The sequence below is a fragment of the Heterocephalus glaber genome, unplaced genomic scaffold, assembly GCF_053883595.1.
Source record: "Heterocephalus glaber isolate CG9 unplaced genomic scaffold, H.glaber_assembly_v1.0 deba00000122, whole genome shotgun sequence".
NCBI lineage: Eukaryota > Metazoa > Chordata > Mammalia > Rodentia > Bathyergidae > Heterocephalus > Heterocephalus glaber.
This window is the reverse complement of record NW_028258138.1, coordinates 4226585-4429474: the sequence shown is the minus strand read 5'-3', so window position 1 is coordinate 4429474 and position 202890 is coordinate 4226585. Positions and strand designations below refer to the sequence as shown.

Genomic DNA, 202890 nt, shown 5'->3' with positions numbered 1-202890 from the left:
GTGCAGTGGCAGTGGGTGAGGCACTGCTATCATGGCACAGCCCATTCCTTCCTGTTCCTAGCTGAGGCCTCTGGAGGGCTGGAGGCATCTGTCTGGCGGAGCAGGGGAAGGCTGTGCCCCTGTCCCTACTGGTAATGCCTGATCCTACCTGCACCACCTAGGAAAGACTTAGGAGCACTAAGCAGCCCAAGCACAGGGAGGGAGGCCAGCAGCTCTCATCGAGGACACAGCTGGATATGCCCTCCAATGTTTTTGCCAGACAAGAGCTTGGTCTCCAGTCCTGGAAGGCACAATTTCTACAGGGCTTCCTGGGGGAGAAAGAGGACCCCTGCCTTAGGTGACTCTGGCCTCCTGGGGCTGAAACAAGAGGAGGAAGGGCCTCCCTGGGGGTCTTCAGCTCTCTGCTAAGGGGGCCACCGAGGGACCGGACTCAGGGACTCTGCTGCACACAGAGGGTGATGGGGCCACCTGAGCACAGGACTCTGCCAGTGTCTGGCTTAGGTGTGGCCCTAAAGTGGGCAGAGTTCTTGAGAGCCCTGCTGCTCTGGGACACCTCTCAAAACTGAGCATGAGCAAAGCTCCGTGACCCCAGAGAAGGGACACGGCAGCCTCCTCCATATGTGGTGGCTCAAGGCAGACAAACCAAGCAAAGGCTATAAACGGTGTCACGGCCCACAGCTTTCTCATTCTGAAGTGTGTCCCTGGCATGAGCAGGAACAGTCACCCTGAGCCACACCCCGAGGACCCACCTTGCGACAGCCTCCTGGGTGTGGGCCTTTAGCACGGGCCCCAGTCTTCATCCTGGACGTCAGGATGCTGGCCCCAACTTGCCCACCGTGACCTCCTCTTCGGTGTGGGGAGGAGGTGCACAGCAGGCTCTGAGAAGCCCAGGACCTGTGGAGGAAGCTGTCATCGGATCAGAACCTGAGATTCCTCAGAACCCAACACAACATTCCCCATACCCCATACCTCCCCCGGAGTCTGGTTCCCAGAAATAAGTGGGGCTCTACCCACTCAGAGCAGCTTAGAAATGTGTCCTCAGCCTTCCTTCACCATCCCTATGGAAATACAGGCTCTTGGCCTCACCAGCCCGGGCTGCCAGAATCCCATGGTCAGCGTGCAGCACACCCACCCAGGACAGCGCCGGGGTGGGAGATGCCAGCTCCTCCATGGGTGAAACGAAGCCCACAGACCCTGGCCCCAGCCCAAGGGGGAAGGGATGCCCTGAGACTTTGGAAAGAGACATCAGATCTCCTCTGATCTCCTCTGAGGGGACCCCAGGGTGTGGGCTGGAAGGTGGGGCCGGCCGGGGCACCCCTTCCCTATAGTCTGTCCCTGCAGCTTGCAACCTAGAATTGAGCTGGTCCCTCTCATGTCCCAGCATCTGCCCCGCACGCTCTTCCCCCAGGACACTGGGCACCCGGCCACACTGTGATCTGCTTCCGCGTCCAGTGTGACAGGGGTCACTTGCTGAATGAGATGAGAATCCAGGACTATCCTGCTCCAAAATGTGTCAGAGCCTTGGAGCTGGGTTAGCACTCAGCTGCCGGGGGCTGGGAGACTCGTCAGGGCAGGAGGTAGGCTCCGTGGCCCCTCAGTGCCCAGGGAACCGGTATTCCCCAGTGTCTAGTGTGCCCCAGGCTCTGAGAGGGGCACCGAGCACCCACCTCCCTGCCATCCTCTGTTTCTGTCTGACGGGAGGAGGGCTGAGGCTCAGGTGGGTCAGGGTCCTGACAAAGCCTGGGGACCCGAAGCGACAGGCCATGCTGGAGCCGCGTCCTGGGGCTGCACAGCCCCTGTTCACGAACCATCAGAGCCACAAAGGGGCAGGGAGGGCCAGCTGGAGGATGAAGGAGCAGAGGGGCAGGACGAAGGCATCTGTGCTGTTCCCCAGGGCCCAGGGAGGAGAGAGGGACACGGAGCTTCAGTCACACACAGGACCCACCCTCAGCCCCAGCCCTGCAAGCAGCTGAGCCAACCTCATCTCAGGAAGGGGAATCCAAGGCTGGAAGGACAGCGGCGCTGCCCACGGGTGGGGATCAGGAGAGGCTGAGCCCGGAACCCAGGCCTGGGGCAGGAGACGCCTGCGCTCTTCCCACTGTGCCTCCCGGGCTCTGACTCCGCCCACACTCAGTGCAGACGGACCCCTCACGCTCCTGCCTGTGAGCGCGTACCCGTCAGGAGGCCGCTGCGGAACACGGTCCTTCAGTCCCCCTGACCCTGGTGGGGAGCAAACCCCTTCCTTCCTGGCACAGGGAGAGAACCGAGGGCGGGGCAGCACCCCTGGCCGTCTGCTTTCCCGTGACCATCCCCATCTCTACACCTTGCTGTGAGTCCACTGGGGGTGGGGACACCCCTGAGCCCGCCCCCCACTTCTGAAGATGCCCTCTCTGTGAGGAACTGCAGAGCCCAGGGCAGGACAGCTCATCCTAAATATCCGCTGGCCGCCTGGGGCCACTTGCTGGGCCCGGCCCCGAGTTCTCTGCAGTTGGGGGCTTTACTGGCTTCTTCCTTGGACATTCTGGGGCCCCTGGCCTGGTGTGGCCTTCAGCCTGTGCTTCTGGGAATGTCCTAAATTCTTCCCCATGTGGGAGGACAGCTTTGCTGGATACAGATTCCTAGCTGACAGGGCTGGTTTGGTTGTATTTTGTTTTCATTCCACACTGTAAATAACAAGATTCCTGACCTCCAGGGTTTTGATGAGAAATCTAATGATCTGCTCAGGACATAGGATGAACACTGTCCACCGATAGCCTCAGAGACACTGATAATACCCCTTTCCGTATTCTGTAAATGCTGTATTATCATGTCAGTGACGTCTTAGCAGCATTTGGAGACCAGTCAAAATTTAAAGAACAGTCTTTAAAAATAAATTTAAGAATATATTTCAAACCGAAATCAAATAGGACATGAAAGTATTCTATGAGATTTAATTTGTGAAAAACTAAATATTCTCTGTACACTATGAAAGCAAAAAATGTGCATCAATAACTGAGGGTTATGCCCCACCTGCAGGACTCTGGCTGGGCCCTGGGCTGCCCGAACACAGCTCTCCCCTGTCTCTGGGGCCAGGTGGGCAGTGGGACAGGTCTGCTGTGGTCCTGGAGCATCCCACTAAATGTAGGGACAAGTGACCCTGGTTCTTTGTGCTGAGGACACAGCAGCTTCTCAGGACAAAAGCAGCAGAAGGGCCCTGCTGCCACCTGGAGGACGGTTCCCTAAGGAATCCTGATGTCCCTAGGGTGGCAGAGGGGCCAGGCAGGGCCAGAGTGAGAGGGACCCACTGGGAACACCCAGCAGGGCCCCAGCCACATCTACCAGGTGTCCTGACCACCTGAGACACCAAGGAGCACAGGGCTGGATTCTTCTCACAGTGCCTCCCCTGGGAGCCACTCTGCATTTGACTCCTTTGGTTTCCCAGAATTGGATTCCAGGAGGTACCCAACTAAAACCCCATCAAACCCCCAGAAGCAATTTGAAAAATCCTTCGCCTGAGACCAGTGAGGTAACATCATCTTCGGACAACTTTTCAACCCAGCTTCCTACTGCTCAGTTATGGTGGATTGACTAATGGTCAGCTTGTAACGCCCAGCTGAACTGAGTCACCCAGATCTGGCATAGAGGATCCACCTGAGGACTGTCACCAACAGCCATAAAAAGAGAGCTGGAGGGGAAGATCGTGGGCTGTTGATTTTCTAGGAGAAGCTTGCTGCGGATGGTTTTCCTGATGGCAACTTGGCTGTTCTTGTTGGAGGAGGAACTCGGGGCCTTCCTGTCTCTGGGAATGGCTGCTGTTCTTGTCAGCGGAGCTCTGATCGTGACTGAGAGCATCACTTCCTGGCTCCAGTGTGGATCCCTCAGCCTGGGGGCACAAATCCTTCACCCTACTGGCGTAGGTTTCTGGCTTCCACCACTGGCCTTTGGGCCTTCCAGGTGCAGATCCTCAATACAGACAAACATGAGACATTGCCGTGGGCTCTAGGCCTCTGGCTGGACTTGTGGAGGACACTGCCTTGGGCTCTCAGCCTTCAGCTGGATTTGTGGGGGACACTGTGGGATCCAGGCCCTTGGCTGGACACTTTGGCCCTCTAGTGTGTGGATAATTTCTTGCACTCCTGGGTATTTGACTTTTTGGGTAATTATCATAAAATAATCCTATAAATTATGTGTCCTGTATTAAGTATATTCCCTGGCTAAAACCCTGACTTCAACATCAGTCTTGAGAAAAAAAATTATTTTTTCAATAAAAATGCAACTGCCTTCTAAAAAATTCCCACACATTCATGCATAAAGGAATGAACTAAAAATTCTCAGCCTGTAAGATCTGGAAAGAACATGAACAAGTTTAATACTTCTACACATAAGAAGCTAGCCAGGTGTGGAGGCATACACTTGCAGTCCTAGCACTTGGGGAGGCTGATTGCAAGTTCAGGTCCAGCCTGGGCAGCTTAGCAACTTAGCAATCACTGGGCCAAAATAAATAATACAAAACAGTTCAGGTTGTAGCTCAGTGAAAAGGTCTTTGGTTCAAATCTCAGTGAGAAAGGGCCAGAGAGCCCTGCAGGAACATCCCCCAAACTCAGCAGAGATATCAGGGAAGCGCCTCTGGGCATCCACCCACTCCTGGCACCGAGACAGGCCCAGAGCCAGTGGGAGAGGAGGCTGCCACAGGTGGCAGCAGGGAAATTTCCATGTGTATGGGGTGCTCTGTGGAGGGACAGAGCCCAGGGCCTGTGCATGCAAAACACATGCTCTACAATGCAGCTCCATCCCTGGCCCTTGGCATCTTCATTACTTTGTGCAAAGAGGTGATGGCTGATTCCAGGTCCTCAGCTTCTCCAGACACCAGCTTTGAAGGACAAAGTGTCTCTTTCTGCTTCCTGCCAAGGCAGCGACTGCCCCTGCACACTGGCTTCACACAGGCTTTCACACTGGTTTATCTAAGAGGAGCCACTCAGTGGCTCTGCCACAAACAACAACCTGCTCTACAGTGATTTTCTCCTTCAGTAGGCAAGGAATTAAAATATTACTTCCAAATAGCCACTTCTATAAGGTAACATGAAAAAAGCAAATACCACAGTCCTGCTAATCATTCACCTCCAACACAGAGCAACTGACCCCTGGTCATCGCCTCCCCAACACTTGCAATCAAGGCTTCTATGTTTGTGTTTTCTCCTGACCTGGACCAGCAGGTGCAGACTGAACTTCACAGAAGTGTGCAGGGATCTGGGCCAATACAAAAGGATCTCAGCAGGAAAGGAGCTTCTCCCAATTTTATAGGACTGCTGCTCCCAGGCACCATCCTGTGGCTGGGCCTGTAATTCTGCCAAGTCCCCAAAGCTGGCCTTTCTCAGTACAAAACCCACTCATTGAGATGTACTCTGAAGATCCCTGAGTTTGCATCCTTTGATTGAGCCTTCTCTTTGGGGAGAGAAATGCACAGAGGTTAAGCAGGTTACTTAGGTCACACTGCAAGGTGGGAATCAAGACTACAATTGCAGCCCAGGACCAAAAGACCACAATCACTGCTTCCCCAGAATCTGAATTATCTCAGAATTTAGTACATGTAGATCAGCAGCCAAACACAGTGGCCCTGGAGTCCAACCCAGTGCACAGCATTCATTTGTAAAGTCTTAGGAGAACATGACCACATCTATTCATTTCTGTACTGAGTATGGCAGCCTGAGAATCACAGAGAACAGAAGGACAATGCCAACTCAGCCTCAACAAATGGACATAACAGCTATCTACAGTGTTTCATCCAAAAAGAGAATATGCATATTTCTTAAAAGCATAGGGAACCTTCTTGAATACACATCATGTCTTAGGCCATAAAGGATGATGAAATCGCTACAAATGAGCTGAAATAATCCTCTGCACGTTAATGGATCATGGTGGAATAAACCCAGAAATTAATAGCAAAATAAACCAGAAATTATACAAAAGATGGTGATTAATGAATACAATCTTGAGCAATCAATGGGACACAGAAGATACCAGCTGAAAAACTTAAAAGCTCCTAGAATCAAATGATAATGTAAGCACAACACAACCAACTCATGAGACACAATGAAAACAACAGAAAGAAAATTTTGTAAGTGTGAAGGCTCACCCTGGAAGAATAAGAGCCAACCTAAATAACCTATACTTTTAGGTCCTAAAAACAAGAAACATCCAAATCCAACCCTAGTACAAAATAAAATTATGAAGATTAAAATGAAAATCAATAAAATTGAGACTAAATGAAAATTTTACCAGGAGTTCGTGGAAGAACTACTGTCAAAATTTTTTCAAATGTTTTGAAGTTGAAAAGAAAGGACACTGCCAAATTCATGAGCAAAGCTAGAATTTCCTGATACCCTAATCTGAACCCTAGCACTGATCATTAAATCTAATCCTAAATAAAACCTAAACCTAAACCTGATCCTACCTCTAAACCATAACCCTGACTGTAACCTTCAACCCAAACTCTGAAACTAACCCAAAACACTAACTCTAATAAAACCCCTCACCATAATATTAAATCTAAGCATATTTCAATCCAAATCCCTAGCCACTAACTCTAACCATAAGATTAACCCTGAACCCTTACCCTAAATCAAACCCTCACCATAACCTTCATGTTCACTGAACTCTAAACATAACACTCATACTCACCCTAAATCTTAGCCCTAAACATAACTACTAACATCAAACTCTAATCCTAATCCATAACATCTAACACGGACCCCAACTGCAACCCCAATACCAACCCAAATCCAACGCTAACCCCCACCCTACCCCTAAAGCCTAACCTAACGTCAACCCTAACCCTAATATCCAACCCTACCTTTAAGCCTTACTGCTAAGCCCTACAATATTTTCATCAAGGAGTCTCAGAGAGGCCCTCTTTCTGTTTTTCACTTCTGCTCTATCTTCTGGAGCTCAGAACAATGTCCTGTATGACCCCTGCAACTCTTGGGAATGGATCCAGGTAATGGCTCCTCACAGTCTCCAGAGGGCCGTGGCGGTGGGGGTGGGTGCTGTGGCTCCAGCGCCAGGCTCACCTCCCCAGCACTAGGGGCTCTGCCCCTCTGACTTTGGGGGCTGTGGTATCCAGGGCCTAGAACTTCACCTACTCTCTGCTGGCGAGGCTCTGCTCCTTGGCACTTGGGGGTGGTGCTACGGAGGCCCAAGAGGCTCAGCTCCTTGGCATGGGAGGGGTGGGGCAGGGGGAGGGGCGTGGGAGCAGGGCTGCTCCTCGGCCCTGGGGGCTGTGGTACGCAGGTCCAAGAGGCTCACCTCCTCTGCACTAGCAGCACTCTGCTCCTTGGAGTTCTGGTGCTGTGGTACCCAGGGCCTCGAGCCTCATCTAGTCTGTGCTGGTGGGGCTCTGCTCCTTGGCACTCGGTGTGGGGGGGTGCTATGGAGGTCCGAGAGGCTCAGCTCATTGGCATGGGGGGTAGATGGGGGGACTGGGGCTGCTCCTCCGCCCTCGGTGGGGGGGGGGGGCTCTGGTAGGGAGCCCTCAGTGGCTCACCTCCACAGTGCTTGGTTGGGGGTGGGGGCGTCTCTGCTCCTCAGTGGTAGGGCCAATGCTATGGTGGCCCCAGAGGCTCACCTCCTCAGCACTTGGGGCTGGGCTCCTCTCCTCGGTGCTCGGGGGAGGGGGGTGGGGGGTGGTACTAAGGCCCCAGAAGCTCACCGGCTCATCGCTCTGATCCCTACAATAAATCCTAAACCTTATCCTAACCTGAAAACCCTAACTCTACCTTACCCATGACTGTGAAGCTAAAGCCACACACCAACCCTAACCCCTAGCCTGGATCCTCAGTCTTACACTTATATTCACGCTGAACACAACACTCACCCTTACCCTATCACCAACTCTCACCTTAAACCTCAAACTGGACTGCAGTGTTTCCTGCTCTCTGTGCTAAGGACACCTGAGCTGTGCATGCACCCTCGGTCCTCTCATCTAAGCTTGGGAGAGGAATCCAGCACTTCCCACTGTTGTAACTGAGTGAGTTGAAAAGACAGTGATGTGCCACACTCTGAGTCAGGTTGCAGTCTGCTTATTTAAAGCTGACCACTCAGAGGGGCTAGTGGCTGGAAAGGACTCCTGGCCCTGAGAAGTCATTTGGTTTCTCCTTTTAAACCATGCTTTCAGTTAGGGAGGGCTCAAGGGAAGAGCAAGCAGAATTTTACAAAGCAGAACCCTGCCGGGTTAGTGGGGGGCAAGAGGAAGTTTCATACACTGGGTGAGCTACAAAAACCATCTTGCAGAGCTGAAGATTTAGCTCAGTGGTTCCGGCGCCTGCCTTGCAAGCACAAGGTCCAGAGTTCGATCCCTGAGGCCCTCCAAAAAACATCTTGCAGCTGCAGCAAGTTTTCTGACAAACAGGATGTGGGTTTTGAGTGCTTTGTCCAGCACAAGCACAAAATGGTGGTGAGGCTCAAGATGGAGTCAGGTTGGCTATCACACGCTCTCAGCACAGCCTCTTCTCCAGACAGGGTCTGTCCCTTAGCTCAGCATGGGGCCTCACATGTGCCTTCTGGTCCTGTCACTGACCCTTGAGAGGACTCTAGGTGGATACTTCTAAGCTGATGAGGACCTCCAATTCCAGCAAATGTGCCCAGGGTCTCCATGATGATGCTCCATCCTGGGGGCCTGCATGTCCACCCTGGGAAACCCCACTCCGATGTGTCCCTGGAGACCTAGTGCCTCAGTCCAGGAAAGCAAGGCCCTGCCTCTGCGTCTCCCGCTCTGTCCCACATGGGAGCTACCTGGGGCTCAACAGGAGAACCAGATCCCCTTGGGAGGCCCCCACTTTCCCTACTGCCATCCGGATAGAGAGGAAGGGGGAAACAGGCCTGGGGAGGGCTGGAGGCTGCCTCAGGATGGAACCCACCTCCAGCTACAGAAGCCTAGGGAGGGTCCCTGGCCCAGCTGTCAGACACTGAAGCAAGCCACCTTGAGGAGAGTGAGCACACAGGCTCGTACAAGGGCTAGCTAGAGCTGGAAGAGGAGCCACTTCCTGAAGATAAAGGCTCCTTGGTACCTTCTACTGACTGTGAGGTTCAAGTTTGTCTGACTTCACATCACCACAAGCCACAGTCATACACTCGACTTTCAGAGACATCACTTGGACCAAGTCTTCCTCCTGCCCAAGAAGTAGGCCTCCCAGGTCCTGACTGGCTGCCTTCCAGAGGGTGGAGGACTGAACTCTGACTAGGGATTGATTCCTTAGCACTGGCATGCAGTGAGCAACACAGCCCCACGAGGAAGCTGGAAACAAGATCCTTCTACTTCAGCATAAAAAAACAAAACCAGTTCACCTGAGTCATTGAACAGGGACATGATAAATAAAAGATCTAATGGCTGTCCCATAGAAAGGGGCCAGTATTTAAGTGTGCTCTCTTGTGGCCAGGTGGAAGAGATAGTGAGCAGAAGGCTTTATAACAGAATATCAGCTGAGTGCCCTCTTCACACTTCCTCAGTGTTGAGAGCTCCCACTGTGCTTCTGATTCTCAACACAACCCTAGGAAGTAGGAACTGGATTATTTGCCTTCATCTTCACATGGACACAAAAGCATAGAAGGATTCCTCGAGGCCCCACAGGGCTTCATCGTATCTGAGCCCAAGGAGTTACAGGGATGTTTGTTCCCATTGCTGCTAATCATGGGCTGGAGACAGCGACACGAGGAAAGTCCCCACCAAGGGTATAGGTGGTCATTTCCTGTCCAGTTTGGAGTCCTTCCTTTCATCTCAGTGTGGGCAATGGGGTTACAAGAAGCCCACATGTTCTTGGCCTATGTCTCTGGAGCAACTCCAAGATGTGGAGAAAAAGGCATTGTGATGAAATCTGAGCAAGTACCAATATATTGTGGACTTTAATATAAAATGTGCCAACTATTCTAAAGATAAGACAGGTTTGAAATGCAGTTTTTGAGATTGTGGTGACTGCTAAGCTAAAATCCTCATATCATTTGGAGCGCTTGGGACACAAGTTTAAACTTCACAAGACATGGACAGGAAGAGGAAGATGGAATCTGTACCTGCTAGGGTTTGGATGCTTGTGTCCCCTTCAGTGTTCATGCAGCAACACAGTGCTCCCAAGCCACAGTGCTGAGAGGTGGGCCATGAATGAGGTAAGCAGGCCGTGAAGGCTCCTTCCTCCTGGGTGGGCTCCTAATCTGGGTTTCTGCACAAGGCTGCAAAGACAAGTCCCTGAGCTGGTGACAGACATCAGAAGGGTGTATGCTGTGGTGGTCCCTTCTGGCCTGAGTTTCCGCAGAATGAGGGGGCCCTGCTGGCATTGTCATGTGTGCCTGTGATCCCCCTGACTACAGGCATGGCCCTCACTGCTCTCCTCCTTCCCAAGCACACGGGATCCCGAGGGCCCTGCAGAGACTGTGCCTTGCGGGACAGGGTGCTTCTGTGCTGGCCTCTGTGGGAGCAGCACTCGGGCCCTTCCTGAGATGCAGTTCCCCCAAGGCAACTGCTCCCCAGGCTGGAAGCCCCAATGGGTTACGGTGGTGCAAATCAGGAGCCCTTCATGCTGGCGTGGTTGGGCTTAGGTCTTGTTTACTGAACCTAACACGAGGCTCCCAACAGTAATCTGAGTAGTCAGTGTCTGGAAAGCATGATGTGATGTGTATTGGAAAATGCTGGGGACAAGCACGGCCCTGTGGGGAGATGAGAGGATTCCTCAGTGACACTGGCCGGACAGGCAGCCAGGGAGCCTGGGAGAGGCTGAGCCAAAGAGGAGTCAGGAAGAAGGACACATCAACGATACTACTTGGAAAGTAACACTGAGAGTGCCCTTCACGTCACCAGGAGCTCACTGGAATGTGTCATGCACATTTGTGGGTTCTCCAGCCTCGCTAGCTAGAGAATAGAGTGCCCTCTGCCTGATCCTGTGCCCTTCCCCAGCAGGAGTCACACAGGAGGTCCCCCAGGTTCTTCACTCTGGATGATACAGGGTGCTTCTCCCCTGCCAATGACAGGATGGGCTGGGGATCCCCACACTCTGGGTTTCCTTGGCCAAAAGGTGCTAGAGACAATTGGGCTGGATGTGCTGTGCCCAGCCCCGAGTTCTCTTCAGTTGGTGGCTTTACCGGCTTTTTTCCTTGGACTTTCTGAGACCCCTGGCCTTGCATGGACCTTCAGCATGTGCATCTGGGACTGTCCTAAATTCTTCCTTATCTGTGAGGGACAGCCTTGCTAGAAAGAGAATTCCTATTTAATGGGGATTTGTTTTTCTTTCAATGCTGTATAGTAACAACCAGTTTCCTTCTGGCCTCCAAGGTTTTGATGTGAAAGCTAATGATGAATTTCTCAAGAAATTGGGATGGAGAGTATCTTCTGATGAAAGGTATCGATGTCATAGACCTAATAGTATGCCTTTTTGTATTTTATGAAGGGATCAGTGAAGTCATAGCATCATCTTGGGGCCAGTCAGAATTTAAAGGAGGATGGTTTGTAAAAACTGTAGGGAATGGGGAAGGGGATGTTACCAGGAGCTCTGCCATGTGACCTGGCCTGTGAGCCACCACCGCACAGACAGAAACGAGACTTAGAGTGGAGAAGCTGGGTCTTGGGTCCTGGTCAGTGCTGCTGATGGCAGTAAAGCCAAAGGCCCCCAGCAGCATCCAGTGTTTATTGAATATAATGGTGGGAAGGCATCTAGTGAAACACTGCCGAACACCTAGCATGGTTGTGCCAGGCAAGGCTGTTAGGGAGGAAGCATTGCTTATCTTCCTAGGATAGAACAAACTGGTACTGGGACCTGGTGCAATTAGCAAGCAACCCATCAGGTCTGTGAGAAGCCGTAATTCAGGGGAGAGGATTTTAATTGGGGTCACACTGACCTCAGCTGCATGAAACTCAGCAGAGCCTTGCACTTCACAGACTGGGGCCTAGATTTCCCTGGCAGACATTGAGAGAGGAGCTATACTCAGTGCGCCAGCTGACACGCCCATCTGAGTCACATACAGCTTTGGTCTGACTCCTGATGTAAACAATGCAGCCGAATAAGGGAAGGCAAGAGCAGGTGCCACTCATAGCCCACCAGTGCTGGACAGCAATGTCTGCTACAAAACCCAAAAGATATTATAGACTTCAAACCAAAATCAAAACAGACATTAAAGTACTCTATAGGCTTTAATTTGTAAAAAAATTAAATATTCTCCATAACCCATGCAAGCAAAATAATTTTGCTTCAACTATATAAAGTCAAAATGTGCATCAATAACTGAGGGTTATTCCCTGGCTGCAGGCACATGCCTCTTCCCTGTCTCTGGGGCTGGGTGGACAACAGGGCAGGTCTGCTGTGGTCCTGGAGCATCCCACTAAAAGCAGGGACAAGTGACCCCATCTCTGTACTGAGGACACAGCAGCTTCTCAGGACAAAAGCAGCAGAAGGGCTCTGCTGCCACCTGGAGGATGGTTCCCTAAGGAATCCTGATGTCCCCAGGGTGGCAGAGGGGCCAGGCAGGGCCAGAGTGAGAGGGACCCACTGGGAATGCCCAGCAGGACCCCAGCCACATCTACCAGGTGTCCTGACCACCTGAGACACCAAGGAGCACAGGACTGGATTCTTCTCACAGTGTCTCTGGTGGGAACCACTCTGCGTTTGACTCCTTTGGTTTCCTGGCATGGGCTCCCAGGGGGGTAAAGCTACCAATGGGCTCTGGGGGCTCCCTTCCTGAGATTTGGGGTGCAGTGGCCTGGCAGGCACGGGGCACTCACCTCCCTTTGACTCAAGATGTCATAGCATCAGCCAGACTAAGGAAAGAGTAGATTTTTATCAGGGGGAAAGAACCATGGAAAAGGCTGTAGCTCAGGGGCGGAGCACCCGCCTAGCATGAGGAGGCCCCAGGTTCCATTCCTAGCACCTCCCACACATACACCCACTTAAAAACCCCACCAGATCCCCAAAAGCAACTTGAAAGTCCTTTCCCTGAAGTCACTCAGGTAACACCATCTTCAGACAACATTTCAACACAGCTTCCAACTGATTGGTCTTGAGAAAGAAGTGATTATTAAATAAAAATGCAACTGCCATGTCCAGAATCCCACACGACCTTGCATATAGAATGAGCTAAAAAGTCTCAGCCTGCAAGATTGTAGGAACATAAACAGATTTAATGCTTCTACATATAAGGAAAAGCTGACCAGGGGTGAAAAAATACACATGTAACCCTAGCTCTTGGGGAGGCTGAGAGGATTCCAAGTTCAAACCCGCCTGGGCAGATTAATAATTTAGAAACGTCTGTGTCAAAATAAATAATAAAAAATAAAAAACAGTTCAGAGTATAGCTCAGCGCAAAGACCCTTGGTTCAAATTGCAGATAGAAAGGGCCAGAATGCCCTGCAGGAGCAGCCCCAAAATGCAACAGAGCTGCCAGGGAAGCACTACTAGGCATCCGCATACTCCTGACACTGTGACAGACTCAGAGGCAAGGGATACGAGGGGAGAAAATCTCCATCTGCATGGGGTCCCAAGTACAGGGATGGAGCCCAGAACCTGGACATGCAAAGCACATGCTCTACTGTGGAGCTACTTCTACAGCCCTGGGGATCCTCATGACTCTGTGCAGAGAGGTGATGGGGCCGATGCATGGTCCTCAGCTTCTCCCAACACTAGCTTTTAAGGCTGGGGGATCTCTTTATGTTTCCTACTGAGGCAGCGACTGCTCCTCCACACTGGCTTCATACTCATTTACCTAAGGGAAGCCACTCAATGGCTCTACCACAAAGAACAGTTGCCTCTACACTGCCTTCCCTCCTTCATTTAGGAAAGGATCTCAACTATCATGTCCAAACAGCCACTTCTATCAGTTCACATCAGACAAAGCAAATACCACAGTCCCTCTCAGCAGACACTTGCAACACAGAGCAACTCACCCTGGTCATTGCAGCTCCCCATCACAACAGCAATTGAGGCTGATTTGTGTTTGCCTCCTGACCTGGATCAGCAGGTGCACACTGAACTTGACCCATCTGGGCCTGCACAGAAGGATCCAGGCAAAAGCAGGAGCGTCCTCTAATTTTGCAGCACTGCTGCTCCATGGCGCCATCTGTCGGCTGGGCCTGTAAGTGAGCCAAGTCCCCAAAGTTGGCCTCTGCCAGAGCAAAGGCTTCTCTTTTGTGGCGAGAGCTCCAAAGAGGTTAAGCAGGTTGCTCAGGTCACACTGCACAGTGGGAAGCAAGAACCAAATTTCAACCCAGAGTCCAAAGACCACAGTCACTGCCCCCGGACTCTAAATTATCTCAGGATTTAATATATGTGTTTCAGAGCCCAAACACAATGGTTCTTGAGTGAAATCTGGTACACATTCATCCATAAATTAATAGTAGAACATCGCCCACAACCATTCATTTCTATACTGAGTATGGCAGCCTGAGAATCACAGGGAACAAGAGGACAATGCCAACTCAGCCTGACACCATCACACAAATGGACCTAACAGCTATCCACAGAGTGTTTCATCCACAAAGAGAATACACATTTTGCTCAGAAGCACACAGAACTTTCTCTAATACACTCCATGTCTGAGGCTATGATGTATAGTTAAATCATACACATGAGCTGAAAGAATGCCCTGTGTATGTGGGTCATAGTAGAATAAGATCACAGGGCAACAGCAAAAGAAATCACAGAAATTATGCTAACACATGAAGATTAAACAATACCCTCTTGAATAATCAATTGGTCCCAGAAGATATCAGGGAAAAATTTAAAAGCTCCTGTGATGGAATGATAAAGAAAACACAATACACCAAGCCCATGGGACACCATGAAAGGAATTCAAGGTCAGAATTTATAGCTGTGAATGCTCACATTAGAATAATAGAGCAATGCCAAATAAATAACATTATTATGCACCTTGAGGTCTTGAAATCAAGAACCATCCTAATCTAAACTGGTAGATGAAAGAAATTACAAAGATCAAACTGCAAATCAATACAATTGAGACTAAGTTAGTAAAAACTAATGGCATGTAAGAACTAATGCCCCAAATCCTCCAAATATTCATAAAATTGAAAAAGGAAAGACACTGCTAAATTCATTATTATAGGTAGGATTTCCTGATACCTAATTTTAACCTTAACACTGACCTATAAATCTATCTCTAAACTAAAACCTAAACCTTGACCCTAACTCTAAACCATAACCCTAACACTGACTCATTAAACTAAACCTAATCTTAAACCTACCCCCTTGAACATAACCTAAACCCTAAGTCTAAAAGAAACCATACCATAACATTAAATCTAACTCTAACTCAAACCAAAACTCTAACAACTACCTCTAACCTTGAAACTCACCCTGAACCTAACCCCAACCCTTACCTAAACCCTAACTCACATCCTAATCCTCATCCTACCCCTAATCTTCACCATAAATCTCATGCTCACCCCAACACTTAAAGGTAACACTCGCACTCACCCTAAGGCTAAACCCTAAACATATCCACTAACCCTAACAACAAACTCTAATCCTAACCCCCAACATTTAACACCAACCCTGACTGCAGCACCAATAACAACCCAAGTCCAACAAGAACCCCAACCCCAATCATACCCCTAACCCCTACCCTGGCCCTAAAACTTAACCTAACATAAACTCTAACCCTAATACCCAAACCTACCTTAATCCTAACCACAAACCCCAACAGTAAAACCTAAACATTACCCTAACCTGAAACCCTAACACTATCCCTAAACTAGAACGCTGAACCTAAACTCTAGCAGCAACCCTAACCCTAACCTTAATCTGCACTGTAAGTCTTACTCTCACTCTAAACCCAACACTCAAACTTAGCCCATCACCAAACCTCACCTTAACCCTCAAACCAACCCTAATCCTCACCCTGAGCTTCACCTCCACACTAAAGCTGTCCCAACTCCTAGCCCCACATTCCCTCACATTCCAGTATACTTTGATTATCAATGTACTTAGTGATGAAAATCCTATACAACATGGCCACTAACCAAAACCCTAGCCCTAAAATTAGCATGAACAAATCCTAACAGACCTAGCCCTGACACGAACCCTTACAAGACACATAACCCTAACCTGAACCTTACCATAAAGTCTTTTTTTTGGGGGGGGGGTACTGGAAATCAATCTCAGGACCTTCCGATTGCAAGGCAGGTGGTGGCCCCATTGAGCTAAATCCCCAGCCTTAACATAAAGTCTTAACCTAAGCTGACCCCAGCTTCCTAAGCCAATGCACAAAATAACCACTCAAACCTACTTCGAGACCGTGCCCTGACGTTCACCCTAAGCCTCACAAGAGCCCTACACATAGCACTGCCCCGAAGCTGAACCCTTCTCCCCAACCCTCAACCAAACCTCACTCTAATCCTTGACCACAAGCCCTCAGAACTGGAACACTGAGCGGGAGGGCCTGGTTCTTAAACCAGGGGTCTCTGCCCACCAGGAGCTGGCTGAGCTGCGGATGTGTGCAAACAGTAGCATAGGGTGGGTTGGGCCATGTGCATCCAGTTTGGCACATGCTGGTTGGGAAGGAGCAGCCAGCAGTCTGGGATGACTGCAGATGCAGCTTAGAGAGGGCGAGCCAGGAAGGGACCCAGGAAGTGACCTCACTTCCTTGACAATGGACCAACAGACCAAACAGAACTTGGAGCCCCGGAAGCTGGCGCGGTCCAGTTACTCGTGCAGAGACTGACACATGAGGACTATGTGGTCGTGTTGTTTCCCAAATTGCCTAGGCTCAGGCCACAGGAGATGGTGGAGTGGGGGCCTTGCCCACACGTGGACACTCTGGGACAGCTGTCACCCCCGGGCGCCTCTGGGGAAGGAACGCAAAGATAACTAAGGTGGCACAGGACAGCCCAGAGCAGGTGAGAGTCAGCCTGCCCATCACGCTGATGGCCCTGGGTGGCCTCAGACCCCTGCCTGGGATGTGTGGGTGAGTGTGCGTGTGTGGGTGTGGGCGTGTGAAAATCAAGGGGACTTTTGCCCTGCTGTTTCACTTGGGCGGTGAGTGCTTCCGAGCTGCTCCGCTCTCCAAGCTTGAACTCTCCCTCCTTGGGCCCAAATCAGGATAAAAAGGAGTCTACTTTTGTTGGGAGCAATGCTACATAATTCTAGGGAAAAATCATTTGAGTAGGCCTAGCTCTCCTGCCTACAGGCCAGCTATGACATTCCAGACGTAGTTGCATTTTGGCCTCGGGTCATAACTGAGACCTCTGTGATCCCCAGATGCTGTAATGCTCCAGAACCAGACCACACCTTCAGGAGACACCCTGGGAGGAACCAAATCTTCATCTGCATAGTTCCTCATTGTTCTCAGATTTCCACTGCCCCCCAGTCTTGTTACACCTTGTTTATCCCAATGTAAAGTACTGAACTCTGCATTTTCACTTGTTACATCTGTTTCCCCACGTACTGAATAAAAAGTGCTGCAAGCTAGGGGGGCTTTTGTCTTTGCTGCCCAGAGCAGCACTGATCAGACCTGAAGCTCAGCTTCTTCTCAGTCTCATTTTTCTACCTTTCCTGTCATTCGCTGTGTGCTGCCGTGGCTCGCAGGAGACCAGAACTCACTGCAGAGGTTCTGGTAATGTCCCCTTCCCCTGTTCCCTATGTGGGACTGCATAACCTTTGTTCCTTTTCTCCAGCCCCATTGTGATTAAATGTGAGTTAATGGATAAAGGTGCTTGTTAGTTTTGGGACACTAGATAAAAATCTGTAACAGACCTAAAGTCCCAAAGTAAACTACTCAACTCCTTGTTTGCCCGGAACTGATGTTCCGGACACCACAATCTATAGAACAAGCTGCAAATGTCTGCTGACCATTGTGGGACCAAAATGACTCCATTTTGGAGCCGTCTCCTTTGTTCTCTCAAATTTGTGCTTAAACTAGAAATTCACCACTTGAAATTCCTGAGTTTATTACCCAACCACCTGTGTGCCCGGGGAAAGAGCGTTCCAGGCACACTATCTGTAGGATAAGCAGTTAATGAGCTGACTGTCCACACAAGATAGATGCGGCCATTAGTCAGTGGGTCTGCTAACGATCAGTATGTGACAACCGGCCGTTAATCTTTGCCCCTTTCTCCCTCACAAAAACCAATACGTAATCCCCTTCGACCCCCAAAGCCTAGCCAACCAAAACCCTACACTTCATATGTATTAAGTATTAACCAATCACCTGGCTACTAATAACCAAAGCTTGTTGTATTCTCAATAAAAACCCTGCTAGTTTGGGACTCAGGGCTCTCAATCTCGATCCGCTGTGTCGGTGACAATTGAGAGCCCCTGCTTAAGCTTAAATAAACGACCCTCGTGTGCTTACATTGGAAACGGCCTCCTGGTGGTCTTTGGGACTTCACAATCTGGACACAACACCATCAATACGTGACAGTCGACCACTAACCTTTGTCCCTTTTCTTTAATTCTATATGTTAACTTCCCCCTCAACCCCCTGTAAGAACAGCCTTGGACTCTGAGCCAGTTGCCTCTCTAAGCTATTTTGCTTTGGGAGTGCCGTCTGGCCAGACTAATAAAGGTCTGTTTTATTTTCCAACTTGTCCGGTGTGTTCCTTCCCGGGTGTTCTTCACTGCAGTCAGCTCCTCGGAGCATTTGGTAAGGCCCTCGGTCTTACACCTACACACTTTGAACATGGAGGAGACTGGCGCAGTCAGGATGCTTGATCCAGGCACAGTGAGGAAGCTGGTGAACCAGCTGGTGCCTGCGCAGAGCTGCGGGGACCCCTTCTTTGTGCCCGCGTTCCTGTTCACCTACAGGAGGTTCGCCAGCACACAGCAGGTACTGGACCTGCTGTTCCTAAGGTGCGCCCCACCTCCCAGCCCTGGGCTCTCACCAACTCCTGGGTGGCTCTTGAGAATGCCCTGCACCATTCCATGCCCCAATTTGTCCTGTGGGAACCGGGGTGCTCAGAGGAACCCCTCAGCTGGAGTAGTCAGGACCAAGTAGGTTGAGGGACTTGCCCCGGCCCAGGAAGGAGCTGTCTACCTGGGGCCTTGCTTTCCTAGCTTCCTACCTAGGGGAATCCAGCGCCGGGTCCCCTTGTGGGACTGCATAACCTTTGCCCCTTTTTCTCCAGCCCCATTGTGATTAAAATGTGAGTTAATAGATGGAGATGCTTGTTAGTCTAAGGACGCTAGATCCTCCAGCCCCATTGTGATTAAAATGTGAGTTAATGGATGGAGATGTTTGTTAGTCTAGAGATGCTAGATAGGGATCTGTAACCGACCTAGGGTCCCAGAGTAAACTACTCAACTCTTTGTTTATCCGGAACTGATATTCCAGGCACCACAATTGTTAGAACAAGCTGCAGATGTCTGCTAACCATCAATGTGTGACAGTCGACCACTAACCTTTGTCCCCTTTTCTTTGATATGTTAACTTCCCCCTCAACCCCCTATAAAAACAGCCTCGGATTCTGAGCCAGTTGCCTCTCTAAGCTATTTTGCTTCGGGAGTGCCGTCTGGCCAGACTAATAAAGGTCTGTTTCCCAACTTGTCCAGTGTGTTCGTTCCCGGGTGGTCTTCGCTGTAGTCAGCTCCTTGGAGCGTTTGGTAAGGCTCTTGGTCTTACATTCTGAAGGCACCGCTGGGATTCCTGGGTGTGCTTCACTATAGTCAGCTCCTCGGAGCCTTTGGTAAGGCCCTCGGTCTTACACCCTGAGGCAGACTGTGCACCCCGACATACTGAGAGATCCTGGCAGAGCTGGCGGGGCTCCGTCACTGCACACATGTGGACAAAGCACCTCCTGTGGGGGGCACCTTTCCTGACACTTCCCCGTCACTCAGGGAGCAGCACAGACGATCCTCTGGGCCTCCCCTGCTTCCCTCCCCACCCTGCAATCAGATGGTCCTCCTGGACCTCCTGGGAGCTGGGAACTCCGGGTGCTAACAGACCACACCCTCCTGGCCCCCCCAGGTACCTTCTTCCAGCCCAACTGTGAGGAGGACAAGCAAAACAAGAGGTGAGAGGGCTTGGTTCTGAGAGTGAGGGCTTCTCTCTCCAGAGTGGGGTACATCCGGGGAACTGGGCTTGGGGCGGGCTGGGGAAACCCAGGCCACACACTTTTCACTGCTTCCTGCTAGAGGGCTGGGGCCTGGGGCTGCGCCTACAGGAGGAAGACAGAGCTGGGGCTGGGGCCCTGGGCATGTGGGGAGCCTGGGCTGGCCAGGGCCCAGCAAGGTCCCTGGGAGGATCCATCCCCACACCGCACAGGCCCAGCCGGGCGTGCCCACTCCTGGATGGAGGCTGCAGAGGTGTGGGGCCAGACTGCTCAGCGTGGGCCCCACACCTCTGCCCTCTGTGCCCAGCTGCTAGCGGGAAGGGTGGGCTCTGCAGGGCAGCCCTCCCTCAGGGTCAATGACAGACTATGTCATGGAGAGGCCGGGCCTCTCACTCTATGTGCCCCTCCCACCTGCAGTGCCCTGTGCTCCCTCCTGGAGACCTGGTTGGTCAAATACCCAGGAGACTTCTGCCAGTGCCCAGACCTGGCCAGCCTGAAGCAGCTCATGGCCTATGCGCTCATCAACCTGCCTGACTCGGACCTTGTTCTGCAAGTGGACAGACTCCTGACCCAATTAGAACCCCTCTGAGGAGGAGCCCGAGGGTGAGCAGGCCTGGCTGGGTGCTTGGGGGCAGGGCAGCTAGGTCAGGCTGGGCCCCACCAGGCAGAGGCTCCAGAGGGTGCTGTTCGGCTAGGAGCAAAGGAAGAGGCTGGGACCGTGGATGGGGTGGACCTGAGACAGGATGGCATCCTGCTGTGGGCTCAGGGGCTGGGGCCTCTCTGGCAGGAAGGGGCCTCCTCTGCCTTGGGAAAGACACGGGGAAGGGTAGTTGTGGGTCTTTTCTCTTGCCCCTCTGGTGTCTAGACTAGCGTCCAACCTGCAATCCGCTGCAGCAGGTGTCAAGAGAGACTCAGGAGCAAAAGGAGGGAGGGAGCCTGCAGCAGCTTTTCTGACACCTCGAGATCTGGAGCCAGGAGCCAGGAGCCAGAACAGACAGCAGCAGCCAAGACTGACTCCTTGCACTTGGCAGCTCCTGGTCCAGCTGCAGTGCCTTCCCTCCCCTCACCTGGGAAAGTCATCTTTTGTTTTTTTTCTGATTTTCCTATCCATGTTTGGATAGGAAATTTTATTTTAATAAATTTAATAAAATTCTATTGTAAAATATTTAACTGTTCATCTATTTCAAAAATCCGTATCTAGGGGCACTCAATCCTCCGGCCATGCCGAGCACCCCACACCACTGTCCAGCTGCTGCCCTGAACCCCTAGCAGAGCCCCTGGGTCCTGTGGGGAGGACACTCGCAGGATCTGCTGGACGAGGGGACTGAGGAGCCCCCAGGGGGTTAGGGACAGGAAAGTGTTGAAAGGGCGCTGAATACAGGCAGGTGAGGGGCTGCCTGTGCTGGGCAGGGCCCCTGATGGCCCCGGATTGGGGCTGCGCTCTGGGGAACCCCTCCTGGAAAGCCACTCCCTTTTGATTATCAGGTTCCTGCCCCATGAGATGGGACAGCAGCGTCCTCCCTGGCTAAGATGAAGGCCATTCAGTGCTCTGGCCTGGAGAGCTCCAAGCAACCCGAGGAGCCTGGCACCCTCCCGCTACACAGTGTACAGATGCAGAGTGTGAGGGGTGGAAGAGTAAGTACTTGGGAGGGTTTTCATTCCACGGAAGAGCTGTAAAGCCTTGGCTTTTCCAAAATGGCTCTAAGCTTTTCCACAAGAGTAAACTGCAGTGTGGCCGGCAACATGGTGCCTATGGGAATTTCACACATGCGCCCGTGGCAGTGGCCTGGGAGCAAAAAGAGAATCTCAGAGACAGAGCCATGAAGCATGTCCAATCTGAAGGAAGGGTGGAACAGTGCCTTAGGGATCTGTCAGATGACTGCTTCCCTAACAGGGCAGAGGGGAGGCAGGAAACCTATGATTTAAAAAGTAAGTCAACAACAAATAGCTGACAATGTCCAAAATTGGGCAGAAAACCTAATTTCTAAATCCAAGAAAGTTAACAAACCCCAAATGAAAATATAAATAAGAACATCCCATAGACATATGATAGTTAAACTACTTAAATATAATCAAACAAGAAACTCTTAAAAACAGCCAGGAAAACATTACACACAGTGAAATATAATAGCTAGCATCGTGTCAAAAAGCGTGGCTGGATCATTCAAGTGTGGAGAGAAAATGAACACCGGTATGGGATTCTACATCCGTCTGACTGCCATGTCAACAACAATGGAGACGTGACAATGGCTTACCAGCTACACACAAGAGTGCCAAAGTGAAAAATAAGATTCCAAATGCCAGCTACTAGTTAGGATTTGAAACAAATGGTACTGGGATTACAAAATGGAGTAGACTTTGAAACAAGCTTAGCTATTTGTTGTAAAGTACACACACAATGCTCATGTGAGCCAAATATCCCAGACCTAGGTATTTACTGATGGAAACTGAAACTAATTATTAAACCAAAACCTCTTGGCAAAAGTCGATAGCAACTATGTTCCTATTTGCCCACAGCTAGAAACAAAGCCAAAGCCTCTGCACAGGTGAGTGAACAGACTGAGGTGCATCTCACCACCAAAATACTACTCACCAATAAATGAAGCACTGATTCACCCAGCACAGCACAAACAAGTCCTCAGTGCTTTCCCACAGTGGCGGAAGTCAGATCCCAAAGCCTGTGCATTAAATGGATCTTTGCACGTGACGGTGCAGACCAAGTGAAATTTAGGCTTTCACAACGACCAGCAGTTGTCACAGGGGGGGAAATGGAAGGACAAACTAGAAAGCAGGAGCATGAATGGATGTTTAGGGCAATGAAAGAGTTCTGTATGGAAACATGGAGGTGGATATGGAACTGTACAGTTGTCAAAGCACAATGAACTGTATACTGAAGAGCTCCTTTTACTCTATTCCAATATTTAAAAATCAACCATGATAACCAGGTGAGGTGGTGCATAGCTACCATCCGCGTTAGGGCAGAGCCTGAGCCAGAATGATCTCTGGTTGTTTGAAAGGCAGGCTGAGAAACATAGTGAGACCTTGTCTCATAAAAGGAAATAAATATTGTTATGGCTTGTGTCTAGATGTCCCTCAAAGCCTCATGCTTTCTCAGAGGAGGCTGAATCTGGACTGTGTGATGCTGGGGCTAAGGATGTGTGATTACTAACCCACTACACTGAGTGGCTGGTTTGGCACTGCCCTAATCCCGATAGTCTGTATAGGATAAAAGGGGCCGAAAGACGCTGTTAAGGTCCCTTGTTGCCTTTGCTCCCTGTGCGCACCATGTTGTTTCTCCTTTGTGATGCCTGGTTTGGCCATCCCTGCCTTGGAGCCAGCCGATTATGGACTGAAATGTCTACAAACTGTGAGCCAAATAAACTCATTTCCCCTTTAACTTTGGGTGTTGGGTATTGTGTTCCCAGGAATGGTAGAAAAGTAACTAAGACAAATATCAACAAGAATGTCAGGGAATAGAAATGGATCAGACAGTGGTTGCTAGAAATATGTTACATAACGGTACTGAAGGGGGTGCTGCTGCTGAAAGATCCAGACCTAAGGAAGTTAGGAAAACATCCTTTTGCCTGGACACTGTGACTCTGGAACTGGACACAAGCACCTGGCCAGTGTGTTTTTCACAAGGGTCTGTGTCACTACTCAGAAACTACTCCACAACTTAGTAAATCTACTACGGAAAACTAGAGTCCCATCACCCATTGTAGATTAAGGACGTTTCAAATAAACAGAGAATTCTGGAATAAACACTGCAGTGGTAGGTTGCTGCTGGGAACAGCAGCGTGAATCTGTGTCTATTTTAATATAGGTCCAAATGCCCAACAAGTAAAAAAATCTACAACATCTCTAGCCATCAAGAAAATGGAAACTAAAGCATTGAGATTCCACTTAACCCTGGAATGGTTTTCTTCAAGAATACAAAAATCGGGCCAGGGATCTAGCTCAGTGGTTCTGCCGCCTGCCTCATAAGCACAAGGTTCCAAGTTTAATCCCTGGTTAAAAATAAATAAATAAATAAATAAATACACACACACACACACATAATACTAGTGAGAATGCAGGAAAAGGAAACCTTTCTACTTGCTGGTGGGAATGTAAATTAGTACAGCCATTATGGAAACTGTACTACATTTCCTCAAAAAACTAAAAGTAGAAGGGGCTCGGGATGTAGCTCAGTGATTCCTCAGCCTGCCTCGCAAGTGAAAGGTCCCGAATTCGATCCCCAGTACCAAAAACCCCAAAAAACTAAAAGTAGAGTTAACATTTGATCCAGTGGTACTACTCCTTGGTATATAGCCCAGGGAATATCAGCACATTCTGTGGGGACCTGCATGCCATGTCCACTGTGGCACAGTCCACAGTGCAGAGGTAAGAACCAGCCGCAGTGCCCAGAGATGAATGAACAGGACGAATACCACATGGCACATGTACACAGTGGAGAAATATTCAGCCATAAAGAATACATGCTGTCATTTGTGTGAAAATGGATCTACAAATCATGTCGAGCAAAATAAGCCAGACTCAGAAACACAAATATCGCATGTTCTCCCTGATAGGTAGAATCTAAAAAAGATGATGAGAAAGTACAACAGAGATTATTAGTCAAGAGGAACGTGGTGAGTGATGGAGGGAAAAGTAAAATAAAATTAAATCCAATACTCAGCAAATAGGATGAACAGCAGATTACTCACACGAGAAAAAGTATCATTAAATGAGAAAATGGATTTGAAGCAAATATGGGAGCCAGAAAGACAAAGATGTGAAAAATGATGAAGCACAAAATGTAAAGATCTACAGTAATCTACGCAGAGTTCCGGAGAAGGTAACACAGGGGGTGCGGAAGGGCAAGCCAGGGACACAGAGCCAGTGGAGACCACAGGGAGAGGCTGTGGAGAGCAGTAAGCAGTCAGCCTTTGTTCTTTCGTTTGTGGTACTGGGGCTGGGACCAGGGCCTTGTGCTGCATGCACCCCAGTTGCTCTGTCCAAATTTTAAGACAAGCTCTTGTGAAATTACGAGGCTAGCCTGGCCTGGAACTCCTGATCCTCCTGCCTCAGCCTCCTGCAAAACTGGGATTCCAGGCCACGGTGCTCACTCTCCTAGCATTTCCAACATCTCACCCCATAGATGAGTGCGGGACAAGTGCTGAGTCCCTTGGGTGTGCAGATTACTGTTCTTCGGCCTAACCTGGCAGATTTCAGCTGCTGTCTTCTGAGTGTTTTTCCCTCCCTGCTCTACTGGGGCTTTCCTCTGCTTTGGAGATCTTGATGCTGTCCTGAGCTCAGAGGTTGTTTTGGGCCTTGCAGTCCTGAACTCCTGGGCTCGTGAGCCTCCTGCCTGTGCCTCCTGAGTAGCCGGGATACAGGTGCACCACTGAGTCTGGCTTCTGTTAAAAAATGCAATTTCTAAAAAAAAAAAAAAAAGCAATTTCTGTCAACTTAATCTTCAGTTTTGTGGATGGTTTCTCTGCCAGCTCAAGTCTACAATAACTCAAACAAAAATTCACCAGGTGTGGTGGTACAGGGCAGTGATCCCAGCACTTGGGAGGCTGAGGCAGGAGGATCACAAGTTTGACCCCAGCCTGGGCAACTTAGTGATCGGGCTAGACGTTGTCTCAAAATAAAAAAATGGCTGGGGATGAAGCTCAATGTAAAATCCCCAGTACCATTAAGACAAAACAAGCAGGAAAAAAAACCCCGAAAAGCAAAAGCCCCAAACAGCCAATATTAAATACAAATCCACGGGCAGAGATCTATTTTTTAATTGGCTTTGATGAGAACTGACACACCCTACAGACGCTAATACAATCTGAGTGCAGGGCATTGTCTGCCAACAGTCAGGTAATTCAGAGAAAACACATGAAAATTAAAAGGCAGACCCAGCTTCATATGCTCCCCAATGACTGCTTCCAGAGTTTCTTTATGTTTCTTCTTGTGCTTTCAGCTCAGGAAATTAGAGGATAATAAATTTGTCAAGTCTGATGATCAAATTGTACAAAACAGATGAACTGTACAAGCAGAGGGGAGGTGAGCATGTTACCAAACACCGCTGTCAGAGCACCAGCATGAAATTATTTCCTCTTCTTCTTTTTTTTTGGTACCAGGGATTGAACTTGGGTCCTTGTGCTTGCAAAGCAGGCAGTGAAACCACTGAGCTAAATCCCCGGCCCAATTTCCTCTTCTAAAACTCCAAGTCCTCTTGGCAATTTTACTTAGGAAAATTGCGTGCATCCAACAGAAAACTGGTATGCTCAATACATTTTCTGTATGTCATATATTCTTTGTGTGTTGTGTACTAAAGATTAAAAAAAACTGTTGCCAGAATTTAGGCATTAGAAGTAATATACTAATAAAACTTTTTAAAAGACACAGGAAATGTTGACTTTCGCCCAGAAGGAAGTTGGGTTTGGAGGACAATGAACCCAAGACACACTCTGTGCCAATCACCCGCCTCATGGGGCGACTTCAGCAGGAGCCAGGTCAGCGGAGTGCCGAGAGAGCAGCTGCGGCCACTGTCCTCGAACTGTGGTGCCGCTGCTACCCCATGTCTGGTCAGGACCCAGCTGCCACGTGGCCCATCTCTCAAGGTGGAGAAACTGTTGGAAAACTCAGAGTTTCACTGCATGTCATGTTCTTCCTTGTGACCGAATATGCCGAAGCTTCGCTGGGGCAGCCAGGAACAAAGGCCCCCTGCCTTCCCATGGAGGTCAGCCAGTCCACGAAGGCCCCTTTCTCCCCGAGCAGGTGACACCCACCCTTGGGTCTCGGGGACTGGAAATAGTCGCTGACCTGTCAGCAAAGCTGTGGGCTCCTCTGTTGGGGAGTAGTGTGGGGGCCCCCTGGGAGGGGACAAAGGGTGTAGGGCCACAGATCTCCTGAACAGAACGGGGCAGGGCGGCAGCACAGAGCTCTTGGCAGCCCAAACCACGCACCCTGTGACTTCCATCTAGAATTTCTAAATGCATAAGCCATGGAGGAAAAGCTGGGCATGGTGGTGCACATCTGTAACACCAGCACTAGGAGGCTGAGGCTGGAGGATCGCTGTGAGTTCAAGGCCAGCCTGAGCCACGGAGTGAATTCAAGGTCCGCCTGAATTACACAGCAAGTCCCCGACTCAAGAGAATGAACAACAAAAAAGAAACCCAGAAAGCCATGGAAGGGCCCAGCCTCAGCGGCTACACCTGTGTAGCCTCTTGGCTCTGAGCCTGTCCTTTGTCCACCTCCTGAGCTCAAGGTGGTCTCCTCGAATAAAAGCAACAAGCCAGTGACTTAGACTCTAAGAAATTCAAGTCGGACTTCGGCTTCTCCAAGCAAAGCATGAGCACCTTCCACCCTGATCATGCGAAGAGCTGTCTGAAAACCGAAGTACAAGGGTTGTGTTTGGGTAACAGGCAGCTCTGGCAGTGGGCAAATACATGTGCCCAGTTCCGGAAGGCAACCTCCTGCCTGGTGAGAGCTCGGGGTGCAGATGCACTGACCTATGGCTGGCACCATGTCACCGGGTCCGGGAGGTAGGGGCGAGCTGGGTGCCACATCACCCAGGCTTCTGCAGGGGCTCAGGGCAGGAGGCCCCAGGGGAGAGGGGGATGCCACCCTCCCAAGACACCTGGGGCTTGCTGCAGAGGTCAGACAGGGAGGGACAGGCAAGGGCCAGAGGAAAGGCCTCAGGACAGAGCTGCCCCTGCTGATGGGTGGAAAAGGTAAGGTGCTACTCGGGTTTCCAGTCCTTGCTGTCCAAGAGCTGCTCAGAAGCTCCCAGAGCTCAGGAGGAACAGACCGTGAGGCTGAAGCGTCCGAGCTGGTCTGGCGTGGCGTGGCGTGGCGTGGCGTGGCAGAGGCGTCCCCAGCTCACGCTCGGCCTCGGTTCCTGCACGGTGGCTCACGAGTGTTTGCAGCAAAGGGTACAACAGGGACGGGACAGGGTGGCCCGCTAGCCCCGTTCAGCACCTTCAGCACACAATCCACGGGTTAGGAAACAATAAAAAGGCCCGTGCTTTGACAGTTATAATTTATAGAACACTCTGTACAAAAGCAGTCTGTAAAAAGCGGCTCTGGGCACTCAGAAGAAGTCCATGGCCTTCGGCCTCCTCTTGGGAGTGGCGGGCAGCAGCGTCCTGGTCCCCAGTATGGTGCTGGCGGGCATCTTCAGCACCCCGTGGAGGGGCCTCTGCTCCGGGTTGAAGGCCACTCGGGAGGGGCCCGTGGGGCTGACCAGGATGCTCTTGTCTGTCTTCCTGAACTCTGTCTCGAGGGAGAGCAGGGCCCCATGAAGTGTGATGTCTGTCCCTTCACACCCTCAGGCCCCAGGGAGGAAGGCAGCAAGGCTGCTTCTAACTCGGGGAGACATGGAGGGCACCAGACAGCAGGGCCCTGGGGACGGGGGTCTGTGACGGGCTGTGCTAGCCAGGTGAGCTGCTCACCGACCTCCACGCACCTCTGCTCGCTGGACACGTGCGTGTGCTGCTCCTCACACACTCAGGCCCAGGGCAGGGCTCTAAACTCATCCGATGCTTTGAAAAACAAACCCATGGCACCGCTCTGAAGGCAGAAGAGGGGGACGTCCCTCCTCTCTGTGCCTCAGGAAACAGGTGGTCCTGAATTTTAGCAGAGGCAAATGTATTGGAGGCAGCAGGGCGTCTCCAATGGTCCCTGCGAGACACCCTGACACAGCATGGAGGTGTCTGGGCACCTGGCTCTGACAGTTTTTATCAGGTGACCTCTCAGGAGGTCCGGGACCCCACATCGGTCCGATAAAAGCCTGGCTCCAGAACCCGCTGGAAGGGGCAGGGCCTCAGCCATACGCACACACTCACCTGCAGTCATGTTCCTGTTCAGCCCAAAGGTGACTTTCTTGGAACTGGAGGGGGCTTTGTTCAGCTGCAGGAGAGAAGTTAAGAGTAGCAGCAGGAGTAACACATTGCAATTGAGGTACTTTGTCTCCCGGAGATTTCCCAAGAATCTGCCCAGGAGGGAGGGCCCGCAGGACCTGGGTTTACTGCCCTGAACTCACCCACAGATGTGAAGGGTCAGGGATAGATCCTATCGTCTAACACCGGGCCCCCACGCAAGTCTACCAGGACCCTGGCATCAGACTTCCCAGCCTGTGGCACACACCTGCCATCCCAGCACGCTGGGAGGCTGAGGCAGGAGGAAGGAAAGGTCGGGCCCAGCCTGGACAGCTTAATGACTTAGTCTCAAAGTAAAAAAGGGGCTGGGGAGGTGGCTTAAGACGAAGGAAAAATTACATTTGTTCCCATTCAGAAAATCCCTAGGAGCTAAGCCACTCTGCACTGCGAAGCACTGCCTCCCTCCGGTTGCTCCTGGAACGCCGCGCGGCTGTGTGAGTCTCTCACGTGTGTCACACTCTCCCGTGTGGACACCACCACGCTCACTCTGAGGAGCTGGCTCTGAAAGCTTGGGCCCACCCCGGAGGCGAAGGCGCGTGGCCACACCTCAGACCCACACCACCCCTCGGGGTGCACCCAGCCCAGGGAAGAGAGATGCCCCCAGGCTGCGTGTATCCCAGGTGGGGGGCCGTGGAGGGCACACCTGGAAGGCAGGACCTGGAGGGCGGGCGGCAGAGGTGCTCTTTGATTTCCTAAAGAACAGGGGCTTTGGTAGGAGGGGGGTGTTGAACTTCACGAAGTCGTTCTCCAGCCTCAGGGGTTTCTTCAATGGGGCTCGAGTTCTGCTGCTTTCCTGTGGGAGCAGGGCTCATGTCACACCAGGAAGTGATGCCAGGGCTGCGGGGCGGAGCCCCCGAGGCAGCCCCCACCGATCTGATCCCCTGTCCCAAGCTGTTGCTTCTGGCCCAGTTTGCCCAGAGCCCTGCCCCAAGCAGAATGCGGACTCCATGCACATCATGGCTCCCACTCCACGCCCAGCCCAGGAGACTCAGCAATCAAAATCCACTTTTATTATCTTCACCTTGAAACTTAGGCTCCCTACTTTCAGTAATTTTGCTTTCAAAGTCCATCTGTTAAATAATTCATCTTGTAAACTGTGATCAGCCAGGCGTGGTGGCACACACCTGTGATCCCAGCACTCAGGCGGCTGAGGCAGGAGGATCGCAGGGAGCTCAAGGCCACTCTAGGCTACACACTGAGTTTGAGACCAGCCTGAACTACATAGTGAGACCCAGTCTCAGAAAAGGCCTCGTAGGTCCCTTCCCAGAAGTGGAGTGCCCTCTGGGTGGGTTAACCGGCAAGCCCTCAAAGCAAAGGCCGGGCCCTGGCTGTGTGACATCAGGTGTCTGGGAAGCCCAGTGCAGGGTGCTATGCAGGTGGTTCGGGCAGTTCCGGACCCTCCTGGCTGGAGGTCCACTACCTCGCCTCTGCAGCTCAGGTGCTCTCCTGAGGTCCCCACCTCTGTCTGCACAGACCCTGGCAACACCAGTCCCACTGGGAGAGAAAAGCTCCTTTGGGGCGACCGCCTCACCGACCGCCTCACTCCGCTCTAAACCAGGCTGCCAAGGCTCTGAGCAACGAGACGCGCCACGAAGGGGACACCGCTGGCCAGGCGCTCCGGCTAGAGAGGCCTCGGAGGCCCAGCTCTGCACTCTGCTCTCCCTTGAAGAGGCTTTTCCTGCCACTTAACACACTCACCTGGCCACAGAGACAGCCCTGCGTCACGGCCACTGCTCAGCAGTGTGGAGACGCTGGTGCTGAGCAAGGGGCAGCAGGCTTTTTTTGCAAAAGGCCAGGGAGGAAGTGTTTCCAGCCTTGCGGGGCCTACCCTAGGACCTACCCATGCTGCCACGGACAGTGTGTACAGACAGCGGGGCTGTCCCACCGGAACTGCCGTGCTGACCTGGCATGGAAGCACAGGGGGTCTAGAGCCAGGGCAGGGGCAGGGGCGAGGTCACAAGCCTGGTTCCTGCACCCCACCTTTCAGCAGACACGCACGGGTGTGAGCATTCCGGGCGTCCTCCGTGCCACAGGGGCCTCGGGGCCAGTGAGTGACGGAGGCCGGCACCGGCCCAGGCCTAGCGGTGACCCCAGCTACACGCCGACCTGCCTGACCTCTTGAGTGCGTGGCCACCGACACGAGTACCTGCTGTGTACCGTGGCATATTCTACCCGCTGCACCGCTGCCAGTCCAGGTCTGACTGTCCCCAGCCTCCGCCTCCCCAGGACAGCAATGGCCCAAGGACACGCCGTCTGCCAGCCCCAGCTCACCTACCCAGGTCCTGCCCGTCTTACCACAGCCTGGAGCTGCTGGACCCTGGACATCAGGACCCCATTATTCTCCACCAAGTTTGACACCTCCTTCATCTTCTTCCTCTTCTTGGACACCGAGGTCTTCTGGCTGGACAGAGGATAGAGGTCAAGGTCCCCTGGCTCCACCTTCTTGTGCTGAGGCCTCCTGCACTGGGGCAGGGTGGCCTGGCCAACGTTTCCTTCCTTCTGTGCTTGAGGCCAAGCCAGCATGCCCAATCCACTGCCATTGACCGGGAGAGCCCCGAGTTTCCACTTTCTTTTAGGGACCTGGGCTCTGTCTGTCGGGGAAGCTCCAGCGGCAGGGGCTGGAGGATGCCTGCTGTCCTCTGGGAGCAACACTGTGGGTTCCCAGAGCTGCCCTTGCACCCTCAGGCTCCTTTTCTTCTGCCGCTTCCTCTTACTGCGCCCAGGGGTGGAGCGGGACCGCTCCAGGCTGCCCTCAGACAAGGTGCTGGGTGCGGGCTGCGCAGCCCCAGGCTCTTGGGTCCCAGTTCCGCTCTGGGTGAGGGAGGCGGCTGCATCACTGGGGCCGCAGGTCCCAGGCTGGCCGGGCTGGCCGGGCTGGCCGGGCTGGCCGGGCTGGCCGTGGTTCTTCTTCCTCTTTCTCCTTTTTCTCTTCTGAAGGCTGCTTTCACTGTCCTCATCCCCAGCAAGACTGGCTTTGTTCCCTGCAGAGACACACACACCAATAACAAGCTCCCACCTCTGCGGAAGGAGTCTTGGTCCAATTCTGAGACAGCCGCTAAACACCAGTTCGGGGATTCTTTTGGTGCTACTGCACAGGCTCAGAGTTGAGCTGGATTCCTGGCCGCTGGGTCTTGCGGTTTTTACTACCAGAAAGTTCTAACCTCCTCAGTGTGCCGGGTGCACCCACTGGCATCTGTTCCTCCCCGTGACTGTGACTAGAAACCTCCCTTATGCCACGTCAGTAAAAAGGGACTGAAGCAGCCAGGTTTCCAATCATTTTCCAGGCCAGAAGGTCAAAGCCGCAGATCCAGGGCAGTAATGAAACCTGTGCCTTGAGGCTGGGGTGAAGACCAGCACTAGGCTAGAGCATGCTGCTTAGCATTTGCAAGGCCTGGGGTTTGATCCCCAGCACTGGGAAAAAAACAACAGCAGAAAACAAAAGCCCAAGAAAAAACTCAAAACCAACAAGACAGCAAAACTGTTCCCAAGGGCAGCATATGCCAATCACAGTTCCATAGAAAACTCAGGAGACAAAACTGTACTTCTCAGCTCTTGAAAACAAGCCTTTTACTGCAGTGACACACGAGGCCCTGTGCTCAGAGCCCCTCAGCAGTGCGCCTTCTCCCCAGGCCCCGCCTGCAGCCCTCACCTTCCTCCATCCCCGGCCCAGCTGGCTCCAAGGGTTTCTTTCTTTTTCTCTTCAGTCTTCCTTGGCTGAGGCCATGGTCATTTTCATCAGCAGAAACGTCCTCAGAGAAACCAAGGACAGATGCCCCACCTGTGAGGGGCCAGCACCAAACGTCAGCCCTGCCAAGGCGAAGAGCTAGCTCTTACCGAGCCCTGGGGTGAGATTTCCAGCCACACCACCTCCCCGGCTAGACACTGGTGACAGAACTACACACAAAAACCCGGATTCCTCAACCCAGCGAGGCGTGGGTCACGAACCATGGCTGACCCTGTGCAGCTCAGCCCTGGCTCGTGGTCCTGTCCCCAACTCCAAGTGCCCAGCAAGGAGCAGAGGATGGATTGTCAACTTGCTCACCTATAACTGAGCCGAGCAGCTCACTTTGTAGTTTGTTTTTTAGACTGGGAGCTGAACCCAGGGCCTTCACACTGGGCTACATCCCCAGCTCTTTATTTTTATTTTGAGACAGGGTCTTGCCAAATTGTCCAAACTGGGCTCGGAATTATGATCCTCCCACCTTAGCCTCCCAGAGTGCTGGGATTACAGGTGTGTGACACCACACCCAGTTCATCTGATCCATTATGAAATCAAATCTGATTTCTCAAGAGTTCTTTTCATTGGTTTTTATGATCAGTGTTTTCCTGGGGACCAGCTGCTGTAAAGCCAGGCACACGACTGTAATCCTAGCACTCTGAAAGGCTGAGGCCCAGCCCAGGCAATTCAGCAAGACCCTAGTTCAAAAAGAAAACAAAAATGAAAAAGAAAAGGGCTGGGGATGTAGCTCATGGGGGAATTCCGGGTTTTACTTCTCAGTACCACACGCACACGTGTGCACAAAGCATCTTCCTCGACAAATAATGCACCCAGTTTAAAAAACAAGGAAAAGCCAAACAAAACCCTGCACTACCCCATGAAGAGAGCAGCCTGGCTGTGGCCCCTGCGTTTACAAAGTGCTCAGGATGGAGAGCAGGAAGCGGGCTGCGGCGGGGTGAGCTAGGGGTAGGACTCTCATCCTCAGGAGACCCTGTCAGTGAGTGACTGTCAGGCCCCTCTCCACATCGGGCAGAGCCGCTCTTGGTGGGGCCAGCATCTGAGTTACAATCTGACTCTCCTCACCTTCAGAGAGGTCTTGGAACCTGGAAAAGAGAACAGTACAAGAGTCCATGGAGAAACCTTCTTTCTGTCTTCTCCACAGGCCGCCCAACTGTCATCAGCTCACTTTCCTCCCCAGCAGGAAAGGCCCCAAAGAAGCCCCCAGGGGAAGGCGGGCCCCTGGTATGACACCAGGGAGGGCCCAGGAGGGGACTGCTCTATCACCACCCACAGGGCCATGGGCTCTGACAAGCCTCCTTGGCGCGAGAAGCATAACCATGAGCTCAATGCTCCTCCCTTGTTTCTGAAGGCAGCAAGAGCTGAGACCTCGCTCAGACAGGCCAGCGCACTCCACCTAACTCCAGTGCGTTCCGACAGGGTGAGGCCAGGCACTTGGGAGGCAGCTGGGTCCAGCCCGGACAGTGGCAGCCTCCGCCCGCTAGTGCCCTCCCCCAGGCCCTCAGCCACCCAGCTATGAGCCGGGGAGAGGAGCCAAGCTTACGGGCACAGGCCTGTTGTCCCAGCACTCAGGGAGGCTGAGGTAGGAGGATTACAAGTGTGAGCCCAGCCTGGGCAATTTAGCAATTTATCAAGACCCTGTCTCAGAATAAAAAGTAAATGAGGGGCCGGGGATTCAGCTCACTGGTGCCGCCTCCTGCCTCGCAAGTGCTAGGTCCTGAGTTCGATCCCCGGTACCGTAAAAAATAAATAAACAGATAAATGAGGGGTAGGGATGCAGCTCAGTGAGACGGCCCAGGGTTCGATCCCCAGGACACCCTCCAACACACACACACACATACACACGCACACACACACACGGGGCCTTCTTGACCTGAATGACACACGGCAGTGCCCATACAGAGAGGGTAAGACAACTGACATTTCCCACGAGTCACAGTAGTCAAGGGGCTTGAAGGAACCCCACGTCACCCACCATGCGTCACTGCAGTTGGAGACGCTGGCACTGACTACTGAACTAACCCTTCTGGCATAACTCTGCTCGCTGAGAGGCGAGTGCCAGGGCAGATGGCTGAAGCCCACCCATCTTAGCAGACTGGCCCCACGTCTCTCCATCTGTCCCTTGTGGGCAGTAGTAGGAATCTCTCTACGTCACATAAAACAGCTGAAAGAGATGAACACGGCAGCATTTGAACAGAACTAGAGGAGCAGGGGAAGCCATCTCATTAAACTTTCAGTTTATGCACATGTTACTCTGCTGTGAATAAAGAAATCAATGAATGCTGGTGGGAATGCAGACTAGTACAACCACTCTGGAAATCAGTGTGGAGACTCCTCCAAACACTGACACTAGAGATGCCCTATGACCCAGCTGGTTCCCCTCTAGGTATCATCTGGAGAATTAAAGGCATCATGTTACAATGGTCCATGCACACCCATGTTCATAGGAGCACAACTCACAATAGCTAAAGCTTGGATGTGGCCCATATGTCCATCAACAGATGAATGGATGAAGAAAGTGCGGTATTTACACACCATGGGGCACCACTCTGCCATAAAGAAGGACCAACTGAGTCATCTGCAGGAAAACGGCTGCCCCTTGCAGCCAGTAAGGCTACGTGAAATCAATCAGACACGGAAGCTTAAATGTTGCATGGTTTCTCTTATATGAGAAACCCAAAGTATAAATAAATTGAAGAGCAAGATAAAAAAACAGAAGAAACAGGAAAACAGACCCATTACAGACGGGAAGAGGACCAGGAGATGGAGGGAGGGGAGGAGAGAGGAGGAGAGGACAAAAGAATGATGAAGAGGAAGTCTGTACATTCACCACCTCCCCCGAGGAATGTGACCAGCATCAGCTGCAAACATGGACTAACAAAAATTAACAGTTTTTAGAGGCAATGAAGAAAAAAGAGAAAAAGGTAAGCAGAGAGCTGGGCCCACCCCAGGACATAATCAAAGGGACCCACGAAGCCAACCGCTTACTTCCTGATTAGCTTGCAGAGGCGCTTCCGGTTGAAGGGCGGGATGTTTTTCCCGCTGGTTACTTCTAGGAGTCGGTCGGCAAGGGCCTTGTAGTCAAACTGTGAAGAGAAGGGCAGCATAAGCTGGTGGCTGTGCAACACCTGCGGATGGGAGGCTCCCGTCCCCGAGTGACTGACAGGAGACTCTCCGCGTGGTGCTGATGCTGGCCACCTACGTGTGAACTCTGCTCTGAAAACCATGCTGTTATTCCGGGAGAGCCTTGAGGCCAGCGAATCCTTCCCTCCTTTCAATTAGGGCACAATACACGCAACAAAATTTGTCCAGATGTGTTCCTTTTTCAGTTTAATCTAGATTTCCAGTCTGTATTTGGTAACACAGGAAACGTTTTTACTTGGAAGCGCTGCAGTATAAAGTACGTAACAGATCTTAGCAACTCAAAATTGAAAGACCTGTATCTTTCAAAATTCTACTCCATTTAAAAAAACAGCTGTTTTTTCTTTTCTTTTTTGTTTTTTGCAGTACTAGGGCTCAAACCCAGGGCCTTTCCACTGAGCTACACCCCCGACCCTTTTTTTACTTTTTATTTTGAGACAGGGTCTCAGTGAGTTGCTAAAGTGGCCCAGGCTGGGCTGGAACTTGCAATCCTCCTGCCTCAGCCTCCCAGAGTCCTGGGATCACAGGGGTGCACCACCATGCCTGGTCTCCAATAGGCTCATTCTAAGAAAGGCGACATCAGTGACAAAAGGGATTACAGAGGACTTATACCTCAGGCTCTGCAGCTTAATCAGCTCTGACCCAATTCTCCAGCTGGGCTCCCCCCTCAACCCTGGATCTCTTTTCTACAAACAGCAACAATCGTCCCACCTGGAGAAGCTGCCCCATGTCCTCGAGGGTTCCACAGTCATGTCTTTCTCTGTCACCACTGATCCCAACTCTCCTGGAATGGCATTTGCCCAGCACTGTCAAAATACACCCAAAGACAAAATTCTTGACACAGAAAGTACACAGCAATGACCACTTCCACATCTAACTAGGTGGCTTTCGGTGACAAAATTTCTTCAAAGGGAAACCCTGCGCCTGCAGTTACATCCCGAAAGGCGCTCTGGCTGTTCAGGCCCCTGGAACAGGGTTCACCCAGGAGAAAGCACATGGTCGACTGTTGCTATCACAGCTATGCCACAGGCAGAACCATGGAAGCCCCGCTGCCTTGGGTGGTCCCTGCCACATGCTCTGTCTTCAGGGTGGGGTTCAGGGGCTCCAGCTGCCAGACCAGGACCTCGTGGAGGGCAGGCACCTGGGAGACGGCCACGAGAGCCAGTAAGTTCAGGGCACAGTGAAACCTGCTTGGTCGGCTAAGCAGCCCTTACCAGAAACACTGGAGACCAGAAGTGTTTTTGGATTTAGCAGCTCTTGGCATTTTAAAGACCTGCGGAATTTACAGTTGAGCATCCTTTACCCAAAAATGTGAAATGCTCCAAAATCCAGAACTTTATGAGTGTCATGTTGGCAATCAGAACGTTCCAAATTTGAATTAGTGATGCTTAACCTGTGGCAGTGCACGAACTTCTCACAAGGCTGCCCCAAGAAGCACCCAGACTTCTGCCATCTATACTTAACATTTTGGTCTATTCTGTCTTTTCTTTGAGGGATTTGCTGTTTTTTGCTTTTTTTGTTTTTTGTGGTACCAGGGATTAAACTCAGGACCCCGTGCTTGCCAGGCAGGCGGGGCACCACTGAGCTAAATCCCCGGGCCCAACATTTTGGTCTATTATTGCAGATTATTTAAAAATGTTTTCTGGGGCCAGGGATTGAGCTCAGTGGTTCCACCGCCTGCTTTGCACGAGAAAGGACCCGAGTTTGATCCCCGGTACCAAAAAAAAAAAAGTAAAAGGAAATAAGTAAAATTACTTAGGGCTGGGGACTTAGCTCAGTGGTTTTGCTGCCTGCTGCGCAAGCGCAAGGCCTAGAGCTCGATCCCCGGTACCAAAAAACCAAACAAACAAACAAACAAAATTCATTATGAAGAAAAATGTTTTTTGGCCCGGGGATTTAGCTTAGTGTTTCCGCCTCCTGCCTTGCAAGAATAAGATCCCGAGTTCGATCTCTGGTACCAAAAAAAACAGCCTAAAAATATTTTTTAATTTAACTTTTTTGAGACAGGGTCTTGCCATGTAGTCCAGGCTGGCCTCAAGCTAGCAATCCTCCTGCTTCAGCCTCCCCAAGTGCTAGGATTACAGGCATGCGCCACCACACCCTCCTGTTCTTCTGGATTTTTAAAGACACAGGTAAGCATCAGTCTCCTTCTACATACTGTTTTGTGTCTTGCTCTTAAAAAAAAAGTTACTGAATTTCCACTGGTCATTAGATTTGGGAAACTGCTTCTCAGTAGATAGAAAACACTTCAGAAGGTAGTGAATTCTGACCTGACCACTTCGCTTTGGGCACCGAGATGCCACAAGCTCCTGGGGACAGAAAGCAACAGTGGGAGCAACGTCAGCCCATGGCAGGTGCTTAATCACCCAAAGGGAAAGAACCTTAAGGAAGTCGGTAGGAAAGGAGTCAGGGAAGTGAGCTCTGGCTCCTAAGGACTGCACGGCAGTCTCCTGCACAGGAGGCTCTTCCGTTGCACACGCAGCAGGTGTGCACACAGCAACCCGACAACAGCAACAAGTGAAACCCTCCCGGAGTGCAGAGATCCCAGGAGAGACCCAACACGAGCGAGTCCACATGTTGGGTCTCGGGTCTCCCCAGGAGCCCTAAGAGGCACAGGTGCTCTACTGTACCCCGCTTCCGTTCTCAGGAGTCCTGGGCAGAGTCCCTCCACTCACCAACTCCAGCCTGTGTTCAGCGTTCGCTTGATGAGGATTTACAAAAGGAAACAGAAAACCGATGCAGAAAGGTGGAGAAGAGGCAGGTATGGTGGCACATGCCTGTACCACCAGCTACCTGGGAGGCTGAGGCAGGAGGACTGTACGTTGAAGACCGTCCTGGACAACTTAGTAAGATGGAGTCTCAAAATAAAACAATGAAGCAAAGACAAAAACAAACAAAAACCCCTCAAAGGAATCGTCTCACCTGCCTTCTTTCTCACTGCTTTTTTGCTCAGTGTCTCATTCCCCGGAGTTTCTTCTCTGGAGAGGTCACTGTCAACCCCATTCTGTTCCTCCACTGCCTCTTCAGGTACAAAGGAAGACTGATCTGCGATGACTTCAAAAACACCCCTAGCTATAGTCTGCACCAGTGTGTGGCTGGGGGTAGAAGCACAGCGGGGAGAACACGGTTACCACGGTGGGTGGGACCGGCCTGAAAGAGCATGGAGGGAGAAGCAGGGGCGCTGTGGCTGAGACCACAGTGGGGCTGAGGCGTGGCAGTCTTGGGGCTGGCGGGCACCTGGAGCCCGAATGACAGTGCATGAGGTCCGCTGTAGATGCTATGATCTCCAAGTGCTGTGCGGCAGGCTGGGAGGTGCGCAGCAGGTGGAGTCCTGGGAGTGGGAGGGCCGGGTGAAGGCTTTCTTCAGCTGTCTCATCAGCAGGAATCGAAGCATGCTGTCTCCACTCCGGAGAAGCATCCGGCTGCCCAGCACCACCTCTCACAGACCCGGGAAGTATCAACCAGCAGTGCAGACACTTACTCCTTAGTCTTGGCAGCAATCCTGCAGAACGGGTCAATAAACTGGAGGTTCTGATCTGCCAACAGCTGTAATCGCAGACATAAACAGGAAACAATGAGGAAAAGAAAGCCCCTCTCTTTCCTGAGCATTTCTCCTAGGGGGAACCAGACACACACACGTGTCTCAGCAGACCCCAGCCCACTTTGCCTGAATGCTGGGGCCTGCACCAGGCTCAGGGGGGCCACCTCCAGCCACCCAGCTAAAAAGGTGCCACTTAACATAGCTTGGTCTCATGCCTTTTCTCTCTGCTCCCAAAACACTCAATACATCCTGAGGACTCTCTACACTATTGAATTCGTTACTGGGCTCTGTAGGTTGCATTCAATTGTTCTTTTTTTCCTTCTTCTTTTCTTAGAGACAGACTCTCCCTATGCTGACCAGGGTGGCCCCAAACTCCTGGGCTCAAGCATTCCCCCTGTCTCAGCCTCCTGAGGCTACAGGTTGGTTTGCTGTGCCTGGCTCTGTTTTGTTTTCTAAGACTGTCACACACATCCTTAGTGTATAAACCTTTGTCCACATGTCCCAGTATCTGCTTAAGTCACACCCTGGGTGGGGAGTAGCTGAGGGGTTGAACCAATTTATACCACTGTGTCACGTCACCGTACTGAGTGGCAATGGGCAGTGACGACTTACTGACAATTCCCACAGCAGCTGAGGCCCCGTCCCACTGCGGGCAGAACATCCGCCAGCTTCTTACCTCCTGCCCTCCGACTCTGGACAGCTCGTCCAGGTAAATGTCAATGAAGTGGAACCTGATGTCATTGGGAGACTGACTCTCGGGACCCAGGAGCTCCTTCATCAGGACATCTAGGAACAGCTGGATGCGACTGGAGGGAGACACATGCAATCTTTTAATGACAGTGTGCCAACTCCTCTGCTCTCTGAGACAGAAGTGTATTTAGTGCTTATTCTGTGTGACCCAAGGCTAAGTTTTACAGGAAGAAACGATCACATACATCACTATAAAATGTCAGCTTGCACATGGGTGTAATCATTTTATGCCACTCTACTGGAAATTAAGTCCTCTCTGGGTAAGAACACATTTTGTAAAAGGTACAAAACATCCTACAATTTCTTTCCCCCATGGTGCAGGAATCAAAACCCAGGCCTCAGGGCAGGCTAAGCAAGTGTGTTCTACCAGCAAGCTGCACTTCCGCTTTACAAGTGTCCAAGCCCCCCACACTTACTAACCAAGCAGTTTCCTAACCTTTCTTGCCAGCCGTTCTGCTTCAGAACTTCCAAGGACTGCCGCAGGACCAGGCGGATCAGCTAAAGACAGACAAGTTTTGTTAGAAAAGGGAAAGGAAGAAGAGCATATGGCACTGCTAGGGATCAAAGCCAGTGTCTCACACGTACTAGGCAAGCACCCCGCCACTGAGCCACCCCCAGCCAGGACAGAGATGTTTATCAGCCTGGATCCCCTTAGGAGAACGAGATCCACAAGCACATTTAACTTCTAGATCAGAAAATGTTCACAGAGGGTCCCCAGACCCTCTAGTACTGAGTGAGGATTGAACCCAGTGCCTTCAAACTGAGCCAAATCCCCAGCCATTTGGAAAATTTTGAGACAGAGTTGCTAAGTTGCCCAGGCTGGGTTCAAACTTTCCATTCTCCTGCCTCAGCCTCCCCACCGCCCTGCCGTGCTGGGGATGGAACCCAGAGCCTCATGTGTGACAGGCAAGGGTGCCACCACCAAGGTGCCACCACCAAGCTGCCACCCTGGCCGCCACTGGCCTTACCATATAGTATTTGTCCAGGTGCAGCTGGTCTATCTCCTTCCATTCTCGATTCATGGTTTGCCAAAAGGTCCGAATGAACAGGTACTCTGCAGAAAACAAGAGGCTCTGAATGCGTGGTTTCCATGTAAGGTGACCACACAGCAAGAAGACAGCGGAGAGAAACAAAGTAGTCTTTACTCACTTGTTTCATGAATTCTCAGGCAGCTGGAAACTTTGGCCTATAACTGAACAATCAATCACTTTCCTTGTATTTACACAAGAACACAGTAACAGGAAGGCAGGTGATAGCTCCCCATCAGAATGCACCCCAGGGCATTTCTATTTATCCAATGCCAAACCAGGGTTCTATTAAAATCAAGATTCCCTGATTCACACCCAGATCCTTTCCAATGCACCCTTACCCAACAATCAACTTAAAACCATTAATTAAAAAAAAAAAGACCCATTAGTCTTGATGAACACGCGTACGACTCATGTGGAAACACAGTTTTTTTGCTGGCTGTTATGGGTCATGTAGGTGAGCCATAGTACCAACTATGGCACTTTTTCATTGGATTTCTTTATTTTGAACATACTTTTTCTGCACAATTCTTATTATATGCAAACCTATCTTATACATCCTATGTAGAATTTTGTTCATTCCAAGTCAGCTAAGTTAGATCCACTGAAGATTACCCAAGTCACTTGGTGGTTTTGCTCTGAGGAGTGCTAAGCAGAACTAACACCCCTGATGTTGTCTTCCTTTGTACATAATCAAAGCCCGTCTCAGAAATCCCTATTTTGCCCTTTGTCTTTTCTTCTTGGGAGGAAGGAATTACTTTACAGTTCACTACCAGTGATGTCCTCGATTGACAGACTGATTGATTGATCACCAGTGATGGGTCTAATCTTGGGGGAGATGTGCCAAGCATCAGGGATACTGCACGGGCTACACACGAACCTATGGCTCCAAGTGTGTTACAGTGACTCGATCTGGGAGACTGTGGGGACAGCTGATGCTAACAATCAACTGCCCAGTGATGCTCCACAGGACACCTCCTTCACGCTCTGAGAATCAGATCTAGCATATGATTAAAAACTACACTAGCTCATCTCATGACACGATGCAGGTTTAGCACCAGCTGGCACCCTGGGAAGCGGAAAATGAAGGAAAAAGAAACCACACTGACTCGATTTCCTAGGCAAGTTAGTAGACCAATGAACAAGGAGTTGTGAAAGCCATGAAAGCATCAGGACTTACGGGCTTCCGAGTTGTTAACAACGTGGATGAGTTGGGAAATAGTGTTTGCCAGCTCCTCCTGCAAAGGTGGGTTGGGGAGAAACCGGATTATGGTTGAACTGTGACACCACACCCTGGCCTGCATCCTCCTCCCTCCCCACTGGTGGGGAGGCCCGCGCTCCGGTTCTGGGTGCTCTGCCGCTGGGGCTGTGACTGTCTGGGTTTCACCAAACACGAAATTCCCAACTGCAAAGTGCTGCTGTGATTGCTTGATGTGATATGCCTCTGGGAAGTGCTTAAGTTGTGTGTCTGAAAACACACCTCGAGAGGCAGACTGAATGATCTACAGGAGAAACAAAGTAGCTGCAGAGCTGTCCCTAAACTCAAAGTCAGTCACAGTAGAGAAGTCCCCCAGCAGAGAAGAAAGAAGACACCGGGTTCTCACCCCAGACTCGCCTGTGGGATCAGAAAGTCCTCTGCCTGGTGTGGCCAGGGTGGGTGGGTTAGTGAGGACGTCCCGGGCTCCGCTCTGGACAAAAGTACCCTCTGACAGCACCCAGGCACAGTAGGCGCCATACAGGGAGCTCAGTGGCTGGGCCTACACCTCAGAGAATGTCAATAAATGCGCTCTGCTGTCAAGCCACCTAAGGACAAACCATCCTCACTGGCGCTGCTAACAGAACACCGAGCCTCATCCTCCTCACGTTTTAGATAAATCCCAGAGTGAATATGATGCTTCTGCTAGCTGGTTCTCTTCCCTCACTAAAGCTGCTGATTGTTACTTCTGACTGTAATCTGGAAATATTTTGACCGGCTAGCCTACTCAAAATATGTTCTGAAGAGGAAATAGCATGAACCGAAACAAACTGTTATTACACGGCACAGCAGAAGGGGCAAGGCAGCCCAGGAAAGGGACGGCTACCCAGGAGGGCTTCCGGCACGGAGGTCTGCACACACTTTCCTGCAGGGCTTACTCCTCCACCACTACCAAGGCAGACCTGCTTTCAGGTGTCACAACGAGACTTTTAAGAATGACCATTTTCTAAAATTGTTTTGTTGGCAAGGCTTAGGGGATAGGGGCCCAGGGTCACACACCCATTTTGGCAACCAGTGTAGCTTTCGCCAAGCTCTCCCGGTTAAACAGGCTTTTGCCATGAGGGCCTGGCTCATGCTCTGTAAGGTCCCTAAAGGACAGCAAGGTGGCTGCTGTGTCCCGCGTACCCAGCTAACTGGCAGGGTGGGCCTGGAGCTTGGTCTTGCAGGGCCTTAGCCCAGATCACACCTCTGTCTATAAACAGTTAGCTCAAGGCCTTAAAAACTTACATGGAATGTATGGGCTAATGACAGAAATAATAAATCTATTTTTTTTCCATTATATTTAAAAAGATATTAACCTAAAAGTGGATGTTGCATCCCTTTCTGTACAGACAAGAGAGAAAATGACCCCTTGAAGTGTTTATTTTCAGTCTGTTTAGGTATGCTCTGTCAGGGGCCAACGACTAAGTCTCTCTTCTTCATCCATGGCAGAGACCCAGGAACATGACCAGGAGCTGTGTTACCTGCAGTAGGGGTTCGTCCTGCACCCACAGGCAGTAGAAGAGTCCTTTCCAGATTTTTAGGAGTTCTTCTTGACTGAAACCTCCTACAGGGGAAGAGACAGCAAAAATAAATAAGTAAACAAATCTCTTCAGAGTCTACAGACTTCCTTTCTTTCAAGTTTAGAACTGTCACAAAAATGGTGCCAACTCTTCTAAATGTGAAGCACACGTTTTCTTTCCTTCAAAATAAATGCAGAGACTACTGCACACACAGCTTTGAGGGCACAGGGAGGGTGGCGTGGTGGTGTGTCCCCTGTGCTGAGTGTGATCACAACAAAGATTAACGCTCAGTGGAAGAGCACTTGCCTAGCGTGCATGAGGCCCTGGGTTCCATGCCCAGCACCACCAAAACCAAACTAAACTGAAGCAAAGACAACAGAACACCCCACGAGGGCTCATCTCCACAATCAGGTCCCACTGAGGCACACTTTGTTTCCAAGTGCTCCTCACACTGCACAACCTAAACGAAGAGGATGGGCAAACCCCAGGGGGTGCAGGACTCCATCAGACCGTCAGACCGAGCCCTCAGCCACGGGCAGACTTAGGGAGGGGAAGGCCCTAGGGGGCCGAGGCAACTTTGGAATGTTTGTAAAAGTGACCCTAACATGGTTATCCAACCCCATCTCCTTCCCTGTGACTGTCTGGGCGGTTTCAGCCGGTTTTAGGTGGCATTCCTGGGGTGGCCGTACTTTCCCTCCAGCCCCTCAGGGGCCCCCGTCTGCCTTTTTATCCAGGATGAAGCTACCAGGCTCCTCCAGCTTATAACTCCGGGGCTGCCCCAGGTGCCACAAAATAATGTGCCAGGTAGCGTCAGGAATCACAAATGGCGCCATAAGCTCAGGCTCTTGGTGTTTCTAAGCCCAGGGACCATGAAACTGGAAGTCAAACATCTTCCAGCTTCCATGTGTGTTACTAATGGCCTTTACTGATATATTACTAGAAAGTAGTAGAAAAACTTTTGTTTGAGTTTTGAGACAAGGTCTCAAATTGCTAAGCTGCCTGGGCTGGGCTCAGTCTTCCGTCCTCCTGCCTCAGCCTCAAGTGCTGGGATTATAGGTGTGCACCGCCATGCCTGGCAGGACAAATCTTTTGGGGGCAGCACACTGGAATAAACCAGATGAATGCAAACAAGTACACACTCGCAATCACTGTGACCTCAGAACTCAAAAGGTTGACTGAGTGACAAGCAGTGTCCTGGTGACAGGCAGGGAGTCACGTTTCGAGTGAGCTTACTCTATTTTGTACCCCGACTCCCAACTTGCTTTTCTCAGCAGCAGTCTTAGTGGCGATTTTGATTCTTCTGTGCTCATTTCCCACCTAAAACCAAGATAACAGAAACCACAGCAAAGTGAGCTAAAAGTGTATTTCCGGGCCGGGGATTTAGCTCAGTGGTTCTGGAGCCTGCTTCGCAAGTGCAAGGTCCCAAGTTCGATCCCCGTACCAAAAAAAAAAATAGAAGTGTATTTCCGTCCAGGGCTGTGCAGATGATATACCAACTGGTTTTCCTCCCTCTTGTTACAAAGGAGTCACATCTGGGGATTGTGACACTAGAATGTAAGCATGGCCCAGATGACACCAGAGCAGAGCCAACAGCAGTCAGGGTGGCTGCAGGAGGTGGCAGTGGCCTGCTCTTATTTCTTCTTTATCTCATTTTCAAAGACCATGTACATCCCCAGTGAACTGGTGGGTCTGCTCCAGACCGCGGGTGCTAAAACATTAGATAAAAAGGCACCGAGGGACTTGCAAAGGATGCGTCAGATCAGCAGCACCCAGACCCACTGCGCAATCCTAACGTCCACTGGTAATCCTTCAGTACATGCCAGAGGAAAAACAGAGACCAGCCTGTTTAAGTGCTCGAACAAAAAGAAAGTTAAAAATAAATAACCGAAACTGTATCAAATCTACCTACCTCCTAGCTTATGGGAAATCCAGAGCCAGGGGAACATCTTAAAACTAGACCTCAGGATGTAATTGGCAAAACCCTACAGGACAAATGAACCTTGTCTCCCAACAAATAAACTATGTAGGAAAAAAAGGTAAGCGCTGTTAGAACCTAAGTCAGCAGACATTTATTTACCAACCAAAGGCAACAGGTGGGTCTTGTCTGGATTTTGATTTGTCATAAAAATCACGTGAGTTGGTGGGAAAACTCAGCAGTTTGGTATTTCATGACATTAAAGGCGTAAGGATGGTACTGTGCTTATGTAAAGAGGAGCCTGTCCTTATCTTTCAGAGATGCACACTGAGGTATCTGGAACAGGGCTTGGGATGCCTGGGATTTGGTTCCCAAGAAGCCAGCCCAAAGGAGGAAGGGACAGATAAGACAATCTGGCCAGGGGCTGGAGATGCAGAAGAGTAGAAATGAGTTTGAAATTGTATTTCAGTTTGAAATACCCCTTAACAAAAACAAAACCAGAGATGAGATTACAGAATGGACTCCATGGACTACTTTTCTTTCTTCACTTTGTTTTTGTTTTTTTAAACAAAATGTGACGGGGAAGTCACAAACGCTGATGAACTTACAAGCAAAAAGAGGATTAAAGGAACTGAGGGCCTGGGCACTCTTGCTGCATGCTGAGCAGCTGCATTGCTGCCCCCTCCCCCAAGCTATCCACTTTCAGGACAAAGGGTTGTGGAAAGAGGCAGGGGTCTGGGTGGAGCTCACCCTGCTCAGAGGGGGAGGTGGCTGCAGCAATGGTCTTAAGCCAAATCAGCAGAATTCCCTCAGCCACTGGACCTTTCAGGAATGGAAAAAAGGTTGGGCATGGGAGCACACGCCTGCAATCCCAGCACTCAGGGAGCTGAGGCAGGAGGATTGATTGGGAGTTTGGGGCCAGCCTGGGCTCCATAGTGAGTTCAAGGCCAGTCTGAACTACATGGCGAGACCCTGTCTCAAAAAACCAAAAAACAAAAACTTAATTTGGCTTGGATGTTCTGTCAAGTGGCAACTTAAGAATCCTAACTAATGAAAACACATTTTCATTTAGAAATAAAAAACATCTCTTATAGACAGGTATAAAAATCACTTATTTTCACATTGGAATTTAGTGGGTAACAAGATATTAATTTCTGAAGCAATTCAAGGGAAGGAGAGAAATAGTATTTAATTTCTTTCAGAACTCTAAAAAGTGAAGTACCTATCTGAGGCACGATACTTCTGTTCCTGTTTCTTGTGTAATTTATCTTTTTTCCCAGGGATAAACTTACTAAACTTAATACAACTAAGTTTCTGACAACAATTTTGGTTTAGTTATTTTAAAATGAAAGAGTTGAACATGAAAGTGAGGACAGGAAGACACAGGAAATAGCAGTAAGTTTTGAAATGAGAACACAGTGGAGCTCTTCTCTCCTGAAAATGGGCACGGGAGCCATTTTAGATGGCGCGGCTTCGTGCTCTAACCCACCCTACACCCAAAACACCCACAAAGCCCACTTGAGATAACTCCACCAGTAAGAAACAACACTCAGGCCATCTGTCACCTCCACTAAAGCTACCACACCACCAACCAACCATAGATGCACTGCTGCTTTATAGGACACCAAAAAGGAAGCAACAACCCAAACAAAACTGTCACCAGTGTGATTTGAGATGCACTCGTTTTAGATATTAAATGTTTAAAGTACAGAGAGGGAGGGATTTTCCGGGTCACTGCTGTATTCCCAGTGCCAAGAACAGTGTACATCATAATGGCACACAGCTAGCATGTCATCGGTGTCTGCTGAATAGAGAATAAATGGCTAACTCAGGGCAAAGGCGCCTTCAGGACTAAAAGGCAGAGACTATTTCAGATGGCGTGGACTCAACTTGTTTTTAACAGTTCAGGTTGAGTTAGAGCGCACTGTTTTAAGTAGTGCAGATTTCCACTTTGTTACAGACCTATCTATTTGTTGCTGACAGATGAACACATTTCAGTAATAGCACAAAATCTCAGGTTTCCCGACAAGATGCAAACATATTTGAGCTTGTCAATGAGGGTCAAATGCCAGGTTGAGTTATTTCCAAACTTGTTTCTATTCTGATACAGCACAGCTGTGGCAGAGGCCGAACTTTCTTTTTCTGTCCGTAGGGTGATGGACCAGGGGAACGAGAGAACTGACTCTGGATGGGTGTTAGCGAGGCAGGAGCCACAGCACTGGTGTAAACGAACTGCTTTCAGGACCCTGCACCACCCTCCACTCTTGAGGTCCTGGGCCTGCTCACTGAAGGAGTTCCAGCAACAGGCTGTCTGGGTGTCAGGTCTAGAAGGAAGGCACCTGTCCTTTCTCCTGTCCACAACCACGCCTTCATAAGGGGCTGGATGGGATGCTTATGGGTGGGGAAGAACAACACACCGACACTTAATTAAGCAAGGCTGCCAAGTACTACAATAGAGACAGCAGTGTTGGACCCTGGAGGTGCAGCAGCGGGCTGCTAGGGGAGGCTGTCTGGAGGAAGGGATGCCAGACTGCATGTTGGGAGTGGGGAGTGGAGAGGGCGCTGGATTCTTGCAGAGTGAGGAGACAAAAAAGCAAGGAGGTAAGAAATGGTGCACGGTACAACAGGAACTACAAATGGCTCTGCTGATGAAGCATGCAGCAGTCATGACCAGGCTTAGGCAGGGGCAGCAGATGAAGATATCATGACCCACAAACTCTGAATTTCAAAGAAGGTCATACAAGCAATCAGATTTCTTTCAGGAAGATGACCCTGGGCTGGTTAGTGGAGGACAAATTCAGGGGGTCACAAATGGAGTTCAGGAGATCAATTAGGGAGCAAGCAGGGGCAGAAGTCTGGGTGAGATAAAGGCTTCTATGGTTAGGACAGAGTAATTTAGAAAGTCAAAGTGGTAGGTCCAAGGCGGTAGAGAAAGGGAGAGGAGGAGTTCGAAGTAATAGGGCAATCCCCTGTCCAGCTAGAGCCCGAGTGGGTGGGCAGCAGAGGAGCAGTGGGAGGAGGAGGAGGAGGAGAGAAAAGTTCTTTGGGGAAGCCCTTATGGGGGATTTTGAGCACCGAGTATGAGGTGCCTGTGGGACAACCAGGTGGAATGCCAGGCCGGCAGGGCACATCTCAGCCGAAAGTAGGAAAGGTCTGGGCTAGCAGCTTAGGTTTGGGAACCACTGGCACATATACACAGGAATCCTGAAGATAAGCACGCGGTAAACTGGCTCTCTCAGGGAGATCCTGGACAGAATTAAGTCTGGAATTTTGTTCCTCCCGCCTCTTCCCCCCCTCTGTCTCCCTCTCCTTAGAGGCGCGGTCTTGTGATCTCTCTTCAACATAAACTATGAATGTCACAATGAGGGAATATTTATTATTCTAAGCAGATTCCAAATGCACGATTTCCAGCAACTAAAACTTCAAGCAACTTGGTGCAACAAGAAAGCTCAACAGCACAGTGCAGTCCACATCTTCTGCATGCATACCAGGGTTTATAGAAACTCTTTTAGTCAGGTAAACAAGCATTGCACTGCAGTCAAAATCCAAATTACTAAGCCCCGATGGATCTGGCCACTGCCTCCATTTTGAATCTCATGTCAAACCAGCCTCTTCCCCAACTCAATAGTCTTCCCACGGTTCCTAGGGCAAGCTCAGCTCTTCCCTGCGTTTGCATCGCCGGCTTCCTCTCCGGTCTGTCCGGATTTCGGTTGGACATCACAGCGCAAGGCTCTCCGCACAGCCTCTGGAGAGGGGCTCCCTCACGCACTTTTCCATTCCCTGGTCTTCACTCCCTTCCCCGCACACACGCGCTCTACTCTACTTGCCACTTCCCTCTCGTTTCACCGCTGAAGTTCCTCGAGGGCAGGGATGCTGTTTGTCTTCTGCGCCCCAGCACCTAAAGGCGTCGCCGACATTTAAGAAAGGCGGGGATCAAGGACGAGAACCACAAAGTTGGGGCGAGGGCGAACCCAGCGTCCAGAGGCGCGGGCGCTAAAGCCCACAGACCTGGATCCGTCCCCCTTCGCCGATCACTGACGTCCAGCGCAGGCCTGAACCCCTGGCCGCTCTCCCGGGCTTGCGCCGCCCTAGGCGCAGCGCACAGGCGGCTGCACAGCCCCCGACGGCGCGGACTGCGAGCCCCCGGCCGGCGGCGCGGCCGCCATGTGGCGCGGCTGACCCGTGGGCGCCCACCTGTCTCCCTCTGCGTCTTCACGCTCAGGTACTGGCGCAGCTTCCTCACCGCCCGGTCGCGGACGCCTTTCTCGCTGGACGCCAGCCGCTGAGCGAACTGGATCTCGGCAGGCTGCATGACTGGAGCCACCGCGCCCGCCGGGGCACTTCTGACCGCGAGCCACCTCCGGCCGCTGGCCACCCGGGCCGTGCCTGCGCAGAAGCGGCAGTGGCGGCGAGGCGCGGGCTGATGGCGTCACCAAACGCCACCTCGGCGCTGCGGGCGGTGCTACCCGGCTGGGTTCGCGTAGTGTGTCCCAGAGTATCGGTTGCTGAAGTTCTCGGCCGTTGTTGGTGAGGTTAGCCAGGGTCCGGCCTTGGCCAGCAAGAGACAGACTTTAAGCGCACTTCCTAAAGCCGCGTCGGGCCGGTGGCTCACCTGTCGCCCCACCCACCGGGTTTCCCCGGAGCTCCTAGGTCCCCGGGTGGAGTTGAGACCGGACCTGGGCTGGGGATGCGGTGCCTCCAGGCCGGCGATCGTCTCCTCCCCGCGGTGCCCTGGGGCAGGTCGGACCGTATCACCGAAGGTCCTCGGGCCTGTGGAGCGCATACACAACACGGGAGTGGTAACAGTGCTGGGTCCTCGCGAAGCGAACAAATCTTAAAAGTTGTGCTGACTTTTCGGTCATCCAAAGCTCCAGGCTGTACCATGTTTTACAGATTTAGTGGGCATGCTGGGGAAGTTCCTGAACTTGGTGACTCCCCTAAACTTAGGGTGAACTAGGAGAATCCCACCTAGTTAACTGGGCCAAAATAACTGTACAGTCCTTAACATAAAAGCCCCTCGAGCCTAGCGAGGGACGTGGGCTGCTGGCTGTTGGCGATATTTCCCCCAAAGAGGGGGGCCCCCTTGCCAAATAGGAAAAGGTCCAATTCATCCTATTTTGCGTGACGTATACACCTGGATCTCATTTTTCATCTACTTTGCAGTTAACAAATTTAAAACCCTGGCTAAGCCAGAAGAGCAGAACTGGGACCCTGCTGACCACCACTGGATTTAAAGACTCAATGGTGCTTGCATTCCATGAGGTTTGAGCCTCGTGGCTCGCCATCCGGATTATCCAGCTGCAGCGTGAGCGCGTTCCCGCGCTTTCTTGCGTGTGGGGGGTCAGAGGGCGCCGCACAGGCGCACGGAGTCAAGGCCGCAGACATGGGCGAGGCGGGCAGCGCGACGGAAGCCTGCGGGGTTAGTAGGGAGGCCTGGCCTTATGCGCGTCCCACTTGTGGTTGTTTGCCCCCCTCAGGGTCTCTCCCAGTGTATAAGGAGCTATACCCAGGGCTGGTGTGGGCCAGGCCAGAGCAGGCGGGGAATGGGCTTGAAGCAGCCTTCACCTAAGTCTCTTCTGAAGATGGCGGGATGAAGCGACGGCGACGGACGGACGTGGAGTTTGAATCGTTGTGCCTTCCGAAGGCCCTGACTGCTTGCTGCAGGGCTTTGGTTCGGTGTGAGAAAATAGGGTACTGTAGACTTCTCAGTAGTGATGTCTGGTGCATGTGTGGGGCGAGAGTGTTTGGACTGTGGATCCAGTCCAGTGTTCTGCCCCGATAGCATTTCCTTCAAGAAAATCCCTCCCCGGATTGGGGTGGGTGTTAGATGGGGTGACCGGCATAAGAGGCGCCCTCCCTCTATTCCCAATCCTCCTGGTGTTGTGATGTCAAATTGCAAGCATTTTCTTTAACTTTTAGAAATAGGGGTCTTGTATGCACCCCAGTTTTTCTCTTTCTTGCTCCCTCATCCTCCCTTTCTGAGACGGAATCTGGCTTTGTTGCTCCACCAAGATGGCCTCAAATTTCTAGGCTCAAATGATTCTGCCCCCTTAGTCTCCAAGTAGCTGGGAAGACAGGTGTCTGACCCCACGCTGGCTTGATCCTCATTTTGAAGGCTGGGGCTTCAGCTCTCAAAGTGTTATACAATCCATATTCGTATCTGTATCAATCAGAAGCGGCATTAGGTAGAGACATGCTTTTGAAATAATTATGACTGTAAGAGGCATGAAAGAAGAAGAAGCAGATTGACTTGGGCTGCTGTTTAGTGAACTGAGGGGAAACATCATAAATTATTTTTGCTCTTTTCGCATATGGGAACTAAGGAAGAATTCGTTAGAGTCAGAAAGAAGGACTTGGACCGGCTGACAACTGAAGTGATGCAAATACGGGACTTCTTGCCCAGAATACTAAATGGGGAGGTCCTGGAAGGCTTCCAGAAACTAAAGATTTTAGAAAAAAGTGAGTCCTAATTTTATTTTTAGCATTTGCTGCTGCTGATAGTAATGTGTTCCAACAAATTTGACTTAGATATATAACTGTAAAGTAATTATAAATACATTTTAAAGTGTTGGTGTAGTTCTTGTAGTTCATTTGAGAGTCAGATAAAAGGTAAGAAAGGGTTAGAGATGCCTTCAGTGCATAACTTGCACGTGTGTATGTAGGTGTTGGGAAGGTTGCTAGCTCTCTGGACTTTTTAGTCTCCATTGCTCTCTTCCTTGGAAGAATCTTATACTATTGATATCTGAAAACTTCTACTCTGAAAATTAAGTTCATTCTTGTGAAAGTTAAAGATCTTCCCACATGGAAACCTCATGTGGAGCTAACTGCAGAGACAGCTGGTTTGTGTTCACTTGTGACGAGATGGGTGGGAGAGTCAGTTTCTATTACTGTTGTAAGTGCAAGGTTGCTAGATCTTGTGCATTCAGACTATCGAGATTTGAGCTGAGCCATTATGTCACATACCAGCCTATGAGCCTATTAAAGTTCTTGGAGATGCTTCAAGCTTGATTCAGCACTTGCCTGATTGAGCTGAGTTAGGACTGCCAGCTTTTGATGATAGGTTAATCTCCACATCATATTTCACTCAGCCATTACGCCATGGTATCTAGAAAAGGTGCATCCCACGGGGGCCCACGTTATGTTTCTAGCACTGGTCCAGACAGGAAGGTACCCTGACAAGAGTATGAGTTTCTGGTTTGTGCAGATGTGTCAGGCCAGCCCTATCCAGTTAGAGAAGAAGATGCTCATGGTTCCCATCCAGCCCTGCCCTATTCTCCTAGGAACCCTCACACCCATCCTCCCCTCTTCGCTGTGCTGTGCCTGGATGGTGGAGCCTGCAGACTGGCTGGCAGGGCGCACTGAGAAGGGCATGGCTGGACAGAGGGGCTCCACCCCTCCAACCAAGGTTCCCTCCTTGTTCTCCACAGTCCACCTCTCACTGAGTTCCAGTCATGCCCCTTCTACCCCTTTAGCTGTAAAGCTACTACCACTCCCCGAGCATCTCACCATTCCTTGTTGATGTCCTTATTCCTGTCTTTCCCTCTGGAAATAGACCTTTCGCTTATTAGGTCTCTGCTGGATATACTCCGGGTCTGATTTCTTAGCTTGCTTTGTTCTGATGTCATGCTCATCTAGCAACTTTCAAGAGTAATTAGTCATCCCTTGTGCATTCGTCTCCAGAAAAGGAAAATGCTACTAGGTGGGAGAATATGTGAGCCTGAGGGTTCGTTACATTTCACTGTAAAGTCATGAACTGGCATTCTGAAAAATATATTAGGGTCTCATGAGCCAGCATGAGCTGATACTTGGAGCTCAGTCCCGTGTCCAAATCACACTGAGGGCCACAAAGGAGGATCTATTCAAAGTCAGACTCTGGGAGATCTTTGCTTGTGGTCCCTCGCCTTCCCCAGGCTGTGTTGTCACCTCTTTCCCTAGGCTGTCTCTGGTGCTGCCTTCTCTTGGGGCAGGGCAGAATTTAGGTGATGCAGAAATAAAGCAGAGCTGTGTGTGAAGAGGCAGCGTAAGTCTGACTGTGGAGTGGATCCAGGTCTTGCTTGCTTGAAAACTACAAAATACAAATAGACATGAAATCCCTTACAGCTCTGTGGCAAATGGGAATTCAAGGCTGCCGCTTTGTGTCACAGTGACTGCAGGCAAAGAGTGTTTTCTTCTTATGTAAAATCCCAAATAGCAAAGTTTCTGAGATTCTGGGGTTTGCAGACTGAAGTTTCTCAGTGAATAAGAATTCAGCAGTCACTCAGAGGGTCACTGTGACGCCTCTTAGTTGCAGTGTCCTTGGGAGATGCATTTCCTGTTAGCTGTGCAGCTGGCTTTGTCTGTCTGCTATTTCAGCCTGACAAAAGGCAGGACAGATCATGACTTCCTCAGAAAGCAAGGTAAGTTTTGCTTTCTCACACCTGACTCATGCTAACCATCCCCCCTTCATCTCATGCTGGCCTGTCCCAGCCTCCCCAGCACTGCCTGCTGCCGTAGAGCCCTTGGAGTCACTTGTCTCTCCTCACTGCTCCCCTGGAAACCTGTCCACCGGTGAGGCCTGTGCATTTTGCCCTGGAGATGTGTGTCCCGATTCATCAGCTCGCCTCCATCTCCACTGCCGTATTGTGCCTAAATCCTGAGCTTCCATCAGGTGGCACCCCCAACCCTTGCCAGCCTGAGCAGTGTTTGACAGTCCAGACTGACTACACCATTCCTCTGCTCAAGGCTTCAGCAGCTGCTCCTTGCTCTTAGGATAGAGGCCAGCCAACTTTTGTGGACACCACCAAAGCCACTCCTGCCCCAGGACCTAAACAAGGCCATACTGTGGCTTCAAAGGCTGCATATCAGTGGACATAGCCTTGGCCCAGAGTCACTGCTCTGGTTGCCCAGACACAGGCTCTCCTCCTGTTAGGTGGTATACCTTCGGTGTTTCTTCTGAGAACATGGCTTTGTTCCCATTTTACTTTGTGAGTTGGTGGGAGGGCAAGACCCCTGTTTCTGTCAACCATTGTCTTCTCTCCCTGGCCACCTGTTTGACCCCAAGGGTGTACCCTTTCCTCTCTACATGCTTCTCTTTTCTGAGTTGCAGTTTCACAAGGCTCACATGCTACTAGAAACCCATTGTCTTAGTTACTTTTCTCATTGCTGAGACAAAATACCCAACACCCCAAGTTAAAGGAGGAAAGGGGTAGTTTGGCTTACAGTTTTTAGAGGTTTCAGTCTGTAGATGGTTGGTTCCAAGGCAGGGTGGCACAGCAGAGGAGAAACAGTTTGTGGCGGGCAGAAGACAGGAAGACAGCAAAGCAGTGAAGCGGTGAGAAAGCAGCAGCAGCCTGCCCCTCCCTTTTATCCCTTCCAGGCTGTCTTCCCTGAGTGGTGCCATGTGCACCCAGAGTGGGCCTTCCCATTATCCACACCCAGAGCTATGCCAAAGCAATCAGTGGACTAGTTTAGTAATCATACCCGCTTGGTCCCAGCATCACACACTGTAGATCCAGCCATCTCTGAAAAGCCCCACCTATGGTCACACGAGGCTTTGGGGGGAACATCTAACACAAGCCATGACACCTGTGTGGAGAGAAAGAAAGGACCACAGCAGCCTGGGGCACTGAAGGAGGATGTGTGCATCTGCTTCTGATGTCTGCTTTTCCTCTTGGTAGGCCTGATAATATTATTGTTAACATTTTTTTCCCACATAAAAACTAATGGAGGCTCTGAATGATAGTATTTCTCTCCTGTTCTTCTATAAGGATTTTTTTTCCTTTTGGTACCGGGGATCGAACTCGGGACCTTGTGCTTTCGAGGCAGGCAGCAGAACCACTGAGCTAAATCCTCAGCCCTCTTTTTTTTTTTTTTTTTTTTGAGGGAGTTGATCACATTAATCTCGACAGAAGTTGAGCTGCTTCATGGCTGGCTCTGGACTCAGTTCCAGCTGGCCTGTTCCGGTTCACAATGTATCTTGGGGCATTCATCCTTCCAAGGCAGTACAGAGACCTCCACTGTGGCAAATCTTGTCTGCCAGTTTTTCCCTCTTTCTTGCGTGCCATGAGCCTGATTCCAGCTCTGCCTGGCAACTGGGGCTCTTTTCATTCACTGCTTGCTTCCACTGCCTCTCTGCACCACTTACTGATTGCTGAGTGCCTTCCAGGGAGAAATGGTGCTGATGCCAGCTTGTTTTTCTGTTTCCATTTTCTCCAGAGTCAGGGTTCTCCTTATGTCTTGATAGCCCTGTGATTTATTTCCTCAGCTCAGTGGGATGTTGAATGCCCTGCTTAGTTTAGCTGTTTCTTTGCCTGTGTTGCTTTGGAATGTGCAGGGGCTTCAGGTAGGAGTGGGTGGAATGTGGGGCTCACCCACCTGGGATAATCTCCTGTCCTCCAGGACCTGGTCCTCAAGATCCACCTGTCTTACAGGTCTCAGGTACCTTTTCACAGTTTTGTTGTTTAAAGTTGACTTTTTAGGGTTATTCTTGGTGGAAGAATTGATCTGCTGTATCCATAGCATGACTGGAGATGGAAGTCCCACCGTGGGTATTGTCTTGGTTTTTAAATTGTTAGAAATATTCTGTAATGTAACAGACAAGAGGCTTTGGAGGAGCTCCAAATTAAAGGGGGCTAAAAATATATAACGACCAAGTGATCCTGTACTTGACCCCTGATCCTGTACTTGGATATTAAGGGCAATGTGGGACCATGGTTCAAAAATCTAGATCTTGGTGGTAGGTTAAAGTGCTATATCAGTATTAATTTTCCTGAAGTTGAAAACTGTATATTATGGATATCTAAGACATCTCTTTTGTTTGTTTGTTTGTTTGAGGCAGGGCTTCACTATGTAGTTCAGCCTGGCTTTGAACTCATTATGTAGTCCCGTCTGGCCTCAAACTCAGAACAGACCTCCTGCCTCAGCCTCCCAAGTGCTGGGATTGCATGTGTGTGCCAGACTATGCTGACCTCTCTGTTCTTGGGAAATATTCACTGAACTATTTAGGAGCAAAGGGCTATGGTACCTAATTTACCCTCAAATAGCTCAGCAGAGGTGGGGGACAGCTCTCTAAATGGCACACAAATGTGGCAAAATACTAGGCAATGCTAGAGGAAAAGAATACGAGTATTCTCTGTATTCATGCAGCATATTGTGATTTTGAAATTATTTCTGAATAAAAACGTTTAAAACATTGTAAAATGGAAATACCACTTAAACGTTTATTAGACTGTAATTGTTCTTAAGGCACTCTCTTGGCTTTTAGCAGTGGGATTTGGAAACCACTGCATGGTGTGATTTTTGAAGTGTTTATGGGGCTGAGCGTGGTGTTGCACACTTGTAATCCCAGCACTTGGGAGGCTGAGACAGAGGGATCATGAGTTCAAGACTGGCCTGGCTGACATAGTGGGACTCTGTCTAAAAAAAGTGTTTAAAGGGTATTTGAGATTATTTGACATTAATGAGGAGCGAGGGGCCCTTTGTTTCAGCTCCAGGAAGGATTGTTTCTGGTCCCTGGGAGTGTGAAGTAGAGAGAGGACCATGGAGAGTCGGTGAGAGGACTGAGCTCTGAGAAGAGGTTCTTAGCTCAAGCCAGAGTTCACTGCGGCCCGGATCCTGGCCGGGACCTGACCAGACACAGGAATGGAGCGCAGGAAAGAGATGACTTACAGCGGTGTGGGCAGGGCCCAGGGAGGAGGCAGGTAGAGAGGGAGGCGCCCGGGAGACAGCCAGCCGGAGTGGAGCACTGGCACCGCTAGGACCTGGAGGAGCAGGGGAGAGGCGTGCTGTGCAGGGGAGGTGCTGGGCAGCAGCACCACTCAGCAGCAGCGAAGAGGCGGCTGCGAGGAGGCCAGCATCCGGTCTGTCTTCCTGGGTGGGTCCTCCCGTTCCGCTGGGCCTCCCACTGCCACACCCGGCCGGAAGCCCAGTTGCAGTAGACGTCCACACCCACCTCTGGGGCCCAGAGTAGGGTGGAGAGTGCACATGCAGGGCCCGTGGAGGCTCCCCAGAATCCAGGGGGTGTAAAGGAGGAAGTAGAAAGGGGCCTGTGGAGAGAGGAGGTGAAAGGTCTCCGAGGTGGAGAGGCGGGCACGTGCAGAGTTTGAGTGTCACTCCTGCGCACGTGGCCATTCACACCATGGCAGTGGGTCTGTACGTGACTCTACTGTGGGAAGGACTTCAACGTTGGAGTTCAGTAAGATCAATTTTGGGGTTCTTTGTTGTTGTTGTGGCATTTATTTTCAAGTTGATCAGTCAATCAGGTGAGCGTTTATCAGAAGGCTGAGATTTGATCCTTTCCCTTGGCTCTTCCCAGGTAGGCTGGAAGCCTCATCGTTCACATACGCAAATGAGGGATGCCACCCAGTGCCACATTCATTGGCAGTGCCACTGTGGGGCAGATTCTTACTGGTCACACATTTCCCTCATTTTATAAAAGATGATGCCAGTGGCCTTTGTGTTAGAGCAATAAATGTGGTTTTGGATGCAGATTTTTGTCAGTGCAGAAAAGGAAAGCATGTTTCCATGCTCTGATTCTAACTTTGGTTTGTTTAAAAATTTTGACAGCTAATTAAAGTATTTGGTTTAGAATGGGCACTAGTGTTTCAAATACATTTAAACCTTTAACTGGGCCGGGGATTTAGCTCAATGGTTCTGGTGCCTGCCTTGAAAGCACAAGGTCCCGAGTTCAATCCCTAGTACAAAAAAAAAAAAAAAACAACAAAAACGAGTATTAAACCTTAAACTGAGGTATTTTTTAAAATGAATTCTGGAATATTGTAATTTTCAGTATATTTTGAAACCTGTGAAGAATGTCCCAAGGCACTCACTGGAGTTTACCAAGTGAGGAGGACTGATCACATACAAAATACTCCCATGAAAATGTAAGACAGCATTGGCACTGTTTGTGGGGACAGGATGCAGAGCCATCCTGGAGATGGGCCATGTGCTTTGGGAAACTGCCTGAGTGGGAAGGCCTCACAGCTGAAAGGGATTCACAAGTCCCACAGGAGGCAGGTGGTCCTGCAACCTGTTGAATTTCCCCCCAGAAGATATTGTCGTCTAATCCCCACTTTGGCAGAATGGGACCTTCTCAGAGGTAATGAAGTTAAAATGAGGCCATCCTGGTGGGCCTTACTCCAATACAACATAAAAGGGGAATTTGGGCCATAGATGTGTGTGAGGTCGGTGTGGCCTCGTGAAGGCATTAGGCAGAGACCAGAAAGGCACTGCCATAAATCAAGGGACACCTGGGCCTACCAGAAGGTGGAAGAGGAAAGGAAGGATCCTTTCAGATTTTGGAGGCATGTGGCCCTGCTGACCCCTTGATTTTTGGATTTGCAGCCTCCAGACCAGTGAGTTGAGACATTTTTGTTGTTCTAAGCCATCCAATCTGTGGTTGTTACCACAGCCCCAGGAAGCTAATATGCTACCCAGATCTCAGCTCGAGTGCAGAGGGAGCCTACCAGTAGCATGCTCTGAATTCTTTTTTTTTCCTGAATTCTTTTATGAACCTGTCACAGTGAGAAGAAGGTAAAAGTTAGTGGCTGTTAAAGAGCCTGTGTTTTGGTTTTGTGACTCTTAGCCATTCTGATCAAAAACACATTTTCATATTAAGACAGTGGATGATTTGTTATAAACGTGCAGGTAATAAAGGGTAGGAGAAACTGATCCCTTCTGTATAGTATGAATTTCTCTGATTAATGTTTTAGAAATCCTTCTTTTCATTTACGGCTCTCTGAGCTCCCCATGAATAAGTTGAGCATTAAAAGAGAACAGTCGTCTTCATCATATTGAAAACTCTTATCAAAAAAGAATTGTAGTTTGGAAAAGTACGTAGATCTTGAACTAACATGTGGCTTGGGTGGTTTCTGTACATCTCATCTGTCCGGGGCTCCCAGCCCTGCATTCCCTCCGCAGACTGATTCACCTTCACTTTGAGTGCTAAGCATTAGCAGTTGACGCACAGGCTAGGCCGGGTACAGTCCCTGTGGCATGATGTTCTGACCACATATGTCATTCACTGCCCTTGGGCTTTCTGCCCCTGGGCTTTAAAAAAACTGCAGAAGTAATACGTCCTCATTACAGAAGAACGAGACCTATAGAAAGCCAAGTACAGCCCTGTGTTTTTCTCTTTTCAAGAAGGAGGAGGAAATATAAAGAAGTGAAGTTCATTGCTGTGACAAATATCTAGGTAGTGCCGACTATGTTCCACGTACTTTTTGGTTTGTGGGGTTTTTCTGTTTTTTTGCAGTATGGGGGATCGAACTGAGGACCTTGCACTTGCGAGGCATGCTGCAACGCCACTGAGCTAAATCCCGGGCCCTCCACGTACTTTTTTAGCCACATGGGTTGCAGCATAAAACAAAACCAGGGAAGATCTCTGTCCTCAAGGCAGTAGGCAGCAAGCAGTGAGCCAGGGTGACATTAAGTGCAGTTGTGAGGACGCAGCAATGCTCGTTTATGGCCACAAGGTGGCAGCCTCACGCAGTGGAAAGGCAACTGTGACCTCTGAGGCGCTGTTGTGAGCGGGTGTGGCCTTCACCACTGACCTGGAGCTTTATAGGTTTGCCTGTTGATAAGTGCTTTGCGGGGACCCTATTGCTTTGCTATTTAACCCACAATAAGGTCCCGTACAACTACAAAGAGCAAGAGAGCATGGAATTACTGTAGTGCAGGGGTCTTTTGGGTGGTCAGAATTCCTACAGTACATGCTAAGGATTGTAGAGATACAATTTTCTTTCTTTACCGTGTTCAGGTAATACGTAGTTTAATAATAGAGGCAAACTTCAAGAGTTAGTTGCAAAGAAAATTTTAAACCACTGATGCCTATATCTGTGCCTGTAGCTATATCTGTCTATGTTTGTATTGGAGATTGAACCCAGGGCCTTTGAAGTGGGCTGCATTCTCAACCCTTTTTAAATGTTTTATTTTGAAAATGGGTCTCACTAAGTCACTAAGTTGCTCAGGCAGGTCTTGAATTTTCGATCCTTCTGCCTTGGCCCTCCAGTGTTGGGATTACGGACATGTGTCACCACGCTTGTGCAAACCATGGATGATTTTATCTCCCTTTTCATTTTGTTTCTTTGTGTCTGTGACTGTGTATGGCACATATTTCATATATGATTATAATATATGTGCGTATGTGTGAATTTAACACTGTTACCAGTATGCAGCTGTGTAGTTTTAAATAGTTTTTAAAGCACGATGCTCCACTGATAGTTCTTTCTTACGTCAGGATTAGTGGAACAAAATAATTCCACTAAGTCATGTTGTAGCACTGGATATCTTAAAAGAGCAGAAAAGAAATAGCTCAAAGGGACTCCACCCTGGTCCCTAAGGAACATGTCCTAAGTTTCCTAAATCCCTGGTGGTCTGGTTATTGACTTAGGATCTACTCTTCCTTTGGGGGCAGAGTCTCTAGAAAACTTCAGACTCCTTTTGTTTCTTCTGTCAGCCTTGGGCACGCAGTCCTCCAGGTTGCTTCTGTGGCCTCCTGCTGCCTTCTCAGACCCCTAGGGTGTGCAGCCCACCCCTTCTCCCTTGCACCTTGGTAGCTGTTCCTCCTGGAGGGTGGAGTAAGGTTCTGTTTTCCAGGCATCTGCTTCTGGAGCTCTTTCCCTCATCACAGGCCTCTCGCCCCCCATTGCCTCCTCAGCGCTGTGCTGAGCTCTTTCCCTGGCTAGTGCAGGTCTGGGATGGGGTGTACCTTTCATTTTGCTAGTGATGAGAGGAGGGGCCGTCCTAAGTGGTGATTCTCAGACTGGCGGCCACAGCCTCACCTGAGAATGTTTGGAATGTGGTCTGCTGAAGCCAAAATTGTGTGGATGGGGCCCACAACCTGCAGGTGACCCCTATGTATGCTACACTTAGGGAGTTGCTGTCCTGATGCATTGCTGTTCAGGGAAGAGCATCACACCATCAGCTCATAGCCCTGGGTCCCCCCAGATCTTGCTGTCTGTTGTTGTACGGCATACAATGGATGATTTCTGAGCTCTAAAGAGCAAGCACTGCATCACTGAGCTACATCCCCAGGCCTGTGTTTGATTTTTTTGAGCACTGGTATTCTACAGCATAATATTTAAAGTTGGTAATACTTTGATTTGTTGATGTGGCTGCCTCTGGGGATTTTGTTGGCTGTTTGACTCATCCAGTCCTGACTGTAGTGGGGAGGAAGTAGTACGCGCAGTTCCTCCTCCTCCCCGTGGCATCCTCTTGTGGGCTCTGTGGCTGCCTCCTTGGTGACTGCTATGCAGTTGTTCCATTGAGCCATCTGCCAGGCGGTGGGACTCGCTTTGTGAATCAGCTCCCTGGCAGCGTCTCGGCACAAGCTGCCTTCTGTTTCTCACAGAGCAGATACAAGCCTGTGCCATGAGACAGGCGGGCTCCTCAGCTCAGCCTTCAGCCTTTAAATAACATGTTCCTGAAGTCTTGAGTACACGTTTGGCAGTAAAGGGAGGCCATCAAAACACGGAGCAAGCAACGAAAGAAGTCTTTTCTCCCCTGGGCTGAAAACTGATAGGAACATAAGAAAAAGAGTTCAAGAGCATTGGTTGTTCAAGGACAGTTAGAAATCAGAAACATGAATATTCTGACCCGAGAAATTGGTCCAGGCTAAGGGAAGACAGGGTAAATGGATGCTTGGGAGAGATTTGTGGTGTATGTCTTCTTGAGTATTGTTATGTCTCTCTTGCAGACTTGGAAATGAAAGAACAAGAATTGGAGCAGCTCAGACTGGACCGCGAGCATTTCAAAGCCCGGCTGGAAACCTTACAGGCTGACAGCGGGAGGGAGAAGGAGGTAGGGCGCCCAGGACAGGCCCTTCAGTGGTATGCAGAGAGCCTTGTCAGTTTGCGGCCTCCGCCCGTCCTGAGCAGCAGGTCTTACGTTCCTTCTCATCCTCAGGAAAGGGTGATTTTAAATGTGTGTATTCTGCATGGTTTGGAAGGTGGACGAGCAGTTGGATTTTGTAATCATTGAGCATGCAGATCGTTCATTTGGTGCGTTTTAATTTTCATATTTTAAAAAGTTCACTCCGAAACATAAAGGCTCATAAGGCACATGATAAAATAAGAATCTGGGGAAAAATATTGTGCACACAATGACTTATATTGGAGCTAGAAGCTAGATACATTAAATCAGAAGTATGTATGATTAATTTGGGTTTTACTGACATTTTAGAAATAACTGATTATATTTTATTTCAATATTAGAAGAGTCTGTTTCTTTGTGTTTTTATATTTTGGGTGACAAATTATTTCCTCTCTGATTCTATAAAACTACATCTAGTATTCTGCCACTTGCAAGATTTGGGGCTCGTTCCAGGCATGGTGGCGCATACCTGTATCCCCAGCAGCTGAGGCAGCTGAGGCAGCTGAGGCAGGAGGGTTGCAAGTTTGAACCCAGCCTGGGCAACTTAGTGAGACACTGTCTCAAAATAAAAAATAAAGGAGCTGGAGATACAGCTCAGTCTATTGGCCCTGTCTTCGATCCCCTATACTAAAACAACTGAAGGACTTGTATATATTTCTGTTTTTGAATAATAAAATGGTCGTTGTAACAACAGCCGCTAGTGTGTGCTGGAGTCTTCTGTGTACCAGCAGGTGGCACAGTGCTGTCCCCGGCTGAAGGCCTGGCCCAGGGTGTGCGGCCTGGTGCTGACCTGCGTCTCACACTGCCTGTCCGTGTGAAAGCAGTCCTGAGTCTCGGTGTCTAGAGAAGGTTTCCAGGGCTGCTGTGCGTGCCGAGCCCCCTACGAAGCCCCACACGGAGGAGCCACACTGTGCACTCTTGAGTTAGGCCGAACACCACCTGCTTCCAGTTGAAACTTAGTTTTGCCATAGTCTGTCTACATCATAATAAACAAAAACGGTTATCTGGGTAGTTTCAGACTAAGCATTTCATGGTCTGAAAGAATCTGACCACCAGGCCAGATGGAATTTGAAAAATGTGACAAGTGCAACCCATTGATCCTGTCCTTCCTTAAATTGCTAAGATATTTTTAAGATTGATGCTTATATTGAGCAGAATTTTAGGTTTCCTTTTTGTAAAATAGTCGGCAAAGGGAAATAGATGTTTTACTGGCATTGTAGATGTAATGCTTAAAAATAAGCCTTGCCAGTAAGTGCCAGTGTCAAAGGATGAAATGACCATGGTAGAGTAGTTCCAACCCTCTGGGGGATTATTACTGCCCTGATACTTTGACTTCAGCTAAAATGTGGGGCTATTTTAGCCTGCACTGTCTTCTGATTGCAGTCAGGTTTCCTATAGAGTCATCCTCCAGGTGGATGCAGATGAAGCCCTACAGTTGGCTGCAGCAAGGCCATTTTTCCCAGGCGGCACTGTTTGCCGTAGCCTTGTCTGTGATCCCTGTCTGGGCCTACATGGATCCCGGGGCAGGACCCTGGAAGCTCATGTTAGACTTGAGGAACTGGGGTCCTGGATTAGAGTATTGCCAGTACATACTTCCATGGCCCACAGGAAGTCAGGAATCAGTGTGGCAGAGGCTTCGTCCCCGGCTGTGATGGAGCTGATTCTCCTTCCTCACTTGGCCCTGCAGCTGGGTCAGTCCAGGAGGCGAGTCAGGACTGGATGTCTGCTCATGCTGTGCGGAGCTGCCCAGGAAAGGCCCTGGCAGGAGCCGCCTTTGAACCCTGGAAGAAAGGACCCTCCTCCGTGGCCCAGGCGCAGCTGTCACAGCACTGGATGTTTTGGAAGGACTTGGCTGCCACTGGAGGGTTTGACGCTCATCTTCACAGAGCGTCCTCGCCAGGAGCGTGTCTGTGCTGGCCGAATCTGCTGAGAGTCAGCGAGGTCACAGATAGCGTGATACAATCAGAAGGGTTCACCTGTCTTCTCTCTGGGAGCTGCTGTCCCGGGCTCACCACTCCAGGGCTCTCTGGTTCCATGCACCTTCCACTCAGGAAACCAACTGGGATGCCAACTGCCTGGTTTCTGCTGTCTGTATTTTTATTTTCTGTATTTTGATTTATTAGGAAAGAACTGCTACTTTTATGATAATAAAAGGGAAGTTGTTGCCAACATTAGTACAATGTTTCAAGAAACTTTGTAAAAAAAAATTAACTCATAGTATAGTTCAGCTAAAATCAGAAATAAACTATAAATTTTGAAGAAATCTTGAAAGTTTTGTGCTTCATATCCTATTGTGTATGAGTGTTCACTTCAAATAGGGAAAAATCCCAGGGTTTGACTGTTGCTTCTTTACAACAGCCTTATTGAGGTATATTTTGTATACTACCAAATTCTCTTGTAAAGTTTGATAATTTTTAGAAATTTCATACAGCTGTACAGTTATCCCATGCATTTTGGTGGGGTTTTTTTTGTTTGTTTGGGGTTTTTTTTTAGTGCTGGGGATTGAACTCGGGACCTTGCACTTGTGAGGCAGGCAGCAGAACCACTGAGCTAAATCCCTGGCCCCTGCTGGGGTTTTGTTGTTGTTGTTAGCATGTTTTTGAGGGAGCTGGAGATATACAGTACTTTAGTGGCAGAATGCTAGCCAGTGTATGTGAGGCCTAAGGTCAGTTGCCAACACTGCAAAGAAAAAATTAAAAAGAAAAATACTTACAGATTCACAGCAATTGCAGAATTGCAGGAACCTCAGGGAAGTTCCTGGTACCCTCCACCCAATATCCCTCAGCGAGAGCTTCCATAACTATAAAAAAGTCAAAAATTGGCACTGGTACAATCCAAAAGGCTTATTCAAGCTCACAAATGTTAGCCGGACTTCTATGTATTTTATCGCTTTGTATGCACTCATTTGTGTGTGTGTGTGTGTTTATTTGCACATGTGTTCATAGTCTGTATAGTTGTTGGTTGTTTTTTTTACCATACTGTATTACCCAGTAATTGAACTCTCAGGCATTTATCCAGAGAAATGAAAACACATATTCACACAAGCAAGTGTTCATAACAGCAGCAAAAAACTGAAAACAATTTGATTTGTATGTTCTTCAAGAGACAGTGGCTAAACAAACAGTGATACACCTACCCCACAGAACACTACACAGCAGTAAAAAAGAAAGAACAATCGATGCATGCAAAAATGTGGATGGAAAGGGTGATCTCAAAATGATAAGCAATACAAGAAATTGCAAGACTGTTCCCCAGAGTGACAATCCCCCATTCTGCATTTGTTCTAGCAATATATGAATGATCCACCTTCTCCATACCCTACCTACCATGTGGTGGTATCACTATATTTTATCTTAGAATTTGTTTCTCTACTTTAAGATGAGTCACCCTGTGTTCTCCAGGCTGATTTTTGACTCCTGCCTCAGCTTCCCAGGTGGCTGGGACTAGAGGCATGCGCCATCATTTCTGGCTTTTTATTCAGTTATTCTGATAGATGCGATGTGGTTTTAATTTGCATCTTCCTAGTAGCAAATGAACATCTTTTTGCATGCCTTTTTGCTGTGTATCTTCTTTTGTGAAATACCTGTGTCTTTTACCAGTGTTCTGATTAGATTTTTTTTGTTTGAGTTTTTGATATAAATCCTTTGTGAATATGTGGTTTTCAGATATTTTCTCTCAATCTGTAGCTGATCTTTTCATCTTCTTCACAGATTCTTTCATAGAGAAAAAGTTTTAAATGTTGATGAAGAGTCCAGTTTATTTTCCCTTTCATAAACTCTAGTTTTGATGTGATGTGTAAGAACTTTTCAGGTAGCTCCAGATCCCATAGAGATTTTTCGTGTTTCCTTTTCTTCCTAATGGTTTTATAGTTTCCCGTTTTACAGTTAAGTCTAATCCATTTGAGTTCATTTTTGTTAAGCTGTGAGGGTTAAGTCCAAGTTAATTGGAGGGGGGATGCCAGTAGTGGTTCAGCCACTCTAGCACTTTTCGCTGAAAAGAGTATCTTTCCATCCTTGAATTGCTTTTACATTTTTGTAAAGATTAGCTGAGCAGGGCCGGGGATTTAGCTCAGTGGTTTTGCCGCCTGCTGTGCAAGCACAAGGACCCGAGTTCGATCCCTGGTACCAAAAAAAAAAAAGATTAGCTGAGCATCTTGGCCTGAGCCTTCTCTGAGCTCTCTGCTGTGGTCCATTTGCTTGCCCTTCCATCAGTTCTGCACTGTCTTGATTACTATAGGTATGAAGTACATCTTTATGGTGGGTAGCGTAATTCTTCCCATTTAATCTTTTTTGTAACATTGTCTTAGCTGTATTACAGCCTTTGTTTTTTTCCACATACATTATAGGATAAGTTTGTCAGTGCCTCAAAAGTACCTTGCTGGGAATTTGATCAGAATTGTGGTATATCTATAGATCAGTTTGTGGAGAATTGTTATCTTTTCTGTGTTGAATCTTTGATTCATGAATATAGCCTGTCTCTTCGTTTGACTTTGATGTCTTTCACCAGCAGTTTAATTATCACAATACAGATCCCATACATGTTGTGTTGTATTTTTCTCCAAGTACTTCATTTTCTTTGGAGTAATTATAAATGGTATTGTGCTTTTAATTTTGGTTTCCACTTTTTTTGTTATTAGCATACAGAAATGCAATTGCTTTTTGTGTGTTTTTCCTGTGACTTTGCTGGACTTGCCTGTGAGTTCTAGGAATTTTCTTGTAGATTCCTCATCAATAATTATGTCTCTATGGGCCGGGGATTTAGCTCAGTGGTTCTGGCGCCTGCCTCCCAAGCTGAGGACCCAAGTTCGATCCCCAGTACCCAAAAAAAAAAAAAATAATTATGCCTCTACAAATAGGAATATGTAGTTCTAATTCTTCACACTGCTCTGTATACCCATCTTTCTCATCTATTATTGTGCTGCCTGAAAATGCTAGTACTGTGTTGAACAAGAAGGATGAGATTGGAGCCTTGACTTTTTTCTGATTTTAGGGAAAAGCATTTGATGTTTCAGCATTAACTATGATTTTAGCCATTTGAGGAACTCCCTCTCTATTCCTAGTTTGCTGAGATTTTCTTTTCTTAGTCATTTTCATCTCACTAGGACACAATACCCAACACCCACAACTTAAAGGAGGAAAGATTTATTTTGACTCAGTTTAGTCCATAGTAAGCTGGCTCTAAGGCAGAAATGGCATGGTAGAAGGGCTTGGGTGGAGGAAAACTGCTCACATCATGGTGACCAGGAACCAGAGAGGGAAGGGAGGAGCCAGGGAGGCAGATACACCCTTCTAGAGATACAGTATATCCTTCTAGTCACATTCCCCCAGTGAACTGCCTCTAATCAAGTCCCACCTCCTAACAGCACATTAGCTCTAAACTTATCTGTGGATTAATCCATTGATGAGTACCATTCTCCATGATCCAGTCACCTTCCAAAAGCCCTACCTCCAAACACAAGAGGCTCTGGGGGAACATTCCAGATGTAAACCATCACATTCTGCCTGGCCCCCAAAAGACTCATGTGCATCTCTTTATACAAAATGCATTTAGTTCATCTCTAAGAGTTACCAGAGTTTAAACAGTTCCAGCATTACTACAAAACTCAAGTCCAAAATATCCTCTAAGACTCAAGGCAAACTCTTAGCTGTGGCTTGTATAAAAATCAAAAAGTTAAACACTGTGGATATACAGTGGGCACAGGGTAAACATTCCCATTCCAAATGGGAGAAAGGGGTATAGAAAAGCAGGCAGACATTAAATCCTGTAGTTCTGTGTCCAGCACCCTGGGCAAGTTGTGGCAAGATATGTACTCCAGACAACTTGGGCAGCCCCACACCTGTGGCATTCTGGTTGTAGCTCTTATGGCCTCTCTCATAGGATGGCTTTGCTCACTGCCTGCTGCTTTCTTTAGCAGATATTCTACATTCCTGGCACCTCCAACTTCCTGGGGTCTCCACTGCACCTTTGGCTTCAGTGTCACAACGTTACACACTGTCTTCTCAGGGCCACACTTCCTGGCCTCCTAGGCCTTCTTCTGAAATCTGGTTGGAATCCTTCTTGATTCCACTCTTGCATTCTGCATGCCTATAAAAGTAGTGCCTTGTGGATGACACCAAGGCCTGCCACCAGCTTGAGCAGTAGCCAGATCCCCTTGGATCATGGCTGAAGAGGCCTCTGAGTGCCTCAGTGGCTGAGCACTGTGAAATGAATCATGGGGAAGCAATTTCCTAGGCAGCCTTTGTGGAGCAGGGTGCCCTGGTGCTCTCTTCTCAAAGCAGACTTTCACTTGCACCCTTCACCTTACAAAAGGCAGTCATGCTGATTCCTGAGATGCCCTCACACCATCTTTCCTATTGTCTCCATGCAGTTCTTTTTTTTTTTTTTTCTTCTTGGTACTGGGGATTGAACTCAGGATCTTGCGCTTTCCAGGCAGGTGCAGTGAGTGCCACTGACCTACATCTTGGCTTTTTTTTTTCCTTATTTTCTTTTTTCTTTCCTGTACCAGGGATTGAACTCAGGACCTTGAGCTTTCAAGGCAGGCATGGCACCACTGAGGTAAATTCCCAGCCCTCCATGCAATTCTTGACTTTTATTAATGCTAATCTTTCAGCAACAGGGAGGAGACATAAAAAGAATTCAAATGTGTTATATACATGTACCAACGCCTCATGATGAATACAATCAAAAGATACTGCAGACGTACTACTAATAATAAAAATTTTAAAAATCTTAACAGTGTTCTTCTTTGCTCTGACTTTGCAGGCACTTCTTTTCTGACAAAACTAAAAACTTTTTAGAGCTTTTTTGCTCCTGATTCTCACAGCAGAGCTTGCTAAAAGGAGCAACTATTACCCATGCCACAGCCTGAATATTCAAGGTGCCTTGAAGTTTTCTCTACCAGATTAATTTGCTGCCCTTAATCCTAGTCTCCTGCAAAGTCTCAGGACATAAGCCAAATGTAGGCAGATTTTTCTGCCAGAGCTAACACACATGGTCTTGAGTTCACCTGCCAGCTGAGTCCTTGCTCCCAACATAAACCTCCTGGTCCTGGTCTTTACTATCTGTATTCTGGTCTTTGTGGCCCTGATCAAAATCTCCCATCAAGCTCAACTGACACCATTCTAGGGCTTCTCTCTATCTAGCATCTCCAAGACTTTCCAAACTCCTCCCACAAACCAGTTACAAAGGCTTCTGAACCATATGGTCAAGAAGTCACAGCAAAAACCCCACTCCTGGTACAAAAATCTATATTAGTTAGGTTCTGTAGAGGAACAGATTAGGGATTTATTAGATAGCTTGCAGGATTAGAGACAGAACAGTCCCAGTGACTGTCTGCCAGATCAGAGACGCCAGAATTCAAAATGGTTGTCTGCTCACTAGAGAGCTGGAAGATCCTGTAGCAATTGAGGAGCAACCTGGAAGCTCTCTGTAGAGTCTCCAGTGTGAGTCTGTGCTAGAAAGACAAAGAGCCTGCATTGGAAGGCTGAAGACTATGCTGGAAGGAAGGGTAAAGGAACTGGAGACCAGTGTCCAAAGGCAGTGGCAGAGAAGAGTTCCTTCAAAAAAACGACACTTCTTTTTTCTTTCCCTTTTGTTCTGTCCAAGCTATAAGCCTGTTTATTGGTGCTGCTCACACCCAGGGTGGATCTAACCACCCGTCCTCAGCTTACTGGCCTACATTTCAGGCACTCAAAAACACACCCAGAATTTACTATAATCTATAGGCTGTTCTTACTCGAGTTGATACATCACAGTTAATGATCACAGTGAGTGGGTGTTGGATTTTGTCCAATTAGGTTTTAAAATATTTCTGTAACATATCTCTTTGTAGTTAGTCTCTGCTCTATTTCTCAGCCCTAGGCAACCACTGATCTACTTTTTGTCTCTTTAGATTCGCCTTTTTGGAATATTTTGTAGAAACAGAATCATGCAACATGTAGTCTTTTGTGTCTAGCATAATTTTTGTTAGTTTGCTTGTTTTTGAGACAGAATCTTGCTATATAGTCCGGGTTGGCCTTGAACTCACTATGTAGCCCAGGATGGCCTTAAACTCACAGTCCTTCTGCCTCAGCCTCTCAAGTGCTGGGATTATAGGTGTGTGCCACCATGCCCAGCTAGCATAGTATTTTAAAGGTTCATTATGGTATAGTAAATATCAGTTGTTCATTTTTATGTCAAAATAATATCCCATCATACAGATAAATCACACTTTATCCATTCCCTGGTTGTTGGACATTTAGAATATTTTCAGTGTTTGAACAGTGCCACTTGAACATTCATGTACAAATGTTTGTGTGGACTTGTTTTCATTCTTCTTAGGGTGATTTCTAGGAATGAAATTGCTGGGTTTTCAGTGTAGTTTGCTTTCTGAGAAACTGTCAAATTGTTTTTCAAAGACAGTGTGACATTCCCCATTCCACCCAGCACTGTATGAGGGTCCCACCTTAGATTAAACTATTTGGGTAGATTTTCCCCGTGACTAATTATTATGTTGAGCATCTCTTCATGTATATATTATTTCTTCTTACATTTTCTTTAGTAGAATACCTATTCAGGCATTTGTCCTGTTTTCAATCAGTTGTTTTATTGAATTTTAAGTTCTTTATATGATCTGGGGGAAAAGTCCTCTTAAAGATATAGTCACCCCTCAGTGTCTGAGGGGAATCCATCCCAGGATCTATATGGAAATCTTTTGGTGCTCAAGTTACATATATGAAATGCTGTAGCATTTGCATGTAACCTATGTATATTCTGCCATATATTGGCAATCAGAATTTCTAGATTGTGTATAATACATAATACAATGTAAATGTTGCAGAAGGGGTTATTACATTGTATTGTTTGGGACTATTTGACAAGACAAAAAAGTATCTATATATTTAGTGCAGATAGAATTTTTTTCCTGAATATTTTCAATCTTTGTTGAATCAGTGATTTGGAACATGCAGATATGTAGGACAGACCATATGTGATTAGAAATAGTTACTCTTAGTGTGTGGCTTGTCTTTTAATTTTTTCAGTGATGTCTTTTGAATAGTCAATGTTTGACTTTTGGTGAAGTTCAATTTATTAACTTTTTAAATGGGTCATGATTTTGTTGTGATACGTCTAAGAAATCTTTGCCTAATCCGTGGTCACAAAGATTTCCTTTGAAAAGTTTTATGTTAAAGTGTATGATTCAATTTTAGTTAATTTTTTTGCATATAAATATATAGTTTTTGCAGAAGTTGTTTGAAGACTAATGTTTTTCCATTGAATTACCCTGGGACTTTTGTTAAAAATCACTTGACATAAATGTTAGTGTTTGAGCCAGGCTTGATGGTACACACTTGTAATCACAGCACTCTGGAAGGCTGAGGAGAATTGCAAGTTTGACCCCAGCCTGGGCAACTCAGCAACTTAGTGAGAACCTGTCTCCAAAATTAAAAACATTTTTAAAAGGGCTGAGGATGAAGCCCAGTGCAAATGCCTTGGATTCAACCCCCATACCAAAAAGAAAAGGAAGAAAAAACTCAAGTGATTCACTTATTTACACATCTGTCCTAATGCCAGTACCACACTGGTTTGCATTCTATAGCTTTATAATATGTTTCATTTTGTGTTAATAAGGCAGTGCTGGCCCTCAAGCATTGCTACTTTTCAGACTTTTTTGGATATTTTGAATATTTTGCATTTCTGTATGAATTTTATAGTTACATTATCACTTTGTACAAAAAAACCTATTGAGATTTACAGGAAATGCTGTCTTCTTCCAAGGGCATTTCAGGTACTTCAGTACTAGTTGGGGAAGTTAGGAGGCCCCCCTCACCCCCAGGCCCCCTAAAGGTAAATCCTTGAGGTGTGCTCTCATGATCAGAGGCTGTCAGGAGGGCAGCTCCTTGTCTTTCTGCTTAAAGAGAAGCTGGCAGAGACTTGCCTAGCTTCAGGTGTTCTCAGAGGCTGCAGGAGGAGGTGAGAACCTTACACTGTGCCAGGGTTTGCATGGGACTCCACCTCCACATTCCTCTTGCCCTTGCACTTAGCTTTCCTCCCTGGTCTTAGTTCTGAGTCTCATGCCTTGTTTAGCTTTGCAGGTGCATATTTAATATTTATCCACACTTTTGACCATATTCTCATGCGGATTTGAGGGTTTGTTTATCTAAAAGAAGTCTTTGTACGGCACTTCTTTCTCTCAGATCCTGTGGGGAGTCTGGGTGCCTTTATTCTGTGTCTGCCTCCAACCCATGGTGTTTGGATAATGGGGGGAGCCATGCAGAAGCAGAAATGCTGTCCTGTGTGTGGATTGTGTTTTTATTTGCTGCTTTGCTCAGGAGTCCCTGTTGGTGCTTTTCCAGGGGTGGCCACTTGGCACTTGAGATGCCTCCTGTTTTGACTTTAAATTGGATGGATTCAGATCTTTGGAGTTATCTGTAAGCCATAATGTAGCTGTATCTTCTTCTCCAGGACTCTGGGGTCTACTTTTTAGATATGGATTATGGCGCTCTAAGAAATGGCTTTCTTTTGCATCTACATTTCTGTATTTTTGCAGCTACAATTCTGCATGCATCTTTTTTTAAATATCTCAGTGAAAGGGGAGATGTAATAGAGATATCTAAAGGTCCAGTAGTATCTTTCTCTGATTTTATTTTGTTGTGAATTTAGGAGAAACTGGCCCTTCGACAGCAGCTTAATGAAGCAAAGCAGCAGCTCTTGCAGCAGGCAGAATACTGTACAGAAATGGGAGCAGCCACCTGCACCCTGCTGTGGGGCGTCACCAGCAGTGAGGAGGTCGTCAAAGCCATCCTGGGAGGAGTAAGCATGCCCAGCAGCTCTCCGGATGCTGCCGACCGACGTAGCTTGGCGCTGCAGCATGTCTGCTAAGGCTTCAGTCTGAGTCCATGTCTTGGTATCCGTTTGCTTTAGTTCATTCCTCAGACTGTCTGTCAGCAGACACCTACCGTGCATGGCCCTCTGTAACCTGGTGCTTGGGGATGCAGTAGGTCCTTTGTCTTCCAGCACCCACAGGTATTTGCAGATCTGTCACCACTTCGGTATTACCAAACTCATGTATGCAAAGAGTTTAACATGCTTCAATCTCATGGCTAATGTAATACAGTACTTAATTTTTTGGGTGCTGTATGTTCTTTAACCGTTGTGCATGTGCATACATGTATTTATGTATTGGGGAACGTCCCAGAAGGGAAGGGATTTGAAATGGGCCTTGATGAACAGGATAAGAGCAGAATTTTGGAGGATTCACCTGACAGTGAGTGAGGCAAGATCAGAATGTGGGGGTGAGGCTATTGTGACTGGACAGGAAGACCGGCTCAGCGCCCTGGAGGGGAGACAGGAAAGAAGGGCACATGTGACGCCCAGGCAGCCGAGGCAGATGTGGTGATGGGTGGGGCTGACTGCTGAGGAGAGAGAGGAGCCCCAGACCGGTTTGACCCTGGGAGAGAGGTGGACGTGGAGGGAGTGGATGTGAGGAGGCAGATGTTGGCAGGAAACAGGTGGTGGATTTCTTCTCACTTATAGAATAGTTGTGTTTGACTTTAGGTGAGAGGTCTAAGTGTATTTTTAAAGACTCTGAGCTTTACTGAGGTATAATTTCCGTCCTGTAGAGTTCACCCACTGTAAGTACAATTCAGTGGTTTTTAGCAAATTTCTAGGGTTGTGAAACCATCACTACAACCCAGTCTTCTATTTCTGTTATCAGGAAGTGCCCTTCTGCCTTTTCTAAGTGTGTGCTTGCTTGCTTGCTTTTCTTTCTTTTCTTTCCTTTCTTTCCTTCCTTTCTTTCCTTTCCTTTCCTCCCTCTCTCTCTCTCTTTCTTTCTTTCCTAAAATAGGCCTTGGTTTTACAGTTCTCTTCAGAACCCTAATACCCTCAAGTAAGTTACACAGAGGTTCTGCAAATGTGGAAAGTTTTTGCCAAATAATGAGGATTTAAACTGCCAGAGGAGCCTATTTACGGTGTCTCTTTCACATGTTGTGGTTTCAGTTAAGATTTTCTTGAACAAGATCTGCTAAAGGTTTGAAAATCTCTAAAACATATAACTTGTATTTTCTAGTGTATTTCTATTATATTTTTATGTTAGTGTATCCCAGTACTTCCATCATTGTATAAATCTGTCCTCTTTTATTACATATGTGGACAGACCAGACAGACATGAGTATATCCATTCCGAGGGTAGTTTCTCTTGTTCCTATGTGCCCCAAGCTATTTTCTCTGATCTCTCAATGGGAACTTGTATGGAGAAATAGATTTTTAAGTATTCCTTTTATAATCAAAACCAGAGTCTTTTTTTTTTTTTTGTACTGGGGATCAAACTCAGGACCTTGCGCTTGTGAGGCAGGCGCCGGAACCACTGAGCTAAATCCCCGGCTCAAAACCAGAGTCTTTCTTCTGTATCCTGTACTTTTAAAACACTTCTACACTGTACCTGTGAAAAGTTGTGACACTTCCATTTTCAAACTTTCAGGATAAAGCTTTGAAGTTTTTCAACATCACTGGCCAAACGATGGAGAGTTTTGTGAAGTCACTGGATGGGGATGTCAAAGAGCTTGATTCTAATGAGAATCAGTTTGTTTTTGCTTTGGCTGGAATTGTAACAAGTAAGTTACCCTCAAATGTAGTGGCTGTTGTATGGAGCAGTGATTACCCAGTGTGTATGTAAACATCTCTCAGGAATGTTTTCAGATATTGGTGGTGAGTCTCACCCTGGAGAATCTGACTCCAGAGATCTGGGATAGGTACCAGGTGTGTGTATTTTAGAAAATCACCCCCAAGGGATTCTGATAAATATCAGTTATGAAGAATGACTGGTCTAAAGGGAGCACAAGTTAGTTTGCTTGTTCTAATTGGTTATGAACATCAATAGGAGTCAAAAAGCAAAGCAAAACTGTAAATTTCACTGCTTATTACTTGGAATCATTGTCATTTTACTAATGTCTAGCTAAAGAAAAGCCTTAAGTTAGGCTTAAACTGAGCTCCTGTTTTAAAGAATTCTAAAAATTTAAATTGTCTTTTTAGTAATTTTATTCTGAAAGCTTAAAAGCCGAGCTTTTCTCTGAGAGTTAGGATAAGATTCCGCAGCAAAACCATTGGGAAACCCTGGGATTTAATGGTCTCCTAGTGTGCTGAGAGGTGGTCTGTACCGCTGTCACCAGCTAGTGCTGGCTCTCACGTCACTGAAAATGGAAATTAAAAGGGAGGCTTTCAGCATGAATTTATAGGCTAGAGCTGTAACTAGCAAGTAAGAAAACAAAAGGGAGTATAGCTCTGACAAAGGTCAAGCTGGTCCCCTAACAAAAGAAAAAGAAGGTAAAAAATGGCTTCCATTTGAAAACTGAAGGGGGCACAGGACTGAGGAGGGAATCAGACTGGCCCTGCAGCCAAGGAGTGGGCCGCAGTTTATGGGGGCTGTGGTGGGCTGGGGGCTGGTTGATGTCCTCTCGGGGTTGGCTTTCCTTACAGCATGATAATCGCTCTTGCTTGGAGCAGTTCAGGGTGCTGGGGTCCAAGGTGACCTCAGGCTCAGGGCACTGGAGACAGCTGGGTGTAGCTGAATGTTCTTGCAAAAGATCTCTTATCTTGGTGGTGGGGGAAGTCTCGAAGGGGGATGAGACAGGCTAGGGAAATTTAAGGGTAATAAACCTTGCCCTGCCAAATTTCCCTAAATGATTAACATACCTGTATCCAAAGTGTTAAGGTGATAAAGGCCACAAAATGAACTCAGACTTTGTTCTGTTTTTAGTTACCTATTGGACATCAGTAGGCCCAAGTGAAGAGTCACGGCCTTCAGTAAAACAACAAGAACAAAACGTGCTTTTAAGTCCCTGATTGCCTCAGAAGGAAACACAGATGGTGCTGTTAATAGGGAGCAGGTTTGGGCCTGGGGTTGGTTTGTCCTCTGTCTCTGAGGCCCGTGTCACTGGTGAGCATTGATGCTCTGTGTGAGTCTACGTATACTTCTGCAATTGTTACCTTCTCACATTGACCTTCATCCGTGCCATATCCCATGCTACTCCTAGGGTAATTTCCTGCTGTTAAAGAGAGGGAAAAATTCTGCTTTCCTCTCAGCATTCTTCTTCTTTTCCTGAAATCCTAATGGGGCAGGTGCTGTGTAGACATTTAAAAAATGATCCTTTAAAAATTGGCGGTATGTTTTGCGGGTTGGGTGCTGAGATCACAGTGACCTCTGGAGGGCCTGGCGTGGCCTGGCACGTGCTTTGTCAGTGCAGAACAGCTCTCCTGTTTTTATCGAGGCACCTGTAGCTAAACAGGCTGAAAGCTTCCCTTTAGGTTTGAAGGCTGTAGTTTTTCCGTGCCCCACCCCTGCTGTGGTATTTAACCCCAGGCCCTCTCTTGTGCCTATTAAGCAAATGTTCTACCACTAGTCTACGTCCCCAGCCCTTTTTATTTTATTTTTTTGAGAAGGGTCTGGCTAAATTCCTAGAACTTGTAATCTCCCTGCCTCAGCCTCATGAATAGCTGGGATTACAGGCATGTGCAACCATACCTGGCTGAAGGCTGTTTTTAACTGAAGACATTTGTTTTTTTTTTTTTTTTCTTACAGTGCTAGGGATGAAACCCAGCTCGCACTCAGCTACATCCCCAGCCCATTTTTAAATTTTTATTTTGAGACAGATTCTCCTTAACTACTAAATTGCCCAAGCCGAGCTCCAACTTTCGATCCCCTGGCTCAGCCTCAGCTGCAGCCTCCCAAGTGCTGGGGTTACAGGTGTGCACTGCCACGCCTGGTGGCATTTGCAGATTTGATGATTGGGTTTTCTCTGCACATGACCCAAAAGATTCATAAGCTATGTCACTTTGCTGAGTGGTGATTTTTTTTTTTTTCTCAATAGTGGGGCTTAAACCCAGGAACAAACATACTAGGTAGGCACTCTGCCATTGAGGTATATCCTTTTTATACATTTTTATTATTTTGAGATAAAATTTCTGTGTTGCCCAGGCTGGTATCAAACTTTCGATCATCCTGCCTCAGCCTCCTGAGTAGTTGGAGTTACAGGTGTGCACCACCACATTCAGTTTGAGTTGTAAATTTGAAATGCTTGAATTGTGAGGAGACTGCAGCTGGCGGGGTGGAGCTAGCCTGTTGCCTAGCATCCAAGCTCAGTGTGGCTTTGTTTTCCACTGCCTGTGTTAGCTTCCATGAGACATGGACTCCTGAGGAGTTGGAGCGTGAGGACTTCATTGTGCGTGAGTGAGTCTAACTGAGACCTTTCACACTCATGCGGTGCATTTTCACAGTGCTGATTCACAGAAACATCTCAGATACTGGGTCTGTCCTGTGGGGACGGGCAGCTCGGTGGAAACCACGGTGCAGGAGTCTTGCGGCTCTTCTTCCTTCTGAAACGGGTGCTTTACATTTACAGTGTGTTCACCCTAGCAGTGAGTTTCGCACCTGTTTGCCACTGTAAGTTATGACGGATGCATCTCACCGTGTGATGCAGTTAGGGTGTGAAACTCCCACTCGCCTCCTCCCTCCTCTTCTCGCCTGTCCCTTCTCTGCCGTCAGCCCTGCGGGACCCTGCCCTGGTGATGTGTGAGGCGTTTTAGCTGCATTTTTCTTGCTGACTTGTGTGGCATCACACATCTGCCCCAGGTGCATGTGTACCCGTCCCTTCTTATCTTAGTTGCTCCATAGCCAGCCTCAGCTGTCTGTGTTCAAGAAAAGTTGTGATTTTGTAAATTATCCACCCCTTGCCCAGGGGAAGAAGGAGTAGCTCTTTCCAGCTTATTGCATCCTAAGCAAAAACTGAAGTCAAAATTCTTACTCATCCCTAGTCTCTTCTTTTGCTTTCTTTTTTTAAATGACAAGAGTCTTGCTGTGTAGTCCAGCTTTGAACTCACAATCCTCCTGCCTCAGCCTCCCAAGTGCTGGACAGAGTCACTGTTCTTTTGGTTTTGTTTTGTTTTTTTGGTACTGGGGATCGAACTTGAGACCTTGTGCTTGCAAGGCAGGCACCAGAACCACTGAGCTAAATCCCGGCCCTAAGAGTCCCTATTCTTATAGGCTAGTGTAGCACAGAGGGTCTGGATTTCAGGTCCAGTTAGTCTGCTTGTTCTTATCTGCATGGTGGAATGGAAATAACCTGCTCTAATGACCTTATGTATTAGTCAGGCTTTGTCTCTGTGACAGATTACCTGACATACACAACTGAAACAAGGAAAGGATTTGGTGTTTGTTTGGTTGGCCCCAAATAGGAACGTCTTGGTGGAGGGGCATGGTAGAGGAAGGCTGCTCACCTCATTGCAGCCAGGAGGCAGAGAGGGTTGGAGAAACGCTAGAGGAGGGAGGAGCACAGGACGGGAATATACCCTTCCAGGCTACACCTCAGTGACCGCCCTCCTCCAGCCGGGCCTTGCCTGCTAATCCCAGTCCACCAGAAACCCCCCCGTTGATCTAATCACCTTCCAGAGCTTTACACATTGTGAACATCCTACTGCACTGTGGCAGGTGAGCGCACGTGGCAAAGGGAAGTATTGTTCAGTATAGGAGTGGGGTTTTCATCGGGTTGGTAAGAGGGCAAATAAAGAGTGGTGTGTTGGTTTAGGTTTGCTGGAGGAACAGAACCGATAGAAAAAGAATATGTAATTAGGCAGAAGGATTTATTAGAGGCCCTGTCAGAGGCAGGAGAGTCCGCTGTGGCTATGTGCTGAGAGCCACTGGATCCTGTAGCTGCTCAGTTCGAGAGGCTGGAAGCCACAAAACAAAAGGGATCAAGGGTGCTCTGCAAATCCAAGACTGATGGTCTGGGTGTGTCCTGGAGAGTTTCTGGTGTGAGTCTACATTGAAGGATGAAGGAGCCAGATTGGAGTCTGAGGTCCACAGGCAATGGCAGTAGCAAAAGACACACCTGCTCGAGAAGAATGGAGCTTTTCAATGCAGGCTCACCTCCTCTTTCTCCCCTATCATTCCATCCAGCTGCAAGCTTATTGGATGGCACCACCCACAATGGGGTTGGCCTTCTCCCTCATTTGCTAGACTGCATGCCAATCATCTCTGAAAACACCCTCACAGACACGCCTCGAAGCTTGCTTTACTAACTTGCTCGGTGTTTCTTAATCTAGTCAAATTGACAGTCACCATAATGGTGACAAATGGAAAAGAAGATGATAAATTTTTATTACAGTCCTTTAAAGAGTAATTTGCTTAGCTTGCAAGTGGAAAGCCGATTTTGAAACAGTTTTTCTGCTCCTGGATGATTTAAAAGTCATAATTGTACTTTTTACCTCTTATTTCTGGTTTTTACATTCAAATAACATTCAGTAAATATTGCAGCATCAATATTACTTTATGATGGTTGATAATTTGGGGGCAGGACTGGGTCTGCTTTTGTCTTCCATGAACCTTTCTAGTTGCCAGTGGAGCCCCTTTGTGTCAGTTTCTATCCCTTCTCCTGGCCACCACAACCCCAGGCACTCAGGCCATCACAGGAGAGCAGCGTGTGGTGCAGAGCGAAGACAGCATAGAACTTGAGGCACTGTGTCCAGCGCTGCTTCTGCCACTGACCAGCCCTGTTTTCACACATATGTGATGTTTAGTTTCATCTTCTGAGAAGAATCTCAGGCACTGGATGATTCTGGTCTGACCCGGCCATGGAATTGTATGGTTCTGTCTGCCTGTGCAGGAAGGAGGGCCACGTTTTGAACTTGGACCTGTAGGTCCCCTGGTGTCAGATGGTCTGAGTCTGCAGAGAGGAGTTCATGGATAGGCACTAAGACTTCCTGCCTTTGGCTGTTGCAGATCATGCTACTGTGGATACCCGTGTGCACGTTTCTGTGGGAGTCTGTGTTTCAGCTCTCTTGGGTGTACACCTGGGCGTGGAGTAGCAGGGTCCTGTGATAACTGCAGCTAACGTGTTGAGGAACGGCCAGGCTGTTCTCCACGATGGCTCCACCATCTTGCATCCTGCTGGCTACTTTCTCTGTGTCTTTGAAAAGGGAGTCTTTCTAGGCACGGGGGCATATTGTTGTTGTTAGTTGGTTCTTGGAGCTTCCATTTGGTTCTCATGCCACTCTGACCCCAGAGAGATCATCAGGGATTGTCAGGGTTCTCACGACTGTCTGTGGACCTCCTGAAAGTGAGGTGGATGTGTAGAGAGCTGGTTTTCAGTTCCAGCACTGTTGGCACCGCTTCCTCCTGTGTTGTCTCGGAATCATCTGTTGGGTTGTCTGTCTGCCCACAGAAGCACGTTAGACTGGGTAGCAGAGTGAGCAGTGCCGTCTGAGGCACTGAGCAGGGAAAGAGGCTCTGCAGCCTTGACCCGGCAGCTTCACAGCCAGCTGGTACTGCCCGTTGGCACTTCTGAGAAAACAGACAGCCCGAAGTCAGGCTTAAAGAGCTGAGCGGTCTATTTTCTACAGTGGCTGCACCATTTTACATTCCCATAAGTAGTATATGAGGGCTCCGGGTTTTCCACATCCTTGCTGAAACTTTTTTTTTCTTTGAACATAGCCATCCTGGTAGACATACAGTGGTATCTCATTGTGATTTTGATCCATAGACTCATGATGGCTAATTATGTTGCAGACACTGTGTGTGTTTATTGTCCACTCGTGTGTATCTTTTGGAGAAACGTCTGTTCAGGTCTGTTGCCTTTTTTTTTCTCAATACTGGGGATCAAACTCACGACCTTGCACTTGCCAGGCAGCCGCGGTGCCACTGAGCTACATCTCTGACCCACTGTTGCCTGTTTTTGAGTTGGGTTGTCTTTTTTTATTGAGTTCTTTGCATATTCTAGATACCAGTCTTTGGATATGTGTTTTACAAATATTTTTGGATATGTGTTTTACAAATATTTCATTCTGTGAGTTGTCTTCACTTTCTCAGTAGTGTTCTATGAAGCACAAAAGTTTTAAATTTTGATTATGTACAATTTATTTTTCTTCAGTTGTTTGTGATTTTGATGTCTTTAAGAAACCATTGTCGGGCTGGGGATTTAGCTCAGTGGTGCCACGTCTTGCAAGGTCAAGGTCCTGAGTTCGATCCCTGGTACCAAAAAAGAAAAAAAAGAAACCATTGTCTAATTCAAGGTCATAGAGATTTACTCCTATATTTCATTCTAAAGATTTTATAATATTTGCTCTTAACATTTAGGTGTTTGATATATTTTAAGTTTTGTATGTGATGTAAGGTAGGACTGCAACTTCATGCCTTTGCATATTCATAACTAGCTTTCTTAGCATCATTTGTTGAAAAGATTGTTCTTTGTAATCTTTTCTCCATTGAATTGTCTTGACACCTTCATTGAAAATTAATTGACCAGAAAGAAGGGACAAGAAAAAAAAAAGAGAGAGAAAATTGAAGGAAAAAATGGAAACAAAGCTTTTGCACATAGGGGTGGGGGATGGGGGAAAAAAAAGATGCAAGATATATCATGTACTGGTACAAATTCCCTATGATGAATGTTATCGTATATATCTAAAATGTACTAGTAAATGTTTTCTGAAGAAAAAAAAATAGCTTCCCTTACCCTGTTAGCCCTGGGCAAACAACACTCTACTTTCTGTCTCTATGAGTTTGACTTCATAGAAGTAGAATCATACAATAAATAAATTTGTTTTTAATTTACACACAACAAGAAAATTAATTGACCATGAATATAAGTTTATTTCTAGACCTCCAGTCCTGCTGTTGGTCTATGTGTGTATCATTATGCCAGTACTCTATTATGATTTTTACCACTGAAAAATTATTACGACCTAAAGCAAAAGGGTCATTCTACATAGGAATTTGTATATCTTTCTCAGCATATATAACTGTTACCAAATTCATTTCTTCAACTATTTAACTCCTATGCTAAGCTCTAGAAATACCTGTAAACAATTTTAATGAGAATGAACCTAGAAAAAAAACATTTGAACAGAAAATTAAACCAGTCCTTTGTCAGCTTGTGGTGAATGGCAACAAAATCCATTCTGTAGGCTTTAAATGACTCGCCAATACCCCAGACAGATTGAATATCAGTAATTAAAATACCAGCTATGATGTAAAATAGATGTGAATAAATTCTGAGAGGGTGACAGATACTGGCTGTGACAGTAGGACAGATGCTGTATTTGAGCTTTAGTTACTGCTATTCAGTAAAATGCAGGGTTAGTATTTGCTGTTGCAGTACTGGGATATATAACATTGGGCTCCATTTGCCAGTAAATGTGTTGGGAGTTGTTGCCTCCTGTGATATTTAATATATATTTTTTGCTATTTTTACTTCAGTGATGTAATAGTACTGTTCATGTTATCTGTTTCTGGGTAACAGACAGCAATAAACAACAATATTTACTTTGCTTGCAAGTCTGCAGTTCGGTCAGGGGTTGGCAGGATGGTTTGCTGCTGTTCTTCAAAGTTTCTGAGGGCCGGGACAGCCGGGGACTAGTAAGTGTCCCTCTCACCTCACTTGGTCTCAGGGCATTGCCTCTGTCCTTGCTCTTCTAGCCCAGGTGACCCAGGGCTCCTAGAGCAAGTGGCAGCAGACCAAGGTGGTGCTTCGTGAGGCTTCTTTCTGCTCAGTGCTGGGCACACGGTGTCAGTTCTGCTGGTCACAGTAGAGTCACAGCAGAGTGGACACTGCAAGTCTGCGTGTGGGGCGTGGCTCAGTAGGAAGCCTGTCCCTGGAGGGGGCATCCCGGGGAACAGCCACCAGGTGGCCTGCTGTCATAGCTGAATGCTGTTTTCCCTATTGTGTGTTTATTTTCTTTATTTTTCCCTTAGTAAAACTGGAGTGTGTCATTTGCTGGAGAATATAAATATCAGTTTAAAGTTCACTAAACAGAGAAAGTAATTTTGTGTAAAAGGAAGGTCCTGTCCTCAGTAAAGTTACAGCTATCGTGAAGTTGTGTATCAAATGACATAGCTTCAGTTATGAGGCAAAATGCTGGAAAAACAAGTAGATATGAGGAAAAATCCAATAGGTTTAGGAGACTTTAATGTACCCCACCTGGTCCTTCTCAGCCCGAGTAAACAAAATAAATAGGAATGTGAAGAATCTGATTTCATAAAGTCAATCTGGTAGCACTAATGCAATTTTATATTCCGCAATCAGATCACAGTTAATCAAAGGCAGAACAAGTAACTAACATTCGCCTTCTGTTTTTGCTTTCTGTCTTTTGAGACAGGGTCTCACTACATGGTCAAGGCTGACCTTGAATTAACTATGTTGTCCAGGCTGGCTTCAGACTTGCAATTCTCTGCCTCAGCCTCCTGAGTGCTGCGATTATAGGCATGTGCCTCTATGCTCAACTCCCCCTCCACTTCTGATAGTTCTCAGCAGATTACAAATAGAAGAAAACTTCCTTAACCTGGTAAATGATGTGTACCAGAAAGGGATCAGCCATCACACTGAACTGTGGATTCTTGGAAGTGTTTCCATTAAAGTCAGAGAAAAGACTAAGATGCTGCTGCCCTGCCCCACTTCTCCCTCGTCTTGTTTATTTACATGGAGTTTATAGTGATTTTGGATCACTTTGTTGATAGTCCCGACTGAAGAGAACACTTACAGGCACATCCGTGTCCTTGGGTCACTGAGGTACACAGACAGGTTTTAGGGAATGCTGACTGGAACCAGCTGAGCTGCGGCTGAGCAGTGGCTGCTGTGGTTTCCAGGCTGGTTTGCAGACCTCATGTAGGAAGATGTGTACTTGCTGATCACAGTACGACCAAACATTTAGAAAAAAAGGTGGTTTCAGAGTCAGTTTTCATACTCTTTGATGGCCTGTGATTTCAGTTTTATGTCATGGTTGCAAGTCACCAGCAAATACTGGCTGGACAGCAAATGCATTTCGGCGTGCTCCGAGCCAGGTAAGGCCGTCCGTCACCTGACCTTTCCTGTGACCACCGGCTTCTGGTCTGGTGCTCTGCATGGTGCTGCAGGCAGGGAGCGCCCTGCTCTGTTCCTGGTGGAGGCTTTGCTCTCAAACAGGCCCTTCGCCTCCATTAGTAACTCTCGAGGCTGTCAAGTCCTCGTGCTGGAGTGGCAGCTCAGGAACAACACCACTGTCAGTGCCTTGGCGTCTGTTTTCCTTGGGTCTTTCAGGAGAAGAACAGGAACAGGTGCTTGGTCCGGGACAGAGTTTTCCAGATTCCAAAGCACTTGTGATCCTGACGCTCTCTCATCTCTGTTGTTGCAGATGTTGCTGCCATAGCCTGTGGCCGGGAGTTCCTGGTCAGTTCCAGTCGGGTGCTCTTGGACACCATGTTGCAGCTTCTGGGGGACTTGAAGCCAGGACAGTGCACCAAACTCAAAGTGTAGGTGGATAGCAGCTAACACCTTCGTCAGTGTGCATATTACTTGGAATAAGCTGATGGGGCCTCTCTTCAAGTAAACAACAGTTGGTTTGACAATAGTTCTAAAAAAATAGAAAAAATAAATTGCCTAGAGCGTTTAAGGGGTATGCTGTCTCTTAAGTAGCATTTTAGAAAAATAAGGAAAGGAATGTTCTCACCCTAGAGAAATCAGTGAGTCCCAAATGCTATCATGTAACACTTCAGGATTATATTAATTTCCCAAAATGAACATTGATAGGTATTTGTTACAGCAGTACCCCACTTACAGGTACCCAAATCTGTACAGTAAGTGTCCGACTTACAAACATTTGAGTTGTGAACTTTCTCAGGTGTACTGTATAAGACTTTGTTGGCTTCCGAACAAATCCAACTTACAATCAATTCTCCCAGAACAGGACTCATTCCTAAGTCAGAGACTTACTGTATTTATTTGGTATTATTATGTAACAGATTATGACAAACCAGTGAATAAAGCACACCCATTTATTATCTCACAGTGTGTAGGTCATAAGTCTTGTGGGCTTGATTGGGTTCTCTGCCTGGGGGGTTTCCAAGGCCAAAATCACGGTGGTGCCCTCTGGGCTCTTCCTAGAGGCTCCTGGGCAGAACCTGCTTCCAGGTGCTTTCAGGGCACTGGCTGACTCCCATGCTGGCTGATGGCATCCTTCCTATGGGGCTGCATCTTCAGGCCAGTAGCTCGCTCAGGGCTTTGTACACTTGTAGTCTCCAGCTCCCTCTTCTGCTTCCTCTTCAGGTGACACTGCTTTTCATGGGCTGTGTGTTTAGATTAGGCAAACCTGGTTAAACCCTTTTAATTAATGCAGTCTGCTGATCAGTAACTTTAATTACACCTGCAGAGTCCCCCAGCCAGGTGCTTTAACATAAGGGTGTGATATATTTATAGTTCTTGAATTAAGCAGTATTTTTTTCCAGTTCTGGACATTGAACTCAGAGCCTCGTGCATGCTAGGCAAGTGCTCTAGCACCGAGTTACATCCCCAGCTCCAGGACAGGAAATCTTGGGGGCTGTTTAAGGTTCTTCCTGTCACACCATCCATTCCAATTATGGGCCGTTACTTGTTGGAGCACCGTTGTTTTGTGTTGTTTTCAATAGAACCTTTTTAAAAATCTGTGCCAAGTACTTCCAGCATCTGTATTGGGCAGACCTTTGTGTTTCCTGTCTTTTCCTGTGTGAGTTGAAATTTTCATTATTTATTTGTATGCTGAGTAATTTGGGGTTCACCCTGAGCATTGGTCTTGTTTAAATCTGTTGGAAAATATAGTCAGCCTTGTTGGGTTTGGGTCACAAGTTCTAGTGAAAGCCTTTTCAGTGTAAATTCCCTCCTTTGTCCAAGTTACAGCACCAAAACAAAGCTAAAAACACATTTCCAGCTCCTTGGATCTGCCCACCTCTCTCTTGTGAGCCCCCAGGGGCCCGTATGGGATGTGGGTGCCCCTCTCCCTACCTCTGAGTGCTTGAGGTGCGGCACACCTAGGTGGGCAGGGAGTTTATAACGCTGTGGGGCCACTTTCCGGAGACCCTGACCCTCCTCAGTACTTGGTGCTCTGTAGCTCCCCAGGGTTCCCCTTTGCAACAGCCCCTGGAAAGCTGGAGCTTAGTGTGCCCTGCTGTGCTGCTGCTGCTGCTTCCACTAACTGCCCACAGCCCATCCAGCAGGAGACTTCAGAGGCCCTCAGATCCTTCAGGGCAGGGAAGCGTCCTCTCCCACAGAGTCTGAGTTGCCTTCGGCTCCACTGCCACCACAGTGCTGCCTGCAGACCCCCTTCCCTGTCTTCAGGCTTGGACCTGGACCTTCTGGTGCCCTCCATGACAGGCAGTGCAGCTGCTGGATTGGGGCTCCTGTGTCCAGGCCAAGGGCAGCCTCTAGTTGGTGTCCTTCAGATCCTGCTGTCCTTCAGTCTTCTGGCTACTTTTTCTTTTCACATACCTTGAGTACCTGCTTCCTGTATTCTGTTCAAAATCTGTGGCTGCGTTCCGTAGAAATGAGTAGGGGGGTGTGCTTATTCTATCCTATGTGGACCAGGCTCCAGTCTTTTTGTTTTGTTTTGTTTTGTTTTTGTTTTTGTTTTTGTTTTTGGTACCAGGGATCGAACTCAGGTCCTTGCACTTTTACAGCAAGTGGCAAAACCACTGAGCTAAATCCCCGGTCCTCCAGTCTGTTTTAGTGTTTTGTGCTAACTCATCTATGTACAGGAATAATATACATGCTGTAGTATAACAGGTGTGTATAGTTTTGGTGGGGTAAAGTTTTACAGATTGTCCATCTAGTTAATTTAAGTATCTCACGTCAAAGTAGATGTAACATGTGGCTCATCCTTTCCTTGACTGATGGGCATTTAGGTTCTTTTCGGATTTCCCTCTACAAATACAATGCTATGGTGAACATTCTTGGCAAATCTTCCTTGCTAACCTGTGTGAATACTCCAGGAGTGGATTATTTGAGAAGTGGGACATGGAGTTTATAAGATACTGCACTTACTGCACTGTGCCGGTGCTCTGTATTTCCTGCACCCCTGTCAGCATTTCATTATCGTATTCCTAGAAAGGACATTATGTGATCTGTGTGTCTGTCCATCTAGCTGTCAGTCATCCATCTGTCCACTTCCTTCCTTCCAGATTTGGAATACCAGCAAGGATGAGACTCTTCACATGTTTGTGCCGCTAGGCTTTCCCTGTGAGTTACCCAATCTTTGTCTATTTCCTGTTTTGCTTGGTTTTCTCAGTGCTGCACTGGAGTTCTTTGTTTGGAAGTTAATCTGTTGCCACCTTTGCTTCTGTGGTTTGTACAAGGTCAGTGTTATAGGCCAGCTAATCCCCTCCTCTAGCTTCAAGGTGAGGCTTTGTGGGAGGGCTGGGGCTCTGCCAGCCTCTCTGGTTCATCTTTGGAGTTTTGTGCCTTTTGGTCCTAGTGAGCTCCTGTCAGTTGCACTCGGTGGGGAATTGCCTGCAGAGCCATGTCATCCTTTCTCAGCAGCCCTCCCGGCTTCCATACAGACTGTTGGCCTCCAACCCCACTTGCGATCTTAGGTTGTGTCAGCCTGAGGCATCTTCCCCTCCAGAGAGGCTGGCTGCCTCCTGATAAGGCTGGCTGGCTGCCTCTCTCCTCCTCTGCAGGGGGTGTGCTCTCCCCTGGCTGGCGCCTTCCTTGCTGACTCCCAGCCGTGAGCCCTCGGGAACAGGACCTTTTCTGTGCTATAAATAAGCCTCTCTTCTTGGCCTCTCCCGCCTTGACTCTAACTCCCCTGGGGCTTCTGCTTTCATTACTGTTCTGCAGTCAAAGCTTACACATTTTTAGCAGTTGGTACCTCGGACTCAGAGGTGGGGGCCAGCTTTCTCCTAGCTGCCTTTTCTCACCTACTCTCATGCTAAACCTCCTTCAGAATTCAGGCGCACCCATTCTCTTCTTGTCCTTTTCTGACATCAGGACACCTCCCTTCCATCACTCACTGCTGGCATCGGCCCCTCCTCTCTATCTCCATCTCCAGCACTTGGAGCATCTTGTGGACGGGTTCCTCTCCTCCAGCAATCTGACTGCAAGGTCCTGACCTTTCTCAGCTCCAGGTTTGCTGTGCTCTCCACTATGACAGTTGGCTGCTCAGTGGCTGGTGCTCTTTTTGTCACAGGGGCACTGTCTCACCTTGCACCTTGGGGTGCTCATCGCCATGGTGTGGTCAGCCAGGCACCTGCCAAGTCCTGCTGCTGCTTAGCCCTGCCTCCTAGTCACACGGTCAACCTGGCCTTCCTGCCTTTTACTCAGCTGGATCCCATTTCCCTGTGTGTCTAACCCAGCACAAGCCTGACCACCCCCTTTTCCCTGCCTATAGCTGAGCTGCCGAGTGATGCTTGAGAAGGTTCCCTACTGTGCACACTCGTGTCATTTTACCCTCTCGCTCATCCTCAGCACCCCTTGAAGCCCCATCTGCACCCTGATTCAGTTCTGCCTTGTTCTTTCCACATGTCCAGACGGACTTGGAGCACACTCTGGGTGAGCCCTGACTCTGCTGCATTCCTCTGCTCGGTGTCCAGTGCCACATGGAGTGGAGCATGCCAGTGTGAGCTGACTCTGCCTCCCACAGCTGTCCCCCTCACCTCACCCTGTTTGCTTCCCTTCAGTCAGAGGCACATGTGGCGTGTTGGTGCCTGTGCCTGTGTGTGTGTGAGTGGTCCTCCCACTACCGCCTTGCCTACTATGCACTGGGAGTTTGCTCCATTTGCTGTCACCTCTTGCCTCAGCATGTTCAAGTTCTCCTCACCACCAGTCCCTCTTTGGCCTCTGTCTCCTCTTGCACTGTGGTGGCCTTCATCAGGGCCATAGAGCCTGCATCAGACCCTTTGCCAGCCCTGCTGGAATTTGGGTGGCCTTGGCCTTACCAAGACTGGATATATCTTCCCAGAAGGAAGGTTAGCTCAGGACACCCTCTTCTCTCTGCTTCCCCTGAGGTTTCTGCAGGCCCTGTGTCTCAGTGTGGGTTAGACTTGATTCCACCATGGGACCACAAGGAGTGTTAAGCGGGACATTGTTGGAGCTTGGCCTCTGTGAGTTAGTTCAGTATCATGGCTTCCCAGGCTGTATAAATTCTGGCTAGCCCTAGTTTACCTTATTTGTTTTAGAAGATGCTCTTAACTTTCTGAATCTAGAAACTTCCAACATCTAGTGGCCAGGGACAGCAGCTGACCCCAGAGAGCCCTCTGAGGCGCTGTGTGATGCCAGTAGGCTGGCTGCTAGCTGGAGCGGAGTAACTCTTGGATCTCCACTTCCCTACTTCACTACAACTTCTCACATGTATGTTAGCCTTCCGAGTGCTGCAGATGACCACTGGGCAGAACTGGGTGCACCATGGGATCAGTCAGCTAAGGGGGTGGTAAGGATGGTGGACTTGTCCCGCCTCCTTTCCTTGCATTTCTACTTCTCTGTTCAGTGATGGCCTGACAAGTGTCAGGAGCTTCCCTGTCATCACTATGCTGTCCTTTCCCTCCCCCTAGCTGTGGGTCACCGGGCTCATGCACATCACGCCTGGCACAGGCAGGATCTAGGCGGTATCCAGGATGCATTTGCAGATATTTCCCTGACTACTTTGGAAGTCAAGAATCTTCTCCATGTTTGGGAACCTTGGATGAGTTTCTTTGGTGGATTGAGGGATTATCTTTTTTGCTCATTTGTGTATTAGGTTACTTGGCTTTTTCTTATTGAAAAGGCTGAAAAAGTAAGTTAATTAGTAATAAGACTTTAAAAATATATAAAATGACCAAACTAGATAGGGCAAAAACCTTAAAATTCCCTTTAGGAAAACTGAGATTCATAGCACTGTCAATTTACAACTTAACATTAGACCAGTTCAATGGATGTTAACATCGTGTGGCTAAAACTTGATACCGCTTGTAAATGACATCTGATAGGAAAGCAGAATTTGCCTACTTTCTTGTCATTGGGAAAAAAAGTGAATCTCAAGTGCACTGTCTTGCAAAACAGATTCTATTTTTAACGTCTCTAGTACTACAGGAGTGAATTGGATGACAATTTCTCTTTTTTTGGTACTGGGGATCGAACTCAAGACCTTGCGCTTTCAAGGCAGGCGCGGTGCCACTGAGCTAAATTCCCGACCCTGGCAATTTCTTTTTTTAAAGTCTTGTTTTAATTTTAATTTTTATTAGTACACATTCACAGCGCATGCTGATTACATTCATCTTGGGGAGTTGGTGCATAGACATAACACATCTTAGTTCTTTCTGTGTCTGTGTTTCTATGTCTTCCCCCCTCCTCCTGGCAGTTTGTTATGGCTCAACAGTTGCCAGTTGGGAACTCAACACGTTACTTATACTGTACATATTTTTGGTTGGAATTGAGATGCCATCTAGAAAGCGTTTGCACAAGAAGCAAAGTCATTCTGGGTTTGTGTTCTGCTAACTGCTGTGTCACTGGAAGTCAGTGGTCTTCTGGGAGTGTGGCCTGACGGAAATGTGGGATCTCAGGTGACAGTTGTGTTTGTCACAATTACAGTTGTTCCCTGTTAATTTTTTAAGGATGATGGATTTTAACCAAACAGGGAATTTTAAACAAAGTTGTCAATTTGTGAGTTGTTTTGCTACTATGGCAGTCGATGAAGAATTCCAACGGGACATATTTTCTGAGGTTTGCCCCATATTACAGTTATCACCAGATGGTAGTGTTCCCTTTGAGATCTACAGAAGATGATTTGTCTGTTTTCATGCTGTGAAGTGGAAGTGGGCAAACTTTCTGTAAAGCATGAGATAGGAAATATTTGGGGCTTTGTGGGCCCTGGCTTCTGTTATGGTGACTCAGTCTTGCTGTTGCTGCCTGCATGAAAACAGCCATGGACAGCACAGGACTTGGAACTGTGTGCACTTGTGATCTGAAGCAGGACTTTTCCCTCCTTGGAATACTGATTAAAGACCTCAGAAATTAGTCATGTGCCAGTTCTCCTCATGAGCACTGCACTTGAGCAGCACTTGTGTGTTAGTTACTTTTCTCTCATTGCTGAGACAAAATACTGACACCCAGAGTTAGAGGGGAAAAGGTTTATTTAGCTCAGTTTGCAGAGGTTTCAGTCCATAATCGGCTGACTCCAAGGCAGGGTGGCACATGGCAGAGGGGCGTCACAGAGGAGCGACAGTTCATGGCGTCCATACAGTAGCAAAAGCAACAAGGGACCTTAGCAGCGTCTTTCTGCCCCTTTTATCTTATCCAGACTACCAGGGATTAGGGTGGTGCCGAGCCAATCAGTGGACTGGTTTAGTAATCAGATGCCCTTAATTCCAGCATCACACACTCTAGAGCCAGCCACCTCTGACCGCATGAAGCATTGAGGGGACAGCTAGACCAAAACGGTAACACCTCAGTACTGCAGCAAGTAGGTTACTGGGGAGCAGCTTTGGAATAGTCTAACACAGTCAGTGAAACTTGAAAGGACTTCTGCTTTGGCTCACTGTGTAGCCTGCTTGGAAACTGAGGATCCTAACTTGAGGACTGAGAACCCCTGTTCTTGAGGGTGATGGTATAGCTTTATCTTCGTCATCCCAGTGGCATTGACTTTGAAAATGCTGAGGCTCTCAGTCCTTAGGTGTTGGTTCACGTCGAATTTATGAGCTGAGTCCCTGCTGTGTCCAGGCTAGGGTACTAGGCTGTAAGGTGATAAAAACAAGTCAAGGAACTTGCTTTGAGAAAGTGAGCCAGGGAGCGATTAGGCAGGACTGTGACAAAGCAGCCTGAAAGAAAAAGAGCAGGCTGTTGCTGCTTTTAACAATAAATGAGGGGGCTGGGGATTTAGCCCAGTGGCGCTGTGCCTGCCTCACAAGCGCAAGGTCCTGAGTTTGGTCTCTGCTACCGAGAGAAAAAAAAGCAGTAAATGGGGGAAATTAGAGCAGGCTGTTAATTGAGTAAGATGCCATATTCTTTGAGATAAGAAAGTGAGATTCAAGGGCAAGTTGGATGAGACTGGTATAAACAGAGATGGTGACAAATATGACCAAGAGTTGACCCTTCCAAACTTGCCTGCATGTGCAATAACTGAACTCCGCTCAGTCTGGAGACCCCACACATTCCTGAAGAAAAAATAATGAATAATTAATGATTTTCCTTTGGGACCCCATGTTGTTAGGGCCCGACTGTGGAGTGGCCAGCTTTGCTGGACCTTCCTGAGGCCCTCTGTGGAGACAGCTTAGCTGTCTCTTTCTAGGGCTGGGCCACTTACAAGGAAGCCAGCTGGATTTCTTTCATGATAAACTGTTTCCATCTTCTTCTTCTTCTTATTATTATTTTTGGTACAGGGGATCAAACTTGGGACCTTGTGCTTGCGAGGCAGGTGGCAGAACCACTGAGCTAAATCCCCGGCCCAAACTGTTTTCATCTTAAACACAGCTTAGAACCCACACTAGCCAGTGACATGGGAAAACTAGACGTTTTAGCAGAAGACTATCATCAAAGTTCTTTTGCAAAACTCGTGTATGAATGTATCATCATTTACTTCATTATAAGTGCCTTATTAATGGACTGAATCATTATTAGTGATTTACTCTTGCTCCAGGCTCCAGTGTGTCTTGGCATGGCACTGTTACCGATTCCATCCGTATTCAGAATTTTGATGTAGTCAGGCATGGCGGAACACGCCTGTAGTCCTGGCACTCAGCGAGGGTGAGGCAGATGATTACAAGTTTGAGCCCAGCCTGGACAACTTAGTGACTTAGTGAGATCCTCTCTCAAATTAAAAAAATAAACAAACAAAAACCCCACCAGATATAATACTTATTGTTGAGTTTTGTCATTACTTTTAATTTTTAAAAACTATTGAATATATGGTGGGTAGGATGCAGAATCAGCTTGGTTGACTTTGAGATTCGCCTGGGGGATTGGTGAAGCACTCTTCTGGGCATGTCTGATGGGTCATGGAGAGGTGGCCTTGGGAGTGTGTCTGGTCCCTGCCCCCTCCTTTCTGGTGCTGCTTCTCTGCCCTGCTTCCTTGCCACCCTGAACTCAGCAACTTTGCTTCACCATGATGTTTCCCTTGGAGCCTGCTGACCGTGGACTGAATCCCCTGAAAACATGAGCTAAATTAAACCTCTTCTCCCTACCTTTGGGCTCCTGTCTGTGTTCCTGAGAGCCCCGTTTTCATTGTGGCCCCCCCTTATGTCTTTTTCTCTGGTTGTTCTAAAACCTTTCTCTTTGGTGTAGAATTAGATCGCAGTATGTGTAGACTTGTATTTTTGTATTTCTTGAGATCTTTTTGTGACTCCTGAATCTGAAGGGTTTTATTTATTTCCACATTCTGGAAAAGTCTTAGCCATTATGATTTTGAAACACTTTCCTCCACCATTCTTTCTGCTTTTACTTTGTGGGGCCTAATTGGACACATGTTGGACTTTCTCACTCTAACCTCTCTCATCCATTTTTCTTTCTTTCCTATTTTCAGTTTACTATTTCTCCTTTCTCATGTGTTCATTTACCTTGCATTTTAACTTGAGTATTACAGTTTTCATTTTTATAAGTTGTTATTTTATAATTGCCCGGTTATTCGTAATAGTAGCCCTAACTTTTTGATGGTGTTTTAATTTCTTTTAAGCATGTATTCACTTAATAAACACACTGTTTCTGTTCTGTAGCTGCTGCTTCTGGTACCTGAGAACTTCTTGGGCTCTGGCCCTGTCGGCGATTCCTTCTGCTGGGTGTTACTGGTACGGTCTTGGTGCGTTTCGTGCATTGGGAACTCAATTCTGTTACTGCTGCAGTGATGAGGACTCTGCAGACTAGGTGGAGGACCCCATCCTGTAGTGTCCAGGAGGCTGGGGGAGCGCCATCCCAGGGCTGCTTTCTATTACGGTTCTTAGCGTACGGGTTTCCAGGCCCACTGGCAGTGTATATTCGTGCCACGCTTGAACGCTGACCCTTTCCTGGTTGTCCGCAGGGCCTGTGATCTGAATGCCTGTCTGTGTCTGTCTGAAGCTTTTCTTTCTGTCCTCTTGCACAAAGACACTATAACTGAAGTTCCGGGCTTCTGGAACCTATTTTGTACTCACCTCCCACATCGTTCTTGATCAGAGACGTTTCCCTTCGTTTCTTATAAGCCTGTTGGTTATTTTGAAGCTTTTGAGAAATACTTGTCTACCCTTTTATGTTGCTTTGCAGTGTGAGGGATCTGGGCTCTTTGGTACTGAAGTCTTGGTATTCTGCAGCATTTTCAGAAGCCAGAGTCCTGTAGTTTCTGGCTTCTATTGGATACTGTTTCGAGTTGTGATTCAGTTCCTGAGACACTGCACACTCCTGTGTCACTAAGGAGACAGCTTTGTTGGCTGTTTGGGGTGGTGGGGGTCATGATCGTCCATACCCCTCGTGTTGTGGATTAAGTAACCTTGTAAGGCTGGACCTGGCTGCCTGATGTCACGTGTCACGCTCACTGAATAAAAGGTACCATTAGACATCAGATGGCTGTGTTGAACTCAGAGAGTGTGGTACACTTAGGAGCAGAGGAACTCCTGTACATATGCAGGCCTGGTACCAAGGAGGTGAGCAGTGTGTGCCGTTTCCCTGGGACCCTCGCTGCCTGCATGTCCTCGTTATGTGAGTCCGTAAAAGGGGGTCTGTGATGTCATTGCTGAAGTTTCCCATACTCTGTGGCTTCATGTGGACAAAGATCACTGCACATGGCTTCCACTTACTGTACGCCCTCTTCCTTTGGACATCTGAGGTGGGAGGAAGCCTCTAGAAGCCTTCAGGTCCTCTGGAGAAGGAGATGGAGTTAGGAAGGGTCAGCACGTCAACACCATTTTGTTTTGCATTTCAGGTTAATGCTGATGTCCCTGTACAATGTGAGCATCAATTTGAAAGGCTTAAAATACATCAGTGAGAGCCCTGGATTCATCCCTTTGCTGTGGTGGCTTTTGAGTGGTAAGCGGTGTTATCTGCATACTTCTTGTACAGTTGTGTGCTGTGCTTCTGCAGCAGGAGGAAGTGTTAATGGATTAAAAATCAGGAGCGATAATCTCGATGTTATTTCTGCTAGGCATTGTGGCACATGGTGGTAGCTGTAATCCTAGTTACTTGGGAGGCTGAGGCAGGAGGATTGCAAGTTTGAGACCCGCCTGGGAAACTTAGCCAGGTCTTATCTCAAAATAAAAAGGGCCGGAGATACAGCCAAGTTCAAGGGCTCTGAGTTTAATTCCCATAAGAAGGGGTGGGGGGAGAAGGAGGAGGGAAGAGGGAAGGGAGGGGAATGTTATATATTAGTTATTTAAAAGCAACTTCAGGACTGGGGATTTAGCTCAGTGGTTCGGCCACCTGCCTTGAAATCGCGAGGTCCCGAGTTCGATCCCCGGTACCAAAAAAAAAAAAAAAATTCCTGACTTCAGGAAATTCATTGGTATGCTAAGTAGACCCTGAGTGTTTCTCAGGTATTGCTTTCACCTTAGTCGTGGTTTGCTGGTGAGTATGATGGAAAGAAGATTATTTTATAAACCATCATCAGCCTGCACATTCTTTGAACAGAACAGTGCTGTGTCTGGAGTATGTGGAAGGGGTCCTTTTGTGAAGGATTTGGGTGAAATCGGAGTGCCGTTACAGCTCCGGTGCTTTCCATGTGTGTGTGTGTGTGTACATATGCACTGAAATCTTCTTTAGGGCTAAGGGGCTGGCTCTGGGGTAGAGCACTTGCCCACGTATGAGTGAGCCCTGGATCGGTCCCCAGCACCACAAAAAAAAGTCTTGAAAATAAAAATCTACTTCTTATGGCTTCTTTTCCCATGCCCTTACTACCAGTTAACCTAAAGTTTTATTACAGTTTCACTATAATTTTAACACTGTATTTAATGGATATCTTGTACATTTTCTTTAAGTATGCAAAAACATTGACTTTCCTTGTGCTTTCATAATGCCAGATCCTTTTTTAAGCTTCAATTCTACTGAATGCTTATTTTTCTACTACCTTATATTTAAAAATGAACATTTGGTAAGTTTTGATATAAATATCTACCTGTAAAATCATTACAAGAGTCAAGGTAATGAACAAACCCAGCACCCCAGAAAGTTATTTTGTATCCTCTCTGGCCCTCCCTTTTTGCCCTCTGCTTCCTGCTTTCTAGAGAGCCACTTACCGCCATTCTGCACTGTAGTTTAGTTTTTATTTTTTACAGTTTTAAATAAATAAAGCTATATAGTTGGTATTCTTTGTTGCCTAGCTTCTTTCCCTCAGTGTAATTATTCTGATATCCACCGGTGGTGGTGTGTTTATCGAGAGTTCATTACTTCTTATTGTTAAATAGTATTTCACCATGTGATGGAGCCCGATTGATGTATATTTATTCAGCTGCCATTGCTGGGCATTTAAGTTGTCTCTAGCAAGGGACAGTCACAGATACAGCTGCTTGGAGCATTCTTGTGCAGGTCTCAGTATGAACATGTGCTTTCATTTGTCTTGGGCAAATACTGAGGAGTGGAATGGCCTAGGAGTGATGCTGCATATGGAGCCCAGGGCCTCCCATGTGCTAGGCAAGCCCTCTACCACTGAGCTCCACTTCCAGCCCTTTTTATTCTGGTTTGAGACAGCGTCTTGTTAAGCTGCAGGTTGGGCTCAAGTGTGCATTAGCGTCGAGTCACGGCATATCCTCGCCAGCGCTTGCTCTGGTTGTTGTGTTTGGTCGTAGACATTCCAGTAAAGAAGGAGGGCACCGCACCATTGTTCAGTTTGTGCCTTCGTGTCATTGATGGTGCTGGGCAGCTGTCGTGTGGCTCTCTGCCCTCCCGGTCTTTGATGATGTGTTGTTCTTACTGTTTGCTACTTCAGCAGTATTGAGTTACTTCTTGTTATGGACCACCCACGGTTCTTGTGCTCTGTGCATGAGTCCATTATCAGGTGCATGGGAAGAATTACCCTCCCCCACTTTGTGGCTTGTCTTTCGTTTTCTTAAGAACATCTTTTGAAAAGCAGATCTTGATTTTTGGTAAAGTTTATCACTTTTTCTTGTACAAGTCATGTTTTTGGTGTAGAAATCCTTGCCCAAATCAAAGTCTCAGGTCTTCTGATGTGTTTTCTCCTGACAGATTAATAGTTTTTCATTTTACAGTTAGGTACACGATCCCTCTGATTTGACATTGGCTAGTGGTGAGAGGTGTCTTTTGGCTTCTTTGGCATAAAGCTTCTGCTTGCTCAGCACCACTGGTTTGAAACTCCTCTCTCATGAACTGTCTTTACTTCCGTGTTGAGCATCAGCGGATATTTTGGGGGCCTATTCCGTTCTGCTGATCCAATTTTGTACAATAAGTCTTGATGGCTTTGTAATAAACCTTAAGTCAGGAAGCATGACTTCTCCAGATTTGTTAATTTTTTATTGGGCTACTCTTCTATTTATTGATTTTTACATTTGGTTTACTTGAATCTGGTTCTAAAGAGGCAGATTTGTTCATTTTTATCCAAGTTAAGTTTTGGCTATTTTTAAGCCCTTTCTCTTTTCATATGAATTTGACAATTAACTCCTCACTTTCTACCAAAACTCTCCCATTGGAGTTCTTATTGGTATTGTGTTGAATCAACAGTTCAGTTACGGGAGAAGTGAAATTTAAACCACATTGAGTCTTCCAACCCAAAGACCAGCGGACACATCCTCGCTTTTTCAGATGTCATAAAGACACAGAGGTCTCTCCCATGTCTTCATGTTCCTCAAGCTGACAGACAGCCCTCCTTGGTTTCCAGCTATCTTTTCAGGAATGTATGTAGAGTAAACATTGAGTGGGTAGAATTACTGTCTTCCTCCAGGGCAAAATATGGATTTTAGAAACTTTTTTTTTCTTTTCTTGTCATCGTGGGGCTTGAATCCAGGGCCTTTGCACTGAGCTATGAGATAATGTTTCCTCCTAGGGCACAGGGCAGGCCTTCTAGGTCAGGCCAGCAGACTGTCCACTCATGCTAAGGGATTTGGCTGCCCTGGCTGTGGCATCCTCTGCTGTGAAGCAGTCCCTAGCCTCTGTGGATCTGTGGCACTGGGTGTTGAACCAGCACACGTGCTCTGTGATAACTCTGGCATGGCTGTGGGTAGAAAGTGCTTTGTCTCAGACTTAAGAATCAGTGTCTTGTCAGCATAGTGGCACACACCTATAATCCCAGCACTCTGGGAGCCGAGGCAGGGGATCACCAGGGTGAGCCCAGCCTTGGCAACTTAGCAAGGGCCCATCTCAAAAAAAAAAAAAAATTTAAAACTAAATAAGTAAAATCTTTAAGAAGTGCTAGGCATGTAGCTAAGTGTGAAGGTCCTGGGTTCAGGTTCAATCCTTAGTACCTCAAAAAAAAAATGTTATGTTTTCTGCCAGTATCAAACTGCCAGTATGTTTTCTACATCAAACTATCACAGGTCCCTTGTTAGCTCACAAGTGGGGCAAACCCCCAGACGTTCCACATTTTAAGGGCAGGTCCAGGGGCTAAGTTTGTACTCCGTGATAACATTCCACCCTTGGGTTAAATACTCAATCAAACAGCTTTTCCTCTTGGGAATCATGGAGTCGGAGGGAGTTTCTGGGGCTCATGCAGGCAGAGTGTTGGCAAGAGGAGGGAGCCATTGGATGAGGAGACCCAGCTTAGCTCCTGTCACAGCTGTAAGTGAATTCCATCATCATGTGTGCTTCCTGTCTGGCCACTTCAAGGCTGTTTCTGTTTCGCAGGTGAGAGGCCAAGACACACAGAGCCAGAGTTTCTTGCTGGTTTTTGTCTGTTTTGTTTTGGTTTGGTTTTGGCAGTGCTGAAGATAGAGCCCAGGGCCTTGCACACACTGGGCAAACAGTCTGCCTCTGAGTGGGGTCTGAGTTCGGACTACCTACCTCAGCCCTGACCACTCACCCTGCCACTGGACTCTTCAGCAGGCAGTGCCTCTGGACGGAACCCTTTGTTCCGGGCGATGGCTCAGGCTTTGCTTGGCTTTGCAGGGGCAGCTGCCCTGAAACACTGCCGAGTCTGTTCAGGCTGCCTTGCTGCCAACGATCCCTCAGCAGCCTTCATTGAGCTGTTCCCTTCCTCAGAAAAAGAGCATAGGCAAACTTTCTAGCCGTGCTGTTCAAGAAATGTTCCTGGGGTGAGTGAAAATCATGATCATCCTCATTCACTCAGCTCTGTCAGCAGAAAGCAACCCAAGAGTGCTGGACCCTGACACTCATTGGAGATTGTGCTCTTTGATGTGGTGGGGCTTTCCCATATTCAACTGAGTCACAGAGCGGATGGGCGGGTTGTTAAGTTGTCTGAATGCAACTTTCTGCTTCCAGGGCATCACAGGCTTTCTTATCCATGAAGATAAGATAATTACTCCTTCTTTGAAGACAGTGAGTGTAGCCCAAATCCCACAAACCCATTGCAGGATCCTCTTACTTGGTGTCTTACAATTGTTCATGCTATGAAACAAGGCCTCAGGCCCAGGTTGTTTGACTGCTAGTTATATATGCAATTACTTTAATTTTAAGTTTGGTCCAAAATTTGTATGTGTTTTAGGAAAGTGAATATGTATTTTATCATAGAATAGGGAAATAGGAACAAAAATATTTTCCTGAAAAATACTGTGTGCTCCTTGGCACTGGTGCTGGCATTTGCAGGATCTGGGCAGTCATGACTGCTTAGGACCAGGAGAGAATTTGAACACTGGTTGCTTTTAGGTAGATGGATTTGATGAAATATACTAGTTTAATAAGAATCTCTTTTAATTTTTAAAAGATCTGGAAGAAAAGATCTTGTTACCCCTCACAGTGAATTCCTGCTTTCTCCATTTCCCCGAGTAGGAAATTTGATGTATGTAAAGAACACAAGTTTAATGTATGTAAAGAACACAAGTTTAATGTATTTAAAGAACTCATTAAACTCAGATTTGAATGACCACTTTACACTTAACTAACCTTTTAGAATCCTCCTTTTCTGATCTGTAAAGTGGGAATTTCTACCTCCAAGTCTTAATACCTGATAATAGTAGGTGTCAAATAGGTGTTAATTTTCCATCTTCTTTCTAATCTGCGTATTCGTGCTGCAGTGGAAGCTTATTTCCCTGTATCTTGCTTTGCCTAGAGACCTCTGTGATCCAGTCTTTGGGACCAGCTGTTCATCATCCTTGATCAGATCCTCTCACTCCTGCTAACCTTTGTGTTTTGTTTTTCTTCTCTTATTCATCTACGTGGCTGGCTTTTTCCCAGGCTTGGCCCAAATTCTTCACATTCTTCTTAAGCCACAGAACTGGCATAGAACTCTAGCAAATAGCTGACGAGGACAGAGTGTATTGGGCTGGTGACCACATGTTATGTAACTGCTACAGACAGTGTTATGCTCGCCCTTGTAGCTGTGGAGCCGCATTTCCTGCCCCTGTTGCAGTGCTGAGTGGGCATAGAGGCATGCGACGCCTGACATCTCACTGATACGAAGCAGGGACCAATTTCCACCAGACTTGTGTTCAGCCCAGACCTTCCTGGACTTCTGGATCCAGCTGTTTTTGGCATCTGCACCTCAGCGACTAATGAATGTTCACTGTGTTCAGACCAAACTCCCCGTCTTCCCCCGTGGCCTTACTAGTCTCAGTTGATTGCAGCTCTGTTTTCTCATTTTTCAAGCAATTAAAAAACCTTCTGGGGACTCTTGACTCCTCTCTCTGTCACACCCACATCCGGTATAGGGAATCCTGGGGGTTGTGCTTTCAGAACATACCCAGGGCCGATCCCAAGCTGCCGCTCTCTCCAGGACATGGATTAGGAGCAGGAGTGTGAGGGAGCAGACCCACGAAGCTCTCCTCACTGAACAAGGTTGTTGGGTGGCGTGCAGAAGACATTTAACAATGTTCCTTGGAGCTAGAGAAAAGGTGATTATACGCTGAGCAGTAAAGCCACACAAAATTGGGGGGACAGGTTAACAGAGAGCTGAGCTTCTTACTCAAAGTTGACCTTTCGTGTTCATGGTTCACAGGGCAGAGGGAACAGACACCAAAGCCGGGCCCCACCCAGCGACAGCCTAACCGGGAACCCCGGAGGGTGCTTCTAGCAGTGTCAGGGTAAGGCAGAGACCCTGCCCCAATCCGGAGGGCCTCAGGAAAGCGACTTGCCTTGACCTCTGGTACTGCGCCTAGGTTTGGGGGTGGGGCTCGCCTGAGAATTAATAAGCATAGGCTGATGTTCATGGAAGTTTGAAGCTTTAACTCAAACTACCTGGGTGGTCCCTGTGCTGGTTAATTCTGTGTGTCAGTCTTCCAAGGCCATGGGGTGTCCAGACATTTGGTCAGAGGTTCTCATGTTTCTGTGAGGGTATTTCAGGATAGATTAACACTGGCATCAGTGGACTGGAAAAAGTGAATTGTCCTCCATGATATAGTGGGCCTTGCTCAGTCAGTTGACAGCATGAGTAGGGCAGACAGGCTAAGAGGCAGCTTCTTCCTTCTTGGATGTCGCGCTGGGACCCAGTGTTTTCCTGCGTTAAAATGCAAATGGAAATAGCTCTCATTGGGTCTTGAGCCTTCTGGCTTTCAGCCTGGAACTGTGCATCAGCTCCCCTGGGTCTCCAGCTGGCTGGCTGACGGCACACCTTGGGACTTGTCGGCCTGTAGTTGTGTGAGCCAGTCTTCATAACGCATTTCTCTCTGTCTCTGTCCAGCTGCCAGTCATCCATTCATCCACTCCACTTCCTCTTGGTTTTGTTTCTCTGGAGAACCCTGACTAATACAGGACCCATTTAGAGAAAAATGCAGATTCTTTCTGGAGGATTCTTTGACTTTAGCTAAGTCCTTAAAGAATTCTTACACATAGCATTCCAAGATCCGTGCTCAAATCTTAAGATTACAAAAAGAAGGGCAAACGTCATCAGTGACAGGCAGCAGAAATAGCTGGCTTGCATCATCAGACCTCCAAAAGGTTTCACAAATGGAGACTAGCAGCCCAATATAAGATAAGTAGGTTTAAAATATGTAGAGAACTAATACAAAGCTGGGAGTGCAACACAGTGGTGGAGCATGTGCCTAGCATGTGCTAGGCCCCGGCTTTGATCCCCAGATTGAGAAGCAAAACAAAAAACCCAGAAGGGATTAACCTGTGAGTAAAGAGTAAGAGATCTGTAAAAAATATCAAATAATGTTTCTGGAAACGAACATTATAATTAGTTGCAATTATACATTTATTAGGCCAATTTAACAGCAGATTGTACATAGTTGAATAATAATAAAATTGATAGATCTGCAGAAATTATGTAGATGAAGTGCAGAGAGACAGAGATGGAAGCTATGAGCAGGTGAGAGAGGTGAGAGATACAGAGAAGACACTAAGAACTCATCCTACCACAGTCAGCGTTGTGGAAATACAGGAGTGTGAATGTCATAGAAGCAACATTTGAAGAGATAAAGGCTGGGAAATTTCCCACACTGATGAAAGAACCAACTTATCTTAGCTGCTTTTCTCTGGTTGCTGAGACAAAATACCCGGCACCCAAAGTTAAAGGGGAAAAGGTTTATTTAGCTCAGTTTGCAGAGGTTTCAGTCCATAATCGGCTGACTCCAAGGCAGGGTGGCACATGGCAGAGGGGCGTCACAGAGGAGCGACAGTTCATGGCGTCCATACAGTAGCAAAGCAAAAAGGGACCTTAGCAGCATCTTTCTGCCCTTTTTAGCTTATCCAAACTACTAAGGATTAGGGTGGTGCCGAGCCAATCAGTGGACTGGTTTAGTAATCAGATGCCCTTAATTCCAGCATCACACACTCTAGAGCCAGCCACCTCTGACCGCATGAGGCTTTGGAGGTGCAGCTAGACCCAAACGGTAACACAAGGCTTAATGAGAAGGTCACCTAGTCTTAAGCAGGATCGATCAAGAGAGAGCTAGGGCTGGACACATCCCCATGAGGAGGGCAGAATAAAGATGGAGGAGATCCTCAGAGCTGCCGGGCTCCAGGGCACTGGCAGGATTGCCAACATCTTAATGGATGAGAAGGTAACGGCCAGCCCAAAACTGCGTACCCTTTTCCCCTCGTGTGTTTCAAGAGCTAGGGAGAAATAAAGACATTCCAGACAGACAGACCTCAGAGTCTGTGCTCCACTGAGTGGTTCTAAGGGGCATCTTGGAGGAGCGTGGCCTTGAGGGAGACCAAACCCTTGTAAGAGTGTTGGTCTCAGAGAGGGCCTGACACGTGCAGGGTCTAAATAGCTATTGCTGCAGACCCAGCAGGAGCCAGAGTCGGAACGGAAACACCATGGGCTCAGATGTGCCAGCTGGGAAGGGGCAAGCATGGATGGGCATCTGAGGGCCTGTCAGTCAGAGAGGAAAGCAGTGGTTGTTTTTAGACTCCTGCATTATGGCTTTGGATTTTCTAGGGTGGCTTGGAGGTGATAGAAGAGTGTGTTTCTACACCTTCTCTACAGCATGGAGGGGAATGTGAAAATAAGCCAAAGAACGGCAAGAAGAGAGAGCAAAGAAATGGAAAAATAAAAACATAAAATATAGCTGGGGGTTTAGCTCAGTGCTTCTGCCACCTGCCTTGCAAGCGCAAAGTCCCAAGTTCAATCCCCAGTACCAAAAAAAACACAAAACATAGGACATAGCCAAACATACATTCAGTTACAGTAAATATAAACGGACTAAATGATCCAGTTAAGAGACAGCATTGTCAGGCTGGATTTAAAAGAATTATTTGTTACTCATAATCGATCTCAATGTAAGATGAGAACAATGCCTGAGAGTAAGTATGTATAATATATATGTGTGTATGTGTGAAATATATAGTATCAATAAGTATATAGTATATATGTGTGTGTGTATATGGCAGGTTCTCATGTATTCACCTGGACACCGTAGCAATTCTAAACTTACACATATACTTCTTAACACAATCGCATATAAGAAAAACTGAAAGAAATACAAGAAATTATTCACAAATCCCCGGTGATTAGGGAGATTTTAACATTTCTCAGACAGTAACTAACATCGGAAAGACCAAAGAATCAACAAGGGTGTGAATGATTAGGAAAAAAAAGTTCACTTTCCCTCTCAGGAGCACACGCAGATCCCTCACCAGCTGACAGTGCCCTGGGCCTGCGGGTTTGGGACACCTGGGTCACGAGGAGTATCCTCTCTGGCCATGGCAGAAGGAAGCTGGAGCTCAGCAACGGAAAGAGCAGCAAAATCCCACATGTAGAAGTTACGTAGAAGGGCAACTCACAATAGAAGTTACATTTTTTTTTTTTAAACGGTGAAAATATTACATCATCAGAATTGATGAGATGCATTTAAATCAGTATTTAGTGGAAAGTTTATTTATTTAAATGCTTATATTAGAAAAGAAAAAAGCAGAAAATTAGTGACCTAAATATCTACTCTAAGAATTAGAGAAAATGGAAGACAAAGGGAGCGCTGCTGCCTCTGCCGCAGTGACACAACACCTCGGGCTGCAGCCGTCAGGGACTTTGAATATGTTGGGGATCGCCCTCAGCAGACTCGCCCAGGAGAGAAAAGCTGGGAGGAAAGACCACCCATTTGGCTTTGTGGCTGTCCCTACCAAGAACCCCGATGGCACAGTGAACCTGATGAACTGGGAGTGCGCCATCCCAGCGAAGAAGAGGACTCCGTGGGAAGGAGGCTTGCTCAAGCTGCCGATGCTTTTCAAAGATGATTATCCATCCTCACCACCAAAATGTACACTTGAGCCTCCACTCTTCCACCCCAACGTGTACCCCTCGGGCACAGTGTGCCTGTCCATCCTGGAGGAGATCAAAGACTGGAGGCCAGCCATCACGATCAAACAGATCTTATTAGGAATACTGGAACTTCTAAATGAACCAAATATCCAAGGCCCAGTGCAAGCAGAGGCCTACACGATCTACTGCCAAAACAGAGTGGAATATGAGAAAAGGGTTCGAGCACAAGCCAAGAAGTTTATGCCCTCGTAAGCAGCGGCCCTGTGGCTCTGCAGAAAGGAAGGGATTGGTTAGGCAAGAACTCGTTTACACCTTTTGCAAATCTAGTCGCTCGTATGGTCACTAGTCACCTAGGAGGGCTGGGCAGGCGCCATCTCCATTCCTGCCACTGGCATACAGTTTTCATCCGCTAAATCACCCCGTTTTCATATAGGGTCTCTTCCTTCAGTCTTTTGTATTTTTGATTGTTATGTAAAACTTGCTTTTATTTTAATATTGATGTCAGTATTTCAACTGCTGTAAAATTATAAACTTTTATACTTGGGTAAGTCCCCTAGGAGCTAGACCTTTGCTCTCAGAGGCAGGCATGATTCCCACCACTCAGAGCTGCCTGTAGCCTCTAGCTGGCTGTATGAGAAGAAAATCACTTGCCCCTCCTACCCCTCATCTGGTCTCCTCAGAACCTGGGCTGTGTTGCTTATGAGCCTCAGGTCCAAAGTCCGCTAGTGTCTCGATTCTGCATCACTTCCTTTGGGTTTATATGTGTTTTGTCTGTGTTGCTGTTTAGAGTAAATAAACTGTTTATATAAATGTTTAAAAAAAAAGAATTAGAGAAACTGAAACAACCCAAAGAAAATAACAGTTATGAGGAAGAAAATAACCAAAAGTAGAAATTAATGGATTTTACTGGGTGGGCTCAGCAGCAGATTTGAGATGGTGGTAGGAAGAGTCAGCACATTTAAGGTCAGATCAGCAGAGATTGTTCAGTCTAAAGAACAGAATGAAAAGTTAGAGGCCATGGAACATCAGGCATGCCAGTGTACATACATTGGTCCCTGAAGGGGAAAGAGGAAGGAAGGTAGAAAAAATATTTTAGGACATGTCTGAAAACCTCCTGCTTCTGCTGAGAAACAACCCATACATCCAGGAAGTTTAGTGTCCTCCAAGTAGGATAAACAGGTCTGCATCTAGACACATCATAGTCAAATTGTTGAAAAGATAGGACAAAGAGAAAATCTTTAAATCATGTGCAAGAAAGCCACAAATAAGATTAACAGCCAGGCATGGCAGTGCACACCTATAATCCCAGAACCTGGGAGGCTGAGGCAGGAAGACCTGAGTTAAATGTCAGTCTGGGCAACATAGTGAGAGCAGGGCCAGCCTGAACTACATAGAGAGACCCTGTCTCAAAAATGTGTGTGTGTAGGAGGGGATTTAGCTCAGTGGTGCCAGTGCCTGCCTCACAAGCGCAAGGACCCGAGTTCGATCCCCGGTGCCAAAAAAAAAAGTCCAGCCTTGGCAACTTTGCAAGAGTCTGTCTCAAAAAATAAAGAGGGCTGGGGTACGGCTCAGTGGTAGAGCGCATAGCTAGCACTGAATTCCACTCCCAGGACTGAAGAACAAAAAGAGGGCAAAAGCCAAAATACACCCTTGGATGAACAAGGATGGAGTCATTTTATTGCTAGGAGACTTCTTTACACGAAAATCAGAGGAAGTTCTCAAGATTGAAGGAGCGCACAGAAGGTGACTGCCCCGGGCTGTTGGTGGGGCTGTCTTCTGGCCTCCTGAGAGTGTGACTCGGGCTGAGTGCCAGAGGTGCTCTGCTGCTCCCTGTGCTCCTGCACAGCCGCTGGGGTCTTGCCTGGCTGCCCTCCACCCACTCCCGTGTGGCTTCCCTCCCTCTCCCTGCCCACGCCAGGAAAGAGCTTGGGTTTAACACGAGCAGAGCCCTGAGTGTACGTCTGAACTCTGCTATTTAAGAGCCGTAGGACTGTCACAGGGCTGGAGCCCATCTCAGGCTCTTGCCTCCATACTGGATGCTATGCATCCAGTGCCCTCGTACAGGAGCCCCTGGGGTGGTGGGCTTCTTCCTTGCTGGCCTCACATATGCTTCGGGCCTCGCATGTCTGCCCTCTGGCACCTTTTTGTGCGCTCAGCATTCTGTCTCTCGTCTTGGCTGATCCTCAAGGCTCAGCTCACGTTGTCCCTCTTAGAAGCTGCTGTCCACTGCCCTGCCCCATGTGGCACACTCATACTCTGACTTCTGGCTCCTGTTGTGTTTAGAGAAAGTACAGTGCAACATTCGCTTGTTACTTGTTTCAGGATCACCTGTTATCTCCAACTAGACTGTATGTTTCTTGTGAGTAGATTTAATGATTTTTGCAACCACTTCACTGAGGTACAGTTGACACATTAAACACTGCACATATTTAGTTTATACATTTTTCTGTGCTTGAGGATACATCAATGAAACCATCACCATCATCAGAGCCTCGGGCATATCTCTCACCTAAAGTTTCCTCCTGCTCCCTTTATTATTTTTTTCGTTTTGGTAAAAAGACAACATGAGATATACCCTCTCAGCAAATTTTAAGTAAACAATTCAGGATTATTAGCTATGGACACTATGTGTAAGATCTCCAGGGCTCAATTATCCTGCATAACTGAAATCTCTGCCCTTTGACCTCATCTCCCCAGTTCCCACCCTCTGCTCCCCCGGCTACTCCATTCTACCCTGCTTTTGGGAGTTTGGTGCTTTTAGATTTCACATGCAATCACTTCTTGGCTTTTTGGCTAAGATCAAGTATAGATTTCACGTGCGAGGTCATGCAGTATTTATGTCTGTGTCTGGCATTTGTGCTGAGCTACATCCCCAGCTCTTTTTAAATTTTTAAATTTTGAGACAAGGTCTCACTGAGTCGCTAATTACCCAAACTGGGCTTGTTTGAACTTGACAGTCCTCTTGCCTCAGCCTCTGGAGTGCAAGGATTACAGGCATGTGCCACAATATCTGATATTTTCTTCCTTTTTGAAGCTGAATAATATTCCATTGTACTTACATAGCACAATTTCTTTATCCCTTAGTTTGTTGATGGACATTTGTGTTATTTACCTATCTTGGCCATTGTGTGTAATACTGCATTGCACATGGACGTGCACATGGGGGTGCAGAGGTCTAGTTGAGATCCTGATTGCATTTCCTTTGGGTGTGCTATATGATCAGAAGTGATCAGATGATAATTCTATTTTTAATTTTTTTTGGGGGGGGAGTCCTGGGGATCGAACGCAGGACCTTGCTCTTGTGAGCCAGGCGCCAGAACCACTGAGCTAAATCCCCAGCCCTATTTTTAATTTTCTGAGGAACCTCCATGCTCTTTTGCATAGTGACTGTATCAAATTATATTCCCACCAATAGTGTATACAGGTTCCCTTTTCTCCACATCCTCAGCAGCATTATCTTGTTTGTTTCTTTATTTGAAACAGTACCTCCCTGTGTTGCGCAGGACAGCCTTGAATTTCTGGACCCAGGTGATCCTCCTGCCTCAGCATCCTGAGTGTTGTTGTCTTTTTTTTTTTTTTAGTAGCAGACATCCTGACAGATGTAAGTGATATCTCATTGTGATTTGGTTTTTCTTGCCCCTAATGATTAGAGATCACCTTTTCATACACCATATGGTTGTCTGTCTGTTTTGGAATCCTGCTTCTGTTAAGCGAATTTGAGCATCATTTTCCCTTGAGTGAGGCAGTGTGGCCCCTCCCCATGTGGGGTTCAGTGTCTTTTCCGGTACCACCCATGCCTGGAGAGTTCTCTGCCTATCTCTGTCCTCCATGTGGAAGAAGAGCTCCAAGGGGCAGGCATCTGAGACGCAGTAGAAAGCCACTGCCTGGAGTTTGGTTACCTCCTGTGACAGAGAAAGGCTGAGGGGTTCGGCAACTGGTGCAGGTTTAGTTTGTGTCTTCAGAATTCTCTTCAACTCAGATACATAGCATTTTAAGGGTGCCATATGCCTTATGATTCTAATAAGCTGCCTCTTCATAACATGTTATATAGCCATCTGATGGAAAAGCAAAATATTTAACATAAGATTTTTACTGACAAATATTTTCAACATCAATGATTTATCGTATCGGTCTCATATTTCTGCAGATACTTTTGCATTTGCATAAGGTTGAGCCTGTTAGTCCAACAAATATAGTTTTTTGTCTTAAAAAAAAAAAACCCCTCTAACATTGTTTATGTGAAGCTATTATTCAGGCGATCCAGTGGAATAGAAAGTTCACCTTTCCACAGGAGACTGCTGGGCTGTCCCTCTGACTGATCCAAGCTCACACAGCAATCTCAATGAGAATCATAAGCTAAGCGTTTGTGTTTTAGCTGCTGATAACATTGAGGGGTTAAATGACCGACCGCTCCATATGTTGAAGGATGTCAGAGAGACACTTGGCTTGCCTATTTCCAGTCCAGGGAGCTGAGAGCAATCTAAGTTTCATTGTGGTTTGATCAGGGTATAACTCACAGGTGCATTTATAAAGGGGAATAAGTGTATGGGAAGCTTAGTTTGGTGTGGGACATGCTTGATTTGAGATTGCCATAAAGAAAATCCTAATGGGGCCAGGGATTTAGCTCAGTGGTTTCAGCGCCTGCTGTGCAAGCACAAGGACCCGAGTTTGATCCCCAGTGCCAAAAAAAAAAAGGAAAATCCTAATGGAACTATACAAAAAGTAGTTGGAGATGAGACTCTCGGAGCTCACATAATAGCAGCTGGCATGGGCTTGGGAGTTATTTATTTATGTGTGCATATTAGTAATACAGGGTAAGATTAATGGGGATATTGATACATTCTTATATGTCTGGATCATTTTCAATCTCACTACTTCTTTCTTTTCCTCCCTCTGATCCTCTTTGCCAACTCCAGAAGTCTTCTAGTTTCCTATCATTCTTAAAGAAGTGACAAAGCAGAGACCAGCAACATGGAGAATGTCATACATTGAAGCTTAGGGGCTTGGGAAGCAGCATGGGGCTTATAGGAGCCTCGAGATAGGAGAGGCAGGTCAAGGCATCAGCAGATAGGTCTATCCCCTCTCCTGCTTTTCTAGTCTGGCTCTGAGTCTCTTCAGTTCTATGATACTCTAGTTTGTCACCTGCAAAATAGAAGTACAAAAACTGTTCCTGTGTATTTGTCAGAATGACTCTGATGGGACGGCTAATAGAAATACTCTATAAATGTTTTTTAAAAGAGAGAAAATAGTTTTTTGATAATTGCATGATCATTGGAGTCAGATGTAAGTCAAACATCAAGAAAATAAGAATAGAGATAAACCTTTGACAACAGAGGTTGTGGAGTAGAGGATTAGGATCCAGGAGGACTTCAGGAGGAACAGAGAGAAAAGAAACAAGGTGGTAAGGAGAATGCTCTGGGGAAGAGGTGAGCAGGAAATGGAGAGTTTTGTGTTTGTTTAAAGGTAATCAGATTCTGATTTTCAGGTTTTACTTTATAATGGAAAAGAAGAAGAATTAATATATTTTATTTTGAAACATTCTGTGCCCTTAATATTTTCTTGGGTAGGCATTAACTGTTTTGCAGTTCATCAATAAATAATGCCTTCTTCTGTGGCATAATAGTAGGCTACTAAAATGTAATATTTGATCCATTTTTGGTGGTTTGTTTTAATGTAGGCCATAAATATTACAATAATTTTAATAACCATTCTTTATGAATTCTGCATTCTTTTGGAAACAATATCATTGAGTGTTCTTCATTAACTCACTGATGAAAGATCTGGGTGCTTAGGATTATTGTCCTTTATAAGATTATTGAACTTGAGCTAATTAAATTCCTGTGTGATTTGTAGCTTTTCAGCTGTGAACACATTCTACTGATGGCAATCCCAGTTGTCTAACCTCTTGGAAACCCTTTCTATTCAGATATCAATATCCTGAGGACCTACCACTGCCTGTCAGTCCGTCCCGGGCTTGGCTGCTTTCTAACGATAGTAGGATGACAGATGCCTGTAGGAATCACCCTTGGCCACGACAGTATCTCGGCACTAGCTCCGTCTCTCGTCCTGCTGAGTCTGCTAAGATGCACTTTCTGTTCCCTTGGCAGGGATCCTCACAGAAGCGTGTTTTGTGCGGCCCCCAAAGACAAGATGCAGCGACGTACGAGAGCTCTCTGTAGAGGAAGAGTGCTTGTCAGATGTGAGTTATTCTCACGTCTCCGGGAAGGAGCCAGGCGGTCGGAGCAGAGTGTGGCCTCTGTAGTGAGGTGTCAGTCCCTCCCCTGTATCCGCAGAGTCTGCAAGCCAGGGGAGGGGGCAGCCCACATGGCAGGCTCCTGGCTGCGCCTGTGGAACCTGCAGGCCCGAAGGAAGTTGCCCTTCTGTTTAGTGCGGAGGGGTGGGACTGTGGCCCTAAAAGATGAGCACTGCACCTGTGAGGAGGTGTCAGGTTTCCGTATCCTGTGACCTTCATGGCAGACCTGGTGCACCTGTCGTCAGAATGGTGACACAGATCCCTGTGGCATGTGAGAGACACCAAGCCCTGGAGCTCCACACATTGCAAGCGCAGGCCCTAGAGTGGAAACTGCAGGCAGGCTGCTTGGAAGGCAGGCTGGAGTGTGGTGCTGTGGCCATGGGCTCGGGGCCGAGATTTCTGTGCCCGCTCTGGGCTTGCACAGCCCTGGAAGCCCCTCATCGGGAGGGGAGGTTGGCAGCTCGGGCAGCGTGGGCAGTTGGCTTCTGCTCACACTGTGGCCTTCAGGCTGCATATGTGTTGGAGTAGGAAGGTATGCTCGCAGCTTTTGTCGGAATTTAAGAAGGGCTTCTTAAACTTTATTTTTCTTTCTTTCTTTTTTTTGAAACAGTCCCACTGTGTGTCCAGGTTGGCCTTGAACTCATTATGTAACCCAAGCTGGCCTCAAATTTGTGGCCATCCTCCTGCCTCAGCCTCCCTTAAACTTTAAAATAAGGTGTTCAGAACCACTTTTTCTAAGGTTTTCACCCAGCTTGTTGATTCACTTGATAGTATGTGGGATGGGCTGACAGTGAGGACAGCTGATTGTCCTTTTCAAATGTGAGTTTGAAGGCGGTGCTGAGGCACTGTGATGCTGTCGGGGAGCCAGGCGGTGGTGTGGCGGTCTGCCAAGAGGCCCAGCCTCCTCCTCCTTTGCCCCTGAGTGGCCCTGCCAGACTCAGCCTTGTGGGGCACAGCTCCCTGGTGGCTTGGTCTCCAGGCTGTGATCACCCCATAGTACGCAGCTGCCTGGTCCTCACCCTGAGCCGCTTCCTCCTAGTCTCTGCCCCGGCAAACCAGAGCTAGTGGGTGGTGCCCTGCTTTGTCTGGCTAGATGTGTGGGGGCGTGGCAGGGGGCTTTCGGAGGAGTCGCTCACCTGGTCACTAAGCATTTAGTGAGCACCTGCTGAATTCCAGGAGGGCTGGTGGGGAAGAAGGTAGGTGGAGTTCCTGCTCTCATACAGTTCAGGTTGGTATGCTGGGTGCTCAGATGTTAGTAGGTCTTCATGATGGATCAGCATGTGAAAGTAGAGTCGATGTGGGTGCTCTTCAGGAGATGCGCTGTATGACAGGGAGCCAAGGGTTTGCAAGAATATCCAAGGCAGGGTGCCCAGTTTACTCCAAGGTTAGAACGCTTTCTCGCGTGGCTAACACTCATTTACGGGAAGAGGTGCGTGTGTCTCGGATGTGGTGACCCTAACCCTGGAGAAGAAAGTCCCGCCCATCGTCCAGTCCGTGTCCCAGCCGAGGGCAGAGCTTGAGTGGAGTCTGCAGGCGCTTATGCTTGTGCCCTTGGCACTCCTGGAGCCGTAGGGCAGGTGGAGATCCTGTGAGGGAGCCCTAGCCACGGAGCAGGCTCAGGCTTGCTGTGTGTGGGCTTCGGGTGCAGGGCAGCTCTCCTGCGCTCATGGTTTTTCTCCAGCTTCCCTGGGGGCACCCTCTTCACCTCTGCAGTGTTGGCTGGCCCAGGGCACCCTCTGCTGCAGTTACTTCTCCAGAGCTGTGCACCCTCTCTGGGAGTCCATCTATACCCACGCATTCCAGTGCCACTTCCGCCTCACTCTCACCCGAACCTTGTCCCAAGCTCCACACAGCATTCGGCCTGTGAGTCTCCCTCATGTGGACACCTCCCAGCTTGACTCACTCAAAGCCAGCAGCAGCATCTCCCCCGCCACTTTGTCTGTGCTCAGCCATCCCTCCTGGCGCAGGGGACGCCCTGCACCACCCCGGCCCCGCCTTCCCTTCTCACGCCATGTGTACTCTGTTGGTTCTGGCCACTGGCACCTCTTCCTGTCCCCTTGCTGCTGTGGCTGGCTGTGGGCTGTCAGCATTTCTTTTGAAGTTACTGAGGAGTCTTCTGGAAGATTTCCTGTGCCACAGGCTGTGTCTCTCATGCAGCCATCTCTGTCCCCTCTGCTGTGCCACACCCCTGGCCTCCCCACCCTTAACTGCAGGGACTCCAGTTGTGCCTAGGGTACACTCCAGATTCCATGCCCTGCCTGGGCTTTCCTCTCTAGCCGCTTCCTTGGGTGTCTACCGCTGTGGCCACAGTTGACCACACCCTTTCACCCTGTCACTCTACACACAGTTCTCACGCCCTCCAGATCCAATTTGGACTCGGAAAGACGAGAGCTTTTCAGGAAGGACTCAGCATAAAATGAATTTGGAGAAGTCTGTTTGGACCTACACCATGAAGCAGTGGGTACTGATGTTATCCTCAGGGTAGAGAGAAGGTGCTGCCTGAGGTTTCTCAGTTAGGCTGCGGAGGGGAAGTGGAGTGGTGAAGGCCTGAGAGCGGCCCCAGCAAGGGAGAGCTGGGCCAGGGCTTGAGAGAGGAGAGGCCCAAGTGCAGTGTGGAGAGGTCCCCAGTGTCCGCGGAGAGCGATCCGTACTGCCATGGGCTCGCGACAAAGGCGAGCAGAGGGAGCTCCACTGTGAGGTGTGGGCGGCTCTCGGGGAGGGGAGGGGAGGGGAGGGAGTGTGCAGGCAGGAGCGTCTGACAGAGGAGCCCTCCCAGAGCGCCATGGTGTCTCGGCACCGGCACCGGTGTTTGTGTCTGGGCGGCCTCCAGAGGATCTGTGATCCGCTCTGCAGAGAAGAAAATGCTGTGCCTTTCTAGGCCTTAAATATACATGCATAAATCACTCCTTCCGGCCAGCATAGCTTGCATGTGTGAATTTAGTGTAGTGACCGGGTGTCAGGAGGCCGCACTAGAAAGGAGACGTCTGTGTCCTTCCAACTTGGGGCTTTGGGAGCTCTGCAGCACCGCCTTCCTCTTCAGCGTGCTGTGTGGTGCACGTTGTAATGTAAATTGACTTAATTTATTTCCAGAGATTTGGAGATTTCCAGATATCTTGGAGATTTTCCAGATAGCTTTCTGGCATTGATTTTTAATATAATTCCACTGTAATCAGAGAATATTCATGTATGACTCCAAACCTTTCCAGTTTATCGAGACGTGTTCCATAGCACCAAATATGGTCTACCTTGTACATATTCCACATGCACTATTGCTGGGCAGAGCATTTTACAAACGTTAGTACTTTCAAGCTAGTAGATAATGCTGTGAGGCTTACGTACCTACCTGATGTTCTCTTTACTTGCTCTGCCAGCTACTGAGACTGTGGACTTGCTCGCTTCTCCTTGCACCTGTCAGACTCTGCTCATGTGTTCTGAAGCTCTGCTTCTAACTGCGCACTCGCAGGACGGCTGTGCACTCTGACTGTTGTGCCCTGCTGTGAGCGTTCCTCCTCCTCCCTGGCCCTCCATCCTTGTCCTGGGTCAGCACTGATGTCAGGGTAGCCACTGCAGCTGGGCTTTGATTAGATGTTATACTTACTACCCATATTTTTACTTTTAACCTGCCTGTGTCATTATATTTAAAGTGCATTTCTTGTGGTTGGGCCTTTCCTTTTTGGTGTGTGTGTGTGTGTGTGTGTGTGTGTGTGTGTGTGTGTGTGTGTGTGTGTGTGTGTGTGTGTGTGTGTGTGTGTGTGTGTGTGTGTGTGTGTGTGTGTGTGTGTGTGTGTGTGTGTGTGTGTGTGTGTGTGTGTGTGTGTGTGTGTGTTAGGGATTGAATCCAGGCACTTGCGCTTGCTAGGCAAGTGCTCTGCCACTGAGCTACACCCCAAGGCCTTTCATGTTTTTTATTCTGAAACAGGGTCTTGCTAACTTGCCAGGTGTCCTCAAGCTGCCAGTCCTCCTGCCTTACCTCTGGCGGGGATTATAGCCGTGTGCTATCTTGGCATTTTAATTGGAGTGCTTTGATCATGCATATTTAATACGATTAAGTCTATCATTTTGATAACTCTTTTCTTCCTATCTTGTCTGTTCTTTATTTCTTGTCTCCCTCAATTCCAGTTTCTTCTGGATTAATTTAGCATTACTTTGTGATTTCATTTTATCTGTATCATTGATTTATTGGCTTTATCTTTCCTTTTTCTCTTTGTGGTTTAAGATATGACATTTAATTTATCATAGCCAGTTTCTACTGATGTTAAACCACTTGCTAAGTAGTGAGAAGCTTACAGCTGTGTGCAAGGTGTGATCAGAATATACTGTGAATATTTAAATTAGAAACACTTATCACATTAAAAGACACATTGCCATGAATCCCCCTTCCTTCAAACACATTTATCCCATTGTTCTTGCCACTTTTTGAAGCAGTTCTGGAAGCCTCTTTCCTGAGTGTTTTTCCGAGGTGTAAAAAAATACAGCAAATGCTACTGCCCAGTGCCATCCAACAGAAAGGCGGGCTCATAAAAACATGAAGCTGTGTCCTCATCCACCTTTTTCACCAGATCTGGCACGCTGTGACTTTGGTTCTTTCACAAAGTCAAAATAACCATGAAAGGGAAACATTTTGAATTGATTCAGGACATCAAGGCAGCCGGGACAGTGCAACTACACACTCAGGAGAGAGGGCTCCAGAGCTGCTGCAGGAAGGGGCAAGGATGGTGGGATGAGTGTGTTTGAAGTGAGGGGGGAGGGTTTTGAGGGGGACTCATGGCAGTGTGTCTTTTATTAGAAAATTTTTTTTAAAAGTTTAGAAAGTTTTAACATTCACTGTATTTTTTGATCAGGCCACATGCTTTCCTTCCCCTCGCAGTCTTTTGCTGTTGTTGTCGCACATATGTTGTAAACATCAAAATGCATTTTTGTTACTTTTGTTTTAAAAGGCTCCTTTTTAGGAGATTGAAAAAATATGAAGAATGCCTACAGATTTACCACTCCTGGTGGTTTCTGCTTCTTCATGTAGACGCGGATTCCCACGTGTTGTTCTCCTGCCCAGGGACCTTCTTCAGCCCTTCCCGGGGCAGGCGGGCTGGTGTGAGATGCTCTTGCAGCCTCCGTGTGTCTGCAGGAGTTCAGTTCCCAGATGCTGCATCCGCGTGGACAGGCTCTCCTGCCACGGTCCTGTCAGAATGTCTGCTGCTGTCCCATCTCTTCCTCTGGAGTGTGGCACCTGCCGACCTTTGTTGCTTTTGAGGCTGTCGCTGTCCCCAGCTCTCAGCAACTTGATTACAAGGTGCTCAGTAAGGTTCTGTCTCCTTAAATTGTCCTTACCTCACATTTAGGTATTTTGACCATTATTTCTTCCGATACTTTCGTGCTCTCCTTTTAGGTCTCCAGAGACAAGCTTTTTGTCCCACAAGTCACTGGTGCATTTTCTTCTTTGTTTTTCTTTCATTTTTCTGCCTGTGGGAGACCAGAAAGTCCAACCAGGTGACTAAGAATGTGGGAAACCTTGTGTTTTCCCGACACCCTAGCTGTCCTCCCCCCCAGGACGCCTCCAGGAGCCTCCACGTGAGTTCTCTTCGCGTGCTTTCCTCCAGTGTCTCTCTCTGCCTCACCCCGTGTTGGTTGTGCTGGCACAGACTCATATTTTAACATTTCTCACCCATAAGCTAAACTTTCCAGAAAACCAAACCAAAAGACCGTTCTTTCAAGTAGGATGCAGAAGGAATTTCTGGCTTGGGTGCCTGAGCACCTTATGGCCCATCAGTCCCCATCTGGCCTGGCGCCTACTCCACACGTGGGCCCTGGTCGTGGCCTGAACTCTGACATGGAAGCAGCTCAGAGAACAGGAATCCCATCTTCCTTGCTGAGCACCACATTTGGTGCTCATATCCTGGCCCCTCTGGCTGAGCTTGGTCTTTTTCTCCTGTTCCATACTTAATTTCTAAGTGAAACCTACATTGCACTTGAAATGTAAAAGTTCTGTGTTGCCTCCATTTTAATAGATGCCACCCCACTCTTGAGAATTCTGTTTTCCAGTTGTATTTCTGCTGCGCTCCCAGACATCTGCTTACTGTAACGTATGTTGGCATGTGTTGAAGCAGGACGACTCTGGTTCTGACTCAGACTGCAATACTTCAGAGCTGACCCATCTGCCACACCGGCATATTTTAGAAAAGGAGCAAACCCATAGTTGGGCTAAGCGGCGCCTTTCCACTTCCGTCAGTGTATGATCTGCTGTGCACAGAATTGGGTGGAAAATTGAGAAATGGTTTTGGAAGCAGGAAGCAAGGAGTCTGTTGCTAGGGTGTAATTCGGAAGCAGATGAGTTTGTGGAAGAAGCCAGGAGACTGTCCTATCACGAGAGGATTTTAGTTGTACTATAAAGGTGGAAGAAATAGCGGTTTCTTTTTATTAAGAGAGAATTAGAAATATAAAATAACCTACCGTATAAAGTTGTACTAGTCTGTTTCTTAAAAATCTAAATAGGCATTTTATGTTCCAAAATTCAAATTGAACTCACTTGACAGAGGCCCTTCCCCATGCCCATCCTCAAGTCTGGTCACCTCTCTTCCATCTCTATCGTGAAAGGCTCCAATGAGGCCCTGAGTACTGCCGATCTGTCACTTGTTGACAGCCTGCCACTGTGGCAGCAGAAGTCCTAGCTAGGCCAGAGAGCCGGCATCCAAAGCTGTGCTTCTTTTGTCTCCCACAGGTGGACGTGGAACTCACATCTCCGCTGTATACTGCTACCAGGCTGGGTCTGTACCTCCCACCCATGTGTGGGGCTCTCACTGTGCCTCAGACTTTAGTGTATACAGTTCCTGTGCAAAGTTTTTTAACTGGGTAATTATCGGATAAGGAAAGAGATTTGTGTGTTGTCATTTCCAGTTACAGTAGAGAGCAGAGAGGCACTCTGAGCACATACTAAGGAGCTGTACAGCCAGCAGGCTGTCCTTTCGGCTGAGTTTGGTGAGTTCTGTATGCATCGGGCCTTGTGCCTGTGTCTGAAGAATGTGGTACTAGGAAGGCCGTGCCTGTGGCAAGGGCTGTCCCCAGGGCAGTGACCTCAATGCCAGGTTATTGTTCTTGGTCCTCAGCTACCCAGCGCTGAATTCCAGAGTACCACTCTGTCCTTGCCTTCCTTTCCCTTCCTACTGGGTTGAGTATGAGATACTGTCTGGAGGAACTAGTGTCCTGAGGGATCCAATCTGGGAGCCTTGCACGGTGCTGGCTCCCTGGTGACAGTGACTGTGTCCATGGAGAACAGGAAGGGGTGGGGAAGAAGAGATTTGTGCCCAGGGGAGCTGCACCCTCCTTCCCATCAGAGAGAAGTATGTATATGGAAGAGCCTTCTTCCTAAGAAGCCTGTGTCAGCTGCACCCACCTCAGTGAGACATTGCAGTTCAACTGTGTGCATGAAGCGGTAGAATATTAAAGCCCTCATTTTATGGAAGTATGATTGTACCTTAGCCTGCCGCTCTGGTTTTCTCCAAGTCCCTGCACACAGACTAGGGAAGAGTGTTGTCTGCCATTAAGATGACCAGCCACTGGCACGGCAAGTCCTCCAGCCTGTGGCAGGGTGGGCTGGCATGTGAATGGCCTGGCTCACCTTGGACAGATGCTGCTGCTGGGGACAGGTGTGAGGAGAGATCTGGGAAGTCATCAGAGGAAGACCAGCAGTACTGGAGACCTGGGGATGTTCAGGACGTTGGCCCAGGCTAAAATCACATCAGAGTCACAGTTGTTGGTGGCATTGTCACTCATAATGCAGTCCAGACCACTGGTACAGGTCTTCTGTCCATGCCTTCCCTCCTCTCCCTGGTGACTGAGATGTGGAGGTGTGAATGAGGAAGTGTCTGCTATTGGAAGTAGGCATGGGGGGTGGGGGTTCATCCCTCCAGGCTCTTGAGGGCTTAGGAGGAGGAAGCAGCCCCAAAGGGTCATGGGAAACCGAGCTGAGAAGCTGTAGGAAACCCAAGCACAATGTTGTTTATTTTCATTTTGGGGGAACCTGTATAAATTTTAAGAACAGGGACAGCTAATTCATTGGTGCAGAAATGAGAATGTTGGTTGCTCACAGGTTGGGCTGACAAGAAAGACAGGCACACAAAGGAGCTTTGTGGAGGTGGAAATGCTTCGTATCATGACGGGGTGAATGTATTTGTCGAAACTTAGCCAATTGTGCATGGAATATGTGTGCAGCATAAGCTTTAACCTTGTTTAACCTTCTCAGATGAGAACAGCTGAGAAAAATTATTTTATTCATGGAATTTTAACGTACATATGTGTATAGAAAATTCCTAACCCTGGGAGTAGATTTTTGCCAGCTGTAGTGAATCATAGAAGCTTTGTTTCCCTGTGTGTTACACCTGCCCTTATTTATACTCTTTGTCTTGTGTGTTCTTTCGCTTAGCGTGTTTTCAGAGTTCACCATGCTGTAGCATGTATCAGTGCTTCATGCCTTTCTATGGCTGAATTAATATCCCACAGTATGGTCAGCAGTGTTCACTCATTCACTGCTTGATGGATATCTGGGCTGTTAGGAAGTGAGCTGCCCGGAACAGGCCCGTGCAGGCTTCTGTGTGGTCTGGCTATTCTTCACAATTGATCTGCTGCAGTAAATTCTCCTGATTTCCCCTCTTCTGAGAATGACTTGAGTTTCCCTTCATCTTAAAGGATATTTTCCCTGGATCTAGATTTCTGGAATTGACAGTTCTTTTCTTTCAACCTTTAAAAATTTCTTGTCACTTCCTTCTGGCCTCTGTGGTTTCTGTTGGGAATCTGCTGTCATTGGGTAGTTTGCCCCATAGATGAGGGATCATTTATCTCTTGCTGCTCTTGTTGTTTTCAGAGCCATGGCTACATCATGTCACAATGCAGATTTTCTTTTCTTTTTTTTTTTTTCGGTACCGGGGATCACAGTCAGGTCCTTGCGCTTGCAAGGCAGGCAGCGGAACCACTGAGGTAAATCCCCAGCCCACGGTACAGATTTTCTTCAGGTTTATCTGTAGGCCAGTCTTTTGCCCAGTCAGTTGCATTTTCAGTCTTTACTTCGTGGGCTGTTTTTCAGAGCTGCCCATCTTTCCTCTCCTCCCAGGCCTGCAGTGACACAGTGCTGGTCTCTTATTGTGGTCCTGCAGTGACTCTGCTCACTCTCTTGGTCAGTCACGCTGGCTAATTTCTGTGTGGTGTCTTTCAGTTCACTGATTGTTTTCCACCTATCTCTTCCATTCTGTTTCCCCAAGCTTTTTCTTTCAGTTATTGTATTTTTCAGTTTTACTTTTCCTTTTGTTCCTTATATCTTCTATTTCTTTGATTCTTTTTTATTATTGTTGATTATTGATTATTATTTTTTCATTATTATTAGATTGTTTTAAAGTTTGTTTCTAGCATAGTTTCTCATTGAGGAACTTTTCTAGTGGCTGCTTTTGAACCTCTGACTGGTCCATTTTTAAAAGGACAGTGAAGTACGTGAGGCAGGCTGCTTTAGGCTTGGGGTTCTGGAGGTTCAGCAGCCCAGCAGGATTGCATAGGCGCTGGGAGGGCTCCTTGGCCATGTCACATCATGGCGGGGATCTGTGTGTCTCTTTCTCCTTAGGAAGCCACTAGGATGCAATCCCAGGGCTCCATGCTAGTGACCTGGTCTAATCTGATCACTTTCCAAAGGCCTCACCAGTAAGTGTTACTGATTGGCTGAGGTTCTTTTGCTCAATTTGGATAGAAGTTGCAAAAAGGCAAAGTGCAGTCCCTTTGTGTTAACAGTTCTGAGTGCCAACAGCTCTCCACGCTACAGCTCTGAGCTTTGATGCCAGCTGCTCTCAGCTCTTGCTGTAACCCTGTTACCTGGGTAACAGCCAATGTTAACAGTTCTCCCAGCCCCTCAGCAGCCAGAACTCAGAGCTTCTGGCCCCTTTCTGGAGCTCCCCCATTGCTGGTCCAGCAGCTCTCCACTGGGGTCTCTGCTGTTCTCCAGAACTCTTCAGCAGCTCTCTGTCTGCTCAGTGTTCTCCGGACTGGCTGCCCTTGGTTCGTAGTGCAGCCAGCTCAGTCCACTCTACCAGTGGTAGGACTCACAAGCAGGCAATGAACAGTGTGGACAGGCTTGATGCTGCAGCATGAGGGGGGTGTCACAGACAGACCTGATGATGGAAGTGAGAGGAACGCTGTCCGTACCGCCAAGAGGGATGGGACCGCACACGTGCTTGTCTCCTGCCTGCTCCGCACAGACCTGTGCTTAGTACCCTGGGCCTGCCAGTCTTGCTGTCAGAGTTCAGGTGGGATGCTTATTGCTCACCAGACTACTGGGACGTCTGCAAGGGTGGCAAAGGCATCCGGAGCAGTCATGGGCTGCCTACCCTCACACTCTGCCCCCAGCAGACCCCTGGCTCTCCCTTGCTGATGTAGCATGGGCTTCTTTCTCTCGGGCTGCACCATGGCTGCATTTGTCTCCTGACTTTAGAGCCTGTCTCACCTCACCCCTTTTGGGAAGCCACACAGCTCTCTTTTTGGCCTGTCTCAGGGAGCGGGGGGGGAGGCAGTGTGACTAGAGGGCAAGGACAAGGCAGGAGCAGCAGCAACAGCAGATAATTCTTTCTGGAATGTTCTGGGAAGAGAAACAAGTGCTCTAGAGGGCAATGTGGGACAAGGAAGATGGCTTCCTCACCTGCTCCTCTTGTTCTTTGGAGTTTGCAAGCCCAGGTTTCATTCTGCTGCTGGACCGGTCCATGTTCTGAGGTGCTCCAAAGCCCAGTTCGAGGCCTTGCTGTGGTCCAGAATCCACAGAGCCCTGGAAGTGGCCACCGAGCTCTTGGGGGAGGACCATGTGGTGGCTTCCCTGAGAGCTTGCTGCTACCTGGACATCCTGACAGGAAGTAGTTTGACTGCATCCTAATCACACTGACCCTGTCACAGAAAGTTTTACCAACAGATGAGAAGGAAGATCGGTTCCATTCTTATTTCAACCATTATATATTTTGGATGATTGAGAACAAAAAAGAACTGTAAATTATTACCAACGTGTGGTTGGAGACCATTTGTCAAGAAATTTTATGACAAATTTATTGTATATTCTCAATGAGGGATTATGTGGAATCATTTGGAACATGACATCTAACACAGAGAGTATGCTCACAGAAATAAGTTCCGCATCATATTTGATAATTTATGTGAAAGCTTTGAACAGATTCATCATTTAATATTTTAATACTCTGAATTTTATTGTGCTTTATTTTAATTATATAATTCAGGTTCCATGTAGTCTCTCTGCCCTTTATCCTTCTAGTTTCCCCTCATGGACCCTACAGATACTACACATACCATTTTCTCTCTGGGGATAAGCAGGTTTGGGAAGCATTTCCCAAGCAAATCTCCGGAGGAAATTTAACTACTGGTTTTGTTACACAGAAAGAGCACTTCGCTCTCATCTTCCTTCACACTTCCTGTGCTCCCAGATGACGTCACATTTTGGGTTAGAGTAACATTCAGTGTGTACGTTATTGTGACTGCTGTTACTCAGAGCCACAAATATTTTCTTTCCTTCCCGTTTACTTCTCTCAGTTAATAATTTTCTTGTTTTGTCTCGTTATATATTTATTCGTTATCCATTTGAGCCCAAATTTCTCTCTTCTACTTATCCAAATCTCAAGATGTTCATTAATAACAAATGTATTGATGATTTCGTGTTCCGCGGGTGTCCGGTAAAGTAGATTGTCTGCTTATGTTTAAAGGTGGGATTTTTGCATGGGGGTTCTAGGGATTGAACCCAGGGCCTTGCACTGAGCTACATCCCGTCCTTTTCAATTTTTAAATTTTCAGACAATTTCTTGCTAACTCTCTGAAATTGCCCCGGCTGGGCTTGCACTTTCATCTGCCTTGGCCTGTCAGAGTGTTGGGACTAAGGGTGTGCACACCAGGCCAGGCTGAAGGTTCTCACACAGGTGGGGTGCTCACCGTGTGGGTGGGGCTGATGAGCTTGCCTGCAGTTTGTGCTGGTGCAGCTTTGGTCGGGAGCCCACAGTCAGTATTTTGGAGTTAGTCCTCTTCGGTCACTCACGTGAGCCAGAGATGAGTTGTCTGGAGGGTGAGGGCTACAAACTGTGGAAACGGAGCAGGAAGGGGGTGCCTTAGGGTCTGCTGGCTTGTGTTTATTTAGTCTGCCTGTTACCCACACAGTGCTTCCGCGCACAGCTGTGCTGGCGTCCTGCTCCAGAGGCAGTTTAGAAAATAAATTCCCAGCCATCTGGGGAAGGGGCAGAGACCGGGGAGAGGGTCCAGGGAGCTCATTGCTGCTTCTGGTTTTTGTTTTTGTTTTTTTTTTTTGGTACCGGGGATCAAACTCAGGACCTTGCACTTGCAAGGCAGGTTCGGAGCCACTGAGCTAAATCCCCGGCCCCTTCTGTTTTTATTTTTTAAAGCACTTAGATTTATTTATTGAGTTGTAATCTACATAAAGAAAGGTACACATCCCATGTAACCACACCATAATGATGCGGAACAGTTCTGTCACTTCAGGTTACCGCTTTATTCCTTTAAAGTCAGCCTCTCCTCCACCACAGACCCTGGGGACCATGGATTTGTTTTCTTTTCCTTAGTTTTGCCATTTCTAGAGTGGCATATAAATAAAATCATGCTCTGTGTAGACTTTTAAGTCTGGCTTCTTTCTTTAACATGGTTTATTTGAGATTTATCATATGATTGTTTATATCAATTTTCTGGGTTTTTTTTTATTGTTGAGCACTTTTTCATTGTATGTAAAGGCACCACAGTCAGTAGTTTATCCACTCTTCCGTTGAAGGAAATTTGACTGCATATGTTTGTGTACAGGATTTTTTTTTTTTTTATAAACACAAGTTTTTGTTTTCTTGGTTGACTACTTACAATTTGGATTGCTGAGTTGTATGGTAATTATATAATTACATTTATAAGAAACTGTCAAATTGTTTTCTAAACTACTATTTAAAATTTTACCAGTATTGTATGAGAGTTTCAATTGTTCCTCATTCTTGCCAACACTTGGTCTTGTCAGATTATCTTTATTTTTTATTTTAGCCCTTATGATAGGTGTGTGGTTGTATCTCATTGAGGATTTCATTTGAGTTTCCCTAATAACCAGTGGTGGTGAGCCTCTTGCCATGTGCTGGAACCTAGGTTCTTTACAGATGCAGTTTGTTTTGCAAATGCTTTCTCCCAGTCTAGTGGCTTTTTTTCTTTTCATTGTCTTAATTGTGTCTTTTGTAGAGAAGGTGTTGATAATCTTGGTGGGACTTTTTTTTTCTTTCTGGCACCAGTGGAGCTTTTGGTTTTGTATCTTAAGAAACTACCTAACTCAAAATCACAAGGATTTTCTTCTAGAAGTGGTACAGTTTGGGTTTTACACAGGTCAGTTTTTATGTGTAATTTTTGTATATGAGGCAAAATGTGAAGTTCTCAGTCTGTGCGTATGAGTGCTCGGTTTTCCAGCGCCATGTGTTGAAAGGGCTCTTCCTTTGTGACGGAACTGCATTTATAACTTTCCCAAGAGTTGATGACGCTTAGGCTTAGTTCTCAGTGCTTCTGCTTCGTTCTTCTCTGCATCTCCTCACTAATATCACACTGTTTTGATAACTCTAGTCTTGAATCTAGAATTGTAAGTCCTCACGCATTTTTCTTTTTCCAAATTGTTATATTCGTACCATTCCCGTGCTTTTCTAAATAAATCTGAGAATTGGTCAGCTTCTGTGGAGATTATGGTTGGGAGTACATTGAATGTGTAAATTAGTTTGGGTTGGGGAGAGCCTGGGGTCCCAATATCCCCTTTAAAAGCACTCGCCTCAGTGATCTAACCTCCCTCCTCTAGGCTGCCCCTCCTAGGCGACCCACCGCCTCCAGTGCAGTGACCAAGGGCTCAGGACCACACCTTCAACACATGGGCTTTGCTGTAGCGCCTCCAGACCCCCATGGTGGTCCTCATATTTCTAGTTCAACGTTCTAAATTACATGATTGTGGTATCTGCAGGTGGATAGGTACTAATACTTGAGTGACACTTGAGTTTTGTGATACTGATTTTATGAACTGTGCTTTTACATAAAGAAGTGACTGTTTCTGGATTAGTCTGAAAGAGTTCTCAGCTGGTAAGCCAGTCATTCAGAAAGGACCTTCTGGGGCAGATGCCGACAGTTCTGTTTTAACAGAAACCTTCCCTGTCTCTCTAGACCCAGATGCAGAAGTGTGTCTTCATGCCCTGCGGCTTGTCCAGTCCGTAGTTCTGGAGCCAGAAGTCTTCTCCAAGTCAGCCTCCGAGTTCCAGAACTCACTGCCCCTGCCGCGCATCCTGGCCATGTCCAAGAGCCGCAACCCCCGCCTGCAGATGGCGGCACAGGAGCTCCTGGAAGACCTCCGAGCCCTGGAGTGTGATGTGTAGTCCCCACCCCACACCCCAGCCTCCTCACTGGGTGTTCAGTCATCGCCATGTACCACGCACTAGAGGGGGCAGATTGCTGGACTAGAGACGGACATGAAGAGGGGTGTGTCCCACAGCACTTCCTCCCTCTGGAAGTGGCATCCTGTGGTAGTGTTAATCTTGCCAGAGGGGGAGCCAAAGAAGACCCCATCCTTCTGTACTCCCTGGAAGAGGGCTTTCTTGGCCAGTAGCCTGTCTGTGACCTGTGGGGTCACCTGGAAAAATGGGAGATTCGTAACCATCTACCTCATGGTTAGCATTTTCCTGAGGTGCATTTCTCTGAAAAACAATTCATTCTGTCTCTAGTAATTATAATTAACCCCCCAAATGCAGGATTGCCTTAATTACCTTTGGTAAACCTGTGATTCCAGATGACATCGGAATTTTAGCTCTATATTTTTTGTGCCTCCTTTATTCTTGAATAAAGCCAGAGTTAGTGTTTGCAGTGATTGTGTTGTGGAGTAGCAGCTCAGCGTTAGGAAGTTGGTCTGTGTGTGTGTCAGTGTGTGTGGACGTTTGCTTAAGAAAGCAAACTCTGCTTATATTGCTCTGGCCTTTTGGGCATAGGCTGAGAAGTCCAGTTTTTCTTCATACCATATTTGGGAAATGACCTCATAGGTTAGAACAGATGCAGTGAGTTCAGACTCTTGGTATGGTGGTCCCCTCTCCCTCCATGGCCGTGGGTGGGTGTGTGCATGGGCGTGTGTTCCTGGCACCTGCTCTGTATGTGCACGTTGTCATGCCGTCCAGCTTGTGTTCTGGGCCTCTGGCATAGGATGAGAGGGCACCGTGCCTCTCCCCAACACTGTGGTATCCAAGAGCACTGCTGCATGCACTGGCCCTGAGGTACAGCGGGGGAACGCATCCCATCCTCTCCTGGGCACCGCCTCCCCCGGTGAGTGTGTCATTGCAGGGTTGGCCCTGGGCTTCTCACAAGACTGAAGACAAGTGCAGGTGTCTCTTGCAGTGGCCACCTAAACACACACAGGCTGTTTATGCTGTGTGTGATGTTGTCGTCACTTCATATCTCTGAAGTGGATTTTCATAGGCAGCAGCGCAGTTTCTGGGTGAGATTGACTGGACGGCAGAGGGAGGCACAGCTGCCTGAATTCCGTGAGCCAGCACTCACTCCCAGAGCCCGGAGGCGTTTTGAAAAGCAGCCGAAGATTCACGGCGCCATCTGTGCTGTAGGCCTTGACTCTTGGCGAAGAAACTGAGGCTGCTGCACCTTTGGGCTTCCTCCAGCTTGTGCCGTCTCTGTGGGTGCTGCTTGTTTAATGAGGCAGTGGGGAGCTGGTGTGATTCGTTGTTCTGCCTCCGGAACAGCAGGGTTTCCCCACCCATGATGGGGTGCAGAGAACAGGAAAAGCCAGGCCCTGGGTAGAGGGAGGGTGGCGATGGAGATGGGCAGAAGAAAGTACTTGCCAAGGGCAGAAGAGCTCTTGTGCAGTCTCTCTCAAGAGGACGCAGGGCGACACCTGCTCTGGTGGCATCGAAGGGCAGCAGCGCCAGGTCACTGCAGGGCGTGGTGACCATCGACTCGCCCTGCACTCACGGCAAGACAAGGGAATGTGGCTTCCTTCTCTCTTCTGTCATCTGTAAGGTCCTCAGCTCTAGTGTGCACAAGTAAATTTATCTCCAGGTGTAGGATAAGAAATTGGAGTCCTTTGAATGTGCTAGTGGTGCTACAGATGAAAACATTTTTGTCTCTCTTTTTTGTCATTCTTTAAGGATGTTTCATTTTGTTTTGTTTTGTTTTGTTTTTGGTACAGGAGGTGGAACCCAGGGCCTCACACATGTGAGGCCAGCACACTACTGCTGAGCTACATTCCCAGCCCCTCTTTAAGTTTTTAAATGAGCCTAACAAAAATTTAACATTTTCAGGGCAAGGGATTTAGCTCAGGGGTGCAGCGCCTGCCCTGCAAAGGGCAAGGTCCTAAGTTCGAGCCCTGGTACTGGAAAAAAGAAAAAACTTACCATTTTAACCATTTTTAAGTATAGAATTCAGTGGCATTGTATATGTTGCAAGTGTTGAGCAACAACCATCACCACTATTTTCTATTTATTTTATTTATGTTTTTTGGGTACCGGGGATCGAACTCGGGTCCTTGCGCTTGCGAAGCAGGCGGCAAAACCACTGAGCTAAACCCACGGCCCCACCACTATTTTCAAAACGTAATCCCAGTCTAAAACTCTGTACCTATTAAATCCTTCCCCATTCCCCAGACCCTTCCCCAGCCCGGGTGCTCCCTGTTCTGTTTGTCTCTGTGGCCTGGACTATTCTAGTCACCTCGTGTGAATCAGGAAGCATGTGGGTCTGGCCTGTTTCACTTAGTCTGATGTCCTCGGGGCTCATCCTTGTTGCAACGTGCGCCAGACTTCCTTTGTTTTATGGCCGTCTAATCCCCTGTGTGCGTGGCCCATGTTGTGTTTATCCATTCATCTGCTGATGGGCACGTGGATTACTTCCACCTTTTGGCCACTGTGAATAGTGCTGCCAAGAACATGTGTGTACAAGTATTGAGTCTCTGCTTTCACTTCTGAGTGTATTCCTAGGAGAAAATTGCTGGGTCCTATGGGGCTCTGTGTTTAACTTCTTTTTGGAAACAGAGTCTCAGCCCCTGAAACGCTGGGGTGGTTGGCTTATGTTTAGCTTTTTGAGGAGCTGTCGATCTGTCTCCCACAGCTGTACAATTTCCTATTCCCACCAGCAGCAGTGCTTGAGGGTTCCAATCTCCATATCCTCACCACTACTTTTTATTTTGTTTTATTGATAAGAGCTATTGATAATAGGGTCTTTGGCCCATACTTGATACACAGAGTTTTAGCCATGAACATTGCCCTTTTCCTAGATAGCCGCGTAGGCACGGAGAAGTAAGAAGCCGTAGCTGGGATCTGTTTAGATGTTGGCCCACAAGTCCTTTGCTAGTTGGGCTCTGCCTGTTGGGCAGATGTAAGTGGAAGTAAAAGTCCAGCCGCAGTGTTTTCTGGGACTGATGACTGCGTTTTCCACTTGTCCTCTCCTGCCCAGGGCAGAACCGCTCCCATCTGTAACCTGCCCATCAGGGCCATCGGGCTCATCGTGGAGATCCACCGACTGAAACACTGAAACAGACCTGTTTGGTTGCTCCCACACAGCCGTTTGCTTGAGCGCCCCCCCCCCCTCCCCGGAGCAGGGAGGCCCCCTCAAAACGACCTTGGGGAGCCTAAGAGGGGAGCCTGATGCTGCACCGCTGGCCTCCAGTCACCCACTGATGTCCTCTTGGTGAGCCTGCCGAGGTGTGTGTACTTCCCAGGACGGGCCCAGGACTAACCTGGCAGGAGGGTGACTGCAGCCCCTGCTCCTCAGCAGTCGGGCCTTCCTAGTGTGGCTGTGTCTGAGCCCATGGGGAAATAGGCTGCTGGCTGGGGGCCATCGCCCGGTCTTGAGTAAGGGCATCTGCTGCCACGCCCTGTTGCTGTGAGATGTACAGGGTGAAAGCCTTCTCCACATTAGGCAGACCCAGGGCAGGGGCCTGGCAGGTTTGGTTTTAAAGGCTGGAAAGCCTGCTGACACTTACTGTCCATAGCATGGTCCTCTTTCCTCCCTCTGTAGAGCCACATACTAGATCCAGGTACCCAGATGTGGCAGAAGCCAGCCATTCCCAAAACAGCCCTGAGATGTCTTTAGTCTGGGGCAGTTGAGACTCAGGAATTGCCCTCTTACTGTCTGGTTCCACTGCACTCACACCTGGGCCAAGCATGTAGCCCGGGCACTTTGCCATTTTGGAGGGAATCTGGGCCTACCTTCTCAGGCAACACTCCGTGTGCTGAGGCAGGAAATTTACAACCTATATAGTATGTTTTAACCTGAGATGTCCTTTGAGTGACTGGAAATGAGAAGATCCTCTACAGGTTGGAGGAGGGAGTCTTGGGGCCCTGGAGCTCCCTCAGGCCACAAGCTAGGCAAGCGCTGCTCAAAATGGAAAGCAAGGGTAGGCAGGACCAGCCGCTCCTCCCAGCTGGGTGCATGTCTCCTTTTCCTTGACTTACAGATACTCAGAGCAGTGTGGAGGTACCGGCCCTGGCTCTGAGAATCCCCTTACCCAGAAATGCACACAAGCACACACCCACCATCTCAGCAGTAGCGTCTGCGGGTCTCCGGGGTCCCAGGGCCACTAGCTGTCTGGTCAGCAGCCCTTCGCTCTGTGCTTGAGAACCACATGTGTTGAATCTGTGTGGTCCACACATCGTTGCCATGTTAGTGTTGAGAGCACCGATTTCTAGGAAATGCAAGGCTCCCCAGGTGATGGGGAGCCAGCAGCTGAATACACAGTGCTGGTTTCTCATTGGCACTGTAGGGCCTGCAGCTCTCTCAGTGCCCATGGCCGCCCAGTGAGCCCAGCATCGCCGACCACACCTGCAGGTAGAGACACTGGGGCCCAAGTGGCAGAGCCTCACTTTGCTCTGTGTCGTCCCTTGGTCACAGCTGGTGTCACCTGCCCTCTCCTTAGCCTGTGTCCTCACGTAGCTCACTGGCTGCTAGACCAGTAGATGTCCCCTCCTGGGTGATTGGAGGGCTGGTGACAGTGGTTTAGATGCCCTGAGCCACCAGCAGGCCATCAGCTGGAGAGAGGAAAGGGGACAGAGCCCCACCTCAGGCAGTAAACGCTTTGCTGCCCACTGCGACATGCTCCCATGGCTGCCTCAGCACATGAGTATGGTTAGAAAGGGTGGGGAGATGCAGATTAGTCATCAGCATAAACAGGTTCTGAAAGGTTTTACTCAGTATCTCCAGGGCATCTTTTAAACTGGCATTTATTCGTGTCTCAGCGAGTCCCTGCTCACAGGTCACTGCAGCCTGTCAGACCGTTGCCTAGAATAATCAAGTATGCTTTGTTTTCAGTGTTTCTTTGCAGTTCCACATTGCTGAGGCAGACCAGGCCAAGAGCAGGACAGATCCCCCCCTCCATGCCTGCCTAGACCCAGCAGCCAGTGCAGGCTCCGCCAGTCCCGGGGTGTGCAGAGGGACAGAGGGAGGACTCCCTACAGCAGCTGTGCTGCTGCGGCTGCGCTGCGGCTGCGGCTGCGGCTGCGGCTTCCCTCATTGTGTGACCGGGTGCTGCTGGGGGAGGGACGAAGGGGCAGCCGAGGCTCAGGACATCACCCAGGGCAGATGGCGTAAATTCGCCAAATGCGTATTTCCAGCTCCAAGGAGCACCCCCAGCCTCAGCTCTGTTGTTAGAGCAGGAACTCCCTGTAAAAACCGCGCACACTGCGGCCTGTCGGCCCTGTGCCAAGACCTTGTCTCTTCTTGGTGAGTCACCATCCTGCTCTCTGCCACTGGCCGGCAGAGGCGAGTTTTGCAGTCTCCACGCACGAGAGGAGGAGCTGCTCCTCACGGCTGGATGAGATGTCCCACCCTGCACACTAAGGCCGTGTGGTGCCGTTGTAAAGGGCAGAGGGTGTGTGTGCTACCCAGATGCCTCTTCCTTAGAGCAGGTTAGTGATCTGGGGCAAACCCCTGGATGTCCCAGGTGGGCAGTGGTCCTACCCAGAACACCGGCGTGTGTGTGTATCTGTACATGCGCATGTGTGTATGTGCGTGTATGGGGCTGGCGTGCCATGTTGGGAGTATGTGTTTTGTTGAGGGGGTATGTAGTTCGGAGTATGTGTGTGCTGTGTATGAGGTATATGTGTGTGTAGTTGATGTGTGCATGCTGCGTGCTGTTTGTGTGAGGTTGTGAGTGTGTGTTGGTGGTGTGTCTGAGGTGTGTGACGTATGCTGTCTGGTGTGCTGCTGACTTGGTGGTTTGTGTTTGCAGTGTGTTTGAGGTACATGTGCTGCATGCTGGGTTTGGGGTGTGTGCTCAAGTTCGTGTGTGTGTGTGTGTGTGTGTGTTTGTGCATGTGTATGTTTGTGTGTCTGTGTGTGTGTGCTGAGTTGAGAAGGTGGCCAGGCAGGCAGCCAGGGCTTCCTGTTCTCCAGCAGTCTCCTGGTCTGCAGAAGGCGCCCTTGCTGTGTCCTGCACCTCAGGGAGCCCGCCCCGCAGCAGAGGGGTTCACCCAAGATCATGCCGTGTTCTCACGTCCTCCAGCGAGAAGCGGACCCCTCAGTACCTAGCTGGTGTGTGGCCCAGGGCCACCCTTGGGTCTTGGGTCTTGGGCGAGTGACCCAGCCAAAGGGCTTGTCCAGCTGATGTCTCGGTCCGGCCTTCACAGCAGCGCCCAGGAGCCCATGCTGAGGTGTGGGGGTGCTGGCCCTGGGCCATGTGGCCCGGAGCTGGGCTTCCTTCCGGTGACCCCTCCCTATCTCTCCACATGTGTGCCTGCGAGTGATGGCACTGGGGGCACTGTGGCTGCCAGACTCCATCGGCCAGGGAGATGCGTTTTGTCCTTTGGACGTTGACAACAAGGCCACGTTTCCGAGCCTGCTGTCTGCTTCAGTGTTTCTGGCTGTCCACCAGGTGTGGAGCGCAGGCATCTGGCCCGGTCTGCAGCAGCTGACAGGTGACAGCTGAGCAGGATTCAGAGTTGCACTTCTCCAGGGACACCAGCCCACCACTACTGGGCAGACCCATCGGCCGTCCTGGTACAGAACGACCGTGCTCTGCTGCCAACTCCGCCCACTGCCTTGTGACCTGAAGCCGCTTTCCCCATCCTGTTTGCTCTGTTGTTCTGGGCAGATTCCATTCCTGGAAAGGCCTGAAGCAAAGCTCTGTGTGCAGGGTAGCAGTGCTGGGACCATCCGGTAAGGAGCAAGCCCTGGTCCCAGGCCGGAGTGAGGATTTGCTGTGAGCTGTGGGACCCAGGGCCCCTCTCCCTCGAGCCCTGCAGCTGCTCACGTCACCACACGGAGCCTCTCTGCATGGAACAAAACTCCCTATCCTCTGAGGGCTCCTGATGCTATCGTCTGTCTCACAGGAAACCCTGACGGAGGTCTGGGCAGGTGAGAAGCCTTCCTGTTTGTCCTTTGAATTAATCACACTCGGTTCTGGGCCAAGCCATCCATTCTTGGCAGTGAAGCCTGGCCCCGAGGGTGCGCTGCCTCTGATGGGACTAGCATAACCCCTCTTGTGGCCACTCAGCCTGCCCTGACTCAGCGTGCACTTCCTCATTCTCAATCCTTCCAGAACTTTCTGACCTTGGCTACCGAGGGCGCTGTCGGGAGCGGCAGCCTTCACTGCTGAAGGATGCTCAAGCTCTGCCCCGAGCACAGCCTCAGGCCTCACAAGCCCCAGATCCTCCAGCAGTGAGAACAGGAAAGGTGGGGGCCGAGGAAAGGGCACACCAATCAGGCAGACAAGTTCAGGTCCCTCCTGTTCCTTGCAAATCCACTTGTGGTAGGAGAGCAGTGATTCAGCTCTCCGTGGTACTAGTCTCTGAACAGCGCCCTGTGCGACTGGAGAGCAGTTCTCAAGGCTCCTGACCTGCTGCCCCTGGCCCCAAATCACTACTGTGCCCAACTCTGCCAGCCCTTCTCACACTGGTGCAGGTCCTGAGGTCCCGCCCAGAGCACACCCATGCCAGACTGGGAATGGGGTGCTGGCCAAACCCCCTTCCCGGAGGACCACATGTACCAGCAGTGCCTCTGGTCATCATGGGCCCCTCTTCCTCCAGTTCCGCCAGCCTCCTGCTGAGGAGACTCAGCTCCGGGAGCAAACCGGAACGGCAGGGCTGTGACCCCGAGCTGAAGCGGAGTCGCAGCCCAAACCCGCTGTCACTTCTGACCTTAGCATGTGCTGCATGGTTTTTGCCCAAGTTTTTATACTTTCTTTTCTGATACCATTTAGTTTGGACTGCTGTTAAAATCCAAGCATATCCTGAGCACAAGGGAGGCGGGAACTGGGACTCCAGCCAGGGGCGGGGATGTCCGTGCAGCCAGTCCACAGTGGCGGAGAGTGGCCGGCCCTGACCAGCGGGGCCCGGGCCTCCTGCCCCAGCACCCCCAGTGTGGCCCTGTCTTCGGTTCCCCCACTGCCCCCAGCCTGTTCTGTGAAGTCCCCACCACACAGCTCAGTCCTCCAGAGTGCTTGTGTCCGGCAGCTCTGTCCTCCCCGGCTTCTCTCAGGGTGCCGGCCTGAGCCCCGAACACCGCTGCATCTGCGTACACCCCAAGCCTGCGTCTCCTCCAGCTGCTGCCGGGTGCAGGTGCGGCCCTCTTCGGGTAGCTCTGGGCCAGCGCCCCCACAGGCAGGCCATGTGCCCTGAAGGTAGCTGAAGCTGGGCACAGCCTCAGAGAGTCCCTGAAGGCAGAGCCTCAGCTGTCCATGGAAGTGGCCAATTTACTTTCATCGGCTTGATGGCGCACACCTGTTATCCCAGCACTCAGGAGGCTAAGGCAAGAGGATTGCCATGAATTCAAGGCCAGCCTGGGCTACATAGCAAGACCCTGTCTCCAGAAAAGCACCTTTGGGGCAGGACCCCCTTCCCTCTGGCCCCCTGGCCTCTCTCCCTCCCTGGAATGCTTAAGCACAGCAGAGCTTCCCGAATGGAGCCCTGCCTTGGGCTCAGGAGGCCCAGGAGGAAATCTTCCTACGTGGCTGCCTGAAGTGTGTCCCTGACCACTCAGCACTTCCTACGCACTTTATACTTAAGACGGGATAAAGTGTCTGGGTTAGGAATGAAGGAATGTGGGCAAGCCAGCAAGCAGTTGTTTGTGCAGCCAGGTGCGGGCTGTTCACAGGCTGGGCACAGCCAAGTATGACGAATTGGTGTCAGAACCCCTCGTGCTGGCCCTGGGCCCGGCCCTGAAGATTCAAGGATTTGGAAATCAGGGCGTTGGGCTCAAGTGGGTCATAAGGACACCTGTTTTCTAAGAGCTCAGCGAGGGCACCTGCCAGGCTGGTGTCACCTGGACAGGCGCACGTGAGCCTCCCCAGCTTTCTGGGCACGCACTTAGAGATCACTGTTTCGGGGGGTGGAGGAGACTGACTTTGAGGGCACCTTCTGGAAAGAGCAGGCTGGGGTCGTACTGGGCATTTGGACAGTAGGTCCTCAGGCTGGACAGGAGCAGATGGGGGGCGTGGCATCTGAACTGGACCCTGACAGGGGAACAGGGTTAGCAGGAGGTGAATTCTGGGAAGAGGGTGGGACGTGCGCCTTTGGGCTGTCCCTGGGGGAGCCTGGGGTGGCCTCGAGGTTTCTGTGTTTTACCCTCTAGGCCCGGTCTTTGTGTCCTCCGTGTCTGGGCCTGCTAAACACCACGTCTGAGAAGGGCTGCTGAACACAAGTGGAGGCCGCGTCCTAGGAGAGCAGTGTCCTAGAGGGCAGTGGGGCCTGCAGAGGGCCCTTCTCCCCAACAGCTTGTCTCCTTCTGCTGGGGTCGGGCTCTTCTGTCCGTCCTTGCCCTTTAGGGTGTCTGGGCTCTGCCAAGGCTGTGTTTGGCCTCTGTTGGTCACCAGCATGGAGGACTCGCCACACTGGAGCATGACTCTGTGTTCCAGGCCATGGGCTACAAGAGGGAGAGGAGTGAGGACTCAGGGCTCTTGCTCTAGAAGTTCAGGGTCACTTGGACCAGCTTCCCAACCCTCCCCTAGTGCCGGCACCTGGGAAGCTGTGGCTGTCACTCTCTGACAGGGCAGGGTGGCAGGGAGGACCGAAACAGGCACATAATCACCCTGCTTGGAAAAAATCACCGTGGCATGGCTGTGTGGTCAGTATCGCCGAGTGGAGAGGCGTGGATGCCCTGCTATGTGTGAGGCACAGACTGCTGCCCTGGGGAGGGGCCTTCGGGAGCATGGGAGGAGTGCCGTCCTGTCCAGAGGCAGCAGAATGTTCTAGCTTTTCTCCTCAGGTCTCCCGAGGCCCTGGATGGCCCTTCCTAGAAGTTGGCCCTCTCTCCAGCTCCTCAGCCCTGACATCATAGAGGCCTGCTTTTCCTAGAAAGCTTGTCCCAGCACTTTCAAGGTGGCTGGATCTCGAGCTGGGAAATGGGAGGGCTGGGTGTACCTCCACCTCAGCCTGGGCCTGCTGCTTGTGTGTGCCCTCCACGTCCAGGTGGCAGGCCCATGCTGTTTCATCCCTGTGTCCTGACCTCCCTGGTTCCAATCCACCCCAACCCTGGGAGCTGGAGGAGGCTGGGAAGGGCACCCTGAGGGCCAGGGTGGAGTTGCAGCCAGTGCCAGGGGGTCTGGAGAGGTCCAGAGCACAGTGGGAAGCTGGAAGCCCCAGAACCTCTGGTGTGTGCACGTATGTCATGTGTGTCACATGCAAAGGTGTGTGCGTATAGCATATGTATATGCTACCTGTGCCTGCGAGTGTGGGCAGGTGTACCTGTGCACACACAGGAGTGGGCGTGCATGCGAGTGTGGATGGAATCCAGTTCTATCAGCTTGGCTGGAGAGAGCCCTCCCTGGACATCTGGACGTCTGCCTGTCACAGCAGCCCCCTATCCCAGCTGCACCCTGGCCTTCCTCCTAGAAAGTTAGTCAACCCTTCTGAAAGCCCTGACTTCTTGCTGGTCGCCACCATCTCGCTTGCCTGGACACCCAGTCTGGTGCTGGCCTGAGCCCTGGACTGTGTCTGGAGGTGGCTGCTCCATCTCAGGGGACATTGGTCAGCCTCCCAGTCCCGCTTTCCCCAGCTTCCCCTCCCACACGTTTTCCTCCTCCCTCGGGCATCCTTTCCCAGCTCTGCCCTGGCCTGGTCCTGTGTGCAGAGCCCCCTGGGCTGTGTCTTGTGAAACGCTTCTTCCTCTGCACGCTTGGAGGCTCACGCGGAGCTGCTCGCTGACCACAGCGGCATCGGACACAGCAAGCTGTTGGCTGATCAGCCGTGGTGTTGGTGGGGTGAGTCTTAAGTCGCAGCAAGAAAGTGGCTGGGGATGTGGCCGGAGCACATGCCGAGGCCCGGACAGCCTCGGTGGTGCTCAAGCCTTCCCGTTTGGACAGGCCCACTGGATGTGCAGAGGGCATCCCTTTACCAAGCTGACCAATTGCCTGTGTTAACCACACCTACCAGGTGCCTCCTGGCTGTGTGCACTCGTAAATGCAGTCCCCACCATAGCCACAGCCATTTGGTTCCCCCTTCCAGTTGCCCTGTCTTACCAAACCCGCCCCTTCCCACACCATCATCCTCTACCCAGCATCCACTTGGATCCTTTGAAAATCAGTCTACACCTCATTTCCTTGCTTAGCATTCCCTTCATGTCACCGGAACAGGTGTTCACAGCCGCCCGCCCTTGTCCTGGGCTCCTATTGGGTTCTGACCAACATAAGGCCAGCCGACCGGTTCTTGCCAAGTATAGCACCCAGGACAGGCAGGGGACACCAGAGGGCCAAACGGGCAGTGGGTGATGTGCACCTGGGTGGGGGCCTCCGTGACCACCGAGGACTCCGCTTGCCAGCTGCCTACCTGAGCCTGTGTGGGGCGGTCACGGCACCCTGGGTGGATCCCACACAAGCCTGTGCTGCTGGCCACCAGAGTCCATCGGACTGACCCTCACGTGGCTGGCTCCTCTCCCTGGCTGCTGGGAACCTCACCGGGCCCCACAGCTTCTCTGACTTACATTTTGCACCCACTCTGTGGACCTTTCTAAAAAGGCTAGTAGAAGCCAAGCGTGGTGGCACACACCTTCCCAGTACACTTCGAGGCTGAGGCAGCAGCATTGAAGGTTTGGACCCAGCTTGTGTAAGTAGTAACTTAGTGAGACCCTATCTCCAAAACTAAATAAAAAGGGGTTGGGAATGTAGCCCAGTGCAGAGGCTCTAGATTTAATTCCCAGTAGAGGAAATGGGGAGAGGGGCCGGTAAAGCATCCGTCAGGCCTCCCATCCTGAGCCCTTCTGCCCGCCTTGGGGCCGGGTCCGAAGAAGAGCCCAGGGATGCTCCCGCCTCCTTACTGCGGCTTCGGGGAGGGCTCTGGTCTTGCTGGAGGGCACCTCCCAAGGCTTGGCCTTCCTGCCGAGTCACTGTCTCCCACGGGGCCGGGGCCAGACAACCCGGGAAGCCCTGTGGCTCCCCTGAAAGGCTTGGGCCCTGACAGAGATGCCCACCCTCCTGTGTGTGGCCCGGGGTGTCCAGGCCTCTGCCCTCAGGGCTGTACCCAGCCTGGCCCAGCCATGGCCCTGCCCCTGCTGAGTGACTTGGGGGCCCAGTGCTGAGCGTGGGCACCGGGCAGGTGACAAGCTGCTGTGCTCAGGAGAGGAGCGCTGGAGAGGGACTTGGGGCCCCTCTCTCTGGCCTCCTGTGTTTTCACCATGTGTGCTCTCCCTGTGGGTGGATGTGGGGCTTTGTCTCCTTCCTCCTCCTAAAACTCCTGCTGCCACCACTTCCTGATCAAACCCAGCTGAGCCCCTGTGCCCCTGGGGCTCCTGAGCACACCTTACCCCAGGGGTCTCAGGGTGATGCCTCTGCTAGGGAATAAGAGGGACGAGGGCCCTGGGGCCAGTGCTGGACCCACTGTTTGCTGAGGGGCCTGGCCCTCCGCTCAGGTGGTCGCCGGGGCCAGGCAGAGCACAGCCCTCCTGGGGGGATGCATGGGGGAGGCTGGGGAGAGGCTCCGCGAGCTTCCCACACGCGGCCGGGCCAGACGTCTCCGGAGACAGACAGGGAAGCCAATGTGGCATTTCAAGTGCTCTGAGCTGGCCCCACAGTGGGCCGGAGCATTAATCACCACACTGTCATCCTCTTGAGGAGGCTGGGGCGAAGGAAATGAGTCAGGAGGAGCGGTTGGTCTGCACAGCAATGACTCGCGTAGGAGCCAGAAGCTTCATCCTCCGCCCCTCGGCCCGCATGCCGGCGGCCCCTGGGGCACATTCGCTGTCTGCAGAGGCTGTGGCTGGCCCGACACCAGGTGCTGCTGGGAACAAGTGGCACATGGGGGACCTGTGACCCGAAGGCCCCCTGGCTCAGGCCCAGCCGGGATGGGGTGAGAGGCAGAGGGGCGGCCTCCGGGCAGGTGCTCCAGTGTCACATGCCGACTGCCTGTGGGCCATGTTCTCCCACCAGAGGTCCTGGGAGCCTCGTGCTGGGCATAACCAGAATTCCACCCTCAGACCCTGGGCAGCAAAAGGATGGTATCGCCTCTGCACCCCAGGTTTCTGTACCCACCGAGCTCAGGTGCCTTGCTCATGCCAGCTCATGAGCCTTGGGGAACAGCTCTCCAGGGCTGGCGTGGGCCCCTGGGGCAATACATCCGGAGTCCCCTGCATCTGCCGTCAGACTGCTCCCAGACTGCTCCTTCCTGCCTGGGGGGCTGCAGGTGGAGCCCCAGGCCTCCCTTCTCCTTACCCACTCACACACCTTGGTTTGGGGTCCACTGTTGCTGGAGGGCCATGTGGACCCCAGTGAGGAAAGCAGCGCCCTTGGCAGTCCTCAGGCCTCTTGCACCACTGCCCCTTGGATTTGGCATAGCAGGTTGGGGACCATCTCGTGAACCTGCATGCCAGTGCGTGTGCCCGAGTCCAGGGCAGGAGTCCCCGTCACTCCACCCAAGGGAGGTGTGGGGGTCGGCACTCCCGCCTTGCAGGCGTGGGGCAGGAACAGGGGTGCCCCTGGGCTCCCTGAGGGAGACACTCCCACCCTTCATCGCCCACCTAGGACCTGACACAAGGACGCGGCTCGCTGACCTCCCCAGTTGACCCGCCTACCTTTACACTGCCATAGAGTTCCCTTGCCGCCCGGGGCTATCCCTGTCTCCAAGGCCTCAGGTGAGGCAGAGCTGCTCTGGGCTGTGCTGCAGCCCAGACAGGTTGGATCGCGTCCCAGGACTGTCTGGCCAGGCCGGGCTGTGGCTTCCGGTCGGCAACAGCCCCTTCAGGAAGACCCTGCCCACACTCAGCCTGGCCGTGCGTGTCTGTCCCTGACGAATCCTATCTGTCTGCAGATGTTGCAGTGGAGGGAGCGGCGAAAGGGCCAGAGGAGCTCAGGTCTTATCCATGGCACCATGCACTGACATGGGCACTGCCCGGGGCGTCCACTGTCTGTGTCCAGCTGCTTCCCAGGCTGCGCTCCTGCTGGCCATGGGCCCGAAGACAGGGCTGAACCTTCCTACCTCTGACAGCTCCCACCTTGCAGGGCCAGCCAGGCTGCATCCTCATGGCCAGCCCAGCTTTGGGACCCTGTCATGGCTGAGGCAGGAGGACCACAGCAAGTGTGCGGCCGGCCTGGGCTACATGGCAAAACCCTGGCTCAAGAACAACAGCAAAAAACAGGTTTACCCAAACCACCTTGAGGAAATTTGAAAGACAAAGCCACTAACTGAAGAGGGCTATTTGCAATGCTTAAGACAGACAGTGTAATTACATAAAAAGAAAAAGAAAGACCAACAGTGGCCCCTGGAGAAATGGGCAGGGTCGCAGGTAGGCGTCGGGTGGTTTGGTCAACCCACCAAACTCCGTGGAGATCGTCAGACGTCGTGCGCATGATGGGAGGCACAAACCTGGCTGCAGCGGGGGACCACTGCCTGCACCCCAGACCCGTGGGAACGGGGCACAGCAGGTTAAACCCCGAGAACTGTCCCACGCCGTCCTGAGGTTGAAGCCCTCGGGGTGCCCCTCGCAGAGCAGGCACCTTCCTGGGCCCCAAGAACAAGGGTGAATGTGCTCAGATGTCCCAGCAGCTCTCCGGGGAAAACATCGGACCAGACACGGCTCTGTGCTTGTCACCAAAGGGGAGATGGGTTCTTAGTCACACAGAAATCCACTGTGACCACAACTGCACACCACCACTGTGGCGCTGCCTAGTGACTCAAGGCCAAGTAGAGCTAGTCTTTGAAGACACACAGTGATGCCCTGTCCCCTGCAACTCCAAGCCAGGCAAGCCAGGCACGGGGCCACAGGCCTGTAATCCCAGCTCTCAGGAGGCTGAGACAGGAGGATCGCCATGAGTTTGAGGCCAGCCTAGGGCTACGTAGTTCAAGGCCACTGGAGTACATAGCAAGACCCTGCCTCGAAAACCCAAACAACAAGACAAAATCAGGCATAGCTAGCCATGCACATATGTACTTCAGAATGTTTAACAAGAAGAGAAAGCTGGAGCTCAGGGAGGCAGCAGGGTGGCTAGTGGGCTAGGCAGGAGGAGAGGAGCTCTCCTTGTGGTGGCCTCAGGTTAGTGGGGACAGGTGTCCCGGCAGGCTGTGCAGGTGGCCCTGGCTTCCAGGCCCCTTCCCCAAGCCTGTCCACAACAGGCCAGTTGGGAGGACAGTGGCTTGGCACCAGGGCAGTGGAGAACTGAGCTCAGAGATAGGCCAGAAAACCCACAGAAATAAGGCAGCATCCTCAGGGCTTCCTAGGCTGAGGCTAGGCTTTCAAGTTGGTCCATTTGGCAGGAGCTGATGAGGAAAAGGGGTCTCAGGGGCTGGAGGCAGCAGCTATCCAGTGCCACAGTTGGGGTACAGGGAGGATGGGAGTGGGGATCCACGACCCTTGAGCTCCTGGAGCCCTGCTGGGCCAGGCCAGCCCTCTGGTTTGCTGCTGGCAACTGGGGGCTCCTCGGGAAGGGGCTCTACCCTCCAGGTCACAGGACCCCACCAAGGGAAAGTATTCCCTTCCCCGGGAGGGGCCTGGGCAAGCACCACCAGCCCACTCAGGCCGGATATAAATCCTGGCATCTCCCTCCCTGCTGTCCCCACACCACGATCCCAGCCTGGTACCACCGAGGCCAAAGCAGACACAGCTCTGTGTGCACCTGTGGGTGGCCAGGGTCACCCCTCAGAGACCAGCGCCGTCCAGAGAGGGGGAGGAGCTGGCGGGCCAGGGCTGGGGGGTGGGGGCTGAGCTCTGGGGCCAGTCAGGCAGCCAGGAGCTCTGAGGCAGTGGGGAAAGGGTCAGAGGGACCAGGAGTCACCCCTCCTTCCCCAAGGTGGCCTCAGCCCTGTCAGCTTGGAGGAGCACAAGGCCTGTGTGGGAAGGGGCTGGGGATGATGGTGACGAAGCCTGCACCTCGGGGTGCTACCCCCGCCAGGCGCTCTGGTCCCTGGGACTGGCCTGGCCTGGCTGCTGCTGCACAGGGAGGATGTGGGGAAGCCAGGGCCGGCCGGGGAGGGGCGGTGGGGCCCAGTGCCTGCTTACCTGTTTGGAGCCTGTCGGAAGCTCCTGGAAAGCTCCTGCCAGTGCTTGAGCCAGGACCGTGCTCCAGCCTGTGGTTGGTCCCTTCAAAAGCCACCTGACCCCCTCTCTGCCTCCCGGCCGCCATGAGGTGAGCAGCTTCCCCTCCCCACCCCCAGGCCCTTCCACTCTGCCTTTCCTGCCTTGGGGCCAGGAGCTAAAATAAACCTCTCCTTTTTCATTTCTATTTGTTATTTATCTTTGAGACAGGGTCTCACTATGCAGTTGAGGCTGGGCTTGAACTCACTATATAGCCCAGGCTGGCCTCAAACTCACAGCAATCCTCCTGCCTCAGCCTCCCGCTTGCTGTGATGACCGGCATGTGCCACCAAATTTGGTGCCTGGTTCCTCCTTCTAAAAAGCCACACGGGGCCCTTGGTAGCCAGTGGGGTGTCCCCAGGATGGGTTCCACGTGACTTTGGCCTGTTTTCTCCAGAAGGCTCTGGAGGAACTGGCAGAGCAGGCTCTGTCTCTCTGGGGCTCAGTGGAAGTCAGGGTCTAGGTGGGGGGCTTGACCCTGTCTATGAGTGGGGACACTGAGGTGCACAGGGCTGGGCTCTTCTTTCGTCTTGGGTCTGCTCCTTCTGTTCTGGAACAAGAGGGGAAATGGAGAGGTGCTGAGCCCCCGGGGAGCTTTCCCAGGGGCCTGGACCTTGGGCCAGAAGCAAGCCTGGGACAGCCTGGCCTGTCCTCCCGCACTTGGCCTTGGGGGTGGGGACAGGCAGCTGAGTCCCCAGGGAGCCGCTGCCTGGAGCAGATTCCACTCTCAGCCCGTGACCCGGCTTCCTGGAACTGGTCTGGGGAGGGGCTCCTGCCAGGGCAGTGGCCGTGTCTGTCCCCCAGGAGATGGCTGGCTTCCGGTAAGCCAAGCCACCATGGTTTGTGATTATTGATTTTGAAAGGAGGGATTGAATCCAGGCCCCAGTTGGCTGCACTGATGCTTGCTGAGAAAGAGTTGGACCTGAGGCAAACGGGACCCCAGGCGGGGCGGGGCCGCTCAGGCTGCGTCTCAGTCCGTGGGATGTTATGGGGTCAGGGCCCCTTCAGGCAAGGCCGCAGCACAGAGAGGACACCAGCAAAGGAGTCGAGTCTCAGGCCAGGGCCCTGCCCAGAGGCTGCCCTGCCTGCTCTCCGGTGACCTCAGAGCTTTGTGCTCGGGGTGCTTTGGTGCTGTGGTTCCCCCAGGGTCACTGCTCTGTGTCACCAGGCAGGCCAAGGCTGGCCAGTGGTGCCTGGCAGCTGCAGGTTCTCACGAGTCCGAGGTGGAGGTGGCAGAGGGAGCTGGGGCTCAGACTGCATGTCACTGGGAAGAAAGGAGACGGGCTCCCAGAGGCTCGGGGCTGCCTCCGCAGTCATGCAGGGACTCTGCCTCTCCCCCAGCAGCCGTGATCCTTCCTTCCGGCCAGAGCAGCCCACCCCAGCCGCCTCCCTTTTCTCTCATTCTTTCATTGTGCTGGGCCCTGGGGTGGGCACCGGGAGCTGGGGTGGGACAGGCAGACTGGGACACAGAGATAAGGAATGCATGAGTCCCACAGCAACACACTTCGGCCGGGAGAGAGCTGTGAAGGGGACAGTAGAGCACCAGCCCAGGGACAGCCCAGCGTGGCACCTGCAAAGGCCCTGAGGCAGGCACCAGAGCGAGTACCGAAGGGGTAGGCAGGGTTAGCGGGATTAGGCTGGGTTGTGAGGTTCAGAGCTTGCTGCTGCCCGGTCGTTGGCAGGCGGTCAGTAGCAGGCAGGGTCTAGACTGTCTGGTCACTCCCCTGGGGCACATGATGAGCAGGTGCTGACGGACTGCCTGGGTGATGGTGACCAGTGGCCGATGACGGCTGCCTTGTCACCCACTCTCTGGCTGGGAAACTTCCAGGAACAGAGACGCCCCTCCCCCTCCAGGTCCCCAAGCAGCCCGGGGGCGTGGAAAGGGGCGGGGCTATGCTCTCCAGGGTGGCGGAGCTCAGGGGCCGGCTGGACCGGGGTTATAAATGGACGGAGCAGCTGTCACCATGGCGTCTAGAGCCCCGGTGCCAAGAAGCCGGGGCCCCCCACCGCCCTCTGGGGAGCTGGGTGGCTGGATGGGCCCCACCTCGTAGGCGGCTCTGGCCAGGCCTGCACGGCCTGCGTTACGAGGCTGTGGCTGCAGCGCGATCCCGGCTCTCCCCGGAAGGAAGTTCTTCCTAGGGGGCAGACAGCGGCCCTGCCTGTCCCATTCAGGGCACCTCAGGTTTGGGAGTGGGGAGACAGAGGGCTTAGGGGGCACAGCCTCAGAGCCGAGCGTCTGCGGAGATAGCGGAAGCCCTCGTGGGCCCCCGGATGAAGACACCAGGAGCTATGCTCTGGGGGGCAGGACGGGGCCGGGCAGGTGCCCTGTGACCCGCTGCGCCTCTTGCTAGATTTAGGACACTGTCGCTCCCCTCCCCAGCCTGGATCTGAGCTATTTCCAAAGCCAGGAATGCTTGTCCTTGCAGGAGGCCCTGGGGCAGAGAGGGTGTCAAGGCCCGGGGAGGCTGTGAGGAGAGGACCCCCAAACCCCAAGGCATATTGGAGAGGCCAGGGCAAGGGGCACCTGGCGTGGCAGCTCCCTGAGGCAGGAGGGGGAGACCCACAGAGGGTCTGTAACACACACCCTGGTGCATGTGCTGTAGGAAGGGCTGGCTATGTGGGAGGGATCAAAACGTACAGAAAGTATTTGCATTTAAAAATTGTTACCCTGAAAGTCACACTGCCGTTTATCCTCAGAGTACTCCCCATTGCTGCAAACACACTTGTACCCCCATTCTTGCCACTTTCTGAAACAGTTCTGGAAGTCTTCTTTTGCATCTTCACAAGGTGTAGTCAATGATACTGTGAATGCTGCTGCCCAGGGCCTCCAACAGAAAGGCAGCTCATGAAAATCTAACGCTGTGTCCTCGTCCACCAGATCTGGCACCATGTGGCTTCCAGCTCTTCCCCACTGTCAGAATGACCAGGAAAAGGAAACGTTTTGAATCCATTCAGGACATGGAGGCAGCCAGGACAGCGCAACTAAAGACACTCGGGAAAGAGGGCTCCAGAGCTGCTGCAGGAAGCGGCCAGGACGGTGGGAGGAGCGTGTGTGAGGTGAGGGGAGGGCTTTCAGGGGGATTCATGGTGATGTGTCCTCTCCTATAATATAGATTAAATATTCAGGGTGTAGTTTCCAATCACACCTCGTTTATGGGAACTTGTGCCTGTGCCTGCCCTGGTGAAGTAAACTACACCCCACCCAGAACCCTCTCCCTGCCTGGCACAGCTGTGGCACACGGGCACTGTGAGCTGCCCAAGGCCAAGGAGCTTGGGGCAGAGCGGCCTCCTCCTCCAGCGTGCCCGGTGGGTGGTGAGTGGCTGCACATGCGTCCCACACAGCATCCGCTCAGGGTCTGAAGGACTGGACCTGCAGCCTGGGCACCGCTGGGCCCCTTTTTATCTTATGGGGTCTCGTACAGAGCAACGAAGAGAGCACACAGCTGGAGAAAGATTCCCTTCCCTCTGGTCACTGGGTGAGTGTGCAGAGGATGGGACTGGCGGTCGGATATTGTGACAGGAAAGCGACTGAGACTCGTGCTGTGTGGCCCAGCCTTCCAGCCCTGTGGAAGTGGGGGAGCGAGGTTGTACAGGAAGGTCCTCGGCTTATGGTGACATCCCCAAGCTGGAAACGCAAGGCTGCCCACCCAGAGGTGGTGAACAGACAGCGTCTTCAGAAGGCTCCCTCCAGGACGGCTCGAGCCAGGCAGCGCACTGGTGCCCCTGGGACGGGCGCCCTCGGGCCTGAGGCACGATGTGCAGCTGTGGGTCTGGTTTGCCTGGACACGAGGAGGGCAGAGGGCCAGGACAGGCAAGAGGGGACCCCAGAGGGCCCCAGAGGGCCCCAGGAGCCTTGGGTGGTGGCCACGGTGACAGTCGCAGCATGTGCATCAGGGCCAGGACACCGAACGGTGCACTTTCAGCAGGTGGTGTCAGTGTCCCAATAGACCCCAGCGGCACACCCTAAACAAGTAAACCTCTGTTACACTGAGCTTTCTCAGGCCCTGAGTGTGTATTATACAAGGGGGTACTGTAGAAAAATATGATGAATATGTACATTTTAAAAATTTATTACAGGAAAAACTGCATTGCCACGGATCCCCCTGTGACACTGTCCTAGCGGTGAGCACCTCATCTCGTCTTCCTTGCCCTCTGGAGCAGGTCCAGAGCCCATCTGCCTGGCTGTGGAGGCTGCAGCCTGTGCTGCATGTGTCTTGGTGGCTTTGCTTTCTATCCACCTATGCACGCCTTTCCACACCTTCCACAGGGTCTGGAAGGAGCAAGGACGGGGACCTGGACTCAAATCCACACTGGGCTGAAGCCAAAGCTCCCTGTGTCCTGCATGGGTGCTTCCAAGGCTGGAGGCTCGGCTCCGCAATGCCTCCTGCTGAAGTCAGACCGGGGTGCTCACCTTCCACTGGCTCACGTGCTTGCAGGGGGTTTGTGAGGACCACATTTCCCAGAGTTGGCCCTGTGGGACAGGAGGCCTGGTGTCAGCAGCAGCTGGAGTGGCCATTCCTCGCCTGGGATGCTGGGAAGGAGTTGCAGTTGGGATGGCAGTCAAGACCCCGGGCCCGAGAGTGGCAGCTGGCCATCCAGATCAGCAGCGTCCAGATCCCTGGCCAGGGCGGCAGATGGTCCCCTCCCTGAGGCAGTGACGCCCCCCGTGGTCCCCGTGACGGGCTTCCTGGGGCAGGAGGCGTCTCAATGCCGCCGCTGTCTGGCTCCCAACACAAACCCCAGCTTCCCAACTGCTCTCAGAATAGATGCACATGTTGGAGTCTTTCCGCGGGCAGGAAACGTCACGACCAAGGACATGGTGTTTTTGTCATCTGATGTCCTTGTCTGAATGATCCAGCATGGCCGCCCAGGTGAACACCAGTGTGGCCCAGCCCTGGGTCCTGCTAGGCGGGTGCATCTACTTCCTGTGCATACCCAAGACAGCAGCGAGGCGATGTCTGGTTTCTGGGGTGATCAGCTGGGGAGGGGCTTCCTGCCTTCAGGGACCACTGGTAAACCCTGTGCTCTAGCCGAGCCGCCTACCCTGGCCGTTCAGAGAGACAGTGAGCGCCCTGAGGATGCCCACGGCACACACATTGCTGTGCTGTGTGCACTTTGTGTGTGTGCAGCGAGTGGTGTTCGGCGTGTGTGTCATGTAGGGTGGGAGTGTCGGTTGTGAGCCCTGTGCTGTGTGTCCTGTGTATGGCATCCGGGTGTGTTGCGTGTGGGGTGCTTCTTGTGTGCTCTGCTGTGTTGTGTGCTGTTGTGAAGCGCACGTACGTACTGTACGTACCGTCACACCCAGGCCCTGTGGGCATTTTGCTGATGTGGGCGAGGCTGCCAGACCCAGAAGTCAGAAAGTGGGGCGGGCCCTCTGCCCACCAGCACACACGACACACAGCACAGACACATTCATGTGACACAGGTCCCACACACGCAGCAGAGGCCACGTACATGTGGTCTGTAATACAGACCACACACCACACAGCACAAATGCACACACACCTCACAGAGCACATACATACAACACAACACACACGACACAGGCTGTATGCCATATGCACACAAGTGTGGACATGAAATACAGACCACACACACAGCACAGACCATGCACACACAACCACACACCGCACACCAACAGTGCACACAACAGTCCATGGACCTCACACACGTACAACCACACACACACAGACGGGTCACACAAACCAGGTCATGGCAGGGCCCCTGCACAGGGCCAGGGAGGGAGGTGGCCTGGCCAGGGCAGGAGCAACAGATTCTGGGTCCCCATGGGCGGGGACCAGTGGGGCAGGGTCACTGGCTGGGGAGGAGGCCTGGGCAGCTGTTGGGCACAGGACTTCTTGCGTCAGTCCTGCTGGGGACCTCTGTCACCTGCTCCCACACTCCCAGCCGCGCCTCCCCTCCCCTGCCTGGCCCTGTCTGGAGCTGCCCTCCAGCCCTGTGGCCAGCTGGATACTTGTCCCAAGCTCTTTTCTGGTCCATTTTAGTTAAGGGAGTCTGTTCTGCTCACCACTTCAGCTGGAGGCTTAAATCCTGGGTCTGTCCCTGGGGCCCCACCCTGACTCCAAGGACCTCATCTTCCAGCCCAGAAAGCTTTGATCATGTACCTATCAACAAAAACCACTGGCACACCCAGCACTTGATGTACAGATTAAATAAAAATCACGGGAAGCCTTTGTCTTGGATGAAGCTCCTATCCTGTACCCCATCCCACAGGCCAAGCTAAAAAATCAAGATGGAGCCACTCAGGCTAAAGTTCCGTGTGACCTGCCTGGACTCAGCTGTCATATGACCTTCCTAGAAGACAGGAGAGGAAATGGACAAATTTCCCAAACAGGCCAGGTTTCCTCCATCAGCCTCCCTGTCCAGCCTCACCTCATCTTGCAAGGTGTTGTGATGCTGTCTTGTGACACACATGCAGGTAGATATAACATGATGTGTATGCTATAGTGTCATTATCATCACAGCAGGAAATATGGGGACTGAAAGCTCAGAGGAGACTCCCCAGTATTGATTTCTCAGATTCCTTCTGTATGTGGGGGACATGGGGGAATGTTTGCAGCCCCCAATTGGTCTGGGTGCCTAGGGCCAGGTTGGGGTTGAAACCAGGCCCCAGCTGGGTCACCCCCAGCCTCTTGTCCCGGTGCTTGGGAGCCAGGGATCCCTGCAGGAGGGCCCTGGGCTGCTGCTGGGGTCAGGACCCATCCAAGGGCTCTCCCTGGGATGCCTCTGCTTCCCTTCCGCCCCATGATGCACAGTGTTCCCGTCCCCAGGCTGCCCCAGGGCTGGCGGGGTGGTGAGTCCAAAGCACAACACCAGCCTGGAGTGAGCAGCAGGCATGCACTGCTGCACTCGGAGCTGGGCCTGGACCCTGTGGGCTGCACATGGAGGGTGCCCAGTTGGCTCCAACCATAGGGTCCTTGCCGTGGCCCTGCCTCCTGCAGCCACAAGACCTTTCTAGGTTTTCCTTCAAGCAATATGAAGTTCACCATCATAGCCATTTTCATGTGTACAGTTCTGGTGTGGACCCAGCAGTGGAATGCCAGAGCAGGTGGTAGGTCTGCATTTTGCTTTTTTGTGTTTTTGTTCTTTTTTTCTTTTTTTTTTTTGTTTTTTTGAGACAGGGTCTCCTGTGTAGCCCAGGCTGGCGATCCTCCTGCCTCAGCCTCCAGGGTGCTGGGATTACAGGCATGTACCACCACACCCAGCTGCATTTTGCTTTTTGAGGACCTGCTCAACTATTTTCCACAGAGGCTACACCATTTTCCATCCCTGCCAACCATGCACAAGGGTTATCTTTCTCCACGTCTTCGCCTACACTCATTACTTTCTGGTTTTCCATCGTGGCCACCCTGTGTGTGTGAGGTGATGTTGTGACATCCCATTGTGATTTGGTTTGCAGTTACCTAACTCATCTTTTCATGGGCCCATGGGCCATTTGTATGTCTTTGGAGAAAGGTTTGTTCAAGTCCTTTACCCATTTTTGGTTCTCAATTTGTTGCTGAAGTTTAGGAGTTCTCTCTGTATTCTGTATACTAATCCTTTATCAGATGTAGGATTTGCAAATATTTTTTCCTATTCCATGAGTTGCCTTTCTGGTTGTGCCCTTTGATGCATAGAAACTCTATGTTTTTTATGGTATTGAGGATTGAACAATGGCCTTTACACTGAACTAAATCCTTAGCCCTTATTTATTTATTATTTATTTGGTACCGGGGATCGAACTCAGGTCCTTGCGATTGCGCAGGAGGCGGCGAAACCACTAAATCCCCGGCCCATCCCTTTATTATTATTACTTTTTAAATTTTGATACAGGATCTCACTAAGTCACTAAGTTGCCTAGTTTTGGCTAAATCATGCAATCCTCCTGCCTCAGCCTCTCAGATTGTTGTCTAAATTTTGATGTAGTCCAAAGTACTTATTTTTTCTTTTGCTGCCTATGCCTTTGATATTACATCAAGCAATCATTGCCAAATCTAATGTCACGAAGCCTTCATCTCATGTTTTCTGCTAAGAGCTTTATAGTATTAGGTCTTACGTTTTGATTTTTTGACCCATTATGAATTAATCTTTATCCATAGTACAAAGTAAGGGTCCCACTTCATTGATTTGCAAACGATGCCCAGAGTTCCCAGCCTTGTTTGTGGGAGAGCTGGTCCATTGGTGTTGAATGGTCTCAGCACGCTTGCCAACCCTCATCTGCACACGTACATGTGGCTCATCCCCGTGCTGCTGTTCTGCTCTGCATGCTGTCCTCACACCAGCAGCGCACTTCGTGTTGCTGTAGCTTTGCCACGAGCTTTGAGATCGGGAAGCGTGAGTCCTCTACCTTTGCTCTTCTAAGGTGGCCTCGGCGTTTTAGGCTCCCTTGAAATTCCACATTAATTTTAAGATGAATTTTTCTATTTCCCCGAAAACTGCTGTTGGGATTTTGATAGACATTACATTAAATCTGTGGGCAGGATGAACACCCGATCAAGGTTAAATATTCTAATCCATGACAAGGGATGTCTTTCCACATCTTAATTTCTTTTAGCAACATTTTGTTAGTTTCTGTTGTACAAATGGCTCACCTCCGTGTTCAATTCCTATTTGTTCATTTGGATGCAGTTTTCCCTGTGTGACATGTGAGTGGGGTGTGCATGAGTGAACATGCGTGTGGTAGGTGTGCACCTGTGTGTGTGAACATGAGAGCGTTTAGTGTAGTGTGTGAGTGCATGTGGGTGGCATGGGCATGAGTGAGCACACATGTGTGCTGGGCCTGGATTCACATACGTGTGTCCGGGTGGCTGGCAAGGGCCAGCTCTGGAGGTGAGCAGGGTGGGACAGCGTGGAGCAGCGCAGCCCCAGGGGCGCCTGCCACAAAAGACCAGGGGCTGAGCTAGGGCTTGAGTACCCACTCACACAGATACTGCTCCACATGTCTGTGTGTCAGAAGCCAGGCTCCAACCAGAGACGGGTGGCAGCTTTGAACCACTACAATGTCACCATCCTAGCTGTGTGTGGTGGTGCACATCTGTAATCCCAGCACTCAGGAGGCCGAGGCAGGAGGACTGCAGTGAGTTCGAGGCCAGCCTGAGCTCCATAACAAGACCTTGTCTCAAAACATTTTTTTCACTGTCCCGAAGATGCTCAGCTTGTGGCCTCCACCCATCCGGGCCGAGAAAACCCAGGCTTAGGGACTCCAGGAGACACCCCCTGTGCAGGAGCCCGGGTCAGCTGGCCTGGGAGGGCTGACTGCTACCTGCTCAGCTGGGACCCACGGCCCCTCCAGGCGGGGCAGGAGAGCCCGGAGAGGAGTCCTGACTTAGCCACAGGCCTCCTCCCCTAGAGGCTGCCAGCCAGGAGCAAAGCCACCCTCTGTCCATGCCACCCACACGCGGCTCATCCGCTTTGGTGGAAGAATCTGCGCGCACTCTCAGGACCGCAGCCGGAAGCCCCGGGCAGGGCGGTCTGCAAACCGGGGAGGCCAGCGGGGCGCGTGGGATGTGGGCTGTGTCCCCACTCATCCCCGTGCACCAGGGGCAGCTGCGGCTGCTGAACCCACGGAGCATAAAGCGTGGTCATAACCGTGCCTGCGCCCAGAGCTGGAGCAGGAATCTGGTGCCCAAGAGCTCAGACGAGGCCACCCATTGCGGCAAGTCCCCCAGTCCCCTCCAGAATGTGGGAGCATGGGGCCCAGCGCTGGAGCCAGGAGGCCCAGAGCTTCTGCTTTTCCTTCTTTCTTTCTTTCATTCAATGTCCTCTTTCTGTCTTCTGTCTTTTTGAGACAAGGTCGTGCTCTGAACTTGCAGCCATCATCCTGCCTCAGCCTCCTGGTGCTGGGATGATAGGTGTGCACCGCCAGTCCTGGCTTCAGCTTCTGCTTCTGTTCCCCACACCAAATAGCAGGTGGAAGCCAGGGCTCACTCTGCCCATGCTTGCCACCCCATCCTACTTCCTAGGAGGGCTGCGCCTTGAAGAACACGCCGTGCCCATGTGTCCCACCCTGGCACCTGTCAGGGTGACTCAGGGCTCCCTGGTGACAGCTGGGCAGTGCTGCCCACACCGGGTTCCTTCACACAGCCACTCAGCCATGCCGAGCTCGCTCTGCGTCAGCCTCACCCTGGAGCCAGCGGCCACAGGCGGTGAGTCACAGTGACAAACACACGCCTGTCCTCCGTGTGCTCAAAGGGGGAGGACGCAGAGTCATTTTCCACAGGTCTGTGCTGAGGGTGTGAGAGAGAAATAGAGACAGAAGGATGGAAATTGGCAGCGAGAGGCCAGGGAGGCAGGAGGCCGGGGAGGACGGAGCGCTGTCCCTTTGCCAGCTCCGTGGGATTTCCGCCGAGGGCTGCAGCTTCCCACACCACCCCAAAAATGTGGAGCTGGAGCGGAGGCTGTCCACAGCCCTGTGCAAAAGAGGGGGACACTGACAGGCCAGGAAGCAGAGGCAGCAGGGAGGAGCCAAGGACAGGAACACCCTCCCAGGTCACATCCCCAGTGACCCCCGGGCCCACCTCCAAGTCTGAGACCTTGGGGTCATTTCAGAGCTCCCCTCTTCCCAGGGGGCCCCTTGTTAGCTCAGCCATATCCTTCATAGCCCCTTCTTCTCTGTGCTTCGTGTTCTGGGGCCTGCTAAGCATGTGCCCTACTGCTGAGCTACACCCCGGCCCATGCTTTGTTTATAAATGTGCTTTTTAATTTTAGAACAGTTTCGGGGTTGCAGAATCACTGTGAGAATAGCCCTGAGCGTTCCTGTGCAGCTCCTACTGCGTTACTGCTGTCCCACGTGGCCCGTTTGTGACCATCAGTAGAACGCGATGGCTACACTGTCGTTCTCCAGGGCTCACACTTTACTCTGACCTCCTCAGTTTCCCTCAATGTCCTTTTCGGGTCCCAGAACCCACCCAGGATACGCATGACCTTTCACCTCCTCAGGCTGCATCTAGCTGTGAGTTTCTCGGCTTCTCCTTGCCTTTGACCTTGATGGCTTTGGGGAGGGCTTGTTGGGTGTTCCGTAGAATGTCCCTGAGAGGCCATCTGCTGCAGTCTGGGGTTTCTCATGGGACCCGGCTGCGGTTTTAGAAGGGGTCCGGAGCCTACCTGCCACTCTCATCCTGTACCAGGCGCTCATGCTGTCGGCCCGGATGGCCACTATAGTGCTGCCCGAGGCCACCTGGCTGTACGGTGACCCTTCCCCTTTCCACACTGTGCTCTCTGGAAGGAAGTGGCTCTGCACGGCTGATGCCCTGCTGGGGACAGAGTCTGCAGAAACTCTGCACAGTTCCGCTGTGACAGGAGCTTCGTCTCCTTCCGCAGGAGTGTTTGCCGGTCCTTTACTTAGATCAGCGTGGATGTGCAGTGTGTGTTTTATACTTCAGGCTCTGGCCCAATACCACCCTCTTGTCACTGGACTCCTTCCAGCATTGGCCACTGGCTGCACCTGCAGTTCACTCCCAGGTCACTCTGCCCTAGCCAGCCAAGTGGGTGGCTCTGTCTGGTTGCTGACCACTTCCTGTCCAGCTCCAGGTGGGGTGCTGGGCTCACCCTCGGCACGTCCTGCCCAGTCCTAGCATGGCCATTTCCCCTGGCTCCTTGTTTCAGAGAAGGGTGGGAAATGCCAAGACCCAGAGCTGGGGTGCTGGTTACTTGAGGGGAGTCGTTGCTTCCAGGTCCTCGCAGCTGGCAGAGCAGAGACACACGGGTGTGTGGTGACCTGAGTGTGTGTACCTATGTGTAGATATTTTACATGCAACCCTGTGTGTGTTTGTGAGTTCATACTCCTGTCTCTGATGCAAACCTTTTACAACTCGGATCATTGTAGACCCTCTGGCTGCTCACCTGCAAACTCAGGGCTCCCTTTCCACAGTGTATCAGAAAGCTCCTGAGGGTTTATGACACACACTCTTAAGGGTGCTTTCCAATTTGAAGTCACAGGGTCTGGCAGGCTCTAAGTTCTGCTAACTGTAACCCTCTATTTGCAGCCCTCAGTGTGTCTGTACCTCCTTCACCCTCACCCCTACCCCTGCAAACACACGGCCTCCACTGCTGAGCGTCTTGCTGGGCTCCCTCCTGCCCAGGCCTCTGCAGGAGCCACTGGGTCCCTGCTCACTCGCCCCACTTCCTTCCGGCCACATGCTGACGTCACTTCCTTCGGGCCACACGCTGATGCGACTTCCTTGCAAGAGCTCCTGGCCTTGATGTCGCCAGTAGTTCACAGACCTATGCATTCCTCCTCTGGTTATGCCTGCTCTCCTGTTTCACAGCTCTCACCTGTGCTTGTCACCATGTTTTAAGAAAAAAGTCAATTAATTGCTCCCCTTCAGAAGATGCGAGGGAACCAACTTATTCTGAGAACTGATACTTAAGGAACAGCCACAAGGATTTACCCTGCTCATCCTGGTGAACAGAGTTGATAAGGAAAAGTTCTTTTCCTTTTTTTTTTGTTTTCCCAGTACTGAGAATTGAACCCGGGGCCTTCGCACTGAGCTACATTCCCAGCTCTTTTTAAAATTTTGTATTTTGAGAGAGGGTCTCCCTAAGTTGTTAAATTCCCCCGGCTGGGTTTGACATTACTATCCCTGTACCTCAGCCCACCAGAGTGCTGGGATTACAGAGCTGAGTTACCATATCCTGTCAGAGACAGTGAGAGTTCTTTACAGAAAGTTAACAAATGAAGAAAGGGCAAGGGAATTAAAATATTGTTGTTTCGCAACTTCCAGTGAAATGATGGCTGTGGGACGCAGCGTTAAAGGCTACTGAAGTGTGGAGAGCAGAGCAGTCGGGGGCCTTCACAGAGGACGGGCAGGTGACCCTGTCTGGAGTCCCTGGACCCTGGCCAGCGGAGGGACAACAGGACCCTGCGGGCTCTGGCTGGACCCTGTGAGTCAGCCCCAGTCTGCCAGACACGGGACAGAGGGGTGCATTGAGCCACCACAGGTGTGAACCCCCCACGTGGAGGCCCAGAGGCCATAAGCATCCGTGTCCTCCTTAGAGCCCGGAAAGAACAAAGGAGAAGGAATTGAAGTCTGTTGAGGGTTAAAAAGCTACCAAAAGCATTCATGAGACAGCCAGGCACTCTGAGTCTTGAATGTATGAAGGAATTATTAACCTTATTTTGTGAAATAATGGAATCAAGATTTTTAAAAAAAAAAATTGTCATCCAGGGCCAGGGATTTGGCTGGGTGGTGCTGCCGCCTGCCTCGAAAGCAGAAGGTCCCAAGTTTGATCCCCGGTACCAAAAAAAAAAAAATTTGTCATCCAGAGATGCTACTGAACTGTTGATGGCTGAAATGACAGATTTACTTCAAAATAATCCAGTGGGGTTTAGACAGGAGGGCTGATCCTCAGCCAGGTAGGCAGCTCTGTAGGGAGATGGACACGGGGGTTTATTCTACTCCTGTACGATATTGTATGCTTGGCAGTTTCCTAATACAAGGTTAAAAAGCAGTCCATCAATAGGATTCAAGCCCCAGGAAGACTTTACAAGGAGCAGTGGTGTAAGCTAAGCTCTAAAAAAGAAAAGAAAAAAGAAAAAAGCGAAGGAGACAGCACTATTTTACAATGAGTTTGAGGGTAACTGAGCCGTCATTTCTGAGGCGGGTACATCTGTGGATGTTTTGCCTGCGGCTCCCGAAGTGGAGAGTGTTTGGAAGAATTACACACCCTAAATCAGTGATCACAGTTTTACTGGTTTGAGGGGATTTACTTATAGTATCTTTCTAATCAAACCTTAACTGGCAAAACCCAGCGTTTCCAGGGCCCCTTTACTCATACATTACATTTAATAAATAAAACATGGGGAAGAGCGGGGCATTCCTGGGCATTGTGGCTGAGTGTTTCTGCCCTGCCTGTCCTGACTCCTCACCGCATTAAGCCTCCTCTGTTCCGCTGCTGTCCCCACTGGGATTTCGAGGAGGCGGGGAAAACAGTGGGGGTGGAGGCCCAGATTGGTAACTTTCTGGGGGGCTTGCCCTTTCTGGGAGTGGAAGGACGCTGCTGGCCGGCAGTGCCCTCCCAGGTGCATCCTGGGGTCACAGCCCAGGGCGGGGTGGGCTGCGGCACCGGAACCGGCTGGCGTCACTCAGCGTCTCTGCACATATACGGGCCGAGGGGGCTTGGGACAGGACGGAATGTTCCCACTCCCGCCCAGCGGGCGCGGCTGCCCGCATGGCTGCCTTCTTTGTTTATTTATTTGTTTAAGCTTTTCTTGTTTGAGTTACAGAAGTGCCATGGAAGAAGGAGTGCCCTGCGGCGGCCTGGCCACATGCTAGGTGAACGCTGCCAATCGGGATCTGCTGCCAGCGCAGGGTGGCACCGCCCGCCCGCCCCAGGCACCCAGTCGCCTTCTTTGTAGTGCGTCATCCGCCTGTGTTTGCTTCTACGTGACTTTATGGAGGTAGAATTTACATGGCATAAAACTCACCTGTTCGGGGTGTATCATGCAGTCAATCCAACTCCTGTTTGGTTTTTATTAAATTTTTATTTTGATCGGTCCACGCCTGCAGGGCACAGTGATCGCATTCCTTGCAGTGCAGGGACATAGCACACCTTGGCCGGTTTCACATGCCCCGCCCTACATCTTCGTCCTCTTCCCATGGCAAAAGGTCTGCCTCCTTGCTTCCCACAATCTGTCTCTTACTTTGCTCTTTAATTTATTTATACTTTGGGTCTCTCACCTAAGACAAACCATGCAATATTTCAGCTTCTGTGTCTGATTGATTCCACGTAACATTGTGGTCTCCAGGTGCATCCGTTTTCTCACAAGCGACACAAGTGTATCCTTCTCTCTGGCAGAGTAGTGCTCCATGGGGTGTGAAGACCACATTTCTTTTATCTGCTTAGAACAGGGCTCTCTGTAGAGGTCCTGCGCCTTCTCCAGTTAATCCCTGTCCTGCGCTGCCCCGGCAGCCTTGTGGTCTCTGTTGATCAGCCGGGCGTTTGACAGGAGGGGACTCATGCAGTGGCCTCGTGTGCCTGGCTTCTCTGAGCCTGGGGGCCTGATCACATCATGGCAGGCCTTGCAGCTTCCTTCCCTCCTGTGACCAACACTGTCCACTATAGGACAGGACCGTGCACATCTGTCCGTCCAGCAGGGACAGACACGTGTGTTCCTGCTTCCCAGCTACTGCAGGCTCGGAAGTGTCAGCGTGTGAGGCTGAAGGTGGTCGAATTTTGTCCCAGGCAAGACCCAGGATCCCATAGCTTCTGTGAGAAGCGTGTTTCCGGGGAGATTAGGCGCCCACGACGCAGGCTCCAGAGGGATGGAGGCAGTGAGAACAGGGAGGGAATGAGTTCCCCTCGTGTCCCCAGGCTCCAGTTGCCACCAGGCTGCTGCTTTTTCTCCCGAGGGATTTCCCCTGGGTTTTACGTGAGATGGTCTCAGCTGGGGTCCCCCAAGAGCAGGGCTGAGCTGGGGCTTGGGGGGACCCTAGGGGAGCGATGGCTCAAGTGGATGAGTGGGTCCCCGAGGCATCTCTGGGGCTCTGTCCTGCTGGCACCCCAAGGATCGGCCCTCCGAAGGACAAGGAGAGGCTGGGCCACTTAGTGAGGGACGCCTTGGGCTGAGCACTGCCCCACTTCCTGCTCCGCAGGTGGGATGAAATGAATAGCAACACAGTGCTGCGTGGGTTAGTGCTGGGGACACATTCCCGGAAGTGTGTGGCTCCATGGTTCCACTTCTGTACAGACGTACGGTGTGCATTTACCCAGGCAAGACAGATGGCTACAGTGTCAATTTTTTCCAGTACTGGTATTGAACCTGGGGCCTTCACACTGAGCTACATCCCCAGCCCTTTCATATCTTTTATTTTGAGACAGGGTCTCGCTAAGTCATTAAATTACTCAGGCTGGGTACGAAATTGTAATTCTCCTGTCTCAGCCTCCCAGAATACTGGAATTACAGGAATACAGGTGACGTGATCTTAAGGGGCCAACCTGGTACTCGCCACTGTCCTTGATCAGACCATTATGAGCACATGACAGGCCGTCGGGGTCACAGTAGCCGCGGATGCGGGGCTCCTGTCTACACGCACAGCGGTGACTCATGTCCTGGGCAGCACGGTGACAGTGTCCTGGGCAGCACGTGCAGTTCAGGGCTCAGCAGCAGGGAGGGGAGAAGGGGGAAAAAGACAAAGGGAGCAAGAAACAGGGGAGGGAGCGGTGCTGGGCCCGGGGTCCCCGGCGGGGCTGCCAGCTGGGAGGGGGGCTAAAGTGGCACCCCGCTCTTGCAGGTCTGAGGCATGAGGCCTGCGGGGCCTGGACATGTCCCCCGGAGTATTTGTAAGCAGTGCTCCCTGCGCTTTCGGGGCACAGAGAGGCTGAGCCGCCTGCTGGAGGCCACACAGGCTGCAGAGTGGCTGTGGGACTTAGCGCACGCTCCAGTGTGTCTTCAGAGTTAGACGGACTGGAGAAACCCGTTTTCCCATGGCATGATGGACAGAGCTGGCTCACTGAGCACGTCCCCAAAGCCTTCCCCTTCTTGCCGCTCTGTGGTGCCACTTTGCCAGTTGGCACACGCCCTCCGATGGCACCAGCCCTTCTCTTCTGACCACCCGGACCCTGCTGAGGTTTAGCCGCATTCCTAGGCCCAGTCCGGCACCTGCTGGTCAACGGCTGTGTCCAGTGGCCCGAACCAGGCTGAGGGGTCCAGAGTTTTGGGTAAATGGTCAGTTAGCGAATCCACGGTCAGTGACTCCAGGAATGCAGGGTGCCCTCACCGGCCTGGGGTTGTCGCACGGTGGTCCTAGCATGGGGACTCTGAGCTCCCAGGTTCCTGTCCCTCTAGGGGTGACATGGGCTCTTCTGCAGCTATCGGCAGCAGCACCCTCAGCTCTGCCATCCGAACAAGCAAGCGTGGCTCCCGGCTGCCCCTGGCTGGAACCTCCCCTCTGTCCTTTGAAGCCACCGTCCCCCTAGGAGGGCACCCTGGACCTCACCCAAGCCTCGCTGCTCCTTCAAAGGGCTGGATGCGACCTGGGCTCCCCAGAGCTCGCCGGTGGCCGGCCACTGCCCCGTCCTGAAGCAGTGCAAGTGAGTCCCGAAGCCGAGGCCAGGGTGGGCCTGGGGGGCCCAGTGATCCATCCAGAAATGAGGACCCAAGGCCAGGGAGGAGGGTGATGCCCACCCTTGGGCACAGCACACCGGGGTGCCCATCGGCCAGAGGCCCCGAGACCCCACACCTGTTTCACAGGAGCCCACACCATTCTGCAGCACCCAGCCCCGGAGCACGTGCCCTGGCCTCCATCCTGAGGTGCAAGAGGCAGCTGTGCTGTGGCCACCAACCTGGGGACTCGGGGGAGTCACCTGTCCATCTCAGCTAAGGTCAGGGTGCGAGGGGTGGAAGAAACAGAAGACAGGCAGAAAGCAGACAAGGAAATCATAAGTAAAAATTGTACTTTTAAGAAGACTGAGGCTGGGTGTGTTTGCACACACCTGTGATCCAGCACTTAGGAGGCTGAGGCAGGAGGATCGCCAGAGCGTTCAAGGCCAGCCTGGGCTCAAATAAAGAACAGGCTGCGACTTCTACAACCAGTCAAAGTGGCCCATGGTGGTCTATGTCAGCTTCCCTTGGTTAATTTAGGCTCCTTTCTTTCCAGACCCATCATGCATGCCCAGGACCCTTAGAAACACTCAAACCCACCAAATTGAGAGAGAAAAGATCAGGAGCCTGAGCCTAAGATAAGGGAGCAGGTCGAGAGAATCCAGGGAGTATTTGAACCACCTATCTTTAAACAAAACGGAACTGAGCCCATACTGGCAGCATGGGCCAGCCCTGCTCAGGGGTGGGGGGGGTTGCCTTTTTCCGGGGCTTCCCACCCCTCCAGAAGAGCATAAATGACCCCGGATTGGAAAACTAAGCACCCGTCTCCCTTGAGGGCCCGTGCTGTGCCTTGGAGTGAGCAGGTTTTACCTGGCCCCTGATGCATCCTGAAGTTCATCCTCTATGGCAGGGATCAGCGAACCTGCAGCCTGTTACAGGCAGGGTGGCTTCAGGTACTTCCTAGGACCCGTCTATGACCCTGGGGCCTGGTGGGCAGGGACAGATAAGGACGGGAGCCATGCTGTGTCTGGACTGCTCCAGCCAGGGCAGCAGGCCTTTCTTGGGGAGACAGATGGCTGGGTGAGCTGTGGCCTTGGCCTCCTTGTCCTTTTGGGGATCTGATGCCTGGAATCTTTTGGGCCATGGGTGCTGAATTTAATGTCTGTGATAAACCATTAGAACGCAATCTTTTTCTTCTGAGCATGGCCTCCCCTGTCCTGGAAATGGGAGGCTGAGCCATTTGGAAATTTGGAATCCCCTTTTGAGGGTGGAATCCTGGCAACTGTATACAGCTCACTCCACAGTGAAGATGCCTCTTCCATTGTTAGTCTGCGTCTCCCTCAGCAGTCTGCACAATGTTGCTGGCACATTTGCAGCCATTCTGTGCCCAGCGACCCTGTGCCCAGCTTCTGACTTGGGCCTTTTCCACTTGGAAGTTCTGGCCCTGTGTTGCTTCTTCCTGACTCTCAGCAGTCACTGTGTTGCTACTGTGCCCACATCCACTGGCCCCGCTGCTGGCCACTACAGAGCCAGCTTGGGTCTGTGGCTGGCTGGGAGTAAGCACAGAAATGGGGCCCCGGGCGAGGGGCTCCTGTGATGCAGGGACTCTGCCCCCCGCAGGGTCACGGAGGAGGCTGAGCAGTGGCCTGCGGGGGTGGAGACAGGTCGCACTGGGCCAGCTGGAAACTCAGGCAAAGCCAGGCCTCCCTGCTACGCGTGAGGCGGTCCCGGCAGAGAGGCTTCCTCCTGGCTCTCATCAGCCAGCGGGACAAGGGGAAGGAGCTTCCTGCCCTGGATCTCCGAGGTGAAGTCAGCAGTGGGCGGCAGAGGGTTTCACAGGATTCCTATTTGGGAACAGGCAGGCAGCTCACGTTCAGGAAGGGGAAAGCAGGCTTCCTGGTGCACAGGAACTGGCGGAAGCCCTGTCCCAGACTAAGCCGAACGCGTCAGAGCCGGCCAGGCGGGCGGGCGGCTGGGGACACCAACACTCGGCCTGCTGGCCCTGTGCTACCCCAGGTGACACGCGGTGGGGACTTGGTGGACCCTGGGCTGGGCTCATCTGTCCCCAGTGTGTGGAGCTGCTCAGGGACTCACGGTGGTGAGCTGGGACCCCACTCCCTCACAGAGCTCTCTTGGGGTCCCTGGGGCTCAGGAGCAACTCCAGCTGGGAGCCACCACCCTGCAGTTCGCTGGTGTCACGCCAAATCTCTGCCTCCTGCACCTTGCCCAAGACTCCGCAGCGGGACCCCAAACCCTCAGCCTGGGTGAAAGCAACAGGGCCTCCTGCTGCCTGTTGGCCTTCGCTACCTGCACCCCAGGGGACTCCCGCTGGCCAGGACTGGTGTGCTGGTAGTCAGGTCCCGGCGAGCCCCTGACAGCAACAAGTGCCAGCTGGAGAGATGGCCCAGCTTCTCCCCCACGCTTGCCAACCCTGAGGCCCTTGAGCAGCCACCTGCTCTTTCCCTGGCGAGTGCCACCCCTGTGCCCTCCCAGTGCTTAGGGTCATTGCAGCTCAGCCTCTGACCCAGCCGTCCCTCTTCTGTGGGCCCCAGCTCCATCACTGGTCAAGTGGAGGGAGGACAGCCCCTGCCCAGGCTACTGCTTGTCCTGCCATCCCAGGGCCGTGCCTGAGGGCAGAGCTAGGTGGGAATTGGGGGTGCAGGGTGCTGATCCAGCCAACAGCTGGGATCCCATTGAGCTGGCCCAGCCCTGCGGGGACCTCCTCCGCCCAGCAGAACCAGCCAGTTCCATAAAGCTCCTTACATAACTCCAGGGAAGACTGCACAGGAAAAGCCCAAGAAGTCAAAACAGCCTAGAACAGCCAGGCCAGCGGGGAAGCGAGACAAAGGCCAGGGCAGGGCGAGAGCCTCAGTGAGCTGAGCCGAGTGCAGGAAAAGGACAGGGCGGGCAGCGCCAGAGGGAGTGTGGTTCTGGTTCCACGGTCGCACAGATGAATGGATAGATGCATGGACAGCAGTGTGGCCAGCAGGCAAGGGCCTGGGCCCTGTGTCCACCTGGCCAATGAGTCAGAGGTGCTGGGACCCACGATGCCCCCATCCCTGCCTCCCTTAGCCCCTGCAGCTGGGGCTCAGCGTGGCTGTCCTTGCTCGTGCCTGGCTCAAGGGTCTCATCTTCCAGGAGAGGGGGGAAAGGGACGCTGCTTCCTCCCTGCAGGCAGGGGCCACCCCAAGGAATGTGAGCCAGGCTGCGGGAAGAAAGGGGATCCACCTTTCCCATGCATCTGAGTGGGGAGCAGAGCGGCCAGGACCCTGGGGGGGGCGGGGAGACGGTGCGCAAGGGCGCCTCGTCAGGCTCACTCCAGCGCCTCACCGGTCTCTTTGGGGTTTGCTTGGACAGTGTCTGAGGGCTTTAGACCCCACTTGCTATGGGTGTAAACTATGAAACAGACACCTCAGAATGCAACCCCAGCTTTTCTGCCCTGTTGGGGAAGCAGCACCCAGACTCAGGGCACACAAGCAACTCTCAGGAAGCCCACTTTTGGAAGAGTATCAGGACAATGATGATGGATCCTGGAAGGTAAGCATAGCCATCCAGGAAGCCAGTGTGACCCAGGGGGACGCAGCTGCCTGCCTGCTCGCATGGCCAGTGCGCCCAAAGCCCACCAGGGCACCAGGGCTTTGGGCCAAGAGGGCAGGTCCCTGGGTGCTACTCTACTGCAAGAGTTCCCCAAAAGAGTGGTCCCCATGTTCCGTGACATCCCGCCCTTTAACAACACAGTGTTGGCCACACAGACCCGGTGTCTGTATATGGATTTGTTTTTAATGATGCCACAAGGACTAGTGCACCAAAATACTTCATGGGCTGTAAGATAGAGGTGTCTACACATTCCCAGAAGATGAGGTTTGAAGCTAAGTGTGACAGAAGCTATGCTTTCTCCCGGGGCATGTGGGGGGCACCCACTTCCCACCTCGTGCTGAGCCCTGGGCTGGACTCAGAAGACAGGAAAGCTGAGCCTCACAGTGCACGTTTGTCATTCTTTTTTGGCCATGTATCTGAAACTTTTCGATCAAACATCAAAGACAGTGGAGGGAGCAAAATAGCATAGTCAATCTTGGCTAATCCACAACATCCCCTAACCCCCCATAACTGCCCCCCATCTCCTGTCTCTAGGTTTTTTAAAGCAGAAAAACACTTCCGTGGTTAGCTTTAGAGATCACAGATTCTTTACAAAGTATGACCATATGCCCTTATCACACCTAAGATGTTAACAATTAACTCCTCAATAATCTGATTGTCACTGTCTAAAGTTTCCCAGCAGCTGCCTCTCTTTTTACAGCTGGTTTGTTTGATTACTAAATCCTCAGCTCAATATCACTCCAAGGTCTCCTTTGAACTCTGACCCTTCCCTTCTCCCCTCATTTCTGTTCCTCTCCTGCCCCCGCTCCACTTGCTGTTCCCTGGTCATCGGTCCTGTAGAATTCCCTGGACTCTGGATTCTGCTGGCCGCATCTCTGTAGTGTTCTTTAATATGTCCCTGTCTCTGAGTTTCCTGTAAACTTGTGGGTTATTCCAGGGCTTAATTAGTCTCTAGTGTGGCTAGGATGTTGATGATGGTGGTGATCGTGTTGATCACGACAGAGGTGCTGATGGTGACACCGATGATGGCAGTGACATCATACATGTGATGCTGTGATGTCCTCATAGGTGCTATGTCCTTCCATCAGGAGCAAGTCATTTCTAGTTGCTCCCTTTGGAGCACCCTGATTTGCTCCATGGCCCATGTCCATCATGGTGAATGTTGCCGCCTTCTTCCTCTTGACCAGTTATCTGCCCCTGGCGATCAGTATTTCACTAGGTTTTTTAAAAAATGGGCTAAACTGCGGGATCAGTTCTGTCCAGTGCAAGGAGTGTCCCTGCTGCTGGGGTGTGGGAGCCAGGAGAGGAAGTAGCAGAAGCCGGGTGATGAGGAGTCTGGTCCCGTGCAGACAGCGGTATGGCTGCTGAGGCACCACACAGCTCCCTGGGGCTCCCTGGCCTTGGGAAAGTTCCTGTGTGGCCAGCTTGGAGGACATCACAGCACAAGCCGAGAACAGGGTGGCCTTCTGAGGGCGCTCCACTAAGCCAGCATCGACAACGGGTCCTTCCCTCCACCGCCTCAGCCGAGTCCATAGGGGAAGCCGGCTGGCTCACTCTGGTAACCCAAGAGAAACGCTGGTGCTTGCAGTAGAGGAGGGGCTGGCATGCTCCTTTCTACCAGGGCTCCAGGCGGAAGGTGAGGTAATATCCTGAGACACCCCTTAGTTTCCTCCTCACCCCTGGACCTGGAAAGGTGGCGGCAAATTGGCGGACTGAGAACACAGCCTCCTTGGTCATTTCTTGTAAGGCTCATTCTCGCCTGAAATCCTAGCTGAGGAGCAGCTGTTGAAAGGAATGATGAGGGGTGTAGACTTAGAAGTGTGTGTGTGTGTGTGTGTGTGTGTGTGCACGCACGCGCGCGTCTGGAGTGTGGGAGTGCGCGTGCATCTGCTCAGGAAATTGAGTTTACTCAGAAGAGCAAGCCGTGGGCAAATGACAGGGAGCAGCTTCCTTGTCCCCATCGCTGTTGTCCAGAGGAGACTTTTGTCATTGTCCATGCACTCCGTGGGCATCCAGGCCTGACCGAGGTGGGTGCGGGGCACAGTGTGGTCACAGGACACCAGGCAGGAGTTCCAGTGGCAGATGACAGTGCCTCAGCCGTACATTCATGGTCTTTGTTAGCTGGCAGTGCCCTGAAGTGACATCCAGCAAGAATCCCAAACCCATGGCATGGTGGGGGAGCCCGGCGACAGGAGGATCGGGCACTGCGAGCCGAGTGAGTCAAGTGCCTGGCACCTCCAGGCTCGGCAGTGATTTGTCAAAGCAAACGCAAGCAAACGGGGCCCAGCCTGGCTGGCAGCCCCATGCCCAGCCTGGAGCCTTGCACGGTAGGTGCTCCAGGATGCACTGACTGGCCTGGGGCTGAGGAGCGCAGAGCCCAGCCGCTCACCGCTGGCCTCTCTGCGGTGGGCCCATGCAGGGGATGTGTTCCCAAAACACCCAAGCCTTTGTCCTGATTCTTTCCTCCTCGTTCTTTCTTTCTTTTTTTTAATTAGAAATTTATTGTTTTAGAGCAGTTTTCATTTTACAGAAAAATGGACAAAAAGTACAGATTCCCTCATTGCTGCCCTCTCCCCCGTGGTGCCTCTGTGTTGGCAGCCTGGAGCGGTGTAGGACGCTGGTCACCATTGAGGAGCAAACACTGCCACATTATCGTTACCCAGGTCTGAGGTCGGCGAGGTTTGTGCTTGGGCTTGGGCACTCCCAGGTTTGGATCCATGTACAATGGCAGGAGTCCCTGTGACAGTCATGCAGAGCTGTGCCACTCCCCAAAAATCCTCCGGGCCCCATTGAGTACAACGTTCCAGCCCTCGCCCTGAACCCGGGCAGCCCTGGATCCTTTACATCTCCACAAAGTCATGTGGCTGCAAAGAGGGTGCGAAGCTCTTCTGGGGCCCCAGCTCCCATGGGGCTGGCAGCTGACAGAACCTCCCCACGGGCAGCGGAGCCCTTCCCCTCTGACCCTGCGGGGAGGTCATGGCCGTCAACTGTGACCTCAGTACGACAGCCTATGGGAACACAGGGCCCTGCACCTCACTCAGAGTGCCGCAAACACCACCCCAAGCCTGTCTGGCTGGCGTGTGCGCTGTTGTGTATGCATGTATGTGCTGCTCGCAGGAGGGTTTCTGGGCGCGTGTGCTGTGTGTGTGTGTGATGGGCAGAGGCTGCCGGCTGAGGAGGGAAGTGCTCATTCCCCTAAGAGCACCGGATTGATCAGAGCAGGAGCAGGAGCGGGGCTCTCCCTCTCCCTCTCCCTCTCTCCAAATTCCAAGCATCCTCCTTGTTCTCTCTCTTGCTGGACTGTGACACTTTGTCCTCTGCCAACTCTCCTCCTCACCAGCGGCCAGGTTTGTGGGTGCTGTGGGCTCACCCGGCTGACAGCGGACTCCACTGCCCAACAAGGGACCCGAGGTGGGCAGAGCGGAGCCGGGACTTTCTGAGGCCCCGACCATTACTTTCTACTTGTGGCTCACAATTGAAGGAGGGCCTCAGGTGTGGCCCCAGCCATGCTGTCTCGTGTGGCCCTGGGGCTGTGGAAGGTCTGGGACCCCACGCCTTGGACCCCTGTGCCCATGCCCAGGCCCATGCTCACTGCCCGTCTGCAGCCCGGGGCTTGGTTCCAGCCTTGAGGGGCCCAGGGCGCCCCTGCCCTGTGAACCCTTCCTGGAGGGTTCAAGACCTTTTTGCCTCCAGCCAGGGCCATGGTGGCACCGTGGGCACAGTTGCCCACCTGGCGGGAAGGGCCTGCTGCTGTCCCTCTTGGGTGATGTCCCCATGTGCTGACACAGACCACACGGTCCCTGCCTCCGGGAGCCCTGCTTGCAGGACAGTGGGAGTCTCTTCCAGCTCCAGGAGACCCTGACTGCGCCAGTTAGCCATGTGCAGCCTCTGGGTCCCACACAGGACAGTGCCACCCAGGCCACCAGCTGACAGCACTGCTGCTGGCTGAGAGGCCTCCGGGTATCAGCCCCAAGCCCAGGAAGGGGAAGCAGTTCCCTCAGGCTTGGAGCAGGAGCTCTGGGAGAGGGTGGTTTGCTGGGAAGCGCAGTGAGGAGCTGAGATGGCTTGAGGGGGACAGAGCGTCGCTGGGGGGTGTAGGGCACAGAGCTGGGGCAGGCGGGACAAGGCACGCACAGCAGTAACATGTCCCACACGTCTGCAGGCCTGGTGTGAGGCCCGGGCCTCCCCTCCCAGCTGGGGCTGGCATGGGTAAGACCTCTGCTCTGCCAGGGCTGACCTCACACCTGTCTGCCTCCTCCACCCCACACAGGTGGCCACCCGCAGGTGTCCGCAGGGGCCCCACCCACTGTCCAGGGCTGTCACCAAGTCCTTCTTCAGGTGGCCTTGCCAGGCATGCCAGGGTGCCCATGCGGCCACCCTCAGGGGTCTCCTCCTGCAGAAAGCAGGAGGTCTCTGTGGTGAGGGCGGCTGGAGGTTAGCAAGCAGGTACCCACCCCTGTCCAGGAGGAGGCACAGCGGGGACAGGCAGTGCTCAGCGCCCTGGGCGGGGGACACAGACTCCTGCAGGCACGGCCGAGACAGGGCACCTCAGGGCTCCTGCCCGGCCTGTCACTGCACATCAGGACCCCCAGGCCCTGCGCCTCATGCTGGTCCTGTCCCCTTCCATCCCCCAAAGTTGTTTGGAAGTTTCCGGAGCCACTGCCAGGGCATCAGTAATTCTATGTTTCCAAACTTCAGCGATTTCATGGTGTTTTTTTTTTTCTTTCTCTTTTGACTCAGGGTCTTAATGAAGAGCTAAGCATTGTGAGGATGGTTTAAGACCTAAGCACTGGCCTTGGCTTTGAGGGTGAGTCCGACGTGTGGGAGGTGAGGTGCACAGGAAGGCAGGACAAGGGGGAGGGACGGTGGGAGAGGGGAAGGAACGGAGCCCAGGAAGACCTCACCCTGCCCGACTGGCTTTGTAAAGTGGGCCCAATGGAAACAGAAAAGATTAATCTCGGGCCAGGGATTTTGTTCAGTGGTGCCACACCTGCCTCGAATTGGCAAAGTCTTGAGTTTGATCCCCGGTATCAGGAAAAATGAAAAGAAAAGAAAAGAAAAAATTAATTTGCAGAAGCTAAAAAATCTTATAAATGTAAAAGTATACACAAAGCATCATTGTCCAGCCAGAGGGAGGACGTTTGAGGGCTCCTGTGGGCAGCACGGATACAGAAAAGGTGCGGAGAGGCCAAGCTCCAGCTTGGGGTGCAGAGGATCCCTAAGGGGGTGGCAGGCTCCTCATGGTCAACCGTAAGCTTGGGATGAAGGGAGGGGATTCTGCTGCAGGTGGGGGCCCAGCTCTGGGGACACTGAGGCAGGAAGGTCACCTTGGGTTTGAGGCCAGCCTGAATTACATCGTGACCCCAACTAAAACGAACCTACCTGGCTCTCTGGTGAGTGCCTCCATTGGACCTCCCTGGCAGGGTCCTTCAAATGTCCCCTGAGACCTCACGGGGCTCTCCAGCAGAGTCACACCCAGAGAGGGCCAGGGAGGGCTGTGCTCCACCCACCAGGGCAGTGGGGACCCCGTAAGGACAGATCCCCTCCCCCCTCTGTGTGCCACCTGCCATTGTCCTCACTTCCTTTGCTCTAGCCAGGACCCCGGACCTCAGCCCCACCTGCTCCACCTGTGGGCAGCATGGCCAGGACTCCTGACCCCCAGGGAGCCGTGGGAGAGGGGTCCCCAGGGATGGAGGTGGAGCCCTGCGGCGCTCAGGGTGTCCTGCTCAGCCAGTGTCACCCAGTCCCCCCTCTCCTACAGCCAAGCTGGGCTCCCCCAAGCTGAGGAACACCCAGGTGCCTCGAAGGCCTGCAGAAGCCCTCCCAGAAGGCTGCCGCAGGAAAGAGAATCCAGGGCCTCCCCAGCTCCTTGGGTGGGGCGGGGGGGGGCTCCTTCCAGGGCCCAGCCAACGGTGGCCCCCTGCCCGGGCTCAGAGCAAATCACTCTGGCTGCAGAGATGCCGACCCTCCAGGCCCCAGGAAGTGTGTGGCGCTGGTACAGTGGGCGCCTCCTCGAGGTGAGTGGGGGGTGCGCACTGGCCCCGCCCTGGCCACTCCGTGCTTCCCCACGGACAGGGCCTGGCCTGGGACTTCAGGCTAGGCTTGGCGGCAAAAGCCCCGGCTGGCCATGTCCGCTCAGCATCTGCCGGGGCCCTTCTGCCGGGGTTGGTTTCTGACGCTACTCTCTGCCCCAGGCCAGGGTCCCCTGCACCCCTGTGGCCGTGCCCACCCCACACACAGGCCGCAGCCGTCCCTTTCCTGCCAGGATCCTGAGTCAACAGGCTTAACCTCATCAACCAAAATTGATTAAAGTGCATTAAAAAGGGGATCAGGAGCAGGCAGCAGAGGAAAACAGGCTGCCCTCGAGTGCCCGCCAGCCTGGCTGCCTGTTCCCTCTGCCCTCACCCCTGACCTCACACCGAGGGACACTGCAGCAGGTGTCCTGGGATCCGCGGCGTCTGCACGCTGATGTGTGCCCAGGGGACAGCCCGGGCGCGCGGGATTCTTAGTGTTACCGTCACGTGCGTGCGTGGACCCCGGGAAAGTAACTGCCACTCTCCATCTGAGGAAGCCACCGTGCTAAAGAGAAATTAGCCGATGACCTTGTTAGGGGCAGAAGGCAGATGTGAGTCAGGCCTCTCAGTGGGTGTAGGGACGGGCAGTGGGCTTTGAAGAGCAGGAGAGCCAGGCCCAACTCTGAATACAGCCAGAGAGCGGGGTCTGTGGCTGGGGAATCACCAGGGGAGGCGAGGGGTGAGGGCCTCTGGCTAAAGCCAGCGTCCCCTGGGGCTGAGGAGCCCCGACACTCAGGGTGATCGGATACCGAGGGAGGGGTTCTTGCACAGGTCCAGACTCTCCAAGCCTCAGTTTCCGTATCTGTCAACTGGGGAAGCAGTGGTACCCGACTTGCAGCTAGAGTTAAAATTAAGCTGTAGGAGACCTGGGAGGTGGACAGCACAGAGCCCACGGATATACTCACTTCCTAGGTTTGACAAGGACTCGTGAAGACAGCCACAGAGGGGCTGGGCAATGTCCCCAGCAGGGAATCTAGTCAGCAAGAAGCAGAAGGCATCGCCGGCAGGCTGGGGACCCCAGGCCAACCCTCCCTGCTGCACCAAGCAGCTCTCAGCTGTGCTCAGGTGCTGCTCCCCAGGGCAGCCTCCTTTTCCAGTTCCATGCTCCCTCAGTTGCGGAAGTTCTTTCCCAGGGAGCAGGGCTGAGGCAGTGGGGGAAGGGGCCTTCCACCTGCAGGGGCCAGGGATGGAGCCGAGGAGGAGCCCCGAGCCTGAAGGGCTGATTGGAAAGGAGGCAGCCTGGCCAGAGGCAAGCCCAGTCCCTGGATTCTCTACTGTCAGCGCACTGGGCCTGGGGCTTGCGAGCAGCTCAGGCAGTAAACGCACACTGGCCCCAGGACCCATCTGGGGCTGCTCAGGCGGGCCTGTGTCACTGAGAAAGTAAGCACACCCTCTGGTACCCGTTTCCCAGGCTCTTAGTATAGCTTTCGCTCCAAGACAGGTACCACTGCTGAGCACATTTTACAGAGGGGGAAACTGAGTCACAGAGGGCTGTTATCAGCAGGACTTCTGGCAGAGCTGCAACCCTCAGGAGGCCTTGGAAGCCACAGCGAAGTGAGATCCTCCCAGTTGTGTCCTCCCCGCCCCCCCCGCCCCCCCGCCACCCAGGAGGCCCCAGAGCCAAACCAGGCACTGGTCTCCTTCTTCCCCGTGGCTGGACCCTGACAGCAGATGCTGACCACAGCTAGCCAAGGACCAGGCCACTCAGGAAAATGACTTGTCACCATTTGCAGTGTGGTGGGTTAATTAAGGGGCGACTTGGACCGCCCAGCTGAACTGACTCGGGGTGGTTCTGGGCATGGAAGACCCACCTGAGGACTGTTGGCAACGGCATAAAGGGAGAGCTGCAGGGGAAGATCGCATGCAGCTGATTTTCCTGGAGAAGCTTGCCGCGGCTGGTTTTCCTCATGGGAACTCAGCTGTTCTCGTCATCATCGGGGCTCAGGCACTTGCTGTTGTGGGAATGGCTGCTGTTCTCTTGGGGAGCTCTGGTCTTTACCTTGAGTGTCGCTTCCTGGCTCCAGCGTGGATCCCTCAGCCTGGTGCACAGGTCCTTCATCCTGCCGACGCAGGTTTTCTGGTTCCTACCCTTGGTCCTTGGACATCACCATGGGCTCCAGGCCTCTGGCCTGACTTGTGTGGGACACTGCCATGGGATCCAGACCCTCAACTGTGTTCTCCGGTTCTCTAGGGTGAGGACAGATCTCCTGCACTCCTCTGCATTTGACGTTTGGGGTGAATATTATAAAATGATCCTATAAATTATATGTCCTGCATTAAATCGATTCCCTTGAAAACCCTGACTACAACACACAGCGAAGCTGTCTCTGAGAGCATTCCCAGGTGCTGATGGCCTCGGACAGGGTCGGTTAATGTCCAATATAACAATAAAAATACTGGCCTTGTATTCATTTCTCTAGTTGCGCCTTTTTGTTTTATTTTATAAAGGCGTCAGTCTACAATGGCCCATAAACCAAAGCAGGCCCTTCCTGAGGGGGGCAGCGAACCCTGGTGCCCTGGGCCTCACTGTGTGCCCCACGCCAACCTTGCTGGTGGCCTGGCTGCCCGTGTGCTGACCCGGTGCGTGGTCGTGGGTTCTGGCCCTAAAGGAGGACGCACGCACTCCCTGACAGGGCCACCCGCTGCCACCCAGGGCACCTTCCTTACCCCTGATGCCACCCACTGGGCCCCAGGTCGGCTGAGTAACGAGAACAGAAGGGGGCACGGTCCTCTGCCCTCGTGCCAACCGGAGACCCACTGGACACAAGAGCAAGAACATCCTGACCTCTGCTGGCCTCCAGGAGCTCGGTGTGCCAGACCTGGTCCTCTCAGAGGTCCACCCCCGAGCTGGGTGTGAGGCCAAGATGCCCAGAACCGGAGCCCGCTGGTCGGGTCGGGAGGTATTCCCATGTCTGTCTGCTCACCTGTGTCTGCACCCTCTGGTTGGAACCAGGCCTCCTCCATCCCCTGGGCTCAGGCTGCACTATGGGGACTCGGTGGAGCCTCCTGCCCCTCCCAGCTGACCCCCATGCCACTCCAGGGAACCAGCTTGCTCTCTAGGATCTTAGAAAACCCTTAGAAGGGCACCAGGGTTTACACAACCCCACCCCATCTGCTCTTCCAAAGGGGACCCCGGTCCTGCCCTTGTAGGGCCTGGGTGTGTGGGGTCACCTGTCACCCGCTGCTGCTGCAGCTCTGTTCCTGCCCTGCAGGGGGACAGTCCCTGACACTCAGCCTAGGGCTGGGGCGGGGAGGAGAGGGCAGCCCTGTGCGGAGGAGCATAACGGGGGCAGATGGGCCTTAGGAACCCCAGAGGGTAGCAGTGTTTGCCCCTGGCCAGGGTACAGGGCCGTGAGCACAGGGGTAGGCAGCTGACACAACGAGGACCTCGAAGGTGCAAGGGCTGCGTTCAGAGTGTGATTAGTGGGCCTGGGGCGGAGAGACAGGAAGGGATGGCAGGTGGGGATGGCAGGCCAGCCAGGCTCCAAGCCTGAGGGTTCCTGGGTCCTGGACCCACAGGGGCCACTGGCTGTGTGGCTCCCACAGCTGCTCCAACCAGATGTGCTGGAAATCTGTAGGGCATGCGGTGGACCCTGGGCAGAGGGTGGATGGGGAGGTTACAAGGGGTGATCAAAAGATATGGCAAAAATTTTATTGCAGTACAAGACACATTGCCGCATTATCCCTCTGAAACATTCCCCCTGCGATGAGCACACTTATCCCATAATGTGTCTTCTCAGCAATCCATCTTCCACTCTAGTAAGGTTTTTAAAACAATTTAAATATTCTCCATATTTTATGATCACCCCTCACTGATCAAATGCTACAGCAATTTGTGTCAAAAATATGACGCTGTGTCCGCATCTACCTAACTTCACTGGATTTGGCACTGTGTGACTTCCGGCTCTTCCTGAAAGTCAAAATGACCATGAAAGGGTAACGTTTGAATCCGTTCAGGACATGGAGGCAGCCAGGACAGCGGAACTAAAGACTCTCAGGAAAGAGGGCTCCAGAGCTGCTGCAGGAAGCGGCCAGGATGGGGGGAGAAGTATGTTTGAATGAGGGGAGGTTTTCAGAGGGACTTTGGCATCGTGTCTTTTACTGTAATGGATTTTTTGAATGTAAGCATTTGCCATGTTTTTAAATCATCTCTAGCACACAAGCTCGGCTTGGGCTGAGGCTCTGACAGCCAGGCTGGCTCAGAGCACAGGTTTGAGCCTCGCTGAGGTCCAGGCCGAGGGTTCCCACCTTGTCCTTGCCGTGGGAGGGGGCTCAGATGGCAGCTAGGGGCGGGCAACCCCAAAGGCTACTTGGGAAATGGCACCCCCATAGCTAAGCACCCCCACAGAAGCCCCAAGGGGACCCTGAGAGCCCTGGGTGGCGCAGCCTCTGGGCTGGGCTGAGCCTCCCAGGATGGAGGAGCCTGTAGGCATGGGGAGGCCACGAAGCCAGTGAAGCATCTTCACAGCCCTGTGGGGACCTTCCGAGGGTGTCCCTAGGCGGGAAGGCTCACCCCGTATCCCTGCATCTCTGCTGAGGACGCTCCTGGTCCTGGCCAAGGAGAGCTGGGCCTCACTCCCAGCCCCGGGTCGGGTCGCAGGGCACACAGGCGGTTCCTGGAGGACCCCCACAGAGCCCAGCCCCAGCCTCCCCTCTGCTGACAGCAGGGCACAGCCAGGGCTGGAGGGGCTGGGGCGGCGGAGTGTGGGGGACACGAGCTCATTGTCACACTACTCACCTGTGCCTGGCCTGCCCAGGGGACAGGATGGAGGATAGGTCTCAGTGACGCGCCTCAGGAGGGGCCCGGCAGTGTCTTCACTCCCGAGAGCAAGCGGCCCCCAGTCATCTGCCGATCCCTCTGCCAGAGGGTTTCCAGCAACAGATGGCTACTCGGAAGCCGTTGGTGGGCGGGCGGGAGATGACGTGGGTGCGAATCCTGGCTTTGCCTCCCTCTGCTATCAGCGAGTTCCTGGTCCCCTCTGAACTTCCGTTTCCTCCTCCATGAAGCAGAAACACAGCAGGAGCCATCGGGGGCGTGGAGGGGAGCACGGCTGGCTGCGGGTGTGACAAGCGGCAGCTGTGGGGTGCTGCTCCTGGAGAAGAGGAGGCGGAGGTGGGAGGCGAGCAGACCGCTTAGGCTGGCCCTGTGCTGGGGGATGCTTTGTGCCCAGCCTGGGCTGCCTGTGCCTCCGTCATCTTCCTGATCCAGGGGAGGAAGTGGAGAGCAGGAAGGAGCAGCAGAATCCCTCCTTGACTGCAGTGGTCTCTCTGTCATAAGCCTGGCCCCTGGGTCCTTCATGGAGCCCGGAAATCCTCCACTGTCACCCACACCCCTGCCCACTGGGCTGGGGAGCCCGTGCAGAGCAGCAGGTGGGGGCTGGGAGGGAGGCAGAGCTCTGCTCCCAGGGCTCTGCTCCCAGATGCCCTTTGACCCACATGGGCTCCAGCCACCTGGGTCACCTTGGTCACTGGTGGCCGCAGCATGACGAGCCCCTGTCCTCTGTTGACATGCTAATTGATTTTTTTGTCCAAGCCATTGTGCAAAGAGCAGCTTTCAAAATAAGTCCAGCACAACCTAGTTTCCTGTCCGGGAGCTGGGCCGCGGCTGAGGCTGGCCTAAGCGCACATTTCTCACTGTGTGTGGCCAGGTCCGGGGTTCTCTGAGTCCCTCCCACTGCCTGACAAGTTCACAGCATTTTCAGGGCCACCCTCGGCCGCTTTTTTTGTTTTGTTGAGACAGGGTCTTACTGTGGACCCCAGGCTGGCCTCAAACTCATGGTGATCCTCCTGCCTCAGCCTCCCAAGTGCTGGGAATGCAGGCGTGCAGCACCACACCCATGACCCTGGGTATGTGCACACCTGCAAGTGCTGCTGTCTGCCCATGGCATAGGAGTGGAACTGTACCAGACATGAGGATGGGCCAGGACCCACGCCGTCACATGGGACCAGCTCGGGGTGGAACAGAGGCTCTGAAAAGGGCAGCTGGTCCTCAACCAGTCTTGTGTCTCAATCACCGGGCCAAGCAGAAGCGTTTTGGTCCGCCCACTTCACAGTGTGAGTTTCAAGCCAGCAAGAGGTGTCCAGCACCTGTCCCTATATGTCGTTGTCGTGGGCTGCAAGCCCCCAAGGCCACGTGTTGGAGTGGACGTCAGGCTGTGACCTGATTTGGAGATGGGGTCTTCAAAGAGGAGACTGAGTGAGCGTGAGGCTGTCAGGGTGGACCCTGCTCCAGCTGTGTCCCCAGAAGAGCAGGGTGGGATGCGGACACACTCGGTGGGGGACGGTGTGCATGTGTGAGGATGCCACCCACCAGCCACTGGTCTCAGCCTGGGAGGCAGTGAGTGTCTGTGCCCGAAGCCACCAGGGCTGTGGGGCTTTAGGACGCTTGTACCTGTTACGGTTGACACCGCAGTGTCCGGCTTTGCACACAGCTCCAGTCACTATGGTGAAGTGGGGTGAAGCAGGGAGCCCCCCAGGGATGACACCAGGTATGGCAGGGTGGGCTCCATGGATACTCCCAGTAGCTCTTACATGTCACACGCCCAGAGCTCCATGCCACCACTAATCAGTGCAGACCTTAAAAGTGTGGTGAGTTGAATGGTGTCCTCCAAAAAAATGCACCCCCATGTCCCAGAACCTGGGGAGCAGTCCTTCCCTGAGAAGAGACTCCTTGCTGGTGGGATAAAGGTGAGCACCTAGAGATGGGGTCATCCTGGTTATGTGAATGCACCCAAAGTCCAGAGACGTGTTCTTGCAAGAGAGAAGGCCATTAGGAGACAGACATGGAGCCAGGAGCGATGGGGCCGCAAGCCAAGGGATGCCTGGAGCCACCAGGAGCATCAGGAGACCAGGAAGGATGCTTGCTTCTGCCTCCCTGGCCAGCACTGCCTGCCTGGGCGGTCCATACTGCCTCTTTCTGCCGTGGCTGTGCATGTGTGGCAGGGGGACAGTCCTCACCCATCCCCAGACCTCCTACCCTGCCCTCTGTGGCTCAAGCAGGCTAGACACCCTCCTTGAAGAACCAAGAGCAGCCTGACTGGACCCGCACTCGCACTGTGGTCAACACTGGCCTGGACTGAGCCTGCACTTCTGGAAGGCACGGAGGCTGGACATGGACAGACCCCCAGGAGGAAATGGGGACAGGGAGAGGGAGGCAGGAGGCAGCGTGGATGGGGTGACTGTTGTGTGAAGTGGGGAACCAGCCCCTGGCCCAGCCACTGCCCTTCACCCTCTGCCTGCCCCAGATGCCCCTGGCCGGGCCTTGTTCCTGGTACCCAGAGTGCCTGCACTGGATCACACTGGCCCTGGGGTTGGGGTGGTGACTGAGGGGTGGCCTTGGCTGGGGTGCCTGGTGTGGTCCCCAGAGACAGAAAGCTCTGCCATGCTCAGATTCCTGGACCCCACTTCGCAGGAAGTTGAAGTCTCCAGTGCCGACCTTTGACCCTTGCGCATGGGGCTTTTCCAACAGGATGATTTCATCTGTTCCCGTCTGCTTCCCACGTGGCTGCCACCCCAACAAGTACATAGACGTGCGAGCACCCTGCGTGCACACAGGCACGCCCTTGTACAAGCGCCACATACCAGGATGAGTTTCTCGGGTGCAGTCACGTCAGGGGCAGGACTGGAGCCCCAAGCAGCGTCCCTGCAGACCCCTCCTTGGTGAAGGAGCCACTCAGGCCTGCCAGCCATGTGAGTGTGTGGCTGCACGGAACTGCACTGGGGGCCCAGCGTCCCTCCAAGCAGTGGGGAAGCCCTCAAGCTGGGGCCCGGCCGCTCTGGGGCTTCCGTCTTTCTTTTCCTTTGCCTTAGTTTTGGCTCCAGGCTTTGGGGGCAACCAGTGGTCCCTTTCTGTCCATCCAAGCCACCTCCAGGCACTGCTGTTGCGCTGGTTCCTCCTGCCTGGGAGGCACGGAGTCAGCTCCTGCAGCCTGAGTGGCTACACCCCGAGGAACACGTCCTCCCAAGGCCAGGCAGGTCTGGGCAGAACTCGCCACACCAGCTCCGGGGTCCCCTCTGCTGCTCCCACAGCCTGCCGGGTGCTGGGCAGAAAGGAACAGGTCCTTCCGGGCCCTAGCCCAGAGCCACCACCCCCCTCCCTTACTCTGTTCCCTGGGAATTTAAACCTGGCAGCACACTTGGTGTCCTGACCTTGAAAAGAGAAAAGCAAACTGGGTGTGGTGGCGCACACCTGTGATCCCAGCAGTTAGAAGGCTGAGGCAGGAGGATCTCCACAAGCTCAAGGCCACCAAGGACTACATAGCAAGATCCTGTCTCAAAAAACAAAAACCAAAACAAGGAGAAAAACGGGTGGCAACAGAGATGTCAGGGGGTGGTAGAGAGGGAGTCCCAGAATCTGCCCCTTGGAGAGGCGACGTGGGAGAGGGGCCAGGCCTGTGTACTGGGGGGCAAGGAGCCAGCCCCAGCCACCTCTGGTCCCTGCTGCTCCCGCCTGTGGCCCTCCTGCCACCTCAGTCCTCTCCTTGCCCACACAGGCTGCCGGCCTCCGGGAGGGGCTGGCCACTGTTTGCCTTGTGTTCACGCCCGATGGCAAGGTGAAGGAGGTCAGAGTCAATCCTTATCTCAGTTTTGAGATCCAGAGAGGACTTGGAACTCCCTGCAGCAGGAGCCTGGCTGTCCGTCCCTTCACTGCCTGACACAAGGACCTTCATCAGCCGCCCGTCCTTTATGAGGGTGGCGGTGGTTTGTGAGCTGCGGCGTTTGCCTGTGACGCATGTGCGGGCAATGGTAAGCTCCTCTGAGCCTGCTGGCTGCTCTTCCCCAATGGCTCGATTCCTGCCTGGGAATGTGGCTGATGAAACGCTTAGATTGCACAACCTCGGGCCGAGCCTGGGTACTACGGCAGGGCAGGACTCCCAGGCAGCACTCGGGCCCTAGGAAGAATTGGCAACCAAACTCACAGAGACAAACTAAGCAAAAATATGGGAAAGAAAGATGCGCCCGATGGATAGCCTTAATATATAAAAAGCCCTCAGAATAAATAAGAAGCATTTACCAACCAGGGACCTCTTTACAGGGGGCTTCCTTGAGACACTGGCTGGAAGGGCTCAGAAACGGGTACCTCCCTGTCTCTCCACAGTGTGAAGCTGGTGAAATGGGAGCCACCCATCTCGGTCCCTGGTGCTGCTGTGACAGATGCCTCTGGTTGAGGAATTAATCTGGGATGAGCAGGATTTAGTTCCTTTCAGTCCTAGAGGCTGGAAAGTCCCAGGTGGAGGAGCCAGCATGTGGCAGGGGCCTCCTGGTGGAAGCGAGAGGGAGACAGGGGGGCAGAGGGAGCCCCAGGAGGAAGGGGACAACCCGTGCTCTCCCCCAGGAGGTCCTGTGACAACAGCATGATCCACTCTCGAGGGCACAGACCATCAGCACGCACTTCCATGAGGGCTGCGCCGGACACCTCAGCACGGGGCTCAGCTCAACACAGACTCTGGGGGACACGTTCCGATCACAGCCCGACCTGTGCTCAAGGTGGAACAAGCCTGCGTGAGGACAGAGCCCATGTGGGGAGGCGAGCTGAGCGGTCCCGGGGAAGACAGACAAGAACAGAGAAGTGGTTTGAGGAGCCAGGCCCAGCTCAGCCTGAAGAAGCCCAGTAATCGGAAGCCACTGATTCCTGTCAGCTAATTCCAAACTGCATTTCTATGTTCATAGCCAAAGGAGTCTTGACCCAAAACAGGGCTGAAAACAAGAAGTGACACTCAACAGAGGCAGTGGACAAGAACGGGGGCCCAAGCCAACCTGAGGAGGAGACTCAAAACCTCCACTTTAAAATGAACACATAGTACTCTCTGCTCCGACGCGGGGGTATCGAAAAGGACGGTGAATGTTTAAATTTAAAATGTATTACATTAAGACACATTGCCACGAATCCCCTCAGAATCCCCCCTTGCTTCAAGCACACTCGTCCCATGGGCCTCGCCACTTTCTGCAGCAGCTCTGGAGTCCTCTCTCCTGAGCGTCTTTAGTTGCGCCGTCCTGGCTGCCTTGATGTCCTGAATGGATTCAAACCATTTCTCTCTCACGGTCACTTTGACTCTGGGGAAGAGCCCCAGAAGCCACAGTGCCCGATCCAGTGGCTAAGGTGGATGAGGACCCAGCGTCATGTTTTCACGAGCTGCCTTTCCATGGGATGGCGCTCGGCAGCAGCATTCACCATATTTCTGATCACACCTCGTAAGGACACTCAGGAAAGAGGAACCCAGAGCTGCTGCAGAAGTGGCCAGAATGGTGGGACACGTGTGTTCAAAGGGAGGGGGCAAAGCTTTGAGGGGGATTCGTGGTCATGTGTCTTTTACTGTAATAATTTTTTAGGGTAATCATTCACCATGTATTTTGATCTCACACAGCATAGCCAGGACCCCGTGGGCTTTACGTACAATGTGCCTTAGGGGAAACAGGGCTGTCGCCAGTGTCAGTATTAGGATGAGGTCACACAGGAACTGGGGGGCCCTACACCCAAAAAGGCCTGGCCTCCTAAGAGGAAAGGGATACTTGGGGAAGATGACCTTCCCAAGATGGAGGCCGAGGTCGGGGTGGGGTGGGGTGGATCAGCGGGGGCGTGGCCGGCACCCGTGAGGATTGGATGCAGGAAGAGGCTGACCCTCCCCGACCCTCCCCGGGCTTCAGGAGGGGCTCCGCCTGAGGACATCAGAGGCTGGTTTATAGCCTGCCCTGGGAGGCCGTTCTGGATACTTTGGAAACAAATACAGATACTGTTTTTCACTTTTGAACATAGCAAAATATTTTAAATTCTTTGTTTGTTTGTTAGCTTGAGACAGGGTCTCTCTTTGTAGCCCAGTTTGGGCTCAATCTCAAGGTGATCCTCCTGCCTCAGCCTCCCAAGTGCTGGAATTAAAGGCGTGCACCACCACACCTGGCTAATCAAATTTGTTAACTGTTGGCATGGTTAAATCAAAAGAATCCCAGTGGCTTGGTCACACAAACCAGAGGCTCCCAGAGAGAGCTGTCTTCTTTAACTTGGCAACTTGGTTTTAACGGCTTACTCCTAAAGGGAAATAGGAATTAAGAATTTAGGAAAAGATGCAATAACACTATTTATAATAATGTATAGAAGCAACCAAGGCTGCAGGAGACTATGTTAAATGAGTGGAAAGGTTATATGTTTCAACAATGAAACATTAGACATTAAATATAAATACTTTAAGACATAAGGAGTTCTTTCAGAAAATAGAAAAACAGGAGGGTTCGATCCAAACTTATTTTAAAACTACAACATATATTTATATAACTAAAAATGTACCTAAATTCTAATATCCATGATCACCTGAGTGGTAAAGTTCTAGAGCATCATAAGTTTCCTGTTTATTACTTACTATTACTGTTATATGTATTTCTTATAATAATCATCGTAATTTCAGTTTGTGGGATGTTTTGTAGATGAGCTCTCTCTATGTTGTCCAGGCTGGCCTCAAACTCCTGGATTTCAGTGAGCCTCCACCTCAGCCTATTCAGTACAGGTGCAAGCCACTACACATGATTAAATATAGTCTTTTTTTTTCAGTACAGTACTGAGGATTGAACTCAGGCTCTTCACATTGAGCTACATCCTCAGCCCTTTTTTTATTTTCCAAACTGGGTCCTGCTAAGTCACTAAGCTGCCCAGGCTGGGCTGGAACTTGCAATCCTCCTGCCTCAGGCTCCCAGAGTGCTGGGATCACAGGAGTGTCCCACCATGCCCAGCTCATAGATTCTTTTACCATCAGGAAAAATGTTTTATATTACAAATCACTTCATGTATACTAACCTTTGTTGGAAACCAACATGAACGAAGCAGTCTTTGAGAAACTAAGAGGTAGTAATGGCTGAGCAAGACCAACGAACATCCGCCATAGTTGAAGTCATAAAGCAATTGAAATTTGGTAGCAAAGTCTAATTACGGGGCATGTTTCTAAATGACGTCTGGGGAACCAAACAAATAGTGCAGGCTTTCTAAACCCCTCAGGGTGTGGCCAAGCCCCAGAGCCCGATGCAACCCAGGTTCTAGTCCTTGTGGCATTTTCGGCCTGTGCCCTCTCTCCTCCTCTTCCTGCCCCTTCTTCTTCCTCATGAATCCATGGATTCTCCAGCCACACAGGACACCTAGACCAGGGACGCCCATGGCTGTGCCTAGGTTGCCCCCAGCTCCCTCCCAGGCAAAACACCTGGGAAAGGAGCCCTCCCTCCCTGGAGGAGCCGTCCCCACCCTGCTGTTCAGGGACAAAGGTGTCACCAAGTTGAGCTCTCTGGCATCGCTTTCCGACCTGTCTTCAAGGCCGCCGTGCGTGTTTGGATCAGGCTCTTGCCGCCAGGGCAGGGCTGGCTTTGTGAGTCACGGTCCCCCCCTCCCCCTGCATCCGTGGCCTGGTGGGCTTCCCGGGACCCCTCTGGAAGGACAGGGACAGGCAAGTTGACCCGTGACTGTGACCCACTCTACCCAAAGGTCAGCTAATCCCAGCACCACCTTTGGGCTTGCAGCAATGGACCCCATGCCCAGGACGCAGATTCAGCCAGAGAAGTTCGGGCTCTTATTTTTCTTTTTATGGGCCCGTGTTTGCAGTATGTACTGTAATGATTATTGCATTCCCCGTGGGGAGTTGCCACCTGCTCAGAACACATCATCATTCATTTTTTAGTCCTCCCTCTCTACCCCTTCATCTCTTGATCCCTCTCATTTGCAAAAGATCCATCTCCCTGTTTTCTACCATCTATTGTTTATGTTGCTCTTTATTTATACTTTGGGTTTCTCCTGTAAGAGAAACCACTTGATATTTAAGCTTGCATGTCTGATTTGTTTCACTTAACATGGTTTCAAGGTGTGGCCTAGTGTCCATCAACAGATGAATGGATAAAGAAAATGTGATATTTACACAGGATGGAATACTACTCTGCCATAAAGAAGGATCAATTTGGGTCATTTGTAGGAAAATGGATGTACCTAGAAGTTCTGCATCTTGCCCAGGTCTCTGGCTCCAGTTACAGCACTGGCCCCACAGTGACCCCCAGACCATCCAAACTCCCCTGCTGCAGGGACCTCAGAAGCCAGCTTCCTACCATGGGAATCCTGGGAGAGGCCACCACATTTCAGTCCCCCAGTCCAAAAGGGCTCTTGATAACTGCCATCAGTCAAGGCACAGTCACATGACCTAGTGGTGGCCAATCAGGATCTTGCACAGTCAAGGTATAATCACATGACCTGGTGGTGGCCAGTCAGGCTCCTTCTCCCTGTGAACTGGATGCAGATTGGCTAAGGGCCATTGAAGGTCAAATATTAGCCACATGGGATTGGCACCAGACTACCTGCCTTTCCTAGTCTGGCCCAGCAGCCCCAGCTGTCCATTGGCCCCATACTCCAGGGAAGAACCCCAGCCCTTCAGGCCATCCCACCCCACCCCTGGCCTGTACCGGAAAGCTGGTTGCTCCAAGTCACAGCCTCCCCAGTGACAGTCCCCATTCATCAGGGGCTGATCAGCCCTTCAGGGGGCACGGTCCCCAGAGGCCCCAGAGCACACAGCAGGGCCCTGACACAGCCTGCAACACACACACGTCCACGCACGCACACACACTGTAAGTTCACACAGACGGCGCACGATGTCCCAGTGTGACTGGAGTGGGGTCGGTGGGAGAGTCAGGGAAATGCAGGCCTCCGCCAGCCTGGCCGCAGCCCGAGGTGCCTGGGCCTCCACGCAGGGTGCGGTGGGGTGTGGCAGAAGGCAGCAGCCCCACTCCACAGCGCTGGATGGAAGAGAGGTGCTGCCAGGAGAGCCAGCCGAGGTGCCCTCCTGTGGGCTCAGGCTGCCCAGGGCACTGGCACCTGTGCCAGCCAAACTCTGCCTGGATCAGTTCTGGTTTCTAAGCCCAGGGCTCCTGGGAGGTTTGCCACTTTGGTTCTTACTAAACTCTGGGACCTGGCTTAATTTGTTGTTGTCATTGTTGTTATGGTAAAGCACACATAACAAATCTCACCACTTTCACCGTGTTTCTTTTCCTCTTTATTTTGGATCGATAGGAAGTCTCATTAGCTTTGAACTTGAGACCCTCCTGCCTTGGCCTCCTGAGAAACAGAATTACAGGTATGTGCCATCATACTTGGTCACTTTGACCATTTTTAAGTGCACGTTAAAACGCAGTGGTGTTAAGTAGATTCACAGCCATCACCGCCATCCATCTCTGGAACTTCTTCATTTTCACAAACTGAAACTCTGTCTCCGTTCAACAGACTTCCCTTCCCTTCCACAGTCTCTGACTGAAGCAGAGGATGCCAGGGCCTTCCTGGGGGTGGACTTGGGCGGTGTGGGTCCTCTTGTGGTTGGCTTACTTCACAAATGTCCTCACGGTCTGTCCGTGTGGCAGTGAGTGTCACACGTCCTTCCTCTCGAAGGCCGAGTCCCGTTCTGCTATGGAATACTTTCGTTTTACTTGGGCCACTCCCATCTCCGGGCACGTGGAGGGCTGCTGGCCAACTGTCCATGCGCTGCACTGCGACCCTGCAGACCCAGCCTTCTAAGGAGGGTGAAGAAGCTGGCGGGGCTCCCTCGCTCCCCAGAATGAGGTCTGCCTCTGCTTCTCAGTCCGTTCAGTGGGCTTTGGAGCCCTCAGAGCCCTGCCTCAGCTGCCCCTCCTGAGCCTGGAGAAGGAGAAATCCAGGGCCCAGGGCGCCGGCCGCCACCCTGCCTGTCCTGGGCTCCTCCCCAGCGTGGGCAGCTTTCCAGTTCAGCCCTGTTCCACAGGTTGGGTGTGAAGGAATGAAGGAGAGAGACAAGGCGGAGAAGCGGGGTCAGCCTGTCAGCCTGCGAGGACTGCTCAGCCCCCGGCCTCCGGAGTGAGACCTGTTGCCCCCTCCTGTACCCTCACTCTGGCAGCCACCATGAGGACTTTTCTTCCTGGGACTCCAGGGTCTCCACGCTCCTCTCTCTTCGCTTTCTTGGCTGGCTTTGGGGACACGAGTGGGAGAACACTGGGGCTGAGGAGACAGCCCCACCCACCAGAACCTGGGCTCACGGCCTTATTCGGAAGTAGGGTCTTGGGAGACGTAATCCGCAGGATTAAACTGAGCTGGATGGGATGAGGGAGGACCCGCATCCATGACTGCTGTCCTTACAGAAAGCCCACTCGGAGGACGACACAGAACAGTCCCGTGATGACAGAGGAGACGCTGGAGTGGAGTCTCTACCTGAGGGACCACAGAGGGAGCTGGACCTGCAGGGGAGCCACTTCCGGAGTCTGCGGGGGGCTGGGTCCTGCCTCGCCAGGGCCTGAGCTTGAACTCACAGCTTCAGGAACTGAGAGGGAACCGAGGCTGCGGTCCTGGCCCCAGCCTGCCTGAGGCGGCCCTTGGACGCTAACACTGCAAGGCATGGATGGAGCGGGACGCTCAGAGTGCCCCGGGCCACCAGGTGGCAGGGAATGATGAGGGGCCCGGAGTGCCCCGGGCTCCTGAGCTTCCTCCTTTTTAAGGGCTGGAACCTCCTTTGGATTCCCTGTGACAGATCACACCACATCCTCCCACATCCTGCCGCTCTGGCCAGACGTTCTGAGGGAGCAGAGGCACACCTAGCCATGTGGGGGCTCAGATCCTGGGTCCCAGTCATGCCCGGGCAGGCACGGATCTTCCTTGCTGATTTCGGGTCTGCGGTTTATCGGTGAGCAGAAGGTTCTGAAAACTTCCTTCCAGGGCTCAGTGGGCCTGGGGAAGGAATGGGTAAGCCATCGTGTTGGGCCAGCAGGTCTGAAGGTTCAGCCCAGGTTCAGACTCTCACCGTGATCTAAGCAGTGTCAGGCCAGGAGTGTTTGACAAGAAAAGCGTGTTTCCCCTGGGTTTAGCAGGCACTGCGGTGACCACAGTGGCCCGATTGTCCTGACGTCACCTGTCCTTGTCTTCACAGGGCTCAGTGCCCATCACAGAGTGCCTGTGAGGCGTCCTGGGGAAAGCGTGGTGTGTGGCTTTCACCAGCTGATGCCAGTGACGTCCTCACCTCCTGGTGACATAAGCAGATGTGTTTTCTTTTTAAACAAACCCCAGCAGCAGTCCCAACACCATGGAAACCAGGGCAGGCGAAGGAAAGCCCTGTGCAGACCATGAAGAGACTGGCCACGTGCCGACCCCCACTTCCTCCCAAGGGGGCCTGCGTTGCCTTGGCAACCTGAGGACTGGCCTGCCGGTGCTCATTCCCATGGCCGAGGCCGAGCCCGGCCGTGCATGCGGGGCCAAGTGCTGTGTAAGGGTCTTGGGCTCTGCTCCTGGTCTGCAGGACCCACTCTCCTGCCTGGGCTGGGGACCCCGGGTGCTGGCCTGTCTCTGCCCTGGGGGTCTCTCAGACAGCCAAGCGTCAGAGTGGCCCAGCTGTCAGCACGGGGCTGGGGGCGGGGCCCCGAGGGGCTGTACATCCCAGGCCACATCCTGTGCTGTGATGTCCCCTGCCAAAGAGACCCAACACCTAGGGTGGAGAGACAAAGGGGCTGCCCCATGCTGCCGCGGGACCTGTTCAACCTTTCCACAACTAGAAGTCCTGATTCTGATGCCCTTGGGGACCTCTGATGACATTGGAGACACCCCCTGCAGAGCTGATGGAAAAGACAGGGACAAATCCCACACTGAAGGGTACGTGACTTTTTTTGATAAAAGGGCTGGATGGAAACTTTGAGCTTTCAACAATATCACCAGTGGTTTTTGTTCAACTTCACTTATCTCTCTATTTTCTGACTTTTCTATTGGACCTCCTCCATCACAGTACCCCCTTCCCGCCAGTTTCGCTTCCCATGGTCTCTCTGTTACCTCCCATCTACCTCGGCCTGAGACCCACAGTGAAAACTTGCAGAATGAACAGATGCACGACTGCTGAGCAGCGGGGTCAGACTGCGAGCCCTGCCCCCCGCCCAGACGTGAACCGTCCGTCCCTCTGACCTGTGCAGCCACGCCGTGTCCAGGGCCTGCCTCTTAGTCACGTAGCAGCTGTCACGGCCGTCAGAGTGACCACCACAAAGTCACAGTGCTTTTATTCAAGTGACCCTTGTGCAGTACCCTAACGCAATGTCATCGTGCCTGTGTCCCTCCCTGTGACAGGTAAACTAGACTGTCAACCCAATGGCTTGAGGGCAGCCCCAGGGATTAGGGAAGCTCGCATCTGGATGTGTCTGGGTGTGTTGTGAACGCGTAACCTTGGAGACTCTATCTGGTTCCTGGCCCCTAGCTTCCTACTCAGGCTCTTTCCCCACCACCCTGAGGGGAGGAGCTTTGCTCAGCCACGCCCTTCTGCCATGAGGTTCCTGCCCTGCTGCACCCGCCCATGGACTGAATCCCCTGAAACAATGAGCCAAATTAAACCCCTAAGTTGTAAATGTCAGGTGTTTTGTCCCAGCAACAGGAAAGTGAAAAATACATTCATCTTACTTTGTTTCATCCCATAGACATTGTATCATTTCACAATGTCCTTATAAGAAAGGGAGGCTCAATACAATCAGAGAGAGAGAGAACACATTCCTATATCTTATTAAAATGTATTGTCATAATTATTCCATTTTAGTTACTGATGTCAACCTCTTACCATGACTAATGTATAAAGCAAACTTTATCACAGAGATGTATATAAGGAGAGAAACACAGCCTCTAGAGAGTTTGGGACTATTCCTGGTTTCAGGCTCCAAGGGAGCCTTGGAATGTACCCTGCAGAGAAGGGGGCTGTGGTGATGCTTATACTCGGGAGGGAATAGTGTTTCATAAGGGAAGGCCATCTGCAGAGGGGCAGCTCATCTTGTGCCCACTCCAGGTGTCTCAGTTGCCCGGGACCCATCTGGAGCTTGCCCCCAGTGTGGGGGGTCCTCCCCATGCCCCAGTGGTCCCAGCTTGGGCACTCCAGGCTGGGAGATTTCGCAGGTGAAATGTCCCACCTCCTGCGCCCCAAGGACCTGCTCCTCATGGCTCCCACTCTCCTGCGTGTGCCCCTGTCCATCCCTGGACTGACAGGGGGCAAATCCCCCAGCTCTTTTGCTTCTCTGTCCTCACTGTCCTCTGCAGCAGTGCTCAACCCCGGGTGAACCACACCTGCCCTCCAAGCACAGCCAGAGAAAAGTCACAGGAACATCAGGCGACAGATCGTCAGTGGACATTTGAGGCTGCTGTGTACAGAATTTCCGCCGAGCTGGCTTTTGCAGTCTGGGAGCTTCTCCCAGGCCCCTCCCTCCCGCCCTTCCTCCTGGCTGAGAGTCCCTGCTCGAGCTCAGCGAGGGAAGAGGCTGCGTGTGCCAGCGCCCTCACCCTGTCCCGTGTCCACACCTCCGCCTCAGAGGCAGCACCCATCCAAGGCCACTTTCCCTGCCAAGCCTCCCATTCCACCGCCCTGATTTATTTCCTCCGCACATCACTGCCTGGGAAGCAGCTTACTTATCCTCTTCTGTCTCTATTGTCTGTCTGCTGAGCCACCACCGATGCCCTGGAGGGGAGGACCCATTGTGTCCACCCCACTAGGCTCTCAGAGCCACAGGAGGTACCTTTGGGGACCCTGTGGCGCCAGACTCCTTGGGTGCCTACACCTGGGCCATGCCACCCCACTGCCCTTGCCACCTGTCCCTTCTGGTCTGGACCCCAGCAGCCTGTCCTTGGCCCCACTGCACTGCGCATGCTCAGTGTGTGCCTACCAAGGGGCGGAAACTCATAGAGTTTTTGAGTGAGTGATTAGTAAGTAAACAAAACAGGAAGTAACTAAACAGGAAGGAAGGAAGGAAGGAAGGAAGGAAGGAAGGAAGGAAAAGTCTGCCATGCCCAGTGCTGAGAGATCATGTGGTGACAGTAAGATGACAGCCACCACCAGAATCAAGACCAGGGCCAGCAGGCCACAGTCCACCCTGGGCTGCAGGGCTATCTCCCCGCGTCTGTGCAAGTCCAGCCCACCCAGGCTGGAAGGGGCTGGGGCTGTGCTCCCTGCTGCGGCTTGAGGGCCACATCCCCCAAAGGCCCTGTGTGACACCAAATCCCCAAATCCATACACTACAGTGCTTGGAGGAGGAGCTTCTGCAAGGTAACTGGGGTAAGATGAGGTCATGAGGGAGAGGCCCCTGTGGTGGCCCTGGTGGCTTTATAAGAAGAGGGAGACCCAAGCCCGCACACCTGATGTCCTCTGCCGAGGTCAGGACATAGCAAGAAGGCTCTCCAGGGAGTTCCAGCTGCCAGAACTGGAGCAAAGGAACCTTCTGTCTTTATAAATGACCTGGTCTCGGGTATTTGTTATCGCAGCAGAAAACAGACTGAGGCACTCCCATTACTCAGTACCCTAATAAAACGGCGAGAAGCTGGCCTTTACAGATTCCTCACTGACTCTGCAAGCAGGAGGGCAGCTGGTGCGTGAACAGGCAAGTTCCCCTGGGGTGCCCACAGCCCTGTCATTGCAGGTCTGCTCTGCCCACTGGGGCGCCCCCAGACCCCCCAAGTTCCTCCCACTGTCCTCTGACACCCCCAGGCCCCAGGAGTCCTCCTCACCCCGGCTCCCCTACTTCTGCTCCCTGCTGGGACCGGAGGCCTGGCTTGCTTGGCCAGCCCTTGCAGTCAGCTCGCACCCCCACTGGCCTGGGGACCCAGGCACTGGCTGAGACAGGCAGGCCCCTGACCCACCAGCTGGGGCCATGGCAGCAGTCTCGGGGCAAATGCTTCCTCAGAAACAGTTGTGGGAAGGATGCCGTCAAGGTCAACGGTTCAGCCTGAGCTCCTGACTGAACTGCAAACAGCTGGGCCGTCTGTGGGAGGCTCGGCTGTCTCATGGTGTCTGCCAGCTGCCACCCCAGGCCAGGGCTGTGGCCCCTGGCCAGTGCATGCTGATTTGTCAAGCTCCACAAGCACAGCGGGACCTGCGACAGGGCCCAAGAGCCACCTTATTGTCTCATTAGGGAGAAGCCTTCAAACCCCAAAGCGCGAAGGGCAGAGCAGGGCCTCAGGTGCCCGGGAGGAAGGGCCAAGACAGAAGAGTGCCCCGGGCAGTCCTGGCCATGTGGCTCTATTACAGAGGGGACAGAGCAGCCTGGGACCAGGCCACACTCACCCATTTGTGCCAGCACTGTCACTTAGCTCTGCTTTCTGTGCTTTTTGATTCATATTGAGAATTTTGTCACATGCCCATGGCCCACACCCTGGGCGCTGGAATCATGAATGTTAAAGGACCCACTTCCTGCAGATGGGGTTTCCATTGTCAAGATCAAAATCTGAAGAGGAACTCCCAACAGGTGTAAGAAGTTCCCGATGGAAAAGAAAACTGACCACTGCTTCCTCCAAATCTGCAGTCATATATAAAAAAGCCACCTCTTGAGCCGTGTGTGTTGGTGCCCACCTGAAATCTCAGGACTCTGGAAGGCTGAGGCAGAAAGATTAAAAGTTCGAGCAAACTCTGGGCAACTCAGAGACTTAGTGAGACCCTGTCGCAAAGTAAAAAATAATAAAGGGCCAGGGATGGTAGCTCAGTGCGAAGGCCTTGGTTCAATCCCCAGTATTGGAGGGGAAAAAAAAGCTACCCCTCTCTTGCCGACCTTCAGGAGGGCCATGTTTCTTCGCTGTGTAAGTGGAGAATCCTCATTCACCTGTTTCCATCTGTAGCACATGCTATAGGGATGGCAAATCTTCCAGAAACCGAGTGCCCCAACTGTAGCCCAAAACTCACTGTCTCAAAGTGTCAACACTGCAATTAAATCTGAGTACTGATGTTTTAATTTATTTTTATTTTTTGGTACCAGGGATCGAACTCAGGTCCTTGCACTTGCAAGGCAAGCAGCAGAACCACTGAGCTAAATCCCCAGCCCTGATGTTTTAATTTAGAAAAAATAAACATAAACATCTTCTGTTTTAAAAGAAAAACAAATAACATGTGTGCCATAGGTTCGCCACTACTGTGCTAGATGCCTTTTGCTTTTTTCTTATAACTTGTCCAGAGCCTCAAAGGGTAGAAAGCTGCAGGGGAACCAAGGATTTTGCAAGGAGATGTGGCCTTGTAGGAATGAAGGACACGGATAACAGCCAAAGCCCAGAGCACAGGCCCAGCGGAGATGGATGTGTGTAAAGGCAGAAATGGATACACCAGGGTGCCTGGAGGGACCCCAGGGAGGACAGGAGACAGCGCCCCACACTGGCTCCTCCCCTCTTCCCACCTTCTGGCTGAGCAAGCTCCTGGACACCATGCTCTGCCTGGGCTGGCCTTGGTTGCTGGGGGAACTGGGGGTCAAGTGTACCTGCCCGGCACCCGCCTGCTCCTCTGACCGCGTTGTTATTTAAAAGGCCAGCCAGGTTTTGCAAATTCCTCTGCCCTTCTGAGAGTTCCGGCTGGACTCAGGGTGGTGGGGATGGGGAACCCAGAAGGCCAGCTTCCTGGAAGTTGCAATCGATTCCAGGGCAAAGATTGGAAGTCACAGGATGCGTTTTGTTCTCCTAGTGATACAGGGGAAGAGATGGAACTCCCAAACGTGCTAGGTATCAGAAGCGCAAGTTCGTGTTCTCGAAAACTGAAGAATGAATTCTAGGAACAATGGAGGTTAAGAGTAGGAAAAATTTATTGAGAGAAAGACAGCTTCTAAGAGAGACAGAAAGGGGACCGGAAAGTGGGCTGCCGGTCACTCAACTTCCCAAAGGTGTTTTATGGGACAAAGCCACGAGGTGAGGCGGGTTCAAGGGGGCACAAAATTGTAGTCAACCATTAAGATGAGAAGTACAGTCGCTTAGGTAATTTTTTTTTTTGTACCAGGGAATGAACAAACCCGGGACCTTGTGCTGCCAGGCAGGCAGTGGAACCACTGAGCTAAATCCCTGGCCCTTATTTAGGTAATATTGATCCAATGAGAAATCACAAGGTGGACAGAACTATGAACAACCAATAAGATTATGACAAGTATAGTTGCTTAGGTAACATGGATTAAATGGGGGATCCAATGGGGAAGCAAGTTACGCAGCAAGCATACAAGGAATGAGCAAGGATGTTGGGTGGAAAGGGGTGGGTCAGGGATCTTTCTTGGAAGATCTTTGTCCCCCACCCAGGTGATTGATAGCTACTTAGAATATCAATCACTGCCATTCATCCAACTTGGGTGTGGTAGTTTCTCCCTTTTCAGGGCTGGCCTTCAGTGCATGTGTCTTCATTGTCCTCCTTGTTGGCTCCTCCTGGGCTGGCCCTGTCTAACTGCCTAGAAGATATCTAATTAACTTACCTATCTGCAATACTAGGACAGATGAGGGTGTCAAGACTCCCAGAAGTGGGGAAAAGCAATTGTAAACCCTTCAGCTGGGAGGAACTAAAAATACTCCTCCAAATTCTTGGTGTATAAACCCAGGACAAATAGAGTGCTTTGAGAGACTAAAGATGCTTTGCGACTGTCAGTGTCCTTGAATGCCTTTCAGAACTAGCTGACCCCACTAAGCCTCCCCAGCGGGGTGGGTGGGGTGGCGGGGAGTGTCTGGTGGGCCTGGTGTGCTAGCAGCGTCCCTGCCCAGCGCTCTGGGACTGCCCACCCTCCCCAAGCCTGGAGGCCCTGGGTCTGGGTCTGAATCAGATTGCTTTTTGCTCCCGCCCTCTTCTGTGAAGCGCTGTTTTCATCTGACACAAGGAAACGCGATTCTAAGCTAGATGCACACGTTTCTTCCCAAACTGCTGCCTTCCAAATACTTGGGACACCTCACTCGCCTCTGTCCTGCCTTCCCTTTTAGAGTTTCAAGTTCTGATGAGCCACAAAGGAACCCGAGCGGACCCGAGCGGAGACTGGGAGGAAAGAGCCCAGGCCACGCGCCACCGTCGTTCGCCCCAGCCCGCTCCCCAGCGTGGGGCGGCAGGGTCGTCTGAGACCTTCAGGGTCAGCCCCAAGGCCCGAGGTGCGCCGTTGCCTCCGCCGGTGGAAGTTCTGGGGACGCGGCGGCTGGGTCGGCGGCAAGTCGGCCTGCGGAGCGCGCGTCCTCCCGGCCGGCCGGGGCCTGGCTGCTGCTGGCCGCCGCGAGCCCTGGGCGCTGGGCCTTCCCTGCCCGCTTCCAGAGCCCTTGCTCTGACCAGGGTGTCCGGGGCTCCAGGACACTGCCGGGGTCCGGGGATGTGGACCCGTTTCCTCAGCTTCCGCGTTTCCAACAGTTACGGAGTTTTTCTTAGAACAAAAGTAGCTGTCGATCGCTCAGCGCCCCGAGCCCCGGCACCCCACCGGAAGGGCGGGCGGGCGCAGGCGTGGCCTCCTGCACCCCGGAACTGCGGGGGGGGGCAGCGGGCGGGGCGGGGGCTCCCGCAGAGCCAGAGGGACGCAGGAGCTGGGGACGAGGCGACGCGGGGCGGGAGGGGGCGCGCCGGGAGGGCCTCCCGTAGTGCCCCCGGGGCCCAGCAGAGGGCGCGGGAGTGCTGGTGGCCGGTGCCCCTGACGTCACCGCCTCGCGGTCGCCATGGCGACGGCCTCTCCGGCGCGCGCGTCAAAGCCCCAGTCTCTTGGCAACCTCCCGATCTCCGTTCCCCCCGTCCTGGCGCTCGGCCGCGCGTCGCTCTGGCGTCAAAATGACGTCAATGGGCCTTGTCGGGCGGGGCAGCGCGGGGCGGAGCCTCCGGGGCGCGGGGCGGGGCCTGAGGGCGGGGCGGGGCTTGCCGGCGGGCGGCGGGCGGCGGGCGGCGGGTGCGGACATGCGGCCCGGCTCGGGAGGCGGACACAGCGGCGGCGGCGCGAGCAGCGAGCGCCCGGGCAGCGCCGGCGGCAGAGCAGGCAGCGGGAACCGCGGGGCGCGACGGGGGTGAGCGGCGGGCGGGGACGCCGGCACCCCATTGTTGCGGGGCGGCGGGAAGGAAGCGGGTCCGCACCCAGAGGGACGCGGCGACCCTGGGTCCGGTGGTCCGTGCGGCCCTCCGGACGCAGGGGTCCCGGGGACTAGAGTGGAACCGACAGTGGGGACCCGGTCCCCGCACGTGGGGATCGGTGAGGGAGGCCGGTATAGAGCCGATTAGGGCTCTGGGGGTGCTCGAGAGGTCGGGGGACGGCTTCAGGCGTCCCGGGCTAGGGGGTCCCCAATGAGCGCCCCTCCGCCCCCCAGGTGCGACCCGGAGCCATGGTGATCATGTCGGAGTTGAGCGCCGCCCCGGCGGGCCTCGGCCAGGGCCAGCAGAAAACCCTCCGTGTGGGCTTCTACGACGTGGAGCGCACCCTGGGCAAAGGCAATTTCGCGGTGGTGAAGCTGGCCCGGCATCGAGTCACCAAAACACAGGTGCCCCGGGCGACAGGGAGCCAGAGGGAGGGCATGGGCCAGGGAGCCTGATCAGGGGCTGGACTCAGGCAGATTAGGGCTCGCTGTCATCCTGTAAACACAGACTGGTTTGAGCTTAGTAAAGAAGAAAAAAGCTTTGTGTTATGTGTGTGCATAATTTGTACAAATATTCGGGAACGGCAAAGAAAATAATGACCAGAAAATACCCCAAAGCCAAACAACCCGAGTGCTCTGGTTCCTGGATTCAGAGCTAAAGCCCTGTAAACTGAGCTTGCAAGTATTCAAGACATTTATTTCTCTTTGGACCCTTTAAATAATATTTGTGGTTACTTTGGTTATTTTTTCCCAACTTTTTTTGACCTTTTGGAGACATAAAGTGAGGAATTTAACTTGCAAAAAATGAAATGTGTAAATGAGGGTTTTTTGGGTTTTTTTTTTACCAAACATCCCTTTTCTTTAAAAAAAAATCTGTAGGTTGCAATAAAAATAATTGATAAAACACGATTAGATCCAAGCAACTTGGAGAAAATCTACCGCGAGGTCCAGCTGATGAAGCTACTCAACCACCCCAATATCATCAGGCTGTACCAGGTGAGGCGGCCTGCCGTGTGTGCGTGCACGTGTGTGTGCACATGTGAGTGTGTGAGTGTTTGCGGCGTGGCTTGGTCACTCTGCTCCACCCCCAGGTCTGCCCTTGCTGCATGCAGGTTACCCCTTTTGCATGTGTGGCATCAGCATGCAGGTTGTAGAAGTAAAAAGATTGACCCTTGTACACTGGGTAGACGTGTTTACAATTACTGTCTTGCTTTTGAGATTCACTTCATTAAAGTTGTGTCTGGCATCGTAATTTGTTCCAGCTTCAAATGCGTAGCGGTCTGTTGTCGGGGTGGCTTCCCTCAGGTTGGGCACTCGGTGCAGAAGGGCAAATTTGGGCAAAACCAGAAACTTCCCACCTTTCCACAGTTATTAAACTTCAGAACTGGCTGCTGCTGCTACCAGTTCTCATTAACTTACCTGTGCAGAGGCAGCAGTGAGCACTTGTCTTCCCTTTGTAACTCTTCTGTGCAGAGGGGAAAGATGGAAATGCTTTGGCCACAGGAAGGGCACGGAACTTGTCATTTCGCTCTGTTCGGAACAGCCTCACTCACCCTGTCCATCTGTTGGTTGGTTTTGTGACTTTGGTCCTTGTGTTGCAGTTAACGTATTAGTTGTATCTTTGGGAAATAAGTGAGTAGCCCAGCAGGGCAGGGTTTTTCTTACACCTCCCATCTTCGGAGGAGTACATTCTTTGCTCCCATTCCTATGTGCTCATGTTGGGTGTTGGTCCCCCTGGGTGACTCTGTGAAGCCACGGGAATCTGAGATGATTATGGAAGTCACATGTGTGCAGTTGGAAAGGCTGCGCGTACAGTGCAGTGGGAGAGGGAGTTGTAATTTAAAATTATCCCCTGGCAGGCTCTGCTGTTCAGTTAAAATGAGGCAGATGTGTCGTTGGAGCACCTGCTTCCCCTCCCGTGACAGTCCACCCGGCGTATCTGCACACACAGCTCAGGCCTTGCGCTCAGGGTTTGTGTCTGGGTCTTTTAAAGTTGTGCTCCGCGATAAGAGGAGATAAGGCGCTTCCTCCGGGCCGCTGTGTCTGTGTCCGAGCCAGCAGGCTGAGTGCTTTGTCTCTGACTGACTGCAGAGGGCTGCCCGTTAGCACTTTACTTTTCTCCCTGCTCTTGGGCCTTGCACGGGGCGGAATGGGCCCTGTTAAGGAAACACGGCTCCTGTGAATGATGCGGGGGTGGGGTGGGGTGGGGTGTGCTCTCCTGTGAGTCCTTTGCTTTTGACACTGGCGCCTCGTGCTGGTTCAGCCAGCCGAGGCCCCAGAGCCTTGCGGGGACGCTTCATCCTTTCCTTGAGGTTTTCAAAAGGTAAAATACACCGGTTCTCCTTTTCTCCCTATTTCTCTCAATTGAGGACAGGAATAAGTGGTCTCCTATCCCACACATGGAGCACAAGCAGTTAAAATTCTGGCTAACGTGTGAAAATTTTAAATGCCATTTTCTCATTAGATTTATGACTTTAAACAGTTGTCTTGAAAGTGTCTTTTAGGGCCAGGGATTTAGCTCAGTGTTTCGGCCACCTGCCTCGAAAGTGCAAGGTCCTGAGTTCAATCCCCAGTATCAAAAAAAAGTCTTTAAAAAGTAATAGCTATATTTTGAATGGCCCAAAACAATCTTTTTTCATAAGATTTCCATAATCTTATTCTGTCATGTAAATCCCATAAATGTATTCTCTCTTCCTCTGAAATAATTTATGATACACAAAGACATGAGTTTGTTTTACCTTTTTTTCAGTACCAAAAATTGGGATTTTACCTTGTTTCTTAGTTACACTTTAAATTGTTCTTTAGGGAACATAAAATTCCCGATCCACGAATGAACTTTTCCGGAGGACATTGACCTTGACTGTCACTGTTGACAGGCTGAGCGATCCGCTGCCAGAGCCTCGCTCGCGCTAGCTTACCTGATGAAGCCGTTTTCCCACAGCTGTGCCGAGCCAGCAGTGGGAATGGGGTGTTTGTTAGCATTCTTTCTGTCTGTTGTGGCAAATAGCTTGAGCACACACACACCCCCGCCCCGCCCCGTACCCCACAATAGGGCTCCAGAGCAAGGTGTGTGGGGCTTAGGTGCCCGAAGCCTTCGGAGCCCCAAGCTTCCTGTGCCGGCAGCCTGAGTTAAATGGGTGGTGAGGGAGGCCCGAAGTCGGCTTAGTTTAGGGCCGAGCTATTCAGGATAGGCAGGTCTGGGGGGAGCACACCTCCTCTTTGTAAAGCCTTCTTTCTCTGAGGAGGGATCCCCATATTTGTCTACGTATCATAGGGGCTTTCTCCCTTTTCCTTTTTTTCACTGGTGAACACACGCTTCCAGGAGAAGTTAAAGGTTTACTGGGGTCCAAGTGGATTATTTACACCCTTGGTACGTACGTTCCTTTCTCATGTGGTTACGTGTTAGTTTTCTGTTTTTTTAGGTTATGGAAACAAAGGATATGCTTTACATCGTCACTGAATTTGCCAAGAATGGAGAAATGTTCGGTAAGCCATGCTTGTTTTTAACGGCTGTTGGAAGCAGCAGTGCTAACCTGTCAGGACCTGCTCGCCCACCCGGTCTACACATCTTGCAGCCCTGCACCCCGGGGTGTGCCAGGCTTTGCATCCAGGAGTAGAGAGAGCTTGATTTTGTCGCTTCTCAGATTACCTGACTGCCCACGGGCACTTGAGCGAGAACGAGGCGCGGAAGAAGTTCTGGCAGATCCTGTCCGCCGTGGAGTACTGCCACAACCACCACATTGTGCACCGGGACCTCAAGACAGAGAACCTGCTGCTGGACGGCAACATGGACGTCAAGTTGGCAGGCAAGGCGGGCCTGGGGGCCTCAGGCCGGGGACTCGCAGCAGGCCCCGAGCTTCCCGTGCACCCAGAGCTGGTGCTCCTGCTGTTTCCAGGCCAACTCATCCGTCTGTTTCTCTGCACCACAGATTTTGGATTTGGGAATTTCTACAAGCCTGGAGAGCCTCTCTCTACGTGGTGTGGGAGCCCCCCGTATGCAGCCCCCGAAGTCTTTGAGGGGAAGGAGTATGAAGGCCCCCAGCTGGACATCTGGGTAGGAGCCGGGGTGCTGTCCCTGCTGCCCACGGCCATAGCCCCTGGAGCCTGCTGGGCGCTCATCCCGCTGTTTGGTTGTTCACAGAGCCTCGGTGTTGTGCTCTACGTCCTCGTCTGCGGTTCTCTCCCTTTTGACGGACCCAACCTGCCGACGCTGAGACAACGGGTGCTGGAGGGCCGGTTCCGCATCCCCTTCTTTATGTCTCAAGGTGGGTGGCGCTGAGCCTGCTGTGGGAGCTGCCTCGTGAGCCCAGAGGAGGCTGGGGAGGGGCCCGAGGGATGGGGCTCTGCAGTGCCTGCTTGGCCACCTATGATGCCGGTCCAGAGCCAGGGAATCGGCCCAGGTGACTGGGCTGCAAGAGAAACCTGAGCCCCAGGTGCCTTCTCGGTGCCCTACTTAGGGATGGCAGGTGCCCTCCCTATGCTGGTGCCTCCTGGGAGCCAATTCCCTGTCATACAGATGCTGACCCATGGCCTGTCCTCGTGTGCGTCATGCCAGGGTGGGGTGTGTGTCTGCCACTTAGAAGGACCAGCACGTGGTCTCCCTGGGGCTGGCCCCAGCCCCCAGCTCAGTGGCACAGGCGATGGCCGAAGCCTGGGCCTTCTGCGGGGCACCGCACATACACACAGTGTGCTGGGGCTCAGTGGGCGCCGTCTCCTCCTCAGACTGCGAGATGCTCATCCGCCGAATGCTGGTGGTGGACCCTGCCAAGCGCATCACCATTGCCCAGATCTGGCAGCACCGGTGGATGCAGGCCGACCCCGCCCTCCTGCGGCAGCCCGACCCTGCCCTCTCCGTGCTCGGCTACACCTCCAACCTGGGTGACTACAATGAGCAGGCGCTGGGCATCATGCAGGCCCTCGGCATCGACCGGCAGAGGACTGTGGAGGTGAGCGAGGCCACATGAGCGGTGGAGTTCAGGGCGGTGTGGGCTAATTTAAGGGCCAGTGTGTCCCTCCCAGGAATAGCCTAGGAATGGCCTTCACTGGGAGCCCCAGGGGCTGCAGAAGTAGCTGTGGGCACCATGTGACCCCCTCCTTTCTCCCCAGTCGCTGCAGAACAGCAGCTATAACCACTTCGCGGCCATCTACTACCTCCTGCTCGAGCGCCTCAAGGAGCACCGGGGCGCCCAGCCACTGGCCCGGCCTATGCCCACCCGGCAGCCCCGGCCCAGGAGCTTGGACCTCAGTGGTCTGGAGGTGAGGGCAGACTCCTGCACCCAGGCCCCGCTCTGTCCCTCCCCCCAGCTGTGTAGCCCTTGTTTGGGCCCGGAGTGAGACTGTGCCTGTACCCCGGCCCTGAGCACACCCCCAGTTAGGCAGCAGACCGCAGGGAGAGGAGGAGAGGCGGGTGCTGGCGGCTCTGTCCGGCAGTGCTGCCTGTTCCTAGTGCTGGCATCTCAGGGCCTCCTGGTCACCCATGCATGCCTGCACGCAGCCATGGAGAGGGCGCCTGTCCTGTACCCCAGCCTGGCACCTGTCAGCATATCTCTAATCCAGCTTGGTCTTCCTGCTGCCCCCAGCGGTCATCACTGGCATGGCCCTGATGACGTCTCTTCGTTTTCCTTGGCCCTAGGTGCCGCAGGAAGGTCTCCCTGGCGACCCTTTCCGGTCCTCGCTGCTGTGCCCACAGCCCCAGGCCTTGGCACAGTCTGTCCTGCAGGCTGAGATGGACTGCGACCTCCACAGCTCGCTACAGGTAAGTGACCGTTCCCAGCAACCGCCCTCCCCAGCACACGCGCACTTGCGGAGCCCAGGAGTCACTGGTTTGTTTCCCTCCTGTGCAGCCCTTGTTCTTCGCGCCGGACGCCAACTGCAATGGCGTGTTCCCGCACCGCTCCATCTCCCCCAGCAGCTTGCTAGACACAGCCATCAGCGAGGAGGCCAGGCAGGGGCCCAGCCTGGAGGAGGAGCCAGAGGCCCAGGAGGCCCTGCGTGGCAGCACGGGGCGCAGACACACGCTGGCTGAGGTCTCCACCCACTTCTCTCCACTCACCCCTCCCTGTAAGTGTCCCCGAGGGCCCAGTGCATGGGCCGAGATGCACCTGTCAGGCTCCCCGAGACTACGTGGTCATACTGGGACGTGCCCGGGCTCATTCTGGCGGGCGGGCACCACCCTGGGTTGGGACTCTTTTTGGGTCTGTACTCACTGTATCTACCACCCGCACTTGCACCCATGGGCTGGCCAATAGCCTGGAGCCAACGCTAGACGCCCACTGCAGGGCGAGGCTCAAAGTCACAGCCGTTACACCCCCCAGCACCCCGGCACCCCGCGGCCTGTCCCTGCAGCCCCTGTGGCCTCGGAGATGGGGCTTCCCTCAAGCTGCTCCCTCCACAGGTATCGTTGTGTCTTCCTCTGCTGCGGCGGGCGCCTCGGAAGGAACCAGCTCCGACAGCTGTCTGACCTTCTCCGCAGGCGAAGGCCTCGCTGGGCTCGGCAGCGGCCTGGCCACCCAGGGGCTGCTGGGCACCTGCTCCCCAGTCAGACTGGCCTCGCCTTTCCTAGGGGCACAGTCAGCCACCCCTGTGCTGCAGGCCCAGGGGGGTCTGGGTGGAGCTGTCCTGCTCCCTGTCAGCTTCCAGGAGGGACGGAGGGCATCGGACACCTCACTGACTCAAGGTGAGGTCCAGCCACACTCACTTCCCCTTCCTAGGGATGGTTCTGCCCCTGGCAGGACATAGTGCCCCAGTGCCAGGCAGCATTTACTACATTCTGCTGGTCCTGCTCTGGGACAGCTGGGAGTGCCACCTGGGCCCTGGGTATCCTAGTCTTCTGGTGTGGACCCAAACCACAGGCCCTGAGCACAACCAGTGACCTCCACCAGGCTGAGAATACAGAAATGGCTATGCTGAGCCACTCCCAGGCCACAGGAGTGCTGGGATCAGGAGGGGCCCCGCCAGGCAGCCCCACCCTCAGCTGGTGCCTAGGCTTCCTCTGTGCCAGCCCAGGGCTCAGTACCAGTGTGCCCTCTGCGTCCACACAGAGTCCTGTGCACGGCTCACACCTTCCGTAAAGAACTTGTCCCAAAAGCACCTGCTTGGGATTGGAACCATCACCCCCAACCTCAGAAGGCAGCTGGGGGCCTGAGCATGGGGTGGTGTTAGAAGAGCTCTGGTGACAAGAGTGCTTTCAGGAAAGCAGGACGGCATGTGGGTGCCAGTCCCACACACATGGCCTGTCCTGTCCTCCCTGCCCACACAGGGAGCCAGGTGCCCTGAGCCCACTGAGCCCAGTCTTGCTTGTGCAGGGCTAAAGGCCTTCCGGCAGCAGCTGAGGAAGAACGCGAGGACCAAGGGGTTCCTGGGGCTGAACAAAATCAAGGGGCTGGCACGCCAGATGTGCCAGGCATCCTCTAGCCGAGTGCCCAGGGCCGGCCTGAGTGCCTTCCACGCCCCTGCCCCAAGCCCGGGCCTTCAGGCTGGCAGCTCCGGCAGCCGTGAGAGCAGAGGCCTGCTGGAGGAGGTGCTGCACCAGCAGAGGTAGGCCCTACAGGTCCCCTCCTCCCTGCTTCTGAGTCCCTGGGGCCTGGGACCTCGGGCTCTGGAGCTCGCTGTCCTTTGTGAGTGGGCAGAGGGTGGTGGCGAGCAAGACCATCCTATCTGGTGACATCTCCAAGTCGTCACAGCATTGCAGGGCGGCTCGGGTTGTCAGCCACTGATACGCGGGCAGATCTGACCTGGGCCCTGTCCTTCTGCCCTACAGGCTTCTCCAGTTACAGCACCACCCGGTCGCCCCTCCCAGCTGCCCTCAGGCCCCACAGCTGCCCCCCACCCCGGCCCCCTACCTCCTGGCCCCCTGTGACGGCCTCCTGGTGTCGCAGCTCCCGCTGCTGCCGGCGCCCCTCCTGCAGACCAGCGCGTCCCCTGTGACGTCGGCCGCGCACCTCCTGGACACCCACCTGCACATCAGCTCTGGCCCTGGGACCCTCCCCACTGGGGCCCTGGCGCCCTGCTTGGCCAGGCTGGCCCCTGGGTGCGACCCCGCCGGGCGGCTGCAGGGGGACTGCGAGATGAAGGGCCTCACCTCTGGCCAGCGGGGGGCATTCGTCCTGGTGCAGTGAGGACAGTCCCGCCAGCCGGGTCCACTGGCTCTTCCAAGCAATAATTGCGGAGTATGTGAAGATGTTTTTGGACTCAAAGCCAAGAACTTTCTACAAGCGAAACAAGCAATACGTTAGGTGTATGGGCTTTTAGTTCGTTTTTTGTTTTACTTTTTTCCTTGCACTGAGTGACCTCAACTCCAAGTAGGGACTGGAAACTGAAGAAAAATTATCGAGGGTGTGTCGTGCAGGCGGGTGGTGGGGGAGCGGGATGAGGGGGACCTCCGGCTTCGAGGTCGGCGACAGGGCAGGGGCCTGCCCTTTGTCCACAGCAGTGTTGGGAGGCGACGGGCCTGGATGTCCTTGGAACGCTCAGGGCAGCCGCGTGCGTGCGTGCGTCAGTATCCTTTTGGTTTTAGTTGATGGTTCTTCACCTCCGGAAACACGCTTCAACGGAAACTGTGAACTTGCTGCTTCACATGTGGGTTGGCACAGTCCCAGGCCTGCTGCCCGGGAAGGGGACTGACTGGGCAGGGGAGTCTCGTCTCCCTTGAAGCGGGAGCTGCGAGCACTGCTCAGGAGTCCGTTTTCCAGCACTGCTCGGAGGAGCTGCAGGGCAGACAGGGCAGTGGCCAGGGCTGGGGCTTGGTCCCAGGGCGCTTCGCCCAGAGCCCCTGGCACCGCGAGGAAGCCAAGAGCTTTCTTCCTGCTGTGCATCTTGTTTGCGCTGCTAATTACTGAGTTTTTATGTATTTCATTATCAGGGTCCAACACAATGCCTGACCCGGGTGAAATGGTGCAGTGTCTTGAGGCTGTGACCGTAGACGGCGCGGTGGGTGGTGTCTCCCTTCGGGGTGATACAGCCCTGCACCCAGGCCCACGCTCTGGGGTCTGGCTTTCATTCAAGGAAGGTGCGGGGGGAAGCTTAGGTCCGTGTTTGTAAAGCTGTGTCTCTTTTTCAGCAAATACTGTATATGTACATAAATAGGAGACCACAGACACTACTTATTTTTTATATTTTGTACTACACTTTTGTGTTCCTGGTTTAATCCTCCCTCTCGGTCACCCTGGGGGAGCATCCCAGCAGCACCAGGTTTGCTGAGGAAGGGCCCACGGCCACCTCTCAGCACTGGCAGGGACGCCGGCTGGGGCGGCCGAACCTCAGTGGGACAGCGGCCACCACCGTGCCCCATCTGCCATGCGCCAAGTGCCCATCCCTCCTCGCCCAGGTGCCTTTGCTTCCCATGGCTCTCGCAGCCCGAAGTATTACACAGGGGCCACCCAGAAAGGGGCAAAGGTGGGACTTTTCCAAAGCCAAAGATTGACCGAGTTACCTGAGGGCAGGAAGGAGCCCCGCGCATGTCGGAGTTGCAGTGTGGTCCCCGCCCGCTGGCCACCTGTGGCCTCTGCATATGCTGAGCTCCATGCTGCTGCTGCTCTGTGGCTGCTCAGGGCTGGGCGAAGGACCATCCTCGGGGTGGACCTGGTACCCGGCCCCAGAGAGAACACCAAAGTCCCCTTCCTGCCACCTCTGGACGCCCCTGGCCGACACCTGCCTTCACCTGCAGGAGGCGGCTGACCTACCTGCTCACGTGAGGCCCCGCCCGGCCGTCCCCACACCACAGATCAAAGGCCTCATGCCACCCGTGTTTCTCGGAAGCAGCGACAAGCACTTTACTTTCCTAGCGGTTTTTGTTTTTTCTTAGCACTGTAGACCTCTTTGGGAGGACGGGAAAGCCCTGTTTTTATTTCTTGTTTTTTTAGGTGTGTGCAGTGTTTTGTAGATTTCCTGACACCGCTGTTCTGCAGGCTCCTGCAGTAGCCTATTTAAAGACACTACGTGATCTGGTTGAGATGTATATAGTTTTGGGTTTTTTTTTTACCATAACTGAATTGTTTTGTTTCTTATGTTAACGTGAGAGATGTATGCCAAATGATTAGCTGATGTATGTTTTTTTTAATTTAATATGTAAATAAAATATTTGGGGGAAAAGACTTGGATGTTTTCCCTGGGTTCATCTGCCTGGAAACCATCCTTCCGAGCCACTTCTTGAAGAGGCCACAGCCTCCAGTTCACTGATGTTCCGGGTCTTGGAGACAGGGTACAGTGACAGTGCTGGGCTGGCCTCGCCACGAGGAGCAGCAGCTCCTGGCCATCCGTGCGCTGTGGTCCTTCCCTGCCACCAGGCCTGCAGCTCACTGAGGGCCCCAACATCCCGGCCTATGTGTAGTGGGCTCTTCCTTCCAGCCCTACCGGCCCTCTTCACCCTCACTCTTCCCTTGACATGTGCCCTGAATCTGGAATTTATTTTGGTTGAAATGAGCATTTCAACTCCTCACACCCAGTAGATGGCTGTCACCAAAACAGCCCTTGTGTGCGCCCCAGGAAACAGCTGGAGGTCCTGGAGCAAGGGACCAGAGAATTCCCATGTGATGCACCAGTTCTGC

General features: G+C 51.4%; 4 protein-coding genes, 2 long non-coding RNA genes and 1 pseudogene across 61 annotated transcripts; 5 read left to right on the top strand and 2 right to left on the bottom strand.

Annotated features, from left to right (window-relative positions):
- The first annotated feature begins 18639 nt into the window (after positions 1-18639).
- LOC110348622 (ral guanine nucleotide dissociation stimulator-like) lies at positions 18640-21173 on the top strand. The gene is made up of 4 exons (XM_087211916.1): positions 18640-18811; positions 19924-19969; positions 20426-20611; positions 20874-21173. The coding sequence occupies exons 1-3, from the start codon at positions 18640-18642 to the stop codon at positions 20595-20597; spliced, it is 390 nt and encodes a 129-aa protein (XP_087068042.1). The 3' UTR covers positions 20598-20611; positions 20874-21173.
- Positions 21174-25760: 4587 nt separating this feature from the next.
- Positions 25761-50206, bottom strand: Rrp1b (ribosomal RNA processing 1B). 8 transcript variants are annotated; one of them, XM_087211675.1, is made up of 18 exons: positions 49989-50159; positions 43841-43923; positions 42303-42360; positions 41244-41286; positions 41063-41148; positions 40531-40592; positions 40021-40150; positions 39285-39349; positions 39041-39134; positions 38726-38898; positions 36515-36609; positions 35651-35748; positions 33728-33747; positions 32576-32704; positions 31222-31907; positions 29570-29719; positions 28834-28897; positions 25761-28261 (listed from the first exon to the last, which is right to left on the bottom strand). In XM_087211675.1, the coding sequence occupies exons 7-18, from the start codon at positions 40083-40085 to the stop codon at positions 28080-28082; spliced, it is 1821 nt and encodes a 606-aa protein (XP_087067801.1). In that variant the 5' UTR covers positions 40086-40150; positions 40531-40592; positions 41063-41148; positions 41244-41286; positions 42303-42360; positions 43841-43923; positions 49989-50159; the 3' UTR covers positions 25761-28079. The 8 variants fall into 8 exon arrangements, 7 of the variants coding, with proteins under 7 accessions (XP_087067801.1, XP_087067798.1, XP_087067783.1 ...); XM_087211672.1 differs by lacking the exon at positions 41244-41286 and having other exon boundaries at positions 49989-50193; XM_087211657.1 differs by lacking the exon at positions 39041-39134.
- On the top strand, positions 50201-141983 carry Hsf2bp (heat shock transcription factor 2 binding protein). 46 transcript variants are annotated; one of them, XM_087211805.1, is made up of 14 exons: positions 50333-51213; positions 52118-52253; positions 62467-62570; positions 73284-73433; positions 75103-75235; positions 84777-84894; positions 94069-94140; positions 95247-95350; positions 125524-131252; positions 131740-131877; positions 132218-132342; positions 132479-133901; positions 134914-139401; positions 139578-141983. In XM_087211805.1, the coding sequence occupies exons 1-9, from the start codon at positions 51052-51054 to the stop codon at positions 125730-125732; spliced, it is 1188 nt and encodes a 395-aa protein (XP_087067931.1). In that variant the 5' UTR covers positions 50333-51051; the 3' UTR covers positions 125733-131252; positions 131740-131877; positions 132218-132342; positions 132479-133901; positions 134914-139401; positions 139578-141983. The 46 variants fall into 46 exon arrangements, with proteins under 46 accessions (XP_021111950.1, XP_087067966.1, XP_021111963.1 ...); XM_087211750.1 differs by having other exon boundaries at positions 131740-133901; positions 134914-136540; positions 137294-137381; positions 138389-139401; XM_087211728.1 differs by having other exon boundaries at positions 131740-133901; positions 134914-137381; positions 138389-138545; positions 138701-139401.
- LOC101699897 (SUMO-conjugating enzyme UBC9 pseudogene) lies at positions 104694-105830 on the top strand (annotated as a pseudogene).
- An 18410-nt stretch (positions 141984-160393) lies between the features above and the next one.
- LOC147830316 (uncharacterized) lies at positions 160394-170960 on the top strand. Its single transcript, XR_015451481.1, has 2 exons — positions 160394-167282; positions 169991-170960. It is a non-coding gene; the product is annotated as an uncharacterized LOC147830316 (long non-coding RNA).
- On the bottom strand, positions 162637-175917 carry LOC101701797 (uncharacterized). Of its 3 annotated transcripts, none has more exons than XR_015451477.1 (2): positions 173288-175917; positions 162637-172142 (listed from the first exon to the last, which is right to left on the bottom strand). It is a non-coding gene; the product is annotated as an uncharacterized LOC101701797 (long non-coding RNA). The 3 variants fall into 3 exon arrangements; XR_015451478.1 differs by having other exon boundaries at positions 162637-170736; XR_015451476.1 differs by having other exon boundaries at positions 162637-170609.
- A 16202-nt stretch (positions 175918-192119) lies between these two features.
- On the top strand, positions 192120-202437 carry Sik1 (salt inducible kinase 1). Of its 2 annotated transcripts, XM_004842414.3 has the most exons (14): positions 192120-192283; positions 192581-192751; positions 193226-193342; positions 195769-195832; positions 195991-196152; positions 196276-196400; positions 196488-196611; positions 197069-197292; positions 197453-197602; positions 197979-198101; positions 198190-198406; positions 198741-199022; positions 199651-199882; positions 200106-202437. In XM_004842414.3, exons 2-14 carry the CDS (start codon positions 192596-192598, stop codon positions 200461-200463), a joined length of 2334 nt encoding a protein of 777 aa, XP_004842471.2. In that variant the 5' UTR covers positions 192120-192283; positions 192581-192595; the 3' UTR covers positions 200464-202437. The 2 variants fall into 2 exon arrangements, with proteins under 2 accessions (XP_004842471.2, XP_021111973.2); XM_021256314.2 differs by lacking the exon at positions 197453-197602.
- Positions 202438-202890: the final 453 nt, after the last annotated feature.

What these genes read in the sequence shown, in the direction of transcription:
- Hsf2bp (XM_021256291.2), top strand. Translation starts at nt 51,052, where the DNA reads ATGAGGTTTGAGCCTCGTGGCTCGCCATCCGGATTATCCAGCTGCAGC. An exon ending in ACAGCGGGAGGGAGAAGGAG is followed by an intron (nt 62,571 to 73,283) that starts GTAGGGCGCCCA and finishes TTGTGAATTTAG; the next exon opens with GAGAAACTGGCCCTTCGACA. An exon ending in GCTGTGGTGGCTTTTGAGTG is followed by an intron (nt 95,351 to 125,523) that starts GTAAGCGGTGTT and finishes CTGTCTCTCTAG; the next exon opens with ACCCAGATGCAGAAGTGTGT.
- Rrp1b (XM_004842403.4), bottom strand. Translation starts at nt 50,106, where the DNA reads ATGCAGCCTGCCGAGATCCAGTTCGCTCAGCGGCTGGCGTCCAGCGAG. An exon ending in ACCTGGACAAATACTATATG is followed by an intron (nt 40,593 to 41,062) that starts GTAAGGCCAGTG and finishes GTCTGTCTTTAG; the next exon opens with CTGATCCGCCTGGTCCTGCG. An exon ending in GAACAGGAACATGACTGCAG is followed by an intron (nt 28,262 to 28,833) that starts GTGAGTGTGTGC and finishes CCCTCGAGACAG; the next exon opens with AGTTCAGGAAGACAGACAAG.
- LOC110348622 (XM_087211916.1), top strand. Translation starts at nt 18,640, where the DNA reads ATGGAGGAGACTGGCGCAGTCAGGATGCTTGATCCAGGCACAGTGAGG. An exon ending in GGACCTGCTGTTCCTAAGGT is followed by an intron (nt 18,812 to 19,923) that starts GCGCCCCACCTC and finishes TGGCCCCCCCAG; the next exon opens with GTACCTTCTTCCAGCCCAAC. An exon ending in GAGGACAAGCAAAACAAGAG is followed by an intron (nt 19,970 to 20,425) that starts GTGAGAGGGCTT and finishes TCCCACCTGCAG; the next exon opens with TGCCCTGTGCTCCCTCCTGG.
- Sik1 (XM_004842414.3), top strand. Translation starts at nt 192,596, where the DNA reads ATGGTGATCATGTCGGAGTTGAGCGCCGCCCCGGCGGGCCTCGGCCAG. An exon ending in TGGACCTCAGTGGTCTGGAG is followed by an intron (nt 197,603 to 197,978) that starts GTGAGGGCAGAC and finishes CCTTGGCCCTAG; the next exon opens with GTGCCGCAGGAAGGTCTCCC. An exon ending in CTCTCCACTCACCCCTCCCT is followed by an intron (nt 198,407 to 198,740) that starts GTAAGTGTCCCC and finishes CTCCCTCCACAG; the next exon opens with GTATCGTTGTGTCTTCCTCT.